The following is a 288,358-nucleotide window of genomic DNA, read 5'->3' on the forward strand; positions in this document are numbered from 1 at the left end:
AAAAGTTTATCAGATTTCAAAAACATTATTCTCCGTTGCTCAAAATTGTTTTGGAGATGAAATCATATGTTAGTCGTTAAATTTAGGAGGTGACAATTTTTTTTTCAGTTTTTTTGATTTAGAAAAAAAATCGTTTGATAGATTTTTTTCAAAAAATATACTTCTTTGAAATCACGTTACAGTTTATTATATAAAATTTAATTCATGTCTCTAGCGTTTTTGGTTCGTAAGATATTTAGGGTTAACCAAAATGTTCACCTTGTTTTCAAACTGCTATGGTAAAAAAACCACCCATGCAATTTTCTTGAGAGCCCTTTCTGCATCTTTCTGCCTTATTATCTGTATAACAAAATTTATTTGAAGTCGATATCTCTTCTGGTTCTTGACCTATGGACGACGAAAAAAACGTCGAGAAATGTCAAAACTTTCAATTTGACAAATCGGACCCATTACAATAACTTCCTATGGGAAGTTAATAACCACACATTTAAGTGGCCAGTTCAAAATGACATTTCTGAAATTGGACGGCATCAAATCGTAAAGAAAATCAATTCTCCAACTATCAAGGCCAACACTAAATGCGTCGTTTTATTTCAATTCAAGAAATCTTTGCGGAAATTTAGAGGACACTTGATTACTTTGGACTCTTTTTAAAAAACGTCAAAAAATGTATTTCATATTTCAAAAATTCTATGTGTAACTATGCAATATGATAAACAATAAAATGATTTACAAACCATAACAGTTTAAAAGCAAAATATCTTTTATTATTCGAAATAATCAAAAATTTCAAAAGTAGGGATCAAGTGTCCCCAGGTTCCCCTACCTAAAAAAAACACCTTTTAAAAAATACTGTAAATTCTTCTTCTTCTAAGCTAAGCAAACATTTTTTTAAATCAAAATAAAAGATGGTAGCCCTTTTTTTACTCCTATATGCATATACAGAGTTGCAGTTGCATTGTGAAAGATATACATACACATGTATACAAACTCCCTATTTAACAAGTAAAGAGTATCTAATTAGTAGTTTTCGGTAAATATGCTTCACAAAGGCAACCATATATCTTATCTGCATTTTATACCCGCATTTTCATTTGTACCCCACATTGTACTGTATTACATTATTTACAAAGAAATAAACAAATTGTTGTTTTTATTTTTTGCATTCTCCGCAATCGTAATGACATTCACTTTTCCCTCTCTACAATCTCTGGTTACATCAAAACAACACGACAACAACAAAAACAATGAACAATAAACAAAAGTCAACCAAAATGTATCTGGAAAATATATCCCCCGCAACATTTTGCTTAAATAACCATGTTGCCAGTTGCATGCAACAAAACTCTTAAATGTTCCTATGCATTTTAGTTTTACTCTAGTTTGTGTTTTTGTTTAAGAACATGTGTGTTTTATCTCCCCCTCTTATTTTGTTTATTTTTACCTTTTTTGTCTCTTCAACTTGTTCTTCTTCTTCCTCGTTCGTTCAACATTTCAATTCCAAGTTCCAACGTCATTATTTCATTTTTGTTTAGTTATTTTCATTCGTTCGTCTTTATTTTCCATTTGTGGCAAAGCACAGTGGCAAAGTGTAGGACTGTGGCTGTAGCCTTATATTCATCCAGTGTTTCTCATGCCCCCACATTTGAGAGGAAAACAAAATTTAACAACAACAAAAATAATGTATATATGGTTTGGTGTTGCTGGTGCTCTGTTTCTGCTTCTGCTCTAGCTATAGGTGGTACTGTGGTAGTGGTAGGAGCTGTGAGCTGATACGAAGATTTTTTCCCGTCCAGTGTTATTTTTGGAGTTCTCGTATCTGCATCTTGAATTCTTTGGATTTGGTAGTTCGATGTGAATTATTATTATTTTTGTTGTAAATTTTGTGTAGGCTTTTGAATATATCGTCTGTCGGATCTTAGTGCACCAAAAAAGGTTCAGATACAATCGGTTATCCGTATCCGTGGGTGTTTCAATTTGCAAGCAAGAAAAGCTTAAACTGTTCTAAGCCACAATCTTTTGAGAAATAAAATTTTAGAATCATATTTGAATTCCTCATCAGAATCCAATCGAAATGTGGAAGAGTTTTCAAGAAGAAGAAAATAAATTTAAACAAAAATCTAGTGCCAACGTGAGATGTCTCTAGAATCCATGCTTTAGAATCTCAGCTTCACGAGTGAATTAAATAAGAAGTGATAAATATACAAAAGAAAAAATTAAAACAAAAAAAAAAAAACAACCAACAAAACAAGAATTTAATTTAAAACCAGTTTTCCAGTTTTGTTCTTTCTACACACAGCATTTCCGAGTTTCAATATAAAAACAAACCAGAAATTACGAATAAACAACAACAAAAAATATATCTTTAAGATACACACCGTGTCAAGTCAAGATTTATGCAAAAAAAAACAAAATTAAAACAAGACCGAAGACCAACCGACCGACTTATGAATCATCATCGTACATTTAGTATACAAAGAGTTTTGCTTTAAATTGCAAAGAGTTAAAAAAAAGTATAGTACCTTAATGTCAACCTTTAAGTTTGCTAAAAATTTAATCCTTTTTTCTTTAATACGTCAGCAACCCTTTTTTTAATTTAGTATTTTTCTTGTTGTTGTTGTTGTTGGAGTTGTTGGTCTGATCAATTCCAAAACCAGTGTTCCAAATTAACGTGTTTTGTAGTCCATAAAGTATTAAGGGTACGTCTACATCATATACTACGTGTGCATTATAATTTCCGGTTCACAGTGCAGTGCTTCGCTGATGTGTTTTTGTTTTCTTTAATGTTTTATGGGTTTTTTTCCCTTAATTTGTGCAGTGCTCGTTATTATTTTTTTTCCTTTCTTATTTGTCTTCTCTAAAGTGTTGGGTTTCAAAGCGAAATAAAAAATAAAAAAAATTAAAAAAAGGAACCCTCCCGGAACGGATCGGTAAATGGAAAATCCACTTTGCAGTAAGGCTAAAGGCTAAGGCAACACAATAGAAGTGATTTTATTTTTGTGTTCGAATTTTACCTACCTACGAATAGTTATTGCGATTTTTAATTGTTTGTTTGTTTATTTATTTTGTTGCTATTGTAAGATCTCCGGAAGACGTTTTTGTTTTTGTGAAATTTTATGAGCCGCAAGCCGAAAGTTGATGGTTTTTGAAGTTTATAATTCAGTGAACGCAGCGGTTTAATTAAACTACAAATTTTATTGTCGAGTCGTATAAAACTTCTTCTATCTGTCAAGTGGAAATTTTTGAACAAACTTCAGGTAAGTGCGTTTTTTAATTCCACAAAAATAAATATTGACTTTTTGATAAACAGACGTTTTGAGAAATTTGCATAGTGGCTAATCATATCTGTGAATAGATACAAAATAGAGAGAGGGTTTTTCTTTTAAAAGTCTTGCTTAAAGTAATCATTCAATTTGACGTTTAAGCATTATTTATATCTAATTGGACTTGTTGAATTAAATTGATGAAAAAACAGCTTAAGTGGCATTAAGGGTGACTTTGTTCACAATCCGGATGATTATAATATTATTACTCAACAATGCATTAAATGAGCTTGTAAACTAAATTTTGTTCAAAGAATCCACAAGCTGAGTTCTTAATATCGAACATAGCTAATCAGAGGATTTGGATGTAAGCTTGGGAAGAACGAAAATATTATACATGTTTAACCCACTCAAAATAAAATGTCTCTAAGTTTATTTACAGAAAGTTTTTGTTCTGTTTCGGCCTTAAAGATTATTCTAAGAATATTGCTCTTAATCGGTTAAAATTTGACATAAATTGCAGAAACTTATTGAAATTCTTGTCAAGTGACGAGTTCTAATAAAATCACAAATGGGACAGTTAAAACTTCAAATTTAATGGACAAATACATACATAAATTTGAATTGGTGGCTTTATGACTTCTGAGAAACATGAACTAGAAACTATAACATTTCTTATAATATTTTTGGTGTTGTTGTATTGTTATTTTAAATGACGGGACAGAAAATTTGACAGTTGTTGGTTTACGATCTTTACTAAAGGTCAGTACGAACTTTTTTCCAAAGCATGCTATAATCAATCAATATCAATTAAAAAAATATTAGTTTATTGTAGAATGAACAAGAAAGTCGTCCGATTAAGATTTCTTTTGAAACCAACAAAAAAAATCAATTGCTTGTTTGTAAACAGACCATTTATATGACAGCTCAATACTTTTAACTTAACTCGTGATGATTGCCAGTTTAGGAAATTATAGCAATTTGTGGTTTAGGAATGACATAAAGTCAACTATTGTTAACCTAACTAAGAAATGAAACGGACCACGACTGACAATGACGTTTCTGGTAGACAGTTTTGTTACACGATTGTATGATATTTTTGGCCAATTTTTTTATTTGCAATATTGTCAGATCTGACATTTGTACTTGTACTAAGTATTTAAATATAATAATTATATTTTTGTCTTTTATTCTTTTATCGAAATGATGCATGGAACTTATGTATTTTGTTTACTTAGTTTGTAAAGACCATTAAATTTGTGTGGTAGCTTTATTTAAAAACTATGTTTGAAGTTATTTCCTACATTAAATTAAAGTGAAATTAAAAATTAATATGAATACAAAAAAATCATATATTACGCAAAGGTACATCATAGAACATCTAGCCCTATTGTGAGTTACACCTGAACAAGATTCCTTTTATCAATTCGCCTATTGTGAGTTTCGGGCGAAAAAAATGCATGTTCGAAAGATTTCCCTTATTGGTAATACTCAATTCGGGGAAATAAAATGTCATTTGGCGCTAAAAGCCGGTTTGTTGAGCCTTAAATGCTGTTAAAATCTGCAAATAATGCATTTTTAACAAGCATTCAATTAGAAAAGTATCCAGTTCATTCTCACAACGGTTCACGCAAAGGATTGGAATGATCCCTTAAATGCCTTCGAATGGCTCGTTCTTCCATCCTTTCTTCTTCCTCGAAGACCATTTTATATTCTCTTTTTTATTGTTAATTATTAATCTTTTTATTAATAGTTGATGGTGTCAAAACAAAGGGTTGTTCGTTTTCTAGTCACGAATACTCACATACCAAAAAACGAACAGAGACATTTTGAATATCCACTTGCGCAAATAGATTTTTTAGTGGTGAGAAATTGATTGGGGATGGTTTTAGAAGTGCCTTGTCATACGCAGTGTTTAGAAGTTTAAGAGGATATTGTGGCACTACATAAATTTTATTGCGTTTTTATGTTCAACAAGAAATGTAGGTTCAGATTTCATTCTCTGTTTTAATCAGAGATGAGGTAATTTATTGCGAACTCCGTTTGCTGAACACGACAATTATTCGAACTGTCAGTTTTGATTTGAAGTGTCAGTTTTGATTCGAAATGAAATTCGGGCGAAACTCGGTGAATGATTTTCCGGGCGAAAATCACAATAAGGCTGATTATAATTATTAATCAACATTTTCCCTTCCTTGTCACCGAAAGAATTAAATAACATTTTATAAATTTCTTGACAACTCGATAAATCCTTATTTTTTCATGTGAATAATTTGTGGGCTGTAGTGATTTTAAGTTTAAGAATTGTATTGCTAGGGGAAATAACTCTAAGCAATGTATCAAAAACTATTTAGACTAATTTCACGATGCGATGTAATAGAGGGATAAATTGATATGATTTGTGTTTGGTTGTGTGTTGAATCATTCAAATTCTTTAAGGTACAGGATTTATCGATTTTAAGAAACAGAAAGAAACTTTTCTCCGATGACAACTTTCTTTTTTCAATACAAAGCTGATTGGATTTAAGAAAATTGCAAGAAAATCATGAAACTCAAAAAACATAAACAGACCCTTAAGAAAAGTTCAAAGCAATATATGCAAATGTCACTTCAATAGTTCAATCTGACATTTGAAGAAAATTTCAGTTCAGTGTTTATTTGACATTTTGTTGTCTTCGTTATTTGTTGGGTTTGTGTTCTGTTCTTTGGTTTTACCTTTGTTCAAAATTGGGTGTGTTTATTGAGTATTGAGAAGAGGATATATTTTAGACATTCCGGGGTGCATCTCTATATAAGAAACTTGTTTCTTGCGTCCGTATAAGAAACTTGCTTCTCAGTTATAAAAAAACAATTTTTTAGTTTCTTATAAGCGTTATGTACATCAAATTTCACGATGCTATATAATAAATGACGTGAAATAAAACCAAATAATCCAAAAAATTGCTATGATTTAAAACCCAAAACCGTTACACTTTTTTAATTGACATTTAAATTTGTTTAACACCGGCTGTCAAATTTTGTATTGATGAAAAAATTTGTGAGTAAAAAGTTATGATTATTCCTCTTTTCAAATTATTTGTAAAAATAAAATGAATTCTAACAACATTCTCCTAAGGATTTGTCTTTGCCGTCGACACCCTTAAGTCGATAATTCTTTTGTGTGGTCTGGTCAATTCCTAGTTCCAGATTTGTACGAAAATTCCACTCATCCAGAGCAATCACTGAAGCTGTTTTGATGGGCTGCAATTTCTCCATGACTATCTCTTTGGTTTATTCTTTTGAGCGCTCGCCTGACTTGTCCAAAGCACTGAGGATCTTCTTGATGTTGGCATCGCTGTCCATTAAGGGGCGATAGCCCACTGGAACAACGATTCCCACATTGTGGAACGTTTTGGCACAAATTTTCCTAGCCCGCTGCTACTTAGCCTCCACCAGAGATTTTCTTTCATAGTTATTCTCCTCCACAAATGAACATATTGAACGCAGTCTCTTTCCAGGTAGTAAGCGAAAGCGTCAAACATATTTGTGGGTACGAGTTCGAAGACGCATCCCTTGGAAACGTCATTACGAACTAAGAGCAAATCTACCTCGCCCGTGGAGTCATCACGCCAGTAGCCATAGTAAATTCCGGTTCCTTGCTTAACAAAGTTTGAAACTCTGAAGGATCGTAAAAGATCCGCCAGTGCCGCAAATAGTCACCGGGGCTTCTATTTTCGACGTTTTTTTTTGTTGCCAATCAGCTCCCCAAAGTTTTCCTTTTTTTTTTGTTTTTTTTTTCTTCCATATTCTGTAAATAAAAATCAAAAAGCAATAATTCTTATTTTATAAGGGAATTATATAAATAATATTACTTACCGCGAATAAATTTATTTTCAAATGAAATATTTGTTTTGACAGCAGCCATCAGCTGTTTGGTTTACATTAATTTGAGCGCTGAATGTTTCAAAAGGTTTGCTTGTTTAGTTCAACTATGAATTCCTACTAGTTTTCGAGAGGTTTTATATAAAACTTGTTTACGAAAATTTGTGGTTTACCATAAAATGTATTTGAAAACTTGAGTTTTCGATGTAGGTTTTCGGCCAAAGCCGATAATTTCGCGAATACCGGGTTTCGGACTTGGTGTGAAAAGCCTGTAACCCTCATTTCTACCGCCGTATAATAAGCTATTTCGAAAATTTTGAGTACAAAATGTGTACATGGGTTAAATCCCTATATACAAAAATGAAGTTATGTCACATATGAAATTATTTCTCCAGTCATTTGTCTGCATCGAAATTTTCAAATTAATTTCTATAAACCCCTTTTAACTTAAGGACAATCTTCAACTAGGTAATTTGAATTTAAAGAATGTCAAATCAATGTTTGCATTTTTTAAACTAAAAACTATGAAGAAATTTAATCCCACATTTCCTTTAAATGTCATAAGTTCACATATACGAGTATTTCATCTGTTTAAAGATTAAACCAAATCGTTCTTTTCAACCATCTTCGGCTTCCGGTGCCTGTTTAAAAAAAATATTGATCGATCCCTGACTTGGAATATCCCATAGTATTAAGTAATTTGATATGCATGTTGATTTTCCATATGACACCAAACCAACGACGACGACCACCACCACCACTACCGTACCTAACCTACTAATGGAAACCTTTTTTTTTCGGTACTTTAGACATTTTCAGAAAGCGGGATCTATCCATGAACATCCGTATAAATAACTTTCCCTTCATATTTTTTGTTTGCTATATTTGAAATTCTACCTGAAACGTGAAATTTTGAAAACTGGAGTGCAAGTGCATTAGAGAAGAAAAATTGAAAAATGCATTCAATGTGTCCGATGTCGAAGCTATATGAATTATTGCTTTCTATATTTCACTTTACTGGACATGAAAAATAAACACAAACCATTTTACGTACTTCAGAATTTGGAAAATGACCTCGTTTAATATTTTGATAGATTTAATTTTTGCTACTAGGGGAGGAGTTCGTAACATTTAGGAACAATATAATTTGGTTTTCTATTTGTTTTTGAACAATTAGCCTATTTTTCAAGAAAGTTCCAATATTTTCTGTGTCGAAGAGAATCTATATATTTTTGCTTTGTGTCATAATGTCTCATGTGTTGATTCACTGGTTTTAGAACTGACTCATTTCATAAATTGCCTACTTTGATGGCGCGGCGGCGGTGATGATCATGATGGCCAGACTGAGACCAAGCAAGCAAAAGAATGACTGTACAAACATTATTCATTTTATTTTATGTTGCAGTTTGCCTTGTGTCAGCCAACAAGTGTAAAATGCGGTGGCGGAATAAGTATTTTGATGGCCTTTTGAGCAAAATTATGAGTTACGTTCACCATAAAAGAGGTTTTATTTTAATATTTTAAAAATCAATAAACGAGATGTGAATGGATGTTTATTTTAGTTGAAGAACGAAAAACGTTATCTTTCAACTGTTAGGAGTGCCTTACAAGCGACGAGCCGCACTTTTGGCTAGTTTTAGAAAATATGACTTCACAATTTGCACCGTTCTTGCAATGAATCATAACAAATTCTAAGCTATATCAAAGCGTGTGTGGCTACATTTGTATTAATGGTTTAGTTTTTAATTGTCAAATGTCAAAAGTGACAGCTTTCTAGATAACGTGATATTGGAAAACTCTTTTATAGTTAAAAAAAGAATAATTTATGTCATTGAAACAAACTTCCATGAGTGATAACCACTGAAAAGCTTCATCTGTCAAAAAATGTCTGTCATTGGAATCGTGTGAAGTTTTGGAAATAAAAGTTGTTCAGGAAAATCCAAATTTTGACAGTAATGGTTAAGTTTTTACATGTCAAAGGTCAAAAGTGACAACTGTCTAGATAACGCGATATTGGAAAACTTTTTTATAGTTACAAAAGAATTACTCGTTTTTTTGAGCAAAACTAAGTGATTGGAAAGTTTTGTAGGTGTTCGATCCTTAAATATCTTAAAAATCTCATTGCAAAGTTATTGAATAACCTATATGCAATTTGCTTTGGTACGACTGTCATAAGCTGTATTAAAATATACTGCTGTCAAACTCGCTGTGATTAACTTTACTGAAAGTTAGAGTTTTAACAGTGTTTCCTTTTGATTTGAAATTCAAATTATGTACTTGCTGATCGGAAATCAATAATCCATTTTTAAGACGGAACTTAATTTTCCTGAACAACTTTTATTTCCAAAACTTCACAAAATTCCAATGACAGACATTTTTGGACAGATGAAGCTTCATAGAAATTTGTTTCAATGAGAAAAATGTTCAGTATTTAAATTATAGTATAAATATTTAAGTTAAGTCAAAATGTTTAAAGGTGCTAGCAATAATTGGTTTTTATCATTGAAATTACTTTGAAATACTTTGACAGCTGGTTGAAAATTTATGTCATTGAAACAAATTTTTATGATTGATATCCACCGAATAATTTGATCGGTCAAAAAAATGTCTGTCATTGGAATTGTGTGAAGTTTTGGACAAACAAGAATAACTTACTTAAGGGCCTTGCACATGAGAGCGAACAACGAATAGACGAACTAACGTGATTTTAAACATTTCAAAAAGTTAATTTAAAAAAAAACACATTTAAATTATAAGAAACTAATTCTCTATAATAAGACAGTTTTGTAAAAACAATTTGGTAGTAACGAATTGCAGTTTGTTTGCTACGAACTGTCAAACTCTATTTGCGTCCCACATAAAATCCACACTTCAACGAATAAATTGTTCGCGCTCAACTTAACCTCAAAATTATACCCCACTTGGTTTATTTGTTGAAAAGGGTAATTATAAATTGACAATTCGTTAAAGAAAAGTCAAAATATGCGAACAGTTCGCAGTTCGTAGCTCATGCGCAAGATGGTTTAATTAAGGTGGCACTACAGTCCGGTGCGGACCTGGGCCTCAACCAACATGCGTCTCCAGCCAGCTCGGTCCCTAGCTAGCTGTCCGAACAAGAATAAGCTGACCAAAAAAAAACGTATTTAGGGATTTCCGAATAAAAAGTACATAATTTTAATTTCTAATCAAAAGGAAACAAACAGCCCTATTCTGCTTTTCACGTGGATCGTATATTCGATTTACTAATTCGATTCCCTTTCACACTACCTTTGCATTCTGCTATCCATCGAGTGAACTACATTATCCCAAACCAATTTGACATTCAAATAAACAGCTGTTCATGTCAAAATCTTGGCGATGTTGGATAAATTGTTTTGATTCATACAAACATTAAGTTTAATCAATCGACTTAAACAGAATAATTTTTGTAATTTTTGGAAATGGGCAGTATTGGATTTTGTATTCCAATTGCAAGTAGAGGAATAAGAGAATCCCCAAACAGAGAGCTTCGGAGAAATGGTAAAAAGTGTCTTCGTTCCCCTAAAAATGTTAATATTCTTTTATTTATAAAACAAATATTCTAAATTTAGCAATAAATAAGTTTTCACTTACATTTTGCTTACAAAAATTAACAAACCAGATATCAAATGAAAAATCCGCTGCCTTTTATATGCGGAACTGAATTGTATAGAATGAATACCGCGCAGTATTACCGACGTTACCGACATTCACAGATTCACTTCGAATGAATAGCAGAATAATGATAAGTGAAAATTCAAGTGAAATTCTCCCCGATGAATAGCAGAATAGACCTGACAGTCAAATAGCAATTAAACAAATTATCTGGATTGATGTCAATGATAACTACATCTGGTCCCTTACCGTGGTTAAAAGTTCGTGTACATATTTTGCGCAAGTCAATTCTATTCTGAAAAGCTGGTCAGTTAAAATTGGTGAATTACGTGTCAATTATTGAACAATGATAATGAACCCAAGTACTGACCGAAAAAGACGTAGGTGAATTATAATTGCTTTACGTTAATAGAATAGAGTGTTGTAACGTGAACATAACGGATTGCTCATTGAACCTGGCAGCTATATTTTTAATATAAAAAATGACGTATACAGCTTTATAGGTTATAACTGTCTCTTCAAAGTGACTTAGTACTAGTGAGTGGCTTACTAGTCAGTTTCAAAGGAACGCTAAAAATTAGTTCTCTGATGGCAACAAATTGAAAAATTTGCATGTGTCTAATTTTAAACTTCTAATAGACGTCATTTGCCGAATATACTCACTAGTACTTACCCACCCTCAAAGGAGCGTGGCTTATATTAGGTTTTAAGCAGTATTCACATGAGCGCGACCAACGAACGACGATTGGACGAATATTCGTCGATTTTGACATTTCTTTCCTATGAGAGTTTTTATTCGTCGCGAATGAAGTTTGACTTTGACAACCGAAACTTAAACAAGAATGATTTTTTTAGGTTAAGTACGCGCGATTATTTTATTTGTTGTGTGAGTGTGGATAATGTGGAACGCAAACAAAATTTGACAGTTCGTATCAACTACAATTTTTTTCGCGACGAATAAATTTGTTTTCTTAAATTTATTAATTTTTGAAAAGTATGCATCATAAATTAAATAGAAACTGTATTGCTATCGTTTTGTTAAGAATTTATATGGAAATATGTCTTCAAACGTATATAACCTCACATTTTGTAATTCATTCGTCGTTCGTTGGTCGCTCTCATGTGAATACTACTTTAAACAGCTTTAAATTGTTTCCGTATTTTAAAATATTCTTGTAACCAAAGTCCGTATGAATTTGCATTACGTTATGTCGTAACATTGAATTAATAATCGACTACCATATTCTTAGTCTTTATTGTGTTCATCCAAAACCAATTAAGCGAGGCCCTACGAAAAGCAAAGGTCTATAGCTTGAAAGTACAGATTTTTCTGTTTGAAATGCAATCGGTAGTTAATTATTCTTATAAAGCCAGAGCAAATAAATCTCGTTTAAAAAAAAGAGGTAAACGATAGCTATACGGAACTTCCTAAATCTGTTAACTTCTTAAATGACATCAGACATCACATATAAAATGTGGTCCATGTTTTAAATCTATGATTTCAATATCTTTCATAGAAATCATTTATGGATACAATTTCACAAGTAAAAAATTACAAAAGTCATTCTTGAAAGCTTATATTTTTTGACGTTTCTAAATAAAAACTTTCTGTTAATGACAGTCAATTTTTGACAGAAAGCAGACATTTTTATTTGTGATTTTGTTATGTCATTTTTGGGTATTTCGTGATTTATGCTTTCGTTTGACTTAAAAAGGCTTCAATTTTCGAAATTTCTTCAAATTCCATCCCTGTGCTTTAGGGCTTTTTAGTATTTTTCTGTTTATGAGTAAAAGGTACAGACAAGAAAAATGTATGCATAATAATGTCAAATGATTACACTATTGTCTACTTTTTGTTTTGTATATATTATTCATTTTTTTATTTCTGCATACATGCAAGTTGTTCTTTCTTTAAATTCTTCCTATTAGTCATAAGCTCAGGAGGTCACTAGCCCTAAGTACTGTACGTTACGTGTATAGTATGAAGATGTACCACCTTTCTTTATATGGCATTTAAGAGGCTTGTCTGCTGACTTGCTTCGAATGTTTCCTATATGGTATTATATGCGACAATGGAATGTTTTCATTATCAAAGGTAGACAATATTTTATTGAAAGACATTTAGTCTAGTTGGGCGATTTAAAAAAACCTCAGAAAGAAGCTTAAATTTATTTAAAAATAAAAGACTAAAACTCATTAGCTTTGGAAAATGGTGATATGGACTTAGACTATATTTTTCAGACTATAATTAAAAACATATCAAAACCAAGAAAGTAAGGAAGGTACATCTTGTGTCTACATCCACTGGCACCACCTGATGATGATGATTAAAATATTTGTGACCTTTCTTAGATGCCCATAAAGATATATTATAAACAGTAAAATAATAAATCTAATAGTCTCATAATTCCTGTGTTTTACTGAATTTCATTTAAGTATTATTATATTTTTTTAACTGTCCTTTTAATGGTTATGAAGCTACATTTAATGTTAAGAAAGGGAAAGGCATAGAGTACGTGGGTTAGATATAAAAGTTGAGAAGCTAAAACATACCTAATGCAGGCTCTATATAGAGAGGACTTTTACTTAGAGGCCATCTAAGAGCTATGAAAAAAGTTGGAAAATGTTTGAAACTGATAATAAATCTAAAAGAGATTCTAGCAATGTTTTATTTTATTTTTATTTGCACTTTCAAATATAAATAAAGATAAGAGGGCTTTGAAAATGTTTCTTTTATAGATTCTAGACCATTTTAATGAGAATACAAAAATAAGAGCATTTTAACTTCTCTTCTGTTAACGCTTTTTCTTAAAAAAATCTTCCAGTTTTGCATCAAATGAATGCTCGAATTTTTGGATTCCATATTTTGAAGCTAGTTTAATACAAACAGAACTAGAGTCCAGTAAAAAAAGGTTTTTCTTTTTTAATTCCGATCAAAATTTAACCTAACTGTCAAAAGTGTCTCAACTGCCCATTTTTTTAGTTACTGTTTTACAGAGCGACGTATTTTGACATTTCATCACTTAATCTCTCTTCTCCTAAAGTTAATTTGTCAAGTAGAAAGGATACGTCAAAGTTTGTGACTTCAAAATATTATATTCTGATAACTGCCTTTCAAGATTAAACTACAGGGTGGGGCGTGGTTACTTTCTTATCTGAGACTCTCGCAGCTGAGCGGCTATTAACTGTAGAGCGTTGGTTTATGGCTTGTTCGAAAGCACGTTATCTAAGGTTTTCGTTATGACAACACAGTGGACAAAGCAAGAGCGCGCGTTCGTATGTGGAGGCCTACTTTTCTTTCAGCCGCTCGATCATCGCAAGTTAGCGTGCTTTTAGAAACCATTTCAATATCATTTCAATTTTTCAGGTCGTGTGTCTGTTTGGAAATCCATTTCTTTGTGTGTGGACAGGGATACCGGATACCGGTATTGTGCAGAAGAAGCATAATGGACCTTCCAGAACCGTCAGCACTCCATAAATCATCGAAAGAGTAAGGGTGGCGATTTTGAAGTCCCCTTGGTAATTGGTTTCTTTAGGGATTTCTAGTCGCACAGTCAGACGGATTCTTCTTGAAGAACTTAATTTTCACCCATACAAATTGGCAGTGGTGCAACAACTTAATCCACGCAATTATGTTGCGTGAAAAAATGCATGTGAAGCCTTCCTCGAAAACCTGCCTCAGGATGCCCTAGTTTTCTTTAGTGACGAGGCACATTTCCATATTTCAGGATGTGTGAACACACAAAACATGCGAATTTCTAGCCCCACTAACCAGAGAGAACTTAATGAGCAGCCTCTGAATATAGAACGTGTGACTGTTTGTTGTGCAATATCCAGAATCGGCATTATTGGCCTATGGTTCTTTGAAGAGAACGAAAGAGGAGTTATGGTCAATTCTGAACGTTATGTGATTGTGGATTGTATAAAGATTAAGTTTGGTTTCAACAGGATGGCGCCACAGCTCACACGGCAAGAAGGTCAATTAATATTTTTAACGAACGGATCATCTCTCTTTAAAGAGGTGATCTTCAGTGGCCAGCACGATTGCCAGATTTAGCCCCATGTGATTTTTTCCTGTGGTGCTACCTTAAATCGTTGGTGTACACTAATCTTCCAAAGACCCTTCGTCATCTTAAAAATAATATATATATAATACTATCGCCGACATAAGCACAGATATGGTGGAAAAAGTGGAAAACAATTACAAATTCCGACTATTTCAGTGCATTAATGAGACCGGTGGCCACTTTCGAGATGTCGTTTTTAAAACTAAATAAAATAAAACTTTAAACGAACTTCTATACACAGAACAAATAATTAAATCAATATTTGCCAATATACTTTTTGGGTTATATTTTTCATTAAAATAATGGAATAACCACGCCCCACCCTGTACATACATTTTTGTATTTAATTTGATAGGTCAGTGTTGTTACAATAATGCAAGTTTCGGGATTTGAAGTGTTTCATTCATTTATGCACATAAAAGATAAAACAAAATGGCTGCCAAGAATTGTCAAAATCTATATCTCTATTGGTAAACTACTTATTTAGCTTAAGGCTATGATTACATTGATTGCGTTTTCTAACTAACTAACTTCTTATAAAATATCATTGTAAAATCACATTGTTAGAGGATTAGCTGATTCCATTTTAAGTTCCTGAAGATATATAATATAAAAGGTTTTCCCACAAGAAGTTTTATTTTGACATTTAAAAAAGCGTTATTTTGGATAAAATTAAACAATGGATATTTATTTCATCTTAAAACGATTTGAAAGCTAGACAAAAATTCATAAAAAAACTAGCGTAAATTTCAAAAACTTAAAAAAAAGTTATAGATATGTACATATGTAGTTATCATTAGTCCTTATCATTGGATATTTTGTTTCGAAATTTAAAAGCGAGTAGAAACGTCAAATGTTATGTTTGGTGTCTTAAGACCTGTTGTAGATTTGTTTTACTAAACTAATACATTATATAGGTAACCTAGAACTTTACTTTTAGTTCATTTTTAAGTTTCCAATGACGAAATCGTTTTTAAAGATTATCATTCGACTGAAAGCGTTCCAGTTTATTTATATTCCCATCTGTCAGTTTTATTTCCAATGATCAACTCTAAACATAAATGCTTGATTTTGATCAGAAAAAGTTTGAATCCAATCAAGAAATTTGAAATTTTCAATGAAAGCTTTAACCAACTTGTCAAAACAATTCCAACGATTGGTTTCAATTATGAAAATCAATGATAGCTGTAACTGGCTCCTTAAGCCGGTGGTTATTAACAAAAACACTCTAGTGAGTGTTTTTGTTAATAACCACTATAAAGTGTGGACGCAGCCTAAAATATACTTAAAAAGTGACATTAGCACCGTTTGTTACAAGAATAAAACGTCTAAAATTCAACAAGTCTAACAAAAATTCAACACGTCTAAAATTCAACAAGTTTTATTATTATTAAAGTAATATAAATTATTGGCCTAATGATTTAGACCCAAAGTAACTTCTTCTTTGAAATTTATATAAAAAGAAAAACTCAGAACTCTCACTAAAAATTTCTTCTTCGTGAGACACGTCAGAGTTATATCACTTGACCAATTTAATCTAAAATATATAAGCAAACCAATTTTTATTTTGCTAATTGCCAACTAGGTTCACATCATTTCAAACTGAAAACCTAACAATTAAGTATATTTAAGTAAAGTATTCAAGAACCTACTACCTTTAAAAAATTATACTTTCACTCTTGATTTATATGCAACGTCATGTATTTGTACCAATTTTAATTAGATATACCTACAGGTACCTTAACATAGGTAGTCAAAGTTTTTAAAGCTTGCAAATTGAACTACTTAAGTAAATTATTACCAAATAAAAAACGACTTCTGAAGCTAAAAAAATATCTATCATCATGAGAAGAAGAAGAAAAGATACAAAAAAACAACTTAATTGCAAAATTTTTATTACGTCTTGTCGTAGCTTAGCGTCGTCGTTGGCATTATAAAAAAACAAAAAAGAATTAAAAAATCTACTCACATTCACCTAAGCTTATACGAACTATATAAATTATTGTACTCACTGCCTTAGCTGACTTGTGGCGTACATATTTTATTTTTTTTTGTCAAAAGATTCATTACAACAAGTCTGACTGCAAATTTAATTATTATTATTATCTACATTCATTTAATGTAACTATGTAGATACTTGTAGTTTTGTTTAAAATTTTCTTAAGCAACAAAATTGTACATAGCTAGTATCTGTGAAGTCTAAATATGGTGATACTATTGTAAAAGGTGTGTGCAATTATTGCAACTTCTTGCCTCACGTTCATGCGGCATCTCGAAGAACAACCTGTTTCGTGTGCCTCTTTTAGCACCCACTAAAGCTATAAAAGTTTAAAAAAAAAACAAGTACAATTTATTATTGCAATTGCTTAGATCGAGTTGAATTATACTAACGTCACCTTGTAGTGAATGGAATTTATTTGTATATTTCCATTTGCATTTATTTTGTTTCTAACACATTTTGCAATCCAGCAGATCCAGACTCAATGAGTCACTTAAATGTTGATGAAGCTCTGTCAGGGTTGTTACATTAGTGTTTTTAATTTAAAGTTGTTTTTGTATAATTTTTTATTAAAGCAACAAATCTTTTATTTATTTATTGAATTGGTTAAAGAAACTAACGTTGGAACTTAGGACTAATATTACATTTATTCTTAGATTCATAGATTTACAATACTTTAAGTAATTTGCAAAAAAAAGCTAAACTGAAATGTTGTCAAATTTTACTCTAAATGTTTTACTTTTAAAATCATCGCTTACGGAATAAAACCAAGAAGTAATACTTGTAAACTGAAATCAATTGGTTCAGGGGACTGTTTTTACCATAGTTCGATCTGCTTGATATAGGACGTGAAGGAACTAGTCTTCTAATACTTGAACAGCTATAAAATAAGTTTAATTGTTCCAAAATTGATGGTGATATGACTGACCCATTTAATAATTTTATAATAAAGCACAGCTGAATGTATTCTCTGCGGTTAGAAAGCGATGGAAGATTTATGAGCGTGAGCCTATGATTATATATGGATTGAATAAAATGGAGCCCATATTATGCAGCCATATTCCAATATTGGTCTTACAAATGTTATATAAAGAAGTTTAAGAATATAAGTGTCGCGAAAATCATGTGAAAACCGTTTTATAAATCCGAGTGTCTTATTTGCTTTTTTAATAATATAGTCATAATGATTTGTAAAAGTTAATTTTGAGTCAAGAAAATGTTTAGTAAAAATTAATTTATAAAACACCATTCGCAAAAACTATTTAGATCATCTTGTAGGAGTAAACAGTCGTCGGGTGAGTCAATAGGTTTGAAAATTTTAATGTCATCAGCTTAAATTAAAATAGATGAGTGTTTTAAAATAGAAGGCAAGTGCTTAACGTACAAAATAAACAGTAAATGTCCTAAGTGGCTACCTTGTGGTACGCCAGAGTTGGTATACAAATATGATGACCGCTTATTCCTAAAAACTAGGCTGTATGATCCATTAAATAAGTACGACGAAACCCAGCTAACAAATTTATCGTTAAAGCCTCGAGATTTAAGTTTGGAAGTTAATGTTTTATGGCACAATTTATCAAAGGGCTTACTGAAGTCTGTGTCTTCACTTGTCAACTTATTTCCGTTTTTCAAACGAATTTAAACAAAAAGAGCTGAAATGAAAGAGGTTAGTAACTGTTCCCATATTTTGAACAAAATGTGTTGACTGTCACAAATTATAGACTTACAATTAGACGATATGACTTGACAAATAATGGACTCAAATAACTTAGGGATGACGGACAGTTTTGCAATTGGACGATATTTTTTTATTTCATTTTTGCTACCCTTTTTATGAATCGAAATCTTCCAAATTCCAGGAAAAATTGAAGATTTGAGCGATTCATTAAAAAGAATATGAAAAGGATAGGATAAATAGGATGCGCATTTTTTCAAAATATAAGAAGGTACATAATCTGGACCAGGGTTATAAGAAACTTCAAGTTCTGAACTTTGCGGACGATTTCATCTTCATAGATCCAAAGACTAATTGAATTCAAATGACGCAAATTTTGTGAGAAGGCGAAAAGCGTTTGACAGGAGTTCGCTACTTCAAAAGCATCTTTGAAAAAATTTGCAATCATATTTGAAATTGTTTCAGAGTCATGGCTAAGTTCGTTGTTGAAAAACATGCAGTTTGGATACCCGTCAGTATTCCCCTTGCTATTAATTTGGCTCCAAAAGTTTTCTGGGTTGTTTTTTATGTCGGTTTTAGTATTTCATTATAAAGTCATTATAAAGAATATCTGAATAGTCAATAAACATATTTGGTTAATACTTTTTTAATATTTTATAATATATGTATGATAAAAAAAAATAATATTGATTTTTTCGTTCAATAAACTTAAAAAAAATTAACTTTATAATGTAATACACTTCGGAACCAAATGTCAAATAATTTTATTTAATTGACATTTAATTATATGCTAAAAGTGATGTTTTAATAGCTTTCGGAACTTAAAAAAAAAACACACATTTATTTCAGAAAAATTCAAAAGTCCAGTTTTGGCATACTCTTCCAACATCCCAGTCGGTATCTCAAGAATAAATCCTTTAATGTTGGTTTCCTGTACGTCAATCTAAGCAGGCTCGTCGCTATATAAATGAGCTTTAACAAAGCCTCACAAAAGATTTCAGTACATCAATTTAAGCGGTCCTGTCGCTAATTAAATGAGCTTACACATATCTTCACAATAAAAAAATGGTCTAAAGGCGTTAAATCGCACAATCTAGGTGCCCATTTGACTGGCTCCAAATGAAAAATAAACTTTTTACTGCACAATCGATCCATTGTTACGAGTGTTGTGTGGCATGTGTTACATCATCTTGTGAATCGCAATGCGACCTAATGATTACGCCAGCCCATAATTGTTTCTGGACTCTTCCCTCCAATCAAACCGACCAAAATTGAGCTTTGAACCTTCGTTCAACTTTTCAAGAATCAATTCACCAAAAATTCAGCGTTGTGGTGGGTCGTTCGGCTTCGGCTTTATTTTGAAAGGCTTTGGTGTGGCCAAAATTCTTCCACAAAATGTTCCTCTTAGTGGAGTAACAGAGGAATTGCTCCTATTGGCCCCAAATCACTGGCCGATACAGCTGTGATGTTTTCTTAGTTGGCACTCTACTTAAGAGTGTTGGTGGTTTAATGTAATGTCAAATAATGGTGGTCCCAAATGACTACCTTAGGGAAGACCTGAAACAACTAATATCGCGCCAGACTCCAATTCACCTATTCTAATAATTTGTTTCCTACCAGTGAGATATGAGTTGAACCAGCTCAGTAGGTTGCTATCAAAACCATACATTTTTATTTTTAAAATTAAAATGAAGTTCATTTACTCTACTAAAAACTTTTACAAAATCGGTTTAAACCACGTCTATTTAAGAATGTAACGTCTTTCTACTGAGTTAAAACACTGATAAGAAAAGGAAGCCAAATTAATAGTTGCAGATCGACCATTTATGAAACAATGTTGAAATTTAGAGATATGACATTGATTATTGCATGCAACTTGTTTTTTTTTTACTATTTTGTCAAAAAGCTTTGGAATAGTTAAAAGTTTACTAATTGAACGATAATTTGTAACTAACTTTTAATCTCAGGACTTTAAAATTTGATTATGATATTGAACGCTTCTCACATTACAACATTGCACTTAAAACACCAAACTGCTTTTGGGACTTTTTTTTTTTAAATTGCACTTATTAATGAAGATTTTGCATTAAAATAAGCCTCCTGCCAAATACGTAAAATTGTATTGCCAACTATATTGTTATTAACTTTCGAATAAACGAGGAACTACGTAACTCGAAAGTAGAATTAAAAACAATGCAAAATCGAAAATAATCACTCTACATCAAATTTGCTTGCCAGCGAAGTTGTTTTTTGTCAAAGTGTAAATAAAATTTCCATCTACCAACCAATTCACCGGGAATTCGTATTTTTTGCGTTTAGATTTTCGTTTCCCTTCCTCATTCATTTCAAAATTCATCATCAGCGGGTACATGTCTCTTTGGATTGAAGTCAAAACTTCGGCAAGTATTTTTGTTCACGGTTTGCTACGCAATTTCAGCGTTCTTGTCACCACCGATTTGATTTTGGTAACCTCCTGTTGCCAAACATTTTAATGCTGCTGATAACTTAATGATAATTGGAACAGCATTTTGTGTTCTGCGAGTAGTCATGTCGGACGATATAAATCCGTCTTTAGAATGACAAAACTAAAACAAAAGTATATATTTTATTTATTTATATTTATTATATACAAACCTTTTCTCACTCGATTCCATTATTTTGGAATTATCTCTTATTCTTCTGCGTTCAATTTGCTCGTACCATTCTTCATTTCTTTGCAAATTGAACCAAATTCCAAAGTGACCATTTTTGTATCAATTATTCTTGTCCAAAAATTTGATGTTTTTTTTTTTTTTTTTTTGGGTTTTAAAACTGTCAAACAACTCGATACTCGTTCGAAAGTACACATTTTTCTGAAATCAGGTTGGTTGTAGTACGATTTGAAAGTAGAATCGGAAATGAGTTTCGAATAGAATCAAAAGTAGAATCGAGTTACATAGTAGGGCCCCAGTCTACTTTCGCTATATCACTTATGGATATGATTTGTTATGTACAAAAGTGAGAAATTTTGCCCGTTTTATAAAATGAATAAAATTAAATTTTATAACAAAACCCATCTTTTAAAAATAAAAAAACTCAAAATTAAAAATCCATATAACAACCCTGTTCAAACCGAGTATATTTCTATTTATCTTCTTATTTCGTATTATTTTTTGTTGTTTATGTTGTTTATTTTTTATAATTCCACCTGAATAACAAACTGAAAGAGTTTAATTGTTTCACCGTTACGCTAGGTTCTTCCCTACTTATTTTTAAACTCAAACAATCCACACCACAGGAGTGTTTTATAGTAACCAAGCCAGCTAAAGGTAGGTACGTAACGTCTGGTGAGTGGTGTTGTGCAGAATATGTTGTATTGTGTTTTTTATTATTGCGTTACAATTACGATTCAGTGCACGACTTTATGATTTTCAATGTTCGGTTTTATAGAGTTTGCTTAAAGCTGTTATAATCGTTATAACAAACAAGCAAAATTATATCTAAAGGTGCAGCTAGCTATAAATTTATAGAAAGATGGATTTAAAAAAAAATCAAAAAACAGGGGCTCTGAAAATTAATGTTGCTTGATTGTTTGCAGTTTTATATTTTACCTTCACTCTGCTTTTTTTTTCGATTTATTTCACCTGATCATAGCATTAATTTTTGTTTTGCTTTTTATTTTGCTGTTTAAACAAAAAATAAAAATAGTTAACAATTTGCATGAGCGTACTATGTACTCACTCGTATAATCCGCGATTGGCTTCACTTGCCAAATATACTTTACCTTACGTTCTTTTAAGAATTTATAGACGTCAAACGTGAAAGTCAAGGCTGTGACACTAGAGAATTACGTAATCGATACTAACGTATGAATATCGAAAAACGTGTTCGATGTTGATAGTAGGTTTCGAGGTGAATAAAAATAAAAATAATAATAAAAAAAGAAGAGGAATTAAACTAGGACAACAATCATATGTATGTACATATGTACATACATTCGAATACCTACATGAGCACTAAATTCCATCAAAAAATGCATTAAAATTTATTGTAAACTGCAGCATATTTTTTAATGTCCATTGGACATTGGACAAAAATATGAAAAGAAAATGCAGTTCAATGCTGAATACAAATTATGAAGAAATATTTTATTTCACATTCAAATATTTTATATTGTGCTTCGAAGAGGAAAAGAATGTTACACCAATGTTAAAGTCACAAATTCTTGACAATTAAAATGAAGAAATGTCAAATCATTATTCCATACAAAAGTTTCGTGTTCTGGAGATTTGGATACCATTTTGTTGAGACACCATTTATGTAAACTTTACGAATTTGGCAGCCCGTAACGTAATGGATAAAGCGTATAGAACTGTCATTCCAGAAGTTTCAATGAGAATAATTGATTTTTCATCGAAAATGATGTTCAGATGTACATTCTTTTTTGGTTGTGTGTTTGCCCATCCTTCACGAAACAACATAATGAATTTGTGTGTTGTGGGAGTTACGGAAGTTGACAGTGTTTTAAGTTACTTCTTACTGCGAACATATAGTTCACAGCTTATTCGAGCAGATCTGTCGGCAATCCTTTTAATTAGATATTCAATATATTCTTTTTTTAGAACAAAAATTAGTAGCATATCATTAGGTTTTGTCTGAGTTTGGACATATCATCGCTGCGTTCCTAATAACGATATTGAGCAGGTTCAGACGGCATAAGAGACTTGGAAGTAAGGCAAATTTCTGGTATCTGGTTAGGTTAAAGTAGCTGTCCAAGATGGACACACTTAGGCCAGTTTGTGATACCTGGTGTCTGGCAACTTTATTGGAAAAATTGCCCTAAATATCAAGTCAAGTCTACTTATGTCAAAATGACAGTTGATCATGTTATTTCATTCAACAGAAAGCTGAACTTTAATACTCTATGATTTACTCGTCTTATGCATATTTCCAATTCATATTTTGTGTCAAATTGGAAAAGAGATAAGTAATATTTCTTTCTATCTGGTTAGGTTAAAGTAGCTGTCCAAGATGGACACACTTAGGCCAGTTTGTGATACCTGGTGTCTGGCAACTTTATTGGAAAAATTGCCCTAAATATCAAGTCAAGTCTACTTATGTCAAAATGACAGTTGATCATGTTATTTCATTCAACAGAAAGCTGAACTTTAATACTCTATGATTTACTCGTCTTATGCATATTTCCAATTCATATTTTGTGTCAAATTGGAAAAGAGATAAGTAATATTTCTTTACAACACAAAATACAAATCGTGATCGACTTGTAGTTTGCTCGAGGATTGGTTTGTAGAGAATTTTGTTTTTATTCAATGAATTGTAAGTAGAGGTTACTGAAGTTATGTTCCAAGTTTGAAATTTATGACACTTGAAAAACTAATCAGTGGACTTATACAAAATTTACGTTCAAAGAATGCAGTTGACTCCTTCTCTGACGTCGTGGCTTATATCAGAGAGAAAAAAAAATAAACGAGACAACCAGCTTCGACGGTTGCTCTCTTTTTGCCTACAAGTTGCGATTTGCACATAAACTTGCATATGTATTAACTCCATATAAAAAAAATGTGGGGAACAAATACTTTTGCAAGAAGATGTGCATACCTACTCCCCACACTTGAAAAATGGCGACCTTTGAAAAATGGCGGATGCAGTCAGCTGTTCAGAGGTGTTCAAAGAAAATTCAAAATTGTGGATGAATAATTTTTTGGTACTCTAATTGTGTTCGTTTGGGAGTAATATCATTCGAATATGAAATTAATTACTCTTGTTAGATGCCAGAACAATGAAGATTTAGAAACAATTCTAAAGTACGCATTTACAGAAATTTTAGTTAGTTGTTTGAAGCCAGTTTTAATCATTATGTAAGTAAAATAAATTAGGTGGTGCAACAGTCCAATGAGAATTAGGACCTAGAAACATAAAACTCTTAAAGCACTACATTTATTATTTTTTTTATTATTAGCTGCGTTTAATTTTCACTCAGACCGTTGAAAAATGCAAATTACATTCCTGTTTTATTTGTGTATACTCGTTGTTTATTTTCTTTACATTACTCACGACATTTCCAAAACGCTGAAAATAAGTGATTTAAGTAGAGACTAAATAAAAAAAACCGTCAACTTGTTACTTCTGTTGCCAATTTGCATTTTTAATTTGCATAAGATTTGTGAATAGGTGATAAGCTTTTCTTACTTCTTTACACTTAGCTAGTGTGTTGCTTCTTAAGGCTTAACGACATAAGCCGAGAAGTACTTTTGTACAAAAGTAAAAATATTTGTATTCTCGGTAGGTCAGTGGTTCTTTGAAAAGAATCTACAAATTTGTTCTTCAACCGAAATTTAAGTCTTATGAATCATTTCTATAAGTTTTCCAGTTCTAACTATTTATATCCTATCTTTCAAAAATCTGCGAAAATTCTGAAAGTGCATTGTGACTTATTCATAGATGTTTGCTAAACTTTATAGGCTATTCATTAATAAATGCAAATCAAAGTTAAGGGCTTGAGTTCCGCCTTTTATAATTCGATGTAAAATAATTCAATGCAGTATATTTTAGATAATAAAGTAGTTAAGCTATTAGTTAAGGTATTTCTATTAAAATAAACATAACAATCATTTATAAAAAAACATGTACTCGTTCATATATACAAATAAAGTCTAGTCTAAAAAATCTTAACTTTGTTACACTCTTTCTCAACACATCTTTTCTTGTTTTGGTTGTTGATGCCATCTATCTGTAATTCAGAGAAAGAGAAGGGAAAAGAAAATTCACCACGATCAACCGTTATAACGTTCACCGTAATTTATTGACAAACGACAATTGTTTGCTAGAATTAATTTGTGAAAACAAGAGGGAAATAGCAATGTCAAATGTCTCAATCTCTCAACTGAAGTTTTTTCTCTCTCTGCTCTCCGAGGTGAAAACATGTATACACCGACACGAATTCAACACGCTATAAAAAATGAGTGTAAGAGGTTTCAAAGTGACGGAGACTAGGAAATTTGGCTCTCTCGATTTTGTCTGTACCTGCTCATTAATTTACGAAAATATGCTGAAACACTTTCAAAAATTGGAGATTAGCGGTTCAAAACCGATACCGAATGCTATGTGACTCCCTTGTTCATAATAATTCTGAACGTTTTGCAAGAGTTTACCCTGATTTAAAGAAATAACATGACGTAGAATTTCGATGTCAAACTACAATTCTAACACCAACGAACATCTCTTTAAGAACTGGGCGCTCACACAAGGAGTTATTAGTACACCTTTTTTATGGAAGACATAGAAAAAGTGCATTAGATAATGGAGAAGATGTCGGTGTGCAATGGTTTTGAATTTCTGAATATTGCAGTAACAGTCAAAGACAGAGTGCAGTAAAGTATTCCACATTCCTGTTGTACGGATGAAGAACGAATCTCTGTGCTTGACAGTACGACTGAAGTTGAGCTAAAGTTGTGAATGTATAGCTTAAATTGATAAAGGGGCATATCACAAAAAAAAATAAACAGGCTATGTAATTTGAACGAATCCATCTTAAAAATGGTGGACTCCGAAGAAGAATTTAAAACGTGCACTCCCAAAGAGCAGGTATAAACTAGGACGCCCGAAAACTTAAGGTGCAGGATCTGTTAAAGTTCACGTGATTTCAGGATAGTAAGTTTAGGTTAGGTTAGATTAAAGTAGCTTCGGATTCAGAATCCACACACTTAGGCCAACAGAAGAGGCCCATTTTGATACCACATGAATCTAGAGATTTACTTCTTACTAGCTTGAGCTTTTTGTAAAGCGAAGAAGATATTTGATATCCTTTTTAGCTACTTCACTGAGATTATTAAAAGGAAGGCCTCCCAGATGAATTTTGCGTCTTAGTGAAATAGCAGGGCAAGTGCAGAGAAGGTGAGAGATTGTTTCCCCTTCTTCTCGTCCATACAGCTCCTGCAGAAGTTATTTCAGGCTACACCAAGTCGTATTGCGTATCAGCCTAAAAGACAATGTCCCGTAAGGACACCTATTAGGGAGCTAAAGTCTACTTTGAGATAACAATTCTTTAGAGCGCTTTAGGTCCAGTGAAGGCGATATGAGTTTTGTGGCTGCGCATAAGAGACGATCGACAATCGAGGGCCGTTTGAGATTTGGTTGAGACACCGTCAAGGGATATCAGAAGTTGATATCACGTTTTCTCTTAGCCAGGAGAGAACCTCTTTGATCGCTAAAATGTCCGCTTGGAAGACTCTACAATGATTAAGGAGGCGGAATGAGATGCTTAGCTTTTTTGAGTACACACCACTACCAACTCCCATTAATCTCTGGATGGAAGTTTTTACCAAATTGGGGGTTTGGGAAAAATGTATAGTCTGTGTACTTTGGTATAGAACCAAAGAGGTTCAAAATGATAGAGTGCCTCACTTTGTTTTTGGTCCATTGAGATGAGGCGTTGAGTCTTATAGCTGTATTGGCTGCTACTTGTTTGCTAAAGATGTCGAGGGGTGTCAGATGGAGGAGAGTGTCTAACGCTGCTGAGGGTGTGGTTCTCAATGCCCCGCTAAGCAGAGACATGCAGTGCGTTGGGCTCTGCTGAGTTTGTCGTAGTATGTGACTTTCTCCAGTGCAGTCCATCATAATGCAACCCCGTACATAAGTATTGGTTGGTTGACCGAAGTGTATAGCCAATAGGTTATGCGAGGTTGGAACCGCCATTTGCTTTCTATTGCTTTCTTACAAAGAAAAAGAGTTACTGTAGCTTTTTTAACTCTTTCCTGAATATTAGATTTCCAACTTGATTTTATGTCCTATATGAGACCAAGATATTTGGCTTCATTGGTCAAAATTAGTGGTACACCTTTTATTGAAGGAGGTACAATTATTGGGTTCTTGTATTTCCGTGTAAAAAGGACGAGGTCTGTTTTTTGAGGATTAATAGTAAGTCCGCAGTGATCAGCTTATCTAGTGAGCATATTGAGTGCGTTTTGGAAGAGGTCTTTCAGTGTATTAAGATGTTCTGCAGTGACGGCCATAGCAACATCATCGGCATACGCATATCCCTCTCAAGGGATATTAGTAGTTCGTTAACCACTTTGTTCCACCGGAGAGGGGACAGAACACCACCTTGCGGAGTGTCTCTACCGACAGACCTTTTCGTACAAAAATTCCCCATCTTAGAGTTGATGATCCTGCTTTTTAGCATCAGATTATTCAACTCATAGATTGAGTATTCGACTTTTAAGGTGGTCATAGCAGAAGCTATAGGGGATGTGTCAAGGTTGTTGAAAGTGCCCTCAATATCCAGGAAAGCAACCATAGTATATTTCTTTTGCTCTAGGGAGTGTTCGATAGTTCTTGCCAGAGTGTGCAAGGCTGTTTCTACCGATTTCCCTTTTGCAGTAAGCATGCTTAGACATCGATAGTCTCTTATCAATGATATTACGTACATGGATATCAATCAATCCTTCCAGAGTTTTGAGAATGAATGATGATAGGCTAATAGGTCTTAGATCTTTAGGGTTGGCATGCGTGCATTTGCCCGCCTTGGGAATGAAAACTACCTTTACTTCTCTCCATCGTTGAGGTATATATACTAGATTTAGACAACTTTTGAAGATCATCTCAATGATGGGCAAAGTTATATCAATGGTAAGTTGTAGCTCAGCTGGTATGATTTAATCTATATCTGGAGATTTATAAGGTTTGAAACTATTCAAAGTCCATGTCAATTTTCCTTTTGTAACCAGACCTTGAGGAAAAGTTAGGTTAATACCCGACCCAGGACGGTGTGTTGTATTAACGGATTTGGAGCTATCTGGGAAGTGGGTGTCTAGTAGCAGGTTTAGCGTTTCTTCCCAAGAGTTAGTCCATGTACCAAAAAGTCAAAACACCCCACGACTTGATTCCATTTGGCGTGCAATTGTTGATGAAGAGACTTTTTCTGAGCATAGTGCTTTTTAGTAAAGACTATAGTGATTCGCTAGCTTTGTACCTTTACTGAAATAATTTTGGTTAAACTTTCCTCAAATATTTGACGGAGTTATATTTTTTTATTAAAATTGTTTATAATTATTATGGCATCATCTCAGCACTCTATTTAAATACAGTCATGTGTTTTGTGTTTCTGAGCTAACTGCTGTTAAATGTTTTAAAGATCATAATAAACAAAATATGTAAATAATACATTATTTTCTACCAGATGTTTATTGTTTTGTTGTTATTTCAAAACCATTTGAAATGATGACCCATAAAATAAATCGAATAACCAAAAGCATAACTTTAATTTTCTTTTGGGTTAATGTTAATTTTTCAATACACAATCAATAAAAAACTATTTTATAGTTTTCCTCAAAACACATTTCTTTTTTAATTTTCTTGAAACTATTTGTTTTTATTGTGAATTTTACTCTATCCACAGCTGCCTTACAGTTCGTATCTAACTAAAAATGCATTCAAGGCAAACACCATATTGCATTAATACCTATGGTGTTAATAGATGTGCAAACAAACTTTCAAACAAACAACTTTTAATAAATATTCATCTGGCTTTGAGTTTTGAAAAAAAAAAAAAACAAATGTATCTATGCACAGATCTCATTAATAAAAGTTGTAGGTGTTTCATTAATTACGCATTAACACACAATTTGTTCGATGAAATAAAAATACCAGACTTATATTGGTTAGACACATTTCTTAGGAATAAAAACCCAAATAAAATAAACAATACATAACGTTTCTGGTTTAGGTAGGCATGAAAGGCATTGTAAAGCTCTTTATTTTTATCAAGGTTCATAAACCTACATAACAACAAGTCTAACTTGAAACACAGACAAAAAAATAACATCTCAAATGCATAATAAATTGATTTTAAACTATTTATGACTTGGACTTGGTTGCTTAGCACGTATTTTTGTATAATGTTTTGTTATTCATCAGTGTTTCGAATCAAGTTTGAATCTTGTAACTGTATCTGCCAATAAACTACAAACTTGAATAATAATAAAACATGTTTACAAAATTATCAAATATTGTAAACATGTAATTCGATAGGCCACATTTTCAGTAAACTAGATAGGTATTAAAATACTTTTGTGTTTTAAGTAAAAAGTCAAGTTTTCAACAATTATGTTGTTATACTTCAAAGTTTAAACTTCTTAAAAATGTTGTTTTTTTATTAGAAAAAGGAGTTTTGACAGTTAAAAGAACCGATTCATTTCTTAGGCGTTTTTTCTGTTTTTGTATATTAAAAGACTTTGAATTATCAAACTCTAAATAATTGTGTTTCTTTTTCTGTTCAGTGTGTTCAGACCTTTAAACTTGTACTAATTTTTACGTTCAGACGATAGCTTCTAACATCTCTGACAAAGAACGTTAAGTTTTTAATAAATAAAGAATTCTTTATTTTCCTTTTTAATAAAAAATCATAACTGGAACTGCAAATGCTTAGATGCATTTCGAAGGAAGATATGAGGGTTCAAATCACTTTAAGTCTGCTCTTTGATTTGACAGTATTCACGTCAAAGCTTTAAATAGCAAACCTCTTTTCAGTATCTTTTCGCTAAACTTTAAATTAAAAACTTCAAGAAAAATCTTTAAGGAGAGTTCAGAACCAGAGAGAAAAAAACTAGTTCGTTAGTTAGTTTTTTCTCTCTGTTCAGAACTCTAACCGAATTATTAATGCATTTGTTTGAAATACTTAAACGTCAAGTTCGAAAATTGTCGCTGCGTAAAATTTTAAAAATATATCATGTCTGTTTTAGTAACGAATTTGATAATAGGTTTGTTCGCTTACTTTCTGCACTAAAATTCGTAAAAAGAGATATTTTAAAGAGTGGGGGTAAAACTCTCTCTCAAAAAGACAAAACTACAAAAAAGTTAGCGAACAGGAAAACAACAAATTTTTCCCACAAAAAAAATATAAATTTTGAAAAATCATCGTTTCATTTTGTGTTTAGAATTTACTCATTTTTGTGTAAATGGATAAATTTAGACAAGATCAACTTCAAGATTATGCTGGACCATCGTTTTTTTGTATGAAAAAACTTGATTAAAATATTAAAACTTGAAAATTGCAATCTTGTTGCTGTTCTTTGGGAAAAGAATTTTTAATTTTATAAGTGGCAGCAAAAGCGAGCAATTTATTTAATTTATTTAAATTTCTATCAAATTTGACACTTTTCACAAATCAGCTAAAAGAAAATTTCTTGGGCTAAAATTCGTAGCGCTCTCTTTTAGAAAAAACTAAGAAATTTTTGAGTACGCGAATAGGATTTATTTAAATTTCCTAATTTTTTCGTAAAATTAGACTGTTTTAGGAAGGAACGTGAACGGACCTAATTTGTTACATGATTTATGTCTAAAAATGAATAGCGACACATGAGTAATAAAATACATTTTGACATTTGATAATTTAATGTAAAAAAAGCTGGGAAATAGTTCTGAACAGAGTCCGACCATATCGAGCATAATCTAAACTTCCTCCAAATAAAGTGTGTTCTGAGCGTTAGGAATTATTTTTAATATACTCGTACAACTAAACACGTTTCGGCTGTCACTATTTGTCATTTGTCAACTTACTTGTCATTTTCTTCCACAAAAACAAAAAATATGATTCAAAATTTAAATTAAAGTAAAAAAACGAATTGTAATCAAAAAATCATTCTATTAGTTTTTTGAAGAAGTTGTGAATCTTCATAGATTCTAATGCTTCGGTTCAGTTTTTTGAAGAAGTTGTGTTCAGCATTTAACTCGGTCTGCTTAGTTATTTTATTTTGAGCTCAAAGGACGCACTCTGAACAAACTCAGAACACGTTCATATCGAAAAAAGAAACACAAATTAAAAGCCTTTTCACAGCAAACCTATAACCGGGTTTTCGGCAAAATATTTTCGAAAACCCGGAAATCGTTCACATTGAACATTTACACGTTTTCATATGACATTTAAATTTGTTTAACACTGGATGTCAAATTTTGTATCGATGACATAATTTGGGAGTAAAAAGTTTTGTTCTTTTCAAAATATTTGTACACTCATTCGAAGCGATCACTGAAGCTGTTATGATGGGCTCCAATTTCTCCATGACTATCTCTTTGGTTTCTTCTTTTAAGCGCTCGCCTGGCTTGTCCAATGCACTGAGGATCTTCTTGATGTTGGCAGCACTGTCGATTTAGGGTCTATAGCCCACTGGAACAACGATTCCCACATTGTGGAATGTTTTAGCGCAAATTTTACTAGCCCGCTGCGACTTAGCCTCCAACTTCTTTCATACTTATTATCCAACACAAATTAACTTATCGCCTTTCTCATACCTCACAAACCCTTGTTATTAAACGGAGTTAACGGAAAGTTTTTCTCCAGGTAGTAAGCGAAAGCGTCGAACATATTTGTGGCGTAGAATTCGAAGACGCATCCCTTGGTAACGTCATTACGAACTATGAGCAAGTCTTTCTCGTCCTTGTGTTCGTCACGCCAGTAGTCATAGTGAATTACGGTTCCTCACTTGACAAAGAGCGTTTGAAACTCTGGAGAACATAAAAGAACCACCAGTGCCGCAAATACTCACCGGGGCTTTTATTCTCGACGTTGGCAAACTTTTCCGCAATTTTTTCTGTTGCCAAAGTTTCCTTTTTTTGTTTTTTTTTTTTTCTCTTCCTTATTCTGGAAATAAAAAGCAAAAAGAAATAATTTTTATTTTGTAAATTTATTTCCAAATGAAATATTTGTTTTGACTGCAGTCATCAGTTAATTGGCTTACATTCATTTTAGCGCTGAATGTTTCAAAAGGTTTGTTTGTTTAGTTCAACTTTGAATTGCTGATAGTTTTCGAGAGGTTTTATATAAAACTTGTGGTTAACCAAAAATGTATGGGAAAACTTTAGTTTTCGATGTAGGTTTTCGGCGAAAACCGATAATTTCCCGAATACCGGGTTTTGGACTTGGTGTGAAAAGCCTATTAAAGCTCTAAAACTTTCAAAGGTAAAAAAGAAACACAATTATTTGTTTGTCAGTTCAGGCTATGTGTAGAACTTAAAAATAAAAATGATTTTCGATTGCAGATTTTAAATTCGAAATCTTTTCATCTTCTATTCTTCTTCTCTATACAAACGTTCACCGAACAAATTTAATGATTAATACATACAAAAAAAAGACTGCTTACATACTGTTTTTTTTTAAAGACCACATAAATTTCATAAATGGATTCCCTAATTATATGACAGTGAAAACATAACAGAAGGGCATAAAACAGCACGAGTCAAACGGTCCCATTTACATATTTCTGTTTTTTAATTTGTATAAATTAGTTCAAGCATTTATTTATAATAATAAATTATAAATACTGTGTTTCAGTTCTATTTTTTCTTTTTATTATATTTGTAATTAATTCAATATTGTTATTTACATACAAACGAGTGGAGTATATTCACTGAATACTAAACACGGCCCTTTGTGATTGAGGCACAAAATGAAAGACAAAGTCGAGTCAAAGCATATGCTCACATTTTCATCAAATCTGTCAACAATAAAGTACAATTTTCCAAAAGAAGAATATGTTTTGATTTCATGTCGAAAAACATTATTTATATTATGTAAGCAATAGAAAAAGGGTAATTTATTTAATATGAATAAGAATTGATAAAAAATGTACTAAAGAATTGGAAAAAATACATTAATACTATTTGACAGTTCTCTAAGGTGACTTATTAAATGAAAAACAAACCGAACTTTTCTACTCTTGTTTGTCAATGGACAAGACTTATACAAGAGAGAGAGAAGCAAGATGGCGTTTTACAAATGGCTGAATACTGATAATGAATGAATTCAGCAACTAATAGACATGTTTAATGATCAAAATAGAAAAATAAAATCAATTTCTAATAAATTTTGGGAATTCCCGATTAACAATGTGTAAATCTCATAAATTAAACTTTAAACATATTTTTATAAAATGTGACATAATAATACCAAATATATTTTATAATACAAACCGCATTAAAGTTTCTAAAAAATAGATTTTGAAATTGTAATTAAATTATCATCAGACTATTAAATCAAAAACACTCTATATAAAGATATAAATCCCCGGTAGACATCTTGGTTTGCCTACAAGCTAAACCGGAAATCAGCCTCATAAACTTTTTCATAGTGTGCGTGTAATTTCTCCTCCAATTTATGAAATTTCCCCAAAAAACTCAGTAAGTGTGTCTATGTATGCGTGAAAACACGTCAATTTTTTCTCGTTGAATTCGTTCACATTACAAATACAACAATGTAAACAAATGGGTTTTGGAGGGTGATACGTACGAAGGATTTATATCTTTACTAGAGTGTTTTTGTATTAAATACAAATTCCAAAAACCCTTCTTTAAGAATGTAACATGAAAAAAAGACAACGAAAACGTGATTTTCAAATAACATTACAAGACGCCAACACTCAAAAAACATCTTCATAAATAGTCGGTACTTCGTCTCTCTTTTAAATATAAAGCCATCAAACTACAATATCGATTAGTCTATCATCACGTTCCAAGTAAAACATTTTTATTAAAATCCGTACTATTAGTCAACGAACTCCAAAAATACAAAATACAAGCATTAAAATGACACTAGAGAGTCGAGTCGCGACATTTTTGACACACAAAAAAACCGATCGTAAGTTTTAAGTGGAAAAAACCTGATTATTTTTAGACTCTTCGACCAAATAAAGGGGTGACATAAAATTCCTCACCAAAACCTCACCACCAAAATAAAAAGACATAAGATCCAAACAAAAATTTTAAGATAAGTACTTAAGGCACCAATTTTTGAGCCTCAAAATGCACTCCCACATTATTTTAGTAACAGTGGGTGAGGTTAATGAACCAAATCGTATTTATTTGCAACATTAAAGAAAAAATTAGATATGAACATAAATTCGTGACTTGATGTTATTAATTTGTTACACAAAAACAAACAAAAATAATATGTGCACTGAATTTAATAATTTTAACGCATTTTTATAATAAATAGGTTTACTCTTTCATTAGTGTGACCATCGACCAATGTCCATTATAACAATTTTCTGTATTTATTTTTGTATTAAGCTTTCTTTTCTTTTATTATTTTGTTAAGTTTGTTAACAAAGTGTTTTGTGCTCGGTTGCCATGCGTATCATAACATTAATTACTTTTAAATTGTTTTAAATATATAAGTTTGACATGCAATATTTGTTGCTACGAATAAGTGTCAGCTTTTTGATTTGGATTTGTTTTGAAAGTTGTTGGAATAAATTAAGTATAGGTACAGAGTGAGATCTTTCAATCGCAGCCTTGGTTTAGTGATTTTTGTGTTTTTTTGAAGCTGTCAAATTCAACTTAATTGATCTTAAATTGATCCTTAAATTTGACAGTTTAAATCTGAGTTTGTATGTGCGTCAAACTTAGCTTTTAAATGATCAATTACTGCTATGTTATGATTATAGATCCAGCTTTCAACTTACCACCCAACTCAACTCCCCCCCCCCCCCAACCCCAAATGTATTACAGAAGAGTAAAATCACATGAACGAGATCAATTGCTTGAGATGATTTGGTCATCAAAAGTTTGGCTCAAGAAACCTTCCAAATGATTTGAAATCATACGAAATAAGGAATACAAAAGTCACTAATCATATGCCTGTGGCGTTGTTCTGGCATAAAAGGGCTAAAACCCGGCTTTAGCGAAGTTAAAAGTTTTGGCCCAAAACACACATTGAAAACTTAAGTTCTCCCATACATTATTCGTAAGCCACAAGTTTCATACAAAACCCATCGAAAACTAGTAGGAGATCAAAGATGAACTAAACAAACAAACCTTTGGAAACATTCAGCGCACAATTAAATGTTAACAAATTCAGTTGATGGCTGCTGTCAAAAGAAATATTTCACTTAAGCACTATTCACATGAGCACGACCAAGAACCAACAAATGAACGAATATTCGTCAATTTTGACATTTCTTTCACATGAGAGTTTTTAATTCGTCGCGAATGAACCAAAACTTGAATGATTTGTTTAGGTTAAGTACGCGCGATTATTTTATTCGTTGCGAGTGTGGATAATGTGGAACGCGAATAAAGTTTGACAGTTCGTAGCAACTAAAATTTTTTTCGCGAGGAATACATTTGTTTTCTTAAATTTATTAACATATGATATTGAAAAGTAAAATATTGCATCATAAATCAAATAGAAACTACATTGCTATCGTTTTGTTAAGAATTTGTGTGGAAATTGTGTCTTCAAACGTCGTTCGTTGGTCGCGCTCATGTGAATGCTGCTTTTTTGTGATATTATTGTTGTTTGCTATTTGCAGAACATGATAGATGTTTGAGAAATTGATAAAAAGTTTAACAAAATCTTCATATTTTGTTCAACTCTCTCTTTTATGTATTGGGATCAATTTCAATTGGTCAGAATACTTTTTATTTTCACAAATAATAATTGAACGACTAAACTTCTATTTTCAAATGTTGCATCAATACAAAATTTGACAGACGATGTTGCAAAAGATGAAATGTCAAACAAAACGTGTAAGTTTTCAATGCCCGTGTTTTGCTGGAAAACCTTTCAACAAGTGTAAGATTTTACACGAATAACAAAAACAATTTCCGCAAAACAATACTGATGATAAACGTTAAAGTAGAATCTTACTGCGGATGGGTTTTTGACAATTATAGGAGCCTCGAATAGATATTACGTGATTTCGTTCTCGAATGTTAGTACGATTGAAATTGCATTTGTATCTCGATGGCTGTGTTCGTTGAGTAGTGGTGCATTTGGAATTATGTGTTTTCCATAGGGGAAAAAAATCAATCTGTTACTGTTGATATTATTTAGATTTGTTAATGGAAATGGACTAACTGGGATTATTTTGCAAGAGAAAACACCAGCACAAGAAGATTTAAAAATGATTAAGGTCGACAGCACTTTCTAAAATGCAAATGGTGTTTCGATGTTTTCGATGTGTGAAGTGCAAGTGAGATAGTTAAATTTAGCTAAACAATGAAGAACTGATTAGTTCAGCACGATATAAGAATATGCTACTTACTCCATGTCAATTTTTTTTTTGTAATTTGATTAAAATAAAACTATATTTTTTGTACACAAACATGCAAATAAACAGACCATAATGAATTATCTGTTAATACAACTTCTTCACACAGATTTTTCTTCACAAATTTTGACTCGACTCCAATTCCCGACGGGAATAGATTCAAAGAAGCTCATTTCAACTCGATTCAGCTATATAAAGAATTGAGGCGAGCTTCAAGCTTACTTCATGTTAATGTAGTAGTCTACGAACGAACCCCCTCCTTAAAGCAATTGTCAAATGAACTGTTTTTTTTATAAAATCTTTATTTCCAGATATTTTCTTACAATTTCTTCTTAAAAATTGTCCATTTTTGTAGTTTTAGTTATTTTTTTTGCTAAGTTAATTTTAACTTTTGATTTTCACAAAACTTTCTTCTATTTGTGTTTCTTGTATTATTATTCTGACAGATCTTCTTTCAGTTGTACCAATTTTTAAATACAAAAATCTGGCTACTGCTGAAATCCTTATTTTTGGTTTATTCTGAAAAGACCTAAGTCTTTACACTTCAATTATGATATGCCAAAATACACTGTCAAATAAAAGTCGAACACACCTCAAAAGTATGACAGCTCATTTGACAGTTATCCTCAACGAAAGATCTGTTTGTAAGAAAAAAAGTACCCGATATAAACTGATTTTATGAAGCTTTTATAAAATTCAAGTAGGTTGAAAATGACCTTTCTCATATTTCAAACGTTATTTAATAGGTCAAAAAGTATACGTAAATGCTTCGTTCCGATCGATTACCTTCGCATATAAAATCAAAACTAATTAAATCGTCTTCGTCCATTCAATAAATAAATAGTCATTGTTGGATTTCCACCTTTCAATTTCGAAAACTTAATTCAATTAATTTCCCAACAATGCGGTAGCGATAAAGTCCTTGGACTTGATATAATAGAGCTCAATGCACAACAGCAATCGCCTCTGAGTCTGAACAACAAAATAATTATAAGAGAACAAATAATTAAATCCCCTTGAATCCATTAACATCAGCTGCTGCAATAAAGTGTTTTTTATTTTCTCCCTCTTTGAAAGTTTTTCCTCTTGATTTCATGACTTTACCTTCGTTTCAATTCAATACAAAATTTATGCACTATAGGTGCTTGTACGGGTGTATTCAATTTTCAAAACGCCCTTCACAATGATTGCATTTTAAAAATCTTTTCAATTCGTTTGGTAGGTGTTTATGTTTATGGTATACCTTACCTCCATCTTTCTTTGGTCTTTATACCACGATTCAAAGTTTTGCTAAACCACTTAACATGAGTTGCTAATTAAATTATCACATATTAAATGGCCTGGCGTAGAGTGATGAAGTGCTGATGCATTTTTCCTTCAGTAAACATCATCATCATCGTCGTCGTCGTGGTCGGAATCAACATCGGCACTAGGTACTACATGAAGTAGTATCCAATCCAATATCCATCTATATCCATTTCTATGAAAGCTGAGTCCAGACAGACACCACATCGGTCGTGTTGAATTTCCATTATGTGAATAATTTTTCATTGCACCATTTCTTAAACCACAAAAACCCCATATATGCAATGTTATTTACGAAAGACTTAATACTCGTATAGTCAGGGCCGGTTGTTGTTTAGATAGACGCGTTTATAATAAACCCTGACAGCATATGATCTAGAGAGTGATTTTAATGTCAAAGACAAATAGTTTAACCTTTTCAATATCATTGGTCGAAAATGGTTAAAACCTTCTTTCTGTCAAATCTATCAATAGTATAGTAGGATTTTAGACAAATAACAAAAACAATATCCGCAGTATGAATACTACCGATAAAAGTTAAAGTGGAATCTTACTACATATGGTTTTTTGACATTTATACGAGTCTCAAATGGATCTTATGTTATTTCGTTCTCAAATGTTGGTACGATTGATATTGTATTTGTATCTCGTCTCGATGGCTGTGTTCGTTGAGTAGTTGTGGATTTGGAATTATGTGTTTTCCATTGGCGAAAAAAAATCAATCTGTTTCTGTTGATATTATTTACTTTTGTTAATGAAAATGCAAGAGAAAACAATAGAAAAGTTTCGCAATGTTTCCACCATAGGTTTATCTCAGTTTCGATTAAATAAATCTTTTTGGCGTTTCCACCACACAAGAAGATTTAAAAATGATTAAGTTTGACAGCACTTTTCAAAATGCAAATGGTGCCGAGTTTTATTCGTGTTAAGCAATGAAAACCTGCATAGTTCAGCAACATATAAGAATACGCTACAATGATTAAAACAAAACTATATTTTTTATACACAAACATGCAAATAAACAGACCATAATGCATTTTCTGTAAAACTAACTCCTCCACACAGGTTTTTCTTCAAAAATTTTGACTCGAATCCAATCCCTGACCAGAATTGAGTCGAATCAAGCTCATTTCAACTCGATTCAGGTATATCAAGAGTTAAGACGAGCTTTAAGCCCGCTTCAACATCACATGTTAATGTAGTAGTTTACGAACAAACTCCCTCCTTGTAGCAATTGTTAAGTGAATTTTTTTTTATAGAATCACAATTTCCAGATGTTTTCTTAACATTTCTTCTTAAAAATCTACCATTTTATTAGTTTTAAATAATATTTTTTGCTGAAGTTAATTTTAACTTTTGATTTTCAAAAATTTTTCTTTTATTTATGTTTTTTTTTCTATTATTATTCTTACAGGTCTTCTTTCAGTTGTACCAATTTTAATATACAAGAATCTGGCTACTGCCGATGAGTTTTCTTGGGAAATTTCTACTACCTACACTATTTATAGAATGCCAAAAAAAAAACACGGGTATTGTGTTCCATTGGCAAATACATATTTTGATCTGAAAATTGATCATTTCCAAATTAGATGTCTTTTGTCCACGTTATTTCTGTAAATTTTGATACAAAATATACAGTAAAAATTGAAATCTGTTAAATAATTTTCAGATAATAAAAAATTTCAACTTGGCTTTGCTCATTGAAAGATCAATATTGTCAAAATAGGATTTTTGCAATATCTAAATGAAAAACAAATAGATTTATTTAACTTCAAAACAGAATAGATTAAGTGACACAAGAAAATATGTATGTCATTTCTGTATACTAAATGTTGAGCCTCGTTGCCTTGACTTTGACAGATAAGTAAATAGCTTAGCCTTGATTGTGATTAAAACTGTTACGTTTTCAAAATTTAGAATAAGTAAACAAATTTTCTTTAATTGAAAGAATTAAAAAGTTCCATCGTGTTTAATTATGGCTAATATTGTATTTCAATAAAAAAAAGGTTAATATCTTCCATTGCCAATGGAATACAATTGAAAATATGTTGACATTTTTTTATCTCTTCTAAGCAACGATTGACAATATATGTAGCTGTCAAAATTCCATTCAAATTTGATTTTGTTTGATGCTTCATGTTAATTGAATCTTCTTCCATTTTTGACAAGAAATTATTTCTAAATCATCATAATAAATACAAATTGTAGGGTAAAGTCACAAGGATTTGAAAGGTTTGCAAATTAAAAAGTTTTGTTTTACTTTAGCTATAATTTTAGCAACAAGAAACCATAAATCCTGCTAAATAATTGTTCGAAAGTTATAACTTATTTTCTAATGAATTTCGAAATGACAATTTTTCCTTCCTTGAAAATGCTTAAAGTTGATTAATGTGAAGTATATACAAATTCAAAATAAAAAATGGTAGAAGATTTGACAGTCTTTTTAACAGCTCATATTCTCTTGCTTAGGTTGTCAAAAGGAAATTCAATATATTTGGTCACTTTATTTGTAAAGTGAATTTTGTATATTAGTCTGATTTTTATTATATGACACTTCTTTTTTTTTGAATGGTTCTTATTTTTTTTGAGTCATGTTTATAAGAAAAGGTTAAACAAACTGCAATATTCAAATGCCGTAAGGAACCTTATTTTGACATTTGGTTATGTTACTTCAAATTGAAACATAAAAAGTAAAACCAAATCGTCCAGTTCTGAAAAAACAAGTACGTATAGCAAAATGAATGCATTCGAAGTTTTTCTCTGAAATCAATATACAAAGTCGTTGCCATTACCAATGCGTATAAAACAACATTCAATTTGTCCATCACATCTTTGGAATAACCTCGTTTTTGAAAAACTTTTCCCATCACTTATATTAGTTTCATTCCAGTGAATTCGTCTAAAATTTCAAAAAATATTCATCTCAAGGATTGTTGTTTTTTTTTTAATGCAAGGTAAATTTTTCTCTTAAACTTCTTCAAAAACCCTGAGTGCTTGAAAAAAAAATACAAACTAACTAAGGTACCTATCACATGGTATCAAAAGAAAATATTAAAATATATATATGTAAATAAAAACTTTATCTTGGAAGTTCTTTTCCTTTGTGTATCCAACAAACTGTAGAAACAGCAACAAAATAAAATATGAATATCTTACCTAAGCGGAACAAAAGCAATAATAAAGGTATCTACAAAATATCTAGAGCTAGAGCCACTTGTTCTAAATTTTTCACCTTCACGCTTAACAATAACAATATGTCTGGCCTGGGTTTTTCATTTTATTTATTTATTTTTATATAATAATAAGTTTACCTCTTCCTCTGCACACCCTTTACATTGTTCCATGATTTTGTATTCCTTTTGAAGTTTTTATTTAACAATTATTATTACCTACCTTTTCGATTTCGAATTCTTGCTTTTTTTTGTTTTAATTGAAAACCTTCGCACAGGTGAAGAATACAATATCAAGTTGAAGTTGAGATGCTTTGTGCCACACTGTTTAAGTCTAAGTCAGCCTTACATTCTCATTGTAGTGCCAGCTTAATAAACGAATATATTAATTTTCATTCTCTCTTAACACTTTTAATACATCTCTTTACCGATACCACCGCCACCTAAGCAAACAAAATTGTTTTTAAACAAAAAGAATAAAGAAACAAAAAATAAAAATAAAATACACAAAAATAGGTCAAATATTAAACATTGAAAACTTATATGAGTATATTCACATGAGACTTAAATGTGGAGACAGACTTAAAGCGTTTTAAATGTGATGACTCCGCTCCCCGACATAAATTTCATTAAATAAATAAAAATTTAAAATCGTGCGAGAGTTTTATTCTCTGTTTATTTGGTTTTTCTTTTGCTGGCACTGATGGTTGGTGAAAGTAATTTAATAATTCTGACGGTAGTTTGTTCTAATTTTTACAAAAAAATAATAATAATGGTAAAATGAAACGTTTGTTTGGTTGGGAATAATTTTTGATTCAGCGAAAGAGATTCAATATGGTGGAATTACCTTATTTGGAAACATTTCTTTATGGAGTCTAGAAATGTCAAAAATAAGAATACAAATATTTCTTATATGATGAATCCTTTCACATTCAATGGACAAGCCCTTTCTTTTCAACTATTATGTTAATTCACCTTGAGGTGTATTCCCTTTTGTGTACTCATTTGGTTTTAACAAACAGACCTATATGGTGAAATTTTTTGACTTTTCATGGACAAGATTGTTATTTGACAGCTGTCAATTATCATAATTGTTAATAAGTACATGTTCGAAATTTGACAAGAGTGTTAGCTGACAACGCAAGTACTCGCAGCATGATGGTTAGAGCGTTGGACTGTCATGCAAGGGGTCTTGGATTCAAGTTTTCACGGGTACTGCCTCTTGCGAGGAATTGACAAATCCTCCAAGAGTAATTCTTGTCATGAAAAGTGCTTTCTTAAAATTAACCATTCGGATTCGGCATATAAACTGTAGGTCCCTTCCATCCCTGACAACATTATTCGCACAATGAAATGGTTGAGAGTTGTAACTCACTAGGCCCTGGTTCTTCATGGACTGTTGCGTCACCTAATTTATTTATGTTAGCTGACACCTGTCAATTATCATATGTGTTAATAAGTATATGTTCGAAATTTGATGTTAGATTAGAATGAATTTTCAACTAAATCGGTTTTCGGAACGCGTACTTTTGATATGATTTTTAAATTAACATTTTGACAGTTCGCAAATTTAACATGTAAAATATTGTTGTTTGCGTAGAAAATATTCAATTGCAAATTCTTTATTTTACATAATTTGTATGCATTTCTTTATTTTAAAACTTATAAATAGAATCATATGCTTGTGCATTACCTTCATCGCTTCCTTAAAAATAGGTTTTAAAATATTGATACGCTCTCATAGTTGACAGCTCATGTGATAGACGAGAATTCACTACTTACCACAAGACTCTATTCTATATTTTTCTTACCTCACTTTCGGTTTTATTTTGTTTTTCGAACTTTTTGCATCTTTTTTAATCTTGAAAGGTCAAAGCTATTATTTACAAGGAATCCCTAAATCAAGTGTCTAAACAAGATGGAGAGAATAATTTAAATAGCTATATATAAATGGAAATACGCCCCCACTTAGCAATTTGACTTTGATTTTGTTAGACAAAGTTTTATCGGTCCAAAGGATATCTGGTAGATTTAGGAGTACATTTGACTTCTCTGCTTTCAACACATACCTCATTGTTTTGTTTTATTTTGTTGATGGAGGACCAGAAACTAATAAAATTGTATTCCATGTCCAAGAGATAACTCTTGAAAGTCTATGTTGCATAATTCTTTCCAGAACGATTTTGAAGAAGTCGCATGACAGTGCGTCACCTTGTCTAAAACCTTTTTTGACATCAAACTCATCGGTGAGATCTCTTCCGACCTTGATAGAGCAGCGTGCAATCTCTATAGCCATTCCGAACAAACGGATAAGTTTGACAGGGATGCCAAAACTAGAAAATGCTGTGTAAAGTAACCGATTGATTTCGATGACCTTAAAATTCGACACCAAAATCACTCTATCTGGTCAGGTTTAAGAAATATTACATTTAAATTTTGGGAAAAAGAAATCACCTTCAATATTCAATTTAAATATAAATAGTATTTCATAAAATATTCGAAAAATCATTATAAGTTGTAAGATTTCTTGAAGTATATTGTAAAAAAATATGAACAGAAATGTTGAAAATGGATATTTTTAAAATTTCAGCGGGTTTTACTAAAAAGTAACTCCAAAAAGTATATTTCAAAATCATGAAAGAATTAATAAAATCAAGGTTTTTCAAAACTTTATCAAGAAGCAAAAAAGGACACATACCTAATGGGAATCCCCAGAAACTAGAAGACAAAGATTTTAACTTTGTAAAATTATCATATAATTTATTGTTAAAGACTAAATCAGTATTTGTTTGTCTTAAATATTTTAAAAAAGGCATATTATTTAAACCTGATGTTATATAAGGCAAGATTGGAATTAGGGAAAAACTTTAAAAAAGTATTATTTTGTGTGTGGGATAGAAAAAAATCTTAATTTTGTTGACAAGTTTATTTATTTCAAGGACCCAATTCTATTTACTTAAAAGTAATCTTTAAGTCAAGGCAATATCTATGTGAAAACGTTAACATACAAAATAATAAAAATGCATATTCAGATATCTATACAAGTCCTTTTTTGGCTTTAAGAAAGTATTAAAATGTAGGTTTTTACTTAATTGAACCCCATTTTTGACAACAAGACATTTCAATGTTATCATCGGAGAATTTAAGAATTTACGGTTAATTATGTTTAAAGCTAAAAATGCAATTAAACTAAAATAAAACAAAAGTAAACATTTCTTAACAGTAGCGCTTTCGACGCTACACAAAAATTAAGTCATCATAATAAGCCACTCTCGCCTTACGTCAGATTAATTTGTTAAGTAGCTAAATAAATATAATTTGCCATTTGTTAATTTTACCTTACGCATTTTCTCCTTTCATTTAAGCTACAAAGGCTACAGCAACAAAAACAAAAATATATAACAAAACAAACTCTTTTATTAATTTTGCTAATTGCTTCAAATATTCATGAGGTTCAAGCAATTATATTTCCCAAACCGGCAAGAAGTCTTTTTTAGCACACGCAAAACAAAATATACTTAGGTAACCTGCTAAAGAGTAATCTGAGTAAGGGTGCGTTCTTTTAATCCTTTAAAACCAAGAGGGTTGTGTATGAGATTGTTTGTTGTTGGTTTTGTTCTTACTTTTCAAAACACATCATCCATAATGAAATTTCTAAAAATCGAAGCATTAAGCACGCTTGATCAGTCTCCTTTAACATATTTCAGTCAGTCATCAGACAGGTTATGGGTTGATTGAACTTACTTAATGGTTATGTCTCGAGCTTAAGGGTAGTTCTATCTATACAACTCGTTTAAAGCAACATTAATTTTTTTTCAAGTCGTAGTATAGTCGACGTATCAGTTTTTGTTTCCCTTTAAAGACCAAGAAGTTGAAGAAAAAAAAAAAGTTCACTAATGAACTTAAGTCTGAAGAGATGGTTGAATGATTAAAATGTCTCTTTTACTTAATACAAAAATAAAAAACAAAAAGTTTGCCTTAAAAAAATCAAAAAAAAGGAAAACAGAACCTGTCCTCGTAACAAGGTGAGGGTAGATATTATGCAGCGAAATAAAAACTATCTTCATTTATTTTTTCATTCACGATTTGTAAGACACGACCAGCAGTGTCTTGAGGAAAGAGATTTTCAATTTTATTTTTTTCCTACATTCACATTGTGTCGTTTTGCTGACATAAGAAAAAGTTTTTTTTTATATTTTGCTAAGTTATTTCAGAAAAAAAGTTTAAAAACGATGAAGGAAAAAGTGGGAAAAGTTAAGAAAAAGATTATAACATAGTTCTTGAGGTTGTTTTTTTCTTAAACTGTATTTTTTCATTTCCCAAAAGGATTACACAAGCACATGGCATATGAAAGTGAAAAACGAATGTTTAGTGCCGGATTATAAACTAAAAACTATAAAGAAAAGGTATTGCAAAAAGGTAAACAGTGTGTACCGCAAGAAAGGTTGAACTTTTTAATATCGGTTGTTTTTTTAAGAGCTTGAGAACTTTAAATAAAATTAGAAGACAGAAATGTTATTGGAATGGAACAAAACAATCTGAATAATCAAAAAAGAAAGAAAACAAGAAACAAGAGTTTGCGATAAACGAGGCTAGGGTTCCCAAATAAATCAAATTCATGATCTTTGCCTACAGTAATGTTTATTCTTTTGTTATTAAGGCTAGAGTCAAATTTTGTATTAATACACTTGACAAAATTTCAAAAAGTTCTACATTATTTGTAAGATTTTGGACTTCTTTATTTAAAGAAAAATAATATGAAAAATGTGCCTTACTTCCAAAAAATTAAGACAATACTTAGTTTAGTTTAGTTTGAGAGATTTTTGTGTGTTGTGAACATTTTTAAAAAGTTGTCCTTATTTTAGAATAGAGACAAGAAATTCAAACAAAATAAAAGTCAAACCAACAAACATTTTCAAAAAGCTTACATTTTCTTTTACTATATTTTTTTTGTATGAAAGTCTTTAGTCTTTTTCATATTTACATGATTTGTAACTTTTTTTTAAAAATAACCTCAATACATACATTTTTTGAGTGATGTGGATAAAACTGCATTTGCCACTCTCCTATAGAACTTTTGCTCCAATCCAAATTACAGTTCAGGCTTGTTACCGAAGGATACATTAGTTTTTGATAAAAAACGTAGATAGAGTCCTAGAGATGTGGACATCATAGAAATGCTTAACGTGAACACCATCCGTTTAGGACTCATTTCACGGTGGGCCTACTCACAATATCAGGACCAAGAAGAGTGTTGGTCAACACCCCAGGTCAGTACCAGTACTACTCCAGTACAATTTTCACTGTCATGTGTAAGGTATGAACTGCACCCCTTTTTAAAAAGCGAGGTCTATCTTTCACCTCTTGTATTCTAAGGGCCATAGGTGTTAAACACAACCTTTAGAACACAATTTAGCTCCGCATACGGCAACCACAGCCACCACGATGCTCCCACTAGGGGGCCTACCTCTCAGACAGGTGGTATCAGGTCGCCCAGTGTATATGAAACACTAGAACAACAAGAACCAGGGCTCCTGTCTCCCGTGGTACCCGAATATAGCTTCAGGTCGAGCTTCGCAACCTTTAAGGTTACTTCCAGATAGACTCCTTACAGTTCAAGGCCTGGCAGCCTTCATGTTATCCTGCTCGACCACCAGATTAGTACTGGTAGTAAAGCAGGACAACATCACACCGGAAATAAACAACAATAGAGAACAGCGACAATTACATAATACAGCCTAGAACAACCTAAAGCAACCTAACAAGCCTCCTTCTCCTGAAGGCCTCATTGGCAAATGCTGCTAGATTTACAGTAGCCTCCATATTGAAGAGGATGCCACTGAAATTTCAGCTTCCATCGGAACCTTCTACTCCCATAGCAGAGAGATCCCTCATATCCTCGTAGTGGGAACATTCGGTAATGACGTGTAGCCAATTCTCGAACGCCCCTCCACAGGAACATCCAGACGCCAAGGCACGATTAATTTTATGCAAAAATGCATTAAAAGAGCCGTGCCCTGTCAGCAAAAAACCTAAGAACATTGAAAAACCAATGTTACTCCTACCAAATGCCTGCCTTACATTGGGAAGGAACTCAAAAGTAGTCCTTCCCTCCGCACAACTAGTTCATCTAGATTGCCATCTAGCAAGGACACACTCCTGGAGAAAGAATTTCGCTTCCCTACTTCTCAAACCTACAGCACCTGAAGCCTCTTCCCAGTCAGTTGTAGCCAAGCTCATTCCTCTTTTCAACCTGAAGGCAAAACCAAGACGTACTGCCACCTGGTCAAGAGGTGGCGCCCCAGCCAATACTTGCAATGCCACCGTAGAGACAGTGCGACATACTGGCAAGCAACCCAGGAGCATGACCCTCTGACAGGAAAGAATTTTCTTCCTACCCAAGACCTGATTGGCAGTGTCACACCAGATTGGCGCACCAAATGTTGCACAAGCAACAAATGGCCCCTCATAAATATGGCGAACTGCCCTCTTGGAGATGTGGAGGAAGAACTAGTCGCAGGTGGTATCCACGTTGTAAGCTATGCGCAAGGTTAAAGAACTCCAAAATGTGTACGGTGATTCGTAAGGCTACATAGCATACATAGAACTTGTCTGACATTCCGTGGATTAGTGCTAATAAGTAACAACTCTCAACCATTCCTGTGTGCGAGTACTATTGTCAGGGATTGGTTATAAGTATCTTTTCTAAAATAAATGGTCCCTACTAAAAGCTGATGGAGAAAGAGAATATCAGCGACTTCGCGACATTTTGGTGGGTTTGCACATTTAAACGATCTTTATTAGGTGGTAAGAATAGATTATCTTCCCAAGAAAGGCTGCGGATTGTAAATCAAAGAAGTTTGCATCTTACAGATTCAATTCTTGTAGACTGAGAATTCTTAGTGGGAGGCTAGACCCTACTAGCGTATCCAATGAGAGGTCCAACGTCTAACAAAGGTGGTGTATAGGGATTTAGTGACATAGAGGTTCGATATTTCTTTAGAGCAATGTTTAATGAATGGAATGAGTTGGCCTTGTTAATAATATGACCAAAATGAGTTACTGTAAGGTCGCGAATGGAACAGACAATTCGGGAGAAAAGATGTGATCGCTTACGAAATGAAATGGCATTTAGCAACATTGAGTTCTAAAAAATTTGTAATACCAATTCTGAAATGAGTCAATATCATTATCGAAGAAGACAGAAAATACCTTTATTATTTTTATTTAATCAGCGTTAATTAATGGAGACAGTTGAATTACTAGCAATTGCATAAAAAACTTCGTTGATAGTTAAGACTTATAATAAAGGACCAAGGTGGCTCCCTTAAAGAACTCCTGAGTTTATATAAACGCAATCGGAGATAGAGAACCTGAAAACAACTCTATATAGGTGGTACTAAGTACGATCTGAACCACGAAATAAAAAAGGGTTCAGAATCAGGAATTCAAGGGCTTTAAGTTTAAGATAAATAATTTTATCAAAGGTTTGTAGTGATACCGTTTACAGTTTTAAACAAATTGAAAAAGATTGATCGTAATTTAAGAAGACATGGGTTTACAAAAGAAATCGTACATACAATGCTTTCGAAAAGCTAAAAAGATTCCGGTTTCTTCTGTTTTTAAGCAAAACAAAACTATTTGAGGGCTAATTCCAAACTTTCTTAGCTAAGCATTACAAATTTATTATGTTTAAATACGTGAAATTTAAGAACTGATGAATTGTTTTCATTCACATGAATTCTACCACCAGGCAAATACCAAATTGAAACATCAGTTTTTACCAAATGTACGTAATATTTTTTGTAGATTTTATTTTTTATGAAAAATCGGATAATTGGATTCTTATAAAAAATTACTGAAAGTCGAAAACAATATTTTTCGTTAGATAAAATCAGTTCGAAGACAATTGTTTTAATTTTTAAAAAGATATTTGAGTCGAAAGTAAACTTTGACCAAGTTTTAATATTGTCTTTTTTTAGGTTTTTATTTTTTGTAAAAAAAACTATGGGAAGTTAATAAAATTAAGTTAAAAAGTTGAATATCTAAGACCAAATCCAATTCCTATGCAAAAAAAAATATTTCTTCCATTATTTGCAATATTCAAGAAAATGATTTTAATTTCTATTTTTTGCAGTCTTAATTAACTGACATGCATTTTAGTACAAAAACATCAAGTCAAATGCAACACACACAAAAATCTAAATCTTTGGCAAAAGTTTTAAAATATTACAGACTTGTTCTTCTTAATTCAGTACATACATCCTATTTGTATTTTAATTATTTAAACTATGTTTTCAGGCTCGGAGATAATTTATTAGCTCTCTTGTACTTAGGTAAGGTTAAACTGGCTGTCCATGATGGAAACGGACACGCTTAGGCCAGTTTAATGGCCCATTGTGATACCACATGAATATTGAGGCTTCCTCCTAATCTCAATGGAACCAGTTTGAGTCCCTTACGAAACTTGACAGGCTGATTATGCTGATATGATTAAGATCATTCAGATCGTTAAAGAAGAATTCTCCCAGGTGATTCTTGTGCTTTTGAGCTAGAGCAGGGCTTGTACAGAGAAGGTGAAGAACTGTTTCCTCCTCGTCCATACAGCTTCTGCAAAAGTCATTTGAGAATACGCTTAGGTGCTTGACATGCTTTCCTTATAGACAGTTCTCGGTTATAACAGCAAGCACCTTGATCGCTTTAAATCTAGTGTACACCAGATTTTGTGACCTGACATGTGGTGATGTTATTCCACCTGGTGTTTGTCATTAGTTTCCAAGTAACGATTGGTATGCGAGCATTTGCCAAACGTGGTAGAATGGGCTGCACTGTACCGTTCCTGGCGAGTTCATCTGTCTTACAGTTACCTGGAATGTCTCTATGGCCCGGCACCCAACAAAGGTGAATATTAAACTGTTGCGCTATCTCCATTATAGATGATAGACAGTTATGGACTGTTATAGAGTTTGTAGAGACAGAGTCCAGAGATTTGATAGCGGCCTGGCTGTCAGAGAAAATACGGATATCAGATGTTGATATCACGTTTTCTTTGAGCCAAGACAAGACTTCCTTAATCGCCAAAAAATCCGCCTGGAATACGCTACAATGATTGGGAAGGCGGAATGAGAGACTTTATTTCAGTCGTTCAGAGTACACACCTCCACCAACCCCTTCTTTGGTTTTTGAGCCATCTGTATAAAAATAGATTGACTCATCATCCAAGAATGTCCTATACTCCCAGAAATATCTGTAAGGAAAAGAAATCTGGAAATTTCTGTCGAATTGCAGTTGGGGGATGTGCTTTGGAATTGATTCTAAATACCTCAGAATTACGGAGTGGCCCATGTTGTTGTTAGTCAACTGCGATGATAAGCTTTGAGGCGAATATCAGAGCTTTTAGCTATCTGTTTGCTAAATATGTCAAGTGGTGTTAGGTAGAGTAGGTGTCCAGTGCCGCAGATGGAGTCGTGCGAAGCTATCCGCTTATGCATATAGACAAGCTGAACTCAAAACGTTTTAATCCCACAAAATTACAACTTTATTGCGCTATCAGATTACTTTTATTATAGCAATTGCTTGCTTGAATCTAACTTCTTGTAATTGGCACTTAAATTAGTCCTTAGCTTTGAGTTTTTGTTTATTATTATGCAATTAAAGTTTAACTTTTTTGTCACTTGCAGGGAACTTAATTAACATGAGCAAATAACTTTCAGGCTATTTTCCGAAACTTAGGATACTTTTAAGTGCTTTAAATACCCTTTCTTTTCAAAACATCAAGAAATGAGAAAAGATTATTTCCTGATTTAACTATTAATTTTGAATAAAAACATTTTTAAAAGATTCAAAAGAAACCCACTTTCCAAACAGACTAAAAATCCGGGGAAAAACTCCTGTCAAAGTGAAGGAATTATCAAAACAAAAAGAAAAACCTTTAACACAGAAGATTTATACAATTTTTCTACCTCTTATCTATAATAAAGAGATCTAAAGGTATACACATTACATATGTAGTTCTAAACGTTCAAATTAAAACCTATACTAAAAACCATAGTAATTTTATTTGACATTTAAAAACGTCCCCAAAAGGATTTTACAAAGTTTTTCTTTCCTTACTTTTTATTTATTCGGTCTTTAAACCCAAACTTTTCAAAAAAAAAATAAAGAAAAAAGTTCACAAGGATAATAATGTTGGCATATACTCGCATGTACTCCTACACAATAATTTAATTATCAAAATTCCACTTGGGATGTATCTTTTATTATATTTTATTTAATATTTTACTTCTGGAATATGTTTCTAGGCTAAACTATGTAAAACGTGTATATTAACAAAATTTGAAGGCGAGTTGTTTTAAAATGACAAGCAGTACAGCGTTTATGGGTAGTTTATTTCCTCCCTAGGAGCATTGAAGCAGTCTTATCTTATAATCATAAACAAAACTTTGTTCTGCACTTTTAATTTACAAAATTCACTTTAAAAACTTGTCATGAATATTCCCCTGGAATTAAAGTATATAGGAAAACTTTATAACTTTTATGAGGTACAAAATTTAAGTAGGTATCTTTAAAAAAGATAAATCTGTTAAAGGAAATGAAATTTTATAAAAAAGCAAAAAACAATGCAAATTGAGATTTATCATGTTCCTAAGTATGACATAAATGACCTTCAAGTGTCATTGCCTTCTTTATCTTTATATGGTAGATAGGCATAAGAACTTCTTAAAACAATTCATACCACTAGGGCTTATCGTAGTTTAAGTAGCTTGCCAATCAGTCTAGAATTCTATGTTTATCCATTTCTTATAACAGAACGATTAAGTTCTTTTTTGTTTTCTCTTTTGATTTTCTATCTAATTTTGTATCGTTGCGTTGTGAAGCCATTTTTTATAGCCTTGACATTTATGGCAAAACACAATAAAAGATAAGTTCTTCATTGTTTCAACAAAAACACAAACAATTTATGGAAAAACGGAATAAAAGATACTTTTTTTCCATATACATATTTGGATATAATCAACCCAAACAACATAACTTAAAAAAAAGTATCTACAACAGCAACAAATTAAGCAACATTGTTCAGTTCATGTGCAACTACAAGAACTTCCTCTATTTTATGCTTCTTATGTTTTGTTTTTTTGTGATTGGGATTTATCTGTAGATGCATAATATACTTTGTCTAGTTACAAAACAATGACGCTAATCGCATTAAAATATCAAGGAAAAAAAAGCTGCACAATGTAAACTGAACGCCATAATCCGAGACGAGATATATTATCTACTAAAAACGAAAAATTAAGTCCACTAATGGGTTGCACGAAATTGCCATCACAAAGTAGAATTTCTTTGTTTTTACGTTTATCCTATTTTAATTTAAAATTCATAAGCTTTGGATATTATCGAGAAACGAATGCCTTCACTTTTTAATATAAAGAATGATATTTAAATTCATTAAAGCTAAGACACTAGATAACGAAAACTCTTTTTCCCGTTTTAAAATATTGAAGCCAGAGACCTCAAACGGACAAAAACAAAATTAAAATAAAGTTACGCCATTAGGCAGCGAAAAAAGGATTACATTTTATAATTTGATAACGTTTTTAGCTAATAATAAATAAAGTCTACACCGCATCGAGTTGTTTTCCAAACTTCGGATTTTGGGAATAAGGGTATACTTTAATAAAATAAGAACACAAATGAAGTTACGTTACTTTACCATATTAACTATCTGCTTCTTTATAATTTTTAAAAAAGAGGCTGGGATGCGACCCACACTGATAACTTCCCATCCCGTCTGTCGATTCGTCTTGCTTAAAAGTTTGTCTATATGTGCTAGTATCGATTTTACCAAATTTGCGTACTATTTTTTATAGATTTTATTTTTTATGAAAAAACGGACTGTTGGGTTTTTATATAAAAATCACTGAATATTGAAAGCAAAATTTTCTGTAAAATAAAATAAGTTTGAAGCCAATATTTTGAATTTTTGAAAAGATATTTGAGTCGAAAGTAAATGTTTACCAAGTTTTAGTATTGTTTTTTTTAGAGTTTTATTTTTTGTAAAAAAACCGTCAATTCGATTTTCTTTAAAATTCTATTGAATGTTGAAAACAATATTTTCTATAGATAAAATTAGTTTGAAGCCAATATTTTATAGTTTTGAAAAGATATTTGAGTCGAAAATCAATTTTTACCAACTTTTATAAATTTTTTTTTAAGGCTTTTATTTTTTGTAAAAAAACTGTCAATTCGATTTTTCTCAACATCTTTCAGATTGCTTAAAACAATATTTCTTATAAGATAAAATAAGTTTGAAGTCTATCTTTCAAGTTTTTGAAAAGATATTTGAATCCATATTCAATTTTTACCAAATTTTGTTAATTTTTGTTCGGTTTTTAATTTTTTTATAAAAAAAACTGTCAATTCGATTTTGTTCAAAATTTTACTGAATGTTGACAACAATATTTTTTAAAAGATAAAAGTAAATTAAAGCCAATATCTCAAAGTTTTGAAAAGATATTTGAGTCGAAAATCAATTTTTACCAACATTTATTAATTTTTTTTTTAGGTTTTTATGTTTTTGTAAAAAAACTGTGTATTCGATTTTTCTCAAAATTTTATTGAATGTTGAAAACAATATTTTTTATAAGATAAAATAAGCTTGAAGCCATAATTTCAAGTTTTTGAAAAGATATTTGAATCGATATTTAATTTTTACGAACTTTGAGTAATGTTTTTTTTTAGATTTTTATTTTTTATAAAAAAAACTATCAATTCGATTTTTCTCAAAATTTTATCACATTTTTAAAACATTATTCTCCGTTGCTCAAAATTGTTTTGGAGATGAAATCATATGTTAGTCGTTAAATTTAGGAGGTGACAATTTTTTTTTTCAGTTTTTTTGATTTAGAAAAAAAACCGTTAGATAGATTTTTTTCAAAAAATATACTTCTTTGAGATCACGTTACAGTCTATTATATAAAATTTAATTCAAGTCTCTAGCGTTTTTGGTTCATAAGATATTAAGGGTTAACCAAAATTTTCACCTTTTTTTTAAACTGCTATGGTAAAAAAACCACCCACGCAATTTTCTTGAGAGCCCTTTCTGCATCTTTCTGCCTTATTATCTGTATAACAAAATTTATTTGAAGTCGATATCTCTTCTGGTTCTTAAGCTATGGACGACGAAAAAAACGTCGCGAACGTACGGACGTACAGACGTACGGACGTACGGACGTACGAACGTACGTACACACGCACGCACAGACATCTTTCTAAAAATCTTTTATTTCGACTCTAGGGACCTTGAAACGTCGAGAAATGTCAAAATTTTCAATTTGTCAAATCGGACCCATTACAATAACTTCCTATGGGAAGTTAATAAAAAATAAATAAGGTGTCGGAAGAGTCCATTGAGTCAACTTTTAACCATTACTGTGTGCGAGTCATGTTGTCATGGATGGGGAGGACCTACACTTTTAAGCCGAATCCGAAGGTCTTATTTGAGAAAGCACTTTCCTTGTCAAGAATATTTTTCAGTTCCTTGCAACTCGCAAGGGGCAGTGCCCTTCAATAAAAAAATTTTCGATGGCAGAGGCTTTTATTGAAGCCAAGACCTCTGGCATGACAGTCTTACACACTAACCATCACGCCACTTATTCTAATATTTTCCTAATGTTGTTCATCTGAAAGTCTATAGGGTTTTAGCTGGGCGGATGACTACTCTACGGTCCTCCAAAAGAGTGGAATATTTTTAAGGATACTGCATTTAATATAAATAATATAACAGGTCGAGCCATCGGAGTTTATCATTTGTCCCAGTGTCAAATAACTCCGTCAATATCCAAGCGACTTTCAATAATGATCAAGATTTTGTTTGCATATTTTATGTCATTTAATTTAAACTAGGTTTAGAATACAATGTCTAGTAAATGACCACTCCCATAAAATTTAAAAATAGCAGCAATTTTTTTTATAATTTTTCACACTCTTAAGGGGTCATTACTACCCTTGACATGTAAAAAGTTTAAACACAGTGCGAGCTTATTAAATTAGTTAAGGATTAAGGTCTCAAATTTTTTAATATCAAAATGAGAGTTGGTTAAAACATTCCACATTCTCGATGTTTGGTTAATAAAAGAATCTCTATGCTTGACAGTGCGTTTAAAATTGAGCTCAAGAAGAAACTGATGAGCGTTCCGGGAAGTAGAAACTGGATGGTTGATAGAACATTGTTTTAAAAAATATCGGTAAAACAAGGAAAGGCAAGAAACATTGCGGCATTGTTTAAGTGATGTAAATGTTTCGGTTATTAAAGTTAAAGACTTTAACTTGTTTTAGAGGTGCTTGAGTAAATATGCGTGTTATATTTAAGTTTTGGAAGGCTTAAATTACATTCAAAACTGTAAAAAAAAACTTCTGACTTCGTCTAAGAAATCCCAAGTACCTATCAGCATTTGTGGAAATGTTGAAATTGCGATCTTGAGAACTTAATTCCGAACGTTATCCAATGTTTTTGAAATATCAAGTGCAATTTTCTTACTTTCTCCAAAACTTTGTAAAGACTTTGTCCACTCTTCGATTAGGTAAACGATTAGGTAATCAAATAACCGGTGGACCTATTGCTACGAAAGCAATATTATTAAGAAGCTTTCGTTCTTAGATATTTTTGCTAAGCTATTTTATTATCAGCTTTTCATTGATCTTGGACTTAAGTGCAATTGGAATATAGTTAGACGGGGAAGGATTCACCTTTTTTAAGGACAAATGCTGTATTCCATCCACTCGAAGCAGATCAGTAGAATAGAAAAGATGAAAAAGGTTACGCAATGGTTTTGATAGCGTTGAAAACACCTCATCACAACAATAGGAGGGCTACCCAAACCATCGGATTTGTGTTTGTCAAGGTCTTTCTGAACTTTTGGTAAGGAACTACATAGGTATCATTACCAAAGTTGCCTTGTAAAAGTTAAAAACAGTACAGTTTAAATCCACAACCCGTGTTTTTTGGAAAATCTATCCATAGTTTAGTAGGATCTTACACGAATATCAAAAAAAATATGCATAGTATGAATAACACCGATAAAAGTTGGAGTAGAAACTTGCTATGGATGGGTGTTTGACATTAATACGAGTCTCGAATGGATGTTATGTGATTTCGTTCTCAAATGTTGGTACGATTGATATTGCTTTTGTATCTCGATGGCTGTGTTCGTTGAGTAGTTGTGCATTTGGAATCATGTGTGTTTTCTATTATGGAAAAAAATCAATCTATTACTGTTGATATTATTTAGTTTTGTTAGTAAAAATTGACTAACTGGGATAATTTTGCAAGAGAAAACAATAGAAAAGATATTTATGTTTTGCTATGTTTCCACCTAAGGTAATCTCTTTTTGGTGTTTCCACCGCACGAGAAGATTTAAAAATGACTAAGTTTGACAGCACTTTCTAAAATGCAAATAGTGTTTCGATGTGTGAAGTACAAGTGAGATAGTTTGATTCGTGTTAAACAATGAAGAACTGATTAGTTCAGCACCATATAAGAATTCCTACTCCATGTCCATTTTTTTGTAATTTGATTAAAACATTGATTAATTTTAACTTTTCATTTTCACAAAACTTTCTGCTATTTGTGTGTTTTTTTTAAATTATTATTCTGACAGATTTTCTTTCAGTTGTACCAATTTTTAAATACAAGAATCTGGCATTGCGGATCATTTTGTTGGCAATTTCCCACTGTACTATGTATGGAATTTCAAAACATATTATGAATAACATATACATACAACATAACCTGTAGAATCACTGTTAATAAAAGGTGAAGTGAAACCTTGCTGTGGACAGAAATTTGACTTTAATTCGAGCATTGAAAACAATTTCCGAAGTTTTCGTTCTTAAACGTTGGTACATTTGATAATTTATTGATTCTCAATGGCTGTGATTGCACAGTATTGTTCAATATACAAAACACTATGGCGGTCTTACAAAAATTAAGATGAATGTTGACATTTCGATAAAATTTCTTTTCAATTTATTTTCTTACAAATGTTTGGTTTTTCCAATTTGTTGACGAATCAACTTTTGTCCTATCATTTTTTTCATCCACGATTTTAATTTTTTATTTGTATTAAAAAAAATTGTCCGAACCCAGTTTCAAATGTAAAAGCACTATCTATTAATAAAATCTAAAAACAATCTTGTCAAGTCTTCGTCGTCCTCATTCTAGTTTTAAACGTTGCCCTTCTTTACGCTTTTTGGATTTTTTATTATAATTAATTGAAGAATTTACAAAAAATATAGGTTTATTTTTGTAAGCTGACACGCCTATAAATAGTTAAGTAGTTTAACACTGCATTTAATTAACGATAGCGCCATCTGTTACACGGGAAGAACCATTTTACTTGGACTGTACTCTACGAACGAACCCCTTTACTTCAGTTCTTCGGATTAAGTTTCCAATAAATGAAATATGAAAATAAATTAAATGGAAGTTATTCCTGATATTTTCTTACCGATTCCTTTTTAAAACAGAAAAGTTATTCAATGTTGAAATAGCAAAATTCAGAGGGTCCAAATAATAAAAAACATATACAAATTTTATAAACTAACGTTGCTTGGAGACTATACAAAACCAGTTTTCTTGTATGCCTGCAACAATCTTATTTTATCTCTTTCAACGTTTTGTTTAATCTGAAGGTCTGTTAGGTAACTGATTATGGGGGCACAAGTCCTCCAAAAAGGTTCAACAAAAAAAGCTAATAAGATACTTAATTTTAGAACCTATACAAATGTTTCTGAATACAGATTGACTAAATACTGAAAGTTTGAAATCCTGTAACATGACCTTTTTCCAGCATGAAGTTACGTTTTTTGTCAAGAAAAATTAATTATTAAGAACGTTAAATTTGTTACGGAATGAGACTATTAGACTAATACGGATTGAAGCAACCCCGATATAATTGCTCATTAACCTATCTAGCTTGTAAGTTTTCCAAGCAAAAAGATAGACAATATTTTTCGATATGGATGTTTGATATAAGATCTAAAAGTTTTTTTTTTTCAAATCCATAAAACACTTTTAGACTAAGAGTTCACATTTGAACAAAACAAAAAGTAAACAAGAAACTTAGAAGGACAACAAAGTGAATGGTTTCGTGGTCAATGAAGAACCATTTTACCGGATAGGCTTATGGAATCCAAACAACCTAAACAAAAAAAACAACAACAACATTAACAAAAACAAAGCAAAAAGCTCAAGATGACAACAGGAAGGTCTAATCTATGAGATATGTTCTTTGTGTCTTTTTATGCGACGCACGGATAGAGGATCAGATGCGGAATTCGTTTATATCGAGAACATAGTACGAGTACTTTATAAGTTGCTTATTATTTGTGACGCCACTGATGCTCTTTTTCAAAACCAAAACAAAAAAAAACTTTATGAGATCTGAGGCATCGTCATCACATAAACAGAACTCAACTCATGCATCTGCAGCACGGAAATGGAAAGCGAAGTGAAGCGTCGCGTCGCGTCGTTCCCCCTCTTTTCAACCGAGTTAAACCAAGAAACCCAGGCTTTTGTACGTATCATATCAAAATTGGTTTGGTGAACGAAAAGAGTTAGTGAAGCGTTAACTTGTATAACAATCCAAGCAAACAAGAGTAGACTACAAAAAATAAAATACCCAAAAGAACATGGTTAGGAGTGTTTTGTTAGAGGAGTATGGAATAATGGGAATTGTTCTTATTGCCACGGGAAGTTGGAGGCAGTAATGAGCTTTGTAGCTTCACAACCATATATGGTTCTGAAAAGTCATTGTGCGCGATGATGTGGAGAATGTAGAAATTCTTATAACAACAAAAAAAAAAACATGAACAAAAAGTGATGCGGATAAACATTAAAACCTGTGCAGTGCTAAATTTGACAATTGCCATGATGTTTATTTTGTTAATTAATCGAGAAATTAATTTTTTTGTTTGTAAAATAATACTTGAACAGGTGTTTTTGGGCGCAGCAGTATAGATATTACAGTTTGTAATTTAAACTGAACATTATTTTGATCAAAAATGATCTTATGTGAGGGCAATAACCTTAAACAGTGACAATTAGAGCAATTGACTGACAATACTCGTGTTTTTTTGCATTCTATAAAGAGTAAAGTAGAAAATTCTCAAGAAAAGCCATCGGCAGTTGACAGATTTTTGTATTTAAAAATTGGTACAACTGAAAGAAGATCTGTCAGAATAATAATTTACAAAAAAAAACACAAAAAGAAGAAAGTTTTGTGAAAATCAAAAGTTAAAATTAACTTCAACAAAAGAATCTAACTAAAACTAATAAAATGGACAAAACTTAATTATCTTTTCTATTCTTGCAAAATAAGCCCAGTTAGTCCATTTTCATTAACAAAACTAAATAATATCAACAGTAACAGATTGATTTCTTTTCGCCAATGGAAAACACATGATTCCAAATGCACAACTACTCAACGAACACTGCCATCGAGATACAAATGCAATATCAATCGTACCAACATTTGAGAACGAAATTACGTACATATGTGGTTGTTAAGCGAATGAGGGTTGGAGTCTTATTTGAAAGCCACAAGAACACACTTGTATAACTCCATAGTTCAAAATTCTGCCCAATACATTAGAACTATGTGAATTGTTTTACAAATATGACTTCTAAAAGCAGTACTGCAAGATAAGTTATACCCTGAGCTGAGCCTTAGTTATGAGCATTAACTATAAATAAATGTGTGGTCAATGGCGGGTTAAAAGGGGGGGGGGTGGTCGACCATGTAATGCCTTAAATTATTTTTTAAAAATTTGTTTCTAAAAAGAAGAGTAAATATTCATGTAGAAACAAGAAACAAGAAACATTAAATAAGAGATGGTCGTATTTTTTGGTTTAAAACCGATAATTTTTTTTTTTGATTTTAAAAGGAGAGTAGCTACCCCTCATAAAACTTGTTTTTAAGTTTTCTCGAGAAATAATTGAACGATTTCAATAATCTTCTTTTTAACTTCCCATATTATTGTAAGGGGTCCGATTTGTCAAAATGAAAATTTTGACATTTCTCGACGTTTCAAGGTCCATAGAGTCGAAATAAAAGTTTTTAAGAAAGATGTCTATGCGTGCGTGTGTACGTACGTTCGCGACGTTTTTTTTCGTAGTCCAGTATAAGTATATTTTTTGAAAAAAATCCATTCAACGGTTTTTTCATAAATCAAAAAAAAAAACTGTAAAAAATTCACCTCAAAAATTTTACGACTAAAATATGATTTCATCTCCAAAACTATTTTGTGCATCAAAGAATAATGTTTTTGACATCTGATAAAATTTTGAGAAAAACCGAATTGACAGTTTTTTTTATAAAAAATAAAAATCTAAAAAAACATTATTCAAGGTTAGTAAAAATTGAATATCAATTCAAATATCTTTTCAAAAATTTGAAATGTTGAGAAAAATCGAATTGACAGTTTTTTACAAAAAATAAAAAGCTAAAAAGAAATTAATAAAAGTTGATTTTTGACTCAAATATCTTTTCAAAACTTTGAGATATTGGCTTTAATTTACTTTTATTTTTCAAAAAATATTGTTGTCAACATTCAGTAATTTTTGTTTAATTAAAAACCGAAAAAAATTAACAAAAGTTGGTAAAAAATGATTTTCGACTCAAAAATCTTTTCAAAAATTTGAGATAATAGCTTCTAACTAATTTTTACTTATAAGAAATATTGTTTTCAACATAAGGACAAATTTTGAGATAAGAAGATTTGTTTTCAACATTAGGACAAATTTTGAGAAAAATCGAATTAACAGTTTTTTCTACAAAAAATGAAAACCTAAAAAAAATTTATAAAAGTTGGTAAAAATTGATTTTTGACTCAAATATCTTTTCAAAAACTTGAAATTTAGGCTTCAAACTTATTTTATCCTATAAAAATATTGCTTTCAACATTCTGAAAAATATTGATAAAAATCGAATTGGGAGTTTTCTTACAAAAAATAAAAACCTAAAAAAAAAAATAATAAAAGTTGGCAAAAATTGATTTTCGATTCTATATTTAAAAAAATATTGCTGTTAACATTCAGTAAAATTTTGAAAAAAAAATCGAATTGACAGTTTTTGTACAAAAAATTAAAAACCTAAAAAAAAAATAACAAAAGTTGGTAAAAATTGATTTTCGACTCAAATAGCTTTTCAAAAATTTGAAATAATAGCTTTTTACTTATTTTCAATTATAAGAAATATTGTTTTCAACATTAGGACAAATTTTGAGAAAAATCCAATTGACAGATTTTTTACAAAAAATAAAAACCTAAAAAAAAATGTATAAAAGTTGGTAAAAATTGATTTCGACTCAAATATCTTTTCGAAAATTTGAAATATTGGCTTCAAACTAATTTTATCTTATAAGAAATATTGTCTTTAACATTCGATAAAATTTTGAAAAAAAATCGAATTCACAGTTTTTGTACAAACAATAAAACTCTAAAAAAAAACAATACTAAAACTTGGTAAAAATTTACTTTCGACTCAAATACCTTTTCAAAAATTAAAAATATTGGCTTCAAACTTATTTTATTTCACAGAAAATATTGTTCTCGATATATAGTTATTTTTATATAAAAATCCAACAGTCCGTTTTTTCATAAAAAATAAAATCTACAAAAAATAGTACGCAAATTTGGTAAAAATTGATACGAGCACATATAGACAAACTTTTAAGCAAGACAATCGCATCCCAGCCTCTTTTTTCTAAATCTCTATATATTTTCTAGCACCAGCTTCAAATTACGATATAGTAAGAAGAGACTCCCGAAAACTGATTCCGAAAAAACTACGTCAAAAAAAGCAGAGTCTTTTCGTTTTCTGGGAATTCGAATTTTTGTAGCGTTTTTTCGCATTAACAGAAATGGCAACAAAAAAGGATTTACTCTTTTTGGAAAAAAACAATTTCTTACATTTCTACGCGAGAGCACAAAACCCTGTGGACTATTGTGTTTCGCTCTTAAATATTACATATTTAGAAAACTCTTGGAGTGTTGGAATGATTCAATATGTAGAGCGTCGATCAAATTATAAATTGGATTATTCCTTTTGCTGGAGAACAGCTTTATAATATAATTTAATAACTAAAGTTGTCACTTTAGCCCTTGGAATGTGTACATTTAAGGTTAAGATATACATTACGTTATTTAAATTTTGTTAGCCTCCTTACAGAACATTAAAGAACATTTTCAACCGGTGAGTAAAAACTCGTCTTTAAAAATGTATGTTAAATAAAATAAACCTAAAACTTAATCATTCATGTTTATGGAATTCATTCTTATCATGCAAAGAAAATATTGCTCAAAAACTGGCTTCCTGGCAAATAATCGCCAAACAAAATGTTCCCAGCTTATTCCAAATATGCCTGAAATAAAAACAAAACAAATTCACCAAAAACCGACCACAAAATGGTTTTTATCTTTTCGAATTTGTTTAGGTTTGGAAAATATCTCATATCCCAAACGGAATGCCATCATGGTTTCTTAAATTCATTTCACATTGATGCTTGTTTTGATTGTAACCTCGTCAAAGAAACTTCAGTTTTCTTCAAGGGTTCAGATCAGTTCAGTTCGGATTTCTCTTTTCAAGATGCGGGTATAACTCCTATGGGCATTACCAAAGTATTCATATCAACACACAAAACACCGAAGACCCCGAAAACCAAGGCCAACCTAGCACCAAGTACGTATAACGTACATCCGATAGTTAGCCATCAGTTGGTGGTTTTCTTATTCAATTTTATTTATGATACTGGTACATATAAATATATTCTAAGACTTTAGAGAGATTAAATAACACAAAACACATCAGACTTTGTTGTGGTTTGGTTAACTCGTATATCTGAACCTTCATGGAGCTGTAGTCCAAGTCTAGCATATGCATGAAGAATGCTTAAGAAGAAAATTTCGAAACAACATACACGTAGCTGTAATTAAACTTACCGTAATTTAAAATGAATTAAAGTATTTAACTACAAAAATATACAAAAAGGTAGAATTTAAATCGTATGTGATCTATAGGGTGTTTCAAAAATAAATGTTATTAATAATATTTTTCTTTCGAATTAAATAAAAATTGAAGTTTTATAGTTTGACAGTTGTTACGCACAAAAAACGTGCCAATTCTATTGATTCAGTACTTATTTACCTTCATTACGTTTTCCTTTACTGTTTTATGTTTAGAAAATAAATGAATTTTGTGATGCAGATATAAGTATATTGTGTCAGTTTTCTGAGTTGAAAAAGATTATAAGATTTTACTTTACTATCCCATCAGTCAGTGTTTTGACAAAATCTGCCTGATTCGATTTCGAACCCGCCTCGAATATTAATCGTATAATAATGAAATAGTCAGAAGTCCTAAACAATGACATTTGATATCTTCAGATTCTGAAAATAGCTGACGTTTCCCGAGATATTTTTACAAACTAGTTGGAATTCACGCTATCTTATTCAATCAAACAAATTATTTCACTGAACACGTTCACTTCCAATGATTGGTTTCAAGGATGAAAACTAATGATAGTTAGATATAACTGGAGCCTAAGCTTAAAGCCCAAACATTGTTGCAATTGATTGAGAAACAAAGTAAATAAAATTCATGGGAGTCCTTTGTAACAGTCGTTTAAAGCTGTCATTATTTTTTATCACTAGTTACAGCAATCATTGGTTTTCATCATTGCAAACAAACATTGGAATTTGTTTGGCATTCTGTCATTGAAAATAATTTCCTGATAGAAATCCACTGAAAAATGTTTACTGACAGAAACCTGTCATTTAAATTGTGTGAAATTGGAACACAACTCAGAGCAAACATTTTTTTTAATTTTGTACAAAATAAAATCATCTTTAAAATGAATGAATAATAAATTGAAATTATTAGCAAAAATTTGTTGTATAATTAAACTTTGTGATTTCCAATCGATCAGTATAAGGATTGCATTTCCAATTAAAAGAAAACACCATTTATTAAAAATTTGTTACGGATTTATTTTAATAAAAGCTGAAGGGCAGTTATGGCAAACATTGGGGTTATTATTTTAACTAATAATTGAAATATTTTTGACAGGCTGGCTATAGCTCTCTTTCTGTAATGGAACTCAAATTTCCTGATTTGAATAGAAGCATTTCCTCATTGAAACCAAGCTTTTGAGATAAGATTTGATTATTGAAAGAAAAACTGACAGATGGGGAATACAAAGAAATTGGAACGTTTTCAGTGGAACGATTTTGTTCCGAATTGTGAAATTTCAAACCGATTATTCATTGAAAAAATAAATCAACATATAGAAAAGTTCTGAGTTAATCAAAGTAAAAAAAAATACTACATTTTATAAGCTTCATTTTAATACCAAACATTACAAATTTGACTCTCTTGACCGCTTTAAAATCTTGAAACAAAATGTTCAATACCTCATTGGAGTTGAAATGGTGTTGAAAAAAATAAATCAATAAGATTTTTGTATTTAAAAATTAGTACAACTGAAAGAAGATCTGTCAAAATAATAATAAAAAAACACACAAAAAGAAGAAAGTTTTGTGAAAATCAAATGTTAAAATTAACTAAGCCAAAAAAACTAGCACAAAAATAACTAAAACTTTTAAAATGAACAATTTTCAAGAAGAAATGGTAAGAAAACATCTGGAAATTAAAAAAAAAAAAAAAAAGTTAATTTAATAATTGCTTCAAGTAGGGGGTTTATTCGTAGACTACTACATTAACATGTGGTGTTGAAGCGGGCTTGAAACTCGCCTTAATTCTTTATATACCTCAATTGAGTTGAAATGAGCTTCATTTGATTCGATTCCCGTCAGAGATCCGATATCTTCACACATCAAAACATCGAAACACAATTTGCATTTTAGAAAGTGCTGTCAAGCTTAATAATTTTTAAATCTTCTTGTGCGATCTAAACACCAAAGAGATTTACTTAATCTAAACTGAGATAAACCTTTGGTGGAAACATTGCAAAACTTTTCTACTGTTTTTTTTTTGCAAAATAAGCCCAGTTAGTCCGTTTTCATTAACAAAACTAAATAATATCAACAGCAACAGATTGATTTCTTTTCGTCGATGGAAAACGCATGATTCCAAATCCACAACTACTCAACGAACACTGTCATCGAGATACAAATACAATATCAATCGTACCAACATTTGAGAACGAAATCACATAAGATCCATTTAAGACTCGTATCAATGTCAAAAACCGATCCTTAGTAAGATTCTCCTTTAACTTTTATCGGTAGCATTGATACTGCGGATATAGTTTTTGTTATTCCTGTAAAATCCTACTATACTATGGATAGATTTTCCAACAAAACACGGGTAGTGTCAACTTAATGTGAAGTTCAAAAATGTAACTGTTGTGCTGCCTTCTTGGTGAATAAACCTTTAAAAATTTTTAACAATTATGCTCTTCAAACCGCTTTTATTTTCTATTCAATTTTTAGAAGCTCAAAAATAAATTTGATGACTTTTAAACTGAAATAATTTCGAAGAAATTAATATCACCCTGTACATACAGTTCATACATTTGAGAGCAAGAATTTCGAATCAGCAATACAATTATTATCAAATTAGAAATTAATTTGATTTTATTACTATTTAAGAAGAGATTGTCATAGTTATTTTATAGGTTAAAGTTCACATCTTTTTCAAATCATCTGTAAAAAGAATTTACATAGAGTGGTAAATAAAAGTTGAAAATTTGAAAAGAAAATGTCAGTATGCAAAGAACACTGTGATGCACTCTTAAAATGTATTACTGTTATGGTAACATTTTGACACTAGCGTGGTGAATTATGTAAATTAAAATTGAATCAACTTTGGAGTGTTGTAAAATTTTAAAGTTTCTTAAGGCAGACAGAGGACAATGTTTGTGTTTTGTTTGTAATTTTTTGATATGTTAAAAGATATGATGGAATTAAATAAAAAAAGCTGTTTATTTTATAAAATTATAATACAAAATATATGTGTATATTATTCTTTTTGACTGCTTTAAAACTGTTGTGGTATATTTTTTTCCAAATAATTGTAAACGTTGCTTTAAAATAAGATACAATTTAAAACTGATAAGTATTTCTAAAATAAGCCGTCAAAAATGATAAACGTCATCTAGACACTTCTTTTATTTTCAGGTTTACACTCTCTGGTAGGATGTGATAATAAAAGCTTTTAGGACATGTACATATTATATGCCGCTGCACCTGCATACTTTATGGCTGAATCACAAACACGCTTCAGCTTCGGCTTCACCTGACGTTTACTAGTACAGCCATAGGAATTCAATGCATGCTATCACAATGGAGCTTCGAGCTCACGTTTCGTTTGACAATCGTAAGGAAAAAAACGTAATGCAACGTAATGTGACTCTAAACGGAAGCTCTAGTTCAATTATCTGAACTTTTGTTTTGTCTGACAGATTTACAGCTGTAAAAAAAATGTCAACCTCTTTGGAGGGATGAAATAATAGCAATGTCATTCAAAGCAACCTCGAAGCAGGCCCGCCGTAACGCAGACGAATCCGAAGCTGAAGCATGTTTGTGATTCCGCCATTAACTATTTAGGTTTAACGCTGTTCTTTTGATGTTTCGTAATACATAAAGTGAATTAATCTCCTGTCAAAAATAGCTAATAAAACGTCGATATTATAAAAACAATAAATCTCTATAGATTTTTCAAAAAATTTCATGTATGATAGACAGGATGGATTTCGTATGTAAATAGTATAATTAAAACTTTACTAAACTGAAAATGTATTCGCAAATGTAATCAGACGATTAGTCAATACTTTTTTAATATACCTGACATCTAAACGTTTCATGTTCAAACTATGAGTACATGAAGAAACTGCATGAATTTATGAGACCGTCTTAGGATGCTTCGAGAAAAATTCTTCGGGTGATTTTTGGTCCCGTCCCGTAGATGGAGGAGAAGTTACAACGACGAATTGTACAGCAACACTGAACTGATTAAAAGAATAAAAGACCATGGACTTTGATGGCTGGGTCATGTAAAGCGAATGGATATCAACGCTCCAGCCACCTTCGAGTAGTATTGGACGGGTTCAAAGCTGATATCCACAAAATAAACGCTGGTGTGCCCCAGGGCTCCGTTTTGTCTCCGACTCTATTCCTTATATTCATATATGATCTTTCTGAAACTTGTAACCCACTACATTGCTTCGCTGATGACAGTACCCACTGCTTTTCATACTCGTTTTTAGATTCGGATGTGGACTACCAACGGCAGCGTATGATAAGCTCACTAAATTCTGATCTTGACAGCTTTGTTCAATGAGGATTCAAAACCGTGTAGAGTTTGTAGAAGGCTTCGGAAACTGTACACTGTCACGAAAGCGTAACCCTCCCGCAATACCACTATCTATGGATGGTACTTTCATCGAGGAGATTGAACAACTATCAGTCCTAGGTATGTGCATCACAAACCACGTGTTGGGGAGTGTTCACATATTTGACATCGCCAAAAATGCTGCTATGTGTTTGAGTTTTTTCCGACGATACAAGAAGTGTTTTACCCCATCTGATCTAGATATAATTTACAAAGCTTTTGTTCGTCCTAAACTTGAGTATAACTCTCATATTTGGGCTGGAGCGCCAATAATTTACCTGAGTCTTCTTGATAGAATTGAAAGAAGAGCTCTAAAAATTATAGGTGATCGTTCTCTCTCCGAGACATTTTCTTCTCTCGAACACCACCGCAAGGTCTCATGCCTGTAATTGTTTTATCGTTATTTTTATAAACAATGCTCTAGCGAAATAGCCAGTTGCATTCCTCCCCTTTAACGATTCAACCGTAATACCCATACTGCTGGGAATGCCCATCAGTTTACCCTTGAGCCAAATTTCGCACGTACTGTTAAGTACAGAGATTCTTACTTTAGCCGCACTACGGGAATGTGGAATGCTTTACCTGACTCAATGTTTCCCACTCATTACAATGTGAAGACATTCAAAACCAATGTGCATCGGTTTCTCCTTTCTAATCCTATCCTCCTTTTCTAATTGCTCGCACTGTGTTTAATCATTATAAGGGTATTCATGACCTCTTTAGTTCGCGCACAATATAAAAAAAGTAGAGCAAGACCGTGACTCAGGTGACGCACGCAGGTGGGTGAAGACCTCAGCCAACTTGGCGTGCGAAACTGGAGACTAGGGACCGAGCTGGCTGGATACGTATGTTAGTTGAAGCCCAGGTGCCCCTCGGACTGTAGCGACACCTTAAGTAATTAAGTATGTAAGTAAAACCCATTGGAAAAGTGCAATTTGATTGGAAGGAACCAATTTGTCGACAAGTGATATCAGAAACAATCAGCAGTCTCTAAGCTAATTTGTTCGACACTAAACCTTTGAATTTAGAATTCTTAAATTGAGTAATTATCTGTTGATTAAGATAATCAGCCAATATTGCTTGTCAATAGCCATTTCAACTAAATCAAAAGGAACCTTAAGGACAAGCTACAAGCTATTCAAAATTATTTTTTTTAACTAGTTTTATCAGCAAAATTGCTGATTAGAATTTCAGGAATTGATAAAGAAACCAACAAAACTTGAGAACTTTTAATAGTAATACAAGTCAAAAATATTTTCGAAATTAAGTTATTAATAAAATAATCTGGTACATAACTTCATGACATTTATTTTGTAAATATAATATCTGGTATGTTTCCGACACGGGAACATGTTACATAATCCATTCGATCATTCCAATTTTTCGAAACTTTTTCCAACAAATTAGGTCATATAGTAAATTAGTGTTGGCTTAAATATTGGATTAAATTGCTTTAAGAGTTGTTGTCAGAATAAAATAATGACTTTACATACCTCTATAAATAAAAGGCGTTAAGTCACATAAACGAGGGTACAAGAACAGAACCACTTCTGGAAAGTTGTTACCAAATTGATGGTTGAACGCCCTGCTCATGAAAAGTTGCAACTTATTGAAACCAAATGTCGTCGATGCTATCGGGTTTGAAAAATGATAACTATATTTTCTGTTTGTAAATACTTATTGCAAAATATGACATTTTTTGCTAATAAGCTAAATTGTTATTTAAATAACACCAAAAAGTATGCAATCTTTAATTCAAGTTGTTGTTATGATGTTTTGAGATAATTTTAGACGGTAAGTGGTATTTTTAGTAGTTTCTTTTTTAAATTATTTTACCAAAAATTAAAAGTAAAACTTTTTATAGAAAGAAATGTAGCCACTGTCTGTATATTTTTGAGTCAGGAAAGAAATGTTTAAATTTTTTTTTCAATTAGACAAGCCTAACCAATAACTTACAATAAATTTTGCAAAAGATTTGAAAATGTTGGTAAAACTTCAATTAATACTTTCAACTTGTAAATGCTCTAATTATATTCAATATTTTGTTTTTATATTTTTCACACATTCCACAAAAAGTCTTAAACTGCCGATAATTTTTATTTAAATTTACACATAATCAATTTGTTCAGATATTCTAAAAATATCTTCTAAAGTGGCTTCTATCTCCTTAAGAGCTTATATGTCCGATAATTTTTAGAATTTAAGAAATCATTATAAGAGTTTTCTTTTAATATCCACGTTTTGTTAACAGTCCTTCTGAGTGCGTCGTGAAAACCTCCCATTACCAAAAATTCCAATATCATTCTGAATCCTACGATATCCATTTCCTTGGAAATTACTTTAATGTATTATGTTTTTTTTTCTATTTCAAAACATTAATGTGTCAACGCAAAGAATTCGATATGTTGGCAATGTTTTGCATTAAAATATCTCAAAATAAAAAACCAATAAGAAATATGGTTTCCTCGCCTATTTCGTTTTTTATTCCTAAATTTATCCAGACAAAGTAACAAAATATCCCTTTATATTCTCTGCCTTCATTTCTTGGCAATAAACGAACATTATTTTGGCTCACACTCTTAAGTGTTAATAAACTTTTCTCTTAGAATTTTTCTTCGAAAACCCCAACATTCCATAAGCTTTCGGGTTTTATCTATGCTATCATCATTTCCATGAAGAATAAAAATGTGTTAAAAATAAAAATTCAAAAAACACACGGAAAAACACAGTTCTTCGAATTAAGTCTAAACATTTTAAGGGTGATAGAATACAAAAAGAATAATAATGTAACTTGGATGGTTTTTCATACGAGAACATTTTAAGTGAGAAATAAATTCAAAAACACACGAAAAACAAAAACATATTTAGGTGTTTTGAAATGTTTTTTTTTTCACATAAACAAATTATTCATGTGGTGAATTGGTTGGGAAATACGATTTAGTGTGAAATGAAAAATATTCTTTGTCTGAGAAATGATAAAAAATATTCAAAAATTTTCTTGTGCAACTTTTTAAATTTTCGTATGTGAAGTCTTTAGGTCTCATGAAGTCTTGTGTTGATTATGATTTGATTTATGATTATAATTTTGATATTTACATAAATGACTCAATAACTTCACACATTGTTTTGTTTGTCTTTTAGAAAAAAACAGAACAAAATTCAGAAATATTTTTCTAAAACAATAACACAAACAAAACAGCTGCTGCATCTTCAGTTTGGTATTGGGAAAGAGATGTTCGAAATATAGTTTTTGGGTTTTCCAATTATGATATCATGTCATGAATGATGAGTTTTAGCTTTTGAAATGTAGGTGATCCAAGATAGAATTGTGATGTTTTCGACTGAAAGAAAATTTGAATTTAGTTTTTTTAGTTTGATTTGTTTGTGTATTATTTTTAAACTGCATTTTCCATGTATGGATTTAAAATATGAATATTTTTTTTCAAAATGTATTTCTGAATTTAAAATTTTAGACTAGCCGGCGCAGGAGAGGTTATGTTGCTCTCTCTTTTGGGAGTGTTCTGTTGACTGATTATTGCCATTCAAACATTGTGAATTAAACTTTTTGTTATAAACCAAATCGTCACTTAAAAAACTCCTAAAATACTTACTTCAAAAAATTCTGAAAAACTGAATATTGGTGGACAGTTTTATTTATGAGTTCTTCACATTCAATTACCTAAAAATACATCTGCTTTTGGACAGGGGCAAAAAATGTAAAGGTGGGCCGTGGGGGAAGGTTAAAGGGTCTCAAATGCACTTTTTTGCAAGTTATTCGAAAACTATAGGTTTTTTAGTTCCTTTGCAAGAATTCAACAAATTGATGCAGTCAAGTCATTATTATATCATTGTATAGATAGTTGTATTGGCTTCTTGGAAGTTAGTTAGCAAAGTGCAAATAAATTATTTATTTCAAGATGGTGGTGTTTTGCTAGCGGTGCCACTCAAAATATTATCCATTATATTATTCCAGACATAAAATAAACATATTAACTTTAGGAAAAAAGAGTTTTAGATGATTTTACATTTTTTCCTAAAATATATATTTTCAAGTAATTTAGAACTTGAGCATCTTTTCCGAGTGAATTCTATAAGTTCGGCTCTGTAGAGCTCATACAAAAAGTAACAAACTTAAGCAATGACTTTATTGAGAAGGGTAATATGCCTCGAGATTTCAAGAAAGCTTTGATATTCCCAATCTATAAAAAGGGCTCCAAATCCGATCCAAACAATATCCTTTTTGAACGTATTGTACACAATTTGTACGACTATTTTACATCTTGGATCAACCACAACAATATGCTCAAAGAGTACCAATACTCAACTGTCAACTGTCGACCACATTTTTGAATTTCGCAATGTAGCTGAATCTTTTGCAGCGCAGGGAAATCTTTGTGGATTTCAAGGCTGCATTTTGCACAGGCGATAGAAGATCGTTGATGTACAAATTGCACTGCAAGGGAATGTCTCACAAATTTGGAAGAGTCCTAGAAAAGAAGAAGAGTCCATGGGCTGCTGTCTGGAATGGTGAAGTACGTAGTATCAGAATGGTTTGCAACACAAATTGGAGTGAGGCAAGGTTGTACTCTAAGCCCTTTGATGTTTGCGCTATTTATTGACAATATTATGGACATCCTGCTTGGTGGAATTGAATTCAGCAGTACCACTATCAAAGCACTTCTGTTTGCAGATGATATAGTGATTCTAGCTCATTCACCGGAAACGCTACAACTGATGATCAACCGATTATGCAAATACTGTGCCAAATGGAACCTAGTTGTCAACCAAGAGAAGTGAAAGATCATGATCTTTAATAGAGGGAGAGGCAGACTACGAACAAATGAGAAGTGGCACTTCAATAACGAAAGACTTGAAGTTGTCAAAGAATACAAATACCTTGGAGTGATCTTCACCTGCAATTTACGAGTAAAAATGGAAAGCACTTGAAAGATAAGCTTGCAAAGGCAAAAACTGCAATAAACTCAACTTGGAAGATGTGTTTCTCTAACAAATATCTAAACCATAGCACGAAATTTAAAGTTTTTGAATCTGTTGCAGAATCAATCATGCTTTACGCAGCGCAAGTATGGGGAGGTCAGCAATATGACAAAGTTGAAAACTTTTACGCTTCTACTTAAAACGCATGTTCAGACTCCCATTGAACACACCAAACTATGCGTTGAACCTGGAAATTGGATTATCACCGTTATACATAAAAACAATAAAATTACAGTCTGATTACATTATAAAGGTCTTAAACATGGATGAATGTCGACTTCCGAAGAAGATCATGATGATAACAGTGAGAAGAAAAGTTGGATGGTATGATGAGTGGCGATCTAAGCCTAGACCAAGAGCCTCCCAATAACTGGAAATAAAGACTCTACGAGATCATTTCTAACACAGATATAAACTGCAGGAATGAGTATGAAAGTGAAGCAAGAGGATCCCTTTACAGATCGGTGTACAGTACACTCAACTATAACCTGCAACATGCAAACTACTTCAGAGTCGAACTAGGCGTAGAATCCACCTCAATGATGCTTGCTAAGGGCGAGTGTAGATGTCGCGACTCTTCGTGAAACAAGGCGACATTTCTTCGGTAAAGATACGCTTTCAACGGAACAAGTTCGGAATATATTGAACGAATTGTCAGAAAAGCTATTACTTTTTACTAAAACAGCTCTAAGTTATAGAGATACAATATTTAATGCTAGCTTCTAATATTTCAAGTAAATCATTAGTGATTCATTTTATTTTTCTTTAAAAATATTTGTTATTTAAATTTAAAAATTGTTTGTTAATTTCATAAACAGTATACCAATTGGCAGACGGCAAAGCCACGCCATAAAGATTTTGTAAGTGTACATTTTTGAATTCTCATGTTGTTAATAAGTAAAATCATTTTAATCTAAAAAAAATATAAAATTTTAATATAAAACAATCTGTATTTTTCTTTCTTCTATAATTTTTAGAACATTACCAATTGACATCTTTTTGAAGAAGTAGAGAACTTCTAAAAAAAGAAACTAAACAAATTGTATGTATGAAATGTTAAAATAATACTCCTCAAATGTCAAATCAGAACTTGCAGTTCTTTTATTACAAAAGATCTCATTGAGATCTCAGAGCAGTTAGACATTTTTTAAGTGGAACATACATGTGACATATAGGAATTATATGCCAAGTTTTGCATTCGTAAAAAAATCCGAACTCGATTTTAAAAAACATGACATTATGATATTAGAGAAGTTGAAAAAAAGTAGGTCCCCGATTGCGTCCTTCTGTTTGCCTGCCTGGCGTTACCCCTTCAGCCCAAACCTTTGGGTCGATTGTTTTAAGGCGAAAAATAACAAACCCGTACAAACTTTTTGGTCAAAAATCGAAAACTCGAAAGCTTTAAAAAACTGCATACTAAAAATGATTTCAAAGTCAAATTAAAAATTTTATATATAAAAAATCAATTTAAAAATAAACCACTTTAACGGTTTTCAAATATAAATTTTGTAAAATTAAAGTTTTTTTTTGGAAAATCAAATGGCATTTAAATTTTTGAAAATAAACATTTTTTATAAGTACATATTTCAACCATAAAACACAGGAAATATTTTTAAAATTGACTTTTTGGATACATGACCAAGTTTGACCTACACGTGCGTTTTATGTGTCAGAAATTTCTGAGACGAGACACTTTTTTTGTATCAAAATTTTTCACTCAGTAATTTTGACATCTGTCATGAGATGGTGCTATTTACTTGTTTGTTACATTTGGCACATTTCAAAATTTAGAAATTTGTTTTTCAAGCAAGCTCAAAACCAAAAAAATATGTTTCTGACTGACAGCTTCTTCAAACCTATAATAATTTTGTTCCATCTATTGATCTTGACTCCGTCCAAGACATATTGAGATCTTAGTAAGATTGATCGCATAATTCCGATTTTGCAAAAATTTGTTCCTTTTTTTATTAAAAGTTGTCAAATAGAACTTAAACCATTTCAAATGCAGAATCCGATGAAATATGAATTCAGATTGACTTTTTGACACTTTTAATATTTAACAAATGTCAAAATGTCCGTAACCTACTCATCAGATTCTGTTATATGTATGAATTATTTAACAAGTCCATACTTTTTTATTTTGATAACTTTTACATAACAAGCACAGATCTTTCGACTTTCGTTTTGAAACGTATTACACAACCTACGTAGACTAAAAACACTAAATCATGTGACAGAACTTAGGCGCCAGTTATAGCTATCATTGAAATAGATCCGGAAAAATCTTTGAATCCATATTTGATTAGAAATGAAAATTATATACTGATCGATCGGAAATCACATAAAGAATTTTTTTGACCAAAATAAGCATAGTTGCTCATTTACTTTTTGTAAAAATTTATTTTTCTATTTTCCGGACGGAAATTCATTTTCCTAAACAGCTGATACTTTTATCACAGATAATAAATTTATATAGATTTATTATCTGTGCTTATATGTTCAAAAGTGAAACGAATCGTTCCACTGATTTGTGTTCTGATTTCACACAATTCCAATGACAGATTTCTGTCAGTAAAAATGTTTCTGTGGATTTCAATCAATTATTTTCAATGACAGAAATTTTAAATGATAACTATAAACGATCTGTCAAAAAAATTACAGTGTTTGTTTTCAATGGCTGCGTTCAATCTCAGACAGATAAGATATCCGCCATCCGGATACCCTTTTGTTAGTGTTTTACGTGTAAGACAACAGCTAATCAAAAACAGCTGAGATGTCAAAAAAGGAATCCAAAGGTATCCAAGAATTTTTGGAATATGTAGGAATCTGACAGAACAGCTGATTCAAAACATGGTTGAATTTCAAGAAACTTGAAAATTGACTTTTCCGGTTTTTGTATTTGTTGGTAAACAAAAAGATACAAATTGCTTGTTGAAGTTGTATTCTGTACATAATAGACGATGAAGAAGCTATTTGCCTCCGAATTTTGTCACTTCATAATAGCCCTCTTTTCTGTTAGGATAGTTTTCTGTTAAACGTTAATTGTTTAAAACCGGAGATTTCGCAAGTAAATTATTAATCGTATATAATTCCAATTGAGCTAAGAGGAAATTTAACATAGATTTCAGATTAAGTTTATCTTTTATTTATTAAATTGTTACACCTATCAATTCATCATCATCCGCCGCGTCAGTTGAATTATTCATTAAATGTTTTATCTTAAAACAATTTTGGCTTCGAAGCTTAAATGCTTTTTCGCTTTTTGTGAACAGCTGAAAGTTGTTTTTATTTTTTGACAGCTATCTCAATACAGCTATCCAACTCGTTCAACAAGGTATCTAAAAATCCACTTATCCGAGATACCCTATTCAAAACGAGATTGAACGCAGTCTATATGTTGAAAACCAATGATAGCTATAACTTGCGCCTTACTAAGTTTTGTAATAATAAAGGGCATTTTAAGTTTACAAACAAGTTCAAACATATTAATCTTAAAAAAATACGCGATAACCCAAAAACTGTCAATTTCTGTGAGCATAGTTGTAAGTAAATTTTTATTAAATTTGCAAACGTCATAATGACAGCGACAATTAGAAACAGATAATTGATTGTTTAAATGATATATTCGGTTGTATCAATGATTTTTCATCGCAATTAAACAGAATCAATGAAATAAATCAAAAACTCCAAAACTTAAATAAAATCATACAAAAGATCACAATAAAAATTCACATCTTTTTCAAAATTGGCTACGTGTCTTCAATAAACTAGTGCACATATTTTTCAACGGTCTTGTGGCGCAATGGATAACGCGTCTGACTACGGATCAGAAGATTCCAGGTTCGACTCCTGGCAAGATCGAAAATAGTTTTTTTTTTAATATTTTTATTTTTCTTAAACAGAACATGATTTTAAAGTCTTCACATTCAAACTAGAAAAATGTTATTCTCGTATTTCTTTTATTTACAAACAAATTTGCATAAATTAATAATAATTTCTTAACCTTTGGACATTTGTTTATCCATTTTACTTGCTTCAATATGTAAGTTACATTATTTTTGTATTTTGAATACGAATTTATTGTTCATTCCGTAAAACAAGCGTTTTTATTAATTGTTAAGATTATTTTTGTTTTGATATGAATGAAATCTGAGAGATTTATTTAATTAACTCACTTTAACTAAATAAGGAAACATGTAATAAATTTCACTAAATAATTATAATTTTCTTGAAAATTATCTTTCCTCTCAAACTACATAAATATCTAAAGTTAATTCTTTTGTTTATTTGTTTTTGTTTTTCAAAAAATAATAATAATTATAAGAAAAATTTAATTATAGAAACCATATGAATACCCAAAGGCTATAATATGCGGGCTTTTGTGCGGTTGGCCATAATCGTTAGTACCGCAATTTTTGTTGGGCGCTTTGGCGCTGATGGTCTACCATGCAGAAAGACTAACTGACACCTCGCTTTGGATACCAATTAATTACACGCAACGTAGGTTTTCAAAAAATAATAATAAATAGAAAAAGAAATATAAAAATCCACATGCTATTAATTCCAAACAATAGATACTCGTATGTGGTCAAGGCCGGAGTGTGGGGTTTTGGGGGCCTTGTATGTTTTGTTTTTTTTTTAACATACAATGAAATATTGAGTATTTATTTCAAAGCAAGACTTTAACTTTTTTTAGGTGACTCACATGGCTTCTGAGCAAATTCTGCATATTTCACATAAAATTGGACACTTTCCTAGGAAATGGATTACATCTTCCCTTACTCTTAAGTTACAAAGGCTGCAATAGATAACCAGATCCTCCCCATGTGGTATATATTTAAGACTTACCATTTCTGCTCTCATTTTGAAAATTGCCGATATGAGCTCCTATTTGTTCTCGTTTCGAAAGTAGTTACGTTCGCATAGATTGTGATTTAGATGGTTTCAGTTTTTCACCTAAATTTGTAATAAGATTCCAAAGGCCATCATCGCAGTATTTACCATTTTCATCAACTATTCAAAAGTCCGTTCTACAGTAGGCAGCATGATTTTCTAGCTTCTTATACCACAGATTTTTCTTCTCAACTGTTTTCAATGTTTTTGAGAGTCTTATTAAAATCTTTTTTGTTATAACCAACCTGATATTTAATAGTTTTGATGAAGAGCAGTGATATTCCTGTCTCAATTTTCGGTAAACGAAAGCATCTTTTAATAAAGAACCTCTGAAGTTTTTCTACCGTTTCAAACTTCTCCCCTCCCCATATCTGTGGTGCAGACATCATAATAGATTACGCCACATCAACAAAGACCTAATATTTAACACTATGTTATATTGACTGGTTTGAGAAGCATTTCTTCCATGTTGCGGATATTGGACTTTTAGATTTAATCAGCTTTTCTTTTCCATATTAAGGCTGTTGGTTATGGTAAATCCTAGATATTTGTAGGCTTTAACAATCTCGATTGGCTCTCTTTCATAGTGCCATTTTTCATTCCTGGCTGTTCTACCAGAACCATTCCGGAATATCACCATTTTGTTCAAATCGAATTTCAGATTTCATAACCGACAATACACATTAAGTCGGTTAATCATCAACTGTAGGATTTCGGGCGAGTAAGAAAACAGTATGACGTAAACTGCAAAAAAAGGCTTTGATGAGTGTCCTCGATGTTTCAATTCCACCAGGACGAAAATAAATCAGGTCCTCTATGAACAACGCAAAAAGATTTGAATCCTTGCTTGACGCCCATGTTCGATTCCAAAAATCTCCGACTTTTCAGCACCATTCCATACCGCTGCCCTATTTTCGTCATAGATGCTTTCTAGTACCTGCCGAAATTTATTTGACATCCCATAATCGTAAAGCTTGAAGAATAGTGATCGACTTTCAACGGTATCAAAAGCTGTCTTTAAATTGATAAAAAAATATGTGGAGCTTCTTTTTTTGTTCAATAGAGGTTGCGGCATGCTTTGCAGTACCAAAAATATTGTCGATAGTCGAGTAGCCACTTCTGAAACCTGTCTGAAATTCCATAAGCAACTTATTATCATGAATTCAACGGGTCAATCGGTTATTTGATAATGTTGCGAATATCTTGTAGGTGGCGTTGAGGAAGGATATCCCACGGTAGTTGGATCAATGTTGCCTTTCTTACTTATGCTAAAAAATGAAGGAATTTTTCAACTATTCTGGTAGTATTCCAGTATCCGAAATTGTATTAAAAGACGATGTTAAATTTAAAGTTAGTTAGTTCTTCTGTTCCATTTTTAAGGAATTCCAGTGGTATACCATCAGGCCCTGAAGCTTTTCCGTCGTTCAATTTCGCTAACACGGTTTTGGCTTCCTCGTGAGTTATGACACTATCCGAAATATCATTCGTTTACGAAGGTTTAGCGTATTGGATAGGAAGCCTAAGACACTCTGGGTTCAAAAGAAACTTGAAGTGATTATGCAATATATCGGTATTAAGTTTCAAACTGATTTTTTGTTTTGCTTGCAGTTTGTAAGTTTAAGAGCTTCGGTTTCATAAAACTTTGACGAATGTGTATTTTTAAGTGCTCAAGAGTTAATGTTTTATCTGCATCAACACGGTTTTTCACATAGCTCCACAAAAAGAAAGTCTAGCGGTGTCGAATCGCATTATATTAGTTGCTAGTTGGTATCACCAAGACGAGAAATTCCGCCGCCAAGAAATGTCTTTTGCAAAAAAGCCATATTCGGTGGGGTTGTGTGGCGTGTGGCACCGTCTTGTTGATTACCTCCAAGTTGTTATCTTCAATACTAGGCAAAAAAAGTCTGTTACCATAACGCTCTGAATTGACGGTGACAGCTCTTTCATCGTCGTTTTGAACGAAGTAAGATCCAATTACACCTTCGGACCAAACAGCGCCCCATGCAGTGACTTTTTGTGGATGCAATGTCCTCTCTTCAATTACTTAACGATCCTCAGAACCCCAAATACGACAATTTTAATTATTAACAAACTCACCGAGTGAGTTGAAGTACATTTTGTTTCATCCACCGCCTGGTGTTTACGCACCCATTCGACGTATCTACGACGTTGTGAATGGTCAGCTGGCTTCAGTTGCATTTGTTGTGTGAGCTGGACTTTATAAGGATGTAGGTGTAGATCCAAATGCAAAATACGCCATAATGTGCAGTAGGACAGTTCGAAATATTGAGAGCTACGAGGAATCGACACATTCCTTCCCTTAAACAGTTTAACTGTAATACACCCGCTTCTAGGAATGCCCATCAGTGTACCCTTGTGCCCAACTTCGGCCGTACTATGAAGTACAGAGATTTATTTTTTAGCCGTACTACGCGAATGTGGAATGCCTTCCCACGCTCTACCTTTCACTATCAATGCAATGTTCAGGAATTCAAAATCAATGTACAACCTCCTATCCAACCCTTCCCTCTTTGTTTGGTTTAATAACTTAGTCTGACAGATTCCAGCCCTATACTTTTGAAACCGGAAAAGACAACCCGTTATAAGTCCCAATAACATTGCTTGTTCATTTTCCTTTCAATTTATTTGAAATACATGTACTTAACCATAGCTCAGATTTTGAGTATGTGTTTTTGCTTATATTTCTAGTACTTTATAGCTGTTAAACAAAAAGGGTTTTGTAATCTATCACAATTTCTGCATCCTTAAATAAACCTCAATTTAAAAACTGCCATTTTGATGTTCAATAAACATTCGTTAAAGTATTTTAAGTTTAATTTGTGAATTTCAAAGGACAGAAAGTCTCGGCAGTTTTAAGTAAGCAAAAGTCATTGTTCTAATCTCTTATATTTCTTCAAGTTCCTTATCGATTTAAGGGCCATAATCATTTGTTAACTTCGTCTTGAACATAAATCCAGCCATGTACGGAGATTCTTTTTTTGATAGTAGGTTGATATACCTATGAGCTTTATAGCATTGACCCCTTTGGGGATTTTCTGTTGTAGTTTTTTGTTTTTTTTTCTAGCTTTTGCCCCAGTGATTTAGGCGTTCGTTGTTATTTTATGAATGTCTATCTTTGTTAATTTTGATGTTTTATTTTTTGTTAAATCTCATCTTTTGGACAATAGAAATTTCAAATAAAAATACAAAACAAAAACCTAAATGTATCAAAATATCTAAAACTTTCTATTTCTTTTCAGATTCACTCAAAATTTAATTGGAAAGGCTTTTTTTGCATAGCTGTACTCCTACCTTAAACAAAAAACGATACAAAAAGAATTAATTGAGAGCAAAAAAGATGCTTCAGTTAGAAGTTGTTTTTGTGAAATTAACAAAACAATAGGACGGAAATTATAATTGTTTATCCAAATGAAAAGAAGTTAGATTGAATTTATTTTAAGGTAAGTGTTAAGAATATATGTATTTTAAGCTTATTCATGAAAATGTACCTTTAATAGGTTCTTGTTTTTGTTTTTACGTAATAGAACAAATATTTTACTGTCTTAATTTCTTAATGAAATGTTCTTTGAATTTTAAACCAGAGTTTATGCAAAAAGTTAAAATTAAGAATCATCGTCTGGCATGGTTAGAATAAAGTAAATAGTTTTTATTTAAAAAATTGTTAAGAAATACACTGCCAATACTAACTACTAGGATGAAGTCACACATTTTAGAACTGACACCATCACAAATTTATAAAATTAAAGGCTACATTGGAAACGAACGTTGGAATTCCCCAAGATCAAAAAATAAACCCACAAAGTGTTTGAAAAAGTGCGTCACTAGGATAAGTCCACTTGCAAAACCCGAAAAAATTACATTCGGATATAACCCCTACAAGTCAGTCTGGAATGGAAACATTAAATTTGTTTCAAAATATTAAAGGAAATTCGGACCCAAGAATAACGAAAAGCTTCAATTAAGGAGTCCTTGTCTTCAAATTGTCTGTCAACATTATAAAGTTTATGTAAAAGTCATGGCCAAACGTTTTCAATCATGTTAAAGTGTGGTGAATATAAGGGCCTTGGCAAAAGTTCCACGTCTTTTGATTGAATTCAACTTCTAACAAATCTCGAATTGTGAATTTTGGCATAGGGCACTTTCAGAAAAAATAAGAGCCTTTATTTGCAGTCAACTTCATTCTTTGAACGTAAATTTTGACAAAGGCAATTAGATAGTTTTTCAAATGTCATAAGTTTCAACCTCTACTTTAAGTTCAGTGCAAAAAAAAACATCCAACAACATTTGTCTGCAAAACACTCCTCAGGCAAGGTACAAGTCCATCACGATTTGTATTTTGTATTGTAAAGAAATATTACTTATTTCTTTTCCAAATTGACAAGAAACACTTTTAAAGAATGTATTAAATGAATTTGTGCAGAAAATAAAAAAAACAATTGAGAAATAAAGTTCAGCATTCAGTTGAATGAAAAAAAAACGATCAACTGTCATTTTGACAGAATTAGACTTGACTTTAGAGTTAAGAAGATTTTTCGTGACTATATTTCCAGTCGACTTTCCATTAAAGTTTACTTAATTAGTCGGTAATTTGTTGGCGTTTGGCAGATACTGGAAACTTGCCTAATTTTCAAGTCCCTTATGTCGTCTGAACGTCCCCATTGTATTTTTGGATAATCCAAGGCATCCCGTTAATTATTGTGAAAAAAAAATGTCAATTGTGCCATAGTACGTTCTAGCTCCCCTCATTGTTACATCTTATGCACGGCTATGATGTCTTTCCAATGTAAGCTCATAATTTTTCAGACCATGGACATACAAGTTGTAACCAACGCACGGTCAGTAAAGGTAAATTTTTGTTTACTCGAAAAGACGACGCGTTTTTATTCACTGATCCAAGTAATAAGCTCTCTTACAAAACTCATCCGATGTTCTTGTGTACTTGGCCAAAACATTTTAATTTTTAGTTTTCTTCTCTGGGCAGTATTACTTTTTTGTGTTATTCTTTGAACCGATGTTATTCTGGTTGAGGCTTTTGGCCCTTATCTCAGTCGGTGGTAGAGTTGAATATAATGTTCTTGTTTCTGCCTTCACCCTTTTTGTATTTTCTAATATTTTTGTGGATCAGTATCTTGATTTTGTTAAGTCTCTTTACTATTTCATGTCCTTAGAGTCGTAAGAGTCCATCAGAGCATCTATTTTGATCTTTTGGTAGCTGTCAAAGTCTTTCCAGAGCCCATATGTGTTTCAAGTTAAGTTAAAACAGTTGTTTTTAAAACTCTTTTAGATATTTTATATAAAAGTTTTTAGAAGATCACACTTGTTAACTCCTGCATTTTGGTATACGATTTTTTAGTAGTTTATAATTTGATATAAGGAAATTCCAACGTTCGTTTCTAATTTTTCATCAATTTTAAGAAGTTTTACAAGTAGTAAAAGTTTTCGGATACAACACTTCCACCAGAGCTAATAAAGCGAAAAAATGTGTTTCCTCATTCTATGAAAATGTGCATTGTTTTTATTACTTTCTTAACAGTAGACCTGGTTTTTCATCAAGTGATGACGATTTTTCCGCGGATAGTGATGAAAATTTTGTGGCTGAATTTGAAAGTGCTAGCAATGAAGAGTTCGATTCATCTGAATCAGAGAATGAAGGTGAAGAAAGACCTATAGATTCGGCGGGTGCCGATTCCCAGTTTGTCTCTAAAAACGATATAATTTGGAGACCAACTCCATTAATATATCAGGTATATTACAAATTTGTCAATTGCAAGGTTCCATTTTCCTAATAATCCCACTAGTCGAAGACGAAAATAACAAGGAACCAAGGACGAATTTGCCCCAATTAGGGTTGAAGTTTTGGATGTGTACTTGTGCCGAAACATCCTACATATGGAAAATTCAGCCATATTTAGGAAAAGAAGGTGGAGTTGTTGCTGAACGCAACCAAGGTGAGCGTGTCCTCCTGGATTTAGAAGAGGATTGAAGGGACACAACATGACTATATACAACTTTTTTACATCTTATGAATTGGGCCAAAAACTGCTATAAAATCAATTGACATATGCGTTTACCGACACCACAACCGCTCAAGAGCACCTAGAGCATCATACTCACTTGTCCTTCAGGCGACACTAGCTGGCTCATCTTCGCCTATAGAGACTTCCATTGGAGAAGATTTGAATCAAACAGCTAAGCGGATTAGAATAGAATCACCGCAGTTAAAAAAGCGTTGCAGATGTGCTTTTAACTTTAAACTTTTTTTCCGAATAATCTTTATTCATAGCCAAAATTAAATAAAAAAACACCATTTTGAAAAGCTTGAAGCTTTTGTGTGATTTTGTCTGTTAAATTAATTTTCTTCCCTTCGCGACACTAACGCCAAAAATGCGGCATATGCAACTTACTGCTCTTTAGAGTACTATGGTTTTTATATACAAAGGTTTGAAGTCCATATCTTTTTTAGTTCTCAAGACACTTAAATCGAAAACCATTTTTATTAGTTTTTTAGGTTTCTGTTTTTTTTGTAATAGAAAAATGTCATTTTGAATTTTATAATTTTATTATTTTGTTTCCGAAATATATTCGTCGAAAATCAATTAGAATTAAAGTATTTTAAAGTCAATACCTTCCAATATTCTTGAGAGCCATTTGAGTCAAAAATCAGTTTGTACCAAATTTGTGTAGTATTTTACGTAAATAATATATTTTATAAAAGAAAATAGTTGATTTGATTTAAAAATAAATCAAATCAACTATTTACAAATTGATAAAAACGATGTTTTTTTTTTATAAAATAAGATATTTTATTCGGAAATCAATTTTTACCAATTTTTGAATTTTTTTCTTAGGTTTTATCTATCTATCACTTCGATTTTCCTAAAAATTTTACCAGATGACAAAAACGTAATTGTCTATTATTTATATTATAGCGGCCTTGAAACGTCGAGAAATGTGAAAATCATCAATTCGACAAATCGAACATTTTAAAAAAACTTTCCACTGGAAGTTTAAAATATTGCTATTGTCTTCAACTTAAATCATTTACGAATGAAAAATCACTACGGCTAATGACGGACATTTTTAGAAAAATCCGATTGACTATTTTTGCAAGCGATTTTTAGAAAAATTCGGCTAATAGTTTCTCTAGCTAAAAAAAATTAAGAAACTATCAAGAATGAAACGAAATTATTTAAACGAGATATTTTAATTAAGTTCAAATATACACAGAAATAGTTACTTAAAAAAAAAAAATGCATTTTTCGAAATATTTTAATAACATAAATTAATAAAACATATAAAAAAATCTCATCGTAATCAAGAAAGTCTTGATTAAAATTCAGCAGAGACTCGAAGTAGTAGAATAATCAATAAACCTGCTACAATTTCAGAAAGTAAGACGATACGTTACGTTACGAGTGTCATTATCCCCAAGTAGTCACTCGTTCTTTCGATCACTTGTGAAACTCATTCACTCGGTCGGTTATGACTGAAACACAAACACGCTTCAGCTTCGGCTTTGTCTGCCTTTTCTAAAATGGCACTTCTGCCATTAGCAGCTGTTTTTTTTTTCTCAAAATAAAAAAATATGAGTTTTGAAATCAAAAAATTTAAACTTATCGCAGGAGAAGCTTACACAGCCTACAATAAGGAATAGCAATCCCTCCAAAAGCAAATGTATTTTGTTTGTTGACTTTTTAACAGCTGTTGAGCTGTCAGACAAAGCAAATGTTCCGCAAATTTAAAGTAGAGCTTCAGTTTGGAGTCACATTACGTAACATTAAGTTATTTCCTTACGATTGTCAAATGAAACGTGAGGTCGAAGCTTCATATGCATTGATCGCATCCACAACGTAGTCAAAATTCAACTAGCTTTGTGAATGCAAAACTACACTACAAAGCTAGTCAATCTGGAACTGTCATATCATTGACAACTACAAATATATAAAATAAGAAACATTTTTGATTTGATAACTTTAACTTATCTTACGTGTTTTTAAATTCAATAAAATCAAATTTAAGACAAAATTTATATTTGTATTTAAGTACTTACTTACTTACTTAAGGTGGCGCTACAGTCCTGTGTGAACTAGGGCCTCACCCAACAAACTTCTCCATCTAGCTCGGTCCCTAGCTAGATGTCTCCAGTTTCGCGCTCCAAGTTGGGTGAGGTCACCTTCCACTTGTGCGCGCCACCTGATCCGCGGTCTTCCATTTGTATTTAAGTACTGAACGATTTATTTAATTTTGAATTCGTGTGGTTTAGCGAGCAGCTGATTGTGAAACGTCAAAATCATTCTCCACTAACTTTGTAACCGAATTTTTTTAATTACGTCGGAGGAGAAATTTCAACCACTTTTGTAGTTAGATTTAGCCAATCAGAATCCCTTGACTACGTAGCCACTAGCTTTTGTGAATGCGACCATTGAATTCCTATTTCTGAACTCGTAAACGCAGGCGAAGCCGAAGCGTATTTGTGTTTCAGCCATTATCTTTTTAAATTTCTTAAAATGATGATTTGGCTTATTATAAAAATAAAGCAAGTGCAATTTATCGCAAAAAAATGTTATAGTAAATTGAAAATACCATTTAGTTCCAAAACAATGAATTTTGGTATTTTGTTACAAACATTAGCCTTTAACACAAACGGTTTTTGAGAAAGGCCAAGAAGAATCATAAGCTTTTAACTAACTTGGGCATGAGGTCGTTATGGCTGAAGATCGCTTGGAAGTCATAACAAAATTTTAAATAATTTGAAAAATATAACTTAACTTCAGGATATAAGTTGGGCGTCAGGTCTTTTTAAATTAAATGACCGACTCCAAAATTAGTTTATTTGCTCTGAAATATTGTTCTAAAAATTTCTTTAAATTGTTATAAAAATTCAACTGATTACTAAATTGGTTTGACCTCTTAAATATCTTAACTGAAAACTTCTTATAACTTCGATTAATAATTGCATAGCTTTCAAAGCAACAATTTAACTCAATGCAATAAAATATCTGCCAGGCTCTATTTTTGTTTTTTATATTTTTATATGATTCTCTTTCTCACAGTCATCAATATCCTCTTGTCTGAAATGTCTAATCTATTAAATTATTTTATTGGCAACTTGACCTTACAATCCCATCATCATCATCAGCATCAGCTTCTCATATGTTCATTCCTTAAGGTTGCTTCAACGTGACTTATGGAGCCTGTTCTTTGAATTGTGAAACTTTAAATGACAGCAAATGATTAGCTCATTAAATTTCGATCTTGACAGTTGTTGTATTGTCCGTTTGAGCTGCCACCTAACGTCAGTGCAGCATCCTCCCTGATATACCCATTGCTGAATCAATACGGGATAAAGAGAAACTTGATTAAAGATTTAAGTTTCTTGATATGTGAAATATGCAATTTAGAGAGATTAGAATGACATCAGATTTGGTAAACATCGAAAATATGTATTGAAAAAACTGTTTCAACTTTTGGATTTATTATGCTTGAGGTATTAAAGTATATAGAATTCTATTGAAGTCCGTTATTTTAATTCAGGTAAATTAATGTGGTATATGGGGAGTAAAAGACCATCACTTATCAATGGCGCCCAAGCAAGATTTATGAGTTGACCGATATTAGGTAATTTTTCTTTCTAAATAAATTATAGCTTTCTTTCGGCTCATTACATGCCTTACTTATTCACCGAGATTCACCCATTATCAATAAACTGAAAACTGAGCTTGCTTCCTATTTAAAATTATTCAAACCTATCGTATTCAATTTCATTAAGAACAAACGAAAAAAAGAACTATCTACCATCCAAAGCAGGTCAAATCACTGAACCTTAACCGAAGGGAATTTAAAAGAATATAGTCGTTGAAACAAAAACAAAAAAATGATTCTATCCAACTTTACCCTTCGTTTTATTTTTCCTCCCTATTGTAATTCTTTTCCCCATAGTTATTGAACTAAAAATTCAACAAAATAAAAAAGAAGCTAGAACCTCAAAACTAAAACTCCCGGAAATATACACGCTAGACTGGTCAATTACAATATAATTCAAAAAAGTAAAAAACATCTATACTTGTGCCTACAAAATTGTTTTAAAAAGGAAACATCATTTTTAAGAAAAATGTTAGAAGTACATTTTTGCAAAATAAATCATTTTCCAAGAAAAATTATTTAAACAAAAAGTAGCTCATTAGAAGTAGGTTTAGAAATACTTGACTTAAGTGGCATTTTATACTCGCCATGATTCTAAAATGCCATCAACTCATACTACTCGTACCTATCCTCTTTTACTTCTATAATAAAATTCAAACTAAAATTTTTGCCAAATTTAACTAATTCTTCAGTTTTATCAAGTATTAAAAAGCTTTTAGAGAAGCTCTTGACGCTTGGCATGTGCCATTTACGAGAGACGTACGTTCTCGTACGCACTAGACATAGACAATGAGGTAAAATAAATAAATCCGATTTGGGATATTTGCCAGAAGGAACACACACATTGCCGGATCAACTATTGGGTATATGGAGCGATAGATAAAGGCTCAAAGCACACATTGGGGCCCTAATTGCGACTTCATACATTTTAACGATGAAATTTAAATAACATATTTCTTATGGAAAAAAATCAATTTTAAGATTGTTCGAAAATGTAGCGAATACTTGAATTGAATGTCATCTTTAAAAGGTTTGAAAGTTGACAGTTCATGGGTTTTCTAGAAATGAAACATTATAAAAGTTGTTTTAGAGTAGCATAACTTTGAAATAGAATACAAAAGATGTTTTTTTAGAATTGATATGAAATATATTTTAATTAAAAGATAATTCTCTTACATTGTAATTTAAATATGATTTTTAGTCTATGACCGTCACAGCTGGCTTGAACGTAGTCCCATTAAGTTTTCTAACATTTGTGACCGTAAATCGGAAACAAAGCGAAAAATGTTATCCTCGAAGTGGTCAATTGTTCTGGGCTTATTAGCGTATTCTTGTTTTTTTTTTTCAAATATGATCCCAGAAAGCGGCGTTAAATCGCACGAGTCTGAAGGCCTATTTAAGGGTCCATAACGTTAAACTATGAGGCTACGAAACGCTTCCTTCAAAAATTCATTTTAATTGCGTTGCATTTTGTTTGAACCCCAGCTATTGTACAACATGGTTCTTAAATTTATGAACTAAAAAGTCTTATTTAAGCACGTAAGGGCTGTCATTACTTCAAATTAGGCAGTTTTTTTTTGACATATCTATTCAACCAATAGTGAGAATCATGCGATACTTATTTCTAACGTATGTATTTCATCTTCGAAAATGCTTCTTGAAAAATATATGTCGATCCAAACAAAGTAAGAACTTTCAAAGCTAATTTTTGTAATTTTGGATACTTATTACGAATTCTTCACTGGAAACTTGCGGTTGTTTGATTTTTAAAACTGTGTTTTCTTGGAAATCGATCATTTCCATCTGCAGAGTAGCATCAGTTCCGAAAACAATTGCAGCTTCATTGCTCCATTCACAATCAGGATGCAGAGAGTAAATTCCGCTGAGGATATCTACGACATTCTCAATTTTCTTAAAATCTGCGAACCTTTTTTGAAATTCTGATTTAAGATCCGTAATAAACGTCTTGAATTAAAATAAAGAGATCAAGTTTTCGAGAAAAACTTTAAACATCTGACATGAGCTCGCATACCAGCTTTCCCTTGCCTTGAAGTTTAAGGTTCAGGTCGACCATTGCTGGCGCACCGTCAGTAGTTACCAATAAGAGCTTCTTCAAGTCTAACTCATCTTTTTCACAATAATCCATCACTGCTTTGATGTCTTCTCCTCGGGTTTTTCCTAAGAGCGGCAAAAGAGCCAATATCTCCTCAACAAAAGTTTCTCTTGTTTTATCCAGGTAGCGTACAAAAATAATTCACGTTCGCATGATTCATCCATAGCCAAGGCATAATAGTTTGCATTATTTAACTGCCGTTTCAAAACACAATGATTTTCTTCTGCCAAAAAAATAACACCTGCTAAAATTAATACTTGCATCTAAAATTGTTATTAGTTTTATTCAGAACTTAGCAGGACTTTGGAATTTCAAGTACTCAATTACAAGTTATAGTAACAAACCTCGCTACTTTTGCATTAGAACCTTGCTTTAAAAAAAAGTAAATGCAAGTATACTAGAGCAATATTTTAACTGAAGGCTCCAACAAGAAGGTTAATTTTGCCTAAATGTTAGGCTTTTTAAAGAAATTTGACAGTTGAAAGTTTATGGCTGTTTCAATAATAGAACATTATAAAGAGTGTTTTTCAGAGGTACATAACTTTTATTATATTATATGGTTTTTCAATAAGGGTGGATAGATATTATGTGTAGATGTCGTAGCGTTTGCTATATGGCATATAGCGCCGTTTTGCTGGAACCACATGTCGTCTAGGTTCATATGGTTTAATTTGGGCCATACAAAATTAGTTATCATCGTTATGTAGCGCTCGCTGTTGACGGTGATCGCCTCACTAACGTCGTTTTTAAAAAAGTACTGAATCCACACGAAACAGTAACTTTTTGAGGATGCATTATCACCTGGTAAACCTTACGTCGGTTGGTGTCATCCCATGAACAATTTTGCTTGTTAATACATCTATTCATACAAAAATGTGCCTCGTCACTAAAGATTGTTTTAGGCAAAAATTGGGGTCCTCTTCCAAACGATTCGAAGCCCAGTCATCGAGCAAACGGCGGCGTTGTCTATGGTCATGAACTCAGTCAGTTTGATCTTGTACGGTTGTAGGCCCAAGTCTGCGAAAAGCCGAGTTCTTGTGCATGGCGAGGAAAAGACTTCCTAGGGTTCCTTGAACGTACGGGTTTTGGCTGATTATTTACTGAACAGGTCGTCTCAAATTTGGCAACCAAACGTTGAAGGTTCGACTGTGAGGGGCAACCACAATGAGTGTTAAAGGACACTCATTTTGATAATAAAGTTTTATCATTTGAATGATGATTTGGCATAAACAACTGAATAATAAAAAAAGAGTTGACAGATGTCACCAAAACAAAATGGCCGCCAGGGAGCTCCAAAATCTACCCCCAACAATTCAAAAAACCATATATAAAACAACGATCATTTGAAATAACATGATTCGTAACGTGAAATAGAGGTTTCATTCTGATAAACCCACTACGTAGGCATCTGTCACATTTGAACTGTCATCTTTTGACATTTGACAAATAAAAACTAAGCAATTAAACAATTAAAAAATTACTATAAAAATGTTTGAAATGTTACAGCCCGTAGTTCGAAAAATTATACGACTTTTAAGTCGTCATGAAGCACCTTCTTTGTTGGAAACCAAACCCTAGAACTGGTTTAAAAAATTTGAGCTGTTGGGATAAATAAGTGATGCGAATAACCGAAACCGAGTGCTTCGCTTAAGAACAACTGAAAGATTATTTTGATGTCGATGACGATAATCCATGCCTGTCGATCTTCGGAGCACAAATGACACCATATCGTATTTGTTAAGATTTTGAAGTTCAATTAAGACAGGAACTCGAGCCGTTCTATTACCATCAACGTAGCTGGATCTAATTGAAACCTTGAAAAGCGTCAAAATGATCTGAATTTTCATTGAAAAATCTTAAATTTTTATTATTTTAACTTAGACCTGCGCAATTCAGTACTCCAAGTACTTGAAGTCCCATTTACTGGTACGTTGCTTCTTTATAAACAAAAATACAAGTACCTTATAACTAAGTACTTCAGCACTGCTTGAAGTACTTGGCTATGCATATTTGTTTGTATTCAAATGTCAGTTTACTAAAAATGTCAGTTAAGTAAAAATGTTAGAATGCACTCCATTGACAAAAGAACTGAACAAGTAGCTGCTTTGATTCTTAATAATTACAACAAAATACTTGAAAATATTCATACTCGTCATTTTCAAGTACACAGTAGCAGAATTCTGAAGTACAAGTGTCAGATCTTTTTGGCACACGACTTGTGTTTGAAATTTTACAACTCAAAAGGCGTCCATTAGTTTTTATTCATTAAGGCATTTCTTGCCACAAATCCGACCCTGTCTGTCTACCCACATCCAATAAATAATGACGATGATGATAATGGCGGCGTACCGTACAAACCGATCAATATGGAATGAAATGAATTTGTTTTAAATTATGCTTTTAGTGGAATTTAATTAGATCTGATGGTAATGGATGGATATTGGAACAAAGAGAAGGAGAGTTACGATGAGTCTTATAAAACACACAAATCCGACAAAGTCAATATTAGTTTTTGTATTTTTATGTGTATGTTCATTGTATTAATTTTCTAATAAATCATTTGATGGCGACCCCCATAGCAAAATTTATTAAGACACTTTGGTTTTTTATTAGCCATTTTGGTTAAATTCCGTTATTATGTCATTTTGACGTATAGAGTACTGTTAGTATAGACTTCCAAAAATGGCAGGTGAATATTTTATGTTCTTCGCTTGTCTCATAACTTTGAACAAGAAGACGATATAATGAGCTATTTTTGTTGATGGTTCTTAAAAAGCGAAACAATCTGACTTATTTCCAACCAGTTCCAGACCCAACTCCCAACATCAGTCTTATCTCCATAAAGGTGGAAGTGTCAAAATGTTTGGTAAATAAATATACACTATGAAGTTTGTATAAGGCGCTCGTTTTTTGGAAACTAATAAAATGTAGATTTTAGCATTTTGGAGTTATATTTATAGATCCTTTATACACAAAATAAAGTCCTTGGAGGGTTTCGTATTTCACCAAATGATTGAAGTAGGCGGCGGCGGCGGGTATTTTATAGTAAACATATTTTATAACCCCAATTTATCTGAGAAAGATGTCTTCCTGATGAACCTTTGGGTATGGTTTTCTGGTACGTTTTTGAAGCTCGTGCTGCTTGTACATAAATATTATGTCAAAAGATGTCATTATTTTTTGATGAGGTTCAACTCTGAGTATATGTTGACTGTGATGCTAAGAGTATATGGATGTATGAAAAGTTTGAAAATTTATTGGGAAATTGAATCATTATTTGATGGATGTTTAACTTAAATTTTCACATACATATTTTGAACAGTTGATTGATAGATTGTGTAGATGTCATTTTTGAAAATGAAATGAAATATAATTTTTTTTACTTTCGGTAACCCAGTAAACATGTGAAGATGTATGAAAATTATGCAATAGTTTAAAAAAAATAAGTTTAAGAGGTGTAATACTACCGCTTTGACATAAATTCTATTCTCTAAAAAGGACATTGAAATTTGAATTTAAATTATAAGATTTATTTTTGTATGTTGAGAAGATTATCAAAGAGCGTTGAGTCTGTAAAATCTAACGTTTTTTAATTTTAGTAACGATGTCAGGTCTTTTCCCCTAAGACCATATCGCCCAAATTAAAATTGTCAAGGGCATATAAGAATTTTATCAACAATTTGCTATTGAACGATTTCGAAAATATTATACTAAACTTTTGGGCGTTAAAACTTGTTTGAAACTTCAAATAAAAACAAGCGTTCGGTCCTATTACCCAAAAAATAATACCAAGATGTAATACTTCCTAAATATGACTTAATTGTCCAAAAATTGTCTTCAGAAGAAAATGACAAAAAGCCCAATATCAATGCCTTATTGTCCAAATCAATCTAAAAGAATCATAACGCCTAAATTGCTAATTGACATATCGCCCAAAAGATGTCATGTGTTTCAACATTTAGGCATTCTGAAAATTTTTTTCATTATATTAGGCACTATAAAATTTTGAGTTTTAAATTTTATAGCCCACAAGCAAAACATTAAACGAAAAAAATGTCAGATCTCTCAAAAACTCGAAGCGTCAAAGAAGCCTAAGAAACATAAGGCCAATTTTCAAAGTGAAAGGAAACGAAATGATTTGCTTGCTCACAGTGCCAGCGTTTAGCTTTATGGGCAGCTTCCTCCCTTCAACCCCCCTTCTGGGGCTCTTTATAGGATTTGGGGTAGATCCGAAGTTGAGTGTGTGCAAAGATTCCTTAAATATAAATTCTTAAAATGCAAAGAAACAATATATACACCTAACTTCGCACCTACCCCAAATCTTATAGTGAGTCCAATCAGGGGGTAGCAGAGGGTAGCAGGGGGCCATATGCCATACATATCTCACTGTTTATACGTGTCGCAGAATCTAACTACTCAAATCTCCTTGGTGTAATAACATTTCTTAATTCGGGCGTTACGGCACCAACAGTTGGTTTGGGTAATATGATATTTATTTGGGCTTTATGACGTTCTTTTAGTGATATTTTTTACGAAGCATATTTTTTTGGGCTTTATGTCATTTTATGATTTGGTTTAAATGTCGTTGAATGCTAAGACATAAGAAACGATAGAAATCATAACGTAGTTTTGAACAAAATAAATTTCGCAAGCCCCAACCCTTAAGTCATAATAAACAATTTGAAAATTTTGTTTTGGACAAAATGACAACTAACTATTTGGGCGTTTTTTTATTTAATATTGTATTGTTTCATTTTTGTTAAATTTGTGGCTTTGTGAACAATTTTGGGCTTATGACGTTTTAGAATTTGGGTGTTAGACTTAACGTCTAAGTAGATATTCAAGGCCTTAGAGGCCATTGCATTCAGAAATACTGCAAAACAAATGGAGATTATAGTGTTTTAATTGATTTATCCCAAAAGGGAGACTGAGCAGTATTCTGGATCATAACGATTTATTGATTTTTGAAAAATGTTGCCTTCTTAAAATATAACTTAGCAAAAAACAAAAATTCTACGTACTTTTAAAGAAAATGTATTTTTACAAGATATTTTCAAAACTTCGTACTCGTAGTAATCTGTTAAAAATTGCCTGAGTTATGAAGCTGGTCAACTATTGAGATAAATATCGTTTGAAGTTTTGAATGGTAAAAAATCTTGTGTAGTTTTGCAATACCCTTAATACAAATATTAGAAAACTAACTTCGTTATGTTCTTTCCCATTTCTTATCTTTAAAGTCAAAAATAATTTTATCAAAAAAATGTTAGTTTTAAAATTTTGTCAAATTACTTAATATTTCAATCAGATCTTTTTTAAGCTAGTTTGCAGTTTGATATAAAGAATTGTAGTTTTTATAGATGCCCTTTTAAAAGCAAAATTGTCTTTATTTAAAATAAATTAAATGTAATTAAACTTTTCTTTAAATATGTTGTAATGCCTGAAATTTTAAACTTTGAGTTGAAAATTTTTCAATAATAAATGTTTACAACCTTGAATTTGAAATTCAGTTTTTTGACTAAATTTTGTCTGAATATAATTTTTTTGTTTTTGATTTTTAACTTCCAATAGGAAGCTATTGTAATGGGTCCGATTTGTCGAATTGAAAATGTTGACATTTCTTGACGTTTCGAGGTCCCTAGAATAGAAATGAAAGATTTTTAGAAAGATGTCTGTGCGTGCGTGTGTACTGACGTTCGTACGTCCGAACGTCCTAACGTTCGCGACGTTTTCTTTGTAGTCCATAGCTCAAGAACTAGTAGAGATATTGACTTCAAATAAATTTTGTAATACAGATAGGTTAGGTTAGGTAAGAGTGGCTGTCCAGATATCATTGACACACGTAGACCTCAAGGGTCCATTGTGATACCACTAATGAGGTTACTCATGGGAGAGTAATGAATTTAAACAAACCATTTTTTACTTTTAATAAAGTTAGAGAGACGTTTTGTGTCAATATTTGCCAGTTCGCTGGTATTATCGAAGAAGGGATTACCGAGAAAGTAATTCCTTCTAATGGAGAGTGCTGGACATGTACATAGAAGGTGTTGGACTGTTTCCTCTTCCTCCTCGTCCATGCAGCTTCTACAGAAGTCATTTGTGTAGACCCCTAGCCTCAGAGCATGTCTACCTATGAGGCAGTGTCCCGTTATTACTCCAATTGTAGAGCTTATACTTTGTCTGCTTAGTGATATCAAGCCTTTTGACCGTTTTAAGTCAATACTTGGCCATATTTGCTTGGTTGCCAGGCAGGTGGTACTTTGTGACCATCTAGTATTTGTTGTTTCTAAAGCATATTGCTTGAGAAGATATTTGCATGTAGCAAGTGGTGTTCCTATGTTATGTTTCTGTCTAACATAAGGCAGAAGTGTTCCGTTTTTGGCGAGCTCATCGGCTTTGCAATTTCCCGGAATGTCTCTGTGGCCCGGCACCCAAATGAGGTGAATGTTAAACTGTTCCGTCATCTCCTTCAGAGATGATTGACAATCGTGGACTGTTCGAGAGTTTGTGGAGACAGACGCGAGAGATTTAAGAGCGGCTTGGCTGTCCGAGAAGATTCGTATATCCTTACAAGATATAACGTTTTCTTTGAGCCAGGATAGTGCTTCTTTAATCGCCATTACTTCTGCCTGGAATACACTACATTGATTGGGAAGTCTATAGGATAGACTGAGATTCAGTTGTTCTGAAAAGATACCACTTCCAACTCCGTGATCGGTCTTTGAACCGTCAGTGTAGAAGTGTACCGCATCGTCTTCCAGGGGTCCCTCTTCTTCCCAGGAGGATCTTGAAGGGATGGATCTGGGATAGATCTGAAATTGTCTAGAATGGTTGTATGTCCAGTATTGTTACTGGTCCATTGTAATAAAGATAATAATGCAGAAAAATGCAGAAAAGGCTCTCAAGAAAATTTAAGGTTTTTTACAATAGCAGTTTACAAAAAAGGTGAACACTAGAAACTTGAATTATAAATCAAAAAAACTGAAAAAAAAATGTTGTCACCTCGAAAATTTTACGAATAATAAATGATTTCATCTCCAAAACAATTTTCTGCAACAAAAAACATCTGGTAAAATTTTGAGAAAAGTCCAATTGACAGTTTTTTTAATACAAAATAAAAACCTTAAAAAAACCATTACTCAAAGTTGGTAAAAATTGAATTACTACTCAAATATCTTTTCAAAAACTTGAGATTACGGCTTCCAACCAAATTTAACTTTTAAAAAATATTGTTTTCAAACTCAGACAAAATTGATAATTTTTTTTACAAAAAATAAAAACCTAAAAAAAAAATTAATACAAGTTGGTAAAAATTTATTTTCGACTTAAATATCTTTCCAAGACTTTGAGATATTGACTTTTAACAACTTTTGTCTTTTAAAAAATGTTGTTGTAAAAATTCAGTAACATTTTGAAAAAAAGCAAATTGACAGTTTTTTTTAACAAAAAATAAAAACATACAAATAAAAAACAATACAAAGACTTGGTATTAAAAATTAAAAACAAAAGTACGAAAATTTGGAAAAATGTATGTTCAGTTTTCGATATCTCGTGAACAATAGCATCTATTGACTTCAAATTAATTTCATTCATCCAAAATGTATTTGAGTCTATAAGAAATACAAACTTTTAAGGAATGATACCAAAATTGGTAAAAAGTGATTTTCGAATAAAAATCACGTTAACCAAAATAGGTTTTGAAATCAAACTCTTTTATCATATGCAAAATATTGTTGGTAATTTTAAATTTTTTTAGGAAAAATCCGGCTGAAAACTTTATAAATCCAACACGAAAACCTCCATATTTTCAAGCAAGACAAATCGACAAACGGGATGGGAAGTTATCAGTTTGAGGTGGCATCCCAGCCTCTTTTTTTTAATTCGAATAATTTGTTTTAATTTTCAGAGCACTTTATACCAATTTTCGAGTACAAAAGGTTTCTATACAAAAATTGAGAGCCATAGTTTGGTTAATTTCTTAGTTTAAAAACCAGGCTGTTAAGAGGTTATAACTAATTGCGAACTTATTCGAATTATATTTCAAAAATAGTATATTTTGGTAAAGGCACTTCAAGTTTCACTATTGACTGACAGTACAACTAAATATATAGGAAAATCAATTATCTTACATCATGGCTGAAAAAGTTTATAATTTCTCAAATATATATGTATGCATGTATACAATTTTCATTTTAACACCCCCCCCCTGCTGCTAGTCAAATTACTCTAGTTGTAAGCCTAATTAAATAAGCTGCTTCACTATGTACTTTCAAAAAAATGAATGGGTTAAATCAAGGCGTATACGCATTTTTTTCTATACCTTTTTTCAAGCTGCATTATTATCCCTTTTTTTAATTCTAAGACCGACTAAACCCTAAAAGTCTTGATTGATGAAACGGCAATATTTATGAAAAAATAAGTAGCCCAGTAACAAGTCCCTTGAAAAATTCATGTTATAATAGCAAAGCTTTTTATTATCTTTTCTCTTTCTAGTCATCCTCCTAAAAGTAACATCATAAATATAAAAACAGCGTTTTTCTCTTTGAAACGCTTCCATAGTCAATGTAAGCATCTTCTTAGAACACCTAAAATTCAACAAAAGACCAAATATACATATTTTCCAGATTCGAAATTCGTGATGTATTAAAATTCTTTTTTAGTCATCACAATCATAATAAGTCTTCAAACTCCCCTTATTTTTGTTGGCTTCAAACTATACACAACAACAGAAAAAGAATGAAAAAAAAACCTTGAACTTTAAAACGAAAGAGGCTTGAAAGCATATGCTTATAAAAGTTACCATCTCACATAACCTTGATAATATTTTACATGTTACGTTACTACCTTACCTAGGTACATTTGTACATAGACACATACATACATTTATGTATGTTTATTTTTTTTAACACATCTAAGCTGTTAAAAGTTTTTAAAATTTAATGTTTCAACAACAAGTATCTGCGTATAATGGCAATTCCTACTTCAAAAACCCGATGTGCATTGTTTGTGATAGTTTCTTCTTAAGTTGTATGTACCTAGGGTATTGAAAAAGTCCAGGGACTTTCGATGCAATACATAACCTTGAAAATATTATGAATTTTCACAATATAATTCTAGGACACAATCAGGTGGGAGATATGGATAAATAGAGCGTAAAAATACTTTAAATACTCTCCATTCTTATGCAAAAATGTTTCTTCAACATGTATCATAGGTGAAACACTTTTGCAACATATTTTCTCACTTCCAACTTTTTTTTCTTCTCAACATTTTAGAAAATTCTTTGTTTGATTTGACGTTTTATAAGAACAAAAAGAAAAGAGAATCAAACAACTGTAAAAAATCACTTTCATCATTTTCTTCATTTGTAAACAAAAAGAAAAAAACCACAAAAGACACCAACAAATAAAAGAGAGCAACAACGCAGAGAGAACAAAGAAAATAAAAAAGCCAGGAGAGCCATCTGATGGAGAGAATACGAATTTCAATTACATTTTTGTTTCTTCCTTATATGGAAATGTAGTTGAGTAGGTCAGAACGCCTGTCACCCGCACTCGCATCATTTGTGGGTACAATGGGTTGGGGTAGGTTAACCAAAAACACCCCAAAAAACAACGCAACATTCCCATATTCATCCCCAATTTCAGCCATGTTTGATGCTGAGAGTATGTATCCTGTTGTTCTCGCTCTCCTTGACCTTCAAAAACAACGTCAACTAAACTCGCAACAACAATAAAATCCTTGAGCGAAACATTCTCCACCACCGCCGCCGCCGCGCCGCCATTATGGCGAAGGACGATGAGTTGAACTATTCTGAGTTAACTCTCCAGTCTCCACAAGGATATGTGAGAGGAGCAGCATCCAACAACATCCCCTTGCAACATATTCATCTCTAAGTGAGCAACAAAACTCCAATTTACCTATAAACATCGTTTTTCGTGTCTAGAATATTATTCCACGGATGAAGATGCGATGAATTTTATTGCTGCCAAGGATGTGATGGCAACACAGAAGTGAACAATGAAAACAAAAAAGAACACTAACCAGCAGGATACTATTTCTGTTGCGCTCTCGTCCTTGTCAATCGTGGTGACACACTGCCGGAGCTCGGGTCGATATCTCTGTATCTGTTAACCATCTCGTATCCCTCTTCGCATCATCAAAAAGGATGATGATTTTTCTCTTAGTTCGTGTGGTATTTTTTCTTTAGTCGTCCTTTTGAAATCGGGATTCGTCCTTATTGAATAATTTATATGGTTTTTTTTTCATTCTTTTTGCATACAAAAATATCCTCAATTAATTGAGAGAAAAAATTGTTAGCTTTTCAATTAACATGAGAAAAAAAAGAAGGATATCGTAACATATTTGATTGTCAAGGACGAAAACGAATTAAAATTTAAAAAATTGCACGTTCTTGGATCAGTTTTCCAACTCTGACCATTTTTCAACCCCATAAGAGTGTCAGTGAGATTGTTTAAAAAAAAATGAAAAGAAAAATATCCTGTTGAGGGTGGGATATTGATTTTATTTTTGTTTGTGTGTGTTCCGTTTAACCGACAACGAAAGATAGTTTTCCTTTGGGGAAAAGGATGATTTCAACGAATAAAACCAATAGACAAGTTATAGGTGCAAGGAAAAAAGATTAGTGAAGAATAAAGGAAGGAAATTGAAAAATATAAAAATAAAAATAAAGGAAATGGAATTTTTCTATGTAGGTAACTGCTACGACGACGAATGAATGGAAATGGATTAGGATTGATCTATTCAAGGATTGACGACGATGTCGAGTGAAAGATATTGATATGAACAAAAACAAAATAATAGACAATTTTAAAAGGACTTCAAAAAGTATACAAAACAAAGTGGTGCCGTTTGGAGGACGTGCAAAGGAGCAAAGGTTCGAGTTCAATGTTGGTATGTCTGAACGTCATTTACATTGTTTAAGGATTGATACGTAGATGAAAGTATTTTTCGATTAGTTTTATATAGAAATTGCTTTATTTTGAGTAAACAGATTCTAAAACCAATAAACACATTCTTTTTTGATTTTTGAAATTAAAAAAGTATGTGTTTCAAATAAATGATGTTTTATTTCTAGGTTCTCAAAACGACGCAATTCATTTCAAACGCCTTTGTGGTTGATTGTCCAATTTGTTTTTCATTCTTATACCAAACCCAGAAGCGGAACATATTGTTCTCGCACTACCTTACCTTTTTTATAGCTAATACGCTATAAAAAATTACGTGCTTTAGAGCATACTCATGCAATATTTCTCAAATGGGGTGGTTGTTGTTTTTATCGAACCAAAAGTCGTATGTATCAACAAAAATAATAAAATATTGGAAGATCCAACGTCTTTGTTGGTTTTTGAATAGATAGAAGCTATCAAGCGTCTTATAATAGGATATTTAGGAAATATTATTGAATTTCAAATAAAATGTCAATAATGCATTGAAAACATTCTGCATTGGTTATAAATGTAAGGAAAATAAAATTTTGATTAAAATTTTAATAATAAATGGACGTGTTTGTTGGCTTGGCTTGGCTCAGTGAAGAACTGAGATACCGCGAAAAAATATATAAAGTCCAACGATTATTCTTTTGAATGATATTGGTTATCAGCTTTTACCACAATATGGTCTTTCCACTAATTCCTTTTTTAATTATATGTGGTTTAAATTTTCTGTAAATAAGCAAATTATTAACTTTTGCTTCCTTTATCGAAGTCCTTATTTCTACAGAGTATCAACTTCTCGTGAATTTGATGCTTTGTCTGATTCTATCCAAGGAAAACACATGGTTTGATGCAAGCTGTAAAGAGGTTATAAGGACCAAAGAGGTAAGTTTCCGTTGCTATACAGCCAACCGTACTGAGGAAAGCTGTAGAAAGTTTAAACAAGCCAGGAAGACCTGCAACGTTCATATTCGATGGACCAATTTTTGCATGACCAAAAATTACGGCAAAAAATACAGCAATGTCCCAAATGCAGTAACAATTTTTTGTCATTTGTAAAAACATGAGGAACTCTTCCTCTTCATCGGTTCCTACGTTCTTTAGAGAAAAGTAATCTCTTTGCTAGGCAGTTCACAGCCAATTCTATTCTGCCAATGAGTGTCATGACTCCAAGAGTTGTTAGAGATCTAAACACACATAAATCCGCTGGTCCGGATGGTTTTCCCGCTATTGTTCTGAAGATGTGTTCTTCCACGCTGGCAAAACCACTGCGTAAGCTTTTTCATCTGTCCTACTCCTCAGGTTTCGTTCCGAGCGTATGTAAAACTGCATGTGATTCTCTCTCACCCTCTAATTACTGACCGATTGCACTTACGTCCCTTCTTTCCAAGGTCATGGAAACGCTGATTAATTATCAACTCAAGAAATATCTTGAAGATCGAAAGCTTCTTAATGACCGTCAATACGGCAAATCTTTACATCGCTTTGGAGAAAGTAAGATTATTGCACTATAGGTATTTCAAAACCATTTGATAAGGTTTGGCATCGGGCCCTCTTATCGAAAATTCGTGCTTTCGGTTTTCAAGAATCCCTGCTTCATTGGATTAGTAATTACCTTTTGGATCGTTTAATACAAGTATTGGATGGATTCAAGTCTGAAACCATAAAATCAGAGCCGGATTAACCATGTCATGGGCCCCTAGGCAGAGTAATTCTTGGGCCCTTTTCCGATGGTTTTTCGATATTATAAGCTCTTTTTGAGCTAGGTTAGAAGGTGTAGGTAACCTCCTGAGGAATAATCAGATATAATCTGTCATTTTATAAATCTTAACTAAAACATTTGAAACATCTTAGACAACAGTCTGCAGTTGATATATAAATTAATAACTGTAGTAAATATATGCAGTGATATCTCAACAAAGCATATATGTATAACAACTTCATGGTTCTCAGACAATTTCGATTAACTACAAGTTATTAGAAATTATCTTGCATTCATAAGGTATAAGTATACTTACGGTTTCATTATAAAACTGGAGAGTTAAATCATACGCAAAAGTTTCAATTTTGGTTTTATAATTATGTAATAAAAGAAAGAAAAATGTTTTTTCCAAGTTAAGTTTTAATATTGACTTTTCTAATTTTTTTTGAAACAAAATCGCTTATTATGTCTTGAAAATTGACCTCATCCAGAACATCGTTTTCTATCGCCATTATTGCTAACGAATTCAATCGCTTTTGGGACATTGATGAACGCAGACAATTTTTTATAAGTTTTAGTCTTGAAAAATGACGTTCACCAGTCGCGTTAGAAATCATCAAACTTCTATATATTTTTAAGGCTATCATAACAGTTGGGAACGTTGATTGGACCATTTTATCTGAAATTATTTTGAGTAACTTCTCGGCATCCACAATTTTAGATTTTTCTGGTGCATCCTCTGATTGCAACATAAAAAACTTGAAACATCTCATTAGTAAACTGTGGCTCGATGTCGTCAGAATAATATTCAATGAATTTTATACATGCGTCTTTGATCTCTTGGTTCGTCTTTGTCATGAAATCTGTTAAAAATCCGAAGAGAGAATTAATTTCCCCATAGGCTTTTAATCTTCGCGATAATTCTCCGTACAGCATATCTAATATTGGCAAATACGTTTCAATTTTAAACTTTTGTTTTCCATTCAGTAAGACTTCTTCTCCACTTCCTTCATCATGATACTTTTTTCTTCTTCTAACCCTCTGATTTTCATCGCTGTATTCGATGTTGGATTTTTGGTTTGCCTGCATTTCATACTCATCAAACAATTCCCGCTGCGATGCCAAAAAATGTAAGAGCGATTTTAAAAGATCGACTGCTGTTGTAAGTTCGATGGCTGGATGTTGTAGGGATTTGCTTACTGCATTTATCCGATCCAGTATGGCATTCCAGAAAAGTGTCATTATTACATTTTCTTTTTTTTCAAATTCTTTGATCAAACAACGAGCCTCGTGAATTGTTTGTGTTGTTTGTGTTTTGTCTTCAATAATAGACTGCAAAGCTTTCTGAAAATCGAGGAAACCTTTTGATAAAGCTTTCGTTGCGTCGGCTCTAGCACACCACCTTGTAAAAGATACTTTTTTTTAGAACTAATCCGTTTTCAATGTTATTTTGCATTATTCCCCAGCGATGAGTTGGGACTTTACGGATGTGTTTATTTTATTTGACGGATGTGTTTATTTTAACGGATGCAACACGAGTTCTATACTCTATAGTTTGCAGCGTTGCCAGACTTGGCAAGTCGAATCCTTTTATTTTCCTTAAAAAAAGTTTGTTTTCACTTTTTGTTTTAGTTTTTTTCCATTTTATTTCTTAGATATTTTTGTAAAATTTATGGTTTTTAAGTTTGTTTTCAATTAGTATACCTTCACCAACAAAAATATAAAAATATTTTTGAAGATAAAATACATGTATACATAGAAATGTATGTATGTAAATAATGTATTTAAAACAAAATAAAACTTAAAATAACTACAGTAGTTGGTTTATCTATTTGAACACAATAGAAGAGTTAAAAAAAATTGCTTAATCTAACAGCCCTATTCTGGCAAACCTCACAAGTTATGACGACCTCACAAGGTGAGCTGAATTTGAGTTTGTGAGGTTTTGGCGTCACAAAAACTTTCGAATTTGTGATCTGCTCCGAAGGAGGTCACAACTCACAAGTTGGATTTTTCTTAGTAAGAAGTTTGTGAGAAATAAATCCTCACAAAATCAAGTTATGATCACCTTGTGAGGTTTTTGTGACTTGTGAGGTTTGCCAGAATAGGGGTGTAAGTTATGTACATAATATCCATTCTTATTTTCATTTCATTTTGGTTCGTCTCCCAAAATGTATAATGCAACTGCACTTCGACCCTGTGCTAATGCGTTTGTATTTGTAACATTTGAAAATATTGTTTTTTTCTGGGGCCCTGCTATGTTACTTTGTGCTACTTTCGAATCTGTTCGAAAGTTAATTTTAGTTGTACTTCCTACTAACTTTTATTAGATATTAAAACGTGAAAAAATTGAGCTGGGTTGGGCCCATTAGGATGGAATGGGGCATGGGAGTCATAATTCATTATAAACACGTATACGTTTCTTTTTTTGTTGTTCTTTTTTCTTATATTTATGGCAAGTATAAAAAATGTAATGCTGTTTTTTATTGAAGGTGCATCTCCAAAAAAATGTTTTGTTCGTAGTCAGAGCGAGGGGCCCCTAGCTCAAGCGGAGCCCCTAGGCAGCTGCCTAGTTTGCCTTGAGGCTAATCCGGCACTGCATAAAATAAATGCTCATTTTTACTAATGATCTCCTGTCTGCAAAATCTAATCCAATAAATTGTTTCGCTGACGATAGTACTCTTAGCTTTTCATATTCTTTTTCAGAATCACATCCATCTTCTTCGGATGTATAACTGCAACGGCAAAATATGATGAGCTCATTAAATTCCTACCTAAATAGCATTGTACAATGGGGATTAAAAATCATGCTTCAAAAACTCAATGCAGTCTTCTTGATATACTAAGCAAACAAATAGCTGATAGCTCTGCTGATCAGAGATTCGTTGCATTAGATTAACAACAACATTGGCCACTCCGTAATTCTTAAGTACTTAGAATCATTTCCAAAGCACACAGACTATACCATCCCCCAACTGCAATTTTACAGAAACTTCCAGATTTCTATACCTTCCAGATCTTTGGGAAGATAGAGCATTCCTGGAAGACGAGTCACTCCACTTTTATACAGATGGATCAAAAACAAAAGAAGGGGTTGGGTAAGATGTGTACTTTGAGTTTATCATTTCGCCTTCCCAATCCTTGTAGCGTGTTAAAGTCGCAACTTTTGGCGATAAAAGAAGTCTTGTCCTGGCTTAAAGAAAACGTGATATCAAATCTCTGGACTCAGTCTCTACAAAACTCTATAACAGTCTAATGTCTCTAATGGAGATGACACAACAGATTAATATTGACCTTTGCTGGGTGCCCGGCCATAGAGACATTCTTGGTAATTGTAAGGCAGATGAAGTCGTCATGAACGGTACAATACAGCGCATTCTACCACGTTTGGCAAATGCTGGCATACCAATCGCTACTTGTAGACTATCAGGCCTACACTAGATTTAAAGCGATCAAGGTGCTTGCTATTTCTAAGAAGATGGCATGTAAGCTCCATAATAGGTGTCATAACCGGGCACTGCCTAATAGGAAAGCATGCCAAGCGCCTATACGTATTATCCAAACACTTTGGCAGAAGCTGTATGGACGAGGAGGAGGAAACAGTTTTTCACTTCAACTTAATTAGATATCATATATTATGAGGTCATACCAAATCTGTTGGTCTGTTCAACTCGATTGTCTTGAAAATTCCTGAAAACGAATAAAGGTATTGACTTGAAACTATATTTATATTATACAAAATATTGTTTTTAGTTTTCGGGAAAATGTACAAAATTTCAATTGACATTTTTTCTTAAGAAAAAATTAGATGTCACATTAAATTCATGAAACTTCGTGAATATCTCCTCAAAAAACAGCTCAAAATCCAATTATATTCTTTCGCAGTTTTTTAAATGACAATTTGAGCGTCAGCTCTTTTCAATCAGAACAATATTGCCCAAATGCTAAAATGTCATAAAGCCTAAAATTGGTGACAAAACCCAAAAAGATAAAAATAAAATCATCAAAAAACCCAAAGTGTTCTTTAAATAAAAGAAAGATCAAATTATTAGTTGTAATTTTGCCCAAAAGAATTATTAATTTTTTATTTGGGTTTTATGACATTGGAGTTGGACTTTGTGATTTTTATCGGGTTACATGACATTGATTTTGGGTTTGGTTACATTTTTTTCTGAAGCATTTTTTTTAAAATATATGACATTTTGATATCTTACCGTTATTTATGTAATTGGGTATTAATACTGAAGGCTTGTTTTTGTTTGAAATTTTATAAAATCCAAATCGTTCAATAACAAAATCTTAATAAATTTGTTTTCAGCGCTTTGATATTTGGCAATATGGCAAAACGGCCTAACGTCGATAATTGACCTTAATGCGAAAAATAATTATACTTCAAAGAACACAAAAGTTGAATAATCAGTGTGTTCACCATCTCTGTGCCTTTTTTAAAATTTTAAATGGTTTTTTGATGCACAAAAGATTATCACCAGATAAAACCCTTAAGTGATCGATCTTAGAACATCGGTTTTAAAGGAAGTGAACAATTCTTCATGATTTTCTACTACTCCCATTTTAAGTGACTTTTCCTCAATACTGTATTTGATCAATTTTTTATAATTTATTTTGAAAAATACATTTTCTTTTGAAGTTAGTATATTTATTTTTTTATTTTATAAAGTTCATTAATTTTATCAACTATTAAAGGACAATTTGTTAGGCCAGATTTTCAATGTTCACCTTACAAAAAATCTATATAAATTAAAGATCTCTCGTTTTTATATATAGCACAATAATTCATTGAACATTAAAATGATTGAAAAATTAATGCAGCTGTTAGCCTGATAGTGAACCTTGACAGAAATACTGCATAGCCGCCATCTCGAAATAAATCTCTTCAAAAATATTGTAAAATGTAACTGCTTCGTATAACAAATTCTGTCTCTCGGTTTATTTTTCAGTAGTCTTGAAAAAAATTATATTTCGGCTTCTAGGGTGGCCAAAGCCTTTTATTAACTTCCTATAGGAAGTTATTGTAATGGGTCCGATTTGTCAAATTGAAAATTTTGACATTTCTCGACGTTTCAAGGTCCCTAGAGTCGAAATAAAAGATTTTTAGAAAGATGTCTGTGCGTGCTTGTGTACGTACGTTCGTACGTCCGTACGTCCGTACGTCCGTACGTTCGCGACGTTTTTTTCGTCGTCCATAGCTCAAGAACCAGAAGAGATATCGACTTCAAATAAATTTTGTTATACAGATAATAAGGCAGAAAGATGCAGAAAGGGCTCTCAAGAAAATTGCGTGGGTGGTTTTTTTTACCATAGCAGTTTAAAAAAAGGTGAAAATTTTGGTTAACCCTAAATTTCTTACGAACCAAAAACGCTAGAAACTTGAATTAAATTTTATATAGTAAACTGTAACGTGATCTCAAAGAAGTATATTTTTTGAAAAAAATCAATATAACGTTTTTTTTCCAAATCAAAAAAACTGAAAAAAAAAATTTGTCACCTCCTAAATCTAACGATTTACATATGATTTCATCTCCAAAACAATTTTGAGCAACGGAGAATAATAATTTTGAAATCTGATAAAATTTTGAGAAAAATCGAATTGACAGTTTTTTTTATAAAAAATAAAAATCTAAAAAAAACATTACTCAAAGTTCGTAAAAATTAAATATCGATTCAAATATCTTTTCAAAAATTTGAAATTTAGGCTTCAAGCTTATTTTATCTTATAAGAAATATTGTTTTCAACATTCAGTAAAATTTTGAGAAAAATCGAATTGACAGTTTTCTTACAAAAAATAAAAACCTAAAAAAAAATTAATAAAAGTTGGTAAAAATTGATTTTCGACTGAAATATCTTTTCAAAACTTTGAGATATTGGCTTTAATTTACTTTTATCTTTCAAAAAATATTGTTGTAAACATTCAGTAAAATTTTGAACAAAATCTAATTGACAGTTTTTTTTTATAAAAAATTAAAAACCGAATAAAAATTAACAAAAGTTGGTAAAAATTGAATATGGATTCAAATGTCTTTTTAAAAACTTGAAAGTTAGACTTCAAACTTATTTTATCTTATAAGAAATATTGTTTTAAGCATTCTGAAAGATGTTGAGAAAAATAAAATTGACAGTTTTTTTACAAAAAATAAAAACCTTAAAAAAGAATGTATAAAAGTTGGTAAAAATTGGTTTTCGACTCAAATATCTTTTCAAAAATTGTAGATATTGGCTTTTAACTACTTTTATCTTTCAAAAAATATTGTTTTTAACATTTGATAGAATTTTGAAGAAAATCGTATTGACAGTTTTTTTTTTCAAAAAATAAAACTCTAAAAAAACAATACTAAAACTTGGTAAAAATTTACTTTCTACTCAAATAGCTTTTCAAAAATTAAAAATATTGGCTTCAAACTTATTTTATTTTACAGAAAATATTGTTTTCGATATTCAGTGATTTTTATATAAAAATCCAACAGTCCGTTTTTTCATAAAAAATAAAATCTATAAAAAATAGTACGCAAATTTGATATTATTGATACTAGTACATTTAGACAAACTTTTAAGCAAGACAAATCGACAGACGGAATGGGAAGTTATCAGTGTGGGTCGCATCCCAGCCTCTTTTTAATGTATATCTTCAATTCAATTTTTATAACATCAAGATTTCAACGGCATGCTTACTTACTTACTTACTTAAGGTGGCGCTACAGTCCGGGGCGGACCTGAGCCTCAACCAACAAGCATCTCCAGCATGCTTGCAGTTTCAAATATTTGAATGTCAATAAGAAAACAGGGCCTATACTAAAATGTCATGCATCAATATTTTCTAATATGCTCAATTGCTCAACAAGTGTAGCGTCCTTTCTTTTCACTGTAGTTCAATTATCCGTGATAACCAGCATGGTTTTGTTAAAAAGCGTTCAACATTTACCAATCTGTTTAAATTTACATCCTTTTGTTTAGATGTTTTTGAAAAACGTGAACAAGTAGATTGTATCTTTACTGATTTCAGCAAGGCCTTTGACAAATTGGGTCATATAACATTACTTTTAAAACTATCACAGCAAGTTTTGAATGACTATTTCATAAACTGGATCTCCTCATATTTGCAAGATAGACGTTATAGTGTTAAATTTCGTAAGGAGTGTTCAAGTTCATTTGTTGTTAATTCTGGTGTCCCCCAGGGTAGTCACCTTGGTCCTATTCTATTTCTTTTATTTATAAATGACTTGGTTTCGATTATACTAAATTCGTCTGTCCTAATATATGCTGATAACATTGAAATTAAAAAAAAAAAATAAGTCTACATCTGACTGTCTTCTCTTGCAAGAAGAGTTAACATTATTCAGGGAACGGTGCAAAAATGCACAAGACGATTGTTTTAAATGTTGACAAATGGAAAACCATGAGTTTTACACGCAAAAAAGTTCCAATAGTTTTTAGTTACATGTTTGATTCTTATCCTTAAAGTAGAGTGTATTTTCTAACTTGGGTGTTGTCTTAGATCCTAAGCTAACATTTAATGAACATGTTAACTTCATAGTTAAAAAAGCAAATAGAGTTTTTAATTTTATTAAGAGATTTGGCCGTGATTTCCGTGATACATATGTTTTTAAATAACTTTTTGTTTCATTTTTGAAACTAGTCATGGGATATGCTTGTACAGTATGGTCACCTTACTACGCCGTACACGTGACGACTCGAAGCCATTCAGAAAAGATTTTCCCGTTTTTTTCTACGATCCCTTCCGTGGTTTCATGACATTCAGACATTACCGCCTTATGTACAAAGCCTTTCTCTAATAAATCTTCCTTCTTTGACAAATTATAGGATGTACTTGCAGTTTTGTTTTATTCTTGGAATAATAAACGGACAAATTTCATCACCAACAGTTCTTGGTAGTTTAACTTTAGTCTTAGCTGTTTGAGTATAAGGCTCCAGAAACCATTGAATACTAATTTTAGCAGATCAAACTATAGTGTACATAAATTTACATACATTTAATTGTACATACATTTCACTCTTGTATTAATTCACCAAATGATAATATAAAAAGTATAAATTGCAAATTAAAATTTTTCAACAGTCTTGTTAAAGTTTTTAGATTTTAAGTATAAATTAAGAATTGTTAACGTTAGTATTTACCGAATTTTAAATATATAAATGTGCAATATCTTGTCCACTTTCATTAAAATAGCTTGAACATCGCCGTAATGTTTTATGTCTTTCGTTGTCTTATCGGTATATTTATGAACAATGTTTTATCGAAATAGCCAGTTGTATTTCGTTTTCGAATAATCCTCACCCCCAATCCATAGTTCTTGAACTGAAACTTGAACTTTGAGGAATGCGAATGCTCCTCAGTGTATCCTTAATCCCAACTTTAGACCTACTCTCAGCTGTTCAGATTTGTTTTTAAGTTGCACATCAAGAATGTAGAATACTCTCTTCAACTCCTTTTGTCCATCCCTCCGGTCCCTATTTTACTTCTAAATGCACTACATTTTAATATAAATTAAGAGTCTTGATAATCCCTTAATTGAAAGCAAATTATAAAAATAAAAATAGCATGTGTTATACTTTGCGTGGTTTGTAAAATCACTTCCAACCATCTCTTAAAAAAATTAAGCTAAATTAAAAATTTGATCTCAGCTTGATTCATGTAAAAATCAAGCAGAACTTATTTTGATAATGCTGAAATAGACTACGTACATTTAAAAGCTGATTGAAATAACATGGTCTGTTAAATTTTTTGATTTAATTGTTTGACAATTTCTATTTTGACCTCACTATTGACGTCATACCTTCATATGTCTTCTTTTCACAGCAAAAATTGGAACCAAAAGATTTTCCAACAAAACCGTTTTTGTATCATAAGTAAATTAAATTCTATAAGAGCTTAAAAATGTTTAAATTAATTTTGAATTAATTGTTTATATACAAAACAAGTTCTAACACTGTTTTCCGAATAATGTTTGTTTTATTGTGTTAATAAGATTACTCCTGTTTATTTTTTGTGTCAAACATTTTAATTAAATTCAAAAATTTCAATTGAAATAACTTAATCCGTTTAGCTTTTGTTAAGTTTATTGAAAGATATGAATCAACACATAACAACTATTTATAAACAAAATCAAATTCAATTGAATGAATTTCCTGGTCTGTCCCGTTTCCTGCTCTTAGCTATAGGTTAGAGGTACTCCTAACATTTTATCCTACATCTGAATGTTCCCACTTCTTGTGCCCTCTAAATTGTGTCTATAGTGTCTATACCTATTTTTATATCTTGTTTAATACTCCCCTGCATCATCAGATTCGTAATGTAAACAGATTTCCAAATATAGGAGATGAGTTATTAAATTCAAAACAATTTTTCAACTCGTGTCAGATAAATTTCATTTCATCGCTGGTGGCAGTTGACGGTGGTGGCGTCTTTGGCATATTCTCGCCTTCACTCCACATTCAAGTTCCGTCACAGGATTGAATTATTTCACATTCATCTTAATCTTTGGTTTATATTGAGGTAAACGTGAAAGCTTAATCTTGTTTTTACTTTTCTTTTCTTCAACATATGATGATATGGGTTTGACTATAAAAGTATCTATGGTAGTGAGGTGTTCTGTACAGCACTCGTATAATTTATAATCAACCCAAATCCCCCTACGTCTAAAAATTAAGCACTAATGTCAATCAACCACATATGAAGTAAATACTTATGCTTAGCTTTAAAAAGATTGAAAAGAATAAAGATACAAATATTAATATAGATACAGATGATTTATATCTTTCGAATCTAATTCTTCTTAAATAAAATATTTACTATTATTCTATTTAAAGAGTTTTCCAATTGGCGCGGGTAGATTAAGACTCCCCGTAGGGTGCCATTTTGTTTTGGTGGCTTCTGTTAAATCTTCTGTTTCTTATTCATTTGTTTATGCCCAATAATCATAGCAAGTCAGACGATTGAACAGCAAGTTTAAATAATTAACCTTTACTATCGAAATTAGTGTTCGTTAACACAAACGTTGCGCGCATTGCGGCCATTTTACGGTAGACGTAGTGGCCCTTCACGTAACGTTTGGTGGCTAAATTTGAGACAAGCGGTTCAGTAAACAATCACATAGCACCCGTACGTCAAGGAATGCAAGATCGATAGAGAACATCGCCGCCGTCTATTCCTCACCTCACACAAAGCTTGCTTTATTTTATTTCAAAATCTACCCGCCCTTATTAAAAACCTTTAAGAACGTTTTAAAAAGCTTTCCGGTGACTCCGGCTAAACATCTACAATTCTCAGAGAAGCGCTCTTTAAAAAACTCATTTTATATTATATTAATACCAAAACATTACGTCTTAAATACTGAAACGACGGGGATAGAAAGAATGTGGCAAAGCATTCTAAATTCGTGTTGTACAGTTTAAAAACATCTATCTTCACTGGACAGCAACAGCAACTAACTTATCCAAAACTAGTAAGGTTCTGTTTGTGATAAGTCAAAATCTGATGATATCTTCCTAAAAGCTTCAGTTTCTGAACTACACCCTGTTAATCTTGTTTCAGTGATGCTTTTATCAAAATGTTAAAATTCAATTTCGTTTGTGACATGAACCTTGCCCTATAATATGTTTGACCAACTTCACCCAACGCATCTAACTATATTAAATTTCTAGCAACAAAGTAATAGCTTATTCTACCACTTTAATCCGTAACTTCATCCGCACTGGCTTTTAGGTTAGGTTTATATTCATTCTGACATAATACAGAATGAATTACATTTAAAACCAGCAAACAAAAACAATACAAACAAAACAGCGTCATAGTCGTACGTTTTGGTGCAGTGAATTCTATGCACATCGCAGAGTTCCCGAACTATAGACACAAAATTGAAAAAATATAAAATAAAAAACAGACTCTACGGTCGTCAGTCGCCTTTTGCCTAACTCCATGTGGTTCCACTTGGGGTTTGGTTTGGGTTTGGCTTAAATTGCACAAAACAGAGAGTGCACCATTTAATGGGGTAAGCCGTATCTGTTATATATCCACATGCGGTCTGGTGGTAACTTGAATTTTCAAATATTGGAACTTGACTAAAAAAAATTAAAAAATAATAAAAACAACCAATCGACTATATCTAAGAGTATAACTCAAATGTATGTGTATATGGGTTGTTGGTTTGGCTTCTCTCAGATATGGTTTGTTTTGGTTTTTAGTTTCAAACTATATGATATGGTATAAATCTTGTTCGAACTCTGTAACCAATGTGTGATTTACCAGACCCAAACTTATTCATATAAGAGCCTAACTGCCAGCAAACAATTTGGGGCCGTGGTGAATTTTGATTAACAATCAGAGATTCGTTTTTTAGCCGTAATACTCGAATGTGAAATACTTTAAGGAAGTCAAAACCAATGTGTATTGAAACATTCTTTTTTACCTTTTATTAAATTACATATCAATTTTACACTTTAGACAGTCATTCGAATACAATACCTTATATTTTTATCATTGTGAATGGCTTTCCAATTTCCAATGTTTCTCTAAACCTTTTAAGTGGCATCTTCTATTTATTTTAACAACTGTTGAAATGATTTTTCGGGTTTTCTAGCAGTTTTCTAAAAATTAAATTAAATAAATAAGACCGACAGATTCTTTTTCGGATCATATTTTGGCTTTTGAGATAGACAAAATTTAGATTGGTAGAAGATTTGAAAAATGAAAACTCTGAAAAATTACTAAATAAAACATTTTCGTGAACTGAAAGTTTCAATCAAACGTGCTTGTAGGAAACATTTAGCAGGACATTTTTATTTTTCTCTGAACTCTGAGTATTCTGATCTTGTTGAAGACGTTCTAAACAAAGTCTTCTTTGAACGTTGTCTAATCACTCAGGTTTCTTGGGTTCTTTTTTAAATGCATTTCCAATCTTAACTGTCATGAATTCTTATTTGAAATTTGTCCCTCAATTCAAACGCTAGACATTTGTTGTGTTCAGTTTTTCACTGAGAACGTTTGTTTGTTTTTCTTTGAATTCTCGTCGACAGCAGCCCGAACATTGTAAACCATCCTCTAAGTGAAAAATGTAAACTTCACAGCATTGTTTCTTGTTATAGTCAATTTGACACTGATAACCTGTTTTGAAAATTCACCACGTTCAGTGAAGCCTCATGATAAGTTACGTTTTTTAATTTTTGAAATATATAAATAGCATACGTTCCCATTGAGACAAAATTAAGATTCGTCGTTGAACATATTTTTTTGATAAAAAAGTTTATCTTCGGCCAATTTTCCAAGAACATATTCTCCAAAAATAGTACGTTGCAGTAGGTCGTTTGGCTTCAATTCTTGGACTAGCTGTATTTTGAAAGGCATTACACCTAAACAAAATTTTCACACAGGCCCAATTGCTGCGAACGGAAACGAATCGATAATTGATATATAATAATTAACACTGGTCGATAGAGCTGCGATATTTTCTTCAGTTCGCACTCTACTTAAGCGTGTTGGTGGTTTAATGACGAACAATGTAATTTTTTTTTGCAAAATTTAGTCACAACATTCCGAATGGCAGCTATCGTGGGTCGTTTAAACTGTCCACAAAATGGACGAAGCACACGATGAACTTCCTTAACAGAACACGCATTTTGATAATAAAATTCAATAATTAGCAAGCTTTGTTTGTTTGTAATGATTCTCACCTGCTAAGACCTAAATATAATCAAATATCAATGAATTACCTTTTCAGGAAGGTAAGTAAGAATTTCACACCATCAATACTTTCTCTATAAATAACCCATTCTCTTACGCTCATATTTGACCGAGAACTAAATTTAAGTGCCCATATAGATGAAATAATACTTAATGGCTGAATCACAAACACGCTTCAGCTTCGCCTTCGTCTGCGTTACGGTGGGTCTGCTTCGAGGTTGCTTTGAATGACATTTCTATTATTTTCTCACTCCAAAGAGCAAATATTTTGTTTGGTGACATTTTTTACAGCTGTTGAGCTGTCAGACAAAGCAAATGTTCAGATAATTGAACTAGAGCTTCCGTTTGGAGTGACATTACGTTATATTACGTTTTTTTCCTTACGTTTGTCAAACGAAACGTGAGGTCGAAGCTATATTGTGATAGCATGCATTGAATTCCTATGGCTGATTATGTTTGTGATTCAGCCGTTAAGCCAACCTAGCGCTCAGTTTTGTAAAACGTTGGTCAAAAAAGTTTCCTAACCCTTACGTTGCCCCATCTCTTTACATCATCTTTGTCCATTCCCTCCTTGAATATGAATCCTTAGAATAGTCCCCTTACCAAGGCGTACATATTTCTAGAAGTTAAAGTGTTAAAGGACGTTTGCTTCGATTTACCTTCGACGATTACCTTGGCATGATTCCTTGACCCTTCCTTAATATCAAGACCGCCTTAAATTAATCGAAATACCCTGGAAGAACGTAGATATGTATGTGAAATCTTCTTCATCTTCTTGCTCAATTTTCCTTAACATTGACTCCCGTAATTTAGGAAATACTCACCTTTCTTATCTTCCCACCCACCATACCTCTTATGGCTCCAATGAACCCATTACTCAATGGTACGAATTTTAAATTTTAATTAAACGTTTTTTTATTTTAATGTACGTAAAGCTTACCTAAGACATCATCTCCAAAATTGTCCCTTGCATCATCCTCATCCTAATGGAGGTTTGCTTCACTATTCTAATGTCTTTCATTCAGCTCATCTTTTGTTTTCCATTTTAAACTTGAAAAAACTTCTGAGTTAACTAACTTTCAGATCCTTTAGGCTTATCTGAAACAATCTGTCAAATTCGGAACTTTAAATGCAAGTAAAGCTGAATGTGATATTGAACTTTTAGTTTTTGATTTTCAAGTTTCCACATTTTTGTTGAAAAATTTGAATTTGAACTCGATGTGAGTTATGTTTGAGTCGATACTTATTTTAAACGTTGATAGTGATTTAAAACGTTATATCTAGTGTGGCAGCACATCAGCCTTAGTTTTAGTTGAGGGCAAAGAACCTGAAAAATCTCAGAAACCTTTTTTGCACAACTTTTAGTCTGGATTTCAAAAAGCCACAATTTGGTGCCCAGTTTTGGCAGACCGTCATTTGATAACTGGTCAATCAAATTTTATAAAAAAGCTGCTTTATAATAAAAGAATGAAAAATAGTTTTGATACTTAGAAATAAATTAAAAGAAATAACAGACAACAATCTTGTAACGTTACGAAGCAAACAGTTACGAACACACCAATTCAAAAAACGAGTTAAGATTACATTGCAATTCTTTACAATGAGTACTTGAAACAGTTTTGAGAAAAGTAACATCGTCAACATAAAAGTAATAGCCATTCAACAAAGACTATAAATTGTTGATAAATAGAAAAGAAAGTAGGGCTCAAGCGACTACCTTGTGGAATTCCAGTGTTTGTGTGATTCCCAACTATTGATTAGTACATATTTTGATCTATCAAATAAATTAGATTGAAGTCATTTGTTTTTGCCAGTCTTGCAATGTTGTTCAACTCTAGTTAAAGCGCCTTTAGTGTCTATATTCTTTCCACCCATTGAATACAGGCCCTGGATTTGCATGCTCAACTTCCATCGCTACAGCCCGTGGTTATTTATTAACGCATACATCTGGTAGAAAGAAATAAAAACTTAAAATTAAAAAACCAAACTGAAAAAGAAAAGAAAATGGTGGTAGCTTGCCCATTAGCTGAGCTGCATTATGTAAAAATACAAATTTACTACTCTATGTAAACAGAAAAAAGAACCTATTTAATCCTTCAAAATGAGAAAGTAATATTTTAAAATACATAAAGGAATAGTAAAAAAAAAAAAACAGATTAAAATCAATCCATATATTTTATGTACTACAAAAAATATAGACCAAGAGACTTTTTTAAAGGAACTTCTTCATGTTTATAAGAGCTTTTATCCATTAAACCTTTATACAGTGTATTGAATAGGGATAACTATACGATTGAAATTCAAATTTAAAAAAGAAAGGTATTGGTATACTTTCTTGTTCAGTCCCTTAAGACTTGAATTCTTCGAAAATTTCAATTGAATTTTCAGAAGATATTTTTTTAGCTAGGAACAAAAAAAAAATATTCTAGTCATTCATCTTTTAAGATATCTTTATTTTTTTGAAAGATGAAAGGTCATGAAATTGATATATACTCGTTCCTACCATCAAGATTTAAATCTCCAAGAGAAAGACTTTTTTCTTGTTATAAATTATGCACCTCGAGTGTATTTCTTGTTTCAAGTTTCTGAATTTGATTTTTTGTTTTTGGGAGACACCAAAACAAACAAAAAGAGAGACAACACCCCAAGGGGTCCAATATCAGTTGTCATCTCACTAACGAGATGTCAAAACCCAGGGCACCAGTATCAACAACATCCAATATAAGAACAACGAGTTTCAAGCTTCATATACGAGTATAGCCGTGAGTAACCTTTGTCTTTGATTCTTTAGAGTTTGTATTTCAAAAACTGGTAGAACAGGTCTACTGCGATACCGACCAACCATCCCGCATGTTATACAAGAATTGTGTACCTTTTGCCTTACACTCTACACTCTGCCAGTGTCCAGACTTAAATTAGCTAGCGTTGGAGTGTTCCTACAACCTGAGTGAGAGTTATAACATGCGTGCTCTAGCAGTGTTCTTTTCATCCATTTAACTGTCCGTTATGAGCACGCATGGAACACCAACACTGTAGTGACAGCAAAGAAGGTAGCCTTGTGTCCAGTTCTCCTAAAGCTATATACATAAACCTAGAGTGCAAGTGTCAAAACGGAATGCGGAATGCTATCGATTTAAGACTTGTCCGCATTCAATGCACCTTCAACAGCTTCAGCACTGGGCTGGTTTGGGTTGGGTTTCTAGTCTGGTCAATGGTCAACACAACACGTGGTCTGTTCACTTCTAGAATCTAATTAAAATGTCAAAAGCCTCGTGTCCTGGTCTAAAGACTATTCTCCTGTGTTATGTCCAATGTCCATTCTGTCCTTATTCCCTGCATGGGGACATAAAGTTCATCGGGCTATGAATAATAACATATCATAAATAATAATGAATGATGTGAAAATCTCAAAGAAAATTTGAATCGAAGTGTTGTTGATGGGGTTCTTCTTGATAGCAACTTCTACTGACATTTTGTGTGTGATAAGAGAATGGATATTTGAAAGCCCTCTTTGAAATGTTAGATCTGTTATTTTGATAGAGATTTGAAAGTGACGTTAATGAAATAATGCATGGATTGAATTAATTGTTAGCACATATGGAATTAACAACAATAACATGTCTATGAATAAAACTGACCAAGGTGGAAACCACGATATGATAAATTATGTTTAGAAAAGATTTATCAAAAATTGCTGAGGTACGGATAGTTTCAATATTTTGTTTTCAATATAAAAAAGACCATTAAGATTCCTTTTGTAGCAAATTGAGATATGAGTTCGTCAGAGTTTCGAAGTAGCAATTTTAATAAATAACTCATATGGTAACTAAACTTTTGAGTGCAAAATTTAATTGAGTTTCGTCAAGTTTTCAAACTGAAAACTTTATGAACGTCATCGTTGTAGGATCCAATTTTGTACCACTTCTTGGAAATCTTATTTCGTCAACCAATAATTTGAATGTTGGCTTCTAAAAGATCAATGGTTGGTGGTTTCTTAAGCTAAGTATATGAACACAATTGAAAGATCTTCCAATAATGGCTGAGGAATCAAAAGTCTTCTAACACTATCCAATTTTCTATCAAGTGAAATTTGTCCATTTGTACGATTGGCTGATTTTATCCAAATAAAGTGTGATTTTTTGGTATTATCTTTTTGGCAACACTGGTTTAAACAGCTGACGTACGTTTCGTGTTTTGTTTCACTGTCAAACAGCTTAAGTTTGGTCATAATTTAACCATAATTTGTCTTACAAATAAATAACGCTTGCAAATTGTTGAATTTTATTATCAAAATGCGTGTTTTGTTAAGGAAGTCCATCGCTGTCTTCTTCCATTGAATGGTCAGTTTAATCGACCCACTGAAGCGGCTATTTAGGCTATTGTGACTTAATTTCGCACCAAATTTACATTGTTGGACATTTAACCACCAACACGTTTACGTAGAGTGTTAATTATGACCATCGATAATCGATTCGTCGCCATTTGCAGCAATTGGGCATCTGTTACTAAACAAGGAAGATACCAATGCATCCAGAAAAGGTCACAGTTTGGTGTGGTTGATGGGCGCTATTGTGAGATTATTCCACATGCCACACACCACACACAACAATGGACTTATTGAGAGGCGAGTTCGGTGTACATTTTATTTAACGTTCGGGGCAGGTCAATTGACCGCCTCGTGCGATTCAACACCTTTATATTATTTTGAGGCTATGTTAAAGCTCATGTCTATACAGACAAGCCCGTTTCAATTGACGCATTAGAAGACAACATTAAAGCATTTTTTCATCAGTTACCGCCCAAAATTGGAATGAGTATTCCAAAATTGGACTAAGTGGATGGACCATTTGAGGCGCAGTCAAAGTCAAGATTTGCACCGACCGTACTATCGATTCAAATAAAGATTTCATGCGTTTTTTGAATTGGATGTTTATTTTTTTGTTAAAAAACTTTCTTATAGCTTTTAAAAAATCACCCTTTATAATACAATTTTTTAGTAGAAATTCAGCTAGCTGACAATTGTCTGTTTTCAGCAGTAGGCAATATTGACAACCTTCTTAAATTTGTTCATGAATTTCTTTTTCATTATTTTGCTAAACAGTGACTTCTTATTTCTTCCAAATTTTAATAGCTTTCAAATTCTTTCAAAATTCCTTTAACTTTATTTATTTTTATTGCTTTTTGCTCAAAATCTTTCATTTATCTAATTAAAAATTAGATAATGTTGTTTCGAAAGAACAATTTTTTAATAGAAAATTTGGCGACAGTTGGTTGCCAGTTTTTTTTCTGTCACTTTTGACCGATAAAATTGGATGTTTGAATGCTTTTGCGAAAAATCTGATAATAATTGAAAGATCTTGCAATTGTGTGCACCTGGCTTTAGCATATACTAGAGTGCCATATTATGCGAACTTATACAATTCACAGAACCGTTTCTTGCTACTATTCGGTCACTAAATGTATCTGACCGTTTGTACCGTCTTGTGAGAATCATTTCTTCTTCGAATGATATAAGGAACAAAATAACACGAATTATTTTCCTGGAGCATTGACAATTCATAATATTATGATTAACGGTTTTGAGCTCAAAATTTAATGGTCCAGTGATTTTTTCGGGATTAAAAGAAGTCTCATGAGAACCAGAAATAAACCACATCACTGAAGAAGACTTGACTATAAAGTTACACATTATAAGTTTTAAGCAAACAAAGCTGGTATTTTGGAACTGAATTTCTGTGATATTATAAACGTTTATCTGGACTTTATTATAGACTTTGCTTGGTGATTTACTAAAGTATTCTGTTCAAAAGATTAAACATACTTACACCTCTAAAAAAAACAATTAACTTTTTTAAGTACTCCGTGTTACATACCAAAAATCAAGTATATCAGAACTTAATTACTCGGAAATCATTCATAAACATTCGAAAGTACTTTCAATAATTTATGACAAAAAAAAATTCTCTAAATGAATAATTTATGAATTCAATTTAAAGATTAAATGGCTTCGCCCACTTTTTCTTCAATCATTTGATTGCAATCAATTTATCGCAATCTTTTAAGACGTTTACATTATTGGCATTCACTTGAAGTTTTTGAATTTTTAAGTCAAATTTCTATACACAAAATATTCTAAAGTGGCCCATACACCTCGCATACCAATTTTCGGTGTCGGACACTAAGAGATTAAAAACAAAATTTCAAAATTGTGTAATGAATTTCACTTAAGAATGAAAATACTTTAAGATTTCAAGTGATTTGCAAGGACTTCAAATGGAGCAAAGACTTCCAGTGAAAACAAAGGCTTCAAGTAAATGCAAAGACTTCAAGTTAATGTATGAAATGATTTCTATTAATTAATTATTTCAAATTATTTCAGTCTTTAATGGCTGAAACACAAACACCCTTCAGCTTCGGCTTTTCCTGAAGTTTACGAGTTCAGACATAGGAATTCAATGATGCTATCACAATGAAGCTTCGACCTCACGTTTCATTTGACAATCGTAAGGAAATAGGGTAATGTTACGTAATGTGACTCCAAACGGAAGCTCTAGTTAAAATTGTCTGAACATTTGCTTTGTATGACAGCTCAACAGCTGTTAAAAAGTCAACAAACAAAATAAATTTGCTCTTCGAGGGATTTCCATTGGTAATTTTAGGCTGTGTAAGCTTCTTCCGATATAAATTTAATTTTTTCGATTTCGAAACTCATATTTTTTATTATGATAACAAAATAACATCTGGCTAATGCCAGTTTAGAAATGTCATATTGGAATTGTAAGTGTCATTCAAAGCAACCTCGAAGCAGGCCTAACGTAACGCAGACGAAGCCGAAGCTGAAGCGTGTTTGTGTTTCAGCCATAGAAACTCAAATGATTGGTGATTGCAAAATGTGAAGTCCCAATTTTTATGAATGAAATCTTTATATGGAAGTCATAAAAGATTGAATTACAAAAGGTTGCGTTCTTTTAAAAGCCTAAAATTTTGCAGTAACATTAAATTAATTATTTTATATTTCTTAATGGGCTTGTACAGGGTTTTTTCAACAGGGACGCTACAAAAATAGAGCGACAGGGACAGCAAACGACGCCATATTTTTTTTTTGATCTTTTGAAATTTCTCTTCAGTAAGCTTTGTCATTTCATGATGGAAAGATAAAAGAGCCAATAACGAGCCGAAATTTTTAAAATTTACTACGAAAAGATCTTGGCCTACACCGTCACCAGATTAAATTAACGCAAGAACTGAAGCCGCTTTACCACCAGAAGCGTCGTACGTTCGTGAATTGGGCTGAGCAACAACTTGAAACTTATTCGGATTTTTATTGAGAAATTATCTTCAGCTATGAGGGTCTTTTCCATAGGTACATATGGCATCGAACTTACTTTCACAGAAATAAATAATTTCATCGATATCCAAAACCGTTTTTATTTTATTTAAAAAAAACTTTTGTAGCGCTCTTATTGAAAAACCCGATACTTTATTAACTTTTTAAAGTATTCAAAAATTATGTGCACTTTTTCTCGAAATTTAATTAATTCGTTAGAACGTCATGTTAAGCGAAAAATTAAAAATTCCTTTCTATTACCATTAAAACCTTGATACACCTCATAGAAATTATGACTAATAAAAAAGTGCAGAATTTCAATTAATATAGCCTGCTGCTATTATTTATTAGTAAATGTTCACCCATTTACCTAGTTAGAACTTAGAAGCCCGAAGCGAAGAAGCAGACTTTTTTAAAACAATTCAAATTAATACAAAAAAATATTTGTAATAATTATTTGAACTCACATAAATACCTTAGGAGGCGTCTTTCCTGGCCTACATTCGTTTTATATTGATTTCTTATCGTTACTCCTAACCAGTGCTGTCGTTTTGTTGCACATTTCAAAATGTAAAACTATGAAGTATTCATTTCATTTAAAAAGGGTAATTTATCTTGTTCGAAAAGAGGGAAATTAACGCTCAATTAACGCCTTAACTATTTCTCAAACGTGCTTGCCACCATTAGATGTTGTACCGACCTCTAATTCCTGCGCTACAGTCCTGTGTGAACTACGGCCTCACCCAACAAAGTTCTTCATCTAGCTCGGTCCCTAGATCGATGGCTCCAGTTTCGCGCTTCAAGTTGGGTGAGGTCACCTTCCACTTGTGTGCGCCACCTGATTCACGGTCATCCTTAAATGCGCTGTTCTGTGGGTAAGGATTCGAAGACTTTCCGGGCCGGAGCATTGGTTTCCATGCGCTCTACGTGACCCAGCCATTTTAGTCGTTAGACTTTTAAACTTCTAGCTAAGTCTACGTTGCGTCGCTGTACAGCCCGTACAGCTCGTCGTTCCATCTTCTCCCTGACTCTCCTTCGATGCATACGGACCGTAGATCACACGAAGAACTTTTTTTCTCGAAACGACCCAAGGTGCTCTCATCAGCTTTTGTCATAGTCCATGCTTCTCCACCCCTTAGCAGCACGGGGGTGATAAGGGTCTTATGTATTAGCGACACTTTAGTCCTTCGAGAGAGGAATTTGCTACTCAATTGCTTTATTAGCACAAAGAAACAGCAGTTACCAAGAGTTATTCTTCGTTTGATCTCGAAGCTGGTGTTGTTCTCTGCGTTTACAGGAGAGCCTAAGTAGACGAAGTCCTTGACTACCTCAAAGTAACATCTGTCGATGGTGACGTTTTGACCAAGACGTCGATGTTGTACTTTGTTTATCCCTCATTAATCGTTACACAAAAAAGGCCTTTTGAAATCACGCTGAGTTCTTCCGATTATGTCAATGTCATCAGCATATGTCAGTAATTGAACAGAGTTTTGTAAGATAGTGCCTCTAGTGTTGACGTGGGAGCTCCGTAATATTCTTCCAAGATGTCAAAAAAATCGCATGACAGCGCATCACCTTGTCTAAATCCTTTTTTTGACATCAAAAGGTTCTTTTAAGTTGTTTCCAACCTTTATGGAGCAGTGTGAATGCTCCATGGTTTTTGGCAGGAAAGCCAAAACTTGACATGTCTCTATACAGCTTTTCCCTGTAGACGCTGTCATAAGCGACCTTGACATCGATGAAAAGATGCTGAATGTTGATTTGGTGTTTTTGTGTTTTTTTCCAGGATCTGCCGTTGGGCAAACAATACTAAGGTTTCATTCATCGGGCATGCTTTCTTCCGACCATATCTTACAAGTAAGTTGGTGCATGCGCCTAACCAACTTATCTCCAACTGCTTTAAGGAGCTCGGCATTCAAGTCATCCGCTCCAGCGGCATTGTAAGACTTCAGCTTAGATATGGCAATCTTTACTTTGTCTAAGTCGGGAGGACGGGATTGTTGTCTTTCGTCGTCTATGTTGAGCCGAATTCCTGCCTTACAGCGGAATTCGGTTCGTTGTCGGCCTTATACAGTCTGCAGAAGTGGTCCTTCCACATTCTCAGCATTGACTGCTGTTCCAATATGATGTTCCTATTTTCGTCTTTGCAGCCTTCGGTTCTAGGTTAATGTACTTCCAAATTTCGTTTCACTTGTTCATAAAACTTGCGAACTTCATTTCTGCTTTTAAACCTCTCAACATCTTCGACGGCACGCTTCTCATTCTAATTCTTGCTGCTAAGGGTTTTACGTAGCTGAATAACAAACATGAAATTGTTGTTGAATAATCTTAGCTAGAATACAGATAAATATAAGTTCTAAAGCATTTTTATGTTTTGATCGATTTATTTAAAAGTTTACCACTTAACAAGTATTTTAGGTACTTTAAGTGTACGACACTATGAGGTTTTAAAAAGTATTACAAGTATTAAATTTCCAATACTCCGACAACTCTGCTTTTAATGAATAATTCCTTAATTTTAATTGAATAACTACTCTGCAATTATAAGTATAAGATATACTCTCTTTCTCAAAGCACCTTTATTTATCCAAGCAAACCATTATTCCACTTTTTATGGAAGAGTTCTTTTAAGTAAGAGTAAGATTGTTTATTCTTCATTTTCTACCCCGAAGATGTTTTTTCAAAGAAATTCCCATAAATTGTGCTGTGCTTTTCTTAAACTAAGTAAGTACACTCATAAAAATTGACTTAACCGCTCCCATTCAATGACTTGGTACTTAAGACTTACACGAGTATGAATAGCTTCTTGGATAATCCAAATTGCCTCGTTTGACTTTTCAACTGAGCTACTAATTCTTCAATGGAAATATATAAATGCACGCCTTTTGCAGAGAGAGGGAGGATAATTATTATTGGATTGTAAAAACCGCTAATAAATTCTTTTATCATCAATTAAATGATCATTCTTCTTCTCATCCTCTCGATGTCGTCCATCATTTTTATTTGATTAATACTCTCATATTATTGTGCTATCGCGATTGCTTCTGGAATTGGAATGAAAATGAAGTCGAAGTCAAGTTAAATGCCACACAGGACACCATCATTTATCGTTTCATGGAATAGTCCCGTCCTGTCACCGTCCAAACGGACAGCGGCGGAAGTATTTAATTTATTAAACGCATCCATTCAAAATGGCCGCATTCATCATCATACGAATATTACACTCGATTAATTTTTATATGTTGCTGTTGCTGCTTTTAATGATGTTGATAACGTTGCGATTAAGAAGAGTTAGCTATTTGTTGTACCAACAATGATGACAACAATTAAAATACAGCGATCCTTGTTTTTCTTTTTGTTGTTGCAAAGAAGGGTCAAGTTCGTTTGACACTATACTTGGTGCTTGGAAGCTTGAAACTTGCAGAGAATCATCAATTGTTGTGCTGTCTGTTTTTTAATTGTTCGGGTGCACCAATGTGGACACGCGGTCGGTAGCATAAACAATGCTTTCCCTATTCACCAGAAGTCTTTTTATTTCCACTCCCTAGGCTGGCCTTAGGGCGACTGTGGACTGACATTCTTTCGCGATAAAGTAAAGAGTCTAATTAAAGAGTTCAAGATGGCAGCATCAGGCATCAAGAGCACCAACAAACAACAGTAAACTAGTTCAACGGGGTTATGTTTTCTTTTTTTTTTTGGCGGAAAAGAGGCTTCAGTTCTTTGTTTTCAATTTTCTTTTATTATTTGTGAAAAATGTCTTTTTCGTTTATTGTTTGTTCGTAGTAGTAAAGTTGGTATGATGAATTATTTCTAAGGTTAGAATTCACAAGAAGGGTGGGGCTTTTGGAATTGGGAACTTGTCGGGCTCTGGAGTGGAGCTGGAGAAATGGCTCTGACGGGGCATTGTTTACTTCTTCTTGATTTTGTGCGTGGGAGAGGTAGCTTTAGTAACGATGCCATGATGGTGGCTTTTGTTCGAAATGACTCTGAATGCACTAAAATTACGTCTGCTTAGGTGATTAACCTAGTTTTTTGAAGCAAAATCTTTATGTTGTGCTGTTGTTGTTGTTGAACAATTTTCTTCTGGTCTCGTAAACAACACGGGCCAGCATTAGAGTATCAGGGCTCTCTTTATGTGACAACAAAAGAAAATCATGTACTTTATAAAACGCGTTATAAAATTTAATTCTGCACACAAAGTTTGATTTACGACGGAGTTGAAAGTGTACGTATACTTCACACTTAAGGATGAATATACTTTCATTATAATATAGACCATAAAGTTGGAGAACAATATAACTGAAAGTTGAAGGAGCCTTTAACTGACGAAATTGTTGGTTGCATTCAGAAAATCTATTAAATGACCTGTCAGTGGTAGATTTAGGTTAATTTCTTTGAAAGAAACTTAAATACTCAAGTTGGACATAAGAACTTTTATTTTTTGACAGTTTAGAATGTGGAAATAGTAGCAAAGTAGCGTTTGTTTAGAACTTAACTGATTTTTTAGTTTTGTATCAGAGAGTGGTTGCATTTTTGTAGCCATTTTGTTATTGTTTGATAGGTCGTCTAGGACGATATTGATACAAACATTTCCAAGAAGAGTCAATTGACACAAATAAAATAAAATATTACGTATACGCCTGAGTGTACTTTTTGTATAGTGATATTTTAAAATATGGAAATGAATTGAAATATTTGGAATCTATGAGATGTTAGTATGATATGGATTTTTGAAAATAAAACGTTTACTTCTATTGACTTTGAACGGTTGATTCATAATAAACGCAGATCCGATTGTTGACTCACTATAAGTTCATGAAGTTTGAGATTTTAACGCCGATCTACAATTTTGGTCCCATGGGTTATTTTCTTGTTCAATTTTAATAAAATTAGGAGTGTTACCGATTGTCATTTAGCTGTTCCTATAAATATTTGTTTAATGTTAAATTATAAACAAAAAAAGTACTTTTTCAAGGTAAATGTATACAATTGTGTCAAATTTAGCCTTGATGTATGAATGTTTTGTAGCTTTAAGTTTCTTCTATCTTTAAAAATATAGGTTGCTTGTTTTTGAGTAGATGCTTTAAGAGTGGTGTAAAAGGAATTTAACAAACTGAAGCAATCTTAAGTTTCTTAGCTAGAAACATGAACATAGTTGTAGCTTATACTTTACTTTTTACACGGTCTAATAAATATTGGGTCTGCCTCCGAAAAATTGGATTTTTATTTTTATTTTTTGATTGAATATTTAAAATATGTTTTTGTGATAAATTAATTCAAACCAAATACAAATTTATAATGAAAAACATGTGCTTTGTTACAGCACAAAATTATGTTTAATTTGATACCAATTTTAGCATTGAAAACCATGGAATAAGCCGTGATTCGAAATAAAAATAGCTCTTTGAAATGCATCAAAATAATTCGAGAGAAAGGCTGCGTTGCAATAAAACAAGGCGTTGGAAAAACCTTGTAAATCTTTTTTTATCAAAATCTTAAAGCTAGACAAACATTCTTAAAAATCAAGAGTAAATTTCAAAAACTTCAAAAAATATCTTACTGGTCCTATGCGGGTGCTCTAAGTTAATCCATTGCCTTACAACTGGTAGATTAGCGGAGCCGCCTCCATATCCTGTATCAGCCTTTGATTGTCTTAATATATGTTGTCACTTAAACGTGCACTTTCGTGGTACTCATTGTTGGGGTAGTAAGCCCCAAAAATTAAGCTGTTAGTCGACGACATCACTTTTGTAATGTGACTCCTACCAAGCTTCAGCAAGAAATTACCTATTCTGTTTATGTTGGTTCTGTTGTATAGAACCTGGTTTGTACTCCGACTTTGGTGTTATGTGCAGTCCAAAGGCTCCCCTAGGTCTGGCCAGAGCAGCACTCATATATCTTGTCGAAGTCACTCTGCAAAAGTGTCTTGATACCCTCAATTTTTGGGGCCATTCTGTACGCAATTAGGTCGTGGGCGTACGCTATTGCCTGAGTCAGGCTTGCTATAAGATCAATGTTGTAAATGCTGCATAAGAACGGCGAGTTAACCACTCCCTGTTGAAGACCATTTTTAATATCAAAGATTTTTTTAGATGTTACATTGCCAATTATAACAATAAACCGTCTGCCATTAAGCATGTCATAAAGCATATAAAACAGTGGTTTACTTATGCCAAATCTGTTTAACTTTTGATACAGACCCTTTAACCATACGGTGCCGAAGGCCTTCTCCAAGTCAGCCAGACAAGCACCCGTACATTGCCCTTTAGATTTGTTCCACTGGATATCAGAAACAAGCTAGACGCAGCAAAAATAGTGTCATGTCCTACCTTAAAGCCGAACTGATTATCCGAAATTATTTTGTTGTTCTCAGCCCACTTGAACCTATAACCTTCTGGAATACCTTACTGATACTTGGCAGAAGACTTATCGAAAGGAGATTCGCCGGATTTTGCAGCGGACCGGATAATATGCATTATTCAGAACGTTGTTAAACAGAGTGGTTTAAATATCCACAGCTTGCTGAGGTAAATGTCGTAGTACAATGTTGTATATAACATCGACACCTGCTAACTTCTTTTTCTTCAATGAATCGAAGATGAGCTGGAGCTCTATCTCTCTAATCTCAAGGTTGGTTTTAATAATTGATGAATATAAGTAATTTATAAATTTAGTTTGTAGGCTACTTCATTAAAAAAAAATTGATGAATTAAGGCTTGACCTTATCCTTCAGGTTTCAAATTGTCATTAAGTTTCAAATTGTCATTAAGTGACAAAAATGATTTTGAACTATGGTGTACAGAAGTTGAAGTCAATGCCTTCATTAATTTTTGAAATATTTGGGTTCATAATAAGTGCCGAAAAGTATGATAACAATTCAATTTAAAGATGAATTTGAGTAAATTTTATAATTGTTTATTTAAAAAGGGTAGTACCCGTGGCATGATGGTTAGTGCATTAGACCACTTAAAGTTTTTTTTTCACGGGTACTGCCTCTTGGGAGGAATTTACAAATTCTCCAAGAGTAATTCTTGTCATGAAAAGTGCTTTGCAGTTCGGATTCGGCTTAAAACTGTAGGTCCCCTCCATCCCTGGCAACAGTACTCGCACACAGGAATGGTTAAATCACTAGGTCCTAGTTTTCAAACGGACTGTTGCCCCACCCAATTTAATTAAATTTTTATTTAAACAGGACCTGGTTGAATTGTAGCAAATATCAAAGCAACGAATATTTGGACCCTGTATAAAACTTGTTAGAGGTGTGTTCAGGCTATTTGACTATTCCATAATTGTTTATTACTGACATTCATTTCAAAATCTCTCACTAATATCTCGTGTCACACACTCAAAAAATGCGTAATAGTCGTGAATGAAATTATTTTCATAACAACCGAAATAGTTGGAAAGTTGCAATTGTAAGTCGAAGACAGTTTATTGAGTTTGAATTTCAAAAAGGGGAGATAAAAGGATATCTAGGATATAGGCTGGCGTGTCGATGAAAATATTATTTTTGTTATTTACTACGCAACCTTTTTCAAACACGATTTTGTGTTTAACTGTTGCCAAGATATCTCAAGAACTAGTTGTTTTGAATATAACACATCTTAAGAACAAAATGGTACTAGAGGTACCAGCTTATTAGACTCCAAAGTATGAAAAAATGTTTCTCTTAAAAGTGTAAAATTTTGTACTTCAATTTATTTCGTTAAATAATTGTTTTCACGATCCAATTGACTTTTGGTTTTATAATTTTAAAGAATCAAATCAGTTAGAAATTTACTACAATTATGCTACTGTTTCGCAGTAGTCAAAATCAAAAATCAATTACAACAAAAGTATATTTTTGTTTTGAAAAATGTGATTATATATTTATATTACAATTTTTAGACACCCCCTTAAATGTCTAATTTAAAAACTTGAGAAAAAGTGCAACTTATTTGTTTAATCTGTACTTCTTTCAATATTACCCAATAGAATTCTAAAACTCGGCTTAAAATCAAACAAAGTTCCTTAACCATCATAGCTAAAAAGCTTTGTAAATGTCAAAAACCCGAACTTTATCATGCGTAAAGGTTTTACCTAAAAATAAAATTTCGTTAATTACTTATACTTCCTTAGTTATTTATTTCAAAAGGCTGACTAAAATCTTAGGCTCATTTGTTGATTAAAATTTGAAATACTGCAATGGATTCGGATAGACTAAGACTTTTCTGTCCTTTCTTAGTTTAATTTTGTATTTAGAACTAAAATTTTTATTTGAGTTCTCTTTTCGTTGTGAAACTTCTTTTTAACTATTATTTTTACTTCTAACCATGTTTCTTTACAAATATCACATTGCATTAAGTTTTAGTTGTTTAGGAAAATCCTTAAATAAAAACGACGAGAGATGTGCAATTGGATACTTCAGTGAACTCATAATTATTTTACAAACAATAAATTCATCTTTCTCTATTATAACAATTTAATTCTCATTAAAGTTTTCATTTTTTGTTTTAAAGGAAACAAAAATACAAATAAAAAAATATCCTTGCTTGAAAATTGTGCAAAAATTTAATGCACGAGTTACCCGCAATTTTCAACAATAGAAATTATTGCCACAGGATGATGACTCACATCGTCATCATGACGGTGAATTGATGTTTATTCCATTGATTCTTGAGCATGAATATTGTTCAAATATCCTTTTTAAAACACAATCTTCTCGACGAAAAGAGTACAGACTTTTGCCATTTTCTATATAATTATCTGAATACAATCATTGACAGCAACCCACACTCTTCATCCTACATCCACCCACAATTCTCATCCTCTGAAATGCTATACACGAGTTTCTTGACTCTGCCGAGATGACAAGGGAGCTTATACCACATTGTAGGAGTCGACTTATAGGGAATCATCATCATCACGACCACGAGCGATGAATAAGGAACTTTAAATGTGTCATCAAGCATCTTAATTAAACTCTGCAACATGATTCTAATTGGCAACCATTAAGAATCCTCCTTAAGGGTTTCTCCAATAATATGAGGACGTATAATGTGTACTCTACACGAGTACACATACCTTCAAAAGTTGAATTATGAAACTTTTGTTCTCTTTTTGGTTTCAAGGATAATTTATATTTATTTCAAAAAAAAATGAAATACGAATATCCAAAAAGGAAGACATCTTTTCTTCACATTCATAGAAACAATCAAAATCAGGTCACAGAATTATCATTAAATCCTTCAACGTTCTTCGAAAATGGGTTAAAAACATTTCTTTATATATAATTTTTTCCTTCTTCTTCTTCTTTTGATGTTTCTACTAAGTTTTTGAGAAACAGATTGGGGACAAAATCCTGGGAGCATGCTTTGAAATACGAAAAAAAAGAATAAAATTAAATAAAAAACTGAAGAAAAATAAAACGACAGCTTTACTGTTGCAATCGTCATTTATACGTGACATGTCAATGTTCTCATTTTGTACATGTACTCTATACATTCTACGTGTGCACGTGAAATTGTTTCAGTTGTTTTTGAGTTGTATGTTTTTTTTCTGTGGATGAGATATTTTCTGATAAACAATACTCGAAACAAAAAATAAAATGTTTGAACAATTGTTCTTCAATTTCCTTTATGTACATTTGAATACATATATATAAGTTCACCATGTGTACAGTACATTATATGAAAATATACATACTAAGTGATTGAAAAAAAGGAACATATTGTATGGTTGCGTATGTAGGGTAGTACTCTTTTCGTATAAAAGGAATTGAAGTTTTTGTGTATGTTTTTATGGATTGTCAGATTGGATTTAAATTGAAAATAAATTGAAACAAATGATTTGCAAATAAACTTCTCAATCATCACCGAAAATAAAAATAAAATAAAAACAGGACAAATCGAGTGCAAATTGAGGTTCTAAATTATGTGCTAAGTAAGTGATTGATTGAATTAGGAAGATAAAGTTTGGTTATCACTCTGTTAAGGGTTTTCTAAGATAAAATAGATAAAAGGCCTCGATTTGTATATGAAATAATTTAATTTGAAATATGTATGTAGAATATACTATGAAATATATACCAGGATTTCATTGATTCTATTTTATTTCACACCAATTCAATCAAATAGCAGCAATAAAATAAGTTCAAAAATGATAATGTAACACACTATAAACTGATATCTTCCCATTGGTACTCTTAAGAACTTGCAAGTAAAATTATCTTAAGTTATTGTAATCCGTCAGATTTGTCGAATGGAACATGTTGACATATCTCGACGTTTCAAGGTCCTTAAAATTTTAATCAAAAAGAGATGTCTGTATTCGTAAATTCCAACGACTTTACAACCATATGGCCGTAAGTTTCGTATCTTTTTTGTCGGACATAGGTATCTCAGGGACCATCAAAATATAGGCTTTAAATAAATGTCATTTTACTGATAATACCATCAAAAGATGAAGAAAGGACTTTTAAAAATTGAGTGGGTGGTTTTTATTTAAAAATGTGAATAACATCTCTCGAACCAATAAAGTTATCGACTCTAACTACCTAGTTGCTATTATTGTCACCTGGAATGGTAAGCTAGTAAAAAATTGAATTATCACCAAAATCATGTTTTGCATCAAAACACTTTTCACTTTGCAACTTTGCAACTTTGCAAAATAAAATCCTGAAAAGTAAAATTGCAAAGTTCTTCACAAAATTTGCAAACTGAAAAAATCCCTTCACGTTCAAATTTTCAATTTTTCAAACTTCATTTGAAAAGTGAAAAGAGGCTGGGATTCCTTCCCGTCTGTCGATTTGTCTTGCTTAAAAGTTTGTCTATATGTACTCGTATAAATTTTTAATAAATTTGCGTACTATTTATGTATTTTTTATGAAAAAACGGACTGTTGGATTTTTATATAAAAATTACTGAATATCGAAAACAATATTTCTGTGAAATAAAATAAGTTTAAAGCAAATATTTCAAATTTTTGAAAAGATATTTGAGTCGAAAATCATTTCCACCTTTCGTTATTTTTTTTTCGGTTTTCAATTTTTTGTAAAAAAAACTGTCAATTCGATTTTTCTCAACATTTTTCAGAATGTTGAAAACAATATTTCTTATAAGATAAAATAAGCTTGAAGCCTAAATTTCAAGTTTTTGAAAAGATATTTGAATCGATATTCAATTTTTACCAAATTTGAATAATGTTTTTTTTAGCTTTTTATTTTTTATAAAAAAAACTGTCAATAAGATTTTTCTCAAAATTTTATCAGATGTCAAAAACATTATTCTTCATTGCACAAAATTGTTTTAGCGCTGAAATCATATTTCAGTCGTAAAATTTTGGAGGTGAACATTTTTTTTTTCAGTTTTATTGATTTATAAAAAATTTTTATTGATTTTTAAAAATATACCTGTTTGGTATCACGTTACAATATATTATATTAAATTTAATTCAAGTCTCTAGCGTTTTTGGTTCGTAAGATATTTAGGGTTAACCAAAATTGTCACCTTTTTTCAAACTGCTATGGTAAAAAAACCACCCACGCAATTGTCTTGAGAGCCCTTTCTGTATCTTTCTGCATTATTATCTGTTTGACGAAATTTATTTGAAGTCGATATCTCTTCTGGTTCTTGAGCTATGGACGACGAAAAAAACGTCGCGAACGTACGTACACACGCACGCACAGACATCTTTCTAAAAATCTTTTATTTCGACTCTAGGGACCTTGAAACGTCGAGAAATGTCAAAATTTTCAGTTTGACAAATCGGACCCATTACAATAACTTCCTATGGGAAGTTAATAATATTGAGTCCATTACATAACTGTCATTTGAGTTTTGTTATTCCTAGTCTGACTTTTTTTTGCGTTGTTACGTTTTATAGTGACTTTTTTTATGTCAAGTCACAGTAACGCTGTCAAATGAGATAAACAGTATCCTATATCCTGTCTCTTAGTAACTTACCCACCAATTTTCAGCCATATCGGTACAGCCGTTCTTGAGTTAACTAACACGACTTTCTTTTATATATGATTCTCAGTACTGAACAGGTAAATCAATTGGTTCTAGTAATAACACTGGTTAGTAAGGTTTTCTTACTGGCAGTAAAATTACACTTTTCGAATTGGTTTTGATGGCCTTAATATGAATCCGACTTTAAAATAAATGCATCACGTCAGATTTTTTAGCTTTACATTTTTTAATTACGAAAAATATTAAGCTTTTTTAAGGCTATCTATTTTTATCCTTTACGCCTACAACAAAGGGAAATCAGTTGAAACGGCTCTATCCTCCATCATAAAGATTGCACACTATTTTCCTTCTTAGATATAGAAGGTGCATTTAACAATGTCGACACATCTGCAATTGCAAAATACTTGGGTCTCTACCCCCTACGCCTCACTTGATGTTCCGTTGCATCTAATACCGCTGGACATTTTCAGTAAGCAAACGGCTGCTAATACAGCCATACGGCTTCAAGACTCCTCTCTGTGGATCAATAATGGAATTGGCCACACCACTATTTTGAACTCCTTCAGAATTATAAACACCAAAACCCATCCTCAGTTTAATAACTACAGCTTCAAAGTGACTATACCTCCCAGGTCTTCTTGGGAGAATACATCATTTTTGAACGATGATCCTATAAACTTTTATACAGACGGATCAAAAACGGAGGATGGGTTTGGTGGAGGCGTATACTTAGATAGACTAAACTTAAGTCTCTTCTTTCGTCTACCTGAGCATGGTAGCGTGTTCCAAGCTGAAATCCTGGCTATAAAAGAAGTCCTATCATGGCTTAGATAAAACGTTATATCAACTAATGATATACGCATCTTCTCCGATAGCCAAGCTGCGTTAAAGTCCCCAGACTATGTCTCCACTAACTCACTAACAGCTCTAAATTGTCGATCATCTCTTACGGAGATGGCTACACAGTTCAACATTCACCTTTTCTGGAAATTGCAGAACTGACGAACTTGCAAAAAGCGGAACAACTTTACCTCTGCTGACTCACAATGCTAGCAAGATACCATAGAGAAAAGAAACTTCAGGTGGAATAACACCACCACCTGTTTAGCGAAAAAACTAATTTGGCCTAATCTTAGTGCCAGGCGCTCAAAACAATTAATCTCTCTGAGTAGATTGCACATTAGCTACGTTATAGGTGTCCTGACTGGGCACTGATTTATAGGAAGGCATGCTATTCGACTTGGAGCCCCTGCAAATAATTTTTGTAGGAGTTGCATGGACGAGGAGGAGGAAGAGACAATCTCTCATCTTCTGTGCACATGCCCTGCCTTATGACAAAGATGTAGAATCCACCTTGGAGACTACTACTTCAACGATACCAGCGATCTAAAACATTTTGACGTTATTTGTCTTCTACGCTTCATTCGGAGCTCTAATTGGTTCGACGAGTTAAGCTGATGAACTGATCCATGTGGTATCATAACGGACCATAGTTTGGTCTAAGTGTGTTGGAGTCAAGAGTCAAATAAACACTTATAGTTATAACTAATGAGAGTTTTCAGAAACTACTTGTAGGTAAGATTCTAAAATCATTTAAATCATATCTGCAAAATCTTTATACAATTTATTGTTGAAAGACATTTTATTCGGGCAACGACCTAGTCACTGATAAAGCCTCGGTTCCCATCAATTACCGAAATCAAGCATTAGTTAGCGTGGTTAAAAGACAGATAGAGGACCATCTCGAAACCTACCGCGTGCTGTTTTCATGTGTTCTTTCTGTCCTTCTGTCTTGTATTAATGTCTTGTGTTGTTATCACCTTATATAGTCGTAGGACCACCGCAGACTGCAGACTTTTTATCGGCCGATAGTTTGGTCGGCTTCTTAATTAGTACGGAGAGGAATGTATATGCGCACACTACAGCGATTCAGTATCGGCCGATAAAAATGTTTGATGGGCTACACGATTACATTCAAACTAATCTGTCGGCCAACTATCAGCCGACTGTTTAATCAGTATTAGCGCATACACGCCTGCGCATACATGACGATTGTTTAGTCGGCCGAGGTTCACTTCGCTCCGTGATTTGGCGTCGTGTGCGTGTATTTTATTTTTACTGTGCGACCGCTTTAACTGTCAGTTACAAACTAGTTCGAGAATAGTCGGCCGGCTGTTGTATAGTCTGCGCCCTGCTCACTAACCAAACTGTTTAGTTGGCCCGTGTGCGCACTTAAAGCGAAACCCGACTAAACTTTAGACCGATAAAAAGTCTGCAGTCTGCGGGGACCCTTAGTCGCTCAAGGTTCTGTGTCTCTGCTCTGTACATTTATGTGTGAGTAGTATGTAATGTAATGTAAAAAGTTTTTTTCAACTTAGGCTTATAAACCCCGTTTTTTATTTTTTTAAAAACATGATGTGATAGGAAAATTTAAACCCAAGATTCCAATTAAGGATATTTAAATCTTTAAAAAAAGTATTGTTTTGTTTATGATTCCAAAAACTATGTGATTTTGACGATTAGTGTAATTAATAAACAAATATTTTAAAGTATTTTCATACGTTAACCATTTTTAATAAGTCAGTTTCTGGTTGAAGCTTAATCACCTACCGCCCAAAAAAAAACCCTCCACAGCAGATGTTTAATTGTCCCTATTAAACTTTATTTTTTTATTATATTACAAATTGGATCCACATCAAAAATCTCATCAACTAATTATTATATTCAAGGGTTTTTTGATAAAGTATAAAAAAGGCTTTGCATGGTTCTTAAATTTTTTCTGTCGAATTGATTTTAATTTCACTAGCCATAAAATTAAAACCTACCATAAAACAATTTTTCAATTCGTATACTTTTTCTAGTCTCAATACCTTAAAATGTTTTTGGACGATAAGCCAACAGGAACACAGACAAGTTAACAGCTGTGTCAATTCCATTAATTTTAGGAATTAATTATTTGGAGCATTTGCTTGTATTTTCACTTAAATTCCTGAACTACTAAGAAAATCATTTTCATTGTTTTAATTCAAAATAATTTTCGTATTTAAAGTCAGCCATCAGCCTTGAATATGTACATACATATTCAATCGGAGCTCCCCTCTGTGAAATCGTTATGTTTTCTGATGGGAACATGATTCTTTGAACTCTCAAGAAGAGCACCACACATCATAAATAAATATGATGCACCATAATTTGATATCAGAAATCACAATTCACAAAATCTATTCATCCTTCAATCATGATCAGGCCAAAGACTGCATACTCGTATAAATGGAAGTGACAGTGACGCCTCTTACACTCTTATACTTGACACTTTTTGTCATTACACCATGAATATCCAGTCTTTAGAAAATCTGTCATAAAGTCATGATGCCGCCAGTCGTACGTACTGAGACGTATACATACGCGTACGTACCGCTTAACAACAATCCCTGGTGCATCATATCATTCAGCCTGTAGCCAGACTGGCAGCAACAAGTGTCAGACGATAGGTACTGCGACTGGTATTTGACACAAAACATGAGATTGTGGTGGCATAAAGGGGGGATAATTTTCATATAATTCTTCCCGCATATTTGTTTTAATTCACCCTCAATCTTCAATAGCCATCATCCCCTGGCACCCCTCAAACGAGTATATCAGCGTGAATTGCGAATTGTCTGCTTTGTTCCTTCTTTTATCAATATGGCGATGGAGATGGCGCCTCCAGTCCATAATAATCGTACACATTTCTCGCCTTTATATTATAAATGTCAGTTGCCAGATATGATTTTATGGCTTTGCCATGGGATATCTTTTGTTTGGTTTTGTCCATTTTAGCCTTGACCTCAGCTTAAGTTGACAACATAAAGCGAATTATTAATTGATATCCCCATCGCATCGGGCAGAGTCTCAGTGCTTGCTTCAGGGGGCGAGTGGGACTGATGTTAATTTATGTATTTACTTTGCAAATCGAAAATTAAGTGCTCGATTGGGTTGCACGAAATTACTCAACTACTTCATTTGGTCGTCAAACTTAGAGAGTTCTACTTCTGCTAGTTGCCCTCAGGATGTGCAGTTGCTGACGATGTGCTGAAACTCCTTCAAAAACGTTGATGAATCCTGCACTTTCTCATTGATCTCCGAAGTCTTCTGTTTTCTTGAGTGAATGGATTTCACAGCATTGCATGTTTTGTAAAGCAGTTATTACCTTTTCGTAGTACGTGTCCAATTCAATGCCACTTGCGCCTTCGTATACTAAATTGTCAATGGGTTCCTTACCCGGTTTTACATACAGTTCTTCTTTGGAGAAACGATCTGGCCGAGAAACAGATAAGATGTTTTCTAGGAACTCATTAATGAAAGTTTGCTGCGACTGTTTAAAAGAACTAATTCAAAGTTTGAACGGAATAGCTTTTTCAAACTTAAAGAGTTGTTTCCCAAAACATTGAACAACACCTCGAAAGCAGCCTTTGATATTCTAAAAGGGTTTGAGATATCTTTTTAGGTAACGCCTCCAGTATACAATTCTTTAAATATACTGGAAACTCTTTAGTTTCTCTATTCTTTTATCACAAAGGATAACTGATGGGTCGAGAGCTTCAAAATTTAATTTTTTCTCGTATTGATTTTCAGACCTTGGATTGCAACTTCTTTTACCACCCTTTTCATTTCATAGAGGATTCTATACATTATATTCTTAAAGTAAGCAAACATCGCCCTCCAAATCCGTTTCTCTTCATGGCTGGTCACCGCACATCACTATTTACTAATGAAAACAGAAACATTGACAGTATGCAACCCTGTGGGACCCCACTTTTTATTTAAAACTCTTCTGACACTTACTTTCTTGTAATATGTGATATTTTGACCAATCATCTCGAGATAGATACCCCTCCACCTCAAATCAAGATAAATACCCTGTTTAGATAAAGTCTTGGTCGGTATTTAACAAAGCTTGATCATCCATCACGTTTTTCACTTAAACGAAGTTGCTCGTAGGGATTCAATTGAAATACAATCCACTAGTGTCTAATGGCCTATAATGTTTCCTATTCCATTTATTAGTTTTTGAACTTTCTAAAAAAGCCAATAGCTTACCCTAAATATCAAGTTAAACTCAATTTAGCATGTTCAGGAAATTCCAATGGTGGATATGGGGATAGTAGATGTGTTGATGATATTTTATTAATTATTTATTATTATTATTGTTTGTTGTTATGACTGTGTCTCTGGCTGGCATTTTTAAGCCGCAGGCCAATTGCTGGAACTTGTTCCACTGCTGCAGAATTATTATTAGTGATTATCTTTTTTTGTTTTTGGTTGTGTTAGATTAAATTGTTTGTAATTTAGGAACACGACAACGCAAAAAGATACAAAACAAAAATACAAGTTTGTTAATTTTGTGTTTAGATGTAGTTTGGTTAGGAACCTATTTGTTTATTTTTCATATCTTTTTCTTTTCTTGAATTAGACTGGAATTTGGATAAAAAAAGGTAGAGTTTAGATAAGTTATTTGTACTCATTTTTGTAAGCATTGAACATGACATTGAACTAAATGTGAATGTTAAGCAAGGTTCTTGAGCGACCTAACATGTTTAGATTTTATATTTGTTTTGATTTGATTTGGTTTCTTTGGCCCTAAGTTAGGGACTGGTTTAATTTACGTTTAGTTTGTATAACTGTAAGGTGTTTTTTTTTAGGTTATTGACTGTCTGTGACAGTTGAGAATGTTAAAATGTAATGAAATTTCAGTTCAGTAAGATTTGGCAGCTGTTTAACCTCAGAAAATAGTTCTCAAATTGTTGAAATTTGTTTTCGAAAAAAATTAATTTATTAAGAAGTTCATAAAGCAATTGGTCAAAGGAATTCTGTTTGGCACCAAAATTTCCATGTGGTTTTGTGAAGAACTAAGTAACGATAAATAGATTAAGCAAAATTCTCAAGCCATTAACAAATTTATATCCTATTTTTGAAGACAAATTTACCGTCATGCACAGTGCTTAGCCGTCTTCTTCTTCTTGTATTAACTAGGGCCTCTCCCAACAAACTTCTCCATGTAGCTCGTTCCCTAGTTAGATGTCTCCAGTTTTAGGCTCCAAGTTGGGTGAGGTTACTTTCCACTTGTGCGTGCCATTTGATCCACGGTCTTTCTCTACTGAGCTAATCTGTGGGTATCGATTCAAAGACTTTCCGGGCTGGAGCATTGGTTTCCATGCGGTCTTAAGTCTACGTCACCGTACAGCTCGTCATTCTTCTACTCCACTTCCCTTCGATGCATACAGGACCGTAGATCAAACGAAGAACTTTTCTCTCAAAACGACCAAAGGCGCTCTCATCCGCTTTTGTTGTGGTCATTGCTTCTGCACCCTATAGCAATACAGGGATGATAAGGTTCTTATATAGCATCACTTTGGTCCCTCGAGAGAGGACTTTACCACTCAATTGCTTTCTTAGTCCAAAAAAACAGCGGTTAGCAAGACTTATTCTGCGTTTGATCTCAAGCGCTGGTGTTGTTTTCTGCGCTTACAGCGGATCCTAGGTAGACGAAGTCCTTGACTACCTCAAAGTTACGTCTGTCGATGGTGACGTTAGGACCGAGACGTCGGTGTTGTATGTCCTTTCTTGAAGACAGCATGTACTTTGTTTTGCCATCATTAACTGTTAAACCTATTTTTGCCGCCTCTGCCTCAATACTTACAAAAGCCCCATTGACATCACGCCGATTGTTCCGAATACGTTAATGTCTTCAGCATATGCCAGTAATTGGACAGACTTTTGAAAGATAGTGCCTCTAGTGTTGACGTGGGAGCTCTGTACTATTCTTTCAAGCACAATGTTAAAAAAATCACATGACAGCGCATCACCTTGTCTAAAACCTTTTTTAACATCGAAAGGTTCTGTTAAGTTGTTTACTATCTTTATGGAGCAGTGTGAATTCCCCATGGTCATTCTGCAAAAATGGACGAGTTTGACAGGGATGCCAAAACTAGACATGACTCTATACAGCTCGTCCCTGTAGATGATGTCATATGCGGCCTTGAAATCGATGAAAAGATGTTGGGTGTCGATTTGGTGTTCTTGGGTTTTTCCCAGGATCTGCCATAATTTGAATATTTGATCAACTGTGGACTTTCCTGGTCTAAAACCACACTGATAAGGAACTATTAGATTGTTGACGATGGGTTTTAGACGTTCACATATTACGGCAGAGAAGATTTTATAGGCGATGTTAAGTAGACTGATTCCTCTATAGTTGGTGCAGTTTAGAGGGTCTCCTTTTTTCAGGATTGGGCAAACAATACTGAGGTTCCATTCATCGGGCATGCTTTCTTCCGACCATATCTTACAGATAAGTTGGTGCATGCTCCTAACTAACTTATCTTCAACTGCTTTAAAGAGCTTGGTATTCAAGCCATCCGCTTCAGCGGCTTAATTAGACTTCAGCTTAGATATGGCAATATTTACTTCGTCTAAGTTGGGAGGACGGGATTGATGGCTTTCGTCGTCTATGTTGAATGGATCATCCTGCCTCACAGCGAAATTTGGTTTGTCGTCGTTGTATACAGTCTGCAGGAGTGCACTATGATGTTTCCACTTTCGTCTTTGTAGCCTTCGGTTCAAGGTTTATGTACTTGTGAATTTTCTTTTAACCTGCTCAAAGGACTTTCAAACTTCATTCCTGCTTTTGAACCTCTCAACATCTTCGACCGCACGCTTCTCATGCTCTATCTTTTTCCTTCTGAGAAGTCGGTGTTCCTCTCGCCTCTTCTGCTCATAGAGCTCATGAGCAGCTCTCATCCTTTTATGCAGCTCCACATTGCGTTCCTGTTGTTTATCTGCATTTGCCTGCCGACATTCCTCATCAAACCAAGGGTTCCTTGTTGGTGGTTGCTTGAAACGCAGCACGTGAGAGGCGGCTTCTCTGATTGCATCTTGGCAATGTTGTTATTGGTTCTCGATAAATTGTGGTGGTGACAAAGAACGCCGAGAGAGTTTAGTTGTGATTCGGTCGGATAAGGACTTGGCAATCTCTTGCGATTGTAACCGTTCGACGTTGGACCTTCTACCATCATCTTCCTGTTTTGCCTTGGGTCTGGAAACCTGAAGTGCTAACTTCGATGCAACGAGCTCCTCGTTTAAGAATTCAAAATTCATTCCTAGTCTACGAATATAAAGTTAGTCTGATCTAGTTTTGTATAAATGCATATATTTTACAATAGTCTTAAGCACTCTTATTGTCATTCTTAGTTTTGTTCTTATACTATTTTAAATATCCTCCAGATACTTATTATAAGACCACAATTTTCTTGTATCAAAATAATTGGATAAAGAATACCAAAAACAAAATTCGGGATAATGATGTTACATAACATTTTTGATCTTCGTTAATCGATTAAAATAAAACTCTTTCCCAATATTCATCCGGATTAAGGATATTCAAATGAAATTGTTTTGAAAATAATTTACTTCCATTACGTTTTCAGGTTAAAATTCCTTGAAGAAATGTACACCTCAGGAAATTATGTTACAAATTGTATTCATGAAATAATTTGTTTTCTATTTAACTCTGAAACTTGTCTGAAACTTCAATACAAAACTGAAAAGTTTTGATAAATTTTCTTCAAATTTAGCAAATGTATAAGGGTGTTACTTTTTTTTATTTTTAAGATTTTTTTTTGAACAAACTTATAAAATGAATTCTTATATATTTAGTTAAAAACTGTTTCTTTACAAAATAAGGATCAGCTGCGGTATAAAAGACTATGTTATGAAAGTCAGTTGTTGGATACAAAATCATTACTTGTCCGAAAAAAGTGTTTTAAAATTCAAAATACAAATATTACTTCACTTCTTTAAACGTGTCAAAATGTCGTTTCACAAATATGCAACTTTTTCTGCAAAACTATTGATATAAGCATCTTTGGTGGGTGCATTCCTTTGGCTATAAGGTATAAACTTTTCCTTCTCTCTTCTGAATTTCAGATATGTACATAAATTCTTGTTGAATAGGTAAAGATATCAGATATATTTTCTTCTTTCATCTTCAGATGTCAGACTTATACAATATCCTTAGGGATGACATCTTACAATAAGATGAAGTTGAATAAAAAATACATGACGTTCATGTTCATCTCTGATGCCATTCGTAGAAATTCGTATACCATAATCCTTGTACCTTGTTTAAAAGGATTTATTTGATTTGATTTTTTCTCATCGATGTCCACATTGAAGTTGCACGAGAAAAAGAAAATCCTGTGACCACAATGATCAAAAAATCCACTCACACGAAAAATTTCGTTTCACTGTCAATACTATGATTATACTTTTAAAAGGATTATAGAGATATTTTCTATGCATTTTTGTGTGTTCATAGTTTTATCAATCTTTCTAACGACGACGGACGACGAAGCTTTGAAGACACAAATAATCATCTCAAAGCTAAAAAGACCACACTCAGATTTATGTTATCTCAAGATTATACTTTTTCTTTATTTTAGATGAAAATATAATGACTTTCAGATGAGCAAACCTCAAACACGAAAAAAGGAAGATAAAAATGAAAAATGCACATAAAGTGAAATGAGCATTAGAAAAATCGATTTATTTTTATATCTCATCTGATGATTTGTCTATGTTCTATTTTTCATCATCGACTATTATAGCAGAACGATTATAAATTATTATCTTTTTTTTTTGATTAAATACATGAAGAAAATTAATAATTCGGTGATGTGTAAAACTACTAGGATCGATACTTTGATATAGAAATGATGATGAATGGTGCAACGGAATGCTTTTGAGGTCACATCGAATACGAATTCTGTGGAATTATGGTTTTGTTGGAAATTAAAATAATAATTTAAAATTGGAAAATTATTGATTGAAAAGGGACCGATGACCTACTTAAATATTTGATTAGAAATTCGGATGTGTTTCAATAGGGTTTTATTATCCTTTTTTTTCTTCTCTTGTCTCAAATATTTTACTATCTTAGCTTTTTAGACTTATTTTTTAACACAACAAACTTAAAAAACCTTCTCCAAAGTTATACAAAAATCCAGATATTAAAAACCCTACGTTTATAATAGACAATTTAAAAAAAATCTCTTTTGGTCACTATGGCGTATGAGTACTTTATTTTCTACATTTTTTCAACTTAGTTAATTCTTTTTTTCTTCTTTGTTTATATTGCAGAATGTCATCTGGCTTGATGTCGTGTGTACGAGAGAATTCTCCACCCTTAGACATGGATGGAAACGATTCTGGAGCTCTTTCTCTGCCACCGGCGGCAGTGGCGTCGGTGGACGGAACAGCATCTTCAAATAATGCTCCTTCAGCTGGTGAGTAAAGATGGAGGAGATATAATAAAATTATAAATAAGGAAGAAAAATCCTTCACTTCCTTTTCTTCTTTATACATATTGTTAAGTTATTTTTTCAACCGTATACAAATTGCATTCTTATAAGAGGATATACACCATAAGTTCATAGTCAAAGATATTTTAAAGTGCAAAGGAAGACACTTTTTTTCTAGCCCCCGGATGTGCATAAAAAGGAGCAGAGGGTGAAGTAACAGGTCAAGAACCAGTAGCAGTATAGAAAGTGGATCCTTGTGAATTTTTGTTTCGTCGTTTTTTTTTTTATTTGCAACAAAGTGTTCTTCTATTGAAAGCTTGAGTATTGGATGGCGACAGTTTTTTGTTTTTTGAAGTGACATTGATTGAAATATCAGACAGCCGAGGTTTTTTCTTACTTTGGTTTTGATTTAATTTGATGTGATAGTAGTATCGAATTTAAAAGGGTTGAAACACCATTAGAATAACTCTTATAGAAGAAGTGATGAAGTATGAACTTATTTAATGTTTCGCAAAAAGTTATGTATTTTTATCTATTGATTAACTTGTCAATCATGATGAATCTATCATAGTCAATGTGACATTAAATTTATTTTTGAGTTATAGCTCTTCAGTAAGAGTTTAATGATTGATTTTTTAAGTGAAACAATGACAAAAATAATCAATTTTAATTGTATTTTATTAGAGACATTTCAATACAATTAGTTTTAAAGTTCTAATATTTTGTAAAAGATTATTGAGATGCACTTTTACAATTTTATAGTTTCATTGTTGAAGAAAAGAATGTTTTTGACAAAATTAAGGTCTAATAATTATAGACAAGTAGATTTGTATGGCTCTGAAACTAGATGGAATAATTTTGTACCCAATAAATGCGATTCTCATTTTGCAAGCACGAAAAACTTTCAAGAGAATAACTTGATTGCACACTACCATATTATCAATTAAAAATAAATAAATTAGGCAACGCAACAGAATATTGAGAACTAAGGCCTTGTAACTTACACTTCTTAATAATTTCTGTGTTCGAGTAATATTGTCAGGGATCAAGAAAGTTCTTCCAAATAATAAAATGTTAGAAAAACAGTAGCAAAATAAATATATTTAACAAAATTTAAAAAATTGGTGATCACAAAAACGGTTATTTCTTTTATTGCATACATTTTGCATAAACAATTTAATGCTAACATAAACGTAAACATTCATTCATTTATTATAATTTGTGAAATGGGTCGTTCGTTAAAAATGTCGATCTCTAGATTGTAACCAAATATGACATTAGTATAGTAATGTCTAGCTGTCTGTCGCCCTACAGCTTTACCATTGAGTCAATCGAGTTCAAACTTCGAAAGTAAGGTAGGTTTTAAGCAGTCCAGATACAATTTTTTTTGTTAAAAACCTTAATTCGAATTGTTTGAAAAACAAATACATAGATATTTATAAAATTTTCCCTAATCTCTTTGCTAGACAGTTCGCCGCTAATTCAACGCTGCCTGTGAGTGTTATGACTCCACCTGTACTAGAGCGAGTTAGTGATTCTATGAGACCAATTTTTTTTCGCACTCGTACTGTGGCAAGAGTTCTAAAAGATCTCAACATTCATAAATCCGCTGGTCCGGGTGGTATCCAGGCTATTGTTCTGAAGAGCTATTCTTCAATGATGGCAAAACCACTGCGTAAGCTTTTTCATCTATCCTACTCCTCATGTTTAGTTCCGAGAGGATGGAAAACTGCATCTGTTCAGCCCATCCCCAAAACAGGCGAATCTTCTACACCGCCTAATTACCGACCGATTGCACTTACATCCCTTCTTTCCAAGGTCATGGAAACGCTGATTAATTATCAGCTCAAGAAATATCTCGAAGATCGAAAGCTTCTTAATGACCGACAATACGGCTTTCTTAGCAATAGGTCCACTGGTGATCTCATCGTTCATTTCACCGAACATTGGAGCAAATCTTTACATCGTTTTGGAGAAAGTAAAATTATTACACTTGATATTCCAAAGCATTTGATAGGGTTTGGCATCAGGCTCTCTTATCGAAAATGGGTGCTTTCAGTTTTCACGAATCCCTGCTGCTGCAATAGTCTGTTTGTTGTTCTTGACTGGCTTTGTTCGCTTTGGTTCTTAAATTAATTTCTTCTATAACTAACTTCTATATTTGATATTATATCTTGTATCTTAGCCCTTGAAGGCATCTCGTTATTGTATTCAAAATGACGCTGTTTACGCTGCTTAGCCTAGATCATTCATGTCATCAGCATATAGTTGCAGCTTTATTGCAAGACCATCAAACATTATACCACCAGGTAGGGAATCTGTGAGATCATCAAGAAAAATTGAGAAGAGTATTGGGCTCAGAAGGCATCCCGGCTTGACTCCTGTTTTTGTCTGAAACCAACTAGACAAAGTGTTTCCATCCCATAAGTAAGATTATCCTCATACAGATTCTGCAATACCTTGAGCATTTTCGTTGACATCATTAGGTTACTCAATTTAAAAAAAAGAGCTTTCCTATCTATCAAGTCGAAGGCAGCCTTAAAGTCAACGAAGAATGCGTACATTTTCTTTCCTCTATCCAGGAACGACTGCGCAGTGCCAGTAAGGGAAAACATATTGTCCACGTTGGAGTAGTCTTTTCGGAAACCCGTTAGAAACTCACTGAGTATATCGTTGTCGCGGATCTAGTTTCTCAGTCTCTCCAACATAATCCCAGTAAATATTTGTGTCACTGTATTGAGGAACGAGATTCCTCTGTAATTGCTTGGATCTTTTGGGTCACCCTTCTTTAGTAAAGGAAATATTATATTTTTCTTGAAGCTTTCCGGTACCTTTCCAAAATTAAAAATATAGTTGTAAGCCTTCTAGAAAAGTTTCGGTTGAATTTATGAAGAATTCATATGGAATACGGTCCTCTCCAGGAGCTTTGTTAGTGTTGAAGAGGGAAATGACTCTGCTTACATCTTGTGCAGTTATTGGGTGATCTAGCTCTTCTACTTCCAAAAATGGCAGCAAAAAGTGAAGTTCGTTTTCATTGAGATTGTTGTTCAGGAGTTTCTCGAAATGTGTTCCTAACATAAAAGCATTAACTTTTATATTCTGCCCAAGAGTTTTGCCGTTTATTGTCTTCACGATCTTTCAGAAGGATCTGCTATCATTAACATCCTTAAGTTTCAATGCAAGTGTGAGAGTGTATGCTTTTTGTTTTTGTTTACACAGCGTTTTGTACTTTTTGTTTGCTTGGTGGTATAGGTATTTCGTGTTTGTGGTTCCAGTTTTGTTCAGTATCCTTAAGAATGCGAACTACTTTTTTCTGTCTGCTTCGCATTCCCAATCATACCAAGGCTGTTTTCCCTTTGTCTCGATTGGAGTGGTCTTGTGGCTGTGACTATACAGGTTCTTAGCTCGTCTGTTCCGTAGATGGTTTCGATCAATTTTTGATTTACTAGCATAAGTTCTTCATCTAGGTTTGATCTATATCTCTCTTTTATTTGTTCTCTCCATTACAGCTTTGGTAATAGATAACTGCGATTGATAGTGTTGCCATCATCAGAGCTGTATATCATATTTGAAGATGTTGGTTGGTGATTTGAATGAGTTAAATCTTTCACCTTAAAATCATCGACACACTTTTTAGTATAATTTTTAGAGAAAAAACAATATTACAGAAAATTGGTAAAACTCATTTTGGAATAGAATATCTCGAGAATAAACGAGGGAGTTTTAACATTATATAATTCAATTAGAAAAATTGAATCGTTTTTTTAATAATAAATAAAAACTTTCCTAAAATGTTACTAAAAATTCGTTTTCTACAATAATATCATGGGAAAGAAAAAAAAATTATTAAAATCAAATTAATTTTATCATATGCGAAAAAGTGTTATCTTAAGTCATTTTTATAATCAAATTATCAACTAGTTTTTATATAATAACAAAAACCCAAACCAACAATTAAAAACTGATAAAATGGTCTCGAATCAAGTATCTTAAGAAGAAAGAAACATATTGACTTTAAAGTCATTTTGTACAATTTGTAGAAAAATCGCAAGAAATTTTTTTACATAATTCAAAATCTTCGAAAATCATGTGTCATAAAGCACGAAAGAAAATAGATTAATTAGGATGTTGAGCTCAAGCTTACAATGTTCACGGTCTAAAGCAACCCCAAGGCTTGAGGTCCATTGTTTCAATTCAATGTTATTCAATTCAAAGTCAGTACAAGCGAAGATTGTGGTTAAACTATTAAGCTGTTTATTCTCGAGATGTCAGGAAATTAAAAAAAAATGAGTGTGACATTTTTGGATAGGTTTAAAGTTTTTACTAAAATGAACTGTAGTTAATTTTTTTAAATTATTTAGAAAATTAACAACAACATTAACAACGAACGTTTCTCTAAAAACCATAGTATTAGGTTGTGAGGACCTGCTAAAGTCCTCATAAGAGAAAAATGGAAAGGACCGTCATTGATAAACTTGCTATTAGTGAGACATTTAGGCTTTTATTTGAACTCTTTGAAACTTGTTTATATATTTGTATATGTTTTTAAGAAAGGTAATAAATGTATCGATGTAACCCGAAAAAACTAGGAAGATTAATATTTACCTTTGAAACCAACTTTCACCTTATAATAAATGTGTCTCTTTATCAAAAAGGTGATCCTTAAAAAATGTTAAGTTCAACCATTATTTACTAATGTGTTCTTTTAACATCTCGTCAATATTGTTCACTATATATGCAAATTATATTTTAAAAAAACCTCAAAAAGGGAAATTTTTTTCCCACCAGTTGTACCTTACCGGTCGTTGCTCTAATCCAGGTCATCCCATAGGTATATCCCATAACCAGATTCCATAAAAGATACCACAACAAATTTCAAACATCTTAAACCAACATAAAAGATACAAACCCAGATACAAGATACAAATATTTATTTCTATCCAATCTTATGAATATATACCTACCTAAGTTTTGGAAAAGCAAAACAGACCACAAGTTCAGTTCAATATCCGTTCAATTTCATGTTTATAGTTTTCCCTTTCGACAGGCCATAGACCCTTTACTGGTCGGTCTTCACCGAAGACCTTTCTTCTCGTCTCCATCACTTTTTGTATCAAGTTTTCTCTTTGTTTTCCTTTTCTTCTTGTTTGGTGTCTTTGTTATTTTTTTGCACTCTCGGATGCTGTGTATCTTTATCCCTTTTCGAGCAGAAGAAGCGGTAGCAGTAGCTGCAGCAGCTATGCCTGCTCCGAGAACTTCATCATGCAATGTTGAGTGCATCGATCCAATAAATTTTTCCGTTTAACGAACTCGAACTCAGAAATCCGAATCTCAATCATCCTATCGGTCGGATCGGTCTCTGTGCTTCTTACATCATGGATGCTGAAGTTGAAGTTGAAGCTGATGCTGGATGATGAAGTAAAGAAGAGTTGAAGCCTTCGGCCGGCCGGTGGCGGTGGCGCGCGGCAGGCTATAATGGTGCGTGCAATTGGAATTGGAACTGTATCTTATATCTTATGCAAAACAAGAAGATGCATTTTTTTTGCTATAAGTTTTCTTAGAGGAATAATTATTATTCTCTATTTCAATGCTCAGATAGTTGGAAGTAATTTCTTGGTCTTTGCTTGTGGTTTGTGTTTACCAAAAGCATTTTTTTTTCCAAACTTATACGGATGTAGAGTATCTAAACGTATCTAGTACGTTTTTCCTTATATAGATATACAACACTTCTTTAATTTTTTTATTTTTTTATTCCTTCACCTGAATATGCGTCGTCGTCGTCGCGTCGGTCGTTCTGTAGACATGGACGGGACGTCTCGCGTCGTCGTTCTTCACCATCGTCGTTTGTTTTTGTTGCTTTCGTTGCTGTGGTAACACATTGCTAATGTTTTTTGCGCGTTGAACTAAGTAATGTCGACCGCAGTAGGTACCTCTACTTACCTATAGTGCGAGCAAAGGCCTCTTTTTTCTTAGATATATATGTATCTATAGGTTAGGTACCTACTTTCAAGCTCACAGCGCACCACAAGAGCGAACTTTTTAAAAAAAAGTATCGTAAAGAATGCATTGGAAAAACCTCTTAGAAGATAGTTGGTAGGCTTTCTTGAATGTGTGTATATGTATCTATAAATGTATCTTAGTGCATGTACTATGTATAAAGTGTGTATCTATATGCATTGAGTCTGATGTTGATAACGAACTAAATAAGGTATTGACATGCCTATAGGCAATGCATACCGCACTTGATGGATACAGTGTGACTCAATAAATTTCGTACTAAATTTTAGACATTTGTTTGAAAAGGTTTTAAAGCTGAAAATCCCTCAATTAAACTTTGATATGATGAAATATTGTAGGGCTATATGGTGCAATAATTCCGATTGAATCATTGCATTTTTCTCTGGTTCCTCAAATTTAAGGTGTTTGTCATGCAGGGGTTCTAAGTTTTAGAAAGTCTCCTAAAGACTTCATTTTCAAGAGTTCAAATTGTGTTCTTGAATTTGTTTTTTTTTTTTAAATAACTCAATGCCCTATATTTACATTTTGTTATTTACGATAACAAAATAAAGAGTGAAATACTCGAATAAGTTCTCTAGAGCAAAAATAAGCAAATAAATATTCCAAATTCCTGAATAATTAAAATCTTGAATGTCAATTGTGATGTTTCAAAACTATAGACCTTTTTAAGATGGCCTCTTATCTTTTTACCAACTGCTCTCAATGATACTTGATCTTGGGGAACTGCCGTAATGTTTGTTGTATAAGAAACTATTCAGTTGTTTTCTGACAGTTAAAAATTTTGTTACATAAAGAAGCCATAGTATCCGTGGCATGATGGTTAGTGCGTTGAACTGTCATGCAAGGGGTCTATGGGGTTCAATCCCTGCCTGTGTCACCTTAATTTAAAAAAATTAATTTTCGCGGGTACTGCATCTTGCGAGTAATTGACAAATCGTTCAAGAGTAATTCTTGTCATGAAAAAGTGCTTTCTCAAATTAGCCGTTCGGATTCGGCCTTAAATTGTAGGTCCCTTCCATTCCTGACAACAGTACTCGCACACAGGAATGGTTGAGAGTTGTAAGTCACAAGACTCTGGTTCACAACGGATTGTTGCGCTGCCCAATTTAATTTAATTTAATTTAAGAAGCCATAGCTATGAGGAATCAATTAAGTACAATGTTATGCCTTACACTAAAATATCGTCCCTTGATAGCGTTGGAAATGTTTGTTTTTAAAACTGATTTTTGATAATCACAAAAGGCCACTTCGTTTTATCTAGGAGTGTCAAACGCCATATTTTGGCATCTATGGTATGATATACCTTTTCTGCATTAAAAATGACTGAGCCTTTTTTTTTCTTCACAAAAGGCAAAAAATGGCTAAGAATTGATATATAAGCTTAATATAGGCTTAAAATGTCTGCCTTCAAATGTTATAAAAAAGTCTCGTTAAAATTCAATAAAAGGTAGACAAAATTCTTTAAGTTGTAAATCCGAACCTTAAAATGCATTCCTTCTCTAATCACATTTGATGTACCTCAGGGTTCTCATTTCGGAACTTTATAGTTAACATTTATAAATTTCAATAAATGTTGACACTGTTATTTATGAAATTTTGTATATGCCCTTTGGAAGCTTAAAATTCTAGAACTGGCCAGGGTATGACGTTTACAGAGAAATCAAATCAAAGTTTCCTGTGATGATGGGATACCCAACTTTGATGTATGCTCTCCCACCGACCAGTGGCCGGTACATATTCCAGTGACCCCTGATGGGTTCTGCATAAAAGCTCGATAGATTGGTTTCTGGTGTTCCACCTGCGCCACGGTTAGATTCTGTCAGAAAAATTGAAAAATTTTACCCTTATAGCCCCAAGAAGAATATTTACCCTTTTCGCAAATGTAGTGCTGCTGCTGCTTACTGGGCCAACTCTTCAGCCCGTTCATTTCAATAAATGCCACTATGACCTGGAACCCAAACAAGAGTGACACTGAGTGACACATTTTGTGACCGAATTGGTAGCCATAACAGCTGCCAAGCTGTCACTGCAGAAAGCCGTGTTTCTATTTTGATTTGAGTATTTTGCATGCTTCTCTGATTACTAGTAATTCAGCTTGAAATATACTTGCAAAATCAGTTAGCCAACAAGGTTTAGAGATATTTAAAGACTCGGAGAAGATTCCCGACCCAACTCCCCACTTCATATTTGACCCGTCAGTGATGATTATAGTCGTATCGAAGTCTGTTGTAGTCATGCCACACTCCCAATACTTTCTGGCAGGAAAGATAACTTTAAAATCTTTAATGAGGTTCAAGGCTGGGGTGCAGTAGCCTGTGAATATCACGAAAATATCCGCTGAAATTTCATTAGCGCTCCGCATGATGATACTAAATATGTAATGTGTCTACTGGTAGAAGCAGAATAACATTTAAGGCATCTGTTGAGCATGATCGAAGGGCCCCTGTACGGACAACACTAGTTATTTGTTATTGAATCGTCTGTAGTTTCTCGATTTTGTATTTTTTGTCAAACGTAGGTCACCACACAATCGATCCATAAGACAAAACATGACGTACAACAGCTCTGTATGGCTACAAAACCATCTTCGATTGAAGGGCATACTTTTCCCAAAAGTTTTTTACAGTAATAAAAGATAAAGCTCATTTTGATCTTGGGTTGTATTAAAACAAGCAAAGTGGTGGCATTTGGGAGCACAGAAAACCCGCACGCATTCATTGAAAAGCCGATACACCCAAAACGAGTCACTATTGGTGCGGGTTTTGGTCCAGAGGCATAATTGAGCTTATTTACTTAAGGTGGCGCTACAGTCATGTATAAACTAGGGCCTCACCAACCAAACTTCTCTATCTAGCTCGGTCCCTAGATGTCTCCAGTTTCGCGCTCCAAGTTGGGTGGGGTTACTTTCCACTTGTCCACTTGTGCGCGCCACCTGATCGACGGTCTTCCTCTACGGCATTGTCTGTGGGTGTGGATTCGAAGACTTTACGTGCCAGACCATTTGTTTCCATGCCTTCTACGTGACCCAGCCATTTAAGTCGTTGGACTTTTACCCTTCGAGCTAAGTCTACGTAGCTGTACAGCCCGCACAGCAGGTCACGTTCCATCTAACATCTTTCGTCATAGTCCATGCTTCTAGGTAGACGAAGTCCTTGGCTACCTCAAAATTACGTCTGTCGATCGTGACATTTTTGACCAAGATGTCGGTGTTGTATGTCCTTTCTTGACGACAGCATGTACTTTGTTTTGCCCTCATTAACTGTTAAACCCATTTTTGCCGCCTCTGCCTCAATACCCAAAAAATCCCCATTGACATAACGCTGAGTTCTTCCGATTATGACAATTTCATCAGCATATGCTAGTAATTGGACAGAGTTTTGAAATATAGTGACTATAATGTTGACGTGTGAGCTCTGCACTATTCTTTCAAGTATGATGTTAAAAAAATCGCATGACAGCGCATCACCTTGTCAAAATCCATTTTTGACATCGAAAGGATCTGTTAAGTTGTTTCCAACCTTTATGGAGCAGTGTGAATTCTCCATGGTCATCCTACACAGAACGGACGAGTTTGGCAGGGCCGACGTAATGTGAATATTTGATCAACTGTAGACTTTCCTGGTCTAAGACCACACTGATAAGGACATATTAGGTTGTTGACGATATTACGGCAGAGAAGATTTTATAGGCGATGTTAAGTAGACTAATACCTCTATAGTTGGTGTTTTTCAGAATCGGGCAAACAATACTGAGATTCCATTCATCGGGCATGCTTTCTTCCGACCATATCCTACAGATTAGTTGGTGCATGCTCCTAACTAACTTATCTTCAACTGCTTTAAAGAGCTCGGCATTCAAGCTATCCGCTTCACCGGCGTTGTTAAACTTTAGCTTAGATATGGCAATCTTTTATTTGTCTAAGTCGGGAGGACGGGATTGTTGACTTTCGTCGTCTATGTTGAATGAATCATCCAGCCTAACAGCGGAATTCGGTTCGTCGTCGCCGTTATACAGTCTGCAAAAGTGGTCCTTGCATATCCTCAGCTTTGACTGCGGTTCCACTATGATGTTTCCACTTTCATATTTGCAACCTTCGGTTCTAGATTAATGTACCTATGAATTTCGTTTCACCTGTTCATAAAACTTTCGAACTTCAATCCTGCTTTTAAATCTTTCAACATCTTCGACCGCACAGACAAGACAACAGAACAGCGCTACGTGCCACACAGCACTCAATGTTTTGCGCCCTGTTTTTGAAGATCGGATTATCGGCCGCAGAGCTGATGTCGTTTGGCCAGCTCGTAGTTGCGATTTGACACCGTTGGATTATTATTTGTGGGGTGCCGTAAAAGATAATTGTTACGCCGACAAGCAGAGACAATTCACGCTTAAAAGAACAATTGAAGGATTGTTCTTTCAATAAAAAAAAATTCAGAAAATATTCAGCAGATTTTTATAGCATTTTCCCTTTAAAAGGCAATGCAAACCTTCTTAACCCGGTCTTCAATGCTGGCTTTCCAGTTAAATTCGGGATCTAGAATGACTCTAAGATATTTTAATTTTGGTCCACTGCTCTTGTCCCATTTGCTAATCGCGGTGACAAATCCTGCCGACACCCTGTGAAACAAAATCATCAGCATAAGCTACCGCCTTCAAACCAGAACTCTTTAAGTGCGAGAATTTCATTCATGACTAAAATCCATAAGAGTGGGGAGATAAAACAGACATTTTTGATAAAATTTAAATTTATTTTAAACACATAAGGAATTTTACCATTTTCCGTAGATTTATGTGAACTGAGAAGTGGACACAAATAAGCCCGAAAACATTGACTACTTGTGACCGAAATCATATTTAAATTATAATTTCAGAAGATTTCTTTTCAAAAAAAGCTGTTAGATTAATTTAAAACAATAATTTTTATTTTATTCCATTACCTTAAAAAACCTACTTTACAAGATGAGATCAGTTTTGGGCCAATATCCTTTTTTCAAGACTTTTAAAAACTTTTCTTAATTTTCGTAATTCTCTTCGAAGTTGTGGTATAGAATTATTTTGATAGTAATAGCAGTTTTTAGTTGTAAAAGATTTAAGCTAAAAATAATGCATAATTATTGTTCTTGATTTATACAAAAATAACATTAGACTATTATTTGAACACTTTATGGACAAGACTTAGAATTAAATTAGTTTTTTCTACTAAATTTAAACAATTTTACTAAATACAATTCTTTTTTTGAAAATCTCAAAAATTGCAAGAATTGATATTTCCTCGAACTAAGCTAAAATATAAAAACATGGTTGCAAAACTTTTGATCGCCACTGTTTTCACTTCCTTCTTTTAAGGGCCTCTAGAAAAGTTCTTCTATTCGATTTAGTTTCTGTATTCTTCATACACAATTTGCCTATACTCAAACTTGTATACCTATGCATATGAACCTTCTAAATGAAACCCCTTTGAGTTACGTGTCATGTCTTAATGCCTTTTTTCCATCATCATCGTCATCATCATCATCATCGATACATTACCTAAACCAATGGTGGATGCATAGCTATATGTAATACAGGAACAACAGCTCAACTCTGCGCCAATAGCACCACACATGGAAGAAATTCATAAATAAATAATAACAAATCAACAACAATACACAACAACGCCGACTATAACTTCCAGTTCCAAGTTCCAACTTCCAAGTCAAGCTAAGTCCTATAACTACGTTAAGTATACAGAGGTACAAGCGACGACGACGTTCAAACCCGCCGCATGTTGTCGTCGCGCGTCGTATCTATCTTGTTATTGTTGTTGTATTTGTTGTTGTTTCATAGGTAGAAGATATTCCTACCAACAATCCGATGAATGCGAGTTCCATAGCATTTCGCTTTTGATTTTCATTCAGTTGAATTACTTCACCTGGTGAATAGGTGAGAGAAAGGTTCTGTCATTACGTTACGGGCGTTGTCATTTCTGTCGGTGTTATATTGTTCCGTCGCTTCGTTCTCCTCGTGCGTCGTAAAGTGCTCAATAAATATCAAATCAAATTAATAATAAACCACTCATTTGTCCCAAAAAAAAAAATAAAAAATAGAAACAAGATTCATCAGATAACGTGATAAAGCAAAGTATCTGAATATTTTTATTTCAATTGTTTCGACAAAACAAAAAAAAGATACGAAACGAAACGAACAAAATTAATCACAAAACGAGAATTAGCGCGCTGGTGAATATAATTATGTTTGGTTCGCCGCCCTTTGAGCTTATGTAATTTCCAAACCAGGCCTTGGGCTCAAAATAAATCGCGTCATCCGTTTATTCAGTCAACAACCAACACTTCTTCTTCTCCGGTGACTGTCATTTAAGGCTTTTATGCTCATTCGGTTCGGTAACAAAACACAATACTTCGAATGACACAAAAGATACATCATCTATCTAACTAAAACGAAGCAAGAGGCTTAAGCCAATGATGTGTACGAGTATCTTCTTTTTCGTATCTGTCACCATTTTTGAAGATGCAACATTATAAATGAAGATGCAGACGCGGATGTTGTGGATTTTTACCATTAGTCTAATATAATAAATAACTACTCTTTTTTGCGTTGCCTTTTGCCATTGTTTCAAAGATAGTTCAAGTCGCGTGTTAAACCAAACCAAACCAAGTTAAAAAGTATCTTTTCTTTTGTATTTTGATCCGGTTGTAAGCATCTGAAAGATACAAATTCTGTAGTGTTTTTCTGTTTTTTATGTGTACACGTACTATTATGAAATTTTGTTGTGATACAAGCGAAACAAAACAAAAAATTAAAAAATTTGCTTAAATAAGAAAATGCATTGTTTGATCGATGAAAGTGAGAAATATTTGTTTTGTTTGTTTGCTTTTTCGTGTTTTTTTTTGATCAGAAGTGGGATGTAATGAATTTAATTGTTTCTTGAGTATTTTAATGGAATTAAAAGTGATTTTCTATGGTTTCTATGCCTAATTATCTCAAAGAAATTACATTAATGAGGATATACTAGCTTTTAAAAAAGTTTGTTTTCTTGTTTTTCAACAAACGGATTGAGGAATAAATCGATAACAAATGGTAAGGTTATTTAAATTAAGCTGCACTTTGTGTCTTTATTTTTATTTAATCGTTGCAAATACACTCGCAACGATTAATTGATTTTTTGTTATTCAAGGAAAGGGTTAAAGGTCGTAGCGAAATTACTTAAGGTACAAATATTTTTAAAATATCTCAATGTAGATATCTGTACCTGTTGGGTGCAAAAATAATAATTATTTGTGTTTATTATTCAAGTATGTATACATTCAATTCAAGGTAGAAACCTTCGTTCCTCTTTGTTGATAAAAAGCTTCTAGTTTTCAATCTAAAGATTTGCAATCTTTGATAAAATAAATATTGGAAGCAGTTCACATTGTTAATTACTTCAATATACTTTAAATATATTTTGAAAAAGTCTCACAAAAAAGTCAATAACTCAGACGATAACCTTGATTAAAGTTTATGATAGTTTTATAAGCAAATTCAGATGTTAATTAAAAATATCAAAGAAAAATAATTATCGGCAAACACAAAAAAATAAATACTCAACAACTGAGTAACACCATTTTTAAACTTTTTAAGTTCGAGGTCAGTAAATTTGTTCTATTTTTAAGAAGAAGATATTTAATTTTGTCAATATTTATTTTAATTTTGCACAGTTTTCTAAAATTATATCATGACAGCTTTGCAAAGACATTTCTTCTAAAATTATATCCTTATAAGGCTACCATGATATAATTTTAGAAGACTGATAATGTGTGACCTTGCTAGATAGGAGTACAACAATCCGTTAAATATTTATGATCATAATTTATATTTAAAGCATTGATGTCGAAAAATATATAATATATTCAAACATTTTTTAAAATCGAATTATTTTTGAGTGATGATTGACCAAAACAAAGTTTGAAAAAATAGACAATGCTCAGAACTTTACAAAAAGTATTGAGAAGTGACAAAAAATAAAATTCACTTTATCTTGAATTCTCCAAAATTATCTACAGTAGTAACATTTTGAATTTTGAGTTGAAATTACAGATCAAAAAATGTGTGATTGTTTTCTTAAGTTTCGTTTTCAGTTAGAGGCTTCATTTTGACATTGAAAAAAAACAAGTATTTTTAAGGATTAATCATGGATGTTTACGGATGTTAACTTGAAATACCCTTAAAAACAAAATAAAACCTCTCTCGATGCTTACAAGTCATTAGGACAAAAAAAATGAATTTAAGTGATTTTGTTAAAAAACAAACAAATTTTAATCATCTTAAAGCGGTTCCTAGACTATCAATATTATTGAACAATATATTGCACAACATTATTGACTGGTACCCCACACTAAACAATATTTCGCACAATAAATCATTTGAGAGTTCTTTATTAGTGCTTCAACATCATGCTCGATGATACGGTTTATTGTTGTGTGACAATTGCTCTTGCTATTTCATTAAAAAAAAAGAAAAAAACAAACGCAGATGGATGAAGGACTGGTACAAAAAACGAAACGTGTTTACTCGATTAATCGATTAATTCCACTATGAATTTGCTTTCCTTTTTTTTATTATTATTGTTTGCCATTTTGACATTTAATTCAGGGAGATGTTTTCACTACGAAAATTCAAAACAAATGACAAAATATTGCGCAAACACATCCACAGACTATACAATAAATTTGGTTGCACAATAAATATCAAAAGGATTTTGATTTCGTACAATATATTGCACAACCCTTCAATATGAGCCCTAGACTCTCAATAATATTGTACAATATCAAAAATTGCACAATAATATTGATAGTCTAGGGACCGCTTAAGATTTTTAATTAACTCAATAACAGAGCAACGAGATATTGTGAATATGAGGAACTTTTGATTTACAACTATTACGGAAACGATTTTTTTAAAAAGTTTGACTTAATTTGGTCTTGGAAGGGTTTCGCACCAATATTTTTAAATCATCTTTAATGTATGCTGCTTATCAATGACTTAAAATTATGTGAGTTTTTTCTTATTTTAGTGATTTCTTGTAAACAATGTTCTCAATGAAAAACGATGTACATTGTTATTTACATCAAAGCTAAAAGGAAACGTTATATTTTTGTTAAACTTACATTCCAATAAATGTTTGCCACTACTAGCAAACCTGATAAAAACAAACAAGTTTAATCAAAATCCTTAAAGTTGTTTTTGTTGAATTTTGAAAACATGGAAAAAACAAGTACTAGATAATATTGAAGAAACATTTAAAGTATTTGCTTTTGTTTGATAAAAGAATAGTTCACTTGTTATAAGCTCTTCCATAACGTACGTCCGTCGTCTGCTTGTTGGCTTAAACCAATGACGTAATGCAGCATCAAAAAACAAGGAGTTTTGCACGAATGTTACACGCTCGAGGTGTCTAATCGATTGGTCAATTTCTTAACAAAATACGGTCAGTGAATTTACTCTTTAATAAATCGTACGTATCGTAACGTATGCTGTGTGGCATGTGGCACCATCCTGTTGAAACCACATGTCATCCAAGTCCATGTATTCCTATTCAGTCCAAAAGTATTCGGTAATCATTGCGCGATAAGGCTGGCCATTTACAGTAACTTGAAGATCGTTATCGTCTACAAAAAATAGGGCCTAATAACGTTTCTCATGCAAACCTCACCAGATCGTTTTTTTTTATTGACGAATCTGTGATTTATCATCTTTTAAAGGCTCCAATTGAAGATCGTACGTCGCTTTAGTAAATTATAGGCTTCAACTCATCTAGTACGGGTTTTTCAATAAGAGCGCTACAGCATTTTTTTTTAAATAAAAAAAAACGGTTTTGGATATCAATTAAATACTTCATTCCTGTGAAAGTACGTTCGATGCCATTATGTATGGAAATCGCATGGCCATTTCTTTTGCATGGCCATCACGGGCTCGCTTGTAGAATCTCTAGACGCAGAACCCATTTTTCGATGGTTTTCAAGCATAAACCTATACTACTGCAATTGAATCGTTGCTGGCTTGTTGGCATAGACCATAGACTTGATGTAGCCTCACATTAAATAGTCTAACGGTGTTAAATTGCACGACCGAGGCGGCCAAGCTACTGGACCATTTCTTGAGATAACACGTTCTCCAAACTTGGTTTCCAATAAATTGATTGTGACATTCGCTGTGTAGCTGGTGCCGCCGCGGGCGTCTTGTTGGAACCACATGACAACATACAGGTATTGATCAGCATGGAAGAAGTACTGCCCAATGACGCCACGCCACCGCGCTGGTCCGTAAACCAGACAAAACCGCAATTTTTTCGGAATGCAATGCTGATTCGTGGAGTACGTGTGGATTTCTGAGGATGATTTTTCGATGAAAATCCGAATCGTTTTCAAGTTGTTGCTCAGCCCAATTAACGAATATACGGTTCTGGTGGTCAAGCAGCTTCAGTTCTTGCGTCAATTTGATCTTGTACGGATGTAGGCCAAGATCTTTTCGCAAAATTCGCCACAACGATGCACTGCACAGAGATGCCCAAAGCTTGAGAACGATGTGTGAGCGACACATTTGGGCTTTTTGCAACTTTCAGACACTTCTTTGTCTCACTGTCACGAAACATTTTGTACTGTGCCTGTGGATTCAAATTTTTTTCACTAGATGCTCAATTGTTAAACTGCTAGGACAATTGGGACGACCATAAATTTGATGTAGCGCTCTTAACGTTGAGACCACTGACTCCTAATTTCGGTAGTACATTTCAATAATTTCGACTCGTTATTGGCTCGTATATCTTTCCATCATGGCAAACCTTACTGAAGAGAAATGTTTAAAGAACAGGAAGAAATATGGCGTCGTTTGCTGTCCCTGTCTCTATACTTTTGTAGCATCCTTGTTGAAAAACCCTGTACCTTGGTAAGAAAGAAGTCTAATTATTTAGAACGCCATGTCATTGACTGCTTTAGATCATTTGCTGTAGAAACACGATGTCTCAATGGCTAGATGCAAATTGCCAGTGACAGTACTATTATTAGCAAAAGGATGAGTTCACAAATTAAATCCAAAGTTGTCAAGTTCTTTTTATAAAAACCGATGTTTCATATGTTAATAACAATAACCTCACAATTTCAGTGACAAGCTTTTTACTTTGTATTTGAGAATTTTGTTTTTGGGCCAAAAATAAATATATCACAAAAATCCTAAGTACAGGGTTATCCATTTTGCGGTTTCAAAATCAAACGTACATAAAAGACATATAAAATATGTTTTTTTCATGGTATTTCTTTTTTATTTTAAAGCATGGAAATTGGTACAAGCATCCAATCTTTTGAGTTAATTTTCGACAACTTTTTGGCAACAACTGACATTTAAGTGCTCAAGAGTTAAAATTTTATTTGCATAAACACAGTTTTTTAGCGTAGCCCCACAAAAAAGTCCAGCGATGTCAAATTGCAAGATCTTGGTGGCCAGCTTAATATCCCACCGACGAGAAATTACTAGGCCAGGAAATGTCGCTTGCAATAAAGCCACATTTGCTTAAGTTGTGTGGCATTTGGCATGTGGCATCGTCTTGTCGAAACATCAAATTCTCCATGTCATAACCTTCAATAACAGGCAAAAAAAAGTCGGTGATCATATGACCATAACGAACCGAATTGACAATGACAGTAGTTCCATCGTTAGTTTCGAAGAAATAAGGTCCGGACCCAAGAACATTCCAATCATAACTTTTTGTGGATGTAATGGCCTCTCTTCAATTACTTGAGAATTCTCAGAACGTCTAATACGTTAATTTTGTTAATTAACATATCCATCGAGTGATAAATGTGCATCGTCGCTGAAGAACATTTTGTTCGAAAAATCGCTGACAACCGCCTTTTGTTCAAGCATCCATTCGACATATCGATGACGTTGTGAATGGTCATAAATGAAGTTGTAAATCCAAATGCAAAATGCGCCACAATGTGCCTTAAGACAGTCCTAATTTCTGAGAATGACGAGGAATCCACACTCGGGTCTAGTGGTTACTTACATTTCCAGTTGTACGAGCGAAACGATGATGCACAGGTCTTACCATTTCTTTAACCAATTCAGTGTTTCCAAATATCTTCCAAATTTTACCAGTGGCTTGCGTAGTAAGACGATTATATAAACCATAATCTCTTCTGAAAGCACAATATGTTGCTGTGGTAGAATCACCATTTGTGTAATATTTTTAAGCGATCCATTTTTGTAAATATCAGATTTTAAACTGAAACAAAAAAATTGGTTTAACAACTTAGTTTGACAGATGACAGCCCTATACTTTTGAAACTGTTACTTCTATAGCAGTTAAAAATTAAAGGACCTGTTAGTTTGGACCTGGAACCTAAAAATAAGACGATGTAATTAAAAAAACACTGCACAGTGGCCATTTCGAAATTTATGTATTCAAACAAATTATTTAAGATATCGCTGATATTAATAATAAAATACCGTTTTTTTGATTTCGATTTATTCTGTAGTAAATCTGACAAAAAAATTCCCAAGAATCCTTTCATTTCGTATTCCAAAGACCTACTGTCTGTTTCAAAACTGTAAACTCTTTTCTTCATTTAAGTCTTTAAAAAAATGCCTATTGTTGCTTCTGACGAAAATACCCATTGATGTATAGTTCAGTATAAGAAAATTTATAATCTCGAAGGTTATAATTCCCACGTCTTTACCATTATACCATTTTAAGAAAACAAAACTTTTGCAGCTGTAGGTAAGGCTAGTGTCTGAACATAGTTCATATTCTTATATCTAACAAATTCCTACAATCGATCAAGTCTCGAAACTTCAAGTATCTTACCTACTTCAATGTTCGTTTAACTTTGTCGTGCTTACACTTATACATTTTTAAATTCTAAATAATTTAGTTCGCCTACAAAGCTCTTTAAACTCAAGCATATCGATTTAAAGCTATTACATACTTGTATATAGATACAAAGTATCTAGAAATAGATTCTTTGGTGTCTCTATGGGTTAAAATAATGAGTGTCTTTTTTATTGCACAAACAAACAATGTAACCTAACCATAAATTTATTATAAAACTCCTACTCGTGTGCCATTTAATATTTTTTTTGTTTTTAAAAATATATTTCTTGTTGCTTATTCTGGGATCAGCCAACAAAACTTCAAGAACGCATTTAACTTTTCAACTTGTTGGTTTTTTTTTAACTTAAATGACACACCATAACGTTCAATGATCATTGAGAATCTCATTTAACATATTTTTGTTTTGTATTTCATAAATTGATAGTAAATGTGACTTGAAATGATGTAAACAATCCATTTATAGACAAAATTTCGAAACCGCAACGGCAGACGCATAGACCCACACATTTCGTATACTCGAATGTTTTTGAATTTGAAGACGAACGAATGAACAAAAATTGACACAGTATCTATAATTTTATACTTGTATCTATGTGTGAAAAATGTTCTTTAAGCAAATGATGAATCTTTAAGGTTTCGAATCTTGTTGTTGTTTTATGTATATTTATTTATATGTACAAATTAATTAAATTCATTAGACGAACAATAAAGATAAAAAGATTCCGGTTTGTCTGATGTTAGATGAATCATTAAAAACAAGTATCTTAAGTTTTAATATTAGATTTTTCGGATGACATAATCAATAGTACGCCACATATCGTATCGACACTTGTTTGTTTGTTTGTTTGTTTGTTCTTGAGCTCATCGTCTATGAATCACAACTTGTAGATGGTCTTGAGTTTTTCTTAAAGCATATGTATATTTATCAGCGATTTGTTTAAAAACAACAAAAAAAAGAATAAAACAAACTTGAAAAATGCAAAACCGATTTGTTTGAAACAAAAAACAAAAAACTGATAAACACTTGTAAGATCCAAGGTTAGCTAAAAAAAACTTGAAACCTGTCAAATAAGAATTTTGAAATGAGGACGCCTTTAAAATAACGTTGTTAACAAAATATTGTTGTTAACATAAGGTAATATTCTTAAAAAAATGCAATTGCAAATTTGATGGTAATTGGATCAAGTCACACTGTCTGATCTTATTAGTATTAGTGTGTTGTCTTCTTCAAAAATGGGACTAAATAACACTGGCAACATTTTTCAAATCGGACTAGTATTTCCTGAGATTAGCGCGGTCAAACACACAAACAAACATTAAAACTTTATAATAAATATAATTAGTATTAATAAATAAATAACTTAGGTGGTGCAACAGTCCGTTTGCGAACTAGGGCCTAGTGACTTACAACTCTCAACCATTCCTGTGTGCGAGTACTGTTGTCAGGAAAGAAAGGGACCTACAGTTTTAAGCCGAATCTGAACGGCAAATATAAGAAAGCAATTTTCATGACAAGAATTACTCTTGGAGAATTTGTCAATTCCTCGCAAGAGGCAGTACCCGTGAAAAAAAACTTTAGGTGCTATAGGCAGGGATCCAACCCAGGACCTTTCGCATGACAGTCCATTGCACTAACCATAATGCCACGGGTACTACCAATTTTTATTAGTATTATATGAAATAAAAAAAATTAGAAAGAAAGCTTCTAAAAATGTTTATCAAAATGGTTTACGGCTTTCGATTAACTCGGAATCTTTTTGGGAATATTTTTTTTTTAAAACTGAATTCATTTAGTAAATAAATGGGCCAAATAACACTAACAACATTTTCCAAATCGGACTTGTAGTTGCTGAGATTCACTTGTTCAAACACACAAACAAACATTTTGGCTTTTTTAATAAGTATAAAAAGTATTATAAGAAATACAAAATTTTAGAAAGAAAGCTTCTAAAAATTTGTATGAAAATGGTTTACGATTTTCCATTAGCACGAAGACTATTTTGGAACTTATTTTTTCAGCTCGAAATACTTTGTGTTTAACTATGTGCGAAACGCTGTTTCTTAGAATGCAACTTCTCGACACAGAAAACATAACACGCTTTACTTCCGATAATTTTGATTGCAAATGTTTTTCTAGATTCAAGTTACTTGTATTCCTTTACTATTTCTATCGGTTCCTCGTCAAATGTCCACTTCTCCCTCCTGAAATATCTCCCACCACCGTTTCTGTATATCATTATTTTTGTTTTAGAAAGATTTACTTCCAGATTCCATGTTTTACAATTAAGTTGAAGCCTATTTATCATTAGCTGCATCTGTCTATAGTTTCAGCTCGAAAAACTATATCGTCCGCGAACATCAGTCCTGGAATATTCTTTCCTCTTATATCAATACCACCTTTCACCGAATCAGTTATATCATTTATGTATAAGATAAAGAGAAGATTACTTAAAACGCAGCCTTGCTTAACGCCCATTTGCGTAGCAAACTCATCTGAAAAAGAAATTTCCATCCCAAAAGGTTAAAGTTTTTTCCTTTACTTTTATAAATATCAGCAATATTTATTAATGAACGAATTTGGTCACTTGTCGAAGAGTTTTTCATAAAGCCAGCTTAGAATTCGTTGAATTGGAGCTTAGGATCTTTACTGCGGTTTTTAAAAATGAGATACCTCTATAATTAAATGAATCTTCAAAATTACCTTTTTTATGTAGCTGACAAATAATTGCCTTTCGAAAACTCTCGGGAACGGACGTCACCGGTGCCAAAAAGTCTCTGGTACTCTAAAGTAAGAAGCCGTAAGAAATCTGGTTTAATATTTTCAAAATATTCATACCGTATTCTATCTTTTCCTGGTGCTTTATCTTTTTTTACTTTTTCAATAACTATTTTTACCTCTTTTTTTGATATAGGAGCATCCAAAAATTTTAAATTGATCTATGTTCAGTGCTGTAGCCGTGGGAATCTTATTTTCCCCTCACAAGACTAATTGCTTTCGATGTTTTTTCATCAAAATTTCCCTTTTTTGCTTTACAAAGATTTTTGAATTTTTTGTTCGCTGTCGCATACAGAATTCTTAAAATGATGTTATTGGTCGTTCTGAATAATTTCAAGTACGCAAAAGGCACGTTTCTAGCTCTCATGCAATCACTGTTAAAACACTTTTGCTTATTTGCCAAAAACTTCTTTTTTCCGATGTTTTTTGGGGTGCTGCTTTCTTGTGCATGCATAGATTAGCTAGAACATTAAAAGTTTTAGGTTTCTTTGGAATAGCTCTCTGTAGCTGTCTTTCCATTGAAGCTTTACAAGAAGGGTAAGAGCACGTTCAGTTGTCTCCATACGAGATGTTTTCATTCTAAAGGATAACTTTAGTGGCATGTAATCCGAAAAAGTCCTTACTCCTACTCTAAAATCATCAAAAAAAAGAGGAACAAATCTCCAGACAGAAAACCGTAATCGATTATTGAACCAGCTGTTCCGCGAATAAAAGTGGGTTCACCATTGCGATCACCTTAAGAGCTTCCATCAAGAATTTTGGTCCCTTTTGAAACTATCAATATGATTAGCATGTTCTTGAATAGTTAAAGGGAATACAATAAAGTTGAACACAAGAAGTAAAATTTGAATGTACACTATCCCAAGTAAAATGCCATTTGAACTTGTGCAAGTTTTTGAAAAATAAATAGTTTCGACTTTATTCATTTATTTTTTTTATGTTTTATTATTATTTAAGGCTTTATCAGGCACAAAGTTTGTTCTAATTTTTTTCTTTCTTCATCATATCATTTCGATTTACAGAATTGTTGTTTTTCAAAGTGAAATCTTGTATAAACAAAATTATTCTGATCAAAAGTCATTATTTTAACCAAATCGTCTGATTCACGTGTTTTTTTTTTAAATTTCGTGTGCCTAATCATTGCTAATTTAACGGAACACTGTGAATTTTAAGCTTATTTTGCATTCGAAGTGTTGAATAATTTACTTAAATTTTATATTTGCATCCAAATTTGCACTTGAAATATCTTAAAATTTAACAAATATGTAAACTAACTTGTGCATACTTGTGGTACATAACAAGCCCCTAAATTTAATAATGAATAGAATAAATTAACCAATTTAAATTTAGTACTTATTTGAATTTATCGTTTTTTTCTAAAGTTTGATTTTTAAATGCAATTTATTTAATTTATGATCATAAAAACGAAGAGTTATTAAAATTTCTTTGTTTTTTTTTTATTTTCAAATTCTTTTATTGTTTTGTATAAATTGTTCTAGAATTAAATTCTTATTCAATATTTAAATGTATCTATGTATATGGCTAGTTGATTTTAGGTGTGGTATTTTTCCATTATTATTTATTTCAATCCGATGACCAACAAGTCGACATAAGATCCTGTTCTTAAGAATATAATCCACTGCAATTTAAATTTGAATTGAATTTATTGAATATGATTTTTTGTCAGAATATTAATAAAAACAAATAAACTACAAAAAGTTGTTGGTATCATTCAAGGTTAAGCATTTAAGAATTTGTTTACAAACATAACTTGATTGCCAGAGTTTTTGTTTTGTTAATTTTTGAAATGCAATAATATCAAGTTTTATAAATAAAAGTTCCGGAATACAAGCTTCACAAAGCGAAAAGCGTAAATTAAGAAAATTTAAACAAAAATATTATATCATTTTTTATAAATATTTTAATGGTCAGTTACAGTTTTTCCCAAAAAAAAAAAAAATAGTTTCACCAGAGATAGGAACAAATAATTACAAATATTTTAGTTTCTTAAAATTCAAAACAATTTCTTATGTTTTTTCAAAATGTATTTAACTATTAAATAAATTTAGTTTAGAAGTCTTAATTACTTGCAATTTAAATACATAAATGTAATTGAAATCAGAAGTACTTTACTTTACTTGGCGCTACAGCACATTGTGCTCCTGGGCCTCAAGTAATACCTTTCTCCAGCTTACTCGATCTCTAGCTTGCTGCCTCCAGTTTCGAATACCAAGCTGATATGCGTCGGCTTCAACTTGATCACTCCATCGGAGATGAGTCCTGCCTCTGCTTCTCGTTCTCTCAGGTTTGGCGTTGAATACCTTACGGGCTGGAGCTTCGATGTCCATTCGCTGGACATGCCCTAGCCATCTTAAGCGTTGTACACGCAGTTTTTTGACCAGTGGCAAGTCGCTGTACAGCTCGTATAACTCCTGATTAAATAATCACTTACTTTGCCTGTGGACACAAACCGGTCCATAGATCGTACGCAGAAGCTTCCTCTCGAAGATGCCAAGAGATCCTCTATCCTCCTGGGAGAGGGTCCATGCTTCTGCACCATACAGCAAGACTGGGATGATTAAAGTATTGTACAGTGTCTCTTTGATACTTTGCGATAGGGCCTTATTCCTCAACTGCTTACTTAGGCCAAAGAAACAGCGATTAGCAAGGGTAATTCTGAGTTTGATCTCTGCGCTGGCGCAGATGTCATTTGCAGAAGTAACAGCAGTGCCTAGATAAACAAATTCGTTTACCACCTCTAAGTTGTACCTGTCAATTGTCACATTTTGACCAAGTCTACGGTGTAAATCGACTCTATTTGATGACAATAAATACTTCGTTTTGTCCTTGTTAATGTCAAGACCCATTTTCTTCGCCTCAGACTTGACATAAGGGAAAGCACCCGTCACTGCTTGTTTGGTTCTTCCCATAATGTCGATGTCATCTGCATATCCAAGATATTGTGTGGATTGTTGAAAGACGGTGCCTCTTGTATTGGCGTTGGTGGAAATCAAAAGTAATGATGAATAAAATACTATTTTCGGTAAAATACTTTTAACGCGATGTTAAACAAGAATTTCTGGAAATACTAGGTAGGTAAGTAGAAATGGCGATCTCAAGGCAACTTAGCCTGAGATCCAATTAGCGCTGTAGTGCGCCGTTTTGATACCAAAAACTCCTTTGATTGAAAGGGATAGATTGATAGAGAAGCTTCATAGCGATTATATTAGAGCCATTTTGTCGCATTGAGAAAAAAGATTAGGTATCTAATCTTTGTCTCAGATAGCTCATCAAGTTCTTGAAAGAATGCTTTTCGAAAGCATTTCATTTTGGTGTTTGTCAAAGCAGGACATTTGCAGAGGAAATGGATTATGGCTTCACTTTCTTTTTGGTCACTAAAGCTACGGCAAAACTTGAAATACTAAGTTCATTTAGTAAATAAATCATTTGATAAATAAATTAATAAAGAAATCAAGTTTCAAAATTGTAATTATTTTTTGATTCTTAAAAATCCAGAAGTTGTGGTACTAAAATGTTAAGAAAAGGTAAGGAAACCAAAAAAGCTTGTTCGGAATGATTTAGAAAAACAGGGTAGAATGTAAATTCATTGTTGAGTTTGTTTAAAAAAATATTTGTCTCTATATTTAAAAAAATACACAGAATTTTATAAAAAGTAGGGCGTCACCACATTTCCCGCAATTACCCTTTTTATAAATAATCTCAAGAAAAGTTTGAAAAAATTTTGTCTTGTTGAGAGATTTTAATTTAAGCAACACAAATATAATGGCCAAAAATATTGGTCATGTGGACAATGAATGGATCCTCTATAAAACTCCTTAACAAACTCTCAAGGCACCGCCAAAGTCTCCAGACATGAATCCATTTGAACAACTTTGGGATGTGCTAAATAGTAGAAGAATCAGAAAACGGTCTTTTACGAGCAAATTCTATGTGAAAAAAGTGTTTGCTGATGAATTGTTCCAAATTTGTCAGGAAACAACAAAAACACTTGTTTATTTTCATCTTTAAAAAAATTAGTCAACATTATATTTTTGTTTAGGTATTTTAAAAACATAATTATTATTTTTCATCAAATTCTGTAAAAAAATTCTTTTAATTTTTCATTAAAATAAAAGTTACTTTTCAAAAGACTGTTGTATCAATACTTTTGTTCATGTTGTACATGTTCGAACTCAATACGTTGTGAACAAATTACAAACAAAACTCATCAAAAAACCAGGTTTTATTTCCTCAACATTAAGATTTGTTTCAGAAATTCATGTTCGATACCCTTAACAAATCAATTTCAATAAGTTCCCATACACTTATTTTTACTTTAATTGCTACTTCAATAGTTATATGATTAAACATTTATCACTCATTCAGAAAAAGCATAATGCATTAAGTAACAAATCATTGATTATAAGTTTCAATTTTTCAAAACACATCGATTAATACCTCATGACATCATTATTTATATTAAAAATTAAAAAAAGAAAATGAATGTTTTAATCCTCTTACCAACCCTTTTCAAGTAAGGTAAATTCAAGTCGCAAAAACAACACACCCTTATATTATTACCATAATAAATATACAAACTCTACAAAAATAAAAAGATTTCACCTTCTTTTTGTCATTGTTGCGTGCAAATATCAATATTATATATTTTCCTGAATAAGTTTCTTTCATAACCAAATCAATATCACGGAATGTCGTCGTCTCGAATGCTCGTATATCTACATTACCTTACCTACCTAACTTCTACGTTTTCAAATATATGTATGTTTGGATATTCAAAAGCCCTCAATTTGACATTGTTTATTATTCCGATGTTTTTTCGTCATAAGTCCTCGATATAAGTTGTCTGTCAATAGAAAAGGTTTTTCAAAAACAAGAAAAAAAACATTGCACTGCAATTGCCGCCGCGTATAACGTAGTTAGGTGCCCTTAACTTTTCTATTGTTTAGGTTTTGTGATGTCTTGGTTGAAGTTCTTTTAGAAAGCGGATAGCACAGAAAACCCAAAGAGCACGTTTCAAGACTTCCTGACTTTTCAACAATAAAAAAAAATACAAATTGTCTACCTTTGCTGTTTGTGCGTTTCTATCAATATTGGCAATCAAAATATTGACTTTTTGTTGTCGAAAGTGATACATGCCGGCTTGATTGGGGCTGCACTGATAACGCGATAAGACATAATATTAAAAATATTTTTTATGCCTATTTAAGGAATTGTTATTGTTCGATTTTGAAAAAAGCCATTATCATCTTCTACAGCTATCAGTAACGTACTTTCTCAGCTCCTAAAAACACCTTAATAACCTGAAGGTCGATTTGATAAGAAAACAACGTGTTCCAAAGTAATACAAAATTTGAAAGCTCAAAGTCTCGTAATTTTTTGTGTCGTTTACGTTTTCTTCGTCCTCGACGTCGTCGTTTGTCGTTTTTCGTCATTGTGCGTTCTTGTCATATAAATTGCGTATTGAAATATTAAGGGATTATCACGAGAAATTTATCTCACCTTTTTTATGAGGGAAATGTTTGCCAATCTATTCAAAACCATATAAGAGGTATTAAGTGCTAATATACTGCGTTATAAGAAATATTGTTTGTGTATGAAGGTGAATTAAAATTTGACACGCAATTTTTGTGTAGAAAAACGTGTGAGAGAGTTCTTGAAAAATGGCTTGAATACAGAGTTTAAGGGGCTTTTGAAAAAAAGTATAAGGACAGGGGTTTGTATATGGGAAAGGGAGATTATATTAGCATAATTTAATTTGAAAGAAATTCAATATGTCTTGTGTATGTTGGAAGATTCGCCTGAGGAAATATATGTTTTTATATCAATTTGTAAATAGAGGGCGCTTTTGTGATGTATCGTTATCATTCAGTATGGCGAATAAATTCAATTAATTAATTTAAGTAGGTGGAGTTAAGGAAGGTCTGTTGTACCATTTTGTTATCCTGGTTAAACGACATTTGTTGCGAAATCAGAAAACGGTGGTTAACAAATTTGAATGTCAAAAAAAGACACTCCTTAAAAGAAGTTAATTATATTTCTAAGAGCTAAGAGCATTAAGATGATATTAAAAAGGCTTTAATAAGACTTTTGTGTCAAATGTTTAATTTTAAAAATTTAGTTTCAAAATAAAAATGTATATTTTAAGAAAATAATTTTGTTTTTAAACTTAAGATCTAATTATGATGATGTTTTTGAATTTATATTTTTTTTATTTAAAGAATCTACAAAATATATAGGTACAACAAAAATTAAGGTTAAAGTTGTTTTCTGTTGAGATTTTCGAGACATTCAACCAATTAAAAAACTGTCAATTTGATTTTTCAGTTTAAATATTTGTTTCGATATTTTTTTATTTATAATTTTTTGTTTGAATTTCTAAACATTTTGTACGACACATTAATTTGTAAGATAACTCGATATGATTTTTGGTTCTTGAGAATATTTGGACAAACCACTTTTTTGTACATCTTGATGTTATAATCCGTCGATTTTTCTTTAAATGTAACAAAACATTAAGATCATTTCTTTGTGTGAATTAGAAAATTGTAAGACAATATCTTTCTTTGTTTTCATACTACTCGAGTCAGAAACCATTTCTCATTAGTTTGTTGTTGCTTTTGTACAATTTCGTGTTTTTTTATAAAAGTTGTCAACAATATTAAATAATAAAATAGGTTTGGTTTGAATGTCTGTTTTTGTTTCCGATATTTTTGGTCCAAAACCAATTTGTATTAATTTTAGCAGCAGTTTTTGAAGGTTTTTATTTCTTATTGAAAATAGTTGAGATTTAATTTTTATCAGAATATTATCTTTTGTAAACAGACAAATTTTGCCAAGAATGAAATAATTTTGAGGTCAATAACTTCATCTATTCTTGAAATATGCAAATCAGAAAAAAGAGGCTGGGATGCGACCCACACTGATAACTTCCCATCCCGTCTGTCGATTTGTCGTTCTTAAAAGTTTGTCTGTATGTACTCGTATCAATTTTTACCAAATTTGTGCACTATTTTTTGTAGATTTTATTTTTTATGAAAAAACGGACAGTTGGATTTTTATATAAAAATTACTAAATATCGAAAACAATATTTTCTGTGAAATAAATTGAAAACAATATTTTGTATAAGATAAAATAAGTTTAAAACCTAAATTTCAAGTTTTTGAAAAGATATTTGAAATTGATATTCAATTTTTACCAACTTTGAGTCATGTTTTTTTTAATTTTTTTTTATAAAAAAACTGTCAATTCGATTTTTCTCAAAATTTTATCAGATGTTAAAAGCATTATTCTTCGTTGAACAAATTTTTTGGAGATGAAATTATATTTTTGTCGTAAAATTTTGGAGGTGACAAATAGTTTTTCAGTTTATTTTGATTTATAAAAAAAAACGTTAAATGGGTTTTTTTTCAAAAAATATATTTCTTTGATATCTATCACTTTACAATTTATTATATAAAATTTAATTCAAGTATCTAGCGTTTTTGGTTCGTAAGATATTTAGGGTTAACCAAAATGTTCACCTTTTTTCAAACTGCTATGATAAAAAAAACCACCCACGCAATTTTCTTGAGAGCCCTTTCTGCATCTTTCTGCCTTATTATCTGTATAGCAAAATTTATTTGAAATCGATATGTCTTTTGGTTCTTGAGCTATGGACGACGAGAAAACGCCGCGAACGTTCGGACGTACATCTTTCTAAAAATCTTTTATTTCGACTCTAGCAACCTTGAAACGTCTTTTTCAATTTGACAAATTACAATAACTTCCTATAAGAAGTTTATAAGTTTTCTTTGATTTTGCTTGTATTTTTTGAGATTCTTATTTTTGATTAAAATAACTTGACTATGTGATGGATAAAATCTGTTTTAAAATCTTTAAATTGGGAGCGTATCAGAATCCCGATTTTTAAAATCCCGTTTTTAAAAAATCCCGTAAAAAAAGTTTTATAATCACGTCTTCTAAAATACCGATGTTTTTAAATCCCGCTTATTCAAAATCCCGATCAATTACAATCATGCTTTTTAAAATCCCGTCAAATCCCGATCAAAGTTTTGTATGTTAAATTACTTGACTAAAATATTATAATATCGTAAAAATTAAAGAACTAGTTTTGATTGCAAAATTGTGATAATAAAAAAAACGGGTTTATAAAACGTTTTTACTGTCAAAAAAGTCAACATTTTATTAAGTTTGGGAAGGATTCTATATCTTTTTTTCGTAAAATCAAGACTTCTTTAGTTTCATTTGACAGGCAAGTCTTTTCGTTTGTAACCGTAATTTTTTTGTAATTTACAATGTTTGCCAGTGATTCTCAATAGTATGTTTAAATAGAAGATTTGAGAGAGGCTTTGATCACACTTGAATAGTTATTTCTATTTTGAATAGTATTTACAACTATTTGTGTTGGAATGGCGCTATCTTTTGCCAAACATTGTCTCTGAGCCAGAGATGTTGACATTTCCAATTCCCGATATAATAAGTCAATTGTTATATTTTCTTTTTGGCTTTTGGGACCTCATTTTGTTGCATCATTTAGCCTGATTGTAAGCCATAGGAATTTAAAGCAAGTACAAGTACGGTTACTGTTTATTACGAGGACAAATCCTTCGAGAGAAATTTGTGTCTCGAAAAGTGCTTTCCCAAATTACTGTTCGCCTTCAGGATAAAAACTGAATAGGCCACCTGTGTGTTCCTGAAACACACAGGAGTGATTAGGAGTTTTAATTCACTAAGCTCAGGATATCAATGAGCTGTAGTAACAAATTATATTTATTTATTATTTATTGATAAAATAAAAATGTTGCCAAGTTTAACATGGATCCGTCTACCCTCTGCCATCCTGTTCGGGTGTTTCGACTATGCTTGTAGTATACTTTTGAAAATCAACACTTAATGACTTGAACAATTAACAACATTTATAAATCTAGGATTTTTTTCTCTAAACTTACAAATGGCCTAGTAGGAATATAAACAATCAGAATTGTCATTTTGCAGTGAGCAGCATCTTAATGAGACTTTTGAGATTTCATTGTACTGAAAAATCACTATTTTGGTAGAGCCTATTTGTCTTTATATCCGAATCCGTTGCCAAAAATGTTCAAATGCATAATCATTTTTGAGACCGGCCATGCCCGAAAAAATTATACGAAGCTGGACTGATTTGATGGCGTAATTTTTAAACTTTAAATGCCATGTCTAAAAAGGTTGAAAAGCTTTTTCGATAATTTAAGGCATGGTCACAGAACATGAAGAGATTTTTAAACGCAACGGATCCGTTCATTACACCAAACAATTGTTCTCTAGAGACGACAATACTCATGAAATAATTTGTCGCATTAGAATTTAAAGAATGGCTTAGATTTCTATCCATTTCCCTTGTTGACGATGATGATGCTCTATTTAGATGTTGAAGATATATATTTTCATCAACTTTTGAGATAACATTCAAAATATATCTCGCCAATTATCTATGTTAAACTCAGTCAGTTCAAGAAAAACATTATGCAACCGGGCAAGTTGAGTCCATTCTATAAATGGCAATGCTCCTGTCCTCGTGAAAGATGTGTGAAGATTCGAACTCGGTTTACTCATCACTCTTGTTAGAAAACCTGCATGCAATTTCAAATCTTCAACATAAATCGTTGCAATTCCAGGCTCAACATGAATTGCATAGGTTAGAATCGAATTAGGCAACCGAAAAAATCTTTCGAAAAAAGGCGTTGTATCACCTCAAATTCTTGGTTTGACGAAAAACTTGAATACCGTAAGACAAGCAAGTTTTAATAGTTGCTTGGAAAACTTGGTATTTAGATCCTAAATTTATCTTTTTATTTCAGAAGGAAGTTGGCCACATTATGTTAAGAGCTTCTTTACGCTTATGCTGAACATGTTTATTGAAGCTACCGTCAGCAGACATTAACACTCCAAGATATTTGAATTGAATTCATATACATACTTTCCTTTCGTCTTTCAACCTTCTACAACTCCGTGTCTCAAATATCATTATCTTTGTTTTCTCTGAGTTTATTTTAAGGTCCCAGATATTGCAGTACGTTTGGACCTTATTGATTTGTAGCTGGAGAGTGTATTGGAATTGTTCTCTTTTGTTTAGTAAAATTCTATCTCTCTTAACAAAACACTCTTTAAAAATGTAATTGTAGAGCCTTAACAAATATTTTTTTTTAATTTAAAATCATTTATAATATATACATACATAATTTTTCGCATTTTCTAAATGTCTAACAAAAAATTATTTTAAAACTCGTCAAATACTAAAAGTATTTGAAAAAAAATTATATTTTGTATGCTGCAAAACAATTCTCTTCGAGATTCCTAGCAAATCTCATGTGTTTGTCTAATCGTAAACAAAAATTTGAATACTTATTCCTTTTTTAACCAAAATCCATGTCATTTTCGAAGTGATTAACCCAAAAGCTTCCCAAGAATACCAAAAAATTGGCAGAATTTATTTAACCACTTGTGGTTGCAAAATATACTTTTCGAGTAAAATAAGAAAAAATGTATCGCCTTCACCATATTTTTACTTTAAATTGCTTTTAAGACATAACCTTGCTAAACATTTGCAATAAGTTCCTAAACTTTCTTCAAGTACTAAATTCTTTAAATACATTTGTTTAATTTTCACCTCTAAGGCCTCTTAAGGACAACTATGAGACCAAACGGAGAACAACTACACTTTAAAAATTCATTATCTGAAAATATGTCATAGAATTACTCATAAACGACTCATAAATTGAAATATATGTATTTGCTTTAAATTATATTAGGGTACTTGTTCGAAAATAAGGTTTCAAAATCAGTTTATTTTAGATCAATGACTCCATATTCCATATCAAACTTCCTGAATAATTTCACTTCTATTTTCTAACTCCCAATCCATTATATACACGGCCATTGAACTTTTATACATATTTTTGTAATGCTTCGTCGCGTCGCGTTGCCACCATAAATAATTAACCCAAATCCATATCATTATGAATAAGTATATAGTTGTGCTAAATTTATAAGTGTGAAGCCTAAACATTTTTCACCAAACTTAGCAATAGTGGGTAGACTTATACTGCCTATACCTAATCTGCATCCGTTTCACGAACGTGATTTTTTCAATCCTATAAACCTAATGCAAATAATATCGAAACTTCGTCGTGCCAATTAATCAAGAAGAAAAAATAAGAAATATAAATCCGTAACTTAAGACATAATAATAATAAATATTAATTATTATTTCTATTATTTTTAAACAATCGCGAATAACAACAATAACATAAATAATTATGAACTCATTTCAATTCTTGTGGTGTTCGCTTATTCATTCTGCAAAATAGTCACACACCTCATTTTTGTTATTTTGTAATCAAAAACATTGCACACGATTATTAAAAAAAAAACACAAGTTTATAACGAACAATCTGAAGTAGTTAAGCATTATTATTGTTGTTGTTCTCTTCTGCAGTAGGTTTTCATACTTTACTTACATCAAGGTCATTTGTATCTGAAACTCTATAGAGACAAAGAATAAAATCTATCTATAGTTTGTAGCTACTTCAACCAAAAACCCACTCTTCTGTATTTGAAAAGAAAAAAAGAACAAATTCAAACAACAACAACGCACGAAAGCTGAAGTGTATCTAATTGCATTTTAGTGCAAAACCAACTCTCTACATCACGTGTAATCATGTACAAATAGCGATACAGATACAAAAGATAGGTGACAACAACAATAACGAGACTAAGAACCCATTTCCCACGCGCAAAAAAAAAAAACAATAATTTACGACACAAGCTTAAGGTAGGTACACAAGTTAACGTAGTTGGGTGACATTTTCGAGACAGTCAAACCAGGATGAGTGAATTGTTTAACCAAAAATTTCATCAACACGAAATTATCATATTTAAAGATCTAAACTAGTTCGTTAAGTTTGGACAAATTCAAACGATTTTTTCGCTCTAATAACGACGTTAATTCAATGGTGATTCCGGGCGTATACTTACTTTTTAATTATGAATTTATAGAAATATTAGGGAGATTATGAAAGAATGTACTTGAAAAAATGGTTTTGAAAGCATTTGATAATAATTCAATGTGTTTTAATAAAAGATATTTGACTAAACTCCAACAAAAAAGGGTGTTTTTTTTTAAACAGGCAAACATATTTTTTCTAATAAAACAACAAGTTCAATGAAGTAACCAAAATGTTGGCTTAACTATTTCAATACATTTCATGGCATTGAATATTATATAGCTTATAACTTCGAGTAATGTTCTTAATGAGCGCCATCCTAAACATCCAATTTTACAAATGATTGATAAAATTATTTAATTATTGGGTGCTTTGTTTTTTTAAGCTGCATGAGACAGTCGTAAGATATAAGTTGACAGTTCAAAATGTCAAACTTATTGACTTTTATTGTGTTGAGTATGTTAAGACAATTTATCATGAATAATAATTTCCATTTGAAAAATTTAAATCTGTTCGCGAAGTTCAAAGAACAATTCCTTAATTTTCGTTTTTTAGTGTTTATTTCTTCGTCTATAGGGAAAACTAACAATATATGGAGCGAAGATAATCCTCTAGCTATTAACGAAATACCATTACATACTTATATTTTAAATCACTGAATTGAACTTTTTCGTGCGACTTGAAGTCTCTTAAATATTTTTTATAGGGCTCTGTTAGATCATTGTTTAATGCCAACAAAATAGCAGTTTTTGAAGAATAAGAGGCCAATACTCAAGCCAAGATTAATGCTGTTGGGTTAAATTTATTAGAAAATGAATTGAATACAAGTTTTTGAGATCTCGAATTTTGAAAAATAATGTGATATTTTTTAAAAATTCAAAAAGAAGGGCATCGGTTGATTGGGTAAATCTTGCATACTTTTTTTTTTTTTATAATTTGCAGGCACTCAAGTTGTTATTAGTACCCTTTATATGTTTATATTTAAACACAGTGCGAGCATTAGGAAAATAGGGAAGGATTACAAAGGAGATACCAGTGCACATTGGTCTTAAAGTTCTGAACATCAAAGTGGGAGGGAAAAACAGAGTTGGCTAAAGCATTCCACATTCTCGATGTGCGATTTAAGAAAGAATCTCTATACTTGACAGTACGCCCGAAATTGAGCTCAAGGGTAAACTGATGAGCATTCCTGGAAGTGCGAGTATTACGGCTGAATCGTTTAAGGGGTGGAATGCAACTGGCTAGTTCAACAGAACATTGTTTGTAAAAATATCTATAAAATAACGGAAGGCATGAAACATTGCGGCGGTGTTCTAGCGAATGTAATATTGAACTATAATGTTTCAATTATAGTTCTATCGCCTACCATTTTTAAAGCCCTTTTTTGTATTCTATCCAAGAGATTTAAACTTGTTTTGGGGGCACCTGCCCAGATATGCGAATTATATTCAAGCTTTGGACGGATGAAGGCTTTGTAAATTACAGCCAGATCAGAAGGGTTGACAAATTTCTTGCACCGTCGGAGAAATCCTAAGCACCTGGCAGCATTTTTGGCAATATCAAATATATGATCGTTCCATAAAAGGTGGTCTGTGATACACATACCAAGTACTGACAGTTGATTAGTTTCTTGGATGCAAGTGCCACTCATAGATATTGGCATCCGGGGTGTGTTACGCTTTAACGACAGGGGACAGCATTGAGTTTTCGAAGCATTAAATTCTACTCGGTTTTTGATTCCCCATTGTACAATGCTGTCAAGATCAGAATTTAATGAGCTTATCATACGCTGCCGTTGAAGTTCCACATCCGAAGGACAAGGATGTGAATCTATAAACGAGTATGAGAAGCTGAGGGTACTGTCGTCGGCGAAACAGGTTAATGGATTAAAAGTGGCAGACATAAGATCATTTATGAATATAAGAAAGAGTGTCGGAGACAAAACGGAGCCCTGGGGAACACCAGCATTTATTTTAAGAATTTCAGACTTGTAACCATCCAATACAACTTGTATTGAACGGTTAGAAAGGTAATTTCTAATCCAACGAAGAAGAGATTCATCAATACCAAAAGCACGCATTTTCGATAAGAGAGCTTGGTGCCAAACTCTATCAAATGCTTTTGAAATATCAAGTGCAATAATCTTACTTTCTCCAAAACGATGTAAAGATTTGTTCCACTGTTCGGTGCGATGGACCATGAGATCACCAGTGGACCTATTGCTACAAAAACCATACTGTCGGTCATTAAGAAGCTTCCGTTCTTCAGGAGGACTCATGACACTTTCCGGTAGCGTCGAATTAACAGCAAACTGTGCTGCAAGCAAATTGGCTTTATCAATCGAGCTTACATAGGGAGTGTCATTGTGGACGAGCGTTGGAACCGAGGATGACGTGGTGTTTCGTACGTTTTTTACAAATGACCAGAAATTTTTACTACCTTTGGGACATTGTAGTATTTTTTGCCTTAATTTCTGATCATGCAAAAATTTGGTTCGACGAATATGACCATTACATGTCTTTCTTACTGGTTCTCTAGGGATCTTGCATACTGTCTAACTATCTTAATCAGTTCTACGCCCCTGATAGTAAATATCATAATAGAGACATAAATATCAGTAGGTATTAAAACCCTTGGGGCTATAATAATAAGGCTATGGTGCTCGTAGATTCAATTAATTCCCTGATACCAATCCGTTAGTTTTAATTTTCTTCGGGACCAATATAGTTCAATTAAGTTATCTATCTCTGTATGACTATGACTCTAGCTCGACCAAAAAATTGTCAAATGGTATATTAAAATATACTTGCTACTATGTAAACCTGCGTCATTAATCGCCTTCATGATTCGGCTGTCGTCTTAGTGGAATTTTAAAAAAGATGAATGTGATAAAGGTGAATATAATTTGACAGTGAGTTATCGGAAGTTCTGTACCTGTAAATTTCCTTCCTTTCCGTACGTTGAGTTTCTCCGTCAGCCCCCGGCCTTTATTAAGGGTGATTTTCTAGCTATTATCTTTTTGGCAACACTAGTTTAAACAGCTGACGCACGTTTCGTGTTTTTATTCACTGTCTAACACCTTCAGTTTGGTTATAATTTAACCATGAATCGTCTTACAAACAATGCTTGCAAATTATTGAATTTTAATATCAAAATGCTTGCTCTGTTAAGAAAGTTCATTGTGCGCTTCTTCCATTTTATGGTCAGTTTAATCGACCCACTGAAGCGGCTATTCGGGCTATTGTGATTAAATTTTGGACCAAATTTACATTGTTGGACATTTAACCAGCTGTATGGGCCAGTGTTAGTTATGACCATCAATTATCAATTCGTCACCGTTCGCAGCAATTGGGCCTTTGTTACTTAACTACGTGGAAAATTTTGTGGAAGGATTTAGGTGTGATGCCTTTCAAAATATAGCTGGTGCAAGAATTAAAGCCGATCCACCTACTGCAACGGAAAATTTTTGGTGAATGGGCTCTTGGAAAGTTGGCCAAAGATCCATTCTTTACCGAAAAATTGCGTTCAGCAACGAAGCTCAATTTTTTCGCAATGGGTACGTAAATAAGTAGAATTGTCGATTTTTGGTTGACTTTCAGCCAGAAAGATTGCAAGAGCTACCAATGCATGAAGAAAAATTTGGTGCAGTTTATGGGCTGGTTGGACCGTACTTCTTTAAAAATGATGCGAATCGCAACGTATCATAATGGTGAGCGCTACCGTGAGATAATATCCAACTTTTTTTTGCCCAAAATACAAGAGCTTGACTTGCATGACATGTGGTTTCAGCAATACGGTGCCACATGCCACACAGCACACGCATCAATGGACTTATTGAGAGGCGAGTTCGGTGAGCATTTTATTTCACGTTTGGGACCGGTCGTCGTGGCCGCCTAGATCGTGCGATTTAAGGCCTTAAGACTGTTTTTTGTGAGGCTATGTTAAAGCTCATGTCTATACAGATAAGCCTGCTTCAATTGACGCATTGGAAGACAACATTGAAAAGCATTTATTCGTGAGATACCGGCCGAAATGTTGGAAAGAGTATGCTAAAATTGAACTAAGCGGATTTACAATTTAAGGTGCAGTCAAGGTCATCATTTGCATGAAATAATCTTTAAAAATTAAATTATATGGACTGTTCTATCGATTCAAATAAAGATTTCATGCAATTTTCTCAATTGTATGTGTTTTCTTTTTGAAAAACTATACCATAGCTTTTTAAAAAACAACCTTTATAATCGTATACTTCGATTGCTTTGTAACCAAAGGAAAATGTTTCTCCTTTTTCAATGCTTAACTTTCTATTGTCTCCTAGTAATTATCTTCGTTTCAACGATTAGTATAGTTTTTTCTACTTAAGAATATTTACATAAAACTCAATCTTACCTAACAAAATCGATTTTTCGGTTCTCAAATAAAAAACAAATAGTTAAATGGATATTGATCCTCCTTCAATCTTTAATAATAAAACTTCTAATGAAAATCTAACGATACCTTACTACTTTTCATAATAGTTGTAATAGATTCATTCTTCAAGAATTCTCTTTAATCAGAGCTATTGAAAATAAGTGTTCTTAATGATGATTTCACTTCTGGCCTTGATGGTTTTTCTGCCAAATTCCTTACAAAAATATTGCTCTCTTCTTTCAAACGCTCCAAAATACAAATTTGTATGTATCCTTATCTCAAGGCTTAATAAGACAGGGCAAAAAGCTGAGATGAAAAACTATCGATCAATTGCTAAACTGTATGTATAATACAAAAGTGTTTGAAAGTAATTTAAATGAACTTTTCAGTTTTCATGCAAGTCTCTGGTCAATCCAGCACAGGGCAGACGGTTTCTTAAATACGGACAACCAAGAAAACGTTTCATTCACTCTATAAGAGCCTAAAAGGATATGAATGGAGTTAATATGGTCTCCATTAACTTCAGAAAAGCATTTTACAAAATGTATCATAATTTTATAGGTGTTAAACTTTCCTCTTTACGATTTGAATCAATTTTTTCTGAAATACGTTATTTCTTACCTTGAGAATCGTGAATAAAATATTAAGACTTGTGGTGTTCCCCAAAGTAGTCATTTAGATCCTCTGCTCTTTATCCTTACAATTAACGAAAATCTCTTACGCTGACTATACGAAAAGATGGCCTTAAGAATTTTTTAACTTTCACTAGACTCGAGCGCTTTGCATGACGTTTGTCCGACCTTTACTTCAATTTGAGTCTCAGGTTTGAACGTCATACTTAGATTAAAGACATATCATGAAAAGAAAGCACCCAAAGAAGACTCTTTCGTATTGCACTTCAATAATTTCGCAGGGAAATCCATTGATCTTTTGATATCGTGACCGCCTCCAACTGTTTAATCTGAACTCATAAAAGAAACGTTGGGAAACTGATGACATTCATCTGCTACTCTATTAAAGTTGACTGCTTCTCATTTATAATTTGATTTCTTTCCATACATAAACCGCACCTCCTATCCAATCTCTGCCTCAACTCTAAAGTTGGTTAGTTTAATTACAAACTCCTTTAACCTACTCCTCTTAGAGTTATAATTTTTTATTTTAACTAAGCTTTGAAGTTACCCTCATAGCCTACATTGAGCGGAATAAATGGGTGTTAAGCCCCACTAAAATAAAAATTACCCCGGTATAAGTGGGTTCAACTGTTTCTTAAGTATTAAGTCTAAATTATCTGCATTGAAATAAATTGACACATTTAAGCTAATTCCAAGAAAAAGATTGTTATTTCTTTTAGAGGTATAACGTATAGAAAATCCAATTAGTACAACAAATTTTCAAGTGCACCCTTTTTACTATCTACGTGCTACATAATAATATTACTAATTATATTGCTTTACAGTTTTTTTTAACAACAAGTAAGTTACTTTCTCTTGCTCAAGAACTCAAGCATTGTCTCTAAGGTTTCTATACAAAATTCTCTAAGAGTTTGAGTGTGAAAAGATCGATTCTTGTTTTGTTTTGTACACGAACGCGCAATTAATTAATTTTCACTTTAACTTATTTCGTAGAAAACCATCGTATTCAAATATTCTCGGTATAATAAACTTGGGCGCTAAAGTAAATAAATGTGTGCCTATACCTTTACCTTTATATACGTTACCTTTAAGGTTGTTTATGTTTGATTATGCAGAAGACGTTTTAATTAGCCCTTTTTTTCTTAGAAAACTAGCCTCGAACGTAAACAATAATCTTAGCTCACTTGAAGGATCAATGCAACGTAATTTCTTTAAGTCATCTTAATTGTTTCCAAGAATTGAGTGTTTATGTTTTTCAAGAGCCTTAGTTTCAAATGCGTAAAAATTTTACGAAATAGGACTTAAATCTTGAGCTTAATATACACAGATGAAATAACAAAGTTCATAAAATGTCTTAGAACTTGTCGGATATTTTGTTTGGAAACTGACACTTTAAGTTAGTTCTTCAAAACAAGCTGTTTTTTTTCAATTTATGTTGATACTAAAATAAAGCTGCTAGGGTTGTTTGTTTCTAATACTTTCTTTAAAATTCTAGTCTACAAACAAATCCAAAGATTATGCGAAATACATTTCAAAAATACAGGAACTCAAAAATTATAAGACCATAAGCCTGAGAGGCTACAGAGGTTACACTATTGTAGCACTTTCACCATAGCTGTCATTTTTAAGGCATTGGTTGTTGTTTCCTATTTGTTTAGTTTGTAACCTTGAATTATTTATTATGTATTTACTAAGTTTGTACCTTCCGTTCGTTTATTTATTTATTTTTCTTTTCTTCTCTTTTTAGAGCAACAAAAACGTCGACGATTTCATCCCTTAAGAAATCTGCGTCGAATGTTTCGACGTCGCACCCTAACCAGTGTCGACTTGTCATCCCCTTCTGTTGTGGATACAAATCAATTGTCTGCATCATCACCATCATCACCGTTGCAACATCAGCAACAACAACAACACCAGCAACAACAAAACCAGAATAGTTTGACCAAAAATCCACCCACCGTTGTTGGAAATACCTTATCCGTACCTGCGCATCACGGCTATGCCGGGACATCAGCCTCGTCAACATCATTGCCCACATCACCCCTATCGCTGTCACCGTCACCATCGGTAATAGCTGTTGGCAGTCAAAGTTGTGCCACCAACAAAGCTGCATCATCGTCGTCGCCAAATAATAATAGTTACAATATTAATTACATGCAACATCATCATCATCATCACACGTCGTCGTCGTCGTCATCCGACGTCAACGTCAACGTTAGCAGTGCAATGTCACTTTCTACGTCATTACATCATCAGCTACAGCATCATCAGCAACAATATTCCACAAGTACTTCGACGGCAACTACAACAACAGGTCGGATCCTGGGAACATGCGGTGGCATCGGTGTACTGCCAGGAGCTTTCAATGGACGGACTTCGTTGTCGGGCGGATTTTTTGCCAGTAAGGATAAAATAGCAAATAGTACAGTGGGCCTGATGGCACGCGATACAAAGCTAAAAAGCACCGGAACAGACTCAAGCAATGATCTCGAGAGCAATCGTGAGATGACTGATAGCCAAAGGAGCCTAAGCGAAGGACGATTAGTCGATAGGTGAGTCCTTGTTTTTGTGTGTATTAAAGTTTTGTGTGTGCTTAAATCTGTTCAACAGTATGATTGAAAAGAAAGTGAATAAGTGATAAATGGCGCCCGGTTGAAAACCTTTAGTGTTTTTCTTAAGTGCACTTGTAAAGTGTCAACAATTAAGTCCCGATACCAAAAATTTAAAAAAATGAATTTTTATTGTTTCAGTTTTTCAAAGTTAAATTATGACAAAGCTTCTTCTGTGTTATTAAATAGCTAGAGCAGTAGGGCCATTTTAACATATTGTCAGTTGGATTTCATATGACAAAGTGACATTCACTTATTTCAATTAGAAAAAAAGTATATAACGAAAATTAATCTTTGATTCCTTTTTTGAAGTTTACAAGTGTCAGAAAAGGTTTCTTAAAACAAAATGACAATCATTTAATAAAAGTATTCTGTTAGTTTCAATCTGCTTCAATTCAAGAATCATTACTTCATTTACTTGATTTCGTTAATTTGAAAAGGAAAGCGTGGCAGTAGGTGTAAATTATGTCAGTTTATAAAGGGTTTTTCAATTGGCGCGGGTAGATTTCGGTGGCACCTTGGCGGCCATTTTGTTTTGATGACATCTTTCAAATCTTTTGTTTATTATTCAGTTGCTTATGCCAAATTATCATGGCAAGTTACACAATTGAACATCACGTTCAAATGATAAAACTTTGCTTACAAAATAAGTGTTCGTTACTCGCAAATGTTGCGCGTTTTGCGCCCATTTTACGGTAGACGTGGAGGTCCTTCAAAGTCGACTCTTTAACCTTTAGTGGCTAAATTTGAGACGACCAATTCAGTTAACAATCAGCCAACACCCGTACGTTCAAGAAACGCCAGAGTAGTAGAGAACATCACGATCCGTGAAAGGTATAGCAGAAACCAAGGCAGTCTATCCCTCGCCGTGCATAAGACCTCGGCCTTTCGCAGACTTCAACTTGGTGAATTTTGCATCGGGATTTGAGCCTTCACCCGTACAAGACCCAATAGACCCAAGAGCTTATATACAACGCCGTTTGTTCGCTAACTGGACTTCGAATCGTTTGAAAGTGGACCCGAAAAATCATCTTCAGTGACTAGGCTCCTTCTTGGATAAATGGCTGTGTTAACAAGCAAAATTTCAATATATAGGATGACACCAACCCAAACGAGTTTCAACAGATGATATTGCATCCTCAAAAAGTTACCGTTTGATGGTTTCAGCAGGATGATGCTTAGTCACACACAGAAAACACTACGACTGACATTTTGCACGAACGATTTGAGGGTAAGACTATCTCTTGCAGGGTGATGCGAATTGGCGACCAAGGTCATGCGATCTGACCCCGATAAACATTTTCCTGTGGGGTTTCTTGAAGTCGCAGGTCTATGTAAATATTAAATAAAACACAATTGACTGATGTCTTAAAGGTGAACATAACGCAGGCCATCGCTCAAATTCAGCTGGATCTGTGCGAAAAAGTCATTGATAATTGGACCACTTGAATCCGTGCCACAGTTAGAAGACGAGGCGCCAATTTGAATATTGTCACTTACTCGTAAAGGCATACAAGCGCCTTTCAAATATAAAAATAATTTTGTTAATACCTCACACACTTGTTTTATTCCATTTCAACATCTTCTCGCTCTTATTGAAAAATCCTTTAGCTTCTTAAAAATACTTTGCTTAACTTTTGTATCATCGTTGAAAATTAAATTTTGAGATTTTTTATTGATTTTAGCTGATAAGTTAAAGATTTGTTTAAAAAAAATATAAAAAATTTAACCCTGCATTTTTCTTTAAGTTAATTTTAATTTTCAATGATAAAGACTTTTTCAGTGAATAGCTGATTATTGATTCCATTGTTCCACTGAAAGCGTTCTATGTTCTTTGTATTTCAACCTCTCAGGTTTTCTTACAATGATCAACTTAAACATCAAATGCTTGATTACATTAAAGAAATGCATGTTTCAATTTGTGTCCAATGATAGAAATTTTCAATGAAAGCTATAACCAACCTGTCAAACAAATTCCAATGATAAGTTTCAATGATGAAAACCAATAATAGCTACAACTGGTCCCTAAATACATTGTTTCGGTGCATTTGCAATTTGATTTGAATAAAATAGCTTACTATTTAGTAGTTTTCTACAAAAGAAGACTTCTTAGAAGCTTACATTCAGTGTACAGATATTGACAAAAATAGTAACCAATCATGATTGATTACTCAATTTTAATTTCGTCATAATATAAGAACTAAAAAGCAAGATACAATTGTAAAAAAAATTCGAATACGAGATTTTCACCAAATATAACATTATACAGTTATTCAAGTTGTTCTGGAGATTCCGTACGTCCGTCTGTGAGCCGTCTTGTCGATTGAGTTCAAACTTGAAAACTGAGTTTTTAAAAACATTGGCGTTAGGTGTTTTTTTTTTTAATTTTTAACACTAAAAATGACATTAGTTGCCCCCACACAAATTCGTTGCTTAAAAATCGAAAATTCGAATTTTCTTAAAAATGGCCCCATAGATTTGTATGAAGGTTTGTTTACAATTTTTTCTCTCAAGAGGGATTCTTTAATTATGAAAAGATTTGTTTTTTTTTGTATCTCTCCAGAAGCATTATCATTTTATTGTTTAAATAATATTTAATTATCAAAAATGATTTAATTTTTTGATACCTAAAAAAAATATTTTCTATTAAAAATTCGTCCGAAAAAGGCGCTAAATAACTGTATACTTTTTACTTTTGTGCAAATTTTTGTCTTTAATAATTGATTAACTAAAAACTGCTTATACGATTTTTGATTGATTTAATAAGTTAAGTTTTTTTTTGAAAATTAAATAGAATATATTTTTAAGTCTTAAGTTCTAAATAATATTTTTAAACAAAGTCTTTGGATAAAAAAGCTGCTTCGTGCGACCCAGTCGTGCCTCTTAATATCTGGTCTGGTTTTAAGTAGATATAAACAAAACTCCGAGTCTTAAAAAAAATTAAGAAAAAAATATCAATTATAAATGAATTTAATGCATAAAAACAGTTCTGTGAAAAAAATGTATAATCTTTACATCGTTTTGGAGAAAGTAAGATTATTGTACTTGATATTTCAAAAGCATTCGGTAGAGTTTGGTGGCACTAGGCTCTCTTATCAAAAATACGTGCTTTTAGTATTAATGAATTTGTTCTTAGTTGGATTAGAAATAAACTTTCTAACCGTTCAATACAAGTTGTATTGGATGGTTTCAAGTCTGAAATTCATAAAATAAATGCTGGTGTCCCCTAGAGCTCCCTTTTGTCTCCGACTCTTTTTCTTATATTCATAAATTATCTCATGTCTGCCAAATCCATTAAACTGTTTTGCCGACGACAGTACCCTCAGCTTTTCATACTCGTTTCTAGATTCACATCCTTGTCCTACGGAGGTGGAAGTTTAACGGCAGCGTATAATAAGCTCATTAAATTCTGATCTTGATAGCATTGTCCAATAGGGAGTCAGAAACCGTGTAGAATTTATTGCTTCGAAAAGTTAATGCTGTCTCCTGTCATTAAACCGTAACATACCCCCGATGCCACTATCTATGAGTCGCACTTGCATCCAGGAAACTAATCAACTGTCAGTACTCGGTATGTGTGTCACAGATCACCTATTAAGGGGTGGGATCACATATTTGACATTGCCAAAAATGCTACCAGGTGCTTAGGATTTCTCTGACGGTACAAGAAATGTTTCACTCCTTCTGATCACGCTGTAATTTACTAAACCTTCATTCGTCCAAAGCTTGAATATAATCTTTTATAGAATAAAAAAAGGGCTTTAAAAATGATAGGCGATAGAACTATAATTGAAACATTTACCTTGCTAGAACACTGCCGCAATGTTTCATTCCTTTCGTTGTTTTATCGATATTTTTACAAACAATGTTCTGTCGAATTAGAAAGTTGCATTCTTCCCCTTAAATGATTCAGCCGTAATACTCGCACTTCCAAGAATGCTCATCAGTTTAACATTAAGCTCAATTTCGGGCATACTGTCAAGTATAGAGATTCTTTCTTAAATGACACATCAAGAATGTAGAAAGCTTGGGCCAACTCTGTTTTTCTCTCCCATTTTGATGTTCAGAACTTTAAGAACAATGTGCACCAGTATCTTCTCTTAAATCCTTTCCTATTTTCCTAATGCTCTCACTGTGTTCTGTATTTTCTCATTTTTTAAAATCAACATTCTTGTAAACAAGTCCGCTTTCAAAACAATTCGAAAACATAAGTTCCTACAAATTTGAAATAATAATTAGTTAAAACAAGTAAAAGTAAAAGTTGTGGTTTACATTTTCCTCAAAAATATTTTTGTAAACATTTAAACAAATAGTTTTGAAGAAATTCTTTCTAAAAGATGTTCTTTTTTAAAGCGTTCTTTAAATCAATTAAATTACAAATTATCTGTACTTAAAATTACTCCTAAAACTAATGAGTTCATTTTCGTAGGACTGAAACGTGTTTTTAAATTTATTTTATCTTAACACAAATTTTCAAAAACAACAAAATATTGTACTAAATTTTAAGAAAAAAGTTATTTTTTAAAAGAAATATTTAGATATTCTCCCCTGAGAAGTGTTAGTTACATAAACAACAATTCATCCTTAGTTGTTACTTAAATTTGTAGGAATGCTCTTAGGGACTCTTTGGGTTCAACTCGATACCTAGTTTATCGAATACAGGAAATTAAATTGTTCCTTCGAAGGAACCTATGCACGTTTTGTAAAATCACAACTACAACAACTGTAAGTTCTAGTAACTTTTGTATAAAATAGCTCTTTCCAAAAACCCCTAAACAACTACTTATTTAAGGTCAAAAGTTATTATAGTACCTTAATTAGAGGCTTACAGAGAAACAAACCCCAAAAATTCCAAAAAGGAAAATTCAAAATGGAATCTAGGGGTAGTATTTTGTATAATAGAAAAACCACATTCAGAATAGAAGTGAAGTCCTTAATGTTAAGATACTGACATTGAATAGGAAAATTCATTTCAAGCACAAACCATAATTGTTTTCATTTAGAACTAAAATAATTACTTAAAAGTTCAATTTGTTTTAGTTTTGAAAAGAAGTTAAATTGCATAATACGTATAGGTATATCCTTTCTACCCCACCTGACATTCAAATTGTGATTGAAACTTTGTTCTTAAAACCAAATTCAAATTCCTTAAATTGAACTTTTCCCACACAAAAGGCTTTAATTTAAATTTGATTGTCATTGTCATCATCTTCTGGTTGAATAAGATTTTTGATTTTGAGCAAGCTTTCAATTCAATTCGAATTAAATGCACTTTCAGAACAATACCTTTTCATCAAAACCTACATACCTATGTGTATACAGGGTATAGAATTTAATGTATATACCTACTTCCATTTAACCATGTGACCCAATTTTTATGGGACACGTGCAGTCCCTAGCAACTGGTGAGCCCCAAACACATATCATCTACTTCTAGGTACTCTACATAGAACATTGGGACTTGGAAGTCCTGTCCTGATTTCCATTGAATGAATATAGTATATGTATGTATGTCGTTGATGTTGTGCAGTGTTTCGTCCTTTGTTTACAGGAAGAGGAAAAAAAAGCTTTATCATTTTATTCTGCTGGCCCCAATGCCTTTCAATTTGTCTGTGCATACACAATTTGTATGTTTGTACCTCTTGTAACCCCCTCATATATTATATACCTCCTTCTTTCAGCTTGGTATAGGTATGCTATATAAGTACCAACAACCTGGCACTTGAGTAATGAGCAATAAAGTTCGTTTAGCCCTATGCAACTTACATACAGCTATGGCCAAAATAATAGGAACATTTTTTTAATTTTGAGTTAAAGTCATTTATTTATTTAAAAGTAAAGCTTTATTGTATAAACGGTCAATATACTTTTGAGAACATAACCGTTATGTGTATATAAAGTACAGAGCAAGTCAAAATAATAGGAATACCTGAAGAAAATTCGTTGAACAGTCTTGTTGGTAAATTTTTTAAAGAATTGAATTTCAAAATGTTCAAATTTGTATTCTTTACGTATGCTATACATTACTTAGAGCAACAATACACCGAACTAAATTAAATGCACTATTTGGTTGGACAAACTTGCCTCAGTATCTTAAGAGCCTGTTTAAAGATTAATGGCGCAAAATTTTAAACGATTTAGTAAATTATTGAAACAATTTAAGCAATTTACTGAGCTAAACAGGTGATTTAGTTAATTTTGAATAATTTTAACATCTTATTATCACTTAACAATTTGCTAAAGTTAAAATCACGGAATCGCTACTTTAACTTTTAACAATTTACTTAATCCATATGACATCGATAGTTGGGAATTTCCATTAATAGGTCCGTTTGACAGCAGTTGCTTTGTTTATTTTTACGAACTGTCTTCTTTTTAGACATGTTTGGATGCGCGTTTTTTAATAAAAACCAATTAGAAATTTACTTGTTAGCAAAGGTTAAAATTTTAGATTCCCATAGTAAATCGATAAATATTTAGTAAATTGGTAACTAGTAAATTGTTGAACACATAACATTAAATTCTTAAAAATTTTGCTCCAAAATGTATGTTTTATGACCTAAAAAAATGTATGTGCAAAAATTGAAATTGACGATTTTTAGAAATATTTAGTTTTTGCGATATTGGCAAAAATTTGTGATCTTACTTACTTACTTTACTTGAGGTGGCGCTACATTCCGGGTAGGACCTGGGCCTCAACCAACATGCGTCTCCAGCAAGCTCGGTCCCTAGCTAGCTGTCTCCAGTTTCGCACGCCAAGTTGGTTGCGGTCCTCTCCCACCTGGGTGCGCCACCTGAGTCGCGGTCTTCCTCTACTGCGCCGTCCCTCAGGATTGGATTCGAAGACCTTCCAGGCTGAAGCGTTGATGTCCATCCGCTCTACATGACCTAGCCATCTTAGCCGTTGGACTTTAATTCTGCTAACTAGGTCAGTGTCGCTGTACAGCCTGTACAGTTCTTCGTTATATCTTCTCCTATATTCCCCATCTATGCGTACGGGACTAAAAATCACCCGAAGAATTTTTCTCTCGAAGCATCTTAAGACGTTCTCATCTTTCTTTGACAGGGTCCAGGCCTCAGCGCCATAAATGAGAACCGGAATGATGATTGTCTTATAGATGGTGATTTAACATGCTCGAGAGAGGACTTTACTTCTCAATTGCCTTCCAAGTCCAAAGAAGCAGCGATTTGCAAGATTTATTCTTCGTTTGATTTTAGCGCTGGTGTCGTTGTCTGCATTAATAGCGGTGACGTTTTGTCCAAGACGTCTTCGTTCAGTGTCCTTTTTTGATGACAGCATATACTTGGTCTTGCCCTCATTGACCACTAAACCCATCTTCTTCGCTTCCGTCGCAATGGTCAAAAACGCTCCACTGACATCACGCTTTGATCTTCCAATTATGTCAATATCATCTGCGTATCCGAGTAATTGGATGGACCTTTGGAAGATTGTGCCTCTAGTGTTGACGGTTGAGTTTTGCACAATTCTTTCCAGAACGATGTCGAAGAAGTCTTATGACAGTGCATCGCCTTGTCTAAAACCTTTTATGACATCAAATGCCTTTGTAAGATCTTTTCCGACCTTGATAGAGCAGCGTGCATTCTCCATCGTCATTCTGCACAAACTGATAAGTTTGACAGGGATGCCAAAACTAGACATTGCTCAGTAGAGCTCTTACCTATAGATGCTGTCATACGCGGCTTTAAAATCGATAAAAATCGTGATGGTGGATACCGATTTGAAGCTCCTGGGTTTTTTCCAAGATCTGCCGTAGTGTGAATATTTGGTCGATAGTCGACTTTCCTGGTCTGAAGCCACACTGATAAGGACCAATCAGGTTGTTGACGAATGCTTTCACACGTTCACATAATACGGCAGAAAGGATCTTATATTCAATGTTAAGGAGACTGATGCCTCTGTAGTTGGCGCCGCCGTTTAGAGGGAGTCTCCTTTCTTATGTATCGGACACACTATGCTGAGATTCCACTCATTGGGCATGCTTTCTTCCGACCATATTTTGCAGATGAGTTGGTGCATACTCCGCACCAAGTCATCGCCTGCTGCTTTGAATAGTTCGGCAGCGATTCCGTCAGCTCCAGCAGCTTTGTTTGACTTAAGTTAGATATAGCTATCTTCACTTCGTCAAGGTCGGGTAGGCGGAATTGTTAATCTGCGTCGCCAAGGTTGAGTGGTTCTATCTCCCTTACGGCGGAAGTCGGTTCGTCATCGCCGTTATATAATTTGGAGAAGTGATCTTTCCATATTCTCAGCATCGACTGCGGTTCCACTACGATGTTCCCCTGATCGTCTTTACAGGCTTCGGTTCGTGGCTGGTACCCATTTGTGATCATCAAATTATTTAAATCGGTTCATTATTTCCTGAGGACATTTAAATGCAAAATTACGGTTTTATAAAGGGTACTATTCTCGGTCAACACGAAAACATGTTTTTATATTGAAAGAAGCCAAGTTAAGATAAAATGTTTAAGCTAAATTTCATACATATCATGTGGGAGATTTTAAGAAAATTCAAATTTTGATTTTAGAGCAAATGATTTGTACTAAAGGCAAAATTAATAAAAAAAAAATACTTAAAACGAATCTGCTTCAAACTCCAATTGTCCAGTTTTAAAAATTGAACAAAATTAAAAGATATCTATGTCAAGAAGAAGTTCAGAACCAACAAAACTTTAAAAAGAAAATCTTATGCTAATCTACATGAAACAAAAAATCTGTAGTGACATTTTGTGCACAAAATTCAGCTTTGAAACATTTCCTTGAAACCGGAAGGTGGCTAACCTTAAACCACAATCTCCGTATATGGTGCAATTGCAAAAACCGGTCGTTCTCCGAAGCGGATTTCAATCGGGATCCGGTCCTGGCCTCACACAATAAGTTTCTCTTTATATCCCAATCGCGAGTCAACACCATCTATTTGCGTACCCATCTGCTTCGGGCATCCTGATCTTCTCCATCTCTCCATCGTAAGATCGGCCACACTGTTGGCTTCCCTGAAATGTTCTTCTAAGTACTTTACGAGCTGGTTCCTCTTCGGTCATACGAACTAGATGTCTAGCTTACTGGAAACTACCGAGCTAAATGTTTTTCACAATATTAGCTTCATGGTAGATTGCATACAGTTCATGACTGTAGCGTCTCCAGAATTGTCCTTCCTCACATTAGTGGCCAACAATTCTCCGTAAGACCTTCCTAGATTTTATCTGTCTTACATTAATCTCAAGGAAATGCTGAAACACTTGTGCTATAATAGCTTTCAACAAAAAAAAAGAATATATTGAAAAACTATAAAAATAATGTTGAAAATGATAATAACTAATTTGAGCAGGTAGTTAAAGACGAAGTTTTTACTCTAAATTGCCAGTACTAATTAACTCCCTTACCATTAAAACACCGTTTTAAGTATAATTTTGACATTTTTAAAGAGGCATCTTTTAAAAACCTAGTGTGATAGAAAAATTATAAAACGAGATTCGTATTCTAGACAGCTTGACCCTTAAAAAAAGTATTGTACATAAAATTAAATTTTTGATTTGTTGCTTTACCCAAGTGCTTAAGACATAGTTTAATTTGTGTTCCTATTATTTTGGCCATAGCTGTACAGTACATATACACATGTATAGGACTTATTTAAAGAAAAATTTAAAAGAAGTGGGAAGCGCTACAAGTTCCTTAACACCCGACAAATAACAACTTGATGATGGGGAAAACACTTTTGGCACAAGCAAAGGCACAGGTTGGATTGTTGGCTAGTTCGTTGGTTCGTACATTTTTCGTTGTTTTTGGTTGTAAAACATTGTGTGCCTGGTGCAACTCAGTGCAACACCACTCAAAAGTGCTATTTTGTGCAATTTTCTCAAAACCAACCTCCTTCTTCCAGTAAAAACCTCATCATCACTTAACATTAATCACAGTCTAGTTGAATAAAAAGACACTCGGTAGTAAGCAAAAGCAAGCTATACCATGAGCATATGCTCATATAATTTAAGTATATCTATAAGATGGTGCTATTTATGTATAGTATAACCTAAGAGCGGTATAGTAACAGTTTCTATGCCATGAATTCCGGAATGAATATGTCGGTTGTTCTTCGTCGTCTTTGTCTCGCGACGTCGTCATCGGGGGAAATCTGTTTACCACCATTTTTCTATAGGTTTAGCGATCTTTTGTTTATGTGTTACGTTACTTTTGCGAGAGAGTTGTGACTTGTGCTATTACAAAAGTAATAATCTTCACTCGTTTCCACATTATCGTCTTGTTTCGTTGTCGACTTGTAAATTTGTCTTAAGATGGATAGGATAATGTTGCATACTCTATCCAAATCAAACTTACTATAAGCTTATAGAAATACATCAGTGCCGTCTTTAATTTAAGATTTAATTGGGGGAAAGACTTCAAATATCGTTTTATTTACATCCTAGATTGTCTTCCATTAATTTTTTACTACACTAAGATATAACGTTTATAGAGTTGTATCTCCAAAGAAGTTTGATGAAAGTTACTCTGATGATACTTGTTAAGTCGAGTTTTGCCGAGCTGACTAAAACCCTACAAAAATATTGTTTGTGAGGTTTAGAAAATGACTGTTGCAAAAAGTGGTTGTTATCACCAAAAACTTTATTAAAGCCTTTGATAAAATCAGTTACCAAATTATTTATCTTAAACTCAAACCCTTTGAGTTTCCATCCTTTTTCATTTCATAGCTGAGATCAAACCTAGAGAACCGCCAATATAGAGTTGTTTTAACGTTCTCAATATCGTATCACCCTGACACATGACCTTCAACTTGAAGGACCAGGTTCTTGATTTAACTCCAAGGCCAAGAGTCGGCATAACCGTTTCTAACAGGCCTGAGCTTGCAATATGTCGTAGAAGCCCTATGAGATGTTAACCTAGTAGTTTAACCTAACTTGGACTAAACAGCTTTGAGATCAAACGAAGAAATACTCCTGCTAGCCGCTGTTTTTTTGGTCTAAGAAAGCAATTGAGTGACAAAGCCCTCTCTTGAGCAACCCAAATGTCACTTTATAAGACCTTCATCATCCTCGTCCTACTATACGGTATAGAAGCATGGACTTTTGCAAAAGCGGATGAAAGCACCTTGGGTCGTTTCGAGAGAAAAGTTTTTCGCGTGATCTACGGTCCCGTATGCATAAAAGGGGAGTGGAGGAGAAAATTGAAAATTGTAAGGGCTGTACAGCTGCGTAGACTTGGCCAGAAGGGTAAACCAATGCCCCGGACTGGAAAGTCTTCGAATCCAGAGGAGGCCCGCGAAATAGGTGCCGCGCACAAGTGGAAAGTGACCTTACCCAACTTGGGGGGTCTAACTGACTTCCATGTAGATATAGGGAATTTATATGCTTGTCTATAATCTGGAAGGAAGAAACGCTTACTTGCACCTCCACGTTGGTGGCCACTGGGCACAAGTTATAGAAATCAGTGCAGCTCGATGATAATTGATACTGTTGCAATTAATAGTTATTGAAAAAGGCACAGCTTAGAACTGCACTGAGATAATTCTTAACTTGTGAGCGAACGCAAGAAGCTACTGTTGACTTCCTTCCAAGATTAAATGTTTCGAAACATGATCAACAATGGACTGTCGTCCTGCCTCATGTGTTCGAGGTTTGACTTACTGATATAAATTATAAAAAATCCATTGAAATCAGTAAATATACAAATCGAAAGACTATAAGTCGTCGGTATTTCATATAAGATAAATAAGTCTGGAGTGGAAGTAAAAATCATTTTCTAAAAAAAATGATGTAATTGTAGATAAAGCTCAGTGGATTGAGTTCCAAATGAAGCCACGCGGCTACTTCTAGAGTTATCTTGCCTAGATGTGATACCACGGGATATGTTGCAGCCCCATGGTTAATTCCATGAACATATATGGGATATACTTAGATGAGCAAAGCTAAAACCAAAGGTTAACAAATTAGTACATTTGTTAAGTCTTAGTAGCTTAGAAAGAGGAACTCACTCGAAGCATTCACCAAAAAGAGTGGATAAATCTTGTGAAATACTTTTGGTATATTTTAAAAACTAAGCGACAAAGCAATGCAAGGGGCAGCAAATTTAAAAGCTTGTCATCAAATAATGGCCTGTGACCAGGTGTTGATGTTGCGGGTAATTATCTTAAATTTACCCAACTTAAAGCGCGAAACTAGAGACATCTAGCTAGGGACTGAGCTAAATGGAGAAGTTTGTTGGGTGAGGCTCTAGTTCACACAGACCTAAAGCGCCACTTTACCAAAGTAAGTATGTAGTTTCCGATCCTATTCATGGAAATTTAGGAGTTCCTCAAGGTAGCCACTTTGGTCCTTTATTATTTATGTTTTCTATAAACGATGTTATAAATGTCATTGATAATTCTACTGCCTCCATTTATACTAATGGCATGAGAATATTTAAGGTTATTTCTACTCCATTTGATTTTATCTTACTCCACTATGATCTTGAATCATTTAAATCATGTTGCGACAAACAATTCTTAGAACTCAATGTTGCTAAATGCCAATTCATAACATCTACCCGTAAGCGATAACATCTTCCCTTCCGAACCTATAGTATGCGTGATGTTTATTCTGTCTTTTCTATTCTCGAACTATTAGGTATTTGTGGTACTCAATTTAATTTTCAAGCCTATTTGACTATATAATTAACAAGGCTAAATCATTTCTTGGATTCATCAAACGTTGGTTTAAGGAATTTTGTAACCCCTATAGTCAATCTTTGTCAGAACTCTCCTTGAATATTCTAGTCAAGTCTGATCCCGTCATGTGAACTCTTTCTAACCTTGGAGTTTAAATATATTTAACAACTCTTCCAATCTTATGAAGATCGTTTAAAACTTTTTAATTAGCACACTCTGCAAAAATTCAATGAAGTCACTGATATGCTTCTCTTTCTAGACCAGCTTTTAGCAGGGACCTTATAGACTCACCATCTCTTCCAGAAAAGATTACCTTTTATACTAATCCACAGAACTCCAGACATGTCCCATTATTTCGACTTCCCCATCACCATACAAATTACTGACACTTTTGAACTTATATTGAGATTGCTGAGCATAGCTAAAAACGCGCATATAACCTTTGACGTCCATATCAGTCTTTTCTACCTTGAAATACAATCTCTAGAAGTCTAGCTCATACTCTTTTTTTGTTAATACCTTGCATGTAGCGTTATAAATAAATAAATCCCAGTTTAAGGTTGTTAGGGGTATCAAATGATAAAATGGCAGGCAGTGGAGATATGTTTTTACTAGACAAGAGCATATCTTCTTTTTTCAAAGTGGCAGCGGTGGAATTCCCAAGATGGAATCAGTTCCAGTCAGGTTGAACTACTTAGTGAAAGTTCCTTAGACAAATTCATAGCTCAGTCCTTTAACAAGCGGTTTGTTCAGTTCTATGTATTTGGGTTTTTAGTAAGGATTTTACCCTCGAAGTTGGGGGTCTTATAGCCCGAATTGCTTCCCAATCAGATAAAGTATTTAGGAACAAGGCACTAACAAGATTTTTAATTAGGCAGCCTACCCCTTAATTTGGATCCTATATGTTCCAATCGAGTATCAAATAAATTGTTGAATGAATAATTCCGGAATGACAATTTTTTCTTTATATCTTCTTTTATTTTGTAAATAAGATTTTACGTCAAAATAAACGTGACATAAATCTGAAAACTATTTTTGGTTGCATTTATTATCCTTAAAAATTGCATTTTGCTTATACATTTTAAGCTTAGTTTTAATTAATGACCTTTTTTAACAAAAATATAAAACTTTTATCCAATTTCATTTGCTTTTGTTCGGTAGCGGCCTTGACTCCCATAATCCCCCCCTTATATGGTAGTACAAAGCTCCGCGCTTGTATGTTTATTTTTTAGTTTATCGCTTATATGGTTGAAAGATTCATTAGATCTTATTTGTACTACTTAATTGGCCAAAGTTGACAAAAGAATTGATTATTAATTTATTTTTTTTTAAGTTGAAAATGTATAATTAAAAAATTGTTAATGAAAAGAGTTTGAAGTTGGGTATCGGAGACGTTGAAATTGTTTATGATGCGTGAAAGTTGTAAATCATTTGGATTTATAGCGGAAGTAGACATATGCTTATGTATACAAAATATTATGACATTCATTTAATAATTGAAGATAAATGAAAAATGCTAACAAACTTATAAGTAGTATAGATAAGATTGTACACAGATGTGTTATATTTGAATAATGAATGTCTATTAACCAACAACTTAGAAAATTGACACTTACTTTAAGGAAATTCATATCGGCATAAAGCAATACCAATAAGTGTCAGCGAGAAAGTAAATTTTTGCATAATGTACATTAATTTAGCGTTTGTTAAGATTAATAAATTGAAGTTGTATATATTTCAATAAACCTATGACGAATGAGACTTCAAAATCTCTTTAATCTTAAAAGCTTTTAAAAGTGAACTGTGTTAAAATTCAATTCAAAATTATTACATTAAGTGAACAACAATTGTAATACAATTTTTCGAGTTCAAATGTATAAGTATCCAATCATAATATTTATTTTAAATTGAAAACAATCAAAAATTGTTAAAAAACAGAATGAAAATTTGTTTGAACTCATTAAAAAGTCCATATACGCCCTGTTGTCTATGGAAAACTAAACTTACACGTATTTTTAGAATAACTCTATTTTTGCTAAGACTTGACATTTTATCAACTATTCAAAGCTAAGTTAAATTCTTCAAGTGTGTTCCACAAAAGTTTTCCAATAAGAGGTTTTGTTTTGGTAGAAAAATAGAATTTTTGTAAAAGTTATCGATGGAAGTTTATTTGACAGTAAGGCAGAAGGTATGAAGTTCACAATGAAAAACGATATTAACCAAATAACCACGTCAGCTATAGATAGAGCAGCATAAACTTTTCCTATAATGTGAAATAACCAACTTTCACCTGTGGAAATATCTTTCACTTGACCTTAAACAGAAAATTCTCAAGGTGTTAAATCAAAAAATCTCGCTGTGCAATTGTGATTAAAATTGTAGCATTTCCCATAAAATATCAAAGCTCAGTAGAAGAATCCATTCGCTGTTAAAACTGCACAACCCTCATTTTCGAATAAGCAAGGTTCGAGCAAGAAATACCCGTGGCGTGATCGTTAGCTTGTTGGACTCTAAAGCGGCCCGAAAGGGCCAGAGGAGCCTTCGCTCTGACGAAACGGCTGTTTTTAAGCAGTCGGCTTGACCCCAGAGTGAAGGTAATTTGCTACATGGCCCTCATTCGGCCAATGATCGTTTATGGTTGTCCTGTGGGGTTCAGCGTTGCCGCTTTCCAGGTGGAGAAGTTTCGGGTGTTCGAGCGACAGTGTTTATGACGCTGTACCGGCTTGTATCGAAAAGCTGAATCTTCTTTCGTGCATTACTATTCCAACGAGGTCCTATAACACGGGGCTCGAATCAACAGGATTGACGATTTCGTGATAACACTTGTTCGAAGACACATTGCAAGAGGTATGTCTTCGACCAACAATTTAATTTTCGGGGCGTTCTATCCGAACGACGAGGATTTTGAAAGTGCACGCTTGAGCGGCTTCATTCCACCAGAGGCATTCCTCTTTTTAGACAAATGCGGTCTGATACAGAATAGATTGGCAGTTCCGTTAATCTACCACGTCAGACGAAGAACCGTGGATAGGCGACTCCCGTACAATCGGGACGTCATGATGGCACAAGGCGGAGCAGAGCTCCTTCGGTTCAGTAGGGCTGTGTTTGAACGGGACCGAACTGATAGGGTGAAGCTGAAAAACCAGTTTTGGTGGCTTCAATTGGCGGGATAGGGTTTTAACCTTGGCCGTCTTAAAAACTTATTTTATAGTTTTAGGGTTTAGTTTTGGGTAAAATAGGCAGTAATATGATTGTAAGTTATGGTTTATTAGGCTAGTTTTATAACTGTATGTCTAGCTTTAAGGTAATTTCATTGAATTAATAAAAATTAATTTAAAAAAAAGGGTGTTGAACTGTTATGGGAGAGGTCTTGGGTCCAATACCTTCATGTGCCATCTAAAGTTTTATTCACGCTTACTACTTTTTGGGAGTATTTGAAAAATCCTTCAAGAGTAATTTTTTGTAATGAAAAATGCTTTCTCAAATTAGCCCCGTTTGGATTTGGCTTAAAACTGTGGGTCCTCTTCTTTCCTGCCAAAATAACTCGCATACAGGGATAGTTGACAGTTGTTAATCACTAGGTTCTATTTCTCAATGGCCTGTTGCGCCTCCTAATTTATTTTAAAAGTCTTCAATGCAATCTCTGCCTGTCTTCTCTTGCAGATGAAACTGTTCCCTTCTTTACAGATGTACTCCGAAGGATCTAATAAATGTCTGTTATTTCGTCTTCCCTATAATTATAGAGTGTTCCAGGCAGAGGTTTTGGTCATCAAAAAAGCTTTCTGTTGGGTCAGAGATATCGACAACGGATATAAGGCGTCTTCTCAGATAGTCGAACTGTCATAAATTATCATTGGACTCTCTGTAAATAAATTCACTTACAACATGAAACTGGGTGCCTGGAAATTGAAAAGCTGACAAATGTGCAACAAAAAGGAACAACTTTACTTTCGATAGGCAACAAATCCAACTTGTCAGCCAACTTAACTAATTTGGTCAATGCTTAATGCTTTACGCTCTAAACAACTCCTTTCGGTTGGTAGATTGCACATAAGCTCCATTGCAGGACACTGCTTAATAAGTAGGCATGCTTTTCAACTTGGAGATCTCGCAAAAGATTTTTACCCAAGCTTCATGGATTAAGTAGAAGAGGAGACGATGTCTCTATTTCTATGTCCATGTTCTGCCCTACCACAATGACGCAGACTCCACCTTGGAGAATTTTCTTATAATTATCCAAGTGATCTAAGAAATTGTGACATCTATTGCCTCAAACGCTTGAAAGCTGGTTCTAACTGGTTCAATAAGTAATGTAGATCTTAAGATCCATGCGATATCACAACGGATCAACTCTTGGTCTAAGTGTGTTGGTTTTCCGTCAACAGCCACTTTAACCTAATCTAACCTGACTCTTTCGAAGAATTGACAAATCCTCCAGGAGTAATTATCGTCATAAAAAGTGCTTTCATAAATTACCCTTTGGAATTTGGCATAAAAACTGTAGGTCCCTCAAACTTTGACATTACTCACACATAGATGCGCTTTTGGAACACCTAATTTATTTATTTATGAAGTCCGCTTTTCAAAAATCAATCTTGGCATTTCCGATATCCAGATTCGACAATTTACCGCCCGAATTCTGAGTAAAATTGGGTCTGATAATATTTTTCGATGAAAAATCTGCAACTTTTTCATACATTTTAATTGCCATTGGCTTCAACTCTTACTTCAAGACCTACGGTTTAAAGCAAATCACGGTATTATGTCGTTTGTAGAATGCCTAATTCCGTAGTTCAAAGAGAAATTGAAAAATCTGGGTTTTTATCAACAATATGGGTTAGAGCAGCTATGATCAGAAAAGATCTTACCGATGCATTTGGTGTCAAAAAAGGTTTTAGAAAAGGCGATGCACTGTCATGCGACTTCTTCAACATCTTTCTGGAAAGAATTGTGCAAAACTCATCCGTCAACACTAGAGGTATTCCAAAGGTATATCCAATTGCTCGCATACACAAATGATATTGACATAATTGGAAGATCAAAGCGTGATGTCAGTGGATCGTTTTTGAGCATTGCCACGGAAACGAAGAAGATGGGTTTAGTGGTCAATGAGGGCAAGACCAAGTATACGTTGTCATCAAAAAAGAATATTTAACAACGACTTCTTGGACAAAACGTCACATTGGTCACCTATAACTTCGAGGTAGTTAAGAACTTTATCTTCCTAGGCACCGCTATGAACACAGACAACGACACCAGCACTGAAATCAAAAGAAGAATAACTCTTGCAAATCGCTGCTTCTTTGGACTTAAAAGGCAGTTGAGAAGTAAAGTCCTCTCTCGAGCATCTAAAATCACCATCTATAAGACACTCATCATCCCGGTTCTCATTTATGGCGCTGAGGCCTAGACCCTGTCAAAGAAAGATGAGAGCGTCTTAGGATGCTTCGAGAGAAAAATTCTTCTGGTGATTTCGGTCCCGTACGCATAGATGGAGAATGGAGGAGAATATATAACGAAGAACTGTACGGGCTGTACAGCAACAATACCTTAGTTAGCAGAATTAAAGTCTAACGGCTTAGATGGCTGGGTCATGTAGAGCGAATGGACTTCAACGCTCCAGCCCGGAAGGTCTTTGAATCCAATCCCGAGTGACGGAGCAGTAGAGGAAGACCGCGACTCAAGTGGCGCACTTAGGAGGGTGAAGACCTCAACCAACTTTGACGCATGTTGGTTGAGGCCCAGGTCCGCCCCGGACTGTAGCGCCACCTTAAGTAAGTAAGTAAGCTATGATCTCAGTTTTTCTTGAACGACAAAGATTTCGATTGCTTGCATCACTAAATTATCCCAACGGCCTATTCACGAGAATTAACATTTTCAGCAAGAAGTGGCTTTTACTAAGTGCTTTAGTTTTTTAAATGTGAGGGGAAAAATTTTCAACATTTTTATAGTGAATTTTAAATTAGTAACCTTACTGTTGTTGAAGAGTTTATCGGTAACCTTTTAAGTAATGGCGTTGTTTTATCTGCCAAGTGTCAAAAACTGACAACTTCAAAAACGTGCTATTCAAAATTAAACCTTTTATGGAAAACCCGTTAATATATTTGTTAAAATGTTTTATATTTCAATGTGATTTCCTTGAGAAACGTATTTATAAAGTTAGTGGACCTTGATCCTTGGGAAGAAAGTACTTAAATCTGATTTCTAATTCCTTCATATTGTCATATTTAAAAATATTCCTCTAATACTTTTGTGACTCTAATCCAACAGAAGAAATGAATGTGATTCATTTTACTGTAATAATGGAAATTTAGTTGCTAAATGTTTGCTTTATTAAATTCTAATAAAATTTTGTTTTTTTCTAATTTCAGTGATTTCAGTCGTGATGGCCTCTCTCAATCGCACGATAGTGTATTTTCCGAATCAGCAACAGCCAGCAGCTTATCGATTGTACTTAAGGTAAAGCACTTAATTTTAGTTAAAACAAAAACCAATTTAATATATTCCCATTCCATCTACAACTACTGTCATCAATTTATTGTTTTAAGTTGAAAGTCATTAAAAAATAATATTTATACCAACACAATTCTCACTTTTTTCATGACAAAAAGACAAAAAACACACCCTCTCAATTCCTAAGGGTGTCTTTATTATCTTGTTTTAATGTGCAATATGTTGCCAAAGTAACGAACGATGATGATTCTATATATCGACAAAAAAAAAGACAAAACAACAATAAAAATGATTTCATTATATCGTGCACAATGGCAAATTGATTTTAATCAAAATCAATTTTGATTACATGAGCAACTATCTACTGACAAGACAATCACTAAAAAATGGCTACTTTTCTATAAAGTGTTGTGTTAATAGCAGTTACAAAAATAAGACTACTATAACAACAAAAAAGACGTTATATCTGCGCAATACTGAGTTCGAGCACATTTCAAATTCATGAATCACCTTTTTTCTTTTGTTATTTTAATGTTTGTAACGTAACTATAGTAATTGGCAATCAGAAAATGAATGATGTTTATTGTTCGTTGTACAGTCTGGTAATGAAAGAATGAATACATTCCATTAAAAAGATTATTATCATAACTAAAGATACAAAAATCTGTTTGCAGCTAACTTATGGTAATCTTATGTAAAAATTATGTGAGTAGGACTCTCTTGTTAAACACTTTTAAGAGCTCAACTCGTTAGTTTTTAAAAAGTTTTAAACAAAACACAACTAATTTAATGGAATAACAAAAACATTGCTTAATTAAATGAAATAAGCAAATACATTGATTAAATGTTCGCCATGGCTTCGATAGCATACCTCTATACAACAGTGCACATTTTAAATGACTTACTCACTTACTTACTTAAAGTGGCGCTACAGTATGGAGTGGACCTGGGCCTCAACCAACATGAGTCTCCAGTCAGCTCGGTCCACAGCTAGCTGTCTCCAGTTTCGCAAGCCAAGTTGGTTGAGGTCTTCACAAACTTGAGTCGCGTCCTTCCTCTACTGCGCCGTTCCTCGGGATTGGATTCAAAGACCTTCCAGGCTGAAGTGTTGATGTCCATTCGCTCTAAAAGACCTAGCCATCTAAGCCGTTCGACTTTAATTCTGTTAACTAGGTCAATGTCGCTGTACAGCCCGTACAGTTCGTCGTTATATCTTCTCCTCCATTCTCCATCTATGCGTACGGGACCAAAAATCACCCATAGAATTTTTCTCTCAAAGCATCCTAAGACAGTCATATTTATCTTTGACACGATCCAGTCCTCAGCGCCATAAATGAGAACCGGGATGATGAGTGTCTTATAGATGGTGATTTTAGATGCTCGAGAAAGGACTTAACATTTCAATTGGCTTCTAAGTCCAAAGCAGCAGCGTCCTTAACCACCTCGAAGTTAAAGGTGTTCATGGTGACGTTTTGTCCAAGGCCTCGTTGTTCATTGTCCTTTTTTGATGACAGCATAAACTTGGTCTTGCCCTCATTGAAATGCTCTACTGACATCACACTTTTATCTTCCAATTATGTCAATATCATCTGCTTATCCGAGTAGTTGGTGTACCTTTGGAAGATTGTGCCTCTTGACGGTTGAGTTTTGCACAATTCTTTCGAGAACGATGTTAAAGAAGTCGGTTGTAAGTGCATCGCCTTGTCTAAAACCTTTTTTGACATCAAATGCATTGGCGAGATCTTTTCCGACGTAGATAGGGCAGCCTGCATTCTCCATCGTCAATCTGCACAAACGTATACGTTTGTCATACGTGGCTTTAAAATCGATAAAGACATAATAGGTATCGATTTGAAGCTCCTGTTTTTTTCCCAAAATCTGCCGTAGTGTGAACATTTGATCGATAGTGGACTTGGTCTGAAGCAACACTGATAAGGACCTATGGCAGAAAGGATCTTATATGCAATGTTAAAGGGACTGATGCCTCTGTAGTGGACGCAATTTAGAGGGTCTCCTTTTTTATGTATGGGACTTACTATGCTGAGATTCCACTGATCGGGCATGCTTTCTTCCGACCATATTTTGCAGATGAGTTTGTGCATGCTCCCTACCAAGCCAACGCCTGCTGCTTTGAATATTTCGGCAGCGATGCCGTCAGCTCGAGCAGCTTTGTTTGACTTAAGTTTAGATATATCTATCTTCACTTCGTTAAGGTCGGGTAGGCGGAAATGATTGTTCTCTGTCGCCTAGGTTGAATGGTTCTTTCTCCCTTACAGAGTAATTCGGTTCGTCATCGCCATTGTATAATTAAGAGAAGTGGTCTTTCCATAAAAAGATTTGACGTACCTCCACAAAAAGTTGTCTAAAGGTATCAGATCACACAAACGAAGTCTCCAATTTATAGTTCCATTTCTTGAGACAATTTGATAACCAAGAGGGAAACAAAAATCACAAAAAATTGCCTATAACCTTGCCCTGGGACGATGTATTATAATCTCGAAAATATCATTAGAATGTGTCTAACTTCATCAATTCTGCTTGTTAACAGATCCTCAAGCCAGAAGAATACCTTATTGGTAAAGACGATTTCACAATAAAAAAAATCAACAGAGCTCGAATTTTGGAAATAAATATGTGCACGATTTGTAAAATTTATACTGCTGTAAGTCCTTTGGGAAGTATACTTAAAATGTAAAAAATACTTTATAAAGTTGACATTTAAAAGTTATCTCTGTTGAAAGTTCTTTATCTCTAACAACAAACGGGCAATAAAACTAACTAACTAATAGTGAAGTTCTTAAGCCAACTGCCACGCCCTTAACAACAAATCGTCAATTTCTCTAATATACGTTTTTTAATAAGAGAGTCAATTTTAAATGGCTCGCTGTTTAGGTAGCTGTCAGATTTGAAGTTGCTTTCTTTTGACATGTGTCAAGTTGGACTAGATTTTTAATGAATGGATGAACACTGTTAAAATTAAGATCCTACATTTTTTTCAAGAAAAGTTTCCCTACCGTTTAAGTGTTAATTCATCATATTGGTACTGGTAATTTTTTTAGAGGTAAGGAGCATTATATTGGCTACTTTACTTGTGGTGGAATAATTGGTCCATGCTTCTTAAAATACTATACTGGTCAGAATATTACCTGTAATTGATGGCCACTACAGAGCTACGATTCCTGACATTTTTGTTCATTAATGAAGCAACCACGATGTTCAGAAGTTTTTGTTAAAACAAGACTGCCGTGCATGCCACACAACTCATGCTACTATTGACTTATTGAAGGGAGCGCTTGATAACCTCATATAATCAAGTTGTGGACCCTTGAATAGGCCTCCAAGATCGTGTGATTCTGTGGGGATACGAAGCTCAACGCTGATAAGCCCGAAACGATTGACCACTTAGATCTAGGACATTCGCATTGTTTTTACTGGTATAAGGCAACTTGTTTTTTATTATGCCAGAAGATTATCTTTAAAAATAACCTTAGTTTTATTTAATGTTTGAAAAAAAACACACTCTTTTGTACTATAACCATTCAATACTCATAAACATATTTCTGATCATATAAAATTGTCCACTGAAGTTCGTCTTGCTTATTAAAAGGATCTCCACTTTTATGGACATTTTGTTGACTTCCAGACTTTTTACGGTACCTCATCATTTAAGACAAAAGGTATCCATTAAAAGTGTCGCCCGTTCTTGCACCACAGACTGTCCACTAATCAGAGATGATTGCCATCGCAATAAAACGATCATGATTACGCCTTCGTTGCGGACAACCCCATCATTGCCATCATCAGTGTCAACAATAGAATATCCCTCAGGGGCTTTACAATATACAATAACTGTATATGATTAAAGGTCTACAACCCATCCCATCATACTCGAATACCATCAGCTCCACAATATAGCCGCACTTTAGCTGACTGGACTAACTAGCTGAGTGGAATGCAGGCGATGTTTCATCATCATCATCATCAACATCAACATTCTCATCAATTCAATTAGATTAATCTATTCTCGTTGTATTTTAATTTGAAAACAAATTCAAAACACAATCCAAAGGGGTTTTTGTGTGATGTTGCTTGCTTGCTTGATGGTGTAGAGTGCACTTTTGTGAGGTCTTTTACATCTCTGAATGAGATTTAAATTGTTTTAATCGATAAAAGCACTCTTTATGAGGGTTGAGTAGGGTATTATAAAGAATGGTCTGGAATTCAATTAAAATTTAAGTCTTGGAGGTTTTGAAAAAACAATTTTCACAACTTAATGCGATTTGTAATACGTATACATCACACTTCACTTCAATTCATTGCACAAGTTTACAAGAATTTAAACGAAATAAACAAGAAGAAGAGGACTTAAAATTCAAACCATTAGAAGCAAGAACCAGGTGAAATTCCACCGAAGAAACAGACCAAACCAATCGGTGGCGCACGACTTTGCATTTCTGCACATCATCGCTGCTGCGCCACACCATGCCGCGCCACACCATTGCTGCATCTCCATTACACCACACCACACCTGTTCGGCTTAACCACCAAGTATTGATGTTTTTAAGTGATGTGAGCTCAGTGGGTTTTAATTCTAGAGCCTCATTTCTATCGTGTATTTGAACAGAAACAGCAACAACATCTATCTGAATCTTGATAAGCTCAAGTTGCCATACGAGTATGAACGTACACCGAGTACAAGCCATGACTTGAGATCGTGTGTACTACGAGTACAAGTACTTACCTGTTTTACTTTACCCATCACCAACATCATCACGATGTTATACTTTTAAGCCAAGTTTTTCTTCCTTTTGAAATTACCAGACTTTCCAGTTCTTGAGATTGGCATAGCGCCCCAATGCATTAAATCGAACACACATCAGTGGAAGAAAAAAAAAAAAACTTCTGCAAGCCCAACACAAGAAGAAGATGTGTGGCAGAGTCGGGGAAAATTAATAAACAAAAAGATATAAACTAATAGAAAAAAGATACATTGCAAAGATATAGATACGAATATGTATGAGGATTAGATAGATAGACGTATAGACCTTTTTTTGTTTGAAAAATGGTTCCACAAAAACTTAAAAAGTCTTCGGAGCTTGAGCAACCGGGAAACCGGGTCTATATTGGCTCTTGGCTCCACGAAGTCGTCATCAACTTCATCATCATCATCTTCATCATGATGATAATCAAGATATGTCGGCAAAGAAAAAACATAATGATGGTAAAATGAAGAAGTCTTCATAACCACAACTACAACAACTGCTTGCCAACTGCCATAGTTAAAGTAAGTAGTCAAGACATCTAATCCGGTAGGTAGGCCATATGAAGTTTTCTGCAAAGTCTAAGTTAGTTTGTCTTGAGACGTTTGATCGGATGTATCTTTATTGTTTTTTTGGATTTTGCATTTTTTTCGATAAAAATCAAAAGGAAAATAATATTGAATAATAATAAATTTCGGTTCGTTATTGTTAATTAATTTTATTAATTAACAAAGAGTGTTAAAGAAGGTTTTTAGTTTTTGTGAGAGAAAAGTAAAATGATACTTTCATATATTTAAAAAAAAAAGGTTTATGATCTTTAATAATTGCGAATTGTTGGTGAAATGATTGAGTGTTTGAATCTACAAAGAGCTCAACAAATTTAAAAAAAATTACTCCTAATTTAAAACTCTTAAGTTAAAAAGTTCATAGATTGATAAGTTGACTTTTGATTTGTCTTTGTTTTCTAAAAATCATGGTGACAATACTTTCTAATTAATAAGTTCCAATTGGCATTTTCAAATCTGACCTGTATTATTGCTTTAATTGAGTTAACTTTGATTTCTGATTAATAATACTTATTTTCTGGAAGAGTGCTTTTAGTGGAATTCCGAACTAATATTAGTGGAATTCCGAACTAATATTATGTGGATTTGGAGTTTTCCCTTTTGGATTGTAGGAAATATTGTGGAACGTAATTGATTGATTTACGTTTTCTTTATATTAAAAACATTGAATTGGACGAAAAAAATTATTTTTATCTTTTCAGAAATACAATTTTTTAATGTTCTTAAAAACCTGCAAAACTATACAAAGTTCTTAGAGAACGTTTTCAAAAATTAACATTCTTCGAAAATGTCAAAGAAAATATTGTTTTGTTTAAGCTAATGGCATTTCATCTTCAGCCGCCTTCATCCCCTCTTAGGGTTAAAATTTTGCGCTCAACTCTGAAATAAAATTACTTTTAAAAAAGTGTTTAGGACGTATTAATGAAACTCTTCATCAAATATCAGCTTAAAAGAAATATTATCAAATTGAATATCTAATTTTTCTGCAAGAAATTAATAATATAGAAGAAAATTTTAGCTATAGGCAAACAAACGTTATGAAGATGTTCGATGATGAAGTTCAAATTATTTGAATAGCTCTTCTTTGTATACTGCCTTAAATTAATGGTAATCCAGGCCAGTGGTAAAAACTATATTCAAGTTTTAGGAGAGACAAAATGTTTGTGTCGTGTAAGAAAACCCAAAAATTACGTCTTCTAATCCTCCATTTTCTTTTCTTTTATTTTCATAAAAGTAGAAAAAACGCTAATAGTTCTTGTAGTTTTTTTAATCAATATTTTTTATTAAAGAAATAGTTTTCGTTATTTAAGTTGCAATTAATTTATTATAAAAACCCAAATTTGTATGTTATTTAGCTTTTTTAGGTGACGAAGAAGTAAATAAATACAATTTGTTTGGTACAGTTTGGTTTTTCTATCAAAATTTCTAAAATCATACAAAATCCCAATTTATTATTCATTAAATATTATTTGCATAATATAAGAGCTTGGTCAGAAAAAAAACAATTATTAAAATTGATTAATTAGTTCCTTAAAAACGGTCCTAAATCCATCGGGCCGCTTTTGAAAAAAAATTGAATTTTCGATATTTGACACAAAAAGATTTAGTATACTTTGTAACAATTGAATATTTTACTAAATTAAACATATCTATTAAGTCCGACGTTAGCGGTACTGCCTAAGAAATTGAAAACACAAATTTTCCTGATTTTGGAGAACTTGAATTTTTTAAAAAACAAAATAATCTAATGATTTTTTAAACGCTTTTTAAATTCCTTTAAGAAAAGGTCACACTCATGGCAGATAGATTTTGGAGCCATGTTGCGGCCATTTTGTTTTGGTGACACCTGTCAAATCGTTTGTTTATTATTGAGTTGCTAATGCCAAATGATGAAACTTTTGTATCCAAATGAGTGTTCGTTAATGCAAACTTTGCAGTATTGCTCTGATTTTACGGTAGACGCAATGGCTCTTCACAGTCGAATCTTCAGCGTTTGGTTTCCAAATTTACGTACGTTTAAGGAACTTAAGATCGGCTGAGTACATCGCACGGTGGGTAGAAGTGTACAACCAGACCCCGAGGCAGTCTATTCCTCGCCGTGCATAAGAACTCGGTGTTTCGCAGAATTCAACTTAGCGAATTTTGCGTCGGGACTTAAGCCTACAACCGTTCAAGATCCAACTGACCCAAGAGCTCAAAGTTCATGACAATAGACAACGGTGTTAGTTCGCTGACTGGTGTTTGAACCGTTTGGAAGAGGACACAATTTCTGCCGAAAAATCATCATTAGTGAATAAATGGCTGTGTTGACAAGCAAAATTACGAGGTTCACCAGGTGATAATGCATCCTCAAAAAGTTACCTTTTGGTGTGGATTTTGGGCCGGCGGTATAATTGGTCCGTAGTTTGTTGAAAATTTCGTTAGTGTGGGGATCACAGTCAACAGCGAACGCTACATAACAATTATAACAAATTTCTTATGGCCCAAATTGAACCATATGGACCTAGACGACATGTGGTTCCAGCAGGACAACGCTACGTGCCACACAGCAAACCTGCCCTTATTGAAAAACCCATTTCCATTAAAGCCGGCTTAATTTTCAAATTGAATAAAAGAAGTTGTATATCAGTAGATATCAGTGCGGTTTAATCTTTATGTATGAGGCCTATCAATTCAATGATACTATGTGTGAATTATATCATCGTTTAAAGTGCTTTGGCGGCTTCGTAGAATGGCGCGCATTCGAAAGGTCTAGTTTTCGGTGAGTTTGGCGAATAAATCAGGCTGAATTTAACCGAAAGCATAGATTATATTGTATCGTATAAGGCATATTCGCATATACCTGCGACTTAAAAAAAAACCCACCAGAAAAAATCTAAATGTTTCAACTCATAAGATATTGGTGGCTAATTCACGTCACCTTGGCTCGACATAACCATGCCCAGATACCCCTTTGCGCAGAGTATTTTTTGTGTCTTTAGCTGTATGGCACGCTGCATCATCCTTTTGAAACCATATGTCTTTGGTGTCTAAATTATTCAATTAAGGCCACAATTAGTTGGTGATCATCGGCCTATAGTAATCGTCATTGGCGATATGGCCTGGCAAACATTATTTTCGAAGAAGTACAGCAGATAACGCCACCAGCTAAAGAGCCACACCAAAAATTAACTTTATTTGGAAGCATTTGCATCTCGTTAATCTCGCATAGATTGGTGTTGTCCCAAAGAGAGCAATTCATTTATTCACGTACCCATTCATCCAAAAATAGGCATCATCGCTAAAAATGATTCTTCGAACAAAATTTTGAACAACTTTCAAATGCTCCAAAAAACTATTTAGCGAACACACGAAGCTGCGTATTATTGTTTTTCTTCAGCTCCTGGGTCGCTTGGAATTTGTATTGGTGTAGACCCAAATCATGGTGCAAAATTCCCCAAGTTGAGAGCTGCGTCAGGAAAAGTTCTTGACGTAAACTGTGCACTGAGCTGGTTGACTCGAATCAGTCCACCAAACGTTGATTAGTTTACTTGGAAGGACGAGCATGTCCCCAACGCTGCAACGCTCAAATCGTTTCTACTATAGACAACACCCATTTTGATAACAACGTTTTATAATTTTTACGTGATACTCGACGCTGAAACTTGCCATAATGATATTTCTTTAGTGACTGATACAAAAAAGAGATTTTTGGACAGAAAGTAAAAGAAACAATAAGGCCGGCACTAGCTGTCAAAATCAACCCGTCTTTATTGGAAAACCCTTTAAAACAGGTTTTTTACTCATTAAACGAAAAAGGGAAAAAGCCAAAAACTTTCATAAAATGTGTATGGAAGATATATAAAACGGCACTAGTGACCTCTAAAATATCAATCTAAAAAGATGACAAAATTAACAAAATTATATTTTTTTTTAATAATAGGTTAAACTTAATACAAACAAATTTTAAAACGAAAAAATATCGGCTGAAACACCAGTAGTTAAAGAATGATATTATTTTGAACACACATCAAATGTCAAATTAACAGCTGTCAAATTAATATTCACCATTACATTATTATCACTTGTGAGCAAGACATTCTTTGAGGATCAGTTGGGTATATCACCTTTCAATCAATCTTTCATTTAGTCCATCATAAAGATAAAATAACGTAAACTTACCTGGAATCGCATAATTTCAGTTAAAGATGTCAATCTGACAATTTGTTGTCACGTGAAGCAAAAACTTGTTACCTATACTTCAACCTACATCTTAATCCGACTACATAATTCATTTAAATTGACTATAAATATAAAAACACATTAATCACGATTACCAATTCCGGTTTTATTTATTTATTTGTCTATACAAATAATTTCAATCAAAAACTTATCCTGCATGAAAATCTAAAAACTTTTGTACCAATTTATTTTGCAGCAGCACTTTTCTAAAATTGGAACACTGATGCATCTAAGTATCTTCTCTTCTTTACCATTAGCATGATTGCTCCATTTTTAAAATTGTATTCCCCCAAAGGAATTATAACATAATTCTATCATCTTGTCTACAGTGTCCTATGTAGGTGCAATTTAGAGTGCAGTGCACTAACTAAACTAAGCCTTGAGAATTTTCTTCTTTATGTTTAAATTTCCCATCCAGAATGAATCTGGCAATCTCTCAAAGTTGTTGTTGTTGTTGTAGAAAAATCACTTTTATGTGTCACATTTTAACACAAAAGTATATCAAGTTTCCTTTCTCTTTGCGTGATGTTTATAAACTTAACAAAAAAAAAGAAAAACAACTCAATTGCTGAAGTGAAGCACTTTTTCCCAACCTATATATTTTTCACCTACCTATATTTTCAGTCTTTTGCAATGTTGTTTGACATTAGTTACCTAGTTTTTGTTTTTGTATTAAACATAACTGGACTTTTTCTCAAGCGTCAAAAACAACAACAACTACTAATAAAACTGGTCCTGCGAACTACCTTACCTACATCACATAATGTAGAAGAGAAACAGTTCATTCAATTAATCAGCCGTAAGGAAAAAGATAAAACATCAAGGAAAAGAGATCACTCACACAATATGTTAGATATAAGATACAAAACTAAAAATATAGTCCCGAAAGGCTCTTTCTTTTGTGCTGAGCTTTGAATCTGAAATTACTTCCTTTTATCATGGACATTCAGGAAGTAGTAAAATCTCCCAGCTCGGTCCAACAGGAGTAATTGTATGGATGATGGTTGCCGGAGATAATAGATAATTCTATACAAAAGACTTCTTTTTTTCGTGTGTATATATTACGAGTATTCAATGACCTACCGCACAGTACCTCCAACAACAGTGCCACCACCTCCCCATCTCCATCGCCGCCAGTGGAGTATCTCAAAGTTTGCATCGCTAGCTTATGTAAACTTTCCTTCTGTTGATGTCAGGGTGGGACTTTGAATTTTAGATAAATAAAGGCGCCGATAATTCAGACAGCTTTTCCCTTCAGTCGAACTTTTGTGCTCAAATTTAAAAACGTCCCATCTACCAGGTATGTCGCCTTAAATTTGGTAATTGCTCATAGATGGCGTATATTACCATTGACACGCCGCTATTCTGTTTTTTTCTCATAAGTTTGACGTCTGTCATAATTAATCAGTGCACATTGTCAGCAATTTCATTAAAAACAGTCTATGAAAATGTTCAAAATTATGGTCCGTCAAGCTGGAAACACCACAATCGAATTTCGAAGTTCGAACAATGCAGGAGTTTAGGGCTCTTTTTGTGCTAATTTATTGCTCTAATCCCGGTTAGCATACAAAAAACTTTCCTATTCTAAATTGTGGTGATCCCAACTTGGCGCCAAGATTTAAACACCACACTTAAGGGTTCTAAATTAAAAAAAAAAGACTTAACGAGGATGATTAGGACTCTTTTTGGGCTCATAAGTTCGCAAAACTCCGGATTGCTTTCACAAGCCCTTACCTCTTAAATTTAGTCACAAAGCTGAAATGTTTTGTGGATTTTTAAATGAAAATTTAAGAAAACTAATGATGGTGTAATTTAGGCCTATTTTTGGGTTCCTTAGTTTGTAGAATTTCAAATTAGTATGTCAAGCCCAAAAATGGTATTTGTGAAAGATTCCATGTGTCCATCCCTTCAAGATCTTCAAGAAGAGAGACTCCTGGAAGACGATGCGGTACACTTCTATACGGACGGTTCAAAGACTGATCACGGAGTTGGAAGTGGTATCTTTTCAGAACAACTGAATCTCAGTCTATCCTATAGACTTCCCAATCAATGTAGTGTATTCCAGGCAGAAGTAATGGCGATTAAAGAAGCACTATCCTGGCTCAAAGAAAACGATATATCTTGTAAGGTTATACATAACATGGGAACACCACTTGCTACATGCAAATATCTTCTCAAGCAATATGCTCTAGAAACAACAAATGCTAGATGGTCACAAAGTACCACCTGCCTAGCAACCAAGCAAATATGGCCAAGTAGCCATAAGCTTGATATCACTGAGCAGACAAATTTTAAGCTCTACAATTGGAGTAATAACGGGACACTGCCTCATAGGAATACATGCTCTGAGGCTAGGGGTGTACACAAATGACTTCTGTAGAAGCTGCATGGACGAGGAGGAAGAGGAAACAGTCCAACACCTTCTATGTACATGTCCAGCACTCTTCATTAGAAGGAATTACTTTCTCGGTAATCCCTTCTTCGATAACACCAGTGAACTGGCAACGATTGACACAAAACGTCTCTCTAACTTTATTAAAAGTACAAAATGGTTTGTTTAAATTCATTACTCTCCCATGAGTAACCTCATTAGTGGTATCACAATGGACCCTTGAGGTCTACGTGTGTCAATGACATCTGGACAGCCACTCCAACCTAACCTAACCATCTCAAGCCCTTAGCCTAAAAACTTAAGTTGAAAAGCTGTTACTCTTTGAGAATTTTTAAACCAAACAAATTAAATTACAAAAACCAAATGATGGTTGAATTTAAGGCAACTTTTGGGCTAATTAAGTGCCCAAACATTTCGAAATTTCAAGAAGCCCCATCGTTGACCTGCTAGGGAAAGAACAAAGCCTGCTTACTAACATACAAGATCAAATCTTGCACAAATATTGTTTATTTTCATTCAAATTACTTTATCTCGTCAATTTTTTGAGATATAAATTCTTAAAATTCGCAGTACGCAGGAATAGTTGAGAGTTGTAAGTCACTTGGACCTTGTTCTCAACGGACTATTGCAACGGATTGCTGCATCACCCAATTTAATTCCTAAATTTAGAAAAGAACACAAGTTAACACTTATAAAGGTGTGATGGTTAGTGCTTAGGACTGTCACGCCAGAGTTCTTGATTTCAATCCCTCCATGTGCTACCTAAAAGTTTATTTTTCGGGTGTGCCTCTTGTGAGGAATGGTGATTTAACTTTAGGTTCATCCCTGACATGACTTGGACAAAGGAATATTTGAGAGTTGTCGCATTAAGTTTTTGAAATTTGAGATGAAACCATTCAAATTGTAGGTTTTCCCATTCGTGCCCTCTGTGAATAATCATATTTTAAACATTGGGTCACGTTCTTGTCAAATAACATTTCAATACCTAAATATCTAAAAAAACAACTTAATTTATTTCCTTAATGAGCGTATCTGGACCAGGCGCCCTTAACAATAGCTTATTGTGTTCTTCTGTTGATGCTACCCTGCTCAAAATTGTTATATCTAAGTATCTAGGTTGTTTGCAATTTCCAAAGCAAATTAAAAGTAGTAAAACTGCAGAGTGTGTCTCTCTGGTTTGGTTGCAGTTCCAGTGCTTGTGTTGCACTATGCAACAAGTTGTCTCTTGGTCTGCTTTGGATACTCATCTATACTTCATCGTTGCACACCCCCCTCCCCTCCTCAAAATAAATAGCAAAATAGTGTTGCCTATGACTGAAAAGAAACTATATACAACCGGCATGAAGAAGTTATACAAGTATTTCTGTAAAATGTTCAGTTCATACCACTCGCTCCTTACCTACTTTACTGACTTCGTGATAATCAAGTGAAAACTATCTATTAGCCAAGCTATCATCAGCGAACAACACACTCATTGCTTTTGCTGAGTTGAAGATTGTTAGAGTAATAATTGAAAATCAATGACGGTGAAGTGAAGTGTAGTTATTGTCACTACACGTTTGAGTATATTGGATGCAATGCCTACTGTACAAAATTTTCACCAGAAATGGACAACTTCACGTCAATTTCAAATACAAGTTAGTAGGTGCACTTGGGACGTGAGATGAATATTTGTTTCTTTCTTTTCGTTAAAACAGAAGAAAAAAATATTAATTGAATTTGTTATAAAACAATATAGTAAGCAACATATTAGTGCGGATATTTTTGTTGATGTCGATTGAATAATCGGTTTAAGGAGTATTTTAGATGCACGTTTTTTGGGTAACTTTCTTGGTCGATGGGTTTTTTGGTTGGTTGGTTTTTTGTTTTTGTTTTTAAAGTAGTTAGTAGGATCTTTTTTCTGCTAACTGATTTTGCTAAATTAGGTATTGGTTGTCTTGAGAATTGAATAGATAGCTTAACTAAGATTAATATGATCTTAATATTTGCACAGTTTTTTTTAAAATTATAGCATTTTTAAGCCTCATATCCATTCTTGAGTTTTCAATATTTTAATGAAGGCTTAGAGTTTTAAAGTTTTTGATGTAAAAATTTTCTACGAAAATTTGTTTAGGTAACATTTTTGTGTTTTTTGGCAACACAACACATATCTAGTATGATAATCTTAGTAACAATAAAACGCTTTACTCTCTTATACATTTTATATTTGGTATCAGTGGCGTTGTAAACAAAGCAAAATTCCCCGTGAAATGTCAACTTATCTATTATGTGTTTAGAAGTTTCATTTTCCTGTCGAATTGATATTTTCATGGAAAGATAGGTTCAGAGCTCTTATCATTTTCTATATTTTAAGGAAGCGAACCTTCTTCATCAAAATACTCATTCAATTGTAGACGCTAAAATAGAATTGAACACATTGATAAATTTTGATTGAAAGAAATTGTTTGATGATTGATCACTGGTTTTTATGTTTTTAAATGACATTTTCGACATTTATTCAATATTAAGAATTGAAAGTTTAAGTAATTGAATGTTTAAGGAAAGTGTTTGTACATATAGGGCTTTCCAATAAGGGCGGGAAGATGTTGTACGTAGATGTCGTCGTGGCGTTTACTGCGTGGCACGTAGGGCTATTTTGCTGGAACCCCATGTCGTCTAGGTCCATATGGTTGAATGTAAGCCATACAAAAATAGTTATCATCGTTATTTAGCACTCGTTTTGACGGTGAAAGACTCACTAACGTCGTTTTCAAAAAAGTACGAGCTAATAACGCAACCGCGGTAGCCCAAAATCCACGCCAAACGGTAACTTTTTGAGGATGCATTATTACCTGGTGAACCTCGAATGGGTTGGTGTCATTCCAAATACGACAATTTTGCTTGTCAACACAGCCAAAAATGCGCCTCGTCACTGAAGATGATTTTTAAGACCAAAATTGGGGTCCTCTTCCAAACGAATCGAAGCCCAGTCAGCGAACAGACTGTGGCGTTTTCTATGGTCATAAGCTTTGAGCTTCTGGGTCAGTTGGATTTTATTGGGGTGCAATTCCAAGCCCCAACGCGAAAATCGCCAAGTTTAAATCAGCGAAAGGCTGAGTTCTTGTGCACGGTGTGGAATAGACTGCCTCGGTTTTTTCTGTATACTTTCACGGACCGTGGCGATGTTTTTGGACGATCTTGCATTCCTTGAAAGGAGGAAATGGCACTAAATGACAAATTCTCTAAGAGTTGTAGTATAAAATGAATGCGATTGTTGTTAATGTGTTATTCCCTTTATGTTTGGCTTTCAGGGCTTCGTGGCTAGATGTCGCACGATGAGCGCGAAGTACTGAAACCTGAGACATAAGAGCGAGACAAAGAGTTGTTTTGCTCGCTCTTGTAAAAAATTTGAATTGAGCAGCCATTCTATTGTCTGGCGCGCCCAAGTTAAGTAGATTATTGTAAAGTTACATTTTTAATAAAAAAGAAAATATACCACAGAGTAATAATTGCTATCATTGAAACTCTTGAATTGTTGAGAATTGTATGTCACTAGTTCTCAACCGACTGTTGCGCCACCTAATTCTTTAATTTCTTGTCATTATTAACTTCCCATAAGAAGTTATTGTAATGGGTTTGATTTGTCAAATTGAAAATTTTGACATTTCTCGACGTTTCAAGGTCCCTAGAGTCGAAATAAAAGTTTTTAGAAAGATGTCTGTGCGTGCGTGTGTACGTACGTTCGTACGTCCGTACGTTCGCGACGTTTTTTTCGTCGTCCATAGCTCAAGAACCAGAAGAGATATCGATTTCAAATAATGTTATACAGATAATAATGCAGAAAGATGCAGAAAGGGCTCTCAAGAAAATTGCGTATGTGGTTTTTTTACCATAGCAGTTTAAAAAAAAAGGTGAAAATTTTGGTTAACCCTAAATATCTTACGAACCAAAAACGTTAGAGACTTGAATTAAATTTTATATAATATATTGTAACGTGATACAAAACAGGTATATTTTTTGAAAAAAAATCAATATAACGGTTTTTTTATAAATCAAAAAAACTAAAAAAAAAATTTGTAACCTCCAAAATTTTACGACTGAAATATGATTTCATCTCTAAAACAATTTTGTGCAACGACGAATAATGTTTTTGACATCTGATAAAATTTTGACAAAAATCTAATTGACAGTTTTTTTTACAAAAAAATAAAAACCTGAAAAAATGTATAAAAGTTGGTAAAAATTGATTTTCGACTCAAATATCTATTTAAAACTCTGATATATTGGCTTTAATTTACTTTTATCTTTTAAAAACTATTGTTGTTAACATTCAGTAAAATATTGAAAAAAAATCGAATTGACAGTTTTTGTACAAAAAAATAAAAACCGAAAAAAAAATTAACAAAAGTTGGTAAAAAATTATTTTCGACTCAAATATCTTTTAAACACTTTGAGATAATAGCTTCTTACTAATTTGTTCTTATAAAAAATATTGTTTTCAACATTAGGACAAATTTTGAGAAAAATTGAATTGACAGTTTTTTTTACAAAAAATTAAAACCTAAAAAAAGGGTCTACCACGATATCTAGAAATTAATTATCTAGAATGGAAAAAATCTCGAAAACAAAAATCTAGAAAATAAAATCTCGAAATGCCAAAATCTAGAAAAAAAAATCTCGAATGCAAAAATCCAGAATGTATGTTTGAATTTTTAAGACCTTGTTTAAAATTCACGCGAATTTTAAACATTGCCTCAAAAATTCAAACAAACATTCTGGATAACTTACTTCCTCTTAACAAACTTAAAATTGACAAGTAAAGTTATCAATCATACAATTGCACATTGCTACTCATGCAACTATTTTTCTTGCTCAGAAAATAAAATATTGGGTAAACTGATGTATTTATGTATGTTTTATTGAGTTTTCACTGTTAATAATAAATAAAAAATAAAAAAAATAAAAAATGTTCGACTTTAATATCTTTTCAAAAATTTGAGATATTCGCTTTAAACTAATTTTATATTTTAAAAAATATTGTTGACAACATTCTATAAAATTTTGAGAAAAATCTAATTAAAAGTGTTTTTACAAAAAAATAAAAACCTACAAGATTTAACGACTTAAATATATTTCAAAACTTTAATATATTGGCCTTAAACTAATTTTATCTTATAAGAAATATTGTTGTCAACATTCTGTAAAATTTTGAGAAAAATCGAATAAACAGTTTTCTTACAAAAAATAAAAATCCAAAAAAGTTTTACTAAAAGTTGGTAAACATTAATTTTAGACTCAAATATCATTTCGAAATTTTAAAATATTGGCTTCAAAATTATTTTATCGCACAGAGAATATTGTTTTCGACATTTAGTCCAACTGTCAGTGTTTTCATAAAAAATTAAAATTTACAAAAAACAGTACGCAAATTCTACTATAATTGGTAAAAATAGGTTAACTAAAAATCTCGATAAAAAAATAGATTTTGAATCAAAACTACTTCGTCATGTGCAAAATAGTGTTGGTTTATTTGTATTTTTTTTAAATAATTCAACTGACAATTTAAAAAAAAAACCCGAAAACCTACAAACTTTTAAGCAAGACAAATCGACAGACGGGATGGGAAGTTATCAGTGTGGGTCGCATCTCAGCCTCTTTTTTTTTAATTTAATACTTTTTGACTTGTAAAAATATAAAAAGGTACAGAAAACATTGTCACAAAGATTGAGTGGAGTGTTTTGTTAAGGAAAAAGTAATTTAAAAAAAAACATCTCAAGAACGAACAACGCTATAGTGGTGCCAAATTTTAATAAATGAACAAAAAAAATCAGTACAAATATACAATTTTTTTCGAATAATAACGTTTTTGACATGGCCAATGTCTAAAAATTCGAAAAGACATTTTTTTCTAAAAAAAACTTTTAACAAATTGCTTTTTAACTATAATGTATTTGGGACGAAAACAGATATTAAAAAACAACCACATTTATATTCGTATGCGAAATATTGTTGTATACTTATTTTTTAGGAAAACTCAAATGCCAATTTCGTTTTACAAACAAAAAAAGATGAAGGGATGTGACCGTTACTGATAACTTCCCATCCCGTCTGTCGATTTGTCTTTAAAGTTTGTAGATTTTCCTGTTGAGTTGAAAAAGTTGTCTTTTGAATTATTCTTTAAAATTTTAAAATTAATAACAATATTTTTCATATAAAGAAATAGTTTAGTTTAGTAAAATCTAGTTTCGTTAAATATATTTTTAGTCGTTAGTCGAAAACTAAATTTTTACCAATTGGATGAATAAAATTAATTTGAAAGATATTAAGAACCGAACATTAATTGTTCCCAAATTTGTGTACTATTTTTTGTAGATTTTAATTTCTTATGAAAAAACGAACTGTTGGATTTTTATAAAAAAAAAACTACTGAATATCGAAAACAATATTTTCTGTGAAATAAAAAAAGTTTGAGGACAATATTTTCAATTTTTGAAAAGCTATTTGAATCAAAAGTAAATATTTACCAAGTTTTAGTATTGTTTTTTTTTGTAAAAAAACCTGTACAAATTTTTCTGAAAATTGTCAACAATATTTTTTAAAAGATAAAAGTAGTTTAAAGCCAATACCTCAAAGTTTTGAAAAGTCTCAAAGTTTCGGTCAATTAAATTTTTTTTTTAAATTCATCAGATGTTTTATGAGCCCTCTTTGCACCTTTCTGCCTTATTATCTGTATAACGAAATTTATTTAAAGTCTATATCTCTTCTGGTTCTTGAGCTATTGACGATAAAAAAAAACGTCGCGCACGTACGGACGAATGAACGTACGTACACACGCACGCACCGACATTTTTCTAAAAATCTTTTATTTTGACTCTAGGGACTTTGAAACGTTTTTTTACAATAACAAACTATCCAAAAAACTAAATAACGTAGTCTTTAAGTGGTATTTTTTTTTTTCAAAATTTTAAAATGATTGCTTGTAAAAAAGCTCGAATATGAAAAAGTTATAATTTTCCGCGTGAATATTCAACTGTTGCGTATAAGCGCACAACATATTTCAACAAAAAAACTCGTCTTAATTGGCCTAATTGGCAGGACCTCTTTTTTTAGCCCAAACACTGTTCAAAACTGTTTTCCTTAATCCAACTCCCTAATTGGAGTCATAATTTAAATATGAATTTATCACTAGCTTTTCTATTATTCAAATAAGCTTAAAAGTGACATAACATGACAAAATCTTGGCATCTATGCGAACTTACAAAACGCGCTAATATGAAACCTCTAGCTGACGACTTTTATGCAGTTTTTCGTACCTGAATATACGAAAGTTACTCATATTGCATGCAACAAGTGATATTTGCATCCAAATCGGGTAACAACCTACCGGAATCAACATACTATACGATATTCCACGCTTAAGTTGGTTTGACTTATAAGCTGACGTTTGCGGAGGCAGACTTTGAACGAAAAGTTTTTTTCTTTTTTTGTTAGATGGGGAAAACATTGAAGGTGTTCCCTAACCAGACCTGGGGCTATACGCGATCAGAAAACTTACATACGTGTTGAAATTCAATACTTCTTTTTTTTTTGGTGTCTCTATCTTTTACATAAATAACAGCAACAACAAAAAAGATACAAACTCCAAATGTTGCATGGAAGATAATCTTCTGTCAACTTGACAGGTGATTATGCAGTCTCACTTGAAGACATGAAAATTTGCATAAGCCACAAGCAGACATCAGACCTGTATAAGAAAACTTAAAAGTTACATAACATAAGACTGTTCCACTCTCAGCTGATGTATAAACTCAACTATTGCAGTTTTTGGTATCGTTTGGTCGGTGTAGCGTTTTTAAAATTACATATAAGACGTTTGACTTCGACTTCGACTACGACGACAACAGAAACAGAACCCCCTCAGATAGATCTGTGTATTTTTATTATTTTTAACTTGTTTTTGGTATAGCTAGAAGATATTATATCTAAGACTCCATAAATGGGACGCATAACCGTTTACTTTTTGCCGTCTGAGCACCGACCGCCAGCTTCAGTACCACCAACACCGCCAACGTCACTATCGCTTATACTGTCGGTTGTGTAGTTTTAATGCCTGCTGAAGGCGTATTTTTGTTACCAAACTCGAAATGAATAAGAAGTAAAAAGTATCTGAATCTGAATCTAAATCTTTAGCTTCATCTGAGTGCGTGTTCCGAGCCGGTTTAGCAAAATTTAGCACAATGCACTCGATGCCCGATCTAAACCACAAGATCGAAATCGTTAAAGCTTGATGGAGATGGTAGTGGCGTGGTGTAGTTTCAGAGTTCATGGATCGAAAAAGGTGCATTTTGTGTCAAACAAGAACAAGTTTTTGTATTTTTAAATGGGCGGTATAGTAATTTAGAATAATTTTAATTGATTACCATTTGGCTCTTTCATAATATTCCAAATTAAGCCGGGTGTGTTGAGGTTTTCCATATTTCATATCATATATTGACACTTACTTCCGGTCAGAGTGGTGTTCCAAATTCGGTAATTTATGGAAGCTCTTACTTTCATTAGATACTTTTTACCACTCAGACACAGTCGACGCCATTGGCAACCAGCCTGGCAGTCATTTTCGGGAGTGGACTTTTGAAATAGAACTTTTGGAAATTGAACCTTTGATTAATGGTTACAGCAAGGCCTTAGGCTAAATGCATTTCAAGTTTCAAAATAAGCTTATAAGGCAAATTAGTTTTTGGTTTTGTTGGTTTATTTTGATTGAAATTTTTGACATGATATGGGGAGTGTGTTGGAGTTTTGGATTTTATGTTTTTTAATTGAAAAGTAGGAGTGTTTGACAGCTGAATAGGAATAGCTCAAGGCTCTGAGCTCAAGATTGAGAAAATCGTTATTTATAAGAATCATAAAGAAAATAAAAGTTCGGTTTAGGTGTGTAGATATCAATAAATTGTAATCTATCTCAAAATTACAAAGTTCTCATTTTGTTGTAGTGCAAGTACCTACTCGTATATTTAACAATTCTCAAGAGCAGCCAAACCTATATAGCTATCGGCCTTCTTATATAAATATTAATTTCAACAATTTATTGATAACTTAAATTATATTGTAGATATAGATAGGTTTTTTTTATAATTATTTTGATTTATTTGACACTTAGCTTTTATATATAATCTTAAGACTTTTGCCGATTGAATAGTAGTTAAAGGTAGATTGGAATCAGCATTGAACATTTGATAAAAGAAGTTACGTAGTTTTTTGATATCGGTCAATATTTAATCTTTTATTACGGGTATTTACTACAGAATAACTGAAGGTAAATATAGCAGTGTCGTAGTAAGCTGATAAAGTGATAACACTTTATTTTTTCTAAATAAATTTTAAGTAAATAGGTGTTTGAATTTTTTTAGACCCAGACATTTTAAGAAGCCCCCAGAACAATATCACATCTCAAGCATACAAAATATGATTGATAAGATCTTTAATATTTACAATTTCTGTTCGATAACCAAAATAAATATATAGAAACCATAAAATGTAGAAGATTGTCTGAATCTGCTTGTTTAAAAAAGTAAGAGTGTTTAAGGTTGGTATAAGACAAGTAAACAAAATCTTGAAACGTTGGTTCCAAAATGTCTTTATTTTCGGAAAAGCACATTAATTCGTTTCTTAAAATAAGAAATTCCAATCTTTAAATATTTAAAAACCAACATGTTGCAAAGGGGTTTTCCAAGAAGAGGTTTCATTTGAAATAGCACGCTTTTTATATAGATAGATAATTTCTTTATTTGAAGATATAAATTATTAACAAATGTTTTTCTTGACAATTCTGCCTACTGCCTGATCGATATTTTATAACAAAAACACAAATTAAATGTAAAGAAGTTAAAATTCAAATAATAAACATAAGTTCAAGTAATTATATAAAAAAAAGAAGAAAATTATTGTTTGTTAAAGCATCAAGTGCGAATTCAACAATTTTGAGATAATTTTGAAATAAAAAAATATATCAATTTTTACATGATTTGAAACACAAATAATAGTTAGGAAACTTTGGTTGAAACTTTAATTGCAATAACTGGTTGTAGATTTATGGAAAAGTATTGCGGTAATTTAGAGAATGTTTGCAGTATCTTTAGACAGTTGACCATCCACAAATTCCATTAAGGATTTCATAGAGCCGAGTTGGGGGAAGAAAACTCAGTTCGAAAAACAGCCGTTGAATCTCTTGGAGTAGAGGACACGATGCAAAGCAGTGTTTGATGTCTTCTGCTTCTCCGGTATTACAAAGGCTACAGATTTAAGGAAGATCAGTTCGATGTGGCATTGAGTTAATCTTCAGTATTTCGACTAGGGCTCTATGTGACTAATAGCCTCGGAAAAAACTCGTTACTGAAATAAATAATTAGCCTGTGATGTTATTTGGTGGTTGAGGTATTGAAAAAAGCAATCGGAACAAGTGTTTGAAGAAATACCTTTGCACGGCTTCAAACTCCTCCAGTTGTAGATATCCAAAAACGTGGGTACCGTAGCACATGCAGAAGTTCACGGTTACTTAAAAAACACGATATTTGGATTTGAGATCGATTTTTTGATTCACGTGTTTCGAAACATTAAGATTGTAAGACAGCAAAACTCCAATTTATTTGAAACAATGAACGAACTCAATAGACGCGTTGTTAAGGGACCAATTTCTTTCTGCGAGTCTTCTTCTCTGACGCGGTTCAAAAATCATTATTTTTGTCTTGTTAGTATTGACGCAGAGACTTCAGAATTCACAAAATATATTAAGTTTGTTGATTTGCAGCTGAAGGGTAGATCGATTTTCAGCCAGTAAAACTAAATTTTCTGCGTAGAGCAAAACTTTGATTTGTATACCGGAACAGAGTATTCCACAAACGTCATCAATAAACAAGGCAACAATATCAGGCTTAATATACACCCTTGAGGGGACACCTGATGTTGTTTCAAACCATTCATAGAATTTAGTTCTGTCCCAGACTGATGCAGTAAATGAGACAAGAAAGTTGAAGTAAAACATAAGAATTAACGTGAAAGTCCTAAGGATGACAAATTGTCCATCAAGGCATTTTTATTTACCTTGTCAAAGGCTACTTTAAATCCTTTATTATTGTTCTCAATCCATTGCGTCAAACTTTCATAAAGAATTCAAGTTAGAATCTTTGTTATTGCGAATCGAGATTCCTCTATAGTTCTCTGGCTTATTGGTATCTCCTTTTTTGAAGATTGCGACTATAACCGCTTTTTTCAAATTGTTTGGAACAAAAGAATTTTCATAAAGTTTGTTGAAATATGTCAAAAAATGATTTTTAAACGGCTTCGTACTATTCTTGTAGAATTTAACCGGAATGCCATATATGCCAGGAGCTTTATTATTTTTCATTTTACTCAGAGTAGTTTCAAGTACTGATCGAGTAATAGGATTAATCAGTGACATTGGGTTGTGCATAATAGAAACCTTGGTGATTCTCATCAGCTGACAAAAGAGTTATAAAATGAGCTGCTGGTGTCTCAACTTCGAGCGTTGTCACCATGCTTCTATCCCGAACACCCAGCTCACAAACACTTTTCCAGAAAGCCTTCGAAATCTTACAATTTCCCAGTTCTTTTTTTTCTTTCTTTGTTAACGTAGTCAACTTTTTTTTGGAACTAAGTCTTTTGAAATCCTTGTAATTATGAAGATAAATGTTTTTAAAAATTAGACCATTTGTAGATCTGAACAACTTAAGATAAACAAATGAAAGTTTACTGGCAAATGATGCTGCGGCCTTCATTACTCTTGGAATATGCATCATAACTTTCTAGGCTGTTTTATTGACACGAGGGAATAGAACTGATGTTATGGCTTAGTAATGATTTGTATAGATCGGCACAAATCTAAATCTCGATTTTAAAAAGTTGGTTGATTGTCTCAGGACAATTTCATAAGCAACCTGAACCTTTACTTCAACCGGAAAGTGAGATGAGAAATTGGCCACTCTTACTTCAAAATCTAATGATAGGTTAATCTACTCAAGAGATATAGCTGCAATATCAATAACAGATTAACCTCAGACACTTACGAATGTGAATTCTCCCGAAGCGTCTTGTATAGAGGCTACATGCATCACGGATAGACCAAAGTTTTCAAGGAATTCAGTAAGTAGTCTTCCATTTCGGTTAAAGGTGTCATCTTTGGAGTTTCCGGTAGGATTGAGGGTGTTGTCCGAGATTGTGTTGAGGGTAGAAGAATTTTTAACTTTATATAGCTGTCACATTGAAAGCTGTTGTCTTTTGACAATTGACAAGTAAAGCATTATAGCTGAATCACAAATACGCTTCATCTTCGTCTGCGTTACGGTGAGCCTGCTTTTAGGTTGCTTTGAATGACATTTCTATTATATCATCCCTACAAACAACAAATAATTTGTTTGTTGACATTTTTTTACAGCTGTTGAGCTGTAAGACAAAGCAAATGTTCAGATAAATGAACAAGAGCTCCCGTTTGGAGTCACATTACGTTACATTACGTTCTTTTCCTTACGATTATCAAACGAAACGTTAGGTCGAAGCTCCATTGTGATACCATGCATTGAATTCCTATGGCTGAGCTCGTAAACGTCAGGTGAAGCCGAAGCTGGAGAGTGTTTGTGATTCAGCCATTACGGAATTTCCAAAAATCGAATAATACAGTAGTTTAGAAAACTAAAACATTATTTAATGATTGAAAGGCAGTCGATAAATTTGAGCTGTCGGGGCAAGTAAGTAGTTTAAAGAATATAAATAGTTTGCGTCAGTTTAGAATACTTAATATTATTAGTGATGTAGCCCTCAATCGATGACTTGAATTAGAAATTCAAAAAACAATATTGAATAAAGACTTAAGTATTGAGATTTTTAAAGTTCAATTTACATAAGGTCAATTACTAGAAGCAGTTAGATTCCTTAAAAACCTCAACACACATAAATGTGGTTTATCTACATTATAGTTCTGTAACCACTGCATTCGTTTTGTATCTATTTTACCCTTAAAATATCGACCAAGTGCATTCAAGCCCCGGAAACGTTAATTAGCTGAAGAAATGTCTTGAAAACTAAAATCTTGCAAAACGGTTGTAGCTGCTTAAGGTTCCGTGACGATTTTAACATTGTTTTGAAAAACGTAAAATGATTGCATTTGACAGAATTTTAGTATTTTTTTTTAATCCCTCCTTCCTTAAATTAGGAATTTTGTTTCGAACCGTTCTTTAGAAACGGTTTTAGATGGGTTCACTCTGAAAAGCACTCATGCAAATGTTGGTGTGCCTCTGGACTCTGTCGGTCTCTGGAGCTCTTTCTCATTTGCATTAATGATCTACTGGCGCTGAATTCTCTCTTCCAATAGTGCCATCAGATGTGGCTGACTTTCTTTCAAATAAACCTAAAAGAAAAAAGTCCAACGGTGACAAATCACATTATTCTGGCGGTTGCTACATAATACGGCCATTGAATTTGTAGTGCAAAAGAGCTTTGTTTCATAAGCTGTATTGAGGGTGGCACCATCCTGTTGAAACTACACTTCGTCCACATCCATATCTTCCAATTTAGGAAAACAAAAGTTCGTTATTATCTTTTTTATAGCGAACAGCTGCCTCACCAGCCTCATTTTAGAAAAAATACGGCCCGATGATGTCGCTAACCGATAAACCCCACCAAACAGTCACCCTTTGTGGGTGCATTGGTTTTTCCATAATCGCTCTTGGATTATTATTCGTCCCAATGTGGCAAAAAAAAAATCGCGGGTACTGCCTCTTGCGAGGAATTGACAAATCCTTCAAGAGTAATTCTTGTCATGAAAAGTGCTTTCTCAAATTAGCCGTTCGGATTCGGCCTAAAATTTTTGGTCCTTTCCATTCCTGACAACAGTACTCGCACACAGGAATGGTTGAGAGTTGTAAGTCACTAGGCACTGGTTCACAACGGACTGTTGCGCCACCCAATTTATTTATTTTAATGTGGCAACTCTGCTTATTGAAGAATCTACGGAGGTGAAAATGTCCCTTCTCATTGAAGATGATTTTCCACTGTTGCCATTTCTTGCCACAATTCAAACCATTAACGATGCTTAAATTGGTCAAGAGCCTTTAGTTCTTGAGTCAATCGCGCCTTGTAACTATGTAAATACAAGTCTTTATGTATGATATTCAGCAATGTCTAGTGTGGGAGGAGTTTTCACATCTCGTACAGACCTGCTTAAATTATTGCATGATTTTTTCGATTTCGTGTGAATGTCAAAAAATGCAGTAAAGACTTGACGTTTATGTGTGGTTCACGGTCAATATAACGGCCCTTAAAATTTCACCACCCTTTATATCCATCACTGAACTGATAGTTCTGCAACTAACCTAAATTTCTTGGAAATAATTAAACGGAGAGTGTATAAATTGTTTGCTGATGATATCATTGTAGAATCACTTACGTCACTTGAATACCTCCTCGTCGTTAAGTTTCTTGTCTCAAACTTTATTACCGTTATTTTAAAAAATGATTCTCAAGCTAAATAATCATTCTGCATTCTGTCCCTTAAACAAATCTACCGTAATATTCTCGCATCCAAGTATGCTCATCAGAATACCTTCGTGTTGAACTGTCTTACTGTCAAGTAAATATATTCCTTCTTTAGTCGTACTACACGAATGTAGAATGTTGTACCATCCTCTGTCTTTCCCAATTACTCCAAAACTTATCGTTTCTATTTTAATGAATTGGACAATTTATGTGTTACTAAACATAATTTCTGTCAAAATATTTTACATTTGCTTTAAGATCATAAATTGTGTTGCTCTTAAGCAATAATCATTATAGACCCAAAATTAGGATCCAAAAGACTCTTATCGAATTTACTTTTAACATAATAAACACATAATTTATCCTTAAATATCTAAACCTCACCTCGCCTCTTCTCGCTTCATAAATATTATGGTTAAATTGTTTTAAAAAAATATCTATCCAAAAAAAAAATAAGAAAATTAAAAACACAAATTCGTCCCAAAACGTTTTTCCCTTAAGTCACACTTTTCAAAAAGGTAATTTCCTCCTTCATTCCATTTCGAGCAATTATATAAATATTCTACCTCAAGAGATACATCCATAGATACATAGATACTTATATAATCTATTAATATTTAACTCAAGAGAATTATCCTTGTTTTCTTGTCCATTAACATCTTCAGTGCATACATCATGTCAACGTCCTTATTTAAAGTGTGGAATATTTTGTTGTTGTTGTTGCTTGTTTGGTGTTTGTTTTTGAAAAATATTGTGCACTGTTTTTGAATGGAATTAGGGTAGGTAAGTCTTATAGCTTATAGATATACCTTTGGAATGTCTTCTTATTTTCTCTGCCTTACCTTTAATAGGTATACCTAAAGATACACACCCGGAAATCTACATCCATATTTTATGATTCTTCTTATATTGTTTCTATTTTTGGGATTTTCATTCCGGCTTTTCTCTTAAGGAATTGACAATGATTGTAATATTTTTTTCTTTGCTTTGTTTTTCCTTTTCGATGTAAGAACTAGGTACATGGAAAATTGTAAAGGCGTTTAAGGGTTTTGTAAAACAAAAAGTGTTAGAAGTTTCAGTCGAATCCTTTATTTGCAATCCACAAAATGATATAAATTTGTTTCGAGTTTTTAATTCAAGTTGAGAGGTTGGCAGCACTGGCATTTGACATCTGTCAAACTCAGCTGTCATTTCAATTGTCATAATATTAGTCAAATGTTCGTCATTTACCATAATTTACAATGGGATAACGTGTTAAAATTATTACAACTCACTATAATTGAACCACTAGCTAAGAAATTGGGGAAATTTTGAAGAAATTTGAAAAGATTGAGAGCGTTCAATGTAAACGAGGTGATTCCAAACAACTTTCAATTATTTAATTACAATGTTGACATTTTACAATGCTTTGAACAGAATAGAATGACATAACAAACTTCATTTTGGGAGGGGCTGGGGGGCGTTGTTAAAAGATTTCAAATTGAATTTTTGTATGTCTTCTTAATCAATCATGAATCATACGTACATTTTTTCATTTGGGCTTTAAAGGTTTTCAATTTCTTTTATATTAACTGGAGTCCCTCAAGAATCCATTTTTGGACCCATACTTTTAAATTTGTTCAGGAATGATTGTAAACGTATAGTTTTTTTCTCTGCTCTGCTTTTGTATCTTACAAGATAACAAACAAACACAGGATCGATTTTATAAGACTCAGTCGTACACGTTATCTTTTTGAATATTTAAAAATAGATACCTAGGTAGGTTGAAGCTTCAAAAAAAAAAAAGAAAACATATCCTTTCTCACCTATTATACTTCTTGAAGTTGCAATATTCATGGACGAGTATAGCCATAGCGTGTGCCGCCGGTGTTGACATGCTTTCTTCTTTCTAAATATTGAGTTTTTGAAATGTAAAAGAAAAAAACAATTTACTTATTTAGGTATGTAGGTATATGGAATATGGGAGTTTAGATGTAGCAAAGGTAAAAGGTAGAATAATACTCTTTATCTATGTAAGTTCTCTGGAAAAATTATTTTTCTTTCAAAATTCGGGATTATATTACTTCTGTATATGTACATACGAAGGTACCTATGATTTTTATGAGGAGATTCTTTTTGTTTTTGTCGGGAGGACCGACCATATACTACTTTTGCCTGCCCTGTGCCAGTTAGATTCTAACCCTGGAACTGTGCAGTTGGATTGTGTTTTGTTTCTATGTTGTTTTCGTTAAATTGTGTGTTTTTTTTTGAATATGACTAGAATATTAACATTTTCGGTAAGAAAATATATTCAGTTTATGATTTGAATTATTTCTAGCTTAGTGCGTAGTTTGTTCACTCCCAATAATTGTTCTATCAGTTTTGTGTCAATATTTGACATATATCACCCGTCAAATTGACACACTTTTATTTTTAAGTTTAATCTGTGATATTCATATTATGATCCTTGTGAAACGAAAATGTGGAATAAAGATTCAATCAAAAAACGTTTCAGCCTTATATTTTAAACTAAAGACGATTGTCAAATAGATCTGTCGGTAAAAGAAATCATTCCAATAGTGTGCACTGTTTATCACATGACGTTTATAAATGTCAAATTTCATTGGTAGCTTTCAATTACTTCGTTACTTAACAAACTTTTGCGCAGGCACAAATTGGAATCAAATCGAATTATCTGACAATTGGAAGGTTTGACTATTGTCAGCTCTTTGGTAAATATTGACAGACCAATACAGGTTCTCACAATCCTTTGTACCATACTTTATGCTAATCTTAGCCCAGTGGAAATAGTCAGCTGATTAGGGCTAAAACCTTTCAAAGACCAATTTCTTTTTTTTAAATTACTTTTTCACTTGATTTTTAAAGTAATAAAATATTTAAATAACTTGTAAATGAAGTTATGTAAATTCCATTCTGACAAACTGTTTCAAAATTTTCTTTTACAATAATTTTGTTTCTGTCTTCAATTTTGAACAAAATTTTATAAAATTTGACCAACAATTCGCAATTAAAAATTTTTGTATCCAACCTTTTAACATTTTTAACAATATGTTTTGTGTTCTTAACACAAAAGTATCTCAAGCCGAACAACTGTCAACAATGATCGAATTCAAAAGACATCCATTTAAAATGAAAATTAATTCGGCTACAACCGAAAAAATCGGCCGAAGTTGCCTACGAGCAAGATTGGTTTTCTCATGGAAAACTTGGGTATGCTTCAATACAACTACATAATATAACATTGCTAAATATAAGACATCCTTCTTTTTTTTTATGAAAATAGTTTCTAAAATGTAAATTTTGTTTTTTGTATTTTTAGGCTGAGCTTGCTGATGTCCTCCGCAAACGTCGCAACCGACCTGATGCTTCGGATGAAGATTTGGGGCTGCCACGCAGTCCCACAACCCCACAACGTCGAGAAACCAACAATACTACAAATCAAAGTGAAGTATCATCGTTGAGCATGCTCAGCATGAATTCCACAATTGATTTCGATGATGAATTACCGTCATCGACTGCAAATCATTCGGGAGACTTTTCTTCGGCAGCAGATCGAACATCGTCGAGTATTTCGAGCAAATTTTCCGCCGATTCATCACGATCCGAACATGTGGAACTTTTCTCCTCGAATTGGACTCGTCTCTCACACTCGGCTGCTAAGCACAAGATGGCTGTAAGGCCTGTTAAGAAGAAGGGCCCAACTCGACATCGCCGGACTTTGGAGGTGAGCTTTGATATTTTGAAATCAAACTCTTAAAAACATAAATATTACCTTTCCATAGAGCTCCATTCTTCCATCGACCCCAGAAGTCAATGAAGATCAGAGTAAGACCACAACTGCAACCCTTGAAGTTAAAGGTTAGTTTTATTTGGTATCTTCATCGTTTTTTAAGATGTAACCTATTTAATTTTTATCTTTCTAAGATATCTCATTGGATAAAGCTAAATCGCGATCTCTGCCACCAGGGGTCAATGCAAAGATCCTCGAACAACACAGCACCGAGGTGAAACAAGCAGTCAGCATTAAACGCTCGAAAACCGAAAAAGGCCCATCACCAAACTCGACTTACGCCATGCGTAGCAATGCAACTAAGAGTTCCATATTCGAATCAGTATCGTCAAGCACACAGAGTTCCACAGCCGAAAGTAGCAAGGAAGACGAAAGTGGGTTCTTCCGTCGATTTGTCTACAGAAATTCGAAGCGTGGTGCTTCCAAGACCATCACCAGTTCGACCAGCAATAGTAAGATGGCCGACGAACTTGATAGTCAGCCAGAGAGCAAGAAGCCGAATCCACCACCAATCGAGACCAATTCCAAAACAATTGAAACAAAATCCGCTGAATACTCGCAAAAGGTTGAAGAAACCCGCAAGGAAATTCGCAGAGATATTCTATCTACGGGCAACTCTGCCCTCAGTGCAATGTTGAACACGTTCATACTCTCTCCAGAATCGGAAAAAATGGTGGCTCATGCTACCAACGAAAACATAACCATCAGCCAGCCAGGTAGCAAACCGAAATCCGGTCCTGCTGCTCGGCAACGTTACATTCCAAAAGATCTGCAACAGCCACAGATGATGATGGATGTCGACGTAAATCTCAAACACTCCCGAACTAGTTTGGACAGCTCAGAGAAGGCCGAATCCCACATGAGGGAGGAGTTCATTTCCAAAACTATAGCTCTGTCGAAAATCTCCAAGTCACACACCGAAGAGAGCTTCCAATCGACTACTCTCGTTAGAGAAATCAATGCTATGAGGGATCAGCAGAAGGAACACTTTGAGAAAAAACCAAAGATGCTCGGAATGAGTGCGTTCCAGCAGAAGATGTCCCGATCTAATGATTCCTTCAACATGAGTTCGAGCACAGATTCTGTGGAGATGCTATTGGGCAGTGATCTACGAAAACGGGGCAAGTCCGTCGAAAAGTCAAAGAGCTTTCGAACCTACATTGAATCGAAAGAGGATAAAGAGATCCCCTCACTGAGGAATCAAGTGCCAAGTCTTCCCGATTTGTCTCAGAAGAGCGACAATGACTTGGAAGATGAGAAGCACCTGTCACTTGGATTTGAAATCAATGACAATAACCTAGTTAAGCAGAAATCAAGTGATCTGCCATTGACGCACGGAATCTACACAAAGAACATCATTCTCACTACATCCAAGAATATGCCGTCAAGGATACAGACAAAGTCTCCCCTTTTGGGTACTTCGGCTTGTAGTACGAATATCTCGGAGATTGAACAGAATATCGATATGCTGGTGAAGTCACCATTCGTGAGTGTTTTGAGGAAGTCAGCGACTATTAGTGATTCGGTGGCATCAAAACTGGCGCCCAACGTGACGATCAGTCCAATGCCCAACAAAAGGGTTGATGTGATTGCCAAAGTTGAGAATAAAATTGACAGAATACTCAGAACAGAAGACAAGGATCTCTTTATTCCACCAGCAACTCCTGCTGCTCCACCACCAACACCGGCCACTCCTCCACCGATACTAGTTGCGCCCACAATTGTACATTCACCCACGAAGGTGCAAATGCGAGAAAAGCCCAAGATAGTCGCTGACAGTGAGAATCGAAAGTCTCTCCGGGAAAGAAATTCCTCGCCACAGACAACAGCTTCTTCCAAATCGAATAGCTTCCATCGAAGCCGACGAAGTTCTTCAGTCATTGAATCATCATCTCCCAGCACCAAGGGTGTGCCAGAATTCATGAAGATCCAACTCAATCGAGTTGATCCCGTTCGACCCAAGAGTAATGTGGTTTTGTCCAAGAATGCCCGTGAAAGTACCGAAGATTTAACTCGTCGTTTCAGCAATGAAAGCGTTGAAATCTCCGAGGTGAAACCTCCAACCCCGACTGATGAAGATAGCCCACAAATTATCCCAATGGTTCGTTCGAATAGTTCAACTTCTTCTCGATCTGATGAGTCACTACCAAAAAGCCCCACAAAGAAGACCCCAGATGAAGAGAACAATATCACACGCATCGACACAAATACTCCGATAAACAACAATATTCCACTGCATGAGCGTCGCAGGCTTTTCCTGAGTGAAGATAAGCTGAAAAACGATCGCAAAATTGAAGAAATGAAACTTGAACGTAAGAAATCCATGTCCGAAGAAGTGCGCAAGATGCCCACAGAAGAGGAACCCGTTGTTGTGATTCTGCGAAAGAAATCCTTTGGTGTTATCCAACCATCGGCCAATAACAATAAGGACGACCCCACACCTGAATTGATGAAGGTCTTCGCAAGACGATCGCTCAAGATCAAAGACGAAGATCTTCCCGATCCACCAATCAAGAAATTCGTACCCAGTGTCGATAGTGACAAAGAAAATCAATCGTCCAGCGAAGAAAAGCTCGACAAACTCTCCGCAATCCAGCAGCAACAAAACGGTCTGCCAAAATCGGACAGTGACATCTCCAAGAACCGAAATTCCCTAGCAGACTTCCGAAATATCAAATCGCAATCCCTTAACAACAATGGCATGGGAACACCTACGAAAACATTTCTGCCACCAATCCGCCTCAGCGGTCCATTCCGACAGGCATCCCAAGGATCGCCAGTGATGGGCAAAAGTATTGATTCAACGACAAACAATAACAACAACAACAGCTTGACAAACAACAATAACAATATGTCAGTAGCCAAGCCAATTGAACGTCAGTCTCTTGGAACTGTTTTACTTTCGTCATCAGTGCCACCTAGTGTTACGTCAACAGTCGAACAAAATAACTTTTCCACCACAACAACCACATTCACAAGGGCAACCATAGAGCGTTCCGCAACAATGGCCACCATGAATAGGGTTGAGAGTGAATTTAAGGGCATTCATCAACGTCGGGCCGAATGGGAGAAGCGGGCCAAAGAAGCTTTGAAATAAATAAACTTTAAACAAAACTAATATTTAAATAAAAGTGGGGAAAGCAAATGAATTGAATTTGTGTGAATGAAATAAATTTGTATATGGCTATGGTGATGAAAGTGTGGCTATAATGTGTGTATAATATTTAGTTTATGTGACATTGTTGAGGTAAAATTAACAAAAAAAAAATATATGTATGCTTGGAAGTCTCTAAAAAAGAAATGTTAAACTACTCTAGAGAAGTTACTGTCAAAATTATCTTAAAATTCTGTTTCTTTCTCATCGAATCGTTGAGTTTTTGACACTGTTGAGGTGAATTTATGTTTGCTGTGTGACAGCTTTTTACACATTTGTATTTCGACACAATTGAGGTGAAAAAACACTACAAATTTATGCAACTGAGTTGAATTTCTCTCTTAAGTTATATTTGGCCATTAATGGGCGTAAAAGGATGCCCTAAGGACGATTTGAACCCAAAGAAATAGTGCAGAAGGAATACAGAATGAATATTGAATTTCATTGAAAACAGTTCCGATATAATAAAAACATGAAACTAAAGAAATTCTAACTTACCAAGCTCCACAATCTTTGGTCTTAAGACTAAAACTTGATGTTTAATAAACTATTAAATAACATCTCTGTATTAAATATTTTAACAATCTTAAAAATCAAAAATCTTAACTTCACCTGAGTCATAATAAACTTAATTGTATTTGTATTGAGTGTTTAATAATATTGTTTTAAAATTTACGAATGATTTGACGAAAAGCTAACTGTGAGATGATGAAATAAAAATGAATATTAACATTAAAAAAATAAAACAAAATAAATTATATAAATGTTTTCTTATTATTATTATTAACAAACAAAAAAACACTATAAATTGACAATTATATTTAAATTTACATAGCAAATATACAAATATATTTACATTTTTAAGAAAAAAAAAAAAAACAAAAATCAAAAACAAAACACTGCTTCAGTAAAAAAAAAAGAAATAAATATTTTGTTTATAATTGTATCAAAAAAAAAGAAAAAAAGATTTTGTTAATGTTTGATTTTATATATATGTATACAAGAACAAAATAAAATAATAAAACAACAAATCAAATCTTATTTCAAAAATAATTATTCTATACTAAAATTATTTATAAAAACAAAAAACAACATTTTCAAAATATAATGTGAAAATAATATAAATTAATAATGTTAAGAGTAATATTAAAGATATAAGAAATTATAACATTGTTAACTATTGATGGAAATATAGAGGAAAATGAATTGACAAACAAAAAGAAGCATTCATAATATTTTTTATTTTTAGTTGTATTATAGAAAATAATTTTTATTAAAATCTTACTAAGTTTATTTTAAAGCATACAAAATTGATGTAAAATATAGAATTACTATTATAACAAAACAAAAACAAAACTACTACTATACTATAATATTATATTATGATATTACAAAAAAAAAATCAACAACTAAAAATTAAAACCGTAAATAAAAACTATAATAAAAAAAAAATTAAAATAACTTTGTTTTTATTTAAATACTTAAAGAGGATGATTTCATGGTGGGAAGACTGAAAATAATTCACCACTTAAGTTGTCGAATCTGTCAAAAACTAACAGAAATTATATTTTGCTGTCAATAAGATGATCGGTGTCAAATATTTAAAAATTCAAAATACAATTCATAGGACTACTTTAAAAAGCTTTACAGTTAGGTTGAGAACTGTCTGTCTCGGCTATTGACACCTAGGCCAATATTTGGTACAACAAAATTTGATTAGCAAATTGTCAGAATAGTATGTCATAGTTTGTCAAACCTATAAATTGTGAAGAAGCCTATATTCGAATAAGAAACATTTAAAAGAACAGTATGAAATATTTTGCTCAACTTTCCTAATTCTGTTTAACAATTAAGTTGGAGACAGATTGAATTAAATTAAATTTTTTAATATACTTACATTCCAAAAAAATCAACTAAGAATTTTTCTTATGAATCAAAAAAATGGAGAAAAAAAAGTTATTGTCTTCTTGAATATTAATACGAAAAATAACATTCCCGACATCTGAAAAAGTATTTAGAAAGATCGAAGTGACAATTTTGTTTAAAAAACAAAAAACTACTAGTGAGTAGTAAAAATGTGATTTTATTTATCAGAATTATATATATAGTTATAGAATTGGCTTTTGCAGTCAGCCAAAAGAAAGAGTATAATCTAAACAAGTGCAACACAAATAGAATTGTCAATATTTTCAAGTTGCATTGAGTTAATTGACTAAACAAATATGTATCAAGATTCATAAGGTTCGTTTTGTAGGGTGGATTTGAGGTGTGTTCAGAAGGCTTCGTTCAGGATTTGGTATCGGTATATTAGCGCTGTTTTGACGTAACTGCTCAACACGTTCCACTCCTGTCCAATTAGGATTCCTTTGGCTTCATCTAAAGTTAAGACGCACGTTGCTAGGAAGTGCAGTACGTCTTCTCTAAACCTGTGGTAGCATAGAGTGTGTTTTCATCTGCACAATATGGTCGTTAATTCAGATGTAGTAACTCTCCTCTTGTTTTAAAGATAGTAGAGATTGTCTCCAAAGTTTAGCGGTCATCAAAATAGTTGCTGGCGTGGAGGTTGTGCTGTAGACCCTTGCACATACTTCGCGTGTTGCTTCGTTCTGCCATCTCGGAGAACTTACAGACATTGTCTTCTTCAATCCTTGCGAGCAGTGTATCGAAGCTACACTTCCAAGTATCAAAATCAATCCCGCTTTCTAGTAATTCAATATTATGTGACTGCTCTAGGAGCATCCACTCTCTAAAAAACTGCGATTTCCGGTTACGAAGATGTCGTGCAATGATCCTGGGTAAACGATGACGTGGCAGAGCCATTACTTTCAAAATGCATTTTTAGTGTAAAGATGTACAGCGGAGAAAGTCCAATCTCCAAATGGGGCATGTAGTTAGGAGTGTTTTCTGGAAGCCAACATATTTTCTTAATAAAGTATCTCAAAAGCTTCTCTACTTGGTCATATTGAAGAAATCCCCACACCTGCGCAGCGTAGCACATTATCGATCTCATCGCCGCTTCAAAGAGCTTATATTTGGTTCTCGGGGCTACATATTTTTTGCTGAGGACCCCCTTCCAATTGCAATTGATAGCTTTTTTCGATTCTGTTAGTTTTGCCTTTGTATATGAAGTTTTCATATACAAAGGTTTTGCATTGAGATTATGGTTGAATGAAAGTTTTGGTGTTATACTTACTCCAAGATACTTATACTCCTTAACCACCTCTAAGTTCACCTTTTCCCATTTCCACTTTTCATTTCTTGCGAATCTGCTGTACCATTTCTAAAGATCATGATTTTTGATTTATTTGTATTAACGGTGAAGCTCCAGAGACGACAATATGCTTGGAGTTTATTTATCCTTATTTGCATCATTTCCGGAGTTTCAGAGGAAATGACGATATCGTCTGCATACAACAACGCTTTGATGTTGTCACCAACAAAATTAATTTCAGAGCTGATGTCAAATCATCTAGGAAGATAGAAAACAGAAGCGGGCTTAATAGGCAGCCTTGATTAACCCCCGATGTCGTTTCAAACCCCGTCGATCCTTCGTTTCCGTCTCATATTGCCGTTTCATTGTTTTCGTACAGGCATTTTATTATTTTCAACATTTTTGTGGATGGAAGTTCCCAGGCAACTGATCTTGTAAAACAATGCATCCCTGTTGATCGAATCGAAAGCTGCTTTGAAATCAATAAAGAAAGCATATAATTTCGTTCCCTTATCCAGATAAGATCTACCTATGCACGTTAGAGCATCAACTGGTTGGGGTTTGTTGGTTTGCTCAACAAGTTTTCAAAATGTTGTGCTAGGATGTTTATAACAATTTTTACCATTGAGTGAGCGAGCTATTTTCCAGAACGAGGTGCTGTCATTTACTGTTGATAATTTTCGCATTAGCTCCAGAGAATATTTGCTTTGTTCCTCTTTGCACGTAATTTGAAGGCTTTATTAGCTTCTTGGTACATGCTTTTTGCAAGGTTAGAGTTTGTTGCTCTTAGCAGTTTTAGACATCCAAAAGATTTTTTCCTTCCAGCTTCGCATTCTCTGTCAAACCATGGATCTTTCCATTTTTGATTTTGAGCAAATTGGAATGGCTAGCTGCTTGGTTTATGCACGAAACCAAGATGGCTGTGTTCCGGATTGAGTTAATCTCGTTGTTAGAGACGGAGGCCACCAAACAGTCTAGCTTATTTTTGTATCGATCCAAATGCGAATTTTTCCACTTAAGTTTTGGCAACAATTTCATGTCTCCGTTATTGCTGGATGATTCGTCTGTACGCCGTATACAAGTTAAGAGAAGCGGTAGGTGTTCTGAATAAACCAGCTCATCGATTTTTAAATCTTCTACGACCTCCAGCTTTATTACGGAACCAGCCGTTCCTCTTATGTATGTTAAATGTCCATCCATTACTTGTTCGCCCATTCAACAATGTGAGCAAAATCGTCTCACACATTTCTGTGAATCTTCTTTCGTTCGGGACGAACTCAGCTTCCAGTTGTAAAAGCTGTAAGTTTCCTACCCTTGCGTTGCAGTCTACAATAACCATAATGTTTTCTTGTTGGTATTTGAGTAGAAAGTTTTGCAATCCAAACAAATCTTTCAAGCATCTATTACAATTCATATAAACTGGAACTATACATATATAATTTCTCGCTCATAAACGTCATTTCAATCACAGTTCTGTTCATTTCGTTTATAAATCGGCATTTTGTTGTTTTACTCAACGATTTTCTTAATCCAAATAAACATCCAACGCTTGCTCTTCCGTGTGTATGTGTTCTTGTTGCAGGTATCCATGTCAGTGTAAAATCTAGAAAGTATGTCTCATAATATGTCATTTTTTTCTCAATAAAAGTTTCGAATAATACAAAAATATCATTATCTTTAATGTTTTCCAATTTTTTTTAAATATCAACTTGTTTCCTAAGCCTGTAATATTATATGAACAAATTTTAAAAAATATATTATTATACAACTTAGTATTAGAAGAATGTCTAGTGTAAACGCGGCTGACGGCATTTTTATTAAAATAAGTTGGCATGACTGCCCTGCTAGAGGTTTGAGAACCTGTGTTGGAATTGTTATCTGCTGTCATCGATCAGTTGCTGCAGAAATGACATTCATCCTTCATCATCACATGTCAAAACATGGCTCCCTATTTCGGGAGGGGAAGGTCTATCTCCCCCCGTTTATACGGTACGTTCAAAATAAAAAAATATGTGCGTTAAATGGAAAACAAATTTACTAATAAATAACGCTAATACGTACAATTAAGCACATTTTTAAATCCAACATTTTCGTCTATTAGCTTGTTTTTAAATCAAGTCAAAAATATGCACAGTTTTTAAAAAAAAATTGTTTTAAGCTCAAAATTAGGACATAGGAAGTTTTTGTGATGGGTCCTATTTGTCATATTGAAAATTTTGAGATCTCTCGTCTTTCAAGATCCCTAGGGTCAAAATAAAAGATTTTTAGAAATATGTCTGTGCGTGCGTTTGTACGTACGTTCATACGTTCGCTACGTATTTTTCGTCGTCCATAGCTCAAGAACCCGAAGAGATATCGACTTCAATTAAATTTTGTTAATATAGATAATAATGCATAAAGATATAGAAAGGGCTCCTAAAAAACATTACGTGGGTGGTTTTTTTACCATAAAAGTTCAAAAAAGGGAACATTTCGGTTAACCCTAAATATCTCACGATTTAATGACGTAAGAGACTTGAATTAAATTTTATATTATATATCGTAACGTAATACCAAGCAAGTATAATCCAATTAAAGTTTTTTTTTCTAAATCAAACAAACTGAAAAAAAATGTTGACACCACGAACATTTTAGTAACAAAAATGATTTCATCTCCAACACAATTTTGTGCAATGAAGAATAACATTTTTAACATCCGGTTTTTTGAGAAAAATCAAATTGACAGTTTTTTTTATAAAAAAATTAAAACCTAAAAAAACATTACTGAAAGTTGGTAAAAATGAATTTCGACGAAAATATCTTTTTAAAACTTTGAGATATTGGCTTCAAACTAATTTTATGAAAATATTATTTTCAACATTTTTATTTCACAGAAGGTTTTGTTTTCAATATTCAGTATCCAACTGTCCAGTTTTTTTTTCTCGATGTCACTCAGATTAATTTCATTCATCCAATTTGTATTTGTTCATATAAGAGATAAAAAAAATTAAGAAATGCTATTAAAATGGGTAAAAATTAGTTTTTGACTAAAAATCTATTTAACAAAACTAGATTTTGAAACTAAACTACATATTTCATTATATGAAAAAGAATGTTGGTAATTTTGAAATCTTGAAGAATAATAATTCAACTCACAACTTTTTTAACACAACACGAAATCTTAAGTGTTGTTCGCATCCCAGCCTTTTGTATTGTATAAATTCTTAAGTTTTTATTTGTTGGGTACTTTTCAATAAAGTAAATATAAAGTATTAGTGTTTTCTTATTCATTTTTTTTGTTGAGTCGATGCACATAGCATCTAGCTGTAGGTTTGCAATTCAAGGTTCAAACAAAGGTTCCGATAATATATTTTGTCTAAGCTTAGTTTTTGAATATGTCAGTTTTTAAATGATTATTGTTTTACTCAATATGTTACGGAAAAGCCATTTTGTGTGCATAAGAATCATTTCAAATGCCTTTACCCTTCCCTCAACTACAAATCAGAAGCTGCAACTTCTCACTAACCGAATGCATTACATAAAGATGTAAGGGTTTATTATACTTAACTAATTAATAATTAGAGATAAATTACTTATTTATGTACATTGTCAGCTTCAGAAAATAACTTAAGCAATTAACCCCATAACATAACAACCTTATAAACAAATTCAAACAGAAAACTCAATTCGAAATTTTGGTTCACAGTGTACCAGTTTGATTTTTGTTCATAACTGTTCCTGGTTTCTATATTAAATTGTATTCTATACCCAAACCATTTGTCCCCAATAAGCGCCATCTGTATTCTCGTTAGGTATACATATAATAGAAAATTCGAAAAAATATCTAGTCTTTCGGACTTTGGAATCATTTTCGGAAAGTAATTCTAATGTAATTTTAAAATTCGTAAAAGAAATAGGTACCTGAGTAATTAGTAAAAAAAAGAGGCTGGGATGCGACCCACACTGATAACTTCCCATCCCGTCTGTCGATTTGCCTTGCTTCAAAGTTTGTCTATATGTACTCGTACCAATTTTTACCAAATTTGCGTACTATTTTTTGTAGATTTTTTTTAATGAAAAAACGGACTGTTGGATTTTTATATACAAATTACTGAATATCGAAAACAATATTTTCTGTGAAATAAAATAAGTTTGAAGCCAATATTTTTAATTTTTGAAAAGCCATTTAAATTAAAAGTAAATTTGTACCAAGTATTAGAATTTGTTTTTTTTTAAGAGTTTTATTTTTTGTAAAAAAACTGTCAATTCGATTTTTTTCAAAATTTTTTCGAATATTGAAAACAATATTTCTTATAAGATAAAATTAGTTTGAAGAAAATATTTCAAATTTTTGAAAAGATATTTGAGTCAAAAATCAATTTTCACCAACTTTTGGTACATTTTTTTTAGGTTTTTAATTTTTTGCACAAAAACTGTCAATTCGATTTTTTTCAAAATTTTACTGAATGTTGACAACAATATTTGTTGAAAGATAAAAGTATATCAAAGCCAATATCTCAAAGTTTTGAAAAGATATTTGAGTCGAAAATCAATTTTTACCAACTTTTATTAATTTTTTTTAGGTTTTTATTTTTTGTAAGAAAACTGTCAATTCGATTTTTCTCAAATTTTTTCAAAATGCTGAAAACAATATTCCTTATAAGATAAAATAAATTTGAATCCTAAATTTCAAGTTTTTGAAAAGATATTTAAATGGATATTCAATTTTTACCAACTTTGAGTAATGTCTTTTTTAGGTTTTTATTTTTTGTAAAAAAACTGTCAATCAGATTTTTCTCAAAATTTTATCAGATGTCAAAAACATTATTCTTCGTTGCACAAAATTGTTTTAGAGATGAAATCATATTTCAGTCGTAAAATTTTGGAGGTGACAATTTTTTTTTTTCAGTTTTATTGATTTATAAAAAAAACCGTTATATTGATTTTTTTCAAAAAATATACCTGTTTGGTATCACGTTACAATATATTATATAAAATTTAATTCAAGTCTATAGCGTTTTTGGTTCGTAAGATATTTAAGGTTAACCAAAATTTTCACCTTTTTTTCAAACTGCTATGGTAAAAAAACCACCCACGCAATTTTGTTGAGAGCCCTTTCTGCATCTTTCTGCCTTATTATCTGTATAACAAAATTTATTTGAAGTTGATATCTCTTCTGGTTCTTGGACGACGAAAAAAACGTCGCGAACGTACGGACGTACGGACGTACAAACGCACGTACACACGCACGCACAGACATCTTTCTAAAAATCTTTTATTTCGACTCTAGGGACCTTGAAACGTCGAGAAATGTCAAAATTTTCAATTTGACAAATCGGACCCATTACAATAACTTCCTATGGGAAGTTAACAATGCATAGTGGCGTAAATAAAATTTGTATACTGAGCGGTTGCACAGTTTTTGACATTCACGACACAAATAACTGCACAAATTTAAGACTTAAGCAAAAATATCAAAATTGTTTTAATTTTTACACCGTTAACTGTACAAACCGCTCAAACAGCCCCATTCACAACACAACTAAATTGCGTAAACCCCAGTTTGCGCAGTTATTTCGTATCGTGAATTTGCGGCCTTACGAAATGGTCCAGTCAGTTGGCCACCGGCCGGGGTCGTGTGATTTGACGCCGCCGTTTGACTATTTTCTGTATGGCTACGTCAAGTCTATGGTCTATACCAGTGGTCAGCAACAGACGGACGGCGAAAGGTCATATTGCGGATCGCTCAACCACGAAAGGTCAAACTTAGCCATAGAGTTGTAAGTCACCAGGCCATGGTTCTCTACGGACTGTTGCGCCACCTAATTTATTTTTTCGCAAAAAAAAAAAGTTTCTTTCTGAATGTGAAACCGCGTATTCGGACTTACTGCAACACAAAAATATTCGTTGGCTAAGTAAAGGTTATGTTATTGAACGTTTCTGGATGATTAAAGAGCAAGTTATCTCCTTCTTGCGAAATCTAGATACGACGGAAGCAAGGAAGCACTTGGAGTTCATAACAAGAGAGCGCAATGTACTGCTTTGGCTTTTCTAAAAGGTGTTTTGAAATATTTAAATGAGCTTTAAATCCAGTTACAAGGAAATGAAAAATAAATATGTTGCCAAAAAAAAAAAATTATTCATTACCCAACAATTCTTGAATATAAAAAGAAGAACTCTGAAGAAGAAGACATTGCAGTGTTTTAAACCTTTCTATCGAATTTGTTGTAAGATTCCAAGATTTTGCAGAGATGGGGAAGCTATCTGCATCTTAAATTGCCTTGAAGTCACTGCAGAAGATATTTCTCTACAAATTTTTAAAACTGCATCCAATGAAGGACTTTGGGTAAGCATGTTCCAGAAAAATATTAAAATTGCTCGACATATAGGTAGTGATTAGGCATCAATGCTTTTTCGCAATACTGATCGTTGCTCAGATGATTACTATGCATTGCTGATTGACAAAAAGTTCTACTTTTAAAACAACTTTTGCTTTATAATGGATTTGATAATAATACAAATTTGAGCCACACGTTTTATAGCCTCTAGAACTTTTCTCCACAATACTGACTTTGATTTTCTGCCGGCAATATATTCACTTTCTTATTTTAATATGGTTTCTATTAACAGTTTAATTTATGCGCTGGTAAAATATTCCCAGAAACTCATCAAATTAATTCATTGATAAACGTATTAGTTTTTGATTAAATAATTTTCATTGTCTTTTCCGAAATTTTTGCTTCAAATTGAACTTTGCAATAATGAAAAATTGAAATTAAAGTGATGCCAATTATTTGCGTTCATGAACGCGCTACAGGAATGATCGCAGTAAAGCGTTTATGAATTTACACACACTTTCTCAAAAATGCATTTTTGGAAGAACAAATAACGTTCAAATTGACACTCTCCGCTGCTTCCCGCGTGAACCAATCTATACAAAACTGCCTCAAGACCATAGTTGTAATTTTTCTCATTAATTCCATTAATATAACAGTAACTTAAATGAAGCAAAATAAAAACTACAAAACGTCTTTTTTCTGGACCTCGATTAAAATGTTTTCAACCGTATCCGGACCGATCTGCAAGCGTGCCCGTGGTGGCCATTCAATAGAAGAAACCGAGTTCCATACATAATGGAATCGAACTTACTCTCACAGTAATAAGGAATTTCATTGATAACTAAAAACCGTTCTTGTTTTATTTAAAAAAAAAAAAAAAAAACAAAACTTCGTAGCGCTCTTATAGAAACCCCCGATATTTTCAATTTGTTTTTATAATTCCAAAATATGACTTACAGCTAGGTTCCCAAAATAGAGTAAATATAATCGGAATCTAAATTGAAAATCGACTGATATTGTTTTCAGATTTCAACCATTTGATTGATTTCATAACTTGGAATACTTTTCGAAATCACTTAAAGTGAAATTAAAGCAGCTGACATAATTACATCAGTTAATAAAAAAGAGGAAGCCACCCACACTGATAACTTTTTCGTGTTGGGTTAAAAAATTTGTCAGTTGAATTATTCTTAAAAATTTTAAAATTACCAACAATATTTTTCACATAGACAAATAGTTTAGTTTGAAAATCTAATTTTATTAAATAGGTTTTTAGTCGAAAATTAATTGTTACCAATTTTAGTAGCATTTCTTAAATTAAATTGGATGAATGAAATTAATTTGAAAGATATCAACAACCAAACATGAATTTTTACCAAATTTGCGTATTATTTTTTGTAGACTTTATTTTTTTATGAAAAAACGAACTGTTGGATTTTTGTACATAAAACTACTGAATATCGAAAACAATATTTTCTGTGAAATAAAAAAAAAATTGAAAAGTTATTCGAGTCGAAAGTATATTTTACGAAGTCTTAGGTTTGTTTTCTTGTTGGGTTTTTATTTTTTGTAAAAAATACTGTCAAGTAGATTTTTCTCAAAATTTTACTGAATGTTGAAAACAATCAGCCTTATCACAGGCCTCATCGTAATAGATTCGTACTACGAACCCCGTATAATTGTATTATTGGTCCCGTCCTACTAAAAAAATTTGCTACGAAATTCGGAGTTCGTGAAAATTGGTATCACTAGCCCCGAATGAATAGGAAGTTTGGCAGTTTTTTCTACGAACAATTATTTTGATCGGAGTTTTTAAAATGAACAAAAAATTAAGCTTGCGAAGATAAATTAAATAAAAATAAAATATATGAAAAGAATCATGTAAGTTTTACTATTGTTTTAATGTGAAAGTGTTTACCTATGTTTTTTTTATTTTTTTTAAGGGCAAATAAAGTTATCACAAATAAAATTCAATTCGAAAGGCTTTATGAAAAGTCTTCAGGAAAAACTTGAAATTGCCCAAGGATTTTCAAAAATCCCTAAGGAGTAAGTGAATTCGTTTTGGGAGGCAGTAAAAATAGAGTTAAATAGTTAAAGACCCACCTTCTAAGGACACCTCTAGCTGGAAAAAAATAAATTGAATAAATTAGTCCAAACTTTTTTATAATTTAATTTAATTCTTAAGTGTGGTTAGATTGAAAGGCATAAATCAAGAGGAAAATGATTGAGAACAAAAAAGAATGCAAAGCTACAAGTGGCGGAGCAAATAGAATGCATTTTTCTTAGCAGCCTCGAAGAAGGTGTCATAAGAATGAATGAACTTTGGAGAATAAAAGATCCACAATCTTTTGGATTCGAAAATTCGTCCGAGCCTTTAGAATTAAATGAACCTTGTGAAGAGAACTAACTTGCCGATGTTTCGATGTCATCAGACGTAGTTGATGTGAGAAATGTTCTAAGGCGTCTTCCAACCACTTCGCGTCAATCATATGATTCATCCAGTCTTCGTGTATTTTCTTCATTTATTGCAAAGATTGCAACGACAATACTATCAATTTTTAAAGACAAAAACAAATAAAAACAAGAACAAATCGAAAGATGAAAAACGAACTTTTATTTAATTTTCTTATTTTGACGCATATCAGCTTATTTTAAAACTCCGAAATTAGTATTTCTGTGTTCCAATGCTTTCTTGAATTCGTTCGGGGCTTATGATGTAAATGTATTCGTATTCGTAGCGTAACACAATTTTCGGGGACTCGCTACGAGGGACTCTGTGATAGGGGTGAATATTTCTTATAAGTAAAAACTAGTTGCATCTTGTAACAACTTTTGTTCAATTTTCTTTTAAGTTTTTATTTTTTGTAAAAAAACACTGTCAATTCTTTTTTTTTTTTCAAAATTTAAACGAATGTTGAAAACAATATTTCTTATAAGATGAAATAAGTTTGAAGCCATAATCCCAAGTTTTTGAAAATATATTTGAATCGAAATTCAAGTTTTACCAATTCTGAGTTATGTTTTCTTAGGTTTTTATTGTTCATAAAGAAAACTGTCAATTTGATTTATCTTAAAATTTTACAAGATTTTGAAAACATTTCTTATTCGTAAAATTTTTGATGTGACAAACTGTTTTGTTCAGATTTTTTTTTAATTTAAAACTTTACTTGGATTTGTTTCTAAAAATATACTGGTTTGGTATAACATTACACTATATAATATAAAATTTAATTCATGTCTTTAGCGTCATTAGTTCGTGAGATATTTTATTGAGAGCCCTTTCTCTATCTTTTTGCATTATTATCTGTATAACAACATTTATTTGAAGTCGATATCTCTACTGGTTTGAATGCGTCAGTTTTTAAATGAACATTGTTTTACTCAAAATGTTATGGAAAGGACATTTGGTTCGCTTAAGAATTATTTTAAATGTGTTGACCGTTTTCTCAACTACAAAGTGGAATCTGCAACTTCTCACTAACCGAGTGCATTACGTGAAGAAGTTAAGATTTATTAGTATTAACTGAAAATAATAATTATTAGAAATAAATTACGTATTTATGCACATTATCCGCTCCAGAAAATAACTTAAGCAATTAACTCCATAACAAAACAACCTCATAAATAAATTCAAACAAGAAACTTAATTCGAAATTTTGGTCCACAGTGTACCAGTTTGATTTTTGTTCATAACTATTCCTGGTTTCTATATTAAATTGTATTCTATACCCAAACCATTTTTCCAAATTAGCGCCATCTGTATTGTCATTAGTTATACATACAATAGAAATTCGAAAATATAAATACTCTTTCGGATTCCGAGCCATTTTCGGAAAGTATATTCTAATGTAATTTTAAAATTCGTTAAGCAAATGCCTGTAAAAGTAATTTCTCTCTTTTAGAAAAATTAGTTTACGAAATAAATATTTGCTACACAAAAAATAATGCGAATTCACAAATTTTTTCTACGCACAAAATTGTGAAGACTTTCACCAGGTGGATTCTTAATTGAATGAAGGTCGCGGTTTTGTTTTAATTCTTCAAGTCACTTAAAGAGAATTGTTCTTATTGCAAATCAAGGGCGGGTCCAGATTTGTAATCGAAGGGGGGGGGGGTCACGCTAAAAATTGTTCTTTAAAGGAGGCTACCAAAATTTAAATAACATAATGTTCACTTAACTTTACATTACCAGATCACGACAGGACTCTAAATATCGCACTTTTAAGAGTTTAGAGGTTTTTTGGAGCATTTTACGCAGAAATGTTGGAAATTGTGTTGAAACGTAGCTTCGAATAGGGCTGGATTTCCGATTCATATTATGTTCTTTGTCCAGTTCTCAGTTTAAAGTAGTTATAAACAAAGTTTAAATAAGGTAAATACTAATTTTATTTCCATATGTAAAAAGTAAATAATAAAATGTTCACTAACGCAATATGATAAGGTTTTAATTAAAAGAAAATCATACGACAATTAAAAAAAGAAAAATACTTCCCATCCCATCTTTCGATTGTCTTGCCTTAAAAGTTTGTAAGTTTACGTGTTTTGTTAAAAAAATTGTCAGTTGAATTATTCTTAAAAATTACCAATTGATTTTAAAATCTAATCTAGACCAATTTTTACCAATTTTAGTAACATTTCTTAAAAGTTTTTTTTTTTCTTATATTAATATATTCTTTTTTTTCACGAGATATCGAGTACCGAATATCATACTAATTTTGCTTGTAGATTTTAATTTTTTTATTAAAAAAAGCGACCGTTGGATTTTTATAATAAAATGCACTGAATGTCGAAACAATATTTCTGTGAGATAAAATTAGTTTGAAGACAATATTTTTAAATTTTGAAAATATATTTGAGTCCAAAGTAAATTTGAAGGTACAAACAAAGCTTTATTAATGTTTTGTTTAAGTTTATAGTTTTTGTAAAAAAAACTCTCAATTTAATTTGTGTCCAGATGTAAAAAACGTTACTCTTCGTTACATGAAATTATTTTGGAGATCAAATCGTTATTTTTTTGTTAAATATTTTTCAAAAATATCACGATAATTCAATTATGTTAGTTTGTTTTGTTTAAGGTGCCGCTACAGTCCGGGGCGGACCTGGGCCTCAACCAACAAGCGTCTCCAGCCAGCTCGGTCCCTAGCTAGCTGTCTCCAGTTTCGCACGCCAAGTTGGTTGAGGTCCTCTCCCACCTGGGTGCTCCACCTGAGTCGCGGTCTTCCTCTACTGCACCGTCCCTCGGGATTCGATTCGAAGACCTTCCGGGCTGGAGCGTTGATGTCCATTCGCTCTACGTCATGACCTAGCCATCTAAGCCGTTGAACTTTAATTCTGCTAACTAGGTCAGTGTCGCTGTACAGCCCGTACAGTTCGTCGTTATATATTCTCCTCCATTCTCCATCTATGCGTACGGGACCAGCGATTTGCAAGAGTTATACTTCGTTTGATTTTAGCGCTGGTGTCCTTGTCTGTGTTCATAGCGGTGCTCAGGTAGACAAAGTCCTTAAGTACCTCGAAGTTATAGCTGACCAGGGTGACGTTTTGTCCAAGAAGTCGTTGTTCAATGTTCTTTTTTGATGACAGCATATACTTGGTCTTGCCCTCATTGACCACTAAACCCATCTTCTTCGCCTCCGTTGCAATGCTCAAAAACGCTCCACTGACATCACACTTTGATCTACCAATTATGTCAATATCATCTGCGTATCCGAGTAATTGGATGTCCATCCAATTACTCTTTGGAAGATTGTGCCTCTAGTGTTGACGGTTGAGTTTTGCACAATTCTTTCCAGAACGATGTTGAAGAAGTCGCATGACAGTGCATCGCCTTGTCTAAAACCTTTTTTGACATCAAATGCATCGGTAAGATCTTTTCCGACCTTGATAGAGCAGCGTGCATTTTCCATCGTCATTCTGCACAAACGGATAAGTTTGACAGGGATGCCAAAACTAGACATTGCTCGGTAGAGCTCTTCCCTATAGATGCTGTCATACGCGGCTTTAAAATCGATTAAGAGATGGTGGGTATCGATTTGAAGCTCCTGGTTTTTTTTTAAGATCTGCCGTAGTGTGAATATTTGGTCGATAGTGGACTTTCCTGGTCTGAAGCCACACTGATAAGGACCAATCAGGTTGTTGACGAATGGCTTCAGACGTTCACATAACACGGCAGAGAGGATCTTATACGCAATGTTAAGGAGACTGATGCCTCTGTAGTTGGCGCAGTTTAGAGGGTCTCCTTTCTTATGTATCGGGCACACTATGCTGAGATTCCACTCATCGGGCATGCTTTCTTCCGACCATATTTTGCAGATGAGTTGATGCATGCTCCCTACCAAGTCATCGCCTGCCGTCAGCTCCAGCAGCTTTGTTTGACTTAAGTTTAGATATAGCTATCTTCACTTCGTCAAGGTCGGGTAGGCGGAATTGTTGGTCTGCGTCGCCGAGGTTGAGTGATTCTATCTCCCTTACTGCGGAATTCGGTTCGTCATCGCCGTTACATAATTTGGAGAAGTGATCTTTCCATATTCTTAGCATCGACTGTGGTTCTACTACAATGTTCCCCTGATAGTCTTTACAGACTTCGGTTCGTGGCTAGCACTTCAGATGCGGCATCTCTGATAGCTGCAAGGCAATGTTGCCACTGGTTTTCAATGCTTAATGCAGGCAGCATAGGACTCCTTAAGAGGTTATTAGAGACTCGATCGGAAGAGGACATGGCAGTCTCATGCGATTGTAGCCGTCTAACGTCGAATCTTTTCACAGTACTTCCTTGTTTTGGCATGGATCGGGATATCCTTAGCCGTACCTTGGCTACAACGAGGTAGTGGTCCGAGACAATGTTTGCCTCTCGGAATGTTCGGATATCCTGTATACTAGAGAAGTGTCGTGCGTCGATCCCAATGTGGTCAATCTGGTTGACGGTTGATTGATCAGGAGATTTCCATGTCCCCTTGTGGATATTGAGATGTGTGAACTGCGTACTAGCTGTCCGCCCCGCAGCGAAATCGACCAGCCTGAATCCGTTGTCGGAGGTGGTGTCGTACAGGCTGTATCTCCCGATTATCTCACCAAAGATGTCTTCTCTTCCTAGCTTGGCATTAAAATCTCCTAAGACAATTTTAATGTCATAGCCAGGGCACTGCTCATATGTCTTGTCCAAGAGCTCGAAGAACATATCTTTGGTGTCTTCATCTTTCTCCTCTGTTGGGGCATGCGCGCATATTAGGCTTATGTTGGCGAATTTAGCCTTGATGCGGATTGTCGTGATGCGCACACTCACACTGTTGAAACTCAAGACTTTTTGCCTGAGTCTAGTTCCAACAACAAATCCACACCCAAATAGACGCTGTCTTTGTTCTCGGTAGCAGTCGCCGTAGTAGATATCGCAGTCTTTTAGTTTGCGTTTGCCCGGTCCATCCCATCGCACTTCTTGGATGGCTGTAATATCTGCCTTGCAGCAGTTTAGGGCTTCCGCTAATTGTTCGGCTGCAAGTGGTCTGTTAAGGGACCTAACATTCCACGTACATATCCGAAGTTCGTTGTCCTTATTTCGTTTGCGTGGGTTGTCAACAGTGAATCCGTCCGTATCCGAGGCTTGTTGTTGCTTCGAAACTATGATGTTTTTACGTGGCCAGGAAGTCACCCCGACGGCACAACCCCCAACCTGGAGGGCCAGATCCTTTGTATAACTCCAAGGAAGGGGAGCCGGATGAACCGTCCTTATAGGCCTGGGCTCCGAATATGTCGAAGAAGCCCTATAAGGTGTTCACTAAGTAGTTCAACCTTACTGGAACTGTAGACGCCACCGTTGATTCCATTTTGGGAATTCCTCCGCTGCCGCCTGAATAGGGAGAGGTGCCTAAGTGGAAACACCTCTCCCCCCCTCTCTCGTTTGCTGCCCCCAACAACTTTCCACTGGGGTTGGAACCCAATCTCCAGTTGAGGTACTAGGCACCCGATGTTCACCGCGGGAAGGTGAGAGTAGGAGTTGATAGACAGAGGTGGGTTTTAAGAAAAACCTGTGGATGCTTGTGTCCTCTTGAATGCACATGTTTACATGATAATTCAATTATAGTCGCTTTTAATAATCTCCCAAGGGGATCAATACTCCTATGACATCCCCCTATGACACTTTTGAAAGAAAAATGAAAAATTCTATATAGTAGAAGGTAGGAACGGGTAATAGGAGTTGAAGTGCAGTTTTTACAAATTGTTGATAAATTGAAAAATATTATTATATAATAATAATAATATGTAGTGATAATAATAATAAAAAGAGGCTGGGATGCGACCCACACTGATAACTTCCCATCCAGTCTGTCGATTTGTCTTGCTTAAAAGTTTGTCTATATGTACTCGTATCAATTTTTACCAAATTTGCGTACTGTTTTTTGTAGATTTTATTTTTATGAAAAAATGCACTGTTGGATTTTTATATAAAAATTACTGAATATCGAAAACAATATTTTCTGTGAAATAAAATAAGTTTGAAGCCAATATTTTATAGATTTGAAAAGATATTTGAGTCGAAAATCAATTTTTACCAACTTTTGTTAAATTTTTTTTAGGTGTTTAATTTTTTGTACAAAAACTGTCAATTCGATTTTTTTCAAAATTTTACTAAATGTTAACAACAATATTTTTTGAAAGATAAAAGTAGTTAAAAGCCAATATCTACAATTTTTGAAAAGATATTTGAGTCGAAAATCAATTTTTACCAACTTTTATAATTTTTTTTTTTAAGGTTTTTATTTTTTGTAAAAAAACTGTCAATGCGATTTTTCTCAACATCTTTCAGAATGCTTAAAACAATATTTCTTATAAGATAAAATAAATTTGAAGTCTAACTTTCAAGTTTTTGAAAAGATATTTGAATCCATATTCAATTTTTACCAACTTTTGTTAATTTTTGTTCGGTTTTTAATTTTTTATAAAAAAACTGTCAATTCGATTTTGTTCAAAATTTTACTGAATGTTAACAACAATATTTTTTGAAAGATATAAGTAGTTAAAAGCCAATATCTACAATTTTTGAAAAGATAGTTGAGTCGAAAATCAATTTTTACCAACTTTTATTAATTTTTTTTTAGGTTTTTATTTTTTGTAAAAAAACTGTCAATTTGATTTTTCTCAAAATTTAATTGAATGTTGAAAACAATATTTCTTATAAGATAAAATAAGTTTGAAGCCTAAATTTCAAGTTTTTGAAAAGATATTTGAATCGATATTTAATTTTTACGAACTTTGAGTAATGTTTTTTTTAGATTTTTATTTTTTATAAAAAAAAATTGTGAATTCGATTTTTCTCAAAATTTTATCAGATTTTTAAAACATTATTCTCCGTTGCTCAAAATGGTTTTGGAGATGAAATCATATGTTAGTCGTTAAATTTAGGAGGTGACAAATTTTTTTTTTCAGTTTTTTTGATTTAGAAAAAAAAACGGTTCGATAGATTTTTTTCAAAAAAATATACTTCTTTGAGATCACGTTACAGTCTATTATATTAAATTTAATTCAAGTCTCTAGCGTTTTTGGTTCGTAAGATATTAAGGGTTAACCAAAATTTTCACCTTTTTTTTAAACTGCTATGGTAAAAAAACCACCCACGCAATTTTCTTGAGAGCCCTTTCTGCATATTTCTGCCTTATTATCTGTTTAACAAAATTTATTTGAAGTCGATATCTCTTCTGGTTCTTGAGCTATGGACGACGAAAAAAACGTCGCGAACGTACGGACGTACGGACGTACAGACGTACGGACGTACGAACGTACGTACACACGCACGCACAGACATCTTTCTAAAAATCTTTTATTTCGACCATAGGGATCTTGAAACGTCGAGAAATGTCAAAATTTTGACAAATCGGACCCATTACAATAACTTCCTATGGGAAGTTAATAATTAATCGAGCGATCCAGAGTGTTCCTACAAAAGCAGAACATGCCAAAATACCGATCGTAACGGTCCATCACATCACCCGATGCACAAAAGCACATACCAGATGGTCATTTACATCGCTAATCCACCAAACCAACAAACAAATCAAATCAAATCTCACTGAAGAAGTGTCATGCGATGTGTGCACAACCTTCGCAGGTACTTATATGCAGGGTGGTCGGTTACATAGCTAATCATCCGATCATCGATCCCGTTGATTGATGTGAGGTGATTAGCTGCATATGTAATGATGAGGGTGATGGAATGGACCGTTGCATACTCGTATTAGAAAATTGTTTGAAAAGAGGAGGAGCCTTATGCACCAAGGCTAAATGGGAGTTGAAAGCAGGAAAACTAGGTCAGTTGGTGACGAGCTTTAACCGTGTGCGGTGCCTAAAAAAATTAAAAGTTTTAGAAAAGAAAGTAAAAAGAAAGAAAAAAACTCGAAATAATTGAAATTTTGAGTGCAAAAAAAACAGGATAGACAACAAACCAAATAAAATTACTCAGCGAAAAATCCCTGAAATTAAATAAAAGAAAAAAGCCTATGAGTAGAAAAAATTAAAGAAAGTGGCAAGTGTTAATTAATCTATAAAAAAGGGGAAAAAAGGGAAACACCTAAACAAAAAAAAAATTAAAATTATAAATATATACAAAAAAAAACTATAAATATAAGAATGAACCTCTACCCACCCCACTTCAGAGACGCAACGCCACAACCGCTCCAACATATCCAAAACCGCCAAAACTTTTACCACCACCGCCGCGTAGTGTTTCTTTCGCAAAATTAAGAACATAATCATCATCATCCATCCTCATCATCATCAACCTAAAGTTTTATAGTGCCCTTTATTTGCCTCCCTCCGTAATTCCTGTCGCGTTTCCAAACCGCTACAAGATTACCCTATTTTTTGGTGCTCCCCTTTTCCTAAATGCCAATGTGTTGTGAAATATAGTGTGTTGTGCATACATATGTGTCATCGTTAAGAATCGTTAAGAATCCTAATAACGGTTATCTGAAAAATTATAAAAAAGAAAAAGTAAAAAAAAATTAATATAATAAGAAAAGGAAAAGTTACTAAAATAAAAAAAAATAAATCTATACCTATTAATTTATCCTATAGCCAACGACAACCAACGTGATGCAATACTGCTGGGACGTCCAAAATTGAAGGTTGGTAAGTCTTTTCTTTCAATTGTTCATTTACAATCTGCTTTTGTTTAATTGTTTAAAAAATTAAAAATTAAAGCTAAACATTTAAAAACTTTACTTACCTTAAAACTATAATTACGCTCAATTCATAATAAAAAAAAAGAAAATTAAATATTTTAAAATTGTACTTACCTTAAAACTAAACAAGTTATTACATTTTTTTTACATACCGTTAAAATTGCATTACCTAAAAAAAAACAAAGTTGAATATTTTATAATTTTTCTTCCCTTAAAACTAAGACTAAATGAAATTAATTACTACATTTTTTTTATATACTAACCCTACCTGAAAATAAGAAGTTACAATATTTTAAATCTTACTTACCTTAAAACTATGACTAAGGGTATATATTAGAACTTTTAGATAGCCTTAATAAAGTGAGTAACCATTTTATTTTTAAACGTGGTTAAAAAGAAAAAAGACAAAAGGGTTGTTTCCTTTTTCGATCTTGATGGGGGAGGTTCACTTTTGAGAAGATACTTGATGTTCTTTATTTTAGCCATGGTAACACTGTCGACGTAATACCATCCCACAGAGGTGGAGGTGATGTAAGATTAAGAGGTTAAGGTATTAAGGTAAGGTAAGGGGGTGCAAGTTTGAGTTAAGGGACTACTGCAGTGAAATGGAGGTTTCAGTAGTCAAGGTGGTATCTACTAGATACATGGGCGGGCAGATCCTCCGAGGCTGGACATTTCGGGCTAGCTCGTGCTTTTCGCAAGCATGCCAAGCTTCCGTTGACTGGGCACCCTCACCTTCCTGCCAAGATCAGCCTCTAGTGCCTGCGGCTAGGGGTTGTAATGGTGGTAATGTAAGGGTAGGTGAGGCACAAACGTTATTTTGTTACATTTTATTTCGACTTTATTGACCTTGAAACGTCGAGAAATGTCAAAATTTTCTATTTAACAAATCGTACGCATTGCAATATCTTCCTATGGGAAGTTAACAAGAGGCTAAATTGACACATAGATAACTTCCAATTCGTATACGTCTATCGATATTTCTAAAATTTTTGCTACATATTGAATTACAACATTTTGTTTGAGATAAAAATTGTTTGAAGGCAATTTGATTCTTTGCTTTCGAGATACTTGAATCGAATACCTTTTTTTATCAGTTTTTAATTGTTTTTGTACATTTTTGTTGTTTTTTTTTACAAAAAAAAAGTTGTGAACTGGGTTTGAAAAAAAATTTAACTAAAATAATATTTTTCATATGGTATTATAAGTTTAATTTTAATATTTGTTTCTGAAACTATTTTAAGAGCTTTTTTTGAAGGTTTCTATTGGTTATTTAAAAAAATGACGATCGCATTTTTCAAAAAAATGGCCTATTTTAACAACAAGAGATCAATATCCTTATTATTTATCAACGCATTGGAGTCAAAAATCAGTTTTTACCAATTCTGTGTAGATTTTTATTTTTTTATAAAAAAGCTCAATATAAATTTTCTATAAATTTTACCAAGTGTTAAAAACAATGTTTTTAAAATATCTAATCTATAAAACTAAATTTATTTCAAGTCGATATCTATCTTTGCCGGTTCTTGAGATATGGCTTACGAACAAAAGTATGCTGAAAGTAGGGTAAAACTGGGTAATACCGGGCATTTTAAGAAAAACTCAAACAAAACTTAAAAAGTTATTTAAATAATAATTTCATTTCACTTTTTATTGACTTCATTTATATTCCTGTTATTATTAACATTAAAAAACTTAAATTAATTGGACGGACAAAAGTTATACGAAAAAAAGGTTTTAGATGACCGGGATTGGACGCATGGTGGGGTAAATCCGGTCAACCATTCTGGTAATGGCGGTTATCTCTTATAATCCAGATGGTCTGTCCCAACCTGAACATTCAGCATGAACCCAGTCTGCACAGCGTTGTTGCTCCCAAATTTACCACAAATAAAGCATTGGTTGCTATTGCTACCATCTACTATTGAGTCATCAGACTTATCATCGACAATCCCATCAGCAGTTTCATCAGACTCGGATGTGGATTCTTGAAGAATCTTTTTTGTTACCTTGCGAATCGCTTTCCTCTTGTTCTCTGCTCTTTTTGTTGGCTGCTCTTTTTAGTTCTTTTTCTTCCAATTTTTTTTTCATAGGTGTTGATGTTAGCAGAGTAGCATGTTGTTTATCCCTAAACTTCCTTTTGCGATTAACCACAGCTTTTTTGGCACTGAGAGAAGGGTTTTTATACTTTCGTTCAAGACAGCAGATGAAGTCGAAGAGGCCGATGTGGCTAATTTTCCGTGGCTTGCAAAACAGGGTTTGGAGTTTGCTATCTTACTGATTCGAATAATTCTGTAACTTCTTCTGTTTGGTCAGAAGTCTTAGTCACAAAAGACTCCAGGATTAATCGGAAAAATTCCAATTGCCCTTAACCCAGATTCTCCTTTGGCAACAGACGCAACGCTAGCAAAAGCTTTTTGAAAAAGGGGAGCGAAATCCTGCAGTGTTATCTTTTGGCCAAGATAAGACTTCATGTGCAAATTGCATTCGTGTCTATACGCTCCTCTAAGTGGACCACGTCCAGTGGCTGCACCCTATGGGAGTTATGTGGTGGGATTGATGGCATAACAATATTCGTATGCTTGAAGTGTTATGTGACTAGAATGATAGTCCAGGATAAGCAGAACTTTTTCTTCCTTCGTTAGCTTGGCATGGATGACGAATTGCTCTAGCCAATCTGCAAAAAGATCTTCTGTTATCGAAACATTTTTTGAGCATTTGTAGAGAGCCCCACCATGTTCAAGGCTAGGAGAGTGTCTTGCATGAGGAAAAATGAACATTGGTAGAATGAAACTACTGGCAGTGTTCATAGCACATAATGCCGTTATATTGCGCCCTCTCTCCCAGCTGGTTATTGTTCCCATTTTTTTTTACCAGTTTCTGCTAGAACTGGATCCTGGACGGTGGAAAACCCAGTTTCATCCGCAATGTAAATGTTTCTCGGTTGAAATTTATATTTCTCCATCACATCTCCCAACAATTGGTAAAATAAATCTATCTCTTTTCGTTTAAATGCAGTTGCTCTGTTCCGTCTAGTTCCTTCTGCTTTCTGGACAGATATTTTGTTTCTTTTTTTTAACCCTTCAAACCATTCCTTTCCGGCAGTTTTTACGGTCTTATTAAAGTTGTTGGCTATGCCATTTTTTTCAGCTATTTGCCTCACAATGTGCACCCATACAAAATTTTGGCGAGATGTTTCATCTGTGTTGCGGTTTCACATTCTTGATCTTTAGTGAATATCGTGTGCCGCCCCAGAGACGGTTCACAAATTTTTTTTAAGGCGTTCTTGCAGTGTTGAAAATGGCGAGAATTGACATACCTTTTTCGTTCAAGTTTTTGGCATTGTTAATAGCCACCTGCGATCACGTACCTCTGAAAGAGGTTCTTGGCTTAGGCTTGCCCATCTGCATACAACAAAAAAGAAAAAAAAGAAATCAACTGTCAATTTTTTTAGGTAAATAATAAATTGACCGAAAATACTTCCAAAAGCCACAAATAAACCATATCAACAACTGTCTGATATTAAAACTATCTTCGGGAGCCCTAACACATTTAAAGCGATTCATTCCGGTTAACGATTACCATCTCGGAGCTGTGATTTGATTCTTTTGGACTTTTTTTATGGTGAACTCTGAACGGCCGATGTTATGCTGAGATAGCCGATTGAGCCACTTGAAAACACGACTTTGTAATGATTGTTAATGTTAGTTCTTACTAATAAAGCCGTGCATTGAACAAATTTAATTTTGATAATTTGTTTGCATTTTATAAAATAAATGTGAATTTGGAATGCTCTTTGCTATGCCAGATCATTTTTTTATTTTTAGATATTGAAAATCAGTTACTTTAAATTATTATTCAAACATTGCATGAATTTCCCAGTAAAAATTTTAAAAACGGCTCTAAATATCTTATATTTTTTAAATAAGCTTTGGCTTCATATTTTTAATGTTCGCACGTATTGAACAAACGATTTAAAAATGAATGGTAGGTTCTGGAATTTGGAAATATCTACTTTGCCCTATTCTAGTGATTAAGTGCTCATTCTTAAATAAATGTAAACAAAACATTGAAAGCACTATCAAAAAAACATATTTTCGGTTTTTTGTGATAGCCCAGATAAAAGTCCAAGTCTTCCAACCTTCATATTGATGAACAGTTTTTCATTGCACAACTATGACTTAAGAACGAGTTGACGTATAAACCTTAAACCCCAACTAATTTACCTAATACTAATTCAAGACCTATTTTATGTGTGTGCGGAGGATATCCAAAACATTTCTATAATTCTTTCAGAAATATCTCTACCAACAAAAGAAAACAAATAATTTATTCGAACACAATCTCCAAGTTATAATATGAATGACTAACGCACTGTTTTGTGGATAAGTACCAAACTATCAACTTCTGGACTCCATTCTGAGTTCTGTTTCCTACATCCTCATAGACATCACGAACTCAAAGCTAATCCATAGATATTTCTAAGCAGTGCAGGTATACAACTTTCATTTATAGTTAAGGTGAATGTTGTCATTTGGGTTAAATATAAAAACTTCTTATACAGTACTTCAGGATTGCTTTAGCCTTTATTTTTAACCCTCTTTCATGAAATTGAAGCTTCTCTTAAGCAGGCACATAATAAAGATTTCTCATCAATACGGCCTTCGTAATGTGTCGTTTGTTAGGCAGAACTTAAGTTAACACCAAAAATGTATTTGATTAAACGTAACATGTTTGTATAGTTTACTATAAACGTGCTCAACAAATTCCTAATCCTAAAATAAGGCTCAATTTCTCTTCCTTGTTTTCAATAAAACACTTTCATAACAAAAAGATAAAGTTACCTTTTTTTGCAATGTATCTATATACGTCATTTTTGTTCTTACATACGATTTGAAATGGTGAGGACTTTTTTGAGAGTAAGGCGTTTCATGTTCCTACTTAAGCCAATTGGTTTGGGCTTTATATTCAGAAGACTTGATTAAATGTATTTTCCTTTGACTATGGAGTATGTGGGTCATATACACATGATGAAGGTATTTTTACTTTTGACACATATGAACAATATGGCAAGTATTGCTTTCGTAAAAAATTGCAAACTTGAGATTTTAACCAAACATAACATTACGATGGTAAGGAAGTTAAAAAGTGGGTTCTGAGAATCCATCCGTCTGTGCGATAAAATGTAAAACGTTAATAAATAAACTTTAAACAACTGCTTGCTAAAAATATTATAAAACTAAAGTTGAACTAAACTAAAGTTAAAAACAGGTTATTAAATTAATGCTCTTTGAGAAATCAAATTGCTTTTAAATTAAAAAAAAAACTCTTTTTGCAGATAAATTTTTAAATTAAAATTCAGGAAATAGTTTCGATCAGACTCTTTGTATACATGAGCAAGTTCATGCAACCCAATGTTGTACTTTTTTTTATTTTACAGTGTAAACTGCAAGTTGTTGCAATTTTATTTGGGAATAAAATAAAACATTTGAAGCACTACCCCGAACTGTCAAAAAACAGCGGCGAAGAGCCAAAATTGCAACAAGCAGCAATTAAGTGCTGCCACCACGACGAGCTCACCGAGGGGTGCGTTCAGAATGCAATTTAAATAATCGGAGGCAAACCTATATATTAGAAGGACTCAAAGATAAATAAAATCCAACCACTAAAAAAGAAAATGAAACAAATATAATTTTATCGAAATTCAATTTATTGTTAATGTGCCTGAGAAACCTTACAAAGTAGGATAAAAACTCAGGATCTATGTTCCCACAAAAGAAATTGGGATTCTCTAGAAATACAAACTTACACATTAATTGACAAATTTGTACTTATCTTTTTTTAGCTACAAATCTCCGAACCAATCCTTTATTTTCCCTTCCTTTTATTTTTTTCTAATTTTTTTTTTTTTCACAAACTTTTATTCCTCACTTTTCTTGTCTTTATCGACTCTTGTTCACACTTCCAAAATTGTCTACTATCCACCTTGACTTGTCGAAAAGAATTGACTTCCAGATCCTTCGATCTGTCCTGTCTCTTCTTTTCTAACTTCCGTCATTTCTAGCTTTCATCCAATATGGAGTGGCGGATCTCAATCACTTTATCAACAGCCAATCGGGGATCGGATTATTGAGGTAAACTTGTGATGAGATTCTCGCGATCTCGCTTACTCGATCTTTTCTGACAGTTAATTGCAAGTCATTCTAGAATTTGCCGCCTACTGGAGTCTCTTCCAGGTTTTCCACCTCGATACGAATGAAAGTCGAGAAACATAAAAATATCGAAAAACATACTTCTTCGCAAAACTTTAATAACAACTCTTAAAAGGAAGAAGGAAAAGTGACTATGAGTAAGGGATCTGTAAGTAAACTCGAAATAGAACTTCTCTTGAATTAAGTTGTTTGAAACCTAATAGTCCATTCTTCCATAAACATAGTTTGAGTTACATACGTAATACCAAGAGTACAATTACAATTATCAGCTTCAATATTAAGTTAAGATTTAAGGTTGGGCCTAATGCCATTCCCCATTCGGAGTGACTTCTCACGATCATGCAAGTTTTCCGCACGCATTCACCAGACCGTCCATCTGGTTTGATTTCACTTCCATGGAAACCATCCCATCAAACAATGTTACCTGATGTCAAAAAAATTGGTTTTCGCCACCATACTGAGTAAGAGAACCGATCTCACACATTAAAGTGACAACTTCTTTCAAATTGTACAAAAGTGTGTTTTTGTTTTGGAAATAAAATTTTCGCAACAAAGTGTCACAATAACCATAAGCCTAAGGATCAAAACTTATGTGTAAAAAGGAATATTTTTATGAGTATATTAATTTATACTTTTAACCAAGCAAGTTCTTAGATACTCGTACATCATTATCAAAATGTGTGAACTAAGGCCTCACCCAACAAATTACTCTATATAGATCGGTCCCCAGCTAGATGCCTCCAGTTTTCGTACTCCAAGTTGGGTGAGGTCACTTTCCACTTGTGCGCTCCACCTGATTCGCGGTATTCCTTGAATGTGCTGTCCTGTGGGTGTGGATTCGAAGACGCTCTACGTGACCCAGCCATCTAAGTCGTTGGACTTTTACCCTTCTGGCTAAGTCTACGTCGCCGTACAGCTCGTTGTTCCTTTGGTCCTTCAAAAGAGAGGGCTTTGCTACTCAATTGATTTCTTAGACAAAGAGCGGTTAGCAAGAGTTATTCTGAGTTTGATCTCAGCGCTCGTGTTGTTTTCTGCGTTTATAGCGGGGCCAAGGTAGACGAAGTCCTTAACTACCCTAAAGTGACGACTGTTGATGGTGAAGTTCTGACCGAGACGACGGTGTTGTAGGTACTTTCTGGACGACGACAGCATGTACTTTGTTTTGCCCTCATTAACCGTTTAACCCATATTTGCCGCCTCTGCCTCTATACTTACAAAAGCCCCATTGACATCACGCTGAGATCTGGAATTGGACAGACTATTGAAAGGTAGTGCATCTAGTGTTGACGTGGGAGCTCTGCACTATTCTTTCAAGCACGATGTTATAAAATCGCATGACAGCGCATAGCCTTGTCTAAAACTTTTTTTGACATCGAAAGGTTCTGTTAAGCTGTTTCCAACCTTCATGGAGCAGCGTGAATTCTCCATGGTTATCCTGCAACCTTAAAATCGATGAAGAGATGGTGGGTGTCCATTTAATGTTCTTGAGTTTTTTCCAGGATCTGCTGTAATGTAAATATTTGATAGACTATGGACTTTCCTGGTTTAAAACCACATTGTTAAGGACCTATTAGGTTGTTGACGATAGACTTTAGACCTTCACATATTACGGCAGACTAATGAAAAAATACTTAGGTTAAATTCATCGGACGTGCTTTCTTCCGACCATATCTTACAGATAAGTTGGTGCATGCTCCTAACCAACTTATCTCCAGCTGTTTCAAAGAGCTCAGCAGTCAAGACAACTGCTCCAGCGGTTATATTAGATTTCAGCTTAGATATGTCAATCTTTACTTTGCCTAAGGTGGACGGGCGGGATTGTTAGCTTTCGTCGTCTATGTTGAATGAATCATACAGCCTTACAGTGGAATTCGGTTCGTCGTCGCTGTTATACAGTCTGCAGAAGTGGTCCTTCCATATCCTCAGCATTGACTGCGGTTCCACTATGATGTTTCCACTTTCGTCTTCGCACACTTCGTTTCAAGGTGAATGTACTTGTAAATTTCGTTTCACCTGCTCATAAAACTTTCGAACTTTATTTCTGCTTTTGAACCTCTCAACATCTTGGACTGCACGCTTTTCCCGATTATTCCACCAAAGAAGTCTTCCCTTCCTGGCTTGGCCTTAAAATCGCCCAGGACAATTTTAATAGGGCTAATATTGCCAAATTTAGCTTTGATGCGGATGCTGATGCACCTATACCTCAAGACTTGTTGCCTTAGCTCCAATGACAAAGCCGCATCCAAAAAATCGCCGTTGGTTTTCTCGGTAGCAGTCACCATATTAAATATCGCAGTTTTGTATCCTCTTTTTGCCCGGGCCGGGCCATCGTATTTCCTGCAAGGCGGTGATGTCTGCCTTATAGTAGTATAAGGCCTCCGGTAATTCTTCGGCTGCACGTTCGTCCGTTAAGGGACGAGCATATCCGAAGTTCGTTGTCCTTAATTCGTTTGCATAGGTTGTCAACAGTAAATCCGTCCGTATCCGAGGCTTGTTGGTGCTTCGCAACTAGGATATTTTATAACGGTCAGGAAGTCACCCCGTCGGCACAACCCTCAACCTGGAGGGCCAGATCCTTTGTACAACTCCAAGGACGGGGAGAAGGATAAAACGCTTTTTATAGGCTTGGGCTCAATAAGCAGTTCAACCTTAATGGAACTGTAGACGTCACCGTTGATTCCATCTCGGGAATTCCTCAGCTGCCGTCTGGATAAGGGGTGGTGCCTTAGTGGAAACACTTCTCCCCCCTCTCGTTTGCTACTCCCAACAACTATCCGCTGAGGTTTGAACCCAGTCTCGGGATGAGGTACTAGGCATCCGATTTTCATCCCGGGGAGTTGAGAGTTAATAGACAGAGGTGGGTTTTGAGAAAAATTTGTGGACGCTTGTGTCCTCTTGAATGCACATGTCTACTATTTGAACATCTGTGACTGTGGCAAAAAAAATACTGAAATCTCCAGCGCGAAATTTCGATCCAGAGTTGACACTCATGCACGAAAGCTTCCCTGAAAGATACTTATTCAATTATTTGTTTTATATTTCAACAATGATTTTTCTTGACCAATAATATTTTGGTTTTTTAAACATTTCAATAATAAAGAATTATTAAGAACGTTACCCTGGTTCCATAAGAGAGATTACATTAATAACACTGGAGATTGTTATCCTTCCATTTACTTGTTCGGGTTATTAAACTATTAGTTTTCAGATATAATTGGAAACAAAAAATCACCATGGTTTGACAAACATCTCTGAAAGCACCTCACGGCCCAAAAGAATGCCAAACCAAGCACGTCGTGGAACGCAATACTCAATGACAGAACAGCCGCATTTGGTTATGAATGTCATTGTTATTCTATGTTTTATTACAATAGATCCGTAACCTTTAAACATACCCAAAAGATGTCTTCTGCAATTTTAAAATAGGTATTGTTTGGCTATGAGACGAGATCCCAAAAGGGACCTTTAAGGTCTGGGACTAGTAAGATCTTGCCATAATTGTTGTTAAGCTTAATTCTTGCTCTCGTTGACACATAAATCTATTATTAAAAAGTCGTCTTCAGTTTGACCCATGCAAATGCTTGTTTTCCTTACATAATACCTTATACCAAAAGATCACGCCTATATTCCTTCTCTTCTTCGATATATTGCTGCAGAAACGTCACGTTCTATACCACAAATCTTGTGGGACGTTCATGGGCCGTAATTGCATCACAATGTGTCCAAATACCACACAAAATCAACAAAGCAACACAAATCAAAAACCAAGAAAAAAACAAAGCTAGCACAACAAATTTTGTCCTTTCATGGTGACATTTTTACGATGGTATATTTGACTAGAATCATCCGTAGACCTCACCACATATAGTGGCAACACGTCGTCGTCGGGAACAACTCAAACTTCTAACGGCAAGTGTTGACTTCAATGAGACAAAAGAACCAAAAGCAAAAGCTAGAAGTGAAAATAAAAAAGACCAACAAAACAATCCTTTTACTCTTCACTTCTAGCTTCTACATATACTCGACAGCCTAGGTCTTCTATTTTTGCAAGTTAAGGTATGGAAAGAAGATTCCTTTTGGTTAGGGCGCTTTTCATGTTTGCCGCACCGTAAATAACACTCGCCTTCTTCGTTTGAACTCGTGTTGTGTGTCATTCCAATCGACATCCAGCTCCCAAAAACCCCTTCTCTTCTCATTCTTCTTCCAATAGAAAGTACATATGTTTTACCAAATTGAAGAGTAAACCTAGGATAGGATAAGACCACAAGAAAATCCATAAATGCAATTCTGAAACAACAAAAATATCTTTTTTATGCATGGATAGGCTATGCATTAGACACACCGAGTATAAAATTATAGCTTTTAACTTTGCGCCTTGGTCTTACCGACCAAAAAAAATGAAAAATTAAACAAGAAGAGGTCGAGGGGACATTTAAAAGACCAGCACCAACCCAAATACACAAATCAAGAAAATCATATGTCCTGCAGAAATGATATAATAGCGGATCTAGGATTTTTCGATAAAGATGATAGGGTAGGGTATCCCCTCCCCCTGTGTTATGTTCTTTCTATTTTTAAAACACATTTCCAAAACCACAAATGCAGCACCATGAGCAGCAGAAGCAAGAGCAAAAGTTGTGGAACATATGTTTGCTGCTGCTTCTGCAGCTACCACAGATCAGTCGTTCCGTCAGTCATTTGGTTTCCCACCAGGCATAATATAGACGAGACGAACTATAGAAGAAGGAATTTTTACTGCTGCAACACATGGTATGAATATTTAATAGTTGTTTCAAGTCTACACTGCAGCAGCTTACTAGAAATACAATAAATACGAATTTCACCATTATGACAGTTTTCTAATTAAAAAGAAAATTGAATATTTTAATGTTTTTTTGGAATTTTTATATTTTATGCTGATGGTCCAAGTCCAAATTTGTATTTAGATTATCTCTCCTAGTCAAAACTCAACCTTATATAAGGTTTTCTAATAAAAATTTTAAATTTTAATAGCGTAGCTGTAAATTTTGAAACTGTCATCAATTGACATTTGACAATTAAAACTAAAAACGGAGTGATGCACGCTTTAATTTTACACAAACTTGGCCACAGTTTATAGTTCACAAAACATAAACACTTTTGATTTAGAATCGGAGGCTTTCTTAATGTTGTTTCATTGGAGATTTGGGGTTAATCCAAGATTGATTGAAAATTTTCATCATCATTAATGTCACCAATGTGGTTATAAGCTATGATTAATATTTACAACTTCTCATAAAGAAAATTATTAGCCATATTTTAAAAACAGGAAGAGATTAAAAACAATGCTGAGGCAAAATAGTAAACATTTCGGGTAATTTGTAAAAAACTTAAGGAACTCTAGTTCGTCGTTGGTTAACACGCTTGTTTCAAATTGACAAAGCCATTTTCCTTGCAGTACAGTGCTGTTTATTCGATGCTGCCAATAAGTATCATGACTCCACTTTAGAGAGGATTTTTCAATTGGAGCGCGTAGATTTTAGCACCCCGTGGTGGCCATTTTGTTTTGGTGACATCTGTCAAATCTTTTGCTTATTATTCAGTTGGTTATTCCAAATGAAATGATGAAACTTGATTATCAAAATGAGTGTTGCCTAACGCAAACGTTGCGAGCATTGCGTCCATTTTACGGTAGACGTTGGCCCTTAACATTCGAGTCTTCACCGTTTGGTGAGAACATTTTAGACGACCGGTTCAGTAAACAATCAGCCAACACCCCTACGTTAAATTCAAGAAACGCAAGATCGGCTGAGAACATCGCCGCGGTCCGTGAAAGTGTACAGCCGAACACCATGCAGTCTATTCCTCGCCGTGCACAAGAACTCGGCATTTCGCGGACTACAACTTGGTGAATTTTGCGTCTGCATGTGGGCCTACATCCGTACAAGATTTAACTCACCCAGGAGCTCAAAGTTCATGACTATAGACAATGCTGTTTGTTTGCTGACTGGGTTTCGAATCGTTTAAAAGGGGACCCAAATTTTGGCCGAAAAATCATCTTTAGTGACGAGGTGCATTTTTAGATCAATATCTGTGTTAACAAGCAAAATTGTCGTATATGGGACGGCACCAACCTATGCTAGGTTCCCCAGGTGGTTTTGAATACTCAAAAAGTTATCTTTGGTGTGGGTTTTGGGCTCGTGCGTACTTTTTTGAAAACAACGGTAGTGAGTCGGTCACCGCGCTACATAACGATGATAACTAATTTCTTATGGCCTAAATTGAACCATATGGCATTAGAATACAGGTGGCTCCAGTAGGACGGCGGCGGCGGCGCGGCCGGCCGGCGGTGCTACGTGCCACACAGCAAACGCTACCATTGACATTTTCCATGAACAACTTCTAGACTAGACTTTTAACTGTGGGGTTTTTGAAGGCACAGGTCTATGCAAATAAACCACAATCGACCGATGCCCTAAAGGTGAACATAACACAGGCCATCGCTCACATTCAGCCGGATTTATGTGGATCTGTGTTACCCCCCACACTTTATGGCATACATGCGCCTTTTAAATAAAAAAAAAAATTATTTATAATCTCACAACATCTTCCCTGGCCTTATGGAAAAAGAGCATTTCCATAAAAAAGGCGAATCCTCCTCTACCTCCAACTATTACTATCGTCCAATAGCAAATCGTCCCTGGCACTGGTGATCTAATAATTTATCTCATCAAACAAATCTTTACATCGTTTTGCAGAAAGTAAAATTATTGCACTTGATATTTCAAAACCATTTGATAGAGTTTGGTACCAAGCTCTCTTATCGAAAATGCGTACATTTGGTATTTATGAATATCTTCTTTGTTGGGTTAGAAATTACCTTTCAGACCGTTCAATTAAAGTAGTATTGGACGGGTTCAAGTCTGACAACCACAAAGTAATCGCTGGTGTATCACAGGGCTCCGTTTTGTCTCCGAAGCTTTTCATTATTTTTGTAAATAATTTTTGTTTCAAACTTCTAACCAACTAAATTATTTCGCTGATGACAGTACCCTCAGCTTTTAATACTCGGTTTCAAATGTTCATATTATTCTTCGGATCTGGATTACCAACCGCTGTGTATGATAAGCTTATTAATTTCTGATCTTGACAGCGTTGTCCAAATGGGAATCAAAAACTGTGTTAGAGTTTAATTCTTCGAAAACTCAATTCTGTCTACTGTCGCAAAAACTTAACCCTCCCCCATATCCACTGTTCAAAGACTGAACAGCTTTTAGTTCCAGGAATGTACATCATAAACGACTTGTTGTTGAGTGATCACTTGTTTGATATCGGTTAAAGTGCTGCTAAGGCTTCAGGTTTTCTCCAAAGTTGTAAGATGTTTTTATCCTTTCCGATCGGGCTATAATTTTCAATGCTTTATTTGTTTAAAACTGGATTGTATTTTCCATATTTGGGTTGGCACCCAAATTGAGTACTTGAGTCTTTTGGAGAACGCTCTTGGACACCGCCTTAAGGTATTTAGTGAAATAGCTAGTCGAATTGCTCTGCTCAATCAATTCAACCGTAATAGAAACTTGAGCCCAATTTCGGACGTTAAGTATAGAGATTCTTTCTTCAGGCGCACTAAACGAATGTGAAATGCTTTACCAGGCTCAATATTTCGAACTCATTACAATATGGAAACATTTTTAACCAATGTGCATCGGTATCTCCTTTGAACAAAAAAATAATATTACTTCCTAAAGAAATGGGAAGGATTCTAACAATGTCGGGAAAGGGAGTTGGAAAGTTTAAAGATGTACATTTTCATTAAGAACTAGAATGAACACAATCTCTATTAGGTCTGATGTGCCAAACAGCATGCATTTGCAAAAGAGCCATAGTCTTTTAAATCCTACTAGACGCCATTATGGTTACAGACAAAGCAAATGTTCAGCAAATTTGCACTAGAGCTTCCGTTTTAAGTCACATTACGTAACATTACGTTATTTCCTTCCGATTGTCAAATGAAATGTGAGATCGAAGCTTCATTGTGATAGCATGCATTGAATTCCCATAATTAACAAATCTTCCTTTCTGACAAAAAATACTCCATTTAACAAGATGGGTTTCTCAAACTAACATTTCGGCTTGCTTACAAGGTACTGAGAGCTAAATGTGAGAAAGTGTGAGTGAAATCATGCAAAAAGCAAACACGTTCTAGTATTTAGTCCTCAGGCCCATCAAGTTGCTTCATTATGAAACAATCTGAATTGCTTTATTCAACAGGTTCGCTTTAATCGTTCTGATTATTTTTTAAAAAGCATTGGTGTTAATTTGATCAATCAAGAATATTATGGATAAGGTATTTCTCGGTTATAACTCTTTTTTAAAATTTAATATTTATTTATCAAAATGGAATTGAAAAATAGTTTCAAGCTTAAATCATTAAAAACAAATTATAAATATACTTGGATTAATTAAATTTATACAGATTTTAACTACTTGCAAAAAAAATACTTGGTCCGTTCATTAACAAAAATTTACTAGAATTCAATAAATTGCGCTCGCACCCTTAACTTGATGGTTCTTCGAACACATATTTGATACAATAATCCGAGGTGAGTTCTGAAATTTAAAGAAGTTCGTGGTGAGTATGGTTATTTAATGAATTAATTATAATAAATTGATGTTGAACATGCTTTTTTCAAGACAAAAATGTACATTGGTTCGTTATCAACAAAATGACTGCAAAAGTAAAGCTTTAAACTGACTTTTTCATCGAAAAAAGTAAAAAGAAAAATCTAAAATTAAACTTATTGACCTCCCCATTTTTGCTGTTGCTTTGCAAAGTGCCGCTAGCCCACCTTATTGTTTTGTTGTTAGTTTTCACATCTATTCATGGACTAATTGTCAAAATTACAAATACAACAATGTAAACAACGGGTTTTGGAGAGTGAAACGTACGAAAGATTCCGAACTTGGTAAATGGAGTATTTTTGGTTACTTGTGTTGGAGAACCTCTCTTCATTCACCGATGGTTACCGTTTGGATAGGATTAGTAGCGTGAAGCTTCATCGGTCTCTATTTTATTTTAGCGGGTGATCCCTAACGGAACATTTTCCAAATATAACCTAGAAATCTTTTGACCTAATCATTCACCTGATTTATTTGTTTGCGAATTTTGTGTATATGGATATTTAAAGTCCAAATTGTATGAAACTAAACAACGGTCTTGGAAGTGCTGAAAGTTTTAATTAATTTAATCATTATAACGTTATGTTAAGCAAAGTCTAAGAAAATTGTGTGTAACTTTTCCGTTAATGTAAAACGTCTAAGTGAAGTTATTTTTAAAACTCATAAGCTTTCGAAATAAATGCATTTATCAAACAAAATGTTCTTCTTTTCTCTTTTAAACGCCCAAATTATTAAAATAGGGATAATGCTATGATTTTTTAAGATCTTTTCCAATTATCTGATGTACCCTATATTTAAAGTCCTCAAAACAGATTTTTGATTCGAATATCTTTGCAACAATTAAAGATAATGGCCTATTTTATTTTATTTTATAAAATAATATTGTTTTCAAAATGTTTTGTTTACTATAAAAATTAGACATATTTTTGTAAAACAGATAATCATGAAAAGAGCTCATAAAACTTTTCTTTTAGAGGACACTTAAAAAAAAGTGGTGAAAATAATTTATCTATCTTCCTCATGAAATTCACCTTTAATTCAGTTGAGAATTTTCAATTTCTATTTATTAAGTTAAATGGAGTCAAAGTCAAGTTGGACCGACATAATTTCATTTGATTTGAAGATTCAGTTCGTACCGTATATGAAAATCATTCCTTCGATTCACATCTTCTCTTTATTAAGGCTTCTATACTCGCAGGTCCACACCATGCATGGATGTTTTGTTTTGTATAATCATGTGGGGTTTAGTTTTTTAGACTTTATAACACTGCACCTTACTTAGAAAGGTGTTCATGATAAAAAATACTGAATTTAAAGCTTATTGTAGCTTTTAGGCAAAGCAAACAAAAAATAACTATGTTAACTGATTTGGCAAGCACAATAATTTATTAAAAAATTATTATATTCAAGTAATGAATAAAAAAGATTTTTGCTTCATTACAGTATCAACTTCTTTAATTAAACGGAGCTAACGTTGTCGAACTAGTAGTCCCACTATATAGCCAATCTGAGTCCACCTCATCAATGACGTTCTCGATCCATGGAGCATATTTTTCAAGGAGAATATAAGATGAAGGTAAACCAGTGTTAGAACCCTTCAAAGTGTTTGAATAGATTCCAATCAATTCTGGATAGGCTGGCCAGCCGACGACCAAGCCAGCTCCAGAGTCGGTTGCAGAAAGGCCATAAAGGTTATTTTGCTGAGCGCACGTATTCAGAAACTCATCGAACACGTCTCCATAGAACTGCTTGCAGACGTCATTCGAAGCTATGTTCAACATTGCATAAGTAAGTTGATCCTTTCCTTGAAGACTATCATCGAATCCTGGTAGAACAACCAGTTTTTTCAGTAACTGGGAAGGTTGCCTTAACGAAAAACCGATAGACTTGACTGTAGGAGAGTAAATCAATTCGAATGGTAGTTTTATCAAGGCTATGTCATCAAAGTCTGTTGGATACTTGGTGATGTATTTTTCATCGTTATTCACCACAGCACTGTACGATCCAATAGAATTATTTCTGTTGAGCCTTTGGAAGTCTAATCGAAGTTGAACACCATTGTCGACACAGGCCTTTGATGTAAGGATCCATTTCTTGCCTATGATTAATCCTGAACAACTTGGCAAGGAATCTTGACATTTTCCATTAGCAATGGGTTGAATACTATACACAAAGAAGAAGTCACGCCTTTCTTTGAATTTTAAAGCCTCGTTAATCTGTAAATCATTGTTCTTTGTTCTAAAATCAAACAAAAGGTATAGTTTGATACTGTGAAGAATCAATAATACTTAACTTGTTTAAATTGACTTTTGCCAAAAATATTTACTTTGAATTAATTAAGCAGAAAATAGTTACAAACAGATCTTCAAACAAAAAGCATTGTTTTAAACTATTCGTGCGTAATACAAGTTCCTTCAGCCGAATTGAAAGTTCTTTAAACTAGTCAGATTTATGTAAATAACTACATTTACGTATTTAGAAGGAAAACGAATTGCCAGTCGAAAAATATTTAGCGATGCTTTGTAATTAAATTAATTAAAATTTGACAGTTATTAAACTGCTCAGTCAGTTTTTTCAACATTTTTCAACCGAACAAGCGCTTACGTTTCATGTGATGCAAAAAAAACTCTCTGTTGTCTTTTCTAAACTATGCTGGGTATTTTATTAAGCGCTTCCTATTTAAAATTTAAATAAAACAAAGAATATTTGAACTTTAATTTAAATTAAATACCAAATGTTGAGGCTCTTCTGTGGATTGCTTATTTAAAATTCACAATTAAAAGCAATATCCGCTACATTGACGAAAATTTAACATTTTTTGTTAAGAATAAAATTAAGATAAATTGCAAATGGAAGCTTCTGTGTAAGCATCATTAACAGTTAAATCCCATTTCCGAAGATATGTAGTTAAATTTTGTATGGGTTGAAAATTGTGCTGCGAGATGACAGGCTGCTTGTTGAAAACATTATTTCACATGGGATACTTCTAAAGGGCTTATATGCGGACAAGAAAATGGAATAAGTGTTTTTAGTAGAATTTTAGATACTTTACCCATAGGTGTTCAAAAATTAATGAATGAATTACTACGTCAAAACAATGCGTACCAAATGTCAAAAACAGCCTCTGTACTGTTGGATGATGAAGCTTATTTACACGTAAAATCTAATTGAGATCTACACGTCTATCTATAAATATTGAACTTAGAAAATTTGGTAAAGCTTGTGTTATCAAGCTAAATAAAAACAATAATGTCCTATACATAGTACCTACATATTACAATTGCAGTCGCTGGGAATCTGACTTTGATAATATAACAGGTCTGCTAAATAATCTAATTTCATCAGATATAATGATAATTGGGGACTTCAATCGAAGTATTGGTCATACGTAAAACCGGATACTCTCAATTTTCCATGCAGAATGTAAATCCAAGGACGAAACTTGCGATAGAAAAGGTGATAAGACTATTGATCTGACGGATGCTTACGACTATAGAGTTTTAATGGAAACTGCGATGGTCATCCTAATGGCGAATTTACCACTTTACATGGAACTGCATGTTCTGTGATTGATTATTGCTTCATTGCTGGGACCTGGAACTCACTGATAAAGGACTTTAAAATAGGATCACAAACTTTAACTGATATGTGATCATAGAAGTCTTGATTACAGTACCAAATACAGATAACGTAAGAACTGAGAAAAATGTTCTAAGATTATTACCAAAAATGTATTGGTGTGAAAGCGCAATTGGAATTCTTAAGCAGAGCAAATACTCCCTAAGACATTGCACTTTTAATAGAAATTATAAAGAAAGCTGCAACTGCAAAAAACAAATATAATAAACGCGACCGGAAGAAAGAAGCAATATTGGTTCGCTAACGATGGCAAAAGATCGAAACAGAAATCGTTTACACTCCTAAAACTATTAAGGTTACATAAGTCTAATTTATTCAAAAATATGTAAACAAAATCAAAAAATGTATATAAAAAGCTAAACCTCACAAAAAAATAGATTTGAATTATCTTACTTTTGGAAGGCAGTTAAACAGCTAAACGAAAGGAAACATATAACTACTCCAAGTTTAGACACCCATCAGTTAAAACTCCATTTTAGGAGCCTACTTAATAATGAACAACCTTCATTATTGATGAGTTAATGAAGCTTGTTCAGCTCCTCTATTTTTAGATGATATCTTTGACGCACCATTTACTATAGATCAGGTCAAAAATATAATTAAATAATTTTAAAATAATTTTCTTGATTTTCAATTCAATAATACTTTTTTTGTTTTTATTTTGATTCAATTGCAATTAACAATCTTAATTTTTAAAATGTTTTTTACTAAGTGCTTTAGTGAAGATATCACCTTTTTGATGTTCTGACGCAACAATATTAATATAAAAATCACTCTTTTCATATCGTTCTGGGATGAAGTGATATCGGACATCTATATGTTTCGTTCGTTTATGAAACTCTGGATTTTTTATAGTTCGGATCGCTTCTTGGTTATCCATATTTAAAAATGATTCACCAATGCCACCAGGAGTAATTTCAGTAAGTAGTTGCCGCAGCCATATTATGTCTTTCACTGCTTGAGAAGTTGCCACATACTCTAGATATTGAGACACCACTCCCACTGCGAACGCAATGTCTTGTCGCGTCGCCACCGCCAAATTCATTAGAGAACACACTGCTTCTCTGTAGGGAAATTTAACTACTTTCGAAGGCACGAGTTCCACTGATGGAAAGATTCGGCTGTATAAGCTCTTTTGCAACTTGCAAACTTTGTTCGTCCCATCGCTGAAACCCGCGGGCTCATGTATGTAGATATCCTCAGTGAGATCGTCCTGCAAATCGCAAACTGCTTGATTAAACCCTTTTCATTTAACAGCACGGACCTGTTGTATGTTCTGATGTGCCATCCTTTCATGCCATACCTTTATTGGCAACGGTTTGGTAGTAGCCAAATTTGCCATCGGCCCCTGGGTTTGGACACGAAAACTCATTTTAAAAATTTGTGTCTCACGTTCTCCCACTGCCACTACAACACCATCATCTCTTATAAATTCGAATCTCATCTTATCCGATACAAATTTGAGTCCTTTATCCAGAGCACGACTTTGGGAAAAATGATGGACTGAAAGCTTTGGTACATACAAGACCTTTGACAAATATTTTTCAGACCATATTTTTTCATTGAAGGACAAAATATTAATATCACCCATGCCTAAAGCTAGTATTTTGTCACCACTTCCAACACTAATGTCTATGGGAACAGAAAACGTTTCATAATTTGCAAACCAATCCTTGCGGCAGGTTATATGGTCGCTGGCTCCAGAATCAAGGTACCAATTGTCATTTACTATATGGTTGTTTGCCACCAATGCATTTCCCACACTTAATTCCCCTCTCTTAGCCTCGCTTCCATTTCCAGTCCCAAACTATTAGTATTTCCTAGAGTTGTTTTCCTCATACTTGCTTCCTCACCTTTAGTTTTCTTCCGGCTTACCACCTCGTCTCTGCTTCCAGTCCACGATCACTAGAGGATGAAGTTATTTTGCTCCTGTCAGTCGTTCTCTGCATTACACTTTAGATCATCTCCTATTTTTTTTCCACCTCTACTTCCATTCTTCCGATGTCATCATCAGGTTCCATTACAAAAGTATAAAACCTTTGTAGCAGCATGTGCACATTCGCTTTTGATGCCTGCTCATAAACCGACCCACATTTCTCTTGCAGTAGTGCAATTCACAATATGACGAAGTGGAGTCGGACCAACACTCATTGCAATAATGCGCTGCGCCTTACAGTAGTTTTTACCCACGCTGCCAAACGATTGCCAAATACTACCTGAGATTCAGATTCTAATTTAACTGGCTTAATATGTACACCATTTACAAGCTCAAATAGTTCTGAGGCACTTAATAAAATTTGCACTTCAAATTTCCACACAGAATAGTGCTCAGAGTTGTTTAGCTTGCCAACTTTAAACATTTCATTTTCCATTTTTTTTTAATATATGATCGATTAATGAACTACGAAATAAAGAAAATCGATTTAAAAAACAAGCTCTAAGAGATAACGCAAGTTAAAGAAATGTCTTGATTTTTCTATGTATAATGACTTTTACTTGTCCTTCACACAATCACTTGTACTGGGTTTATAACCTGTTAACTTCTAACTCAGCTTTTATTTATATATTCAGTAAGAAGAAAAAGCAAATATAGTAAGTTTACAAAAGTGTTATAATCGCTTTAAGTCTAGTGAGAGGAAAAAAACAAAGTTACCATTTCAGATAAATTATTTAAATATAATTTAATTTTACTTAAAAGAGGTTTTATCAATGACATAACTGAGAGCATTGGCGAAGGTGTAAAAATTTGCGCAACCGATATTTCTGCATTATAGTTTGCCAATGATATTGCTATACTTGCTGAAACGTTGTACTGCAGAAAATGGATATTGGTCGGTTACTTAACAAATTCAAGAAGCGAGCAGTGAAATTATGAGGGAGAACCAATAAGTGTTGTAAGAGAGTACGAAAAAACTTTATGTTACCAAATTATCTGAAGCAAAGCGCGCTCAAGTATGGGAATACCGCTCATTTTCTGCAGTTGAAATTTTTAATCTATACTCCATAAAAAGAATTTTTAAACTTCCAAACAGCACACACAAATTATACATGATTCACTTGGAGACTTTTATGTCACCACTCTTTTTGGAAACTTACAGCTTGTAAGTAAGCACTTCGACTATATGAAAAAAGTTATGGGAATGGATGGGCGAAGGCTGCTTACAAAGAGAAGTAATTGTGTTAAAGAATGGGATATTATTGCAAGAAATAATGGATTGATTACAAATTTCGAAAATTTCGACCAAACTTTAGTTTGTAAAAAAGTACATTCGGTGGAATGATTATGAAAATATGTTTTATGTAATCTTCTCTTCGACTCATTTTTGTTAATAAAATCTAGCCATCACAATGCCGCATATACTATAGCAAACTCCAGTACAATCTTCAAGAAAAACATATTTCGTGAACACGAATTCCATCGAAAAAAATAAATGTACTATTTAAAATACGAGGAGAGCTCACTTATCTCAATTTAATACCACAACTAGCACTTTTCATTTCAGCTGAAACATGAGTTGTGAAATACGTTCTAAAAAACTATACCACATCGATCTGACCTTGTTCTTGAATGTAGTCTTTTCAACCTAAAACAAAGAGAAGATGTCTTTTCAACCTAGAAGATGTATACCACTTCATTGCAAAATGCCCAATTTAGTGTAAGCTAAGAAGGATTTACTTTGGAGCAAAGATTTTGGAGATGGAAGTGGCGTTGAATATTTTGATTGGTGATGGGATCTGCTTTACAAATTCATCGTTAGTTCATTACGATACAGAACTCGTATACTTGTATTTTTTTTTTTATAAATGAATAATTGTCAATCTGATAATCGGCATATTGCCAAACAATTTAGGCTATGGGTTACTTATTTAATGCAATGTAATTTAATGTGTGGCCCAAGCCCCAAAAATGTGTCAAGTTGTTGTCTGAGAAAACTCGAATTGTTCAAAGTTACCTCGAAGTCTCTTATAATATTTTTAAGGCAAATGCGGTAGTATTTTTGTTTCTGTTTGTTTTCCACAGATCTTGTATTTTTCGCAATTCCTATTAATTTTGTATAATAAGCCAAGTGTTTGAATTGCCTTTTGTCAAAAATAGAAACATATTTATTTACTTTTAAAAATAAACACAAAACAATTCCAAGAAAACCTTCAAACACGATGCATTGTTTCACACTTTGATTTGCGTCACACCAGTTTTTTCTTTGCAATTAAAAATACGAACTTAAGGCTGTTCGTTTTATTTGCATAACAGTATTTAAGTGGTTTAGAGGTAAAAAAAAATTAACTTCGAAATAAATGATTTGCATTTTACATTTTTTTGGGCCTAATTCCCCAAATGTTTCAATCGAACAATCATTTTAATCTCATTTGATCACAGGACCTTCACTTAAATTCTTTCTGTATTCTTTAACTTTAGTACTCAATATAGAAACCAAAGTTTCCTAATCACAGTATTTTTTTATGAAAGGTGATCCTTAACTTTAGTGACTGATTTTGATTTTCCATAAAACAAAAATTCTTTAGGAAATTTTGTCATTCTTTTAATTAAAATAAAATTGGCACCGCAACCTTACGACGGCAAACCCCCATCTATGGTCCAAATTTTGAATTTGAGGTATAATTGAGGTTCTATGCCTTAATGTGTCGAATTATCTTATTGTAGCTGGCTTATTTATGTAGACCTTTTTTTTCAACACCCTCAAACAAAGATGTGCCCAAGGGTGTCAAATCACATAATCTTGGCAGCCAATCGCCACAACGTGGGATAATACGGTCATCAAATTTGTAGCACAAAAGAGGCATTCTTTCGTTAGCTGTGTGACAAGTGGCACCGGCTTGTTACGACAGATTGTCCACATCCATATCTTCCAATTTGGCCATAGTTCTCACCATAACAAAAACCATTCACAAAATACGGCATCTCCTACAGACCTGGTTTTCTCAAAATTTTGCACGATTTTTCCGACTGCACGCACATTTTAAGTGTGAAATTGACCGAAAGAATCACGAAGTGTACGATATGTATTTTGTTTTGAACGTATATTTTCATAATAAGCTTGAATAACTTTAACGCGTCGCTTCACTTTTTATCTTTCCATGGTTTACATTGAATTAGTCTAAAGTTAAGAAATGTCAATTGAAATGCAGAAAAAACTTGACGATTATGTCAAGTTTACATTCTTTTAAAATTTAACCAACCTATAAAATTTAAGCCAAAAGATGTTAGTTTGCATAAAGCATTTGCTGTTTACGACTACGAGAACAATCAAGTTCTCACAAAAAAATAACATGAACTGCCACGAATATAACCAGGTCGAAGTCCACTAAACGCAGTGACTTTTTTGACAAGCATTGATGCTTTTAAAACCCATGTGAACTGATATCATCTCAAATTCATCGAGAAATCGGTTTTCACGAGATCGTTCACTGAACCAGTGGACTCAAATGTAAACTTACAATATTTGGGCGAAGTGCATGACATGTTGCTTGAACATAACACAAGTTTTTACAGAACAATTTCAGTATTATGGTATTGAACGGACTCAATAAGTGACAGTAAATTTGATAGATATAGAGCTTAATTACTTGCCTACTTACTTAGGTAATTAATCGGACATTATTAAGTCCATTGGATACTCCTTATGGAGCTTCTACTACGCCTACGCGCCATTCGTGTACGGTTTCTGGAGATGTGTTTCCTACTCTTGCCTAGTAACGCTGATTTCTACTCGACTGTCCTGCGCCATGTGATTCTCGTCGTCCAGCTCATTTTCCTATTTGTTTGACTGGTTTCCACTGATTTATTGGCTTGCAATGCAGTCGTTACCTTTTCGAAGCGTAGTCCAATACATTGCCACTTACGCTATAGGTTCCTGACATGTCCTTCTATGAAAGACCTCATTGGATGTTTCGAAGACATCTATTCACGAAGGTTTGCAGCTTTCTTGTAATTGCTGAAGTAGCCTTCCAGGTGCTGCACCCATAAAGAAGCACAGATTCGACATTTGTGCGAAACAGTCGTAGCTTTGTTCTTATGCTGATAAAGTTATTCCTCCAAATTTTTGACAGCATACCGAACGCCGCTTTTGCCTTGCGATGTGGCAGATGACGTCATGTTCGGTTCCACCTTAGATGGAAACAATGCTTTCAAGGTATTGAAAGCTCTCCACTTTTTCCACCGGTTGAGAGAAAATATTTATTTAAGAGGATGGTCGGGTTCCGAGGCTAATCATTTTTGTTTTGCCGGAATTAATTTTCAGCCCCACGATTTCTGCTTGTGTCTCCACACTTGTTGTCATTTGATGGAGGTCCATAATCAGCTCAGTTTAGACCTTTTTAAAAAAACAATATATACGTACATAAAGTATGTAGTACATACTTCAAAAATGTATATTCATTAATATATTCGTGTGTTTGCTCCCGACACACGTTCACTGGAGATCCATGATCCTATGAAAGAGTAAGCAAACATGGTCCCCGTAATCCAAGTGCCTCAAATAATATGTCAAAGTCCATTGGATCTCTCCGCTACCTAACATCACATAAATCACTTATCACCAACAAAAACAATATTGGCCTTCAGCCCTGTCTGAATTTCAAAATCCTGCTTGTTCGACATCAAGCCTCTGATGCGTTCCAGTATGACTTGCTACTATTTTGTCAACGGCAGGAAGAACGAAAACCCTCCAATTTTTGCAATTTGTAAGATTTCTTTTTTTGGCAGCTTGACGATCATTCCCTTCTTCCACTCATTGATTAAGCTTTTGGTTTTCCAGGCTTCTTTTATGAGCGGATAAGGCAGTTCTCTTGATGACATTGGCACTGCTTAAAAAAGCTCTGCGGAAATTCTATCAAGTCCTACCGATTCGTTGTTTTTAAGTGCTTTCATTGCTGCAACGTTGACGGGGGGGAGGAGGAGTGGATTGGGGGATTAGTTTGTTCGGGCGCTTCAGAAGGCATCGGCTGAACGAATTTGCAAGCACTCGGTTTCAAACCGAGGAATAGTATTCTTTCCACCTTCTGACTTGTTTATCCATCGAATTTAGCAAATTACCGTCTACTTCTTTTATGAAGTATTGCTTTGAGCTGTGTGCACCGGTCAGCTCTTTAGTTATTCTGTAAACGGTCCTGCGGTCGCACATGTTTGCATTATCTCTCTCATTTTCATGTGGTACGAGGACTCCAGCTCATTTTGTCTTCCAATCGTTCAGCAGTTAATCGAGCCCTTAATTGTTTGAGGTTCTTCTGAAAGCCAGGTGTTGTTGCTTCCTTCTTTCCAATCGACTATTCTGTCAGCACTTGAAATGAAAACATTTTTCACAGCATTCTAATGGTGATCGATGTCGTCATGTACTATGCTGCTGATTGTTCTCATTTAATGAGACTGGTCCCTGGATTGTTGACGGGTCTTAGAATCCTTTAGTCTCGCGATGTTGAATTTAGGGGCTCTTGTTATTCCGTTGGATCTTCGGACTGTAGGTGTACGTAATTCATTTATATGGCCCCTTTCAACTGTCAAAAATGGGAAGTCTTTTTTGAAAGACTCTTAATTATTGGAGTTTTTTTAACAAGTAGAAAGTGACTTTTTATCTTAAAAAGTATAACCTCAAAAAATTAGAAAAACGGCACACAGTGAAACTTCTTTGTGATTTTACTATGAAATCCTTCAAATATCTTACTTATTTCTGAACATTCGTTTATTTAAAGTAATATGATTTATCTTGATATGCCAATGAATTCAATATCAAGGACCTCATAATTGCTCGTCACATTCCCCTTCTTCTTATATTTTCAAATATTACTAACATTTTGAAGTTTTATCAATTCGCATTTCATGATGACAGTCTTCAACACTTTCCTTCTATATTATTACATACTTATTCCTCTCATCATCCCTCTTACTCGCAAAATCCCTTAAACTTTTCTTCTAAATTACACAATTCTAAATAGAGTTTGTCTCATTACCCACGCTATCTCACTTTGGAATTCACCCAACCATACAAACCCATGCATAACAACACCAAGCGACCAACCGACCAACCGACTAACCAAGCGAATTTCAAAGAATGTTAATCAAAATCCCTGGAAAACGCTGAGGACACATAAAATCAAATAAAATCCAGAGGTCCTTTTTCCTTAGAGTATTTTTGTTGTTTTTGTATTTCCATTTTTATAGCCAAACTTCCAAATGAAAAGGGAGCTAAATAACACGCAAAACATTGAAGGACATAAAAATAATAACAACGACAACCACACCACCCCACCTCAACCCGACCCGACTCGACCGAAGCAATGCAATGCGATGTGACCCCAGCTTTAACACATTTCACATTTCCATCAGGGTTTTTTCGAGTGTAAATTTGATAGCTGTTGCAACATGCACCCCTGCAATAATAACCTCCCAAGGCGAAACCAGAACAAAACCCTGAACCAGAGCTAGAACCTAAACCAGAATAGAACGCCAAAAACTGACAAAACAACTGAGCTGCTGCTCCTGATGTCCTGAGGTAAAAGTAAAAAGTAATAATATTGAAAGCCATATCCTTGCTTGCAACTGCTTATATACCGTTATACCTAAGCGATCGCTTCTTCTGTCTGCATGCATCTGATGTGGTGTATATTTTTATGATATTCCTGATTCCATGCCGCACTTTATTGAGTGTGCATAGGTATAGCAGTATAATTTAGGGTTTAGGGTGAAAGCAGGACAATTCTAGAGAAAACAGCAGAAGCCAAAGTCAAGTCAAACTTATAGACAGACGCTAGACATAAATCTTCAACTTTATGGCATCAATAAATGTCGAGTCGAGGCAAAACGGATTCACAATTCCACCCTTCTTTAGTTCCTTTCGTTAATAAAAATAAAAATAAAAATGTTGCACGCCAGTATTCGAGTAGAATCAGAACCCCAGAACCAGAACCAGAATCCAGAAGAAGAAAGGATTTTTACCATTCCATAATAAAAATACACAACAGAAACCACCCCAAATGGCCAATGACAATGTTAAGATTATGAAAGTAAGGTATACTCGTAGGACGGTAGCGGTAGCGTTCGTTGGTGCTATGCTAGCCGAACAAACTCTGCTGCCATCATGATATGGAATTGATATCCTTGCGCTCCTTTATACTTTTATTTCTCTCTCTCTGGAGAGCTGCTATAGAAGTAAGCTAGTAGCTCTAGATAGCTAGGTTTAGGTATAGCCGAATCGGTCCTCGTTCGGCGGAGTGTTGGCAGTTAACAGTTGCCTCTTCGGTGATGGTTGGTAATAGAAGGTAGAAGCTATAAGTTTTAAGGACGAAAAGTGTTGTTGTCGTTGATGGTCGCAGTCGCTTCGCTTGTCGTCCTCGTCATCGTCAGCAAGAGCGTCATCATCATTGTTTTGTTGGGACGTCGTCGGTCGTTCATTTGGGTTGGAAGAACACACAAACTGATGCGTTTATTTTTCCAGTACGCCAGGATTAAATCCATGATCCCCTTTTTTTTAATTTTATTTTTTGAAGTGAGTTTTTGTGTGCGCTCTTTTTTATGGGACACTCATTTTCACCTATAATAGAAGTATTACTCGACGTCGACATCGACGTTAACTGAGCGTCAACGTAAAATCCATGTAGCTATGTACATTACATACCTTGGTATATATACGTTAGTGTTTAAGTTCGTAGAGGGTTTTTAGTTTAGATTAGCTTTTACTGTTAAAAGCCAAAATGAAAGGGGGGCGACAATGTTGGTTTTCGTTGTCGTTGTGATTGTGACGTTTTTGCGAGCTTATAGCTTCTATGATGGCGTTATTATCATCCCTCCACAGCTCCAGCAAGCAGAACTCCCTTTCGTGGAAAAGTACAATAAAATTGTAGTCTGTTGTATGAGAGCTCTTAAGGCACACACTGGGAACTGGGTACGGAATATTGGGGAACTGGAATGAAAATAAATAGCGCACACTGCATGAATGTTATTAAAAGTTTTAATAGAAACCCATCTGTATAGCAGAGGTATGAAGGTAAAAAGTACGAGAGTCGGTTCTAACATAAGTTTTTCTTCGTTTCCCTTTGGAAGTACTTAGCAAGGATTAGAATATCAAAAAAAAACATTGTTTAGTTTCGAGTTAGTTTATGTTCTATTTCATGTGATTTTTTTAAAAGGATATTATTTTTGGGTGCATATATTACCACTCCTTTAGCTTATGAGGCATAAATGGATCAACGTGGTTTTGATTTTAATATTCAAAAAAACGACATTTTTTGAATTTGGTTACTGGGCGTAAAGTTGTTAAAAGGTTGTTGAAAGAAGCGAAAGGTTAAAAATCCAAAAACACGAAAATGGGCAAAATGTTAAATATGAAAATACTAATATCATGGTAAATAAGCACAATCCTTACAATTTTCACAAAGGAAGTTATTGTATGGGTCCGATTTGACAAATTGAAAATTTTGACATTTACCGACATTTCAAGGTCCCTAGAGTCGAAATAAAAGATTTTTGGAAGATGTCTGTGCGTGAGTGTGTTCGTATGTCCGTACGTCCGTACGTTCGCGACGTTTTTTGTTGTTGTTGTCCATAGCTCAAGAACCAGAGTAGATATCGACTTCAAATAAATTTTGCTACACAGATAATAATGCAGAAAGATGCAAAAAGGGCTCTGAAGCAAATTGCGCAGGTGGGTTTTTAACAATAGCAGTTTGAAAAAAGGTGACAATTTTTGGTGGACCCTAAATATCTCACGAACCAAAAACGCTTAAGACTTGAATTAAATTTTTTATAATATATTGTAACGTAGCAAACAAGTATAGTTTTGTAAAAAAAATCCAATGAACGTTTTTTTATAAATAAAAAAATATAACTCGAAAATTTTACGAATAAAAAATGATTTTGTCTTCAAAATTTATAAAATATAAAAACCTAAACAAAAACAAAACTCATAAAAATAATAAAAAATGATTTTTGACTTAAATAACTTTTTAAAACTTTGACACATTGGTATTAAACTAATTTTATTTTTTGAGTATATTGTTGTTAAAATTGAGTTACACTTTACGAATTGCAATTTTTAAAAAAAAAATTAAAATTCTTAAAAATAATAAGTAAAAGTAGATACAAATTGATTTTCGCCTTAAATATCTTATCAAAGCTTTGAGATTTTGGCTTAGATCTAATTTTTTTTGAGAAATATTGTTTTAAAGATTCGATAAAATTTTTTTGAAAATCGAATTGAAAGTTCT

The 288,358-nt window shown here is 33.3% G+C and overlaps 2 protein-coding genes and 1 non-coding gene across 6 annotated transcripts; 2 read left to right on the plus strand and 1 right to left on the minus strand.

The window, feature by feature from the left end:
• Positions 1-1,768: 1,768 nt before the first annotated feature.
• Positions 1,769-238,179, plus strand: LOC129942836 (serine-rich adhesin for platelets). Of its 4 annotated transcripts, XM_056051925.1 has the most exons (8): positions 1,769-3,257; positions 80,581-80,781; positions 143,918-144,063; positions 184,536-185,340; positions 204,443-204,530; positions 234,309-234,713; positions 234,772-234,847; positions 234,914-238,179. In XM_056051925.1, exons 3-8 carry the CDS (start codon positions 143,919-143,921, stop codon positions 237,874-237,876), a joined length of 4,482 nt encoding a protein of 1,493 aa, XP_055907900.1. In that variant the 5' UTR covers positions 1,769-3,257; positions 80,581-80,781; position 143,918; the 3' UTR covers positions 237,877-238,179. The 4 variants fall into 4 exon arrangements, with proteins under 4 accessions (XP_055907900.1, XP_055907901.1, XP_055907902.1 ...); XM_056051926.1 differs by lacking the exons at positions 1,769-3,257; positions 80,581-80,781 and adding an exon at positions 99,383-100,007; XM_056051927.1 differs by lacking the exons at positions 1,769-3,257; positions 80,581-80,781; positions 143,918-144,063 and adding an exon at positions 155,893-157,173.
• Positions 76,216-76,288, plus strand: Trnar-acg (transfer RNA arginine (anticodon ACG)). Its single transcript has one exon. It is a non-coding gene; the product is annotated as a tRNA-Arg (tRNA).
• Positions 238,180-274,956: 36,777 nt separating the features above from the next.
• Positions 274,957-279,513, minus strand: LOC129949709 (kallikrein-4-like). The gene is made up of 2 exons (XM_056061339.1): positions 279,332-279,513; positions 274,957-275,740 (listed from the first exon to the last, which is right to left on the minus strand). The coding sequence occupies exons 1-2, from the start codon at positions 279,511-279,513 to the stop codon at positions 274,957-274,959; spliced, it is 966 nt and encodes a 321-aa protein (XP_055917314.1).
• Positions 279,514-288,358: the final 8,845 nt, after the last annotated feature.

The sequence above is a fragment of the Eupeodes corollae genome, chromosome 1, assembly GCF_945859685.1.
Source record: "Eupeodes corollae chromosome 1, idEupCoro1.1, whole genome shotgun sequence".
Taxonomy (NCBI): Eukaryota; Metazoa; Arthropoda; class Insecta; order Diptera; family Syrphidae; genus Eupeodes; species Eupeodes corollae.

Excerpts from the sequence above, each read along its gene's own strand:
- LOC129949709 (XM_056061339.1), bottom strand. The coding sequence starts at position 279,513 with ATGGAAAATGAAATGTTTAAAGTTGGCAAGCTAAACAACTCTGAGCAC. Across the intron at positions 275,741-279,331 it reads TTTGGCAATCGTTTGGCAGC|AACAAAGAACAATGATTTAC; the intron begins GTGGGTAAAAAC and ends GTTTGATTTTAG.
- LOC129942836 (XM_056051925.1), top strand. The coding sequence starts at position 143,919 with ATGTCATCTGGCTTGATGTCGTGTGTACGAGAGAATTCTCCACCCTTA. Across the intron at positions 234,714-234,771 it reads GACATCGCCGGACTTTGGAG|AGCTCCATTCTTCCATCGAC; the intron begins GTGAGCTTTGAT and ends ACCTTTCCATAG. Across the intron at positions 234,848-234,913 it reads TGCAACCCTTGAAGTTAAAG|ATATCTCATTGGATAAAGCT; the intron begins GTTAGTTTTATT and ends TATCTTTCTAAG.